General features: G+C 41.0%; 2 protein-coding genes and 1 pseudogene across 19 annotated transcripts; 1 reads left to right on the plus strand and 2 right to left on the minus strand.

The window, feature by feature from the left end:
• Positions 1 to 10,052: 10,052 nt before the first annotated feature.
• STAG2 (STAG2 cohesin complex component) lies at positions 10,053 to 162,349 on the minus strand. 15 transcript variants are annotated; one of them, XM_074392348.1, is made up of 35 exons: positions 161,476 to 161,599; positions 93,899 to 93,964; positions 92,700 to 92,839; positions 89,177 to 89,255; positions 83,426 to 83,590; positions 75,905 to 76,001; positions 71,041 to 71,117; positions 67,349 to 67,553; positions 64,645 to 64,796; positions 63,087 to 63,160; positions 61,852 to 61,975; positions 60,930 to 61,028; positions 60,754 to 60,833; positions 55,953 to 56,060; positions 54,521 to 54,632; positions 51,547 to 51,664; positions 51,006 to 51,109; positions 49,576 to 49,668; positions 49,367 to 49,456; positions 48,535 to 48,738; positions 46,617 to 46,687; positions 46,306 to 46,393; positions 46,131 to 46,211; positions 43,712 to 43,804; positions 41,060 to 41,234; positions 36,212 to 36,351; positions 34,635 to 34,736; positions 31,537 to 31,685; positions 29,486 to 29,614; positions 25,943 to 26,166; positions 22,043 to 22,232; positions 21,843 to 21,953; positions 18,656 to 18,782; positions 17,307 to 17,384; positions 10,053 to 11,986 (listed from the first exon to the last, which is right to left on the minus strand). In XM_074392348.1, exons 3-35 carry the CDS (start codon positions 92,741 to 92,743, stop codon positions 11,963 to 11,965), a joined length of 3,807 nt encoding a protein of 1,268 aa, XP_074248449.1. In that variant the 5' UTR covers positions 92,744 to 92,839; positions 93,899 to 93,964; positions 161,476 to 161,599; the 3' UTR covers positions 10,053 to 11,962. The 15 variants fall into 15 exon arrangements, with proteins under 15 accessions (XP_074248449.1, XP_074248447.1, XP_074248448.1 ...); XM_074392346.1 differs by lacking the exon at positions 161,476 to 161,599 and adding an exon at positions 161,054 to 161,237; XM_074392347.1 differs by lacking the exon at positions 161,476 to 161,599 and adding an exon at positions 160,804 to 161,237.
• LOC120361831 (transcription elongation factor SPT4-A-like) lies at positions 111,391 to 111,714 on the plus strand (annotated as a pseudogene).
• A 43,219-nt stretch (positions 162,350 to 205,568) lies between the features above and the next one.
• On the minus strand, positions 205,569 to 256,200 carry XIAP (X-linked inhibitor of apoptosis). 4 transcript variants are annotated; one of them, XM_074391978.1, is made up of 8 exons: positions 256,092 to 256,200; positions 255,703 to 255,828; positions 229,518 to 230,426; positions 226,462 to 226,561; positions 224,054 to 224,132; positions 222,306 to 222,348; positions 212,702 to 212,902; positions 205,569 to 207,594 (listed from the first exon to the last, which is right to left on the minus strand). In XM_074391978.1, the coding sequence occupies exons 3-8, from the start codon at positions 230,392 to 230,394 to the stop codon at positions 207,401 to 207,403; spliced, it is 1,494 nt and encodes a 497-aa protein (XP_074248079.1). In that variant the 5' UTR covers positions 230,395 to 230,426; positions 255,703 to 255,828; positions 256,092 to 256,200; the 3' UTR covers positions 205,569 to 207,400. The 4 variants fall into 4 exon arrangements, with proteins under 4 accessions (XP_074248079.1, XP_010340021.1, XP_074248077.1 ...); XM_010341719.2 differs by having other exon boundaries at positions 255,703 to 255,939; positions 256,092 to 256,179; XM_074391976.1 differs by lacking the exon at positions 255,703 to 255,828 and having other exon boundaries at positions 256,092 to 256,160.
• Between the last annotated feature and the right edge of the window lie 32,158 nt (positions 256,201 to 288,358).

Here is a 288,358-nt window from a genome sequence, read left to right on the forward strand (position 1 = left end):
CTATGAACATTCTTGCACAAGTCTTTTTGAGGACTTTTATTTATCTTGGGTAAACACCTATGAGAGGCATTGCTAGATCATAAGGTATATGTGTCTTTAGCTTAATAAGAAATGGCCAGCCAAAAGGGCTGGGATTACAGGCAAGCCACTGCACCCAGCCCCATCCTAGTGTTAATTTCTATGTACACGAAAGCCAAGAACTCAAAGCACAAACCATGGTGACAGATCTACAATATGCCCCAAATTGATTTTGTGTATACTGTGAGAAAGGAGTAGAGCTGAATATTTTTTCATATGGTTATCCAGTTTTTGAACCACTATTTTACTCAGCAAGCTAGCAGTATATAAAGTTAAGATACAGAAATCAATAGCCTTCATGTACACTAACAGTAACCAGTTAGAGAAGATAATGGTACAGGAAAGCCACCTTCAAATAGCAATAATGAAGGTAAGCTTAAGAAATGTGCAAAACCTATTTGAGGAAAACCTTAAAACACTTCTGGAAGGCACAAAGTAGACTTGAACAAGTGGAAAGATATCCCTGTTCTTAACAAGAACAGCTCACCTTTGCAAGGACTGATGAGGAGGAGATATCAGTCCTCCTGAAGTTAATTTTGTGTTCATATCTTTCTGTCTGTCTGTCTACCTACATAGTAGAGACAGGGTCTCCTTATGTTACCGAATTCCTGGGCCCAAGTGATCTTCCCATCTCAGCTTCCCAAAGTGCTGGGATTATAGGCATGAGCCACCATACCTGGCCAAGTTAAGTTTTAAATTTAACACAATCCTAATAAAATACTAACAAGGTTTTTAATGGAGCTATACAAGTTGACACTTTCCATATGATAAAATAAGCATGCAACAATAGCTTGCAAAACACCGAAAAAGGAAACAATGCATGGAATGCTAAAAAAGACTAAAGAGCCTTACAAATCAAACAGTGTGGTACTCCCTATGTGAATAGACAGGCTGGCAAGTGAAACAGAAAAGAAAGTCCAGAGATGTATGCTAAGTACATAGGGAAATTTATTGTATGATAAAGGTGACAGACAGCTCAAATCACTGGGGCAAAGATGACCATTTTAATAAACAGGGCTGAATAGTCATTTGAATAAAGATAAAATTAGATTCATACCTCACACCTTACACAAGAATCAATTTCAAACGGGTTAGAAATCTGAATAAAGAAATTAAACCGGCCGGGCGCGGTGGCTCAAGCCTGTAATCCCAGCACTTTGGGAGGCCGAGGCGGGTGGATCACGAGGTCGAGAGATCGAGACCATCCTGGTCAACATGGTGAAACCCCGTCTCTACTAAAAATACAAAAAATTAGCTGGGCATGGTGGTGCATGCCTGTAATCCCAGCTACTCAGGAGGCTGAGGCAGGAGAATTGCCTGAACCCAGGAGGCGGAGGTTGTGGTGAGCCGAGATCGCGCCATTGCACTCCAGCCTGGGTAACAAGAGCGAAACTCTGTCTCAAAAAAAAAAAAAAAAAAGAAATTACACCATATAACCATATAAGTCCTAGAAGAAAATTTGGGTGAATTCCTGTATAATCTGGGTTTCTAACTATGACTCAAAGTCCAGATGAAATAAAAAATTAATACATTTGACCACATAAAGGTTTTTAAAAACTTTTGCATGGAAGAAAAATAGCATAAGCAAAGTCAAAGACAAATGACAATCTCAAGGAAAGTATCTGCAACATGTATCACAAATAAAGGGCAAATATTTCTAATATCTAAAGAACTCTTAAAAATTGAGGAGAAGCTCAGCAGGGGTGGCTCACAGCTGTAATCCTACCACCTTGGGAGGCCAAGGTAGGAGGATCACTTAAGCTCTGGAGTTTGAGGCTGCAGTAAGCTGTGGTCATGCCATTGCACTCCAGGCTGGGTGAAAGAGTGAGACGCTGTCTCAAAAACAAAACGAAGAAAAAAAATGAGGAGAAAACACCAAAAACTTGATAGAAAAATAAGCAAAGTACATGAACAGATAATTCACAGAAAATACATAAAATGGCTCTTATACAATACTAAAATGCTCAGCCTCACAGTAACAGAGATGCAAGTTGAAACTACACTGAGATGTGTAGTTCAATTCAATTCAGTTATTGAATTGGCAAGAATTTAAAAACAAGACCACACATTCAGTCAGAGCGGCTGTGGAGAAATAGGCACTCATACATTTAGCACCATATGCTGGTGGGAATAAAAATTGGCTCAATCCTTTTAGTGGGGAGAATTTGGCAGTATCTAACAGAAATCCATACACATTGCCATTTGAAGAACATTGGAATTTGCCCTGAAGATGTATCTTCAACAATACAAAAATACCTATGAACACAGTTATTCATTGTAGTATTTTCTTTGTAGATGCAAGACCATGAAAACAACCTAAATGCCCATACGTAGAAGAGTGGTTAAACTACCCACATAACGAAGTAATATGAACTGCTAAAAAGAATGAGAAACTATGAATAATATGAAATGATTTTTAGGACATGTTAAGTTTTAAGAAACGTAGAATGCAGGCCAGCCATGGTGGCTCATTCCTGTAATCTCAGCACTTTGGGTGGCCGAGGCAGAAGGGACCCTTGAGGCCAGGCATTTCAGTCCAGCCTGGGCAACATAGCAAGACCCCATCTCTACAATCAAATAAAATGAGTGCAATGCAAAAGAGTAATAAATGGAAAATAAGAAAATGTACACATGCCTGCTCATTGTGCAGTGAGAAACACAGAAAATTTTAAGCAAAAACTAAAGAGATTGGTTACCTACAGGGGGTGAGTGGGAATAGGATGGGAAGAACGGAGGCTGGGAGGCCAGGCACTGTGGTTCATGCCTATAATCCCAGCACTTTGGGAGGGCAAGGTGGGTGGATCACATGAAGTCAGGATTTCAAGATCAACCTGACCAAAATGGTGAAACCCTGCCTCTACTAAAACTACCAAAAAAAAAAAAAAAAAAAAAAAAAAAATAGCCAGGCGTGGTGGCACATGCCTGTAATCCCAGCTATTTGGGAGGCTGAGGCAAGAGAATTGCTTGACCCAGGAGGCAGAGGTTGCAGTGAGCCAAGATCATGCCATTGCACTCCAGCCTGGGCAACAAGAGCAAAACTCCATCTCAAAAAGAAAAAAGAATGGAGGCTAGGAATGGGATAGAAGGAATCAAGGGTGGGAGTGACACTTCTTTGAGTATATATTTCTATATAGTTTTGGCTTTTAGAATCTTAAGAATTCCTCACATATTCAAAAATAAAATCAACAAAAATGGGGGAGGACCCTAAAGTGCAATATAAACAGAAACAAACCTAACTATATGCCAAATGAATAACATAACTACATTGTGGTAGTGGCAGTGAAGGATGTAGCACAGAACATAGAGACAGATAAATATATATAGAAGCATGTATATGTACATACATATATATTTCTCAGTTTTGTCCTCTAAGAAAGCCTCCAGAAGCAATTAAAACCAGTACCAATGAGCATATGTATTTCCCAAATTCTGGCTTCTAAATACTATTCTCCAATAAAAAGAATAAGAGATGGGAGAAGAGAGAGGTGAAAAATACAGGATAGGATCCAGTATCTTAGAAACAAGGACAGCTTGTCAACTGTAACAGAACAAACACAAACTCTATGAATACAGACACAAGAAGGTGTATACATTTAGTAGCAGGAAGATGAAGAGAGAAGGTTAAATTCATCAGAAACCGTGGGTTAAAATCTAGACCTCATCACTTACATGTTATGCATCCTTCGGCAAGTTGATTTAACCTGTGCATCAGTTTCCTTCTCTGTAAAATGTGGATAATATCAACTACAATTTGCTGGAGAATAGTGTTTGTTATACAGTAAACACAACACATATTAGCTATTATTTTTTCAATGTTAGTTACAATTTTGTTATGAACACTATAAAATTGTTTAAAAGCTAACTTGCCAAAGGTTCACTAGAGTAAAATTCTCAGGCATATCCTAAGCAAAAGATAGCACGGGATAAATTAACGTAAAAAACAATCAAGGTACGAGTTTGGATGTGAGCAAGAAAGCAGAACAGAACTTTCCAGGGCTTGTCGCCCCACAAGAACATCAATTTGAACAACTATCCACACATGAAAATACTTTCACAAGAGCTAAAGAAACCAGAAAAGAGCTTTACAACACCTGAGTGTAATGCAGAAATAAGAAAAAGTGCATTGAAGAAAGTAGGAAAGACAGTTTTATATTATCCTCATGACCCCCTCCCCAATCCCAGTCAACACAGTGTGGAGAGAGAACCTCCACTTGGGGGAAAAAGGATGTGAGCACCAGACTTTGTCCATCTCAGTACAACTAACACTGGGCCCATCCCAGTATAATATCATGCCTGCATGGCCCCAAACTCTAGGCCAGTATCCCCAAACTAAGCCTCCACACTTGCCCCAGTGCCCGGCCAGCTCCTGCAGTGCAAGTCTCCTGCCCTGCCCCATGGATTTCGTCCCTAAGCCTACCCCAGCATCAAGCCAGCCCCCATAGACAGGCGACAGGTCCATCCAAGCAGCCTCAGATTCTGGACCACCTCTATAACCACAGGCTCCAGGCCCACCGCAGCATGAGGCTGCCCTAACCGTTAGCCCTACTCATCAGGCTGGAATTCCTGGTCCAATTGCCAGGTCGACAATCCTGGCTTCAGGCACCAGGACAGCACCTATGAACAAAAGTTCCAGGCTCGCACAACTCCAGGCCACCCACTGTAGAACCATCCTCCAGCAGACCCAGGGTCCAGGTTGATCCAAGTACAGCCTAGCACTGAGCCAGCCTCCATGGACTCAGGCTATAGCACTGCCTCTATGGGCTTAGGCTCCAGATCCATTCTTATGCCTGGCTAGGCCCTGAAGACTGAGGCTTCAAGGCCCAGCCCTGTGGATCCAGGTGCTGGGCCCACCCACCTCCTTACCCAGGCACCTGCCCAGCCTGCCTGAGGATACCAGCAGCAAGCCCACTTATAGACCACATCAGACTTATACCTGCTAAGAATCTCTTGACAGGCTGAACGTGGAAGGGCTTTCTAAGACAAAGTCAGTCTGAAAAGGCCGAAATAAGTTCCAACTTCTTCAAATGCACAACCATAAGGATAAAGAACAATCAGGGAAATATGACACCATCAAAGGAACCAAAGAAAGCACCAGGAAGTGAACCTAAAGAAATGGAGATTTATCAACTGCCTGCCAAAAACTTCAAAATAATTGTTTTAAGGAAGTTCAGTGAACTTCAAGAAATACAAAGAAACAATTCAACAAAATTAGGAAAAGAATAAACAAAACAAAAAATTTAACAGAGATTAAAATTTAAGAAAAAATTCTGGAACTGAAGAAATATAGTGAATAAAATGAAATAGTGACAAGAGCAGATTTAATGAAGCAGGCAAATATGTGAACTTGAAGGCAGGCTATTTGAAAATATAAAGTCAGAGAAAAAAGTAAAAAGGAAAAAAAGAAAGCATACAGGATATATGGTACAGGCTCAAAAGAGCAGTATATGAATTATAGCTATTCAAGCAGAAAACAAGAGACAGCAGAACAGAAAGCTTATTTATGAAAATAATTGCAAAAAAACTTTCTAAACCTGAGAAAAGACATAAATACCATGCAAAGGAAAAGGTCTGAAATTAAATTCAATCCAAATAAGATTACATCAAGATATATTATAACCAAACTAACAAAAATAAAAGACAAAGTGAGGATAGTGAAAGCAGCCAAGAGAAAAAAAATGCATATCACATATAAGGGAGATCCAGTAAGGTCAGCAGTGAATTTCTTAGCAGAAACCTTACAGGCCAGGAGAAAGTGAGATGATGATATTCAAAGTGCTAAAGGAAAAACCTGCTAACCAAAAACATGTACCTGGCAAAGCTGTCCCTCAGAAATGAAGGAGAGATAAGGGCTTTTCCAGAAAAATAAAAACTGAGGGAATTTATCACCATCAGACCTGTCTAACAAGAAATGCTAAAAGGAGTTCTTCAAGATAAAAGATAATGCTAATTAGTAAGACAAAAACATATAAAAGTATAAACTCACTGGTAAAAGTAAATATACAAATTCAGAATACTCTAATACTGTAATGATGGTGTGTAAATCAGTTATATCTTTACTATGATGGTTAAAATTACTTAAAATAACAGCTATAATAATTTGTTAAAGGATGCACAATATAAAAAGATGTAACTTCTGCCTTCAAAAACATAAAATTGGGGGGAGGTAGAGTAAAAGTGTAGTTTTTTAATGCAATAAACATTAAATTGTTTTCAGCTTACCATAGCCTGTTACCATTGCAAAATGTTTCATGTAAACCTCATAGTAACTACAAAGCAAAAAGCTATAGAAGATAAACAAGGCTGGGCACGGTGGCTCACAACTGTAATCCCCACACTTTGGGAGGCCGAGGCGGGTAGATCACCTGAGATCAGGAGTTTGAGGCCGGCCTGGCCAACATGGTGAAACCCCGTCTCTGCTAAAAACACAAAAATTAGCTGGGCATGGTAGCGGGTGCTTGTAATCCCAGCTACTTGGAAGGCTGAGGCAGGAGAATGGCTTGAATCTGGGAGGCGGAGGTTGCAGTGAGCCGAGATAGCACCATTGCACTCCATCCTGGGCAACAAGAGCAAAACTCTGTCTCAAAAAAAAAAAAAAAAAAGAAGATACACAAAAAATATAAAGTAAGGAATAAAAAATGTCACTGGAGAAAATCACCTAATGACTAAGGAAGGCAGCAAGAGAGGAAGAAAGGAACAAAGGATCTAAAAACAACCAGAAAACAATGAACAAAATAGCAGTAATAAGTCCTTATCCATCAATAATTACTATGAATGTAAATGTGTAAATAGAATAAATTCTCCAAACAAAAAAGTGGTTGAATGGATTTTTTAAAAGTAAAACCTAACTATATACTGCCTAAAAGAGACTCACTTCATCTTTAAGAACACACACAGACTTATAGTGAAGGGATGGAAAAATCGATTCTACACAAGTGAAAACCTAAAGAGAGCAGGGGTAGCTATACTTTAGATAAAATAGAATTTGAGTAAAATCTGTAAAAAGACACAAAGAAGGTCATTATATAATGATAAAGGGGACAATTCATCATGAGGATATAACAATTGTAAATACAGATACATCCAACATTGGAGTACCTAAGTATATATGGCAAACATTAATAAATTTGAAAGGAGAATACACAGTATAGTAATAGTAAAAGACTCCTCTCCACAAAAAATGTGAGGTACTGCATGTTAGCTTGATTTAGCCATTCCACAATATACACGTTTTAAAACACATATACATGAATAGTTCTTGTCATTATATAATGATAAAGGTGATAATTCGTCATGAGGATATAACAGTCATAAACATAGATATATCCAACATTGGAGCACCTATAGTTTATATGGCAAACATTAATAAATTTGAAGGGAGAATACACAATACAATAATAGCAAAAGACTCCTCTCCACAAAAAATGTGAGGTAATGCATGTTAGCTTGATTTAGCCATTCCACAACATATATATATCTTTTAAAACACATACACATGAATAGTTCTTGTCTATATATATATATATATATATATATATATATAGTCAATTAAAACAAGTGAAAATAAAAAATGAAAAATAAATTTATAGCTGGCTTTTCATTTTCCTCAATGGCAGAATAAGGCCTGATGTGATGAAAACACCCACATTATTAAACAACAAACCAAGAACTGTTGAGATATGAAACATCGATAAATCTCAAAAACTTGCTGAAAGAAATTTTGCACAAAAATACAGCATGATTCCACTTACATGAAGTTCTGTAACAGCCAAATGATGGAAACATAACAGCTATTGTTTCTAGAGGACAGAAACACAGATTGGTTAAGGAGAATAAACTTCCTGGGTTTGTCGGTAATGTTAAAATAGGGATTTGGGTTATGCAGTGTTAAGTATTTGTCAAAACAGCAAATATATAGTTTGTGTATTCACTATATAAAAATTATACAGAAAACAGTCAACTTTTAATGATATACACACTGAAGTAGGATGTAGTGTGCCAGTGTTTGCAATTTACTTTGAATTACACACATGAGAGACAGATGGATATGTGGTAAAGGCAAGTACAAGAGTGTATTCAAAGTAAAATTCTTCCAACTTTGTTGTAAGTTTTCATAAAACATTGCGGGGGAGAATTCAAGTTAAGTGTCAGACTTACAGGAAGGCTCACTGAGCATATCCACTGTTTGTGCCCCTCCTCTGTGCTCCCCTAACACCCAATAAAAACACTAAACTTACTTCATTTTATTCTTTTTGCATCTGCATCCTAAGCCCTAGCAGAACCGTAAGCACAAAATCTGTCTGGTTGGTCTTTGCCTTCTCACCAGCTGGCACTAGGCCAGGCGCGCATTTGTTGACCTGAAGTGATATTTAGTGGACTTCAACATTTAGTTTCCTCATAACCAAAGGCAAGGTGCTTTCTTGGATCATTTTCTTTTACTGAATCATTACAGCTACCAGAATAGTCTAATCTGTATTCATCCATGTGAACTCTTTCTAGTTCCCTTTGTGGCAGAATATTGAAGACATCTCAGATATCCTACTCTTCTTCCCCAGTCTACTAAACCACTGATAAGCTCAGGACTCAGAATCAGCTTACATCTTCTTTAGGAAAGCCAGTTAGGTAGCATATTGAGGACAATGTTTATTTACACAACTCAGCTCTACAGCCAGCTGGACTCTAAGGAGATACATGCACTAGGTACGGCACAATGAACTATGTACCATTTTAGGTGTATGCAATTATGTAAGTTACCCCTATCTACCAAATAGTTGTCAATGTTTTCTGGGACTTAATGCAGCCAGACTGCCTGGGATGGAATACTAACTCCGTATTTACTAGCCATATAACCTTGTCTAAGGCAGTGGTATCCAATGTTTCTGGTACCAGCAGCCAGTTTCACGGAATACGATTTTTCCAGACTGTCGGGGTAGGGTGGGAGAGAGGGGTCAAGATGAAACTGTTGCACCTCAGATCAAGCATTCTCCTAAGGAACGTTCAACCTTAGATCCCTCGCACGTGCAGTTTACAATAGGGTTTGAGCTCCTATGAGAATCTAATACCATCTGACAATAGGCAGAGGTGGTTAATGTTTGCCCACTAGGCTGCCACTCACCTCCTACCAAACGGCCCAGTCCCTAACAGGCAACGTTCTGGAACCCCTGGTCTAAGGTATTTAAACTTCTTTGTACCTCATTCTCACCTCCTTCTGATTTATTAAAAAATGGTGGGAGGGGTGGGGGAATAACAGCATTATCAACTCTTGTCATGAGACTTAGTGAGTAACTACATGTAAACTACCTAAAACGGCACCCAATTGTTTTAGCTATCATTTTATATGTTCACTTCTGAATCACTACTGACAGAAGACAATTCTAGTATGATCTACAAACTAGCCCAAATGAACAATGGGCTGTGTTAAACTGACATGACTCTCTTAAAGAGTACAATTCGAATCTTGTCAACACCTTTGATGAGTTTTCAGTATGAATTCAATTACTAAATTCTTTTTCAAATGTTAGTTTTTACATCTATGCCATGAGCCCCTTATTGAAGGCAGGTTTCTCTCTTACTCTCATTCTCTACCTCAGCATATCCTGCTCGTTTCCTTCCTGGCATTTATTGCAAGTTTCATTATTTTCGTTTTCCCCAATGGATCTATGAAGGAGGGATCTCTTAATACATGCCTAGCACACAGTACACACTCAAATGTACCCTGTATAAACAATGTAAACATTTGTAAATGTGTTTAACCCATACCAGATGAAAATTAAAGCAATAATGGTTCCTATTTTAAAGTAATAACCCAGTTAGGGATTTAGTTTCATCGTAAATACATATGGTTTATTAAAAATATAAACTGATGGTGTTCTCTATAAATTATTCCCCAAATACATTAAAAGATGTGATAATAGATCTAATTTGCAAACCATTTATAACCATCCTCCCCCTTTGAGTACAAGAGAAAACATACAACATACTGTAGGTTTATTTTTATTCAAAAAGTTACTGTCTCAAGACATAAATACAAATCAGAAAACAGTACAATTAGGACAATAGAATGTGGAGGACAACAGGTTAGAGTAATATATAAAACATTTTTAGCTGGTTGAAAACAAAGCTGTAAGAACTGCTTTCACAAAGAAGTACTCCTTTCGAGAGTGAGAAAAAAAATCAACTTAGGTTTAAAATCATATATACAGTCCTCTCAGCAGTTCTAGTTAATGCAGTGGTGTGTAAAACAACATAGGCAATACTTTTGCACATAACAATATTTGTTGATGGAAAATCTGTTAGACAAGTCTGGATTCATCTGTTATTAACCATGACTTAATAAAATAATTGTATTGTATCATGATCTTTTTAGCTAACCTATGGTTTTTGGCTACCACAGCCCAATGCTTGTTGATTTCTGACTAAACACTGGAAGCCTTTTGGTATTCACCCATCTGAAGATATTCTTGTATTGCAAGCATATTAAGGCATGGAATGATTAAAATAATATACCTCAAGAACCGAGAGACGACTGACAAAAGATAGATACACATGTAATATAAGTTAATATTTTGTTTTAAACGATGTCTAGCTGCCTAAGCCTCGCAAAATGAGTTGATGTCAAAATGGCAAGTAGCCACTTTCTGTTTTAAACTAATTTATTTGTGAAAGGACATAAAATGAAGTTTAAAGCTTAGCTTTCAAAGAATATTATGGGTTATGAATTCTATTATCCCATCTAATTTACATACAGAGGAAATGTACTGTAACCTGTTAGAAGTATCTTTAACCTGAAGACTGCTTGCAAAGACAGATAGATAAAACAATATAAAATACAAATTTAAAAATCATTTTAAAGCATGAACACTCATGCTTTTCTATTTTTAAACATTGTTAAACTTTCAATATATTTCTGAAACCTCATAATTTTAAGTTGGAATTTAAAAGTAAGAAAAAACTAAACAAACTGCGCAATTATAAAATCAGCACCAATTTATATATATATATAATTTTATTTAAAATTTAGATCCCTATTCCCACACTCTAATAAGCTGTATAATTTTTGTTTAGAATTTTTCTGCAAACATACTACAATAAGCTTCTTTTATTTGGAGACAAAATACAGTGGCACTACTGGAAGGAATATCACAACATTACATTTTAATCTTAAAGGACAAGCAAACTTTCAGGGTTGATAATGGGATAAGCATGTTTGAGACTGGTTACCTTCTGGCAGTTCACTGCATCTGGATATTTCTGAAAAGTATAGAGAAGCTCTTGGATTTTAAAAATATCTTAAAATACTTTTAGATGAAAAAATTGTAAAAGTTCTGCTTATAAGTTTACTTTTCTCCACAATTACAATATTTAAAACAAAGTTTTGTTGATTGATGTTTTAAGCATTTAAATTTAGAATGCTAAAAACAATTCTATCCTAAACTTTCTTCAGGGTAGGGGAATAAATACATCCTTAACATTGTTTATTGGATGTAAACAGAAATCCAGCAGAGGTCATATTTATTTAGTACAACCAGTAAATAAATGTAAGAGAATTCGTATCTGTACCAAACGCCTTTTCAGATTGTTATTTTGTGTTTTTTTTTTTTTAAAAAAAAGCATGAAATAATCGATTCGAAAGCCAACTAACAGCGCATAAATAAAATATTTACTTTCTAAGAAAAACTGTAGCTTATCATCAAATTGTTTACTTGTCCTTTACTTTTTTTCAGGCAAACAAAACTGCCCCTCAATGCACTTGATCTTGGTAAGCATAAGCATGTCATATTCTCCTTAGAGAAAAATCTGTACAGAATTTCACTGTATCTACCACACTTTAAAATTTCCTCTTCCACTTAGAAAATGACTTCACCACAGATTTAATTGTGTACTGGCATTAAAACATTGACACTCCAAGAACCTAATGAGAGAGAGAGGGGAGAAAATCTCGTTAAAATAGTCATTCATTTCTTTAAATATATCTGTAAACATTACATTAATACATTATGTTAAATAATGTGCTAATAAAACCAATTTGAAAACTTCCCCTTTCTTCAGATGTGCAATTCTAAAATTAAATTGACCATCATATATAATGAAATAACATCAGGACTAATAAAGATGCTACTTACCTCACAAATACAATTAAATTAAGAACTGTGGATTAATTATGTTTATATATACCTCTAATGTCTAGATAATGCCCTAAACATAGACATTCAACATAGGTATTTGTTGAATGAACAAATGAATGTGCTTCTTCATATATATTTCTGGTACAGGTTCCTTGGAAAGAAGTTAAGAAAGTCTTGCAAACTTGGCTATTTGTGCTCGGAAGTGGGTATGGTTTTTCAAAAAAGGCATTTGAACGTGCAGACCAAAAAAAAATCTAAAAACAATTCAAGTATATAGAAAGCAGGAAGCCTTCTTTAGAAAATCTGGCCAAAGTGAATGGAACAGAACAGTAATTTTAGGAAATGAAAGGGTAAGGTAAAATCTGGGCAAAATGACATATTGATACTTTCTATATACTCCAGCTGAGAAAGAATGTTAGGTAAAATCTCATAATTACTTGTCACTAAAAGTAAAAGCAGATGATGAAAGAAGCAACTTCCCCATGTTCATTAAACAACAATGGCATGTGACTGTTAGCATATATGCTAAAAGTTAGGTTGTTCAATTAAAATTTAGCACTTATGCCAATTAAGTAATATTTTAGAATACTATAATGAGCTATTAAGAACTGATATCAAAGCCAGATGTAATGAGCTATTACAAAGAGCTCTTAATTTTTTTTTTTTTTTTTTTTTGAGGCAGCGTTTCGCTCTTGTTACCCAGGCTGGAGTGCAGTGGCGCGATCTCAGCTCACTGCAACCTCCACCTCCTGTGCTCAGGCAATTCTCCTGCCTCAGCCTCCTGAGTAGCTGGGATTATAGGCACGCACCACCATACCCTGATAATTTTTTGTATTTTTAGTAGAGACAGGGTTTCACTATGTTGACCAGGATGGTCTTGATCTCTTGACCTCGTGATCCACCCGCCTCCGCCTCCCAAAGTGCTGGGATTACAGGCGTGAGCCACCGCGCCTGGCAAGAGCTCTTACTTTTAAGTTAAATCTCTTATAAATTCTATGAATAAAAGTCATAAAACTCATGTATTGTTTTGAGCTGAAGAAACTGTGTATTTTCAGACCCAGAAAGAAGTATCTGATTGCAGCCTTTTTATAATGAATTATCAAGTAGCATTTGGAATCCCAGGTAATGAAAACAAAGACGACCCATGCACCCAGTTTCTTACCTGTCCATTCACAAAAACTATCACACTACTAATCCCTTGTCCTCCCCTTCCTGCATGCTTCAGGGTTCTCCTTTTTTGGTAAGAGTCAGAGTTTGGGTGGTTAGAATGTTTCCACTAAAGAGACCTAGATAATGTTTAAAGGCCAATTCTTGCCCTAACACTCTATGAATCTCGGTAGAGAAAGGTCTGATGATGAATAAAGTATAAAATCTTAATTATTAATTTAGTGTAGAGTGTGGGATGAAGACAAACTCAAGTTCTTTCCAGAGTGCCTATCTAGAAAGCACCTGAACCCTTGAGATTATTTTTGTTGTTTTGTACAGACTAGGTGATAACTAGATTATCTTATTAGAACATTAAATTAGCTCCATTATACAGAGCCCTTCTTTACCGATTTAATACTACAAATAATCCTAATAAGGGAATCTCAACACAGAATGACAGTAGTTGACACTTTCTTTTCTGTGTCAACACAAACTTTGCCTGTTTCTGATGTTAACATTAATAAATACTTAAACATATTTTTAAAAGTACAAATACCAAACTTCAGTGTATTTTGGCAATACTGGCAGAAAACAACTGTTATCAAAATGGAATAAACCAATTTGTGTCCAAATATAAAACTAGCTACACCATAAATCTAAAATTTTATATATATGCAACACAAAATATATGTTCAGAGTTTTATATTACTACTCCTAGATGTGAAAATCATGTTTAAAAAGAAATTTTTACGATTTATTTAGTAACAACCTGAAGTATCTATGCTAGGGTGCTTTGAGTTACTTCCCTTAGAATTGGAGAATCATAGAACTGGACATTAAAGAATATAAATCCCAATTTTGCTACTGTTTTGATGACTCCATTATTATGGGCTTGAGTACAAACAGATGTGGGGTGTTGTATAAAGAAAAACAGAATTTTACATTCATAATTTTCCATTATTCCACTTCTTGAGTTATGGTTGAGACAGTATGGAGTACAGTTTAGGGTATATTTTAAAAAATAAGCTATTATTAACTTTAAAAAAAAATTATATTGTCAAAGACTTCTAAAAATACCTAAGCCTTTAAAGATTATTGAGCATTCAGTTATGTGACTGCTGCCATCATGTGGTAATGCTGTAAAACTACAGTTATAAGTACATGTAATCATTTTCCTAATTTTAGTAGCAGAAGCAGTTAAACTATTATCAAATTAAGAATAAATAAAAGCCTCTCAGTTGTAACATTCAATATAAACAAGAATGCTATAAAATCACTATAAATAAAAAATCACTATTAGGCACCTACTTTTCTCTAAATGTGAAATGTCATCGTTAATATTGCTGTTTATTTTAGTAATCTGAAGACCTTTTTGCAAATCTAGTATGTAACTAAGGAAACAAATATTAAAAGTTCTCCTGACATTAGACAAATACATTAAAAAATGGTGATCCTAACTGCCCATATTAATTTTGATCATAGTTAACCACTTCAATTTCTTAATTACTTTTGTTGGTGTTCATCCAAATGGGGTCTGATTCTAGTTTTGGGAAGCACCACAGTAGAGACAGCATGAGATTATTAACCCAAAAGGAACTGGCATCAAATTACTACTCAGACACTTACTAACTGTATAACTGAGCAAAGTCACTAAACCACCTCTTTCAGTCTCAGCTTGCTATGGTATGAAAAGTGGAAATCCCATTACCTTTCTTACAAGGTTGCTGAGAATCAAAACAAATTATATCTAGCATAGTGCCTGTCACCCAAGCTCTCAACTACTACCTTCCATACTTTTCATTTCAAAGTGCTAGTCAAGGTGCGCTAGAATATGAATTCCTTAAGGACAGCGAGAGTGTCTTACTCACTTTAGCCCCAACTTCTGTTGTAATAAATTGCTGAATAAATGCATTTCATCACACCTGCTTGAAAATACCCTTTCAACCACCCCTCATCACAATCACTACCTTCATGTTTTATTTAATGAACTAAGATAATACATAGTCTTAGATTAATTATCAAGAAAACCACATACTTCAGTGTGCAGTTAAACTATAGACTTATGAGTGGGATAGGTCACTTAGATACTATATAGTCTTGCTACTCAAAGTATGGTTTGCAGACCTGAAGCATTGACAGTATTTGTTAGTAATGCAGAATCTCGGATGCAGATGCACAGTTAAGACCAATCAAAGCAGATTCTAAAAAAAAAATTTTTTTTTTTTTGAGACAGGGTCTTGCTCTGTCACCTAGGCTGGTGTGCAGTATTGTGAACACGGCTCACTGCCGCCTCAACCTCCTGGGCTCAAGCGATCCTCCCACCTCGGCCTCCTGAGTAGCTGGGACAAGTACGCACCCCTACGCCTGGTGAATTTTTTTACTTTTTGAAAGGACAGGGTCTCACTGTGTTGCCCAAGCTTGTCTCAAGCTCTTGGACTCAAACAATCCTCCTGCCTTGGCCTCCCAAAGTGTTGAGATTACAGGCATGAGCCACTGCACCAGGCCCCTTGATCTTATTAATATAACATGTTAGTGTGAATTAGTTTCTCAAAATAGTTCTAAAAGCTATCTGAAAGCAGATTATGAGGTGGGAGAGGGCAAGGAGGGAATGGTAGAAATTGGGCATAGAAGGCAGGCCTTAGAGGATGGTGTAACAGTCACTTGAGGCTGTAGGTGTGAGGAACTCCTCGAGGAACATAAAATGGGTAGATACTAAGAAAGGAGATGGCAGGACATTTAAATGATTCATTCATTTGACAAAACTAAACATCTACCGTGCTGAGCAAAACTAAACATAAGTAATATCATCACTGCCTCAAGGAGTTCAGTCTAGTGAAGGACGAAGGCATGTAATATCCTACCTCACTACGCAAGTCTGGTAATTATTACAATAAAGTGTATACAAAGAGTTAAGGAAGCAGAGAAAAAAATGAAAAAAAAATCTGTGGAAGTCAGCAAAAATTGCACAGGTAATGTCAGAATTAGTATTAAAGGAAGACTTTACTAGGAGGAAATAGAACTTCTGGCAGAAAAAAAGCTTATACAAAGTTATGGAGTCAGGAGAGAGTATAGTGTATTTGAGAGGAGCTACAAGATTGGATATGGCTAGAGCATAGAATACATGTAAGGAAAAGGTCAAGGTTAAGGTAGCAAAGGAACCAGATCATAAAAGGCTTTGTTTGCTAGGCTGAGGAGCTAGAAGTTTCTTCCTAATGGCAATGGGGAAAAAAATCAATAGAAGACTTAGAATCTTAAGTGAGAATACCAGATCTGCATTTTTAGAAAGATGACCCCACAAGAGATATAAAGGAGCAGTGGAACCGCAATGTCAGCTTAAAGGCTTTGTAACAGCCCATGTGAAAACTGAAGAGGACCCAAATCAAGGAACTGTCAGGGAGAATGTGGCACAGAGGACTGATATAAGAGGTACTTAAGAAAAAGAACTGACAAAGCCCAATAATAACCAATTAAGGATGGTGGGAGTTGTAACTGATTCTCATCCTAGACAGCTTGATACCCTTTCTCTTCATTATCAAAGGCTTTGTTCAAGTTCTCAGTATTTTTCACCATGCCTTTGTATTACAATTATGCCCCTCATTCATCCTATCGATAAATATTAAGGAAGTCTTTCTGAAATACAATTCTGATCATGACATTACCTTATTTAAAATCCTTCAATGAGCAACCCATTGAAGAACAGTACAAACCTGGAAGAACAGTCCAAATTCCTTAATATTCAAGTCCCAGTCAGCCAGGATTCAAAAGTACTCTTCTAATCTGTTACCATTATTGCATCACTCTCTTCCCCTCCCACTGAAATCCTGCCTGCCTGCCTCTTTTTCTCGCACCCAACTGTTTTCAACTATTCTCAGTATGCTACCCCAGGTCTTCAACCTCGAACTGAGAGACTGCCTATATTTTTGATTTTGCAATCCTGGGGTACATTTAAATTAAACCTACTGATTCATCCATAATTGAAGCTGGATCAAAGAAATCAGGCTTCAGTTCTGTTCTCTCTCGTCTGTTCTTTGATGGTGGCTAAAAGAAAAAAGAAAATAAGTTGGCATTAGCTATATCTAAAAACCAGATAGTAATTCAAAATATCCAAGTTAAGTGTTCACATGGCTTATGTGATTGTAAGTGTACCTCATACAGTATTTTAAATACTCATGGAAAATTATCCTGAGAGACAAAAACCAAAAACTCATTTTTCCTTTTACTTTAAAAATCACTCTCTCAAATCATTTTCCTTTCAAGGCACTAAATTATACCATTCTAAAAATTTAATTATTTCTTTAAGAATACAACATAGTTTACTAAAAAGAATGAGAAGATTTGACTTACAGTATCAACTTTACTGTTCACTAGTTTTGCCTTGGGGAGAGTAAGCTTTAATATCCTCAATCCTCTCAACCTACCTCACAAAGTTGAATGAGATATGTAGCAAAATGAAACATATAGAACCATTTTGTATACGATCAGCCCTAATCATATATTTAATTATTAATAAAGAATATGCTTCTACATTTATTTAACTTCCTTCGAAGTTTAAGTAATTTTACTTCATTATCTGACATGGAATTTGTCTCAACAGGTAGTATTAATATACTGTTTTAATAATGGTAAATAAATAGAAAGTTATGAGGTGACATACTTTTATACTAACTCATATTTTTAAAAATGCATAATCATTAAATAACAATGGATTTTCATAGCCAAATTATTAATCAAAATATATCCTTTAAACCTATTATTCCTAAAATTTTTTTTTTTTTTTTTTGAGACAGAGTTTCGCTCTTGTTACCCAGGCTGGAGTGCAATGGCACAATCTCGGCTCACCACAGCCTCCACCTCCTGGGTTCAAGCAGTTCTCCTGCCTCAGCCTCCTGAGTAGGTGGGACTACAGGCGTGCGCCACCATGCCCAGCTAATTTATATTTTATTTTTAGTAGAGACGGAGTTTCACCATGTTGACCAGGATGGTCTCGATCTCTTGACCTCATGATCCACCCACCTCAGCCTCCCAAAGTGCTGGGATTATAAGCGTGAGCCACCACACCCAGCCTATATTCCTAAATTAATCTCAGAAGCAGACAACCTTTATCATCTTAATCTAGGATCTATCACCTTCACCAACCTTACTCTCTTCTAAATCCCCTCCCATATATCTAAACCCCTGGCAACTATTTCACTTAATATTTTCACAAAACTTATTTTTCTTGCTAAGTATTTCTCTACTCTAATAAATATTCAACATGATTTTCAAAAGATCTAAATTGAAAATCTTACAGAAATCCTTAGGTTTCTTACCAAATCTATATCCATGGTGTCAAAATCCATTCCCTCATTAAGATCCTCAATCCTCCCTTCTGAGGACATCATAACATCTTCAACAATTGGCTCTTCATCATCTTCCATTAGGCTTGTGCCACGCCGACTAGAGAAATATAAAACAAAGTCAAGATCTGAACTAATGTCATGACTATTAATATATAGGCAGCAGTATGTGGCTCCCTATATTCAAGTATAATGGAAAATGATGGAAATAAAGGTCAGGGAGAATGATTAGGCATTGATTATGTCATCAATGATGTCAAAACCCCAATGTTCACTTGTCTAAAAATGCTAAGGAATTACGTTTATTCTACATTACTTCAGTACATTTAGCTTTATACTTCTGATATCCCATATACAAGGTTCAATGAGAATTTCCCACATGGGAACATACAAGATACCTCAAATCCTTTTTGAAAGTAGGCAGGGTACAAATTAATAAACAAACATAAAACAGAGACCAAAGAAATGACATTTTCAGAATACATATATTTTCATCAATATATAATGCTAATTTTACCCATCACTCCCTCATTCATTTAGTACGTAATGTGTACCACGCATGTGCACACTCACACACAATGCCTACTATGTGACAGGCTTCTATTGTATCCTATGGATGTTAAAAAAAAAATGAGTAAGACTAAGACATGATTCCTGCCCTCAAGGAGCTTACAGTCTACAATGGTAAACAGAGATAAACAATTAATTATGACAAAATGTGATAAATATTACAACAAAACAAGGCATCAAGTGTTATAAAGATATACTAAAAGAAGGGATTAATTCTGCCACAGGAAGAAAGGAGGAACACTCAGGCTGAAACTCAATTCATGTGCCCTAGGAAACTCAAAACTAAGACATATATAGAAATTTAAAATAACCTAAGACCAAAAGCTCTCTATGTTATTACATAATTATGGGGAATAAATTAAGTTCACAAATTAGCCCAGATCAGCATAAAGTAGCCAATATAATAGTGAGATTTAGTCTGAATTGTTTTTCCCCAGTTTGGTCAACATTACCTTCTTTTCTCATCCAAAGACATCCCCACAGTCAAGAAAACTGCCAAAACTCCAGCAATTATTCACTGAATGCTTATAATTTATACAATACTATACTGGTTCTTAAAAGATATAAAGATAACAAGATATGATGTCTGATCCATGTTACCTGGACAAATATGTTTATAATGGTCCTTATTTCCTAACAATTCTGGATAGAAAGACAATTTTACTACATTTTGTGGAGGCAGCCGTGAAGGGAATATAAGTGCTGTATGTACCATGTGACAGAAAAATCAGAAAGCTGTTCTGAATTTTGTTTGAAGTACAAGGAAGTTATATGTGATTTAAGCTATGAAAAATAAGAAAGATAATCTAGAAGTATTTTTAGTTATAGGGCAGATACCATTATAGAAAAATCATTGTTAAGATGGAAATACTTTTAGCATCCCAGGCAATAGATGACTTATAGTACAACCACCAAAGAATCCTCTGGTAATAAGTTATTTAACTGAGATAATTTCTTATAGTTGCCAGTTAACTATAATTGGGAATTAAAACAAAACTGCAAACAAAAGAATAATGATAAACGGTACTCCATGATGAGATGCAATAGAGAATCTTAGGAAGCCGTGTAATGTTTTATGGGGAGAGATACAGACCAAATGACTGCATGGCAGAATTCTAGAATTTATGGACTGATGACTAGTTAAAAGCCAAGAAATTAGCTGTAGGATTCAGCATAAAATAAGAACTTATATTAAAAGGAATGTGGCCACAAAAACAGAGAAAAGGGGATAGAACCATGTGATAATATAGATGATGACCATGTTAACCAAGTCAGGATGACAATCTATATGTGTAATAGAGTAAACCTTGTGGCTCTAGAGGTTAAGACCACTATGGAGGTAACTAAAGTAAATTTACGCAGGCCACCAGTCATAGTAAATGATCATTTTATAAGAAAAACAGGTAAAATTCGTATCTAAAAACCAACAAAACAGAACAAAATATAAATTTTAAAAAAGAAGGTAACAACTACTGCCTCCCAATAGTAAAACTTATACCACATTATAAATACAATGCTTTCAAACTCAAAAACTTAATCAGAATCATCACATTTTTCCCTGTATACCAATCAAGACATTTTAAAAAATTATCTAAATACTGCTTGTCTGCCACTTCTTCTGGAACCAAAGCTAATGAAGATTGCAAAAAGATTTATAAAGTTATCATACATAATCCAGTAAAAACAAAGTATTTAAAAGGTAAACTACATTTTTTTCAGCACTGAACATTTATTCATTCAATGAACATTTACTTAGCACCTTTTATGTGCCAAGCACTGACAGGCAATGAATGTGGTCCCTGCCCTTGAGGAGCTCACAGTCTAGACAAAAGGGACAAACTCATAAACAAATATTTACAATACAACATGGCAAGTTCTATAAGAAATATGTATACATAGTGTTATGGGAGTATAGATGACCAAAGCTTCAGTTAAGGTGACACCTGAACTTGTTCTTTTACGATGATTTTACCAGCTGCCAGGGAATAGGAAATGATACTAAAATGTAGGCAGGGGCTATATTTTGAAACATCTTGCATGCCATGAGCTAAGGAAGTCTGGAGTTTATCCAGCAGGCAATAGGGAGCCACAGAAAGGTTTTAAGTAAGAGTTACATGGTAAGATTTTTATTCTAGAATAGTAATTCTTGATGGCGGTGTGAATGATGGAGTGGGGGGGAGGGTGAAGGGACAGGTTTGGTGAGAAGATAAATGGGAGATTTGAGGGAAGAAAACCAGTTAGAAAGCTAATACAATAGTTCAGGTGAGAGATGAGGGCCTGAACTAAGTTGGGAAAATCAATTAGGACGTAACAGAACTGTATTTTTAATGCTGTGTACCAAAATAAACAAGGATTGATTATTTAAACTTTTCCAACAGATCAACCTAAGATTGGTCCTTTGGCTAACTAGGTAATATTTAAGTTAAAATATTTTGTTTTTCTGTTGGAAAGACCAATTTTTAGTTCCTTGATTATTTCAGCTTAAGTTACTCTAGAGAGTTTGCTGAAATTTTTAAATAAGGCACACATTAAAATGTTAAAATGAATTAGTGAACTTCCTAGACTCAGACAATAAGGCACTCTCACTTACATGGCATGCTGAAGATTAGTTCGCAGTTTAACATAGCTCATTGCTGCTCTCTCCTGCTGTTGCCTTGCTTCCTCTTGTTGTCTTTGAGCTAACATCCATGTTACCTGCGTGCTTCAAGGAGAATTTTATTCTTCTTTTAACTTAACTTTTTCTATGTAATTAATAAAGTTACAGTACAGAAAATGTTCAAATGTACTTACTTATAATCAAGAGGAGTTTGATGATGTTCAGTCTGCATTGGATAGACACTCATGAAGCTATCCTCAGGCCGTAATCTTTTGGGCTCTCTCATAATAGTGGAGGTGAGCTGTGGTGTCTGCATCATAACAGGGGTATGCAGTGTTTGTTCTCTGCTTAACCACATACTATCACTACTACTACTTTCTTCAGCTGGAAAAGAAAATTAACAACAACGAGGTTTAGTCACTAATTTTGACTATTCAGATATATAATACAACCTGTTCAGGTCAATAAACATCTGTTGCTTTCCACATGCTAGTCATAGGAACAGGGGAACAAAAACCTAAGGAGCAGTCCCTGACCAGGCCATAGAGTCTAGTTGTAAACAAAAAACAACCAGGCAATTAAAATACAATGTGGTGGCCTGGCGTGGTGGCTCACGCCTATAATCCCACCACTTCGGGAGACCCAGATGGGCAGATCACCTAAGGTCGGGAGCTCGAGACCAGCCAACATGGAGAAACCCAGTCTCTACTGAAAAATACAAAATTAGCCAAGCATGGTGGCGCATGCCTGTAATCCCAGCTACTCGGGAGGCTGAGGCAGGAGAATCATTTGAACCTGGGAGGCAGAGGTCGCGGTGAGCCAAGATGGTGCCATTGGACTCCAGCCTGGGCAACAAGAGCGAAACTCAGTCTCAAAAAAAAAAAAAAAAAAAATACAATGTGGTAAATGCAAGGAGAGAGGAAATGGAAGCACAAGGGGAATGGGGGCACTGAAAGGTGTCAGAGACAGCTATCCAGAAGCAACTTCTAACTAGAGTAGGTATCAGGTCGACTGGGAAGGCTTTTCATTCTAGGCAGAGAGAAGAACATAAAGCAAGAACACTACGGCAAGAAACAAGGACTAAATCTTTTCTTTTTTTTTTTTTTGAGACAGAGTCTCGCTTTGTCACCCAAGCTGGAGTGTAGTGGCACAATCTCGGCTCACTGTAACCTCCACCTCCTGGGTTCAAGCAATTCTCCTGTTTCAGCCTCCCGAGTAGCTGAAATTACAGGAATGCGTTACCATGTCTGGCTAATTTTTGTATTTTTAGTAGAGACAGGGTTTCACCATGTTGGCCAGGCTGGTCTTGAATTCCTGGCCTCAAGTGATCTATTTGCCTTAGCCTCCCAAAGTGCTGGGATTACAGGTGTGAGCCACTGCACCTGGTGACCTGAACCATATTAATCTGCTGATATTTGACCTACAAAAAGGGCAACTTCACATGGTTCAAAACCAAAAGTTTGCTACTCCTGGGACATAAAGATTTAAAGAGCAGGCAAAAGACAAGGCTGGATAAAGAAGCAGGAAACAAATTGTGGAAAATCTTATGAGCTCTGCTAAGGTAATAGGAAACTGCTGCTGAAAGTTTTAAGGCAGGGAAGCAATTTGGTGGGTTACATGTTTTAGTCAATGTGGTGGCAGTGTGAGGAGTAAACTTAAAAACAGAATACTGGTAAGCAAACAGACCAGTTAGGAGACTAACTGTGTGGCCTAGGTGAGTGAGACGTGGTAACAGAGGACTGGTTCCCAAATCTATGGGATGCAGACCACTGAGCAGGTAGTAAGAGTGACTGCAAGGGAGCCGCAAATCTATACAGATGTTAAGCACTGAACTAAAGAGAAAAAGGTTTCATACCTGCAAAAGCTACTTTTTCCAATGTCTGTAAATGTTGCCATAATTAGTAAGTCAAATTTGTGTGCAACTGTTATTGAATAGTAATTTTTAAAATCATTGACCTGGGGAAAAAAAAAACTGATAGCACTTTGTGATTGTGAATTTAGAAGACAACTATTTCATTAGAAGATTATACATATGAGGCCGGGTGCGGTGGCTCACACCTGTAATCCCAGCACTTTGGGAGGCTGAGGCGGATGGAACATGTCAGGAGTTCAAGACCACCAGCCTGGCCAAGATGGTGAAACCCCATCTCTACTAAAAATACAAAAATTAGCCAGGCATGGTAAGCGGCACCTATAATGCCAGCTACTCAGGAGGCTGAGGCAGAAGAATTATTTGAACCCGGGAGGTGGAGGTTGCAGTGAGCTGAGATCGTGCCACTGCACTCTAGCTTGGGCAACAGTACAAGACTCTGTCTCAAAAAGAAAAAAAAAGATGATGATTATACACATGTGCAAATGTGTTTAAGGTTTTAAGAAATAAGAGTAGAAGAAAAAAGCACAAATGGCTAGTACTCTAATAATAAACATTAACTCCACATTTTGCAATATAATTACATCAGCCTTTAAGTTCTACTGTATTTAGGTTTCAATACTGTCTTCAAAATCGCACTGAATTGGCCAACCTATCAGTATTCATACTTCCTTTTCACTTATTAATGTCTCAATTTCTATGGTTATCTCCAAAAACCTGAACAAGAGCATTGACTCTTCCTGTAAAAATTGAGTATCTGGTTTCATAATCTATTTGTAAAATATAACATAAATACCAATTCATATGTGTTTCCATGAGGTCTAAAAAGACAGAGAGAGAGATTTGATGGCCCAGCATACATCTATAAAAATTAACTACTGGTTCAGATGAGAAAAACTTTCAAAAATGTTGTGATATGAGGAAATATCATCTTTTAATTTGATAACATTTTCTATTTAAGAAACAGAAAAGTTTAACTTATAAATCATCAGCTCTAACTACTTTAGTCCAGGATAATAAAAGATATTTCCCCCATCAACTGTGATGTTGGGACTACATAACTAACCAGTGTAAAACTGTACAAGTTAGAAATATAAGGTTATGCATGCCTTTATACTACTGGACAAAAGATACAATTCACACAACAATCAAGTTTTAAACATGATACACTTGGTGACAAATGAAAGTTGATGAATTATGTGTCAATTTAAAAATATGACCCCAAAATTCTTTGACATTCCTCACATTAAGAGGTGGAAAATTATGCCCTTTCCCGTAGAATCTCTGATTGCTTGGCCAATAGAATATGGCAGAAATTATGCTATGCCAGTTTTTGGACCCAGGGCTTAAGAAATTGTCAGCTTCCAATTGTAGTCTTTTGGGACACTTGCTCTTGGAGCCTAGTGATATGCTGACATGTAGAAGTCACATGTAGGTGTTCTGACAGACAGTACAGCTGAGGTCCCAAACGACAGCCAGCATCAGATATGTAAGTGAAGATGCCTCCATATGATTTCAGCCACCAGTCTTTGAGTCTTTCTAGCTGAGGCACCAGACACAATGGTCCTGGCTTTGTCCTAAGTTTTAAGGTAGTTTGCTATTCAACAATAATAACTGGGACAAATTTTGACAACTATGCTAATTTAATAGTTCTTAAGAAAAAGAAAAAAGTCCCCAGGCCCATTTTGAACCAACTCTGGAGTGTTAGCAGTCTAAGAGCTTCAAGCGTCATAATGCATTCCTACCTCTAATATGATAGCTCTCTATCTCTATGAAATTGTTCATGATTAATGGCCTCTTCAGAGAAATTCAGAAGTTGAAACCTCTCTACCTTAACCAGATGATCCGATCTCTTGAGTAATAACTAGCTCTATAATACTGAGGTCATTTCCCTATGCATACAGTGTAGCACAGATTTTAAAAAGCAGGCACTCTATAGAGTGAAACTGCATGGTTCTCCTAACTTAATAACTGTGTGACATGAGTATGTTACTTAATCTCTCTGTGCTAAATACTGTCGTCTAAAAAATGAAGATGTACCCAAAAAGTTGTTAGAACTGAGTTTATGCATGTAAAATGCTTACAACGGCATGTTTACACATAACGGACACATTTTGTAAGCTATTACCGAACATATTTCAGATAAAAAATAAGGTGAACCTTAATGACAATTCAGTTGGTAAACATTACGGACAAATATAAAGAGAATAAATTATATCCTTACTGAGTGAAAGCTGCATGCCCTCAACCACTTTCCGTTTTCCTGTAGATGGTTTGGATTTTTTACTCCGCACAGTTGACCCCCGGCTGCTGATTCCACTAATGACTGACATGGTGTCATCATCACCACCAGCTAGCAAAGAATTTCGGTAAGACATCAGTGGTAGCCACACATCCTCCCTTCGGAGCGACATCTGAAAGGTCATGAACTTTTCCAAGTAAACATACCTTGAAAAGAAATCAAAACCATTACCTTTAATACAAAAATCTGCGGGTTATATTAACTCCTAGTTGTGTGAGCACGAGCATATTACTTCACTATTCAAACTCAGCCTCATCGGGGGACATTAATGAACAATGTGGTCTCCACCAAGATTTTCATATCAAATGAAATAATTCAGAGCATTCAATTTAACATTTGCTGAGCAACTATTATGTCCCAGGCACTAGGGATAAATACAAAGATGGATATATGATTCCTACCTGCAAAAAAGTTGCAGCCTGATGGAAATCATAAATCTACCCTTGGATCCAAGTATCTCAAGGCTTATATGTAATTTTGCAATCAAAATTCAACTAACATTCATGTGACAACTATGTGCCAGGTATTTTTTTTCTCACGTTCCGTAACTATTCTTACAGTTCTATGAGTGAAACGTTTTCCCAATTTTACAGGTGACGAAACAAAGTATAATAAAAATTAAGAAGTAACCCCACAGCAATAAAAATACGTAGGCAGCATAACTGTAATTCAAGTCCAAGGCTCTGATACCAAGAGTTCAATAAGGCTGTATTATGCTTTAAATAAATAAAGACAATTATTTGTCAATTAACTGTAAAGTAGAATTCAAATATTTGCTGTCTTTGTAATGACTAATTTCTATCAATTCAGATTTACCAATGTGAACAGCATTAAAGAGAATAGGAAGACATCAGTTACAAAACCTACTGCTTTGTTAGTTGTTCAGTATGCCTTTCTTTTTTCTTTTGAGACCAAGCCTCACTCTGTCACCAAGGCTGGAGTGCAGTGGTGCCATCTTGGCTCACTGCAATCTCCGTCTCCTGGGTTCAGGTGATTCTCCTGCCTCAGCCTCCTGAGTAGCTGGGATTACAGGTGCACACCACCATGCCTGGATAATTCTTGTATTTTTTGGAGACAGGGTTTCACCACATTGGCCAGGTTAGTCTCGAACCCCTGACCTAAAATGATCTGCCCACCTCGACCTCCCAAAATGCTGGGATTGTGACTGTGAGCCGCCACGCCCTACCCCCAGTATATCTTTCTGTATTACAATACACTTCAGTCACATATAGTAGTACAGTACTCCTTCAAGCGTGGCCTGTAAACTGGCTACCACTCCAAAAACTGTTCAGTCTGCAACGAGATGCAAAGCCTGAGCCAAAATATATTCACTGGTAGAGAGATTTACAATTATGTACCCACCACATCCCTAAATAGGATATTACAGATAAGTAGCCCGCACTAAAGTGATCCCCATTTTGCTTCTTCCTCGTTTCCAGAGGTTACCACTACTTATCATCCCCACGCATATTTTGTACTTTTAATACATAGTTGTCTGTAAACATCATATAGCACACTTGTGTACTCTGCTCTTTGTACTCAACATTGTTTTTTAAACCTAGCCTTTTTTTTTGGGGGGGGGGGGGGCGGTGGCGGGGATGGAACTTTGCTCTGTCGCCTAGGCTGGAGTGCAGCAGCGTGATCTCGGCTCACTGCAACTTCCACCTCCTGGGTTCAAGCAATTCTTCTGCCTCAGCCTCCCAAGTAGCTGGGACTACAGGCGCTTGCCATCATGTCTGGCTAATTTTTGTATTTTTAGTAGAGATGGAGGTTTCACCATATTGGCCAGATGGTCTCAAACTCCTCACTTCGTGATGTGCCTGCCTCGACCCCTCTAAGTGTTGGGATTACAGGCACGAGCCACCACACCCAGCCAAATCTATCAATTTTTACTGTTGTATGGTATTCCACCGTTTATCAATCTATTGATTCATTTTCAGGTGATGAGTGTTAGGTTGTTCTGAGTTTTTCCACTATTTCAAACAATCCAAAAGCCATCATTCTTTTATCAATCTCCGTGTGCATGTATTCAGGAGTTTCTGTAGGGTATCTACTTCTGAATGAAATTACTGGATCATGAGGTAGAGAGAATTTTAAACCATCAGGCTTCTTAATTTTTCCTAATGTGCTATGTGAGAAATGGCATTTCATTGTTTTTTTTTTACTTATCTAATACTGCTTATGCAATTTTAACTGGAATAAATGTATATGTAAGAGAACACACAAAACTAAGAGCACAGCTGTATCAGTTTTACAACTGAACATAGACCTGTGTGACCCATACACCTAACAATACAGAATTCGGCAGGGCACGGTGGTTAACATCTGTAATCTCAGCACTTTGGGAGGCCAAGGCAAGAGGATCACCTGAGGTCAGGAGTTTGAGACCACCCTGGCCAACATGGTGAAACCGTCTCTACTAAAAATACAAAATTAGCCAGGCATGGTGGTACGTGCCTGTAATCCCAACTACGTGAGAGGCTGAGAGGCGGGAAAACTGCTTGAACCCAGGAGGTGGAGGTTGCAGTGGGCCTAGATCATGCCTGAGCGACAGAACTAGACTGCATTTCAAAAAACAAAAACAAAACAAGATATAGAACTCTAGTACCCTAGTGTTCCCATTTAAACTCTCCAACACTAGAAGTAACCACCACTGTAATTTTTATCACTATACATTGGTTTTGTCTGCTTTAGAATTTCATATAAAATCTATAAGCCTTTAAATGCAAAATACTACTGGGCTTTCAAACGAGATTATCTACAATATGAGGTATTCATATTCTTCTGCCCTTTTACACCTCAAAGCCATAGGAAAAGATAGAAGATTTCTAAGAATTTAAATCCATTTGGGGGCTCTTTTACAAGTTACCATTATAGGAGACTAAACAAGAAAAGTACCCTGCTTAAATGGTCTGTTGAAGATGGGAAAAGCAGTTAAAGTAAAAAGAAATACAGAGACTTCCACTTTCCAGTGTGGTCAGCACTCAAGACACAGAGAATGAAGGCATGTTCCTGATGAATTGCCTTTATTATTGTCTTTTAAATGCTCCCTCCTTAGTTAGGTTAAGGCAAGAACGCAAATAAGAACCCAAAAAGCAGCCAAGCACAGTAGTTCATGCCTGTAGTCCCAGCTGCTCAGATTAAGGCAGGAAAATCACTTAAGTCCAGGAGTTCGAGGCCATCTGGGCAACATAGTGAGTCCAGTCTCTTAAAAAAGTACATAATGTATTCAAATTACACCTCAAAAGCCATAACAATACTGGAGGAGAACTCACAATATTACGGTATTATGTATCAAACACAGTTATAATCCTTAAATTATAAAGTCATTGAAGTATGATATTTTTCGCGCATTAATACAATCCTACAATTCTGTGTGAGTAGAAAGAAGAGAAACCAAGTATAACGACTGCCCTTAAGAATCCCAAAATGAAATTAAATAGGACATTTCCAGCAAATACATACACTGTTCTTTTGTCTTGTCGGAGTAGTTTAGAAGAAAATTCACTCAGAATATCAAGAAATGCCAAATTTAAAGGTGGATGGCTCTCCCCTTGTGGATTAGGTTCTTTAAAAGCAAATTCTATGCCATCTCTGCAAAGAAAAAAAAATAATTGAAATAAATATTTGAGGGACTATAATAAGTCGGTAACTTAGGAAATTTCACTTGCTACTTCCTTTGCCATGCTTTTGAGGAATAGAAAATAAGGAGGCTTTAAGCGTGAGAATGAGCAAATACATTGACATTTTATGTCACTGTTACTTTCTTTAGAACCATACACACACACACACACACACACACACACACACACACACACACCCCACTTAGCTTTCAGTCTGAACATGGTCTGCTACATCTGCATTCTTTAATCGGCACTTTTTTCCATAGAAAATAACATAAATTCTCTCATGTAACAATCAACATATTATCTGTATTTTTCAAGACATAAAGGAGACCTACTCTAACATATATAACTAACTTTAAAAATAATTAATAAATATTTGTAATGAACAATTCAACAGTAAAATTTAAAATTAAACTCCAAGGCCCATTTTAACTATATTTATGTGATGATAAATACCTCTATTCCTCAAAATAACAACCCAACACTGTACCTATCAAAAATGTAACTGAGTTAAAGACAATCCAGATGGAATCAAGGAGGAAAGAAGGAAGGCTATTACATGAAAAAAGATATTATTTCTGAAAATACTATATAGGTAGTCCTTAGATATTATGTAAAATTACTATCTAATAGATGAACAGGCATAAAAAGAAACTTGAGTTTTAGAACAAAGTGAAAGGAGAGAGTTAATTAAAGTTGAGGGAGGAAGCCACGTGTGGTGGTTCATGCCTGTAATCCCAGTGCTCTGGGTGGCCTAGGTGAGACGATCTCTTTTGCCCAGAGGTTCAAGACCAGCCTGGGCAACATGGTGAGATACTATCTCTACAATAATAATAATGATAATAATAATTGATGGAGTATAGGCAAAACTTAAACAACAGCAGCAAATTTTCTTCAGAGAGACATTTAACACTTCTATAATTACATGAGCAAGAAGATGAAGGAGAGTCCAAGATTCTAAAAGCAAGGTTCTTTAACCCACAGGAAACAGATAAAGGGTTTTAATAAACAAACGTTGGTTATGTTAAAGGTCTAAAATGTATCCATACTTTATAAATGCAACTGATCACTAAATTACATGCCCAGTATAAAATGACTTCCAATTTTGGTAAGCGGAACAAAATATGCAGATGGAAAGAAGGTTGTGGATCAAAACATGGGAAAAGGTCACCACAAAATAGAGCACAAAACCAAAGAAAAAACATGAGACAAAGGAATCAAAACTCAAAGATTTCTCTGTCTTAACAATGAGATCACGACAAAGGTTGATCAAAAAAAAAAAAAAAAAAAGAAGACTGTGCAATGCTTGATGAATTTAGGCTGCTTTGATTCATGTAATTTATAAACTTTGTATGGTTTAAATTTAAACAAAGGCTTATAAACAGAATTTTAATCCCAACTCTTTTTTTGTTGTTGTTGTTGTTTTTGAGTCAGAGTCTCACTCTGTCACCCAGGCTGGAGTGCAATGGCACAATCTCGGCTCACTGCAACCTCTCCCTCCCACATTCAAGCCATTCTCATACCTGAGTAGCTGGGACTAGAGGTGTATGCCACCACTCCCAGCTAATTCTTGTATTTTTAGTAGAGATCGAGCTTCACCACGTTGGCCAGGCTGTTTTCAAACTCCTAGCCTCAAGTGATCCGCCTACCTCAGCCTCACAAAGGGCTGGGATTACAAGTATGAGCACCAGGCCCAGCCCCAACTCATTTGTTAATTGAGATAGCACTATAACTGGTTCTTTAAAATTAAGAAAGGAGATAGGGTACAGATTTATAAGCTAATAATAAAGCATAAATTTAATTTACTTATTCCAAATGAAAGGGCTAGATACAAAAAAAAAGTTTCATGACTAAAAAGTATGAGAGCTGAATAAAATATCTGGAGATTACTTGTGTAGCATGGCAATGGCTTCTCTTGTTTTCAACTGATCAAGTCCAAAAGTTAAAGCAAAACGTCGAGCAAGTTCTTTTATGCCACTAAATGTAGAGGACGATCTATCAAAATTATAGCCATTTTCCTGTATCATTTCATTGAAAAGCTGTTTGGAAAGAAAGAAAGCATGTTAAAGTTCTTAATACTTAGAGATTAACATCTTTTAAAATATTACATTTTCATTTAAAATATCACTGTATTCTATCACAAAACATTAAAACATGATACGAATGACCAAACTTGCAGTACTTCATCTATTTAAACCGGAAGTTATTATTAACATTAGAAGAAAGCCTTTAGGTTAGTTTTAGCAGAATGCTATTCTGCTGGTATTAATTGGATATTAACATAGCATATAAAAAGAAAAAGAAAAAGAAAACCCAGAAAATTATTAGGCAACCATGCTCTGTTATTTACATTGAAGTGGTAAATCTTCACATTAAGAACTCTCAACATGAAACAGCGAAAGCTTAAGAATTTTAATCTTCTTTAACAAAGCAATTCTAATTATAGAACTTTATGCAAAAGAAGATTTATCCATAATACTATGTACAAAAATGTTTGCTTTAGTGCTATTTATAATGGCAGAAATTGTTTAAAAAAAAAACTCACTGTAAACAAGGAAACTTTGGTTAAATGGTGGTCTAATCTATAAAATGGAGTATTATATAGTTGTCAAAATGGATATGCTAATTATCCTGCTTTGATAACTGTACATTGTAACAAAACATCACTATGTACACCCCATAAATATGTACAATTAAGTGTCAACCTTTTAAAATAAGGAAGACTTCTGGGTATATACCCAGAGAAAATGAAATCCATAGGTTGAGGAGGTATCTACACTCTTATGTTCATTCTAGCATGATTCATAATAGCCTAGATGTGGAATCAAACTTAGTGTCCATGAATGGATAAAGAAATAATATTCGATTCCATTACACACACAGATAATGGAATATTATTCAGCCTTTTAAAAAGAAGGAAATTCTTTAATTCGTGACAACAAAGATGAACCTGGAAAACATTTTATGACGTGAAATAAGGCAGGCACACAAAGACAACTACTATGTGATCTTACTTGTGTATGGACTCTAAAAAGTGGAACTCACAGAAGCAGAGAATAGAATGGTGGTTGCCAGGGACTGGGGGTTGGGAGAGGCTAAGAAGTTGGGAACAACGTTTCAGTAGGAAAGGATAAGTAAGTTCTGAAGATCTATCGTATAGCATGGTGACTATAGTTAAGAATAATGTACCATACTGTATCTAAAAACGGCTAGGACAGTTAGTCTTAAATGTTCTTACCCTAAGTATGTGATGTAATGTTTATGTTAATTAGCTAAATTTAATCATTTCACAATACATACATATCAAAACATCATGCTGTATACCGTTAAGTATACAGAATTCTTACTTTCCAATTATACCCTCACCAAAATCTAGGAGAAAAATAAATGAACCTCTCCTGCTCCAAAAAAAAAAAAAAAAAAAGATGCTGAGGAAGTTATTTAATGGCATAAATGTGTTCAGCATTTATTAATATTAAAATGCAGCCTTACAAAATGAAATGCACAATTTTTGTTAAAAAATCAGATTTCATGTAGGCATAAAAAAAGAGTAACAAGGCCATTAAAAAATAAAAAGGTTATTGTGAAGTGAAAACATTAAGGATCATTTGCATTTGTTCCATTTTTTTTCTAAACTTTTACAGCTAGCAGCTATTACTTTACAGCAAAAGTTATTTAAATGCCATCTCTTCAACCTTTTAAACTTTATTAATTTTATTCTTCTTTCTTCATTTTTCTGTAGAGATGGGCTCTTGCTATGCTGCCCAGGCTAGCCTCGAACTCCTGGGCTCAAGCAATTCCCTACCGTGGCCTCTCAAAGTGCTGGAATTACAGCCATCAGCCACTGCGCCCATCCTACATTTTATTAATGCTAATAGAGAAAATTCAAATTCTCAAATAAAATTAAGAACTTTCATATCTATGTTTCTTAAAATTAAGAAAGTTGATTAAGCTGGAATGGGATGGGTTATGTTTTGCATACAAATTTTGTCTCGAAAGACAAAAGTATACTAAGTGAATAATTTTACCTAATTAAACTGCCTTACCACTGTCAAAATGAAAACTATTGGGTTTTCTTTGTTTGTGTGTTTGTTTTGAAACAGAGTCTCACTCTGTCGTCTAGGCTGGAGTACAGTGGCACAATCTTAGCTCACTGCAACCTCCACCTCCCAGGTTCAAGCAAGTCTCGTGCCTTAGCCTCTCGAATGGCTGGGATTACAGGTGCACACCACTGCGCCCAGCTAATTTTTGTATTTTTAGTAGAGACAGGGTTTCACCATGTTCACCAGGCTGGTCTTGAATTCTTAACCTCGGGTGATCCCCCCACCTTGGCCTCCTCCCAAAGTGCTGGGATTACAGGCATGAACCACCTCGCCCAGCCAGAACTATTGTGTTTTAGTTATAAAATTAATACACACTCACAAAAATAAGTTTGGAAATATACAGAGAAAAAAGTAGAATTCAACATGAAATCTACCAAAGCAAGTTAACCACTGTTGTGATTATGAAGCTCTTTATACTTTAATGAATATAGACCTACACTAATTTTAAGTGCTGTACAACAGTGTGGCAGAAATGTACTATACAGTAAATTTACCTATTATAGACTTTTAGATTATGTCTGACTTCCTATAAACAATGTTGCAGTATACAACTTTGTATAACAACTTTTGCAAACTTGTGTTTTTATCACCTTGGATAAAAGAGTAGATTTAAAAAATAGAATTGCTACCTCAAATGGCATACATATTATAAATTTTTACATAAATTGCCTACCATATCTATTGTTTCCTTCACACTTTGGATAGCTACAGGTTTTGCAAATCTTGACAGTTTGAAAGCAAAAAAAAAAAAAATCTCACTTGTAGTTTCTTGTATTTCTACTTTTATAAATTGTCTATCACACCCTTTGCCCGATTTCAATTGCTACCTTTTTTTGCTATCAGATGTTAATTGTGTTAGCTAACGTTGGTACTCTTAATGCTTACCTGTTGTAGACTGAGAATAAGGGTCTTAGCACACTGAATTTTGTCAATCTGCCTTGTTTTACTCATTGTTTCTTTGATGATATCTCCATAGTCATTATAATACTGAAAAGAAATTTGTACAAATTAGAGCTTTATCTCTTAAAACTACTGGACAATAAGACTAATTTTAGGTTAGTCATGTAAACACGTCACAACGTACTTGGCCAAAATTATGGCTTCAAAGCCAGGAAAGAATGTTACTGAAACCTAAAGATCATTTCTAAGCAAACAATCGCTAACTTCAGTAAAATCATACATACAAAACAGTTAAGATCTAATCAAATTAAGCTCCAGACTTCGTTTAAAATAAAGAAGACATATTGGCTAAAACAATAATTAGGTTATGCAGATTTTCAGAAGTAACACGAAATATACAAACAAAATTCTCTTTGTATAACAATGAATATAATCTCAGTTACTCTTATAACTAATTCATTGATATTGGGTATATAGACCATAAGAAGTTTAAAACTTTATTTGGCTTACAGAATCTAACAGCCTGTAAACAACTTTTAAAAGATAAGTTGTTGTACATGACATTTACATTATATATTGCACATGAATTTTTTTCCTAATTTAAGATCATGTTTCAATTACATACAATAACAATTACCAGAGATAACAGAATAACCACGTCCCTATGACTAATAAGTGACTATAGAATATCTAAGTCTAAAACTTTAAAATGTGTTGAAGAACTTCTTAAACAACCTTAGTGTGTGTGTGTGTGTGTGTGTGTGTGTGTGTGTGTGTGTATATATATATATATAAAAAGGGTAATTATGCCAAATCTTTAAGTTCCAAAATAATTTTCAATGATATTAGAGTTCAAGTAGCAAAATATTCCAAGGAGGATTAACTAGGTGTTAATAAATTTATTATATATTTTATTTCTTGATAGCAAAGGCTTTAAAAAGTTTACATTTATAATTAGATTTTACTTGAGGAAGGATTTTTAAAGCTATCTTACCAAATTTAGTCACATTCTGTTAGTATAAACATTTTTTATTATTACTTTAAACCTACAAAACCTCACATACAGTTATGAAAATTATGAATAACCTATGGTGAATCAAGTCAGACTTTGAGAACCAAAAGGAACCTTAACAATTACAGTGAAACAGATAGAGAAACTCAAGACGCAAAATGTTTTGAGTTACTCAAGGTCGCAAGATGCATGGTAACCAAGCCAAAACTACCACCCAAGTCTTCTGACTCCTGAAACTCTTTTTAATGCTACATCAGGCAGAGGAGGAATGCCATCCTATCATCTTAAACTGAATCATAAATACTATTTCTAAAAGTGACAAATTAAGAGAGGCCATCTCCGATATTCTAAATGGAAATGAACACAATAAACCCAAAATGTCCATTAAGTGGAGTAGAGGGATAAGGAAATGTCACTGAAAATATTAAATATTTTAAAATACAACTCTTTTATACTAGAATTGTAATTTACCACTTAATTTAATGGCAACCATGCATAAAAGCCAGTGTTACATTTTAAAACTATCTTGCTGTCCATTTTTCAACTTTACCTTCATATACTGTTTGAAGATATCTGCAGCTGTATTCATTTCCACCACAGTATATACAATTAGCTTACAAAATGCTGCAAGTAAATTTCTTCTCTTGTGCAGAGCTTCAATTTTACTGGCTTCATCCTCCTGCTGACCATCTGGAGAAAAAGTCCGAAACATTAAGCCATCTTGTATTTTATTTCAACCATGTCTTTTTTTAATTCTCACTATAAAATATGCTTTTATATATAAGAGAATTTGAAAAGGTAAAAACAGTAAAATTAAAATTATAACCATTCATAATTTATTCCAATAGACCAAATTTTTGTAATATCAAATAATAATCAGAACAAATGGAATTGAATCACTTCATCTGTTTGTATTCCATGTTCACCGAGTGAAGTCACGCTAAACTTGCCTAACATTAGTCTACTTCCCTAGCAGGATAGTTTGTCAACAAAATCTGCATATTCAATGTCCGTTGGTTAAGGCTCCTACTTTCCTAAACACCACCAACCTCAGAATTTCTCCTATCATTTCCAAGGATGATCTCACCTTACCTCAAACTCCAAAATCTGGCGATAACAGTCCTCCTTTGTACATATTAAATATATTCAGCTAGACAGGTCCCAGGAACCATTCTGTCTTTTTAAGCTAACCTTGCATATTTCTACTCTGATCCATCATGTGAAATCTTGACATTTAATTCCTAAGAAGACAAACTTATTTCCAAATCTGTAGTCAGGGAAGCCCCACTGCAGCCTCCAAGTAATGCCAAAGAATTGTTTTTACTTATTGAATACTGTAAATAAAACCATGATGAAGCCTTTTATATTTAAAAAAAAAAAAAAAAAAAAAAGCTACGTAAAAATTTTTTTCCTCTAGACAGATTTTACAAGTGAAATGACTTGTAAAAAACCACTACTCCAAGTTAAGCAAAGTTAAAATTGTTTATGTTTATTTGCCACTTATAATTCATCTGGTGAACAGTCTATGCATAGTCTATCAGCTCCAATATAAGGTTCCCAATATCAAAAACTATTTTATGTATAGTAAGAATGTTCTTTTATTTAATTTTTCATCCTGTCTCTCGTAATCTTTGATAACTTCTAGTAAACTAAAATCAAATTTTAAGAATAAGAATTTAAGACAGACCATCAGAAAAAGTTTTATCTCAAATGTATGTCCCAAGATACAACACTATTTGCTTAGAAAACTAAGACACATCATTACACAATATATCAAGTAACGTTTTCTTAATAATTCTGTCACTATAATGAACAATTTATACATAATACTGTTTCCAATGGGAGACACTTTCCCTCTAAAGACTAAACTATCCTATGATATTAAGAGTTTTAAGTCCTGATTTTTATTTTTCTCCACTAACTGCTTGTCAAGAATTAGCCAACATTTTCTCCTGTGGGTGTTAAGGAATGTAGAGAAGTGCCTAACACACTGGGCCTTTCACAAGTGTCAACTGCCATTATTATTATATATTGTCAATGAAATGCCTCTAGAAGCATTCCCTATTTTACTCTCCCTTTCTAATCTGATGTGGGCTAACAAATCCAATATCCAAGAGTCTACAATACCAGGAGTTAGGTGAGAATGAGTAACAATGGAAACTATCGCATGCTGCTGGAAGGAGGGTAAAACAATACAGCCACTTTGGTAACATATAATGAAGTTTAAGATGCACACACACACACTGTATAATCTAGCAATTCCACTCATGTATACGCTAGAAAAGCAACTGCGTATGTATTCAAGGAACTAAACACTGAAATATTTGTTGTACTACTATTTTAACTGAGGGAAAAGTAGAAATAACCTAAATGTCTAAAAATAAGAAAATGGATAAACTGTGGTTAACTTGTATCATATAATATTCAGCAGTTAGAATGAGTGAATTGTAACCACATGTCAACATTTTGAAAAGTCTCAAAAATGTAAATTCAAAAAATAAAATTGCACTGAGTGCAGTGGTGTGTGCCTATAATCCCAGATACTCAGGAGTCTGAGGCAGGAGTACTGCTTGAGCCCAGGAGCTTGAGGTCAGCCAGGGCAATATAGCAAGATCTCATTTCATATTTTAAAAAGAAGAAAAGAAAACTGCAAAAGGCTCAACATAATACCCTTTACATGGAAGTTAGCAAGGAAAAATGAACTATGTATTGTTAACACATACAAATTCTTAGTAAAATAAAATTAAAATGCAAAGGTGTGACAAACAACAAATTTGCAGCAGTCATTATCTCTAGAGGAAAGGGGAAGATAACGGGATGAGGGAGGAATACAAATGAGGGCTTCTATTGTAACTGTGCTTTTATTTCTTTCAAAAACCTAAAACAAATAAAGCTAAATTTGACAAAGACTGATGGAATGGCTATGTACAAATCTGTTATATTTTATACTCTTCCATTGAACTAGAATGCACTTCATGTTAAAAGTGAAAATAGTGCTGGGCGCAGTAGCTCACATCTGTAATCTCAGCACCTTGAGAGGTCAAGATGAGAGGATTGCTTAAGCCCAGGAGTTCAAAACCAGCCTGCACAACATAGCGAGACCTCATCTCTACTAAAAAATCAAATAAATTAGCCACGCGGAATGACACACACTTGAGTCCCAGCTATTCCAGAGGCTGAGGTAGGAGAATCATTTGTACCTGGGAGATCTAGGCTGCAATAAGCTATATAGAGTCCACAACACGGCACTCCAGCGTGGGTGACACAGTGAGACTGACACACACATATACAGTCCAAGCACTTCAGCCTGGGTGACACAGTGAGACTCTATCACACACTCACACACACACACACACACACACACACACACAGTCCAAGGAGATAAGATGCTGTAGGTAATTCTAGGAAGCTCCTAGAAAATTCAAGAGTTTTGGCAAGCTTACTCTAACTCAATTTCCCATGGACTAAATGACGCTGAGGCAGCCCCAAACTAACAAAAGCGTTATGTACCAAAACTTATTTTGTAACAGGTTTTAGAATGCAACTGTGCTTTCTCATAGAGCTTTAGAAGTTTAAAAAAGAAGTTTTGTAAAGTCCTATTCATTTTTTGGATTAATTTCAGATGTTAGCCTCTCAAAAGATGCTTCAATACCTGCAGATCAGTGAGAATTTACTCTACATGCCCACAACACTTTGTACATGCCTCCATTACTTATTAAAAATTGCACTATAGGCCAGGCGTTGGTGGCTCACGCCTGTAATCTCAGTACTTTGGGAGGCCGAGGCGGGTGGATCCCCTGAGGTCAGGAGTTTGAGACCAGCCTGGCCAACATGGTAAAACCCTGCCTCTACTTAAATAAGAAAAAAAAAAAGAAAAATTAGCCAGGCATGGTGGTGGGTGCCTGTAATCCTAGGTACTGGGTAGGCTAAGGCAGGAGAATCGCTTGAACCTGGGAGGCAGAGGCTGCAGTGAGCTAAGACTATGCCACTGCAGTCTAGCCTGGGTAGCAGAGTGAGACTCTGTCTCAAACAAAAACAAAACAAACAAACAAAAAACATTACACTATACTTACTTGGTTCTTTTCAACCTGAATTTAATTCTTGAAGGATGAGACCTTGTGTCATCTTTTCATATCCATACCATTCTAGTAAACTGCCTGACTGACCAATAAATGTTTGCAAATCAATGTTAGAAATAAGCATAACTAAGCCAATAGCTTTGAGTGACACACGAAAAACTGAAAGTATATAAACTTCACAACATGGATTCTGACGACTGTTTTGGCTACTCTGGGTTTCTCATTTGTGTTCAGGGTTAAGTTGTTAGTGTATGAGCACAAAGCTCTTTATTCCTAAAAATAACCTACAGGTCATGTACAGAATTATATGTTTATTTACATCATGACATGCAGTGATACATCAGTATGGACATATACACGTTGACGGTCTATTTTCCTTTAAGTATAGCTTCACACTTTGGAAGGCAAGGCAGGAGGATCACTTGAGGTCAGGAGTTCAAGACCCGCCTTGACAACATATCAAGACCTCATGTCTACAAAAAATTAGCCAAAAGTAGTGGCGTACCACCTGTAGTCCTAGCTACTCAGGAGGCTACGGTTGGAGGATTACTTTGGTCGGGGGTTTGAGGGTGCAGTGAGCTACGATTATGCCACTGTACTCTAGGCTGGGCAACAGAGTGAGACCTTGTTTCTAAAAACTAAAAATAAAACGAAAATATACCTTCAAACTAAAAATAAACCCAGAATAAAGCAACCAAATAACACTTGTTTTCCATGACCTCATGTTCAAGTAAGGCAATTAGGGTGTGTAGACAATTAGAGTGTAAAGAATAATTTACTAGGTGAGGCTGGTTTGCTTTCCTTATGACGATTCTGTACTACCTCAGACTTTTACAGAGAAGTTTCAAACATTTTTCTAACATTCAGAAATCACATTAATACTCCCAAAATAAAAAACTTATGGCATACAAGTACACAACAAAAGGTCACTTACTTTATTCTTTTCCAATTATCTGAATATTGTTATTACCAATAAATAAGGGCAAGAGGGAGTAAATTTTATTGAGTAGCTACTATATATGTCCAGGCACTGTACTAGTCATTTGGCTCAATTTTTAACAGTCTTATGAGGTAGTTAGAAATAAGAAAGCAGGCTCAGGGCTAGTGAGAAGCAGAGAACTGACTTAAAAGCCTATCCTCTGCAATATCGCATTTTCTTTACAAGAATACAAAAAATGAACATAGATGTGCTGGAATATATACCTGTGTTTCACGTTTTTAAGGATAAAATATACTGGTGCACAGCAATGTACATCATTGTTACTTAAGTTTGAGTTTATGATGGACACACAGATTTAATAAAAAGATGGCAAAATTACCTGCACTATTATTATCATCATCCTGTTCAATGAAGACATGATCCAAAATAAAGCTGAGCAACTCAGACTGCAATGAAGAATCAGGGGTATAAACTAATGGCTCTAACATGTCACGCCCTCCTGACATAATCTGATGGCTGAAGATCATCAAAATATCACACAGAATAGTGAAGGCCTATTTAAAAAAAAAAAAAAAAAAAAAAGAGGAAAGCATGCTATAATTCAAGGTTTCTCACTAACTGCCACAAATAATTTACTTATTTAACACAGAAACAGAATCCAATTCTCTGTATTTAAAAATCTTTAAGAGAAATCAATGTTTAGTATTTTCCTAAGATTCTAAAGCTGAGAAGTATAATTTCTGCAACAATGCCTGCTTATAATTGTATAAAGCTTTACTAACTGCAAAGTAATTTCACTTTTTTTTTTTTTTTTTCAGTAACATTAAGTGACTTGACAATATGCTACACACTGCCAAAACATGCAGGGTCAGAACTCAAACTTAGGTTTTCTAACACCAAATCCCCTACTTTGCACTATATTGCAATGCCCCAAGGTATTCATTCTCAAATATGAAATAATATATAAACCACTCTTCATTCTAAGGGAGAAAAAACATTAAAGAAGTATTAGAATAGAGATCACAAAATCTATGGTGCTTATTAAGCACTCTTATTGTTCACACGTGTACTGATTAAGTAAGAGAAAACATAACCAGATATGGGGCTGCTTGCTATTGATCAGGTAAACCTGAATGTATTATAATAAACATAAGGCTGAAGTTGTATCTTAAGGAGCTTAATAAAAACTCTGTCACAGGTTTTAAATGGAGTCACAGACTAGTTAATTATTTGCTGGTAAGGGGTAATGAAAACAGAATTTTAGAGTTAAAGTAAATCAGAAAATACATTTAAAGGAAGACCATTCCTGGAAAGACAATATAATACAGAGCACAAGGCAGATCTTATTAACAGTTTTTCCATTTAGGAACTAACCATATTTACTTTTTCTCTTTACATTTTTACTCCTTCCTTCTGTCTCTTCTCCTAACTACTATAATAGTAATTTATACCTATTAGCATATTTCAGTTTACAAAAACTTGCAACATAAAGAGTAAGGATATAAATTATTAAGTATGATGTTATTTACTAATTAGCTAAACTGGGAAAGCAAGTGAGCTGGCCAGGACATATTCTGGGAAGCTGCGGGGAAGACTGGGCACACAAGCTATTTAATAACCAAATAATTAATCTCTATGACCTGAACAAGGGATTATATAAGAGGTTACACAGGATAACTCACAAGGATTATGTGCTAATACTATAAAAATAGGGAATACTATGCTGAATATCTTGCTGTCACATGCAAATATAAAGTAATATTTCATGCATGAGGTTTGAATCTGTGCATGTCATTAAAATCCTATTCCAAGAGTTTAAATGTAAACTCAATTTAATACCATCAGCAATCTTGTTCCTTTCATCTGAATTATAGAGATGAAAATTAAAGTACCACACCCTTTATTGCTATAGTTCAAAACTACACATGTAAAATTGGAGAGAATTCAGCAATGTAATAGTTATGGCAATATACTTCATATTTTTGGGGGAAAAAAAGGCAAAATGCAGTAACTGCATCTTGCCCATTGAATACCTTCTAATTCATGTGTGACCAAGCATATATGTATGGTAGGGACAAGAGAGAGCTGGAAAGAAGAAAAAAAGAGGCTAACCGCTGGGCACTGAATGAACATTTTAAAATACAAAAATCCAAATATGTTTTATTAAAATTAGCTTTGGTATTTTAAAATTAAATAAAGTGCCAAACAAAAGGGTTGGTATATTTGAAAAACACTGACGTAAAATAAATATACCTAACATACCACAGCGTCCAAAAATCAGAGTCAGGTTGACTATTGGGATTCTACCTCAAGAAACAAAGGTTAAGCTGTATGAAATGGTTGTAAACTTTGAAATCACCATAATTATTTTGATTATACCACATTAATAGTTCTTATGAAATGCTTGCAAAAACATCTTCCCATAAAAGCATTTTAAAAGCATGTTTCCAAATAAGCTAAATCCTCTCAGTTAGGGAATTAGAACTGAACATGATGTTAGTTCTAGGATCAAACCAGTAACAGTCTATTTCCAGAATTGAAAAGGTTGGTAGTAATGGAAGCATGAAGGCATATGGTTGGGAAGGTAACACAGGGAAGACAGGAAAGTGATTATAAATGTTTATTTCAGACAAGGTCCACAGAAGATGGGCAAGAATGCCAACATCTGATATTCTCAGAGATAACAAAACCTTATGGACTTTCCACCCTGGAGCAAACTTGGTATATTAGTTGCTTTCAGGAATGACTTTTGTGATTTCATACACCTATAATTTATATGAAGAAGTCTGTTTACCATATGTTATAAAGAAAGAAGAACATAAAATAACTATAATATAAGGGTAACCTATAATGGAATTATAAACTTCATATGAAATTAATCAATTTTATTATGCATGAGTCCAGTATATTAACCTATTTTTTCAGTATGGCATACATAGGCAGATAAAAGACATTTATGCTTTGCTCAACCTTAGTATTACTTAAACTTTCTATGCTTACAAAAAGATTATCACCTATAGTAATTACTAACCTGTTCCTTAACAGTAGTATTCACGTTGGTCAGGTAATGTTGACATATCTGACAAAATACTCTCATTTGTTTCTTTAAACGCAGCAAGTCCTCCTTGAAAAAATTTAACGTGAACTTTTAAAAAATATTGTATAAACAATTTAGTATTTCTTTAAAATGTTTTCAATTACATAAAACTATCATATATATAGCTTTATTAACTCTACTTGTACATTTGATTTAAATTTCTTCTTTATAATTTAAAAGAAATAAAAACAAAGAAAACAAAACAATTTGTCTTATAAATCTCACCAAATTGCAACCTTAAAAATACGAGGGCTGGGCACGGTGGCTCACGCCTGTAATCCCAGCACTTTGGGAGGCTGAGGTGGGCAGATCACGAAGTCAAGAGATGGAGACCATGGTAAAATCCCGACTCTACTAAAAAATACAAAAAATTAGCTGGGCGTGGTGGCGCGCACCTGTGGTCCCAGCTATTTGGGAGGCTGAGGCAGGAGAATTGCTTGAACCCGGGAGACGGAGGTTGCAGAGAGCCGAGATCGCGCCACTGCACTCCAGCCTGGCGCCTGGCAACAGAGCAAGACTCTGTCTCCCCCCAAAAAAAAAAGAATGAGGTATATTAATAGATAATATCCTAGGACTTTAGTATATATATTAAGAAAAGAGGATGAGAAAACTTATATAATTGATATGGCAATCTTTAATAAAGCCATTAGCACAGTATGCTAATAGAGATTTATGCTCCATGCTCACATCATTTGAAGGGTGATCAACCCATAAATGGAAGAAAATAATAAAAAAGAAACAGCATCTTCCATTTCTTGTTAGAAAGATACTGGCTGTACTTTATAAAAACTCAGAATGGAAAACATCTATTTTGTGGTATTTCTCGAAATGTTAAAATGTCTCTAACTTTTGAATTTTCTTTTTTCTTCTTCTTTTTTGAGATGGGAGTCTTGTTCTGTCGCCCATGCTGAAGTGCAGTGGCATGGTTTCAGCTCATTGCAACCTCTGCCTGCCAGGTTCAGACAATAATTCTCCTGCCTCAACATCCTGAGTAGCTGAGATTACAGGTGCATGCCACCACACCCAGCTAACTTCTGTATTTTTAGTGGAGACAAAGTTTTACCATGTTGGCCAGGTTGGTCTCAAACTCCTGACCTCAGGTGAGCAGCCCTCCTCATCCTTCCAAAGTGCTGGGATTACAGGCGTCAGTCATTGCGCCCGTCGTACCATAAATAATGTTCTATTCACTCCTTTCCTTTACTAAAAATACTTTTTTTTCCCAGTTTTTTAGCTTTCAACATAGACGAACAACATATATGCTAATATAGTCACCGTTCCTACTGTAAGTTTAACATTTACTTAAATAAACTTTTTCCTAAGTGTTTGATAAAAAGTACACAATGGGCGGGGCACAGTGGTCATGCTTGTAATCCCAGCACTTTGGAAGGCCAAAGTGGACGGTTCAGTTGAGGCCGGGAGTTCAAGACAAGCCTGGCCAACATGGTGAAACCTACCTCTACTAAAAATGCAAAAATTAGTGAGTGTGGAGGTGCATGACTGCAGTCCCAGCTACTCAGGGGGCTGAGGCACAAGAAATGCTTGAACCCAGGAGTCAGAAGTTGCACTGAACCAAGACTGCACCATTACACTCCAGCCTGGATGGCAGAGTAAGACTCTGACTCAAAAGGGGGAAAAAAAGTGTATAATGTTAACACTATACTGATTTTTCAAGAGGAAAAATCCATTTGTAGATGTTAATAGCATCTTAAAAGCCCAGAGAAATTCTATGCATTTAACATTAATCTGTGGGTTTAGGCAACACAAACTTACTATCAAGAGGATTCCTTTTTGAAGAAAATGTCTACAGACAACAAACTGCAAAACTCTCAGAAACTGCTGGATATTTCTAAAAATGAGCCCAAACAATATTTAAGGCAATATCCAGTACTACAAATACCATGTTTAAGCTTCCAATTTACAAATGGAAAAGGCAGTCCTGTTTAGTTCAATTACTAAACACACTAAGGATTACCATTATGGGTAAAGCTCTAAAAGCTCTATATGTACTATTACATTCACTCAGAAAATGACTGAACACAAATTTGAAATATCACTAGAGAGATCCCGAATATGAATAAGGTGATCCCAAAACAATACCAGGGTATAAGAAGATCTAGAGGTAGCTGGTTTATTATCTTCAATTTATGTAATCCAATACTTATATCTGTTTCAAAGGCTCTTGGTCACCAACTTTGAGAATACAGAAAACCACAGATCATGCCACCTTCGAATGCGAACAATTTTTAATTAAGCAACATTTCACTGAAATAATGGAGCTCATTAAATGTGTAAGTTTGCTGAAAACTGTTAATGACATTTAGTCACATAAAAACACTACTGAACTACCACAAACCTTTGTAGAGCTGCTTTCAGTTATCTTAGCAAGTTGCCAAAGGATTACATAGTGAGTACACTGCAGTGCGTGAATAACAATCTGTAAAAAGAATCAAAAGGATATAGTTAAGATTTAAAAGTCACAAGACTTCACTTTTCAAAGTTAAATGTGCAACTAATAAATAAATAAAAACCTGCTCAGGCATGTCTCCATTTTCAATTCCAGTTTTCAAGAGTTTGTAATTACAAGCAAATAAATCCCACTTTGAAAGGTCATGGGCACTGTAATAGAAAAAAAAATAACCGTTAAGTTTTATTAAACAGCTAAGCCTAACGACAATGTCTTGAACTTGAGTGTTAACAGAATGCAGTAAATACAGTAAACTTAAAAATGCCCCTACAACGACAACAACGAATTAGCTCAGAAATTAACATTATAACCCACAAAACATGCAAGTTCATTTCCACAGTTTTAAGAAAACAGAAACTTCAAAAGTCAACGTACTTATGAAAAGCAGTAATCCTCTTCAATGTTGACAATACCTGATATGCATCATCTTCATCAGGTTCTTCACCCTATGAATATTAATTGCACATTAAGAACCACTAAAGTGAAAAATTCTAGGCTATCAAAATGTTACTATTCCCTTAAAAAATAAAGAATAACACAACAAAACCCACAAATGAACTTGTCATTCAATACCTAGATCTGGCCAAATTTAAGGCAATATGACTGGGGTAATGAGTTAACACAAGTTTGTTATCACAGGAACAATATAACCAAGAGAATAAATGAAAATGATACTCTTCTTTTTCTTTTAAGTAAACTTGACACAAAACTATAAAGGCACCTATTTTTTCACAGAAATAAATGCACTAGGACAATAAAATACTTAAATGACAAGAAGATCAGAAAGACAATACCTGAAAGACAAAACCTAAGTACCTTAAACATATATCATCATAAAGATACATGACACTATTAACAAATAAATAGGGGAAAACCTCTGAATAATGACTATATATGCTGGTCCTATTTGGTTAGCAACATTTGTTAATACACTTTTCAACTTAGGATTACTTGAGTTTTGAAAACTTTTACCAGTCTTACTCCAGGAAACAAAATTCCTTACACACTACTGACTCTACTGTGCTGAACTCTAGTTCTCTCAAAAAAGCACTTGGTTTCAAACTATAACTCTTCAACAAAGTAATTAAATTTAATTAACCATTGCTTGATTTTAAATTATTTTGTCCTAATCACAATCATATTCAGCCAAGAGTAGAGCCATTAAAATTTTTAACTGAGAATGTAATAATCATACATCAACATATTTGCACAAACCTCCAATTAGTAAAACTTAATAAGCCAGGAATAATGATATACACTAAATAAAAGTTAAATGAATAATCAATAAAACAAGAAAACTAGAAATTACAGTCTATATGATTTTACAGCATTAACAATAAAAGTGATGTTTAAAAGGTTAATGGCATTAATTTGACAATTATGAATTTTTATTTTATTCAAAAAAATTTAATGTAAATATATATTTCTGGAAAAAATAACAATCACAATAAAAATACAAGTGTATTTAAGTGCTATGCACTAAGCCTCTGTGGAAATACAAAAGAACAACACAGGACACTCCAAAAGTAGCAGTGGCTGTAACAGTAATTTATTAAAGCTTTATAATATCAAAAACCACCCCTGTAATCCCAGCACTGTGGGAGCCCAAGGCAGGTGGATCACCTGGGGTCAGGAATTCAAGACCAGTCTGGCCAACATGGCAAAACCCTGTCTACTAAAAACACAATAATTAGCCCATTACAGTGGCACGTGCCTATAGTCCCAGTTACCTGGGAGACTGAGGCAGGAGAATAGTTTGAACCTGAGAGGCAGAGGCTACAGTGAGCTGAGATGGCACCATTGCATTCCAGGCTGGGCAACAGAGCAAGACTCCACCTCAAACAAACAAACAAACAAACATACATACATACATACATACATGCATGCATGCATGCATGCATACGTAATGTCCTTCCCTAACCTACACTGCCAAAACACTGAGAAATACTCTACTTTTCCAGGCTACCTACTCTAAATCTAGCTCTCCTTTTCTGTTCTAGTAACACCCTATTTCTTAACAGCCCTGGTTCATTGAACACCAGGTAACTGTCTAGATCATTTCTCAAAACAAAAAAGATGTTAATTTTGCTTTCACCTTATCTAAGTCACAGATTCTTACCACTTTCCTATTTTGGTGGAGGAGTAGCCCAACGAGTCACAGAATGAAAAGCCTGAACATCGTTTCAAAATACTGCTAAAGACTATCACTAGGACTAACACTTGGGCGACTAAGTAGCTTATTGAAATAGAGGATCTCAACTGTCAAAATACTCGTAATACTTATAATATATACCTCTTGCAGAAAATCTTCAAGAAGCCGGTTAAATTTATCTGCCAATTCATCTATCAGTTGACTTCTTGAAATATCTACTCTGTTGAAGATTGTGAACTCTTCATTACAGAGTGCATGGTAAGTTTTAGAACATGCTTCCAAAACATCTGTATCTGTGTGCTTCTCTACAATATTCCGGATCTGTCGCAATAAGGCATCCAAATGCTGCAAAATAATAACATTTTTCATCAAAACTGATAGGTATAAAGTGACTACATCACCGTATCACCAGGGAGAAAATTTTCAAATACAGTAACTCTGTAACAGGGGGCATACATTTTAAGGCACTTTTCTAATAATAAATAAATATACTGATCCAGCCATACTTATTCCTCAACTTTAAGGGAAGTAATATTATCCACCTCACAGGGCTGTGGTGAGAATGTTTATATAAAGAGCTTACAATAATTCACAGAACACAGCAAAAGTATTCAATAAATATTAGCTGATTCTGTCTTATAATTATTACTATCATCTATGGCCATACCACCCTGAATGAACCCACTCTCATCTAACTGTTATTATCTAGTTATCCACCCTCAGTCTCCGTAAGTGGTCAGTGATATAGTAACATAATAGCTAAGAATGAAGGTACAGTTGTGGGTATGAAGCAAAGGGAAGCATCATTACCACTATTCTTTAAGTCAAACTAATCTAAAATACGGAAGACCTAAGCTATAGGTTTCCTTTCTTAAAATATGTTCCAGAAACAAATTTTAAGAAATACAAACGCTATGATGAAATGAGCTAAACAATTTTTAAGGCTTTTGTTTTTTACACAAAATAATCTTACCTTTTCTAATCGTCCAGTGGTATATATTTCCAAATCAAAGTACTGAGGCAACTGCAACAAGTTAGTCACCTTTTCTGCATCTACAGAGTACTGTGAAATAGAAAGATCATGTTGAAAAGATCACAATAAGTAAGCATTATAATATTCTGAGGCATTTAGAAAAAAACTGTGATTTCTTTAGTAATACTATGATATTGACACAAACTTACTTTTGCTAATAACTGAGGAAGGGCCACAGCAAAAAGCTCAGTGATCTTTGTCCTGTCATCCAACTGGGTCTTCTTCTCCTTTGCTGTAAGCACCTAAAGTAACACAAAAACTTATATTTATTAAGCCCACTAACTGTTAAATGTTCAAGTTTTAGTTAAAACAATACAAAATGATTACTAAAACTTTTAAGAGATGGACACAGAAGTTTCACTATAAAACATTATCCCTAAACGTAACACAAAAAAGAATAACTACACATGATAAAAACACAAAGCCACCGGAAATAACAAAAAAATTTGGATAGTCCTAGAGGGAAAATCAGTATCCAGTAAGACTAACCAATTCTACGTTTGGATGACAGGAGAATCAGTTAAAAACAGAAAATATAGCTTAGGAGCATATATATAAAATATTGGAATTGAGGCCGGCCATGGTGGCTCACACCTGTAATCCAAGCACTTTGGAGGCCAAGGTGGGTGGATCACCTGACGTTGGGAGTTCAAGTCCAGCCTGACCAACATGGTGAAACCCCGTCTCTACTAAAAATACAAAAAAAATTAGCTGGGCATGGCAGTGCGTGCCTGTAATCCCAGCTACTCAGGAGGCTGAGGCAGGAGAATTGCTTGAACCCAGGAGGCGGAGGTTGCGGTGAGCCGAGATCGCGCCATTGCACTCCAGCCTGGGTAACAAGAGCGAAACTCCGTCTCAAAAAAAAAAAAAAAAAATACTGGAATTGATCAGTATTTCTGCTTACTCTAGACTGTGGTACATGACACATAAGTTACAAATTCAAAACACTAAATTGCTATCAGCAATTAACAAGAAACAAAAATTTTTAAAAAAACAAACAAAATATAGAAAGTATCACATTCAGTGTCTTCAATAAAATTTTGTTTCAGTTATATACAAACACAAATATATTCATGTGTAATAGATCACAATATAAAAATGTATTTTTGTGCGTTACAGTCAAAAGTTTGAAAAAGCCTGTGTGTTGATATAAAATGCAAATTCATGTAAACTTTATAATAATGCATTAAAATCTGATCCCAGGAAATAGACTTTCCTTATTTTAATAAAAAATTAACTCCATTTTTATTAGTAATTTTATTTTAGAAGAAAATGATAGCAAATCTATAAATAAAACATATAACTGCACCATTCCAAATGGTGCACACTACATTCAGTCATGAAGGCAAGGACTGTCAATCATCTCTCTTGCAGTAACTAAAAAAGTATCTATAGAGAACTCAAATTTCTCAAATAGCTAACGCTTTAAAATTTACTTCTAACACATTTATAAGCAAAGGTCTTCTGAAAAATAAAACAATTTTTTTAAATGTTGTTTCATGGTTAAAATGAAATTTTAAAAAAGATACTGAAAAAGGAGAAATAGTTTAGAATATTGAAAATACATTGATTGGCATACCCTTTTTCCTGTCCCTCTTCCCACGGGAGGATGACATTCAGCTGCTTGTCTAATAGTACAAAGCATTATTTCAATCAGAGCACTCTCTTGCCTATCTGTTAGTGCTAAAAAAAAAAAAAAAAAAAAAAAAAAAGTTAGAAAGAAACCGCCTATTTCTTCTCTCTTTATGGCACTTGTAATTATTATATAACAGTTTCTTCTGCCTGTAAACAGAATCTGACCTAAGTACTAAAGAAAATCCCATTACTACATCACAGAAAAGATAACCTTCCTAAATCCCTGAGCATTCCAAATCTATCCACCACAGATCCATACATTTGGGTAAAGAAAGTAAGAATTCAGATACAAAAAAAATAAAGTATGTTGACAGCAACTACATCTTTTTACATAGCATAATATTTACGTATATGAAAACAAAACTATGCACAAAGTAAGATTTTCTGTCAAATTATCTTAAAATTAAAAGGATAAACAAATGAAATGAGTAAAAAACTACTTACAAAACTGTCTGAACAAAAATATCTTAATTAAACATCCTTACCTTCCTCTCCACTAAGTGGCTCTTCCAGCAACAAGCTATTCATACATTCCCAGTCTTTGAGCAGCTCAGTTGCACAGTCCCACATGCTATCCACAAGGTATGCTGCGTGCTCATGTAACTAAAATTTGAAAAGAGCAATGTGGTCTTAGACAAATAGCATACTAGCCTTAACTCAAAAGAATGGAAGCTTTATTGGCACCACGTACAAACTCTCAAACAGCTATCTATTTTTTGACATCAAACAGATGAAAGGACAGAGAAGAAACCGCCTTAGTTTGCTTGCTCTAAGAAAGACTTGTTAGGTAGCATCATTAAACATTTTTAACAATAATAATTAAAACATTAAGGCAGAGTCTTGCTCTGTCACCCAGGCTGTTACGAAATGGGTGCAATCTCGGTTCACTGCAACCTCCGCCTTCCAGATTCAAGTGATTCTCCTGCCTTGGCCTCCCAAGTAGCTGGGACTACAGGCATGCACCACCACGCCCAGCTCATCTATGTATTTTTAGTAGAGATGAGGTTTCACCATGTTGGCCAGGCTGGTCTCAAACTCCTGACCTCAGGTGATCCGCCCACCTCAGTCTCCCAAAGTGCTGGGATTATAGGCATGAGCCACTGCACCAGTTCCGGAAAGTACATCATAAAGAGATTATATGCATACTTACTGCTTATTTGGACCTAATATTACATCAGTTAACTACTCTCAATTCTTAGGTATGCTAAGAATTTATTTTAACTGAATGGAAGTGATAATGGTTAATTAAAATACTAAATGCATGCCTGTCGATTCAATATATAAATAAGCAGAACATTCTCTTCATTACCTGAAGTTTAAAAGATCCTACTGTTGGCTGGGTGTGGTGGCTCACACCTGTAATCCCAGCACTTTGGGAGGCCGAGGCAAGCAGATCACCTGAGGTCAGGAGTTCGAGACCAGCCTGGCCAACATGGTAAAACCACTTCTTTACTAAAAATACAAAAATTAGCCAGGTGTGGTGGCATGCGCCTGTAATCTCAGCTACTCTGGAGGCTAAGGCAGGAGAATTGCTTGAACTTGAAAGGCACAGTTGGCAGTGAGCCGAGATCACACCACTGCACTCCAGCCTGGGCAACAGAGTGAGACTTCATCTCAGGGAGCGGGGAATACCCTACTGTTTCCCAACTCATTTGGCGGAATGAGGGGTATCAATCATGATACAAAAACCTGTCAAAGAAATTACAAGTAATAAAAAATATAAACCTAAATCCTTTATGAACATAGAGGGAATGTCCTCAAAAATTGGCAAACTGGGCCAGGTGCCATGACTCATGCCTGTAATCCCAGCACTTTGGGAGGCCAAGGAGGGAGGATTACTTGGGGCCAAGAGTTGAAGACCAGCCTGGTACACAGAAAGACCCCCAACTGTCTACAAAAATCTAATAAAATAAACTAGCTGGGTGTGATGGCACACAGTTGTAGTCAGAGCTACTAGGGAGGCTGAGGCAAGAAAATCAATTGAGCCCAGAAGTTCAAGGCTGCCATGAAATATCATTATGCCATTGTACTTCATGCTGATTGACAGAGCAAGACTCTGTCTCTTAAAAAAGTAATCAATCAATCAAATAAAATAAAAAATTTGCAAACTGAATCCAGCAATATATAAAAAGAATAACATCATGAACAAGCAGGTTGATTCGACATTTTAAAAGTCATTCAACATAACCCAACACATTAACATAATAAAGGATAAAAATAAAACAATCACCTCAAGGAATGCAGAAGCTTTTTACAGAATTCAATTTCCATTCATGTTAGAAATTTTCAGCAAAGAAAGGATAAAAGGAAACATCCTCAAACTGATTATAAATATCTATAAAACACCTATAGCTAACAATGTAATTAATGTCAAAATATTGGACATTTTTCCCATAAGATCAGGAGCAATCCAAAAATGTCTACTCTCACCATTTTAGTCAATTTTTTTTTTTTTTTTGGAGACAGAATCTTGCTCCATCACCCAAGTTGGAGTGCAGTAGCATGACCCTGACTCACTGCAACCTCTGCCTTCTGGGTTCAAGGGATTCTTGTGCCTCAGCCCCCCAAGTAGCTGGGATTACAGGCATGCACCACCAAGCCTGGCTAATTTTTGTATTTTTGTAGAGATGAGGTTTTGTCATGTTGGCCAGGCTGTTCTCAAACTTCTGGCCTCACGTGATCCACCCACCTCAGCCTCCAAAAGCAGTGGGATTACAGGCGTAAGCCACCGCAACCGGCCCTACTCAACAGTCTACTGAAGGTCTTAGCCAATTCATTATGGCAAGAAAAAAAATGGAAAAAATGTTGGAAAGGAAAAGGAAAATTATCTTTATTTGCAAATGACCTGATTGCATAATGTAGAAAATCTTGAAGAATAAAGAATCAATTATATGCCCAAATACAGAAATAACTAGAAAATTAAAAGGCCCCATCACTAATTAAATAATATATAATACGAACACCAAAAATAAATTTTGAGTCCTCTCAGTATCTGGCTAACAGATAGGTTTCCAACTTTAGGGAGACTAGTTTAAGTTCACATCTACAATTTAAATGGCAGGTACTAACATTTGAGATCTTACAATGTTCTAGGTCTATGTTAAGTTTTATACAGATTACAGATTGTTTCAGATTACCCATCTTTTTACTAGGAAACTGATGCTTTGAAAGAGTAACTAGCTAAACCTAAGGTCACACAAATAGCAAGCAGAGTAGCCCAACTGGCAATCAGGATTTTGAACTCCAAAATTAATATTCTCAGCACTGTACATAAATCCTACTGTTTGAACATCTTACTAAAAGTAGAAAGCATATTTTAAAAATCTGTGGAGTGGGTAGAGCTCCATTCTAGTCACAATGTACTATGCTACACACAATATTTCTTTTTAATGTACCTCATTTTAACCCCTTTTCCAAAATTTTTTGAACCTAAGTATAAAATAAATACTATCAACTAACCTCACTTTCTAGAAAGAAAAAAACCAACGTCTTAACAAGGTTGGCATTTGGACCTTGTCTTCCTCTTCTTTTCATCATTCCATCCTCCTCTGGATCTCTACGACTGAAGAGCCTGTGAAAAAAGTAAAAAAAATTTTTATGACAACAAAACAAGTATTTCCTAATAAAAAAAAATTAACTGTGTGGATTTCATATATAAGGATCTAACAAAGGAGTAAAGGAGAACTGGATAGGTACAATATCATCCAACATTTTGGCATACCACACAAGTAACTGTTATAAACCCTTTTCATTTCATGTTGATGGTAATTCTAAGTCCTTTTAAACTAACTTCTCAAGTTAACTGTACTGAGTTATAAATTATTTCTTCTTAAAAATCTTATTGTATTTTATATAACTGTCACCTTTCATAAAAGTAGTACAATGACAAAGCTACACCATTTATGCTAAAAATTCTATGATACATATTCATCTTGAAAATTAAACACATACTTTCTTTCCCTTCTTCTTGCAAAATTATCCCAACTTACTGTCCTTTTACTATGGATAGCATGGCCATTTTTCCTCATAAACAACAAGAGAATTAACACTAAACAGCAATGAATAGAAAACTGTAGTGTAAACGTTTTATACCACCTACTCTTTCTAATAATTGCTGCACCCCAAACAGGCATTTTAATAAAATCAAAGAAACAAGAAAAGTTTAATCTATATGGCTCAAAATGGTCTCTTTGAAAGCCATTGTTTTACAATCTTTGAGTGTTTTCTGTGATCAGATATTCACACTTCTACTCATACTTCCTAATCTGAATGTTAAATAGGATCATAAAAGTAAAGAGATTGTAGAATTCTTGGGATTCTTATGTCAAAATATATTAAGTACTTGAAGAACCTTTTAATATTTTCTAAAGAAAAAGAAAAGTAAGTTTAAAACTAAATACAGCCTGTAGTCCCAGCGAGTCAGGAGGCTGAGGCACAAGCAGCACTTGAACCTGGGAGGCACAGGTTGGGTACAGTGAGCTGAGATCACACCACTGCACACTCCAGCCTGGGCAACAGAGAGAGGCTCCGTCTCTCACAAAAAAAAAAAAAAAAAAAAAAAAAAAACCCACTAAATATAGCATAAGTAATATTTAGAAGATGAAGCAGGTAGTAGAAGGGTAAACAATTAGGAAAAGGTCAGTCTTAATATTATAATACAGTTAGGTATCTTTCCAAACATGTTCACTGAAAGACATGGGTACATTTCCCTTTAAAGATCTAACTTAAATAAATCAAAGAACTTAGGAGAAATCTAAACTTTTAAAGGAAACAGTGAAACGTGAAAGCTTCGATATGATCTGTACTGATTTTTAAAGTAAGTTATAATCTTAATGTCCAGTTTAACATGAAAGCATGTCTTAGAAAATGTGTAACAGAAATATAGATTTACTTTTTGTAGAGAAATTCTCCAGCTGCTACTGCTACTGGCCGGTGAGCTGAATAAACCAGATGATAGACATTTTCACAATCTTCTGCAGTAAGGACTTCTTCACTACTCCTAAGAAATAAGCAGTAAAAGGTGCTTTTAGTAATGTCATAATTCAAAGCATATTAACAGTACAAAAATTCATGTTCATATTTTTAAAAAGTTGTAAAGTTTCACTAATTTGTGTTAAAGAAAAAAAAAACCAAACCAATCTTATTTATCATCCACCAAAATCTATCAAAGATAAATGGCAGGTAAAATTAAAAGTGAATACAGAAGGTAAACAAATGAACGTTTAAGATTTATGTCACATGCATGCTAACAGAAGAGGAAGACAAAATAATGAAAACTAATATAGAAACTAAAGGGGCAGCAAGCTAAGAGCTTAGAGTTAAAAATTGCAGATAATATTTTGCTCACATTTCATAGTAACATTGAGTTACATTACATCGAAACGTACTAATGTCCCATTTTTATCACTTTAATCAAGAATACTTGATCCACAATGTACTGAACACCATATAAGGCAATACAAGTGGTTTTTCCAAATAACAAAAATCTAAGTGCCAAAGAACTTTAATTGCAATCATTGAAAAAATATATATATTACTAAAACGTAATGCTCATTTTTTCTTATTTTTAAAGAACAAAATGAGCATATTTTCGATAAATCATAATCATTATTAAGGCCCATCAACCACAGTACCCCAGGGTAAACGCTGTTGTATTCTTCCCTTGCAACTGCATTCAGGGTCCTGGCCCCTGGCAGCTCTTTCTCTCCCAATATGCTTCTAGTCTACTGTGATATATATATAATCCAGGTTTTTATCATTATACGTAAATTAAAATCATAGGACCATTGCCAGAGGAAAAAAAGCCTAAGAATACTGGATAGTTGAAGCACACAGATCCTCTTTTTGTTTTTTCTGTTGTGCTGAAAGCTTCCAGAAGTCTGATGTCTAAGTATCACTCTTTTTGAGAAAAAGAAACTAAATTGTTAAAATTCAAGTTTCAAAAGCACACTGATTTCAATTGCTCTTTATATAATATCAGATTATTTTTGGAAAAATGACTTGTGTGTTTTTAACAAAATAACACTGAATCAGGTTGAGTGGTGGCTCACACCTGTAATACCAGCACTTTGGAAGGCTGAGGTGAGCGGATCACCTGAGCCCAGGAGTTCAAGACTAGCCTGGGCAACATGAAATCTCATTTCTACAAAAAATGAAAAAAAAAAAAATTGCCAGACATGGTGGGACTATAGTAGCTTTAGTCCCAGCAACATAGGAGGCTGAGGTGGGAAGATAGATTGAGCCTGGGAGAGCGAGGCTGGAGCAAGCCATGATTGAACCACTGCACTCCAGCTTGGGTAACAGAGCAAGACCCTGTCTCTAAAAAATAAAAACACATTGAATTAAACAAGTTAAAGTATTGTAACTCTACAGAAGTTCACTCATTTTAACTTTTTGAAAAGAACATTCCTAAGAAATCTCAACTATTAGGTATATTAATGGCTGAAAATCGGCATGAATGGCTATGCCTACCACCTTTGATAAAAATGTCAGAAAAAAGATGTCTCCAGTGTACTATAGAAGATGGTGGGAAAGAAGCTATAGAAATATATGTAGAGTACTATTACTTTATTTCAGAATTCTTTCAATATTTTTATATATGACATATGTATGTAACATTTATGATTTTTAAATATAATTAAAAATAAAGGAAAGAGGCCGGGTGTGGTGGCTCACACCTGTAATCCCAGCACTTTGGGAGGCCAAGGTGGGCAGATCACAAGGTCGAGAGATCGAGATCATCCTGGCCCACGTGGTGAAACCCGATCTCTACTAAAAACACAAAAATCAGCCAGGCATAGTGGCACGTGCCTGTGGTTCCAGCTACTTGGGAGGCTGAGGCGGAAGAATCACTTGAACCCAGGAGGTGGAAATTGAGCCACTACACTCCTGCCTGGTGACAGCAAGACTCCGTCTCAAACCCCCACCCCAAAAAAGCGGGGTGGTGGGGGGAGTGTACAACAGTTAACAGACTGCTCAAGAAATTCCAAAGTAAGTGAATTCCCTGAATTATCAATAGCTGTAGAACTGCCTTCTTTTTAATTACTGCAATGTTGTCTGATTCACAGAAATGAGAATAACCACTACCATCTCACTGAGCTGCGGTATTAAATAAAATGATGCCTATAAAGATAATGCCTATATTGGCATTATCTTACATACTAATTTAATTCTTCCTCTATTGATATGCACCCTTGGTTGTTTTCAAAATTCTGCTCTTACAAACAATGCTTTGTTAGAGAACATGAGCATTTGAAATTCTGATAGATACTGAAGTTTTTCTCCAAGGAGCTTAGACCAATTTATATTCCCATCAACAATGTAAAAGGGCCTGTTATGGCATAGCCTCAACAACATAGTGTAATTACCAAACACTTTCTATTTTTGCCAAGCAAACAGATTTAAAACTCTCACTTTAAGATATATGTTTGTTAAGTGTGGCCCAACATCGTGTCATATGTTTAAATTTGTACTTTTCTGTCAATGATCTGATCCATAACATTTGACTGTTTCCCTATTATTACAGATTTTTTTAACTGATTTGCAAAAACCAACTACTTTGATGCAAATATCTTGCCCAATCTGAGATTTGTTTTCAGAGTTTATGGTGTTTCATGGAATACAGATATTTTTAGGTTTTATATAGTCAATTCATTGATCTTTTTATGTCTAGCTTTCGTATCATGCTCAGGAAAATCTGACATGGTCACTTTATAGATGCATATGTGTTTATCTCTATTTTTATTCTGCTCCATTGATCTTTTTGTCTATTCATATATCAGGACCAAAATGTTTTAATTACTATGGTTTTATAATACGTGACTTAAAATTATATTGGGCTAGTCCTCATTATTAGTTGGTATCATACTCTTCTGGCAACTCTTACATGATAAATTTTCCAAATGAAATGTCAGAATTTGCTTGCTATGGCTAAAAAAACGATACTTTGCCATTGTTATTTACATTGTGATAAATATACAGATTAGGAAGATTACAAGCCTTTAAATAGTGAGTTTTCCTAGGTGAGCTTTTCAAATTCAAGCCTTCTTTTATGTCCCTTAGTTGCATTTTATTAACACTTCTTCATGTATATCTGGTGGATTTCTTGTTTATTTCTAGGTATTTTTATAAAATGTTTTTTGTTTTTTTTTTTTGTTTTTTTTTTTTGAGACGGAGTTTCGCTCTTGTTACCCAGGCTGGAGTGCAACGGCGCGATCTCGGCTCACCGCAACCTCCGCCTCCTGGGTTCAAGCAATTCTCCTGCCTCAGCCTCCTGAGTAGCTGGGATTACAGGCACGCGCCACCATGCCCAGCTAATGTTTTGTATTTTTAGTAGAGACGGGGTTTCACCATGTTGACCAGGATGGTCTCGATCTCTCGACCTCGTGATCCACCCGCCTTGGCCTCCCAAAGTGCTGGGATTACAGGCTTGAGCCACTGCGCCCGGCTATAAAATGTTATATTATTTTCAAACAAGAAGACTCTGATTTTTAAGTCTCTCAACATACCACCCAAGTGCTTGGTATAGAGATATAACCCGAAAAATTTTTATCATGAAAAGCAGAAAACAAGTGTTGGTGAAGCTGTACAGAAACTGGAAATCTTGTATACTGCCGGTGGGAATGTAAAACGTAAAATGGTACAACTTTTGTGGAAAACATTACAGCAGTTCCTCAAAAAAATATTAAACAGAATTACCACATGATCCAGCAATTCCACTTATGGGTATACATAAAAGAACTGAAAGCAGAGACTCAAACAGATACTTGCACATCTATGTTCATAGCAGCATTATTGACAATAACTAAAGGTGAAAACAGTCCAAATGTCCATCAATGCAAAAATGTATAAACAAAATGTGGAATAGACATACAATGAAATATTATTCAGCTACAAACAGGAGTACATGCTATAATAATGCATGAAACCTGAAGAAATTATACCGCGTGAAATAGGCCAGATGCAAAGGACAAATATTGCATGATTCCACTTACACGAAGTATCTAGAATAGACAAGTTCATAGAGATAGAAAATAAAATAGTGGTTACCAGGATCTGGGGGAAGGGAACAATGGAGAATCAGTATTCAATGGGTACAGAGCTCCAGAATGAAGTGATGAAAAAGTTCTGAAGATGGATAGTGGTGGCAGTTGCACAACAACGTGAATATAGGTAATGCCACTAAACCACACTTTAAAATGGTTAAAATGGTGAACTTTACATAATCTGTATTTTACTACCATTTTTTAAAAAGGAAAAATATGAATAACAAAACATCACTATCAGATATTAACACAGTAGGTCTTAAACTCAGATTGTTTAAAGGTGCTATGAGAAGCATAAGAGACGTTCTTATAAATGCTCATACTCTAAAAGTGTAACAAAATATAATAAGCATGTTTTTTAAGACACTGATATGCTTATTTCAAGAGCATCAAAAACAGAAAAATAGGAAGGAAACTGGCCAAAAGAATGGGAACACATGAATTCCTAGCTCAGTTAAAATTTCCATATTCTATGGTTCCTTCTTCCTGTATTTTCTTAACTGTACGTGAAGAAATTCAACTTCTAGCTGTAAAACTCCATGATGTAAGCGACTAAAATGTAGACCTAGATGAGTCTGAACCAAGTACTCTCATGTATTATTTAGATATCTGAACATTAGTGCAAATATGCAAAAAAAATATACTTACTGTAAAACAAGAGTGAGTAATTTTATTGCTTGTACTGCAACATCATATTCTTTGTCAAGGGTCATAGATACAATTCTATCCTAAGGACAAAAAAATTAAAATATTTTTAAAAGAAAAGCAAGAGAAAAGTGTTTGCAAATTACAAGTTATTTGTAAATTCTTAAAATAATGCTAACCTTGAACCGACTTGTAAAAAGTTCCAGTTTGGAATTAAGCTCTTTGTTATAATAAAGCCCTTGTAGAGCAGTAAGACATTTGAGTCTTACTTCACCTTGCTAAAAAAAAAAAAAAAAAGACAGAGACAATGCATTAAAACTATGGATTTTCAACTTCAATATTCAAGATGTGTACAATATTTTCTACTTTAAAATTTTAAACATTTCATACCACAGCATTCCTTCAGAAACTATCATCTTTGATAAAGCAAAAATAATAATCACTATATACATTTATGACTAAATTCCTATGTGGTTACTATTTCTATAGTTCAAAGGGTAATTTTTGAAAATTTGTTAAGAACAAAACATTTAACATAAATGTTAAGAACAAAACTATTGGGAAAAAACAATAGGAGCATGTAACACAGTCATTTTCTGCTATGGAAAGTAACGTTTGGAAAGAATATATACAATTAACTTCTTCAAGGCAAGTGAAGAGGCAGCCTAAGAGAATAGTAGTTTAATAAAAATATATTAGAAAGGTCAGAAACCAAGTTGTAAGGTATAATCCGGCTAAGATACAGGTTTGTCAAAAGAGAGGATCAAAACTGAAGAATTTTTTTTAAAGTATATAGCTCACAGATAACAGAATACTGGTTCTTCTTTGTGCTCTAAGAAATGCCTCACTACCATCATGATTCTAATATTTCAGCAAAAAATTGATTAACCATTAATGGTTAAATCAGTGGCCAGGTTTCAAAAAAATCTAGGGGATTTTATGTGATAGAAATTAAATTTTTACAGAGAAGATAGAAAAGAATAAAGCGAGGGCTTACAGAAATGTGTCACCAGGTATACATACAGGGAGATAACTCATGAATGAGAGCTACAAGCAGCCACACTGATGTGTAGAAAACAGCAGTCTGAAGGGCCATCTTACCTTATCATGCATAGTCCAACCAACATATTTTAAATAACTGTCATTAAGAAAGGCATCACTATACATCTTCATCCAAATGCCAATCTCTTCAATGCATATAGCTCTAATTTCAGCTATCGCATCACTGAATGGAGGAAGGAAAAATGATGCATAATTAGTGCCAATATACCACAAAACTTATGGTTTATTCAAGATATGCCAAGTACTTCAGATTTACTATGAATATGACACTATCTTAAGTATTACTGGGGATTAAAAAATAGAAATGAAGTATGGTCTTGAATGCCAAAAGCTTACAGTCTAGGTGGCAAAGGATAAGTATCAATATATATTTAAAATTATATAAAACTACAAACAAAATCCCATCCCCACCTTTTATACCATACCATATCCCAGCCTTTGCTCACACCTGCTGTGCATGCTGTGTTCAGAAGACAGCAGGCACACTTGTCTGGCTAGAGCATAATTTCCAGGTGAGAATTATTTACACGTTACACTGAGGTCAAGCTCAATTGGATGTGAATGTTAGACTAAATGATTTTAAATTCATCTTGTTAAGTATTGGTGAGTCATTAAAGGCAGAGGAATAACACAATAAAAGGATATTTTAGCTAAACTGCAATAATCTCTACGCTTGAGAATGAGGTAATAGACTAAGGTAATGGTGACAATAGAAGTGAAAATATAAGAATGGACATGGGGACATTATAAAGCAAGCATTAACCTGATTCAATAACTGCCAAGTTGAGGATATGTGGAAGCAGCTGAATAAACATACTACTGAAATTTAATAATAGGTTATAGCAGAAATTGTAGTAAGATTACTATTTCTTTCCTCTATTCATTCAAAACAGCAAAAGAAAACATCTCACTTTAACCTATCCAAATTGTCCCACTGATATTCAATGGAAGGGAAGAGTCAGAAGTCAGCACGTGCAGGCTCTACTAACATAGTGCATGCGAAGGTAATTAAGTATTGTGTAGCCTGACTCCTAATATCAGTAACTTCTATGGGCTGCAAGTCAGGCACAGTATTATCCCATTTTTCAGATGGGAAACATCAAATTCACAGGAGTTAAATAACTTGCCCAGAGTAACTCAATGGCACAGTTTAGTCTAACATAATTTTACTGTAACATTCTTCCCGCTAATTTAGACTGCCTACACCACTAAATATGCAAACTTACTAAGTAGAAATTATATAGTGCTATTATGAAAAAGCTGTCACAACTTACCGGTATCTATGTACAAACACTCCTTTAAATATTGCATTCATCATATTTTCTATTTCATCTTGATTTTCCTGAAGCTGTAAAGAACAGATCATTTCTTTTCAATTGTAAAGAAGACAATCAAAGGAACACCTTTAAGTTGTTACAAGCATGAAAAAAGCAGAATTCTCCAGTATTTTGGTGTATTTTGAATTCTACCAGACAACAGTAACCATAAAGAAAAATTAACAGTTACATTATCAGGTAGATAAAATTCCTTGATACCTGAAATATTTGACTTGGATTTTAATATTTAGCTATTAATAGTAATTTTTTTTTCAATGCTCGTAAATATCTACGAAAGTACTTTAAAGAAGGCCAGGCACAGTGGCTCACGCCTATAATCTCAGCACTTTGGGAGGCCGAGACAGACAAATCACTGGAGGTTAAGAGTTCAAGACCAGCATGGTCAACATGGTAAAACCCCATCTCTACTAAAAATACAAAAATTAGCCAGGTGTGGCGGCACAAGCCTATAATGCCAGCTACTCGGGAGGCTGAGGCACGAGGTTCAACCTGGGAGGTGGAGGTTGCAGTGAGCTGACATTGCACCACTGCACTCCAGCCTGGGAAACAGAGTGAGACTTGGTCTTAAAAAATAAAAAAAAACTCTGTAAAGAAATCTGTAATGTGTTTATTACATATCATATATTATATAGCCTACAAACAAATTAAAAGGGAAAAGTATCAATACTTTATTTTTAATTATATGAAAAAGATGAGGAATTTAGAAAGGAGGAAATAGCAGGATTTTCCTTAGTTTTCTTGAGTCTGGATATTTTTTAAAGTTATTAACTATTTTGGAAACAACCAATTTAAAATTACAGGTACCAATCCCCTCCCCCCAAAAAATTCAAGATCAGGCCAAAAATTCATAGATGACTGTGACAACTACTGAACTCAACTGCATTGCTAATATTTTTTAACCTCAGACTTTACCTATTTGATATGAAAACAAACATCTCCATTATGAAATAGCAAAATATTTTATCACCAATGAAAGAAGAATTTAAATTACAGCCACAGCATCAAAAGATTTTATTTACTGTTATTTAGCATAAGGCTCATTCAAAGTTGAATTTGGTGGTCAGTCACCAGTGTTCAACAAATGCCTTCTATGGTATTAAAACACACACACACACACAAATTTAGATGCTAATAAACATCTTATGTTATTTTTCAAAGTGATTTCACGTAATTGTGAAACCTCTTTTCATCCTAACAAAAGGTTTTTCACAGTAGAGATGAATAATGCTAAAGCTTAAGATAACTTCTCAGACCAACCCTGTCTCCTTACTTAAAGCCCTTTACTCTTAATACTAGTCCACGCAGATTGAAAATAAGAAAACAGTATTGCTGGCATGGATATTCTTCAGAATTCTGTTGGGCAAATATATTTGAAGTATTTTTTACTTTTAAATATTTCAAAAACAATTATCTGAGGCACTAGCAAAGTTATATCCTAATTAATGGTGACCAAGTTGGTTACACAAGAGCCTAAATATTCAATATAAAAGTTTACCTCTTTCCGCTTTTGTAGCAGGAGTTCTAGCCTCTCATTGGCTCGTTTTCCAATCATTTTATTCCGTTCTGCTTCATATTGTCTTTGTGTATTATCCATATTAATACTAAGATTTAGTGCCACATTCACCAAAGCTGTCATCAACTTCATAGCTATTTTTAAAAGAGTAAAAATACGGTGAAATTAACCTAACAGATAAAAAAATTTCCAATTTAAGATCAAATAGAAAAATTAAGCAGAAATAAGCTAATTTGCTTCTAACAAAAGAAAGATGCAGGTGCTACATAATAACAACAATAAAATAACATAAAATAACTTTTCAGGAATTATCTCCTAATCCTCACAATGGCCCTCTCAAAGGTATTATACCCATTTCATTCACAGCAAAATTGAAGCTCAGGGAAATTCACAAATTTGCCTCAGTTCATGTGAGCAGTCAAACCAGGATTCAAACCAAGGCAATCGGACTCCAGACTATACTTAAATCCCATTATTCTATAATATGTCCTCTAAAATAATCTTTTTCGTAGATCATGATTCACCTTCTAAAGTAAATTTTAGTTCATAAAGAAGTTTTTTAGCTATCTCAGTAATTAAAAGAAACTTGATGGTTTTATATCAAATAATATAAAAAAGCTGAGGAATTTTATCAATATTTGCTTCCCTTTCATTTTACTCTATAACATAGCATAAAGACTGATGAAATCATGAAAAGTCAAAAGTACAAAGGGTAAAATGTCACTTAATTAAAGTGCTTTTTCATAAAACTTCCTCCAGATCTCTACCTTCTGTTACTAAACACTTACTCCTGATACAAGATTCTTATTACCTGGGATTTAAAACTTATTAACTGAAAGATCTGATCACTTTTTGCTTTCTTTAGCTTACTCCAGACTACTTCTCAGACTCGGTGCATTGCATGATATAGCAACAATAAAACTACATCTTAATTTGCAGCTATTGGCTCTCTTTAAAGAAAGATTTCCCAATTTTTTGCTCTAAGTTAATTTCATGCCCCCGGCAAACCAGTTTGTCACTCTGATCTAAAATTATTCATCTTGCACCATAATCCTTGTTTTAATTTACTTTAGCCATCAAGTTCTTGACACTGCTACCTTAAGTGCATAAAGCAAGATCACATTCGTATTTTCTGACTTCAAATCTAAAAACAAAAACAGAACATATGGGAAACTGCATTTTCTCTTTAACAATGAAGGACTTAGAAATGTATCTTTAATCACAGACTTAATTCTTTGAGAAAATATTCTAAATGAAAAAAAAAACACCCACAGAGAATAAAAAGTTGTGTTTTTTTTTTTTTTTTTTTTTTTTTGGGACGGAGTTTCGCTCTTGTTACCCAGGCTGGAGTGCAATGGCGCGATCTCGGCTCACCGCAACCTCCGCCTCCTGGGTTCAGGCAATTCTCCTGCCTCAGCCTCCTGAGTAGCTGGGATTACAGGCACGCACCACCACGCCCAGCTAGTTTTTTTTTTGTATTTTTAGTAGAGACGGGGTTTCACTATGTTGACCAGGATGGTCTCGAACTCTCGACCTTGTGATCCACCCGCCTCGGCCTCCCAAAGTGCTGGGATTACAGGCTTGAGCCACCGCGCCCGGCAAAAGTTTTTAATTAAAAACCAAAATACTATTAAGAATCAGAATACCATCGTAACAATTAAAGCCTGTTTTATTCACTGAAACTCAAAAAGAACATATTCAATAACAGCATATCAACAATTTTACCTTAAGCAGAAAAGAGAAACTAATAGATTTTATGAGGTATAAAAATATACCTCATTTCAGTAAACTTTAAAAATCAAAGAATTTGCCCCAACCTAAAGTTACCCAGAAACATAAGAAAAATCAACTTCTTGCAGTGTGATTGAAAAAACAGGCATCATCCAGTAGGGGCCATCCCACCTGGAGAGGCAATACACACCAGAGACAAACTATACGGTCATCAGAATCATATATGCAAAATGACTGTGATGTTATCTCCAAATCTGCAGTCAATATCTCCCCTGGTAACATATCCTTCAAGAACCCAATACATACCTATCATCCAATTTCCCCTTCTTGTGGCATAGTATTTTTCAAGAATCCAATGCATACCTATAGTCCAATTTTTCCTTGCTGTGGCACAGTATGCATAGTGTACAAGAAAATCACCATATAGTAGCTATAGTATAACTTATAGTATGCCTTCACAAAATTGAAACTGAAATTATCATCCCATTTCCAATAATTCCCAGGAAGGATTGGGGGAGTGTCCTCTTAGTGGTCACTTTATACATAAAATTCATTTGCATCACTTTTTTTTTTTTTTTGAGATGGAGCTTCGCTCTTGTTACCCAGGCTGGAGTGCAATAGCGCGATCTAGGCTCACCGCAACCTCCACCTTCTGGGTTCAAGCAATTCTCCTGCCTCAGCCTCCTGAGTAGCTGGGATTACAGGCACGAGCCACCATGCCCAGCTAATTTTTTGTATTCTTAGTAGAGACGGGGTTTCACCATGTTGACCAGGATGGTCTCCCATCTCTTGACCTCGTGATCCGCCCGCCTCGGCCTCCCAAAGTGCTGGGATTACAGGCTTGAGCCACCGCGCCCGGCCAATTTGCATCACTCTTACTTCCTTTCTCTTTTAATGAGAATCTTTTTCATCTCAAGCCTAAGACAATATGTAGAAAATATTTCTAAATACTCACCTGCCAGGGTGCTTGTATGTCGAAATGCTCTGACTTGTGAGTCAGACAATCCTGTAAGAAGTGAAATGACCGTATCCATCATATACTCATCATATATGATACTATATTGACATTGCCGTACTAACACGCCAATGAATTCACAAAAACTGGATTTGAACTTCTTCCACTGAGGACCAGCCATGGTAAGTGGATAATCTCCACTATCCTAAAACAAAATTTAAAACAGGAATTTCATTTAGAATGCATGACTTAACATATCGCTTGCTTTTTAAATACCCAAGGCAAAAGCATGAAAAGATATCTTATCTCACCTTTCTTCTCCAATTAATCCTCAAAGTAGGCAAGAGAATAATATACAAAGGTAGGGGTACCTCGGAACACTCTGCTCTTTAAGATCAAAATAGATATTCTGAATTTACTTTAATCAATGAAAATATATACCAATTACTCAGGTTAAAATTTTTAAAAGCCTCCCTCATCAAAACAAAACATCCTGGTGGTAAGCACAGATATAAAGCAAAAGCAAACCAAAACCAAACCAAAATTCTATTTTTAAACGGATTGGAAATGATGGAAATCATATTTTCAGCTAATCTAATAAATTGATATATGATGTATAAATAAATAAAACATTAGAAATATGTTTTCTTTCGCTTCAAATACATCACACAGTTAAAAAATACAATCATAATTTTTTAAAGAAATGGAAATGTGGGCCGGGCGCGGTGGCTCAAGCCTGTAATCCCAGCACTTTGGGAGGCCGAGGCGGGTGGATCAAGAGGTCAAGAGATCGAGACCATCCTGGTCAACATGGTGAAACCCCGTCTCTACTAAAAATACTAAAAATTAGCTGGGCATGGTGGCGTGTGCCTGTAATCCCAGCTACTCAGGAGGCTGAGGCAGGAGAATTGCCTGAACCCGGGAGGCGGAGGTTGCGGTGAGCCGAGATCGCGCCATTGCACTCCAGCCTGGGTAACAAGAGCGAAACTCCATCTCAAAAAAAAAAAAAAAAAAAAAAAAAAAAAAAAAAAAAAAAAGAAATGGAAATGTAGCTAGCTTTGCCTTGGAAGACTGGTACTCAGGTATTCCTTTGTACAAGAAGGCATTCTCTAGTCTCAGGGTAAATTGAGATTCTCCACAAATCATCAAAAACAACCAAGACCACAGAAATAAAATCAGAGACCAATACCATATAGAACATCTAAAAGTAAAGGTCTCTGACAAGAGCATCCTAGAGATATAAGGTAATTTTATTAGTACAGTTTAGTAAAAAAAAAAAAAAAATTTTGAGACAGAGTTTTCCTCTTGTTGCCCAGGCTGCAGTGCAATGGCACGATCTCGGCTCACTGCAACCTTCACCTCCCGGGTTCAAGGGATTCTTTTGCCTCAGCCTCCAGAGTAGCTGGGATTACAGATGTGTGCCACCACACTGGGCTACTTTTGTATTTTTAGTAGAGACAGGATTTCATCATGTTGGTCAGGGTGGTCTCAAACTCCTGACCTCAGGTGATCCGCCTGCCTCAGCCTCCCAAAGTGCTGGAATTACAGGCGTGAGCCACCATGTCCGACCAGTTTAGTAAATTTTTTAACAATTAATTTTTGTCATTATAATGTTTTTTAAAATCTTAAGTCATGTCACATCTAAGTGCAGTTGTATCTCATCTGAGAATAAGTTCCTGATATTCAACAAAAAAATTTTCTGGGTATTTTCTGATTAGCTAATTTAGTGACTATATTGAAATACATCATCTTAATTGCTCTTAGCAACTTGGTTTGCTGACATTTTCAAACCATACTTCAGGACAATTATCTGAAATAGTTTTTTCCTTTTAGTGAGAAAGTTCTCACTAAAACATTTAATATTAAAAGAGTAAAAAAATACTATTCAAAATTACCTCTCAACTACTTGCGGACTGATTAATAGCACTTAGTAATCATCAAAGCCATTTTAACTCATCTATCTTTTAGAATAATAGTTCAAAGCTCCTTCATCAGTTTAAGCAAGAAAAAAAGGCCAAATAAAACTCAAATCAGACAAGGTTTTTTGCTTGAAAACCCAGAGTGAAAAATTTTGGAGGAGTAAAACTACTGGCACTGAAATACAGCTGTAACCCAAACAAATCAAAATCTCTTCCCTGAAGAAGCTTAATTTATAGTAAATCTATATATGTACTTATTGGTAACGATACTTCAAAGAGCTCACTGTAATAAACAATCAACTCAATCTAGCCCTAGGGAGGTAAGTGGGGGAAAACTCACTCTAAACTAATATGTAATCTTTGTTGTTCTTAAGAGTTTTTAGGGCCGGGTGCAGTGGCTCACGCCTGTAATCCCAGCACTTCGGAAGGCCGAGGCGGGTGGATCACGAGGTCAAGAGATCGAGACCATTCTGGTCAACATGGTGAAACCCCGTCTCTACTAAAAATACAAAAAATTAGCTGGGCGTGGTGGCACGTTCCTGTAATCCCAGCTACTCAGGAGGCTGAGGCAGGAGAATTGCCTGAACCCAGGAGGTGCAGTTATGGTGAGCCGCGATCGCGCCATTGCACTCCAGCCTGGGTAACAAGAGCGAAACTCCGTCTCAAAAAAAAAAAAAAAGCTTTTAAACAATAAAAATATCTATATACTCCTTTGCCCTAGCTACCAGGTTCCCCAAATACTGCTAAAACCTTCCTTTTACAACATTCCAGAATATGTTCTTATATTCTTTCTTGAAATTGTCATTTTGGCAATAATAACTACCATTTATTAAGTTCTTGCGATGTTCTGGGAACTGTAAAAGTTAAGCAACTTTCGAACATTACTCAATTCAATCTTTGTAAGAGCCTTATGAATAAAGTACTATTAGGCCCATTTTACAGATAATGAAATTCAAACTGGCTGGATGCAGTGGTAGTTGCCAGTAATCCCAGCACTTTGGGAGGCCAAGGCATGTGGATCACTTGAGGTCAGGAGTTCAAGACCAGCCTGGCCAACATGGTGAACCCACACCTCCACCCCCACCCCATCTCTACTTAAAGTACAAAAATTATTCAGGCATGGTGGCAGATGTCTATAATGCCAGCTACTTGGGAGGCTGAGACAGAACTGCTTGAACCTGGGAGGCAGATGATGCAGTGAGCAGAAAACCTGCCACTGCAATCCAGCCTGGGCGATAGAGCGAGATTCTGTCTCAGGAAAAAAAAAAAAAGAAGGGAAAAAAAAAAAAAAAACCTGATACTAAGACAACAACTTGCCAAAGGTTGCACACAAGCATCATTTGATTAAATCTAATGCCAAAGCTTTTATCTTCAATACTGATGCTTACAATTTTTCTTTCGTTTTGGACAGAGTCTCACTCTGCTGCCCAGGCTGGAGTGTAGTGGCATGATCTCAGCTCACTGCAACCTCTGCCTCCTGGGTTCAAGCAATTCTCCTGCCTCAGCCTCCCAAGTAGCTGGGACTACAGGTGCATGGCAGGATGCCCAGCTAATTTTTTTGTATTTTTAGTAGAGACGAGGTTTCACCATATTGGTCAGGCTGGTCTCAAGCTCCTGACCTAAGGTGATCCACCTGCTTCAGCCTCCCAAAGTGCTGGGATTACAAGGCATGGACACAGCACCCAACCTAATGCTTACAATTTAATAATACTTTTAAAAATAAGTCAAGATCAACATTCATAAGTTATCAAAACACTTAAGGTAGTAAGTTACCTCATCAAATTCTTCGGTCATTTTGCGAATTATCTCAGAGTTCTGCATATGTCTGAACATCTCTGCTGTGACAACTCCTGAAATTTGCAAATGTCAGAAGTTAATATATGGTGTGATAAAAGAATAAAGAAAACTTCTAAGCCATTCTCTAACACTAAGAAGTTTATGGTCACACAATAAAAGGCATACTTCTCCAACCATCATCTAATGATCTTTACCATGATTCTCAAATCTGTAAATAAAGCACAAATGCTATCTATTCTCAATATGCACAAGAAAACAGCCCCACACTTCTGACAAATATCTTTTTTCCTAACACAATTACCTTTGGCCATTTCTACATGACTTACTTTACTCATGCTATAATATTTATACTGGTGTCTCTTTAACATAAACTATATGTTATTAAGAGTGAGACAGCATCTAGTGTAAGATTTAAAACCTTGAGGATGAAGCTTAAGATAAGGAAAGGAGTAACAGCTCAAGTTCACTTTAGTCAGGCTTCTTTAATAAGCACTATTGTATGTAAGGTAACTAACATCTTAACATCCTCTGAAAGAGTTAAGTAGTAAATTGTAGTTCCTGCCCACCTAGAAGCCTGTAATCTAGTTAAAAGTTACAAATAATGAATACCAAAAAGAAAAAGAAGTAAACTGTCAAAGGGTTACTTATAATCAATGCTCTGATGTGTGGAAATGTCAAAGAAATGCTGTCTCTCTGACTCCACCTCCACTCTATACCCACCAGAAAAACCATACATGCTATTAAGTTAGAAAATCAAGAACTATGTCAAAGAAAAAGAATTTGATAAGGACCTTTAGAATCTTACAGGAGGATGGGAGACGAAAAAAGAAGGGGTGCACATTAGAAGTAGTAAAACATTAGTCAGGTGGAGACCAAACATTAGTATGCAGTAAGAAAATATACATGAAGTTTCACTGATGGAGCATCAGACTGAGAAAGAGAGAGAACGGGGCAGGGGTAATCAATGTAAATACTAGATTTTCAAAATCCTATTTTTATTGTTGAATTATTTTTGCTTACCAGTCTTATCACTAGGAATACCATAAATATAGTAATATCTAAAAGAACATCATCTTGGTACAGGAAGATGAGATTCATAACTAGATATAATTAATATAGATTTTTTTCAAATGACCAGAGCTATATTTTGTATATGCATCCATCTGTGTGTGCATACCTGTGTATATACATAGCTGTCAACCCATAATCCCATCTCCACAGATGAGGAAATTAAGGCTTAGGCTAAGCAATTAAATAATTTGTCTGAGACTATTCACCTAAATCATGTTAATCATGCTACCTCCCTCTTACCTGGGTGAGATCAATTTCTAGTATTAAGTAAGGGCCCTAGAAAAGCCCTTACTTACCACAACATTTAAAAAAAACCAAATGATTGTTTTAAAAAGTTGACGAATTCAGAAGAAACCACCCATTTCTCTAGCTAAAAGAAACACACTCTCAGCCAGGCCTGGTCACTCATGCCTGTAATCCCAGCACTTTGGAAGGCCAAGGTGGGCAGGTCACTTAAGGTCTGGAGTTTAAGACAAGACTGGCCAATATGGTGAAACCCCAGCTGTACTAAAAATACAAAAATTAGCTGAGTGTGGTGGTACATGCCTGTAATCCCAGCTACTCGGGAGGCTGAGGCAGGAGAATTGCTTGAATCTGGGAAGTGGAGGTTGCAGTGAGCCAATATAGTGCCACTGCACCCCAGCCTGGGTGACAGAGTGAGACTCTCAAAAAGTGCGCGCGCACACACACACACATACACACTCTCAAAAACCGTTTGAAAATGGTTTTTTCATCTAGAATCATGTATATCTCTTCAAAACCTTCCCATACTTCATACCCAGGTGCTGTATGCCTGGGAATGCTGGAGAAGGAAAAGTAACTAAATGCCTGAATGTTTGTCTGAAATTAACATATACATATAAATATATCAAGGCAAACACACTGCATACTTTTCAACAATGCCTCATTTTTAAAGCTCCTCCCCCTTCTCATAAAAAAATCACGACATCCAGAAACCCAAAAACAAGCAGAAAAGAACCTCAGAGCAGAAAAGAAAGAAGTTATCACAAATTGCATTTAACTCTTGAGGCAGGTGTGAAGCCACGATTAGGACATAAGGCCAGAGCCTGCTGCCTTAAAAATGTGAGGGACATTTTTAGCAAGACTGATAAAATCTGGTAAATCTAAAAATGACAAATCCAGACCCTGTCTCTATTTGAAAAGAAAAGAAAGACAAAAAGAAAAGTGACAGCTGACTAGGAAAAAAAGAAGAAAACACTGGCCACAGAATCTCCAACAGAGCGGTCAGGAAGAGTATAGGGCCAAAAATCCCTCCACGCTTCAACAGCTACAGAAGCCACCACTGTATTATAGAAAAATAAGTGATGCCTATAACAAACCTGAGTCTGCAGAAAATATTAAATTACAAGGCGTAAAAGAATTCTATCAAAATAATTTTGTGTGTATAAATAATTAATGGCTTTATCTTTGATTATATAGTAAATTCCCTTTCATGGAGATTGTCTGATTTTAAGATAAATACCACAGCAGTGCTCAAATCTACCTTATAATTTAAGTTTTTAACACCTTAATTTTTTAGAAATCTTGACAAACTCACTTGTGACAGGGTCCAAATGTTGAGTTAGCAAGCTCCTGATTTGTAAACAAATTGATGCCAAAAAAGGAATGAATTTGACAAAGGGAACATGCTCTACGGCCTTGCTTTAAAAACAACTACAACTCAGAAGCCTCATTAAGAAACTCAGGTGGGAGTGGTGGCTCACACCTGTAATCCCAACACTTTGGGAGGCCAAGGAAGGACAACTGTTTGAGGCTAGGAGATTGAGACCAGCCTGGGCAACAGACAGAGACTTGTCTCTACAAAAAAAAAAAAATTAAATTAAAAAAAAAAAAAAAAAATTCATGCCAGTAAGGTGGCTCATGCCTGTAATTCCAGCACTTTGGAGGCCAAGGTAGTACGACTGCCTGAAGCTAGGAGATTGAAGCTCAGCCTGGGCAACATAGCCAGATCTGTCTCAACAAAGAATAAAAATTAGCTGGGCATGGTGGTACATGCCTGTAGCCCCAGATACTTTGGAGGATGAGGTAAGAAGATCACTTGAGACTGGGGCAACATGGCAAAGTGACACGTCCACAAAAAATAAAAGCAAAAACAAAAAATTAGCTGGGCATGTTGTCATACACCTGCAGTCCCGGAGGTGAAGGCTGCAGTGAGCCGTGATCATGACACTGCACTCCAGCCTGGGTGACAGAACAAGACTCTATCCCAAATAATAATAATAATAATAAAATAAAATAAAAGGGGGAACTTAAGATTTAAAATTTCAACTCATCACAGTATTTCAGGCACCTGTTCAGTCATCTGCACTCAACTTTCCATTTGCAAAGAGTCTAATGAGAAAGGACATGGCCCTTGATTATATAACACAACAAGCAGGTCCTTGTACCCATCCTATCCCAGAAAAAAAATGACTGGATAAAGGCAAAAATAATTTTAATATAGCTCATCTTTAAACAGTCAGTCTAGTTCAGAACCTTAAGGATACCATAGTAATATCACGACAACATCTCTGAGCAGAAGTAAATAGAATTTTCTAATATTGAATTAAAGCTACTTTTGTTTGAGGCAAATGAAGCAAACTAGACAGCTCTCTCTACTCTATGATTAACACAATATTTTACATTTCTGAGCACCTTAGTGACATTATAAAGATCCTAGGCTCAAGAATTTAGTATGTTTATCTTTCACGCCTCACAGATAGGTAACATTTAATACACATACTACACTAAATGTTACGATCAAATTCAAAATGCCAATGTTATTTGTTTTTCAAAGATATTACAGTATCTTTAAAGGAATACTGCAGAATTAAACTGCTTCTTACAATTCATTTTCTGCATTTGTTTATATAAATCATTCTTTACCATCTTAACGTTTTACATCTATTTTTAAGCAACCTTCTCTCCTGATTTCGAATGCTCATGTTTTCGGTGCCATTTTCATTTTTTAAAAAATACCCCCAGAAATCCCCATAAAATTTATTTGCCTGGCCATCATATGTTATTTCAAGGATGAGCTAAGTATTGAGAGACACCAGATACATCAGAACTTGCCCATAATGTTGACTGACTCATTTGCTGAGCCATATGAGGATATATGCTATGACTCCCCAATTTACATCATTTTATCCCCCTGCCAAATGTCTGCCCTAATATTTCTTAGGGAAGAAATTTTTGCGATTTGTACTTTCATCATTTCTTGTTCAAAATATTTTTAAAATAAAGTAAAAACACTTTAAAGAAGACATCACTACACACAGCAAAATTTCTTTACCTTTTAGAAGAAATGGCAATTTCATTAATACCTTATTTAACCTACTTAAGTTAAATAAGGTACTTGCTTGCTTGCTTACTTACTTACTGTTATTCATGGCACTTTTTAACTCCCTACACTGTGTAATTCCCTGTCATTTTTTTCTGTATCTCTTTATCTTCCTCCTCCCTTCTTAATCCATTTCTTTGTTCCTAAAACCAGATGCTGAAAAAGTAGGAAATATATCTAATAAAAGTAACATAACCTTTATAAATTGCTAAGTTTTTAGATAACTTTCATTTATGAATATAACTTTATCAATAGACTTTCTTATTTTGTCCTTTGCTCTTTTTTTTTCGTTACAAATTTTGTATGGATATGATGCAAATAATGCCTTAGCATTATTTTCCATGTAAAGTGCTAACAGCTTCTCTCTAGGTGGAACAATGATGTGACTATTTAAGAGCCGTTGATTTAAAAATAAATATATCTTACCTTTACAGCCTGAACACTGAATAAAAAAGTTGATAAGGTCAAGAAGTGCTATATCTCGGTCATGCTTGTATGATTCTATCCAATCATCTACCACCGACTACAGCAAAGGGAAAAAAAAATAAAATGATTAGCTCCTTCCAATTTTCTCAAAATCAATTAAGTCCGATAGTCATAAAATTCAAGGTTATATAGTATCACAATACTTTAAATATAAATACTTACATATTGAAATTTAATGTTCAATTTTAACAAAATAATCAAATTCAGTAAAACAATTGTCTGATAACACAAAATGACATCTCAATCTTCTATTTATTTTGCATTGAAAAGAATGTGGAAACTAACTATGGAACTCAATTCCATCAAGTGTAATTACTTATTATTTCTTAGTGACATTAAAGGAAGGGGAGGATTTCAAATAATTAAGACAATACAGGGCAGGTGTACTGGCTCACATCTATAATCCCAGCACTTTAGGAGGCAGAGGTAAGTGGATCACTTGAAGTCAGGAGTTCAAGACCAGCCTGGCTGACATGGGGAAACCTTGTCTCTACTACAAATACAAAATTAGCCAGGGTGGTGGTGCACACCTATAACCTCAACCACTTGGAAGGCTGAGGCAGGAGAACCGCTTGAATCCAGGAAGTGGAGGTTGCAGTGAGCCAAGATCATGCCACTGCACTCCAGCCTGGGCAACAGAGTGAGAGAGACTCCATCTCAAAAAAGAAAAAAAATAATAAATAAGATATTCTAAAACTATATTGTAATGGTGGCTATGCAACTCTAAATTTGTATTTTAAAGAGTAAATTTTATAGTATGGTCAATATATCTCAATATGGTTATTTCTTAAAAAAGAAAACAGGCTAGAACTAAAAAATAAAAGGAGTACTTTATTCCTTTGGAAGTGAGAGAAGCAACCACAAAACTGATTTAAAAAAAAAAAAAAAATTTTTTTAGGCCGAGGGCTGTGGCTCTCATGCCTGTATTCCCAGCACTTTTGGAGGCCAAGGCAGGTGGATCACCTGATGTCAGGAAGTTCGAGAGGCCAACATGGTGAAACTCCATCTCTACTAAAAATACAAAAATTAGCTGGGTGTGGTGGTGCATGCCTGTAATTCCAGCTACTCAGGAGGCTGAGGCAGGAGAATCACTTGAACCTGGGAGATGAAGGTTGCAGTGAGCCAAGGTTGCACCACTGCACTCCAGTCTGGGTGACAGAGCAAGACTCTTGTCTCAAAAAAAAAATTTTTTTAATAGAGCAAACAAATAAAATCAAGATAATAAGAGCTAGTGTAAAAAACAAAAGGTTGGGAGAGGGAAATGTTTCTAAGTTATACACCAATAAACAGAAAACCCAGGTATAAACAATGACTAAAAATGTAGAATTTAAGACCAAAAGATACTATGATTACACAATAAAGATAAATAAAGGAAATATCTAAGAAAAGGCTGGGCACGGTGGCTCATGCCTGTAATCCCAGCACTTTGGGAGGCCGAGGTGGGCAGATCACAAGGTTAGGAGTTCAAGACCAGCCTGACCAACACGGTGAAACCCTGTCTCAGAAGGAAGGAAGGAAAGGAAGGAAAGGAAGGAAAGGAAGGAAAGGAAGGAAAGGAAGGAAAGAAGGAAAGAAGGAAGGAAGGAAGGAAGGAAGGAAGGAAGGAAGGAAGGAAGGGAGGGAGGGAGGAAGGGAGGAAGGGAAGGAAGGAAGGAAGGAAAGGAAGGAAAGAAGGAAGGAAGGGAGGGAGGGAGGGAGAGAAGGAGGGAAGGAAGGAAGGAAAGAAGGAAGGAAAGAAAAGAAAGGGAAGGAAGGAAAGCAGGAAGGAAGGAAGGGAGGGAGGGAAGGGAAGAAGGAAGGAAAGAAAAGAAGGGGAGGTGAGGCGAGGCGAGGCGAGGCGAGGGGAGGCGAGGGGAGGCAGGAAGGCAGGCAGGAAGGCAAAGCAGTATCTAAGAAATACCTGGTTCATTTGGATCTACTACTAATGAGCTAGTATGAAAAAACAAAAAGAAATACTTGGTTCAGACAGACTGACTGGAACTATTCTAAAACTTTAATTTCTACTTTTTTGTATTTACAACAGCTAGTGTACATTAACCAACATAATTTATGAAAGAAACGTGCTCAATATTTTTCCCAATATGATATAGGCAATAAACAGCAAAAGAATATATCATAGGCATGGTGACAGTTTTCAAACATGGCCCCAAATTCTTGGACATTGCTCCCCAGTAAGAGGCAGGGTCTATGTCATCTTCTCTAGAACAAAATGCAGTGATGCTTCCAAAATTAGGTCACAGAATGCCAGGCAGAAACTGCACCGGTCTTTCGGAGCACTAGCAAACTGGACACTACTCTGAGGACATTCTCTCCAACCCAAAAGCCATACTGTAAGAAGCCCTAGCCACACAGGCCATTTGCTGATCCTCAGCTAACAGTTCTGGCTAAGCCCAGCCTTCGTATCACTACTGACTAGGCATTAAACATGAGTAAAGAAGCTTCCAAATGATTATAGTCCCTAACTGTGTTAGTGCCAGGCACTCAAGTGGTCCCAGCTAAGGCCCTAGCCATCATAAAGCAGAGACAAACCATCTCCACTTAGTTCTGTCTCAATTCCAGACCCAAAGAATCATTAGGCATGATAAAATGATTGCTGTTTTGCATCACTAAGTTTGGGATGGTTTGCTATGTATCAACAGATAACTGGAACAATGGCTACTCTCATCAATAAAGATACAAAATAGTCAATGAACACTTACAAAGAGAATACTACATCACATTAAAAAGTAATTCATGAAGATCAAGTAGAGTTTACACTAGGAAAATAATAAAAATAATGTGAGCTACTGATACATGCTTAAAATTTTTAATCAAATAGTATGCTGAGAACTTACGTAGCAAAATTCAACATCTGCTATGTAAGAAAATTAGGGGGCATATACATACTTTCTCCATTCTTAAACAGTAACAACTATTTTTAAGCAAACAGCTAGTCTTGTATTTATTGACTCTCACTTATAATTACTAAGATAGCCAGCCTGGCCAACATGATGAAACTCTGTCTCTACCAAAAAGTACTAAAAAAATTAGCTGGGCCTGTAATCCCACCTACTCAGGAGGCTGAGGTATGAGAATCGCTTGAACCCAGAAGGTGGAGGTTGCAGTGAACCAAGATCACGCCACTGCACTCCAGCCTGGGTGACAGACTGAGACCTTGTCTCAAATAATAATAATAACTGAGATAGGTGTATCCTGGCAATGCAAAAATAACGAATACTACATAATCCTTGATCAAAGAATTAGCAATCCAGAATCAAGGTGAGGCACAGTGTAAGTGCTATATAATGAAAAGAGTAAAAAACACATTGGAAAGGAAAAGTAGTAGAGTGTCTAAGAATGCTCTTTAGAAGAGTGACATTTAATTCACTCAGTCCTATTTGATATGCAAAGGGGGAGTAAAAGAAAACTATTCCAAACAACAATAAAAACAAAAAGAAAAGCCTAGGGACAGCGTATACACTGTGACTGGGGGACAGAAAATATGGCATAAGGAAATTTGGGCTAGAAATTTTAGGTAAGAAAGAACCCTTGGAAGTTTCTAAATAGAGGACTTCCTCCATCAAATTTGGTCTTAAAAGGGTAACACAAGTGGGAACACACATAGCAAAATGAAACTGGGGAAGAAATTCCAGGAGATCAATGAAGAGATACTGCAGACATTCTCTCTTAAGAGGGAAACACATTTCAAAACAAAAAACAAGCTGGGCACAATGGCATGTGTCTATAGTCCCACTTACTGGGGAGGCTGAGACATGAAGATTGCTGGAGCCCAGGAATTCAAGTCCAGGCTGGGTAAGATAGTGAAACTCTACCTTAAAAAAGGAAAAAAAGGCCGGGCGCGGTGGCTCAAGCCTGTAATCCCAGCACTTTGGGAGGCCGAGGCGGGTGGATCACGAGGTCAAGAGATCGAGACCATCCTGGTCAACATGGTGAAACCCCGTCTCTACTAAAAATACAAAAAATTAGCTGGGCATGGTGGCGCGTGCCTGTAATCCCAGCTACTAAGGAGGCTGAGGCAGGAGAATTGCCTGAGCCCAGGAGGCAGAGGTTGCGGTGAGCCGAGATCGTGCCATTGCACTCCAGCGTAACAAGAGCAAAACTCCGTCTCAAAAAAAAAGGAAAAAAAAAACCCAAATGGCACAGATAAGATGTACAATCTTAACATGACAAACCATAAACAACACAAAAATTAATGAAAATATTCATTTTTAGACAAAAATGGAATAGCCTAATTAGCCATGGCCATGAGTCAGGAATTCTCATAGCTGTGGTCTGAATGGTTGTATGTTCAAACTATATCTTGAACTGCAGTCACCAATGTTATGGTATTAAGATGTGAAGCCTATAGAAGGTAATTAAATCATGAGGCCCCTGAAAGCCTTGTTCCTTTCACTATGAGGACACAGTGAGCAGATGCCATCTGTGAACAAGAAAACAGGCCCTCACCAGATAATGAATCTGCAGGCACCTAATTATTGAACTTCCCAGCCTTCGGAGCTGTGAGAAATAAGTTTGTTTTTTATAAGCTTCCTAGTTTATCTTCATTTGTGTGTGTGTGTGTTTTGTTTGTTTGTTGTTGGCAGGGTTTCACTCTTATTGCCCAGGCTGGAGTGCAATGGCACAATCCCAGCTCACGGCAACCTCCACCTCCCGGGTTCAAGCGATTCTCCTGCCTAAGCCTCCCGAGTAGCTGGGATTACAGGTACCCACCACCACGGCTGGCTAATTTTTGTACTTTCAGTAGAGACGGGGTCTCACCATGTTGGCCAGGCTGGTCACGAACTTCTGACCTCAGGTGATCCACCCTCCTTGGCCTCCCAAAGTGCTGGGATTACAGGCATGAGCCACCACGTCTGACCTATGTTGGTTTTTTATAGCAGCCCAAATGGACTAACACACTGATGTTAAAAAGACAGCTGAAGAAAGTAAGTTAGTGCATTTAACTACTTAGAACAAAATATTACAGAGAAAATGGATAATATAAAAATAAAAGGGAAAGTAATTAAATGCAATATAATGTAACTGAAATAATTTATCCTCTTGATAAAAATAACTCAAAAGGAGAACCAGAGAGAGAAAAGTAATTTTTATAATTGAGGAATGACAAAATAAACCATAGCACAATAAGACATTATTTATTTTTGAAAAGCCAAACATATTCAAAACAATAATTTAAAACATTAAACAAGAAAAAGAATGAATACTCTAATCACAATAATATACAAGCAAACATTAATAAATGGATAAACAAAGGTACATTAGAATGGTATAAATAAATCTGGCACCTTTTAAGTTCTTTGTTCTGTAAAATTGGTGAAAGCTCAAACAATTAACAGGTATTTTCACATTTTACACGTAAAACTGTTCTCTGTTAGTCTCATTTGATACATTTTATTTATAAAACCACACATATTAAGCTAATTGTATATTTCTAAACAAGGTTTTGTTTCAGTTTTTATTAACAAAAAGCCTGAATGGCTAGTTCTCAGAAAACCATTCACGTGTACCCATCACTAATTAAAGTTATTTCTATGAAGAAATACTATTCCCTACAGCCATAAAAAAAGAATGCAATTGTCTCTTTCACAGAAACATGGGTAGAGTTAGAGGCAATAATCCTAAGCGAATTAACACAGAACAGAAAACCAAATACCACATGTTCTCACTTGTAAGTAGAAGCTAAATACTGAGCACACGTGAACACAAACATGGGAAAAATAAGACACTGCAAACTAATGGGGGTTGGAGGTGGGAACTGAATAACTATCCACTAGATAACTACGCTCATTTCCTAGGTGCAATATACTCATATAACAAACTGTACATGTAACCCCTGTATCTAAAAGTTGAAATTTAAAAAAAAAAAAAAACAAAAAACTATTTCCTGTAGCTTTTATAAAGTACATTCAAACGTTATTAAGTATATATATTCCTTGAGTATATTATTCCACTTTTTAAAACCATATGGGTAGGCCGGGCGCGGTGGCTCACGCTTATAATCCCAGCACTTTGGGAGACCGAGGCGGGTGGATCACGAGGTCAAGAGATCGAGACCATCTGGTCAACATGGTGAAACCCTGACTCTACTAAAAATACAAAAATTAGCTGGGCATGGTGGCGCATGCCTGTAGTCCCAGCTACTTGGGAGGCTAATGCAGAAGAATTGCTTGAACCCAGGAGGTGGGGGTTGCAGTGAGCCGAGATCGCACCATTGCACTCCAGCCTGGGTAACCAGAGCGAAACTCCGTCTCAAAAAAAAGAAAAAAATAAATAAAATAAAATAAAATAAAACCATATGGGTTTAGCCAACATTATAAAGCTTAAATGTTACTATTGTCATAAAAGTATGCAGAGAAAACACTGAATGATTTGACATGAACATGCCTCCAACATTTTATTATTCTAAGAAACAAACACAAATAATAAAATCTGTAATAGACAACAGTGACCAAAATAATTCAATTTACTAAAGTAGACGGTAATTCTATTACGTCACTCAACCAGGAATTCAATATGGGTAGAAGACTTCATATTTTAATGGCAGCTATATAAATTCAGGGCGAATTGAAACCTCATAGCCATGGTTTACATCAGCATATTTCTGACCAATTTTTTTTTTACTTTATGCCATTAAAAAAATAATGGGTTGGGCATTGTGGCTCACGACTGTAATCCCAGCACTCTGGGAGGCCAAGGCAGGTAGATTACTTGAGGCCAGGAGTTCGAGACCAGCCTGGCCAACATAGTGAAAACACTATCTCTACTAAAAATACAAAAATTAGCCAGGTATGGTGGTGCATGCCTGTAATCCCAACTACCTGGAGGCTGAGGCAGCAGGATTGCCTGAACCCAGGAGGTGGAGGTTGCAGTGAGACGGGATCACATCACTGTACTCCAGCCTGGGCAACAGAGCAAGACTCTGTCTCAAAAAAAATGCAACAGAAAATGAATCAAGAGACAGCTTGAAAGTCTTATATATAAAGAAATACATCCCAAAAACTAACTGATGATTTTGGTTTTTTTCCTCTAATAAGTACTGTATGTTTAAAATGCAATTAGAAGCCCAGGGATGTTGGCTCACGCCTGTAATCCCAGCACTTTGAGAGGCCAAGGTGGGCGGATCACCAGGTCAGGAGATCGAGACCATCCTGGCCAACACTGTGAAACCCTGTCTCTACTAAAATAAAAAAAAATCAGCCAGGCGTGGTGGTGTGTGCCTACAGTCCCAGATACTCGGGAAGCTGAGGCAGGGGAATCACCTGAACCAGGAGGCAAAGACTGCAGTGAGCCGAGATCACGCCACCGCATTCTAGCCTGGTGACAGAAGGAGAACTCTGTCCCACAAAAATAAGCAAAAAATAAATAAATAAGATGCAATTAGAAAAATCAGGGCTACACTCTATATAACTCGATAAAGTTTAAAAAGTACAAATGAACTAGGAAGAACAACATCAATCTTACCTGCATAGCACTCTTGCCCATTTTAACAACTTCAAACAACATCATGTTTTCCACTCCATTCTGTTGGTGATGACCATTCATTCGGTTTGGACCAGAAGGAGGTTTTCCTCCTCCATTTCCACCTTTGCCCTTTTCTGCTGGGCCCTTTTTGCCTTTTTTACAAGTCTGCATAAAAAATAGGAGGTGGTTAAGTTATATCACTATCCTTGAAAGTTCAAACACAGCTACAGCAGAAGCAGCTGATAGGGCACATAATCATAACATGCTTAAACTTGCCCTAAAGAATTCCATTCACTTGTAACAAACTGATGACTGTGATAGCCTCTTTGTGGTGACCACTTTCTCATGTGTACTACCATGTCTCACATGACACTATAGCTAGAAGCATAGCCTCTGCAGGCAGACAGACTCTGTGGGTGTAAATTTCTGCTACTATCAGCTGAGGGATTTTAGGCAAATTACTTAACCACACTATGTTTCAGTGATGTTTTTTCTAATTTGTAAAGTGAGGATAAAACTGTGCCTACCTCATAGGGTTGCTGTGATAACAAAAACACAAAGTACTTAGAAACATAGCCAGGATATAATAAAGTCAGAAAAATGTCAGCTATTATTATCACTGTAAAATGAAAAAATATATGTTAAGAGGAGCTCAGTAAATCTTACATGAATCTTAATCTGGTAGGAAGACCAACAGAAACAATGACACAAATACAGATTTGAATCTGTTTTAAAAAGTAATATAAAAACACAGCATTAAAAGCCCTCAAAATATCAAGAAAGTTTGAAAAACACTGCAAAAATATCTCTCAAATATCATCAGAGAAATCCCAAGAGCACAGTAAATCAAGGTAGCTATCTCCAAGTTTTATATTACTCTCTTATGTAGCTTTTGGATGCATATTAAAGTGGGCAGCAAGAATAACCAAACTCGTTATCAAATATGTACCTTATTCTCAGTTCAACATTTTATTTTTATTGTTAGTCTTAGAAATCACTGCAGTGCTCTGAACAAGAAATTCTGAACAGTAGAAGTAGGTTTATCGATCTCCTTCTTGTTCTAGGCCTCCCTCTAACATTTATTCATCATGAAAATTCAATTACTAGCAAGGCTCGGTGGCTCATGCCTATAATCCCAGCACTTTGGGAGGCTGAGGCGAGCATATCACCTGAGGTCAGGAGTTCGAGATCAGCCTGCCCAACATGACAAAACCCCATCTCCACTAAAAATACAAAACATTAGCCAGGCATGGTGGCAGGCACCTGTAATGCCAGCTACTCAGGAGGCTGAGGCAGGAGAATTGCTTGAACACGGGAAGTTGCAGTGAGCTGACATCACCCCACTGCACTCCACCATGGGCGACAAGAGCAAAACTCCGTCTCAAAACAAGAAAAAAAAAAGAAAAGAAAGAAAGAAAATTCAATTAATGAAAAATATGGAAATGAAGCCCATTATAACAAAAGTTGTCAGTATTGGAGGGTGGGGGGATCAAAGAAAAAAAATCAGTGAAAAGGTTCCCTATCTGCCTAAGCTATAAAAATACCTACCACAGCTCTTATACTTTAAGAAAACAAGCCATTCCCTAACTTGGAGTCCTCACTTCTCAAATGTCAGGGTTGAATTAAAATACTTTACAGAAAGGTATTATGACCCCTGGATTTGGTGATTTCTTAAAGGCCCCTTTTAGAACAACACATCTCTATGATCTAAAGAGCAAGCACTGGCCAACTTTCTGTAAAGTACTATATAGTAAATATGTTAGGCTTTGTGGGCCACACACAGTCTCTGTAGCATATGCTTTATTTTTAAAACTATTTAAAAATATAAAAACTGCCTGGCACGTGGCTCACACCTGTAATCCTAGCATTTTGGGAGGCCAAGGTGGGCAGATTGCCTGAGCTCAGGAGTCCCAGACGAGCCTGGGCAACACGGTGAAACCCCATTTCTACCAAAATACAAAAAATTAGCCAGGCATGGCAGCATGCACCTGTAGTCTCAGCTACTCGGAAGACTGAGGCAAGAGAACTGCCTGAACCCAGGAGGTGGAGGTTGCAGCGAGCCGAGATCACACCACTGCACTCCACCCTGGGCAACAGAGCGAGACTCCATCTCCAAATATATATATATATGTAAACAGGGCCAGGCATGGTGGCTCACGCCTGTAATCCTAGCACTTTGGGAGGCCAAGGTGGGCGGATCACCTGAGATCAGGAGTTCAAGACCAGCCTGGTCAACAGGGTGAAAGCCCATCTCTACTAAAAACACAAAAATGAGCCAGTCGTAGTGGCACATGCTTATAATCCCAGCTACCTGGGAGGTTTAAGCAGGAGAAACGCTGGAACCCAGGAGGCAGAGGTTGCAGTGAGCAGAGATCACGCCATTGCACTCCAGCCTGGGTGACAGAGTGAGACTTTGTCTCAATAAATAAATATATAAGCAAGCAAGCAAACAAACAGGACTGGGCCAGGCACAATGGCTCATGCCTGTAATTCCAGCACTTTGGGAGGCTGAGGTGGGCAGATCACCTGAAATCGGGAGTTCAAGACCTCCCTGACCAACATGGAGAAACCCTGTCTCTACTAAAAATACAAAATTAGCTGGGGGTGGTGGTGCATGCCTGTAATCCCAGCTACTCGGGAGGCTGAAGCAGGAGAACTGCTTGAACCGGGAGGCAGAGGTGGCAGTGAGCCAAGATCGCGCTACTGCACTCCAGCCTGGGCAACAAGAGCAAAACTCTGTCTCCAAAAAAAAAAGCCTGGGAGCAGTGGCTTGTGCCTGTAATCCCAGCTTTGGGAGGTTGAGATTGGAAGACTGCTTAAGGCCAGTAGTTCAAAACCAATCTGGTCAACAGAGCGAGACCCTGCCTCTATAAAAAATAAAATAAATAAATAAATTTTAAAAAAACATTCTTAGCTCATGGACAGCACAAAAACAAGCCATAGTTTTTGCATCTCTGTTCTATGGCCGTGCCTACAAATTTCTTTCCACTAAAAGCCTGTGGTATTTATGTACTTTATTATTTAAAGGGCCCCTTCTTTCTCCAGGAGTCCAAAACTACTCCACTCTTAACAGTTACTTCAAATCCCTTTCCAACACCTGAAACATATTACTTGTTAATTTGCAATACAGTAGTCCTCCCCTGAGATTTACTTTATTCAGTTTGTTACCCTTGGTCTGTTGCAGTCCAAGAATATTCAGTAGGAAATTCCAGAAATAACCAATTCAAAAGTTTTAAATTGCACACCATTCCAAATGACAGAATCACTCATCTTTCTGCTGTATCCCACCTGGGACATGAATCATCCCTTTGTCCAGGATATCCACGCAGCTCATTAGTCACTTACTAGCCATTTCGGTTACCATATTGAAAAAATGTACTATATGCAAGATTTAGCACTATCCCCTGTTTCAGGCAACCACTGGGGGGTCTTAGAATATATCCCTGAGAATAACGGGGACTGCTATATTCTGTAAATGAGCTTCAGTCTTTGTGAACCTAATTCATTAATGCCCAATTGTACAATGAAAAGCTTTCATCCCCAGTAAAAGGAATTTCAGAGATAAGGTTGAAAGAAAAGATCAACTATAACACAGTACACTAGTAAAGTATAAAATGTTAATTAACATGGAGCTATATATTTGTAGTTTATCTATCAAACGACTCAATAGTCCCTGTCAGTATGAAAAACAATTTGGGACAATTAAAATGGCAGAACGGGTAGGCCATGCTAGAAAACAAAATGTGCAAGGAGTGACAATAAAAGGAAGTATTACACAAGAAGCAAATATGCTAACCTGTATACAATCTCGGAAAAAAAAAAATTTTCTACATGAAGACTTTAGGAGGTGATATAATATACAGGCTTAAAGGCACAGACCTGAGCTCAAATCCTTTAACCTCTGGGTTTCTCTGGACTTCAGTTTCCTACCAATAAAATAATGGTGTTGTCTCATCTACACAGTTCTTCAAATATTAGATTAACATGTGAAATTGTTAGTACAACACATGGAACATACACAGTATAGTGTCAAAATCCAGTTGCTCTTATTATAATAAATCCTTCAATTGTCCCAACACCTCACCCACAGTAGTAGCTATATAACCATAACCAAATTGTAGCACAAAAACTTTAAAGAGTCCTCTACTCAGGTGCCACCAAGAATCTTGTTCAAACTTGTAAATTAAATCAAAGGCAAAAGTAGGTTAATGGAAAAAAATGATTTTGTAATGAATTACTGTATACTGTCCAATAGAATTAAGGTTAGCTTTGGATAGCCATAAGTTAACATTTCTATACATATCCCCCTCTCAAATTCTTAAGGAAATAAGATAGCACACAAAATTATGATACACATGAATTATGAGCACTCAAAAAAATATTCCAAGCATTAGTTAAATAATGTCCCATACATTAAATGTGATGTCAGTGCCACCATTAGAAATCACAAGAGAATGGCCAGGCGTGGTGGCTCACACCTATAATCCCAGCACTTCGGGAGGCTGAGGCCGGAGGATTACTTGAGCCCAGGAGTACAAGACCAGCCTGGGGAACATAGTGAAATCTCATCTCTACAAAAACAAAAAATAAACTACAGAGAAGCCAGATATGGTGGCACAAGCCTGTGGTGCCTGTAGTCCAGTTGAGAGGATGGGGCAGGAGAAATGCTTCAGCCCAAGAGTTTGAGGCTGTAGCGTGCCATGACTGTGCCAGTGAATAGCCACTGCACTCCAGTCTAGGCAACATAGTGAGACCCTATCTCCAAAAATAAATAAATAAATAAATAAATAAAATTTTAAAATTAAAATAAATAATAAAAGTTACAGAGTTTCACATTCACTTACAGGAAAGTTGTTGATAACGTAACACTGCATTTTAAAAGCACATTAAACTGTTTGCATATTATGACTCCACTTAAATAAAATGTAATATCCATGTTTATACATAGGTGTATGAATAAAAGTATGTGCATCAAAATGTTTAAAGAATAAATTACCTCTGGGTGATAGGATTATGGAAAAAGTTTCACTTTGGTCATCGTAAACTTCTGTACTGTTAAGACTTTTTCAAAGTATGTCATGAGACAATATAAATCCAAAATTCATTTTGAAAAACAAATGCTGAACAACAAAAACAAGTTATCTTATGCATAATGTATTTACACACATGCAGAGTCAAATGTACTTTCCAAAACAACAAAATAATTTAACCATTTGCCAAGTTATCTGCAGTCCTCAGGCTAACCCATTCATATTCTAAAGTTACATTGTAATGACTCAGAACTTAACTTTGTTATTTTTTAATCTTTCACATTACTTACAAAGAGTAAAACTACTGTCAATTGCAACCCATTAGCCTTAAAATGTTGCATGTTACATTTTTAGAGTGCTTTAGTATAAGAGATTGCTTTGCTTTACATTTTATTAATTACTTGTGGAAAAACAAAAATTAAGCCAACAGAACATTGCATTTTGCTTAACATACTGTGCCTTACATAATGAACTACCGGAAACAATGATGTATTATTATTATTAGTATTATTAATTGCAACTTTACAGCAGCATAAAGAGATCCCAAAAGCTATCTGGTCTAGAAGACAAAAGGACCACATTTATTCAGAAGGCTTACCATACCAGTCAGCCTCCACCCCCTTAAAAAGCCATTTTTAAAAGACTAAACTATCTGAGACATAACCTAAATCTGTGTGAGAGATCTTAAGAATAAAAATAAAGCCACATATTTGATACATACCTTGCCTTTGCCTTGCTTTTGGTTTTTTCCTTCGATATCTTCAAAGTCTGTGTCAGAAGAAAAATGTGTCTCTGACTCCCTGTGACAGAAAGATAAGCAATAATTTAAAACCTATCTTAGAAATTTATATTGAGTTTCTAATTTTTGCCAGATTTTCTAAAATAAAGGCTTGGTTACCTCATTACAAAACTTCATATTAGCATTATAAGTAATTAAGATGTTTCCCCAAAATATCATATCACAGCACATTACCAAACACACAAGATTACATAAACAACTATAAAAAAACAATCTAGGGCCGGGCACGGTGGCTCAAGCCTGTAATCCCAGCACTTTGGGAGGCCGAGGCGGGTGGATCACGAGGTCGAGAGATCGAGACCATCCTGGTCAACATGGTGAAACCCCGTCTCTACCAAAAATACAAAAAAAAAATTAGCTGGGCATGGTGGCGCGTGCCTGTAATCCCAGCTACTCAGGAGGCTGAGGCAGGAGAATTGCCTGAACCCAGGAGGCGGAGGTTGCGGTGAGCCGATATCACGCCATTGCACTCCAGCCTGGGTAACAAGAGCGAAACTCCGTCTCAAAAAAAAAAAAAAAACAAAAAAACTAATCCAGTGGGTCTCAAAATTTAACCCTAGGAACTGTGGTGTTCCATCTAATGGCTGGTTCCATTTTCTGGTTCAAAGACCATAGTGCTGAGTAAAAACTATTTTAATACTAGGCACTGGAGGAACTTTATTAGGGAGTTTTATCATTATGGATCCTCTGACCTCTCCTATCTCACTCGAAAAATATTTATAAATCTAGGTAAGTCAATATACAAAACATGCATTTCTGAAAGGGTATTTATAAAACATTTTTATAAACTAAATCATTTGAAATACACTAAGGAATTATGCTAAGTGATCAATACCCTTTACCAAGTAAAGAGGTGATGACCTACAGTTAGGAGAACAGTTTTGGTACTAAGTAACTGTGGATCTTATACAAGTGACAACCTCAATCTTCTTATATATAAATAATGTATATGCAGGAAAGTATGAAATCTCTAGTCTCTACAATCTCCAAAATATGAACCTACAGTTCTAAACAACTGTCCCTTGTTCTGGGTGGGGGTAAGGCTAGTTTGTATAAACTGGATTTTCTTACAAACATATGGAAGCAGACTGATTTAAATAAACATGTGTGATACTTTCTATATGAGTAAACATGAGGCCTATCTAAATAGTAGTAACATACCCTCATTTAAATGCTTAAAGCAAAGCATACTTATATTAGTATTTGGGTCACACTGGGTTTTAGAATTGAGCCACATCCATAAAAGATAAAGGTTTTTCCATACAAAATGTAAACCTAGCACCAGCTTTGCTTAAAATAAATGGAATCAAAGTGAAAGGCTATCTTTATAAAACTCTTATTCTCAATCTAGATTTCTTCTATTTCCATTTTATTGCTACAATAACCAATTGCCCAGAGGCTATGAGGCAGCAGAGGCTGTGAGATAGGACCACTTCATAAATCTAAAATAATGATTAAGATGCTAGCAGGAAAAAAATTACTATTTGTAGCACTTACCTATAAAGTAATTTAAACAATGTATGGAAGGTTGTGGCAATCCTAACTATATGCTACAATGCTAAGAGGAAAGGGCCTGTAATAAATACCATTCCCGAGTTAATGCACCAAAAACCAAATGACTACTGTAATATTAGCCCTGAAGTTCATGCCTGCTACAACTTAAGAAGATTGTTGTCATCAATAATCTTTTCACATGTCTACATGGTCTTGCAAAAAAAAAAAAAAAAAAAAAAGAAAGAAAGAAAATTTAAATATCTTGATGTATAAATAATATTTATTTCTTCCCAAGCCTTTTGTGGGATACCAGTTCTCTTAGAGAGCTAAGTAACTGCTTTAAGTCTGCAGAAAATCTTTACAATGCTCCAATGGCCATAGTAATCAAGGGCTCAATTATACTCTTAATACTCATCTCCAAGCTATCCCAACTAAGAGTAAACGGCTAGCAATTTGGTTACTAACTGAAAAACCTTCTGAAGAAAGCTTAGGCAATCAGAATGGAAGTCTAAAATACTCCCAATCAGAAAAGAAATATTCTCCTAAGCCGTTCTTCAATGCTATCTTGTGTTTTTAAGATAAAAAAAAAAAACAACAAAATTTAACCTAGGTGAAATAACATTTACGTTTATTAAACACAGTGTGTTAACCATTCAGTGATCTTCAACATCATGAGTCATCTATCACACGACTGAATCTTCCATTCCTTTACTGTGCCCTCCAACCCACATGCCCAATCAAATACTGGCTTTGTTCTACCCCTATAACATCAATTCCCTTTTATTCATTATCCTATTCCAGGTCCTAATTATTTGAGATATTCTAACAGTCAAAAGTCTAGTCCATAATACAAACCTTTTTAATAGTCTCTAATCAAGTATATAAGAAACTTCATAATCTTCTCTTTATATCTTTAAAATATGAACTCATAAAGGCAGCAGGAAGTACCTAACTTAATTCCTCACAGAATCTAATGTAACATCCTGTATACAGTGAACACTTAATATTAACAAAGGTAACAATTAACTTTTACAAAGATATTACACTTAGAATACATAAAATCCTCACTAGAAACGCTGTTTTGTGGGAACCTGAATGTATGAGGTCCCAGAAGCCTCATAATCTCCACCAAAGATAACAAAATAGTTAAAAATATAAAAATCTACATACAACCCAAAGTAGACGCTGGCTGCCATTATGTACAACAGTATTGGTGTGTTGTTTTCAAAATTTTTAGCAAGTAAACTCTCTTTTCAAGTCAAGTCTAATAAAGATCTTAAGAAAAAATATAGTGGTGGGGGTGGGTAAAAAAAGGGATTCACAGGCAATTTAAAAGTTCACTTTTCACTGAGGCAACTCATGAAACTGTAACTTAGTATGAAAATCACTGTTATATAGAGTAGCTCAAAATCATTCAAAACCAAGAAATTATTAGAATAAAAGCTGATAAGGAGTACAGTTAGCTGTTTAGATGAGAGTAAAGAGGATACCTATGTTGAAATCACTTTATGGACCAATATACATGTAACTGGTTTCTGCAATCATCATTTGATTTTTTAACAGAAATTTGACATTACATCCTAAATATTACTACTACTACATGGTACATATTCCTCACTAATGAGAAAACTTAATTTTTAAGAACTGTATAATGCTCTCTCAAAACAGTTGCTATTGCAAAACCAAGTATAAACTCAGAACTACACAACAAAAAAATAATAAACTGTGCAGCACATAAATTAAAAGATAAATTTAAAACACAGCAACAAAAAAATGGAATGATTACTATTACAGAACCTTGATGAGTGCTGATATAAACTCGTGAAAAGCATACAAGCTATTTTATATATCAGATCTTCTCAAGCAGAAGGACATTTATCTGAAGTTAATGCATTCCGCATTTTGTGGAATAAACAAATATTTAAAAATTATCAGATTACAATTTACTTACTGTAGTATATTAAAATCAGTTGGTATTTCTGGAGCTGCTATCATTTCTTTATCATCTTCTGGAACACCTCAATGTCAGAAATATATTCATATATTTACGTGGGTAAAATGATGGCTTGCTTCTTTTTTCTAAGACAATTCCTTTAAAAAGGGGAAAATGACATTATTTACTATAAACACACCAAAAATATTGAAAAAGGATATCCATACTCAAAAGCTAAATTCCCCAGTGCCTGCTAATGTGTTTTAGTAAATAAGGATTTCATTCCCTTGCATTTGACTGCTTATTCTTTTATTTTGAGACTTAGTCTCACTCTGTCACCCAGGCCAGAGTGCAGTGGTGCCATCTCAGCTCACTGCAACCTCTGCCTCCTGGGTTCAAGTGAATCTCCTGCCTCAGCCTCCTAAGTAGCTGAGATTACAGGCACAGACCACCACGCACAGCTATTTTTTGTATTTTTAGTAGAGATGGGGTTTTGTCATGTAGGCCAGACTGGTCTCGAACTCACGACCTCGGGTAATCCACTCACCTCTGCCTCTCAAAGTGCTGGGGTTACAGGGCCTTGACTGCTTATTTTAGATATGGATTTGTTGTAACACTTGTAGCCCCATACTAATAACACATAGGAAAAAAAGAAGCTAGTAAAACAATTGCTTTTAAATTTTCTTGTGATTCTCTGCCTGGCATTATGTACATAAACATTAATACATTATAAATAGGAACAGGATATGACCCTTGCTGTCTGAAATTCCTATGAGAACTTCAACCAGAATATGAGATGCCTGAAAATACAGCCTTTCACTGATATCATACACAAACAATTAAAAAAAGATTAAAAAAAACCTGAGATACAATTTAAAAACAGGTTTTCCATCCTGGAAACACAATCCAAAGCCTGGCTTATTAAATAAATAATCACTTCATGATAATAACAAACTGTGTCAAGAAGAGAAGGGGAAAACAATGTTAGATTTGACCTATTCTATCCCCTCAAGGAACTTAGGATCAATTAAACGTCAATGTCATATGAACAACAGATAAATGCCATTTTTGACCAAAGTACATGCAAAAATGGCAGATAAAAAGGGTATTATGCCTATGTTTTGAAAGTCAAGGATGCATTTCCTAAATGAGAAAATAACCTAAGACCAAAGAAAGGAGAAAACAGGCTGAAGCTGAAGTCTAAAGCTTGTGTGTACCTTTCTCTTATAATTTTCTTTATGTTTTTCTTTTATTCCCAAGTGAATTTAGTACTCGGTGGCTACCTAAAGAAAAAGCAGGTAAGGTTAAAACATATCCAAATAATACTAACTGCTCAAATATAACATACTGACAAACTCCTAATGATTTCTCCAAGTAGGTTAGACATCACACAAGAAACAGCTCAATTTTTCTTAATAACTTTATACCTCTAGAACACATCATAAATGGCTAATATTTAATTAATATACAAAGTTCAAAACATTGCAGTTTCTATTACTTTACTTAAGCTAAAACAGCAAAATATTAATTTTATGTTTTGTAAACAGCAAAACAACAAATGAGGTAACAGGAGAAACAAGAATGAATAACCCACAAATTAAATCCTGAATACAAATAATATATACCATCACTTGGAGTTTATTTTTGTCTAAAAGATACTCAGATTTAAATAACTTGTTTTTGGCCAGAAGCAGTTGGCTCATGCCTGTAATCCCAGCACTTCGGGAAGCCGAGGTGAGCAGACCACTTGAGGTCAGGAGTTCGAGACCAGCCTGGCCAACATAATGAAACCCCATCTCTACTAAAAATACAAAATTAAGCGGATGTGGTGGCGCATGCCTGTAGTCCCAGCCACTCAGGAGGCTGAGGCTGGGAAGTGGAGGCTACAGTAAGATGAGATAGTGCCACCGCACACCAGCCTGGGTGACAGAGTGAGACTCTGCGTCGAACATAAAGAAATTTTAAAATCTTGTATTTGCTGAGACAGGGCCTTACCCTGTTACCCAGGCTGGAGTGCAGTGACACGATCATAGTTCATTGTACCCTCAAACTCCCAGGCTCAAGAGATCCTTCTGCCTCAGCTTTCTGAGTAACTAACACATCTGGTTAATGTTTTCTTTTTTGAAGTTTGTCCTCATATGTAGGACACACATTCATCTCCTAACATAACTTATTTATAAAAGAAAATAATTGTTTCTTTAAAAGGAACTGGACAGGCACAGAACTAATAAACTCTAACAAACAGGTCTGGTCATCTACACAGCAAGATGAAAATAAAGTGGTCATGTGATCCTTGCTGTATCTGTCTCGCTGAACATTTCATAAAAACCAAAGTTGCTGCTTTCCTTCAATATAGTTTCTAAGAAGACTTTAAAGATAGTTCTTAAATATAGTTGCCTAAGGAATCACAGGTAATTAACATAAAGAATGCATCAGCTCTGAAAAGCAGAGAATACTAAATAAAATGAATACTGTATGACATACTGGATTCTTCTAAATGACACAAAATTAATTTGTAGTGTAAAAGAAAAAAGTCTTTCCAGTTCAAATTATTTTGTAAAGCATAGGCTATACTAACATGTATTTCGTAATTAGAAACCGAAGCAAAAACAAAAGCAAAACTGAAGTTGGAAGATATGTTTCTTAAGACAAGATGCGTGTGTGTATGCATGTGTGCGCACACACACATGCGTTATATGTATATAAAAAATCAAGAGAGACAGACAGACAGACAAGATCTTACTCTGTCACCCAGGCTGGAATGCAGTGGTACAATCACAACTCACTACAGCCTTGACTTTCACAAGCTCAAGCGATCCTCCCATCTCAGCCTCCTGTGTAGCTGGGACTACAGGCACACACTACCATGGCCCAGCTAATGTTTTCTTATTTTGTAGAGACAGGGTTTCACCATGTTGCTGAGGTTAGTCTTGAACTCCTAGGCTTAAGCAATTCACCCCACCTCAGCCTCCAAAAGTGCTGAGATTACAGGCATGTGCCACCGCACCCAGCCAGGTACATACATTTTTAAAAGAAAAAAAAAATCTTATGTCAGGGTCTAATAGAAAAATTATTGAACTGACCAGTTCCCTATCCTAATGAAATACGATTTTTTTAAAGTTTCTAAATATTGAAAATTCATCCAACCAAGTAAAAGTATCCACCATGTGCCAAATGCAATGCTGAGCAATGAGAATACATTAGTGAACAGGAGAACAATGATCCCTGTTCATAATACCTGTTAAGAAATTTGAAAGTATTATTTCTACTAGAAGGTACCTACTTGCCACTTAATATTATTAAATATAAGAATGCTAAATTCCATGTATCCGAGTTTTTACTATTTTAGCCATTCTCTAAATGACTTAGTTGCCACAGAAACAGTTCAACAAAATTACATAGCTCAACAAAAATTACAAATATTAAAGCTGCTTTGTAATTTAGAAGGGAAGGAATCCAACGGATGAGTTGGGATTAGGAGTTTTTAAATGTAAACTTTAATCTACATGAAGAGCTAAGAATCTTTCTATCTTTATTTTAAATGTCTACAGCTGCATATAAATATAAGTTGCAGCCCATGCACAATGGTTCACACCTACAATCCCAGCGCTTTGGGAGGCTGAGGAGGGAGAATGGCTTATACCCAGGAGTTTGAGACCAGCCTGGGGAACGTAATAAGACCCTATCTCAACAAAAAATTTAAAAATCAGCCAGGCATAGTGACACACACCTATAGTCCTATAACTACTTGAGAGGCTGAGGCAGTATTGCTTGAGCCCAGGAGGTAGAAGCTGCAGTGAACCATGATCACACCCCTGCACTCCAGCCTGGGCAATGGTAAGACTGTGCCAATCCATCCATCCACCCATCCAATTTGTTTCCCCCATAGACTTACATTAACGAATTCATAGTATCTTCAAATGTGCTTAATACCATTTGACTTCAGCCGAATAACCCCCAAAACTATAAAAACATGTAATGCTCAAAGAAAAGCATGAGTTTAGAAATCACTCACCACAAAATTTTTGGACTACTGTAGGTTATTAACTTTTTAAAAATATACTCAAAGATCACAAGGTGGAGCTCTCACCTAGTGTCTAGAAAAAACTTTGAGGTTTTTATCATATGTACCAATTTTTATACCTACCATAAAAGAGTTAACATTCCAACAGCTTTAGAGTATAAAGCACAGAAGTAAAATTTGCATTAAGTCTCAATCACTATTTTCCTTCTCGGAAAAAACTTATCCAGCAACAACCAGCTTCTGCTTCTCCTTACCGAAAACCAGACAATTCCATTTGCAGATAGGCTCAACAATACATATTAAAGTAAATATAGGCTTACATGCATAATATGCTGCTATTAAAGGCTGTTAATTATTAAATTAAAAAGTAAGAGATGATCAGGTATTTCTAATTCTAAACATTAAATTCAAGTAACACTGCTTTTAATATAAACAGACCTAAAAGCTGAAACTTAATCACCATAACTTTTCAGGTTATCTATAATTAGTATAGGCTTATGGCCTGTTCCTCAAAGTTTAGATTACAAGCTAAATTGAATAATAAGAAACGCCTGTCAGAAACCTGTTACTACAGCATATTAATACAAGCATGTAAAAATTATGGTCATGCTTGCATCTTTGCAACTCTAAAAAAGAATGACTTGCTACATTCATCAAAAGTACCCCCCACAAAATAAAAGCACACACAGAACATCCTAATATCTTTCTTTGATATCATTTAATTTTTTTTCTGAAAGAATTATTGTTTTAAAGGTCTTGAGGGACTGAGTGCAGTGGCTCAAGCCTGTAATTCCAGCACCTTGGGAAGCTGAGGTAGGCAGATCACGAGGTCAAGAATTCAAGACCATCCTGGCAAACATGGTAAAACCCCATCGCTAAAACACACACATACACACACACACACACAAACACACACATCAGCTGGGTGCAGTGGTGCACATCTGTAGTCCCAGCTACTTGGGAGGCTGAGGCAGGAGAATCTCTTGAACCGGGGAAGCGGAGGTGGCACCACTGTACTCTAGCCTGGGCGACAGAGTGAGACTCTGTCTCAAAACAAAACAAAACAGGTTTTTAATTCAATCCCAAGTGGTCTCAAAACAAAAAATAAAAAGCTACCAACAAAGCCATCACTAACAAGGTTCCTCAGAATCCAAATATTACTAGAGATCACAGGGGAGTGGGACATTTAAGTAGCTGGTATGTTAATTCTCTCACTAAAAATACAGAAATATTCAATTGCTAAAAGTTGGCAAATTCACACACCGCATGCCATACACTTACCTTAACACTCCTCCCAAAAGGGTCACATACTTCTATACGTAAGGATCACATCCAGGAAACATATATACCCTACTAAAATGCCACCATAAACACTTAAAAATAGGAATTACCGTCGGGTGCGGTGGCTCACGCCTGTAATCCCAGCACTTTGGGAGGCCGAGGCGGGTGGATCACGAGGTAAGAGACCATCCTGGTCAACATGGTGAAACCCTGTCTCTACTAAAAATACAAAAAATTAGCTGGGCGTGGTGGCGCGTGCCTGTAATCCCAGCTACTCAGGAGGCTGAGGCAGGAGAATTGCCTGAACCCAGGAGGCGGAGGTTGCGGTGAGCCAAGATCGCGCCATTGCACTCCAGCCTGGGTAACAAGAGCAAAACTCCGTCTCAAAAAAAAAAAAAATAGGAATTACCAAAATGTCCAACTATCCACGGACTACAGGTGAGCACCATCACGCCCAGCTAATTTTTTTTGTATTTTGTATAAACAAGGTTTCACCATGTTGTTCAGGCAAATCTTGAACTCCTAGGGTCAAGCAATCTGCCCACATCAACCTCCCAGAATGCTGAGATTACAGGCGTGAGCCACTGCACCCAGACAACTACATATAATTCTAAAAGAAAAAATGTTGTGTCAAGATCTGATAGACACAGAAAAAAATTACTGACATGGCCAACTCCCTATCCCAGTGAAATATGGGATACTAAATACTATTTTTAGTTTCTAAATACTAAAAATTCATCTGACCAAGTACCATTGATAGTACATCAATGTAATTAATGTAATATTCATACACTGAAACTATTTATAACTATGTACCAATGTGGGTAAATGGATATGATAATAACAAGAAGAAGCAAAGGAAAACAGTAACATATTAGGGTGGGTGATTTTTAAATTTTTTATGTACAATCTTATCGTTAGCACAAAAAAGGAAATTATAAAGGGGAACAATCTTTAAAAAAAACATTCGGCCGATGCAGTGGCTCAGGCCTGTAATCCCAACACTTTGGGAGGCTGAGGCAGGCAGATCACAAGGTCAGGAGTTCGAGACCAATATGGTGAAACCCCATCTCTGCCAAAAATACAAAAATTAGCCAAATGTGGTGGTACACACCTGCAATCCCAGCTACTCAGGAGGCTGAGGCAGGAGAATCACTTGACCCTGGGAGGCGGAGGTTGCAGAGTGCTGAGATCGTGCCACTGCACTCCAGCCTAAATGACAGAGCAAGACTCCGTCCCCCTACCCCAAAATTCTTCTTACCCAAAAAGTATTTGTCCTCCCTCTGTTAATCTCCCTAATTTGTGCTATAGTATTCTAAGTAAACGACATGGTGAAAAGTATGTCAAACCCAGCAACGATCATATGTACTTAGCCCAGAGTACGATCTTAAACCTCAAAGTTTCTTGATAACACACTCAGGTTACAGCTGCCACATCTAACATTTGCAAATATCTTTTCTTTTACGCAAACCTGGATGGAGTCCTACAGAATTCCTAATGGTAGTTCCTGCTCTGGTACACAAACAGGTAAACCAGAGAAGTCATGCCTGTAAATCTGCATACATAAGATGAATGACCCTGTGTATATTTCCCACTGTTAGTTAGGAAATAAACACTTACAAACTTTAAAAATCATATAAAGGTTCGTATCCAAGTCACAGCACCAAATACACACACACACACACACACACACACACACACACACATATAAAATAATATAAAGGACAAGCCAGGTGCAGCAGCTTATGCCTGCTATCCCTTTGGGAGGCCAAGACAAGACAGGCAGATCACTTGAGGCCAGGAGTTCCAGACCAGCCTGGCCAACGTGGAGAAATCCCATCTCTACTGAAAATACAAAAATTAACCGGGCATGGTGGCACAGGCTTGTGATCCCACCTACTGTGGAGGCTGAGGCATGACAATCGCTTGAACCGGGGAGGCAGAGGCTATAGTGAGCTGAGATCTTGCCACTGCACTCTAGCCTGGGCAATAGAGCGAGATTCTGCCTCAAAATATATACATACACACACATACATGTATCTAAAGGACTGAGGGAGGCCAAAGTAAAAAGGGCCTTTCTAAAATAACTAAGTAGACAAATTCAACAGGCCGAAGGCCACAACACTGCAAAAATAACTTTTATTTTCAGAAAAAGGGGAAGGAGCAAGCTGGGGCAGTCTACAGATACGGCATCACTACACACAGCCAGAACTAAAATTTACAAAACGGGAAACATCCACCTGTTCCCCTCCTATTTTTAAGTGTATGATAGTAGGTGCTCAGCAATCTTCCTAGTTTCCTTGTCTATTCACTTTCCCCAATACTTTCAAAACGTGACTCAAGCTGTCACCACAACTGCAATCACCTTGACAAACCTACATATTCACACTGTCCCAGGTCTTGATGACCAGTTTTTAAGTCTGTAGAAAACCTAGCATACCTTGTGAACTTAGCGTCCCCCTTAGTTTGGGGGTTGGAGGGAGAAAAGGCCCATGTCCTATTCCTGCAGAACCAACTCGTACTCAGTATTCAGTTGTAACCTGTACCTGAATCACCCAAAGATCCTACCCTATCTGACATGTTCCCACGATAATCCATCTACCACCTCATCCCAGGAACTGGAATCCTGCCCATAAACCCACCCTAAAGTCTCCATTTGTCTCGAGTTGCCTTAACCTGAATGCCACAATACTGCACTCTCATCTGTCTGACCATACTGCCACTGGCTGCTACCAGACACTGAATACCATATTATAGTTGACATATTGGATACATATCTGCTATTTAATTCCAAGACTACTCTTTCCCCAGTCATCCCTAATAAGCTGCACTGACTAGACATTACCTGGCTCTATCCTAAGACAAATCTCAAAACAGATAAAATACTTGTTTTATCATATACTTTCACCTTAAAATCATTTCTCAGTCTGCCAAGGTCAATAGCTAATGATTTTCTTTAAATACTGTCTATACCCACTCTTCATCTCACTTATATCTGAATACCACATTTTAAATTTAGCTTTCTGGACTGGTGTGTGCGTCTGAATACATCTCCACCTTATTAACATAACTTTGTGACGAACTTGTGATGTAAATTTTTGACATGAAGATGTAACAAACAAACCTGGGTAATTACAACTGGGTATAGTGGCTATCAACATTCCAGTAAGACTATATTAGCTGGTAGAAATGAATATCCAGATCCAAAAATCAAATTGACAAGAATTCACGTGTTAATGCTTATAAATGGTATACAGCATGACATAAGCACAATATATTATTGCCATCTAAACCATTTCACACTGGGCATCACTGGCTCGCTGGCAAATTTCAAGAAAAGGCAGATTTCATAGAAGAGTAAATGAACACAGGACAATACTGCTTGATGTTGAGGGAAATCTAAATTTTCATTTCACATACTTTCAACAGAGTATATCAAAAGTTTCCACATTTATTTACTCAAGGTAGTAAAAAGTATTTCAATGAATTATTGAATGTTTATTAATAATTTGCATGATGATGAAGATAGAACTGTAACCAAGAAACAATTCAGACTGAATAAAACCAATGTGAAAAATAAACCACTTTATAGAGAATGAAAAATTTTAACCTGAAATTAAAATTGTGGTGACTATTAATATTCAATGCCTTTTTTCATTTTAGCATGACTATACAATACATACATGTCACAGGTCCAATTTTTTTTGCTCCTCTCACTTCTGATTAGCTGACCTTATTAAAATATTTAGCATTACCAGCCACTTGATACAACCCACTAACATTTCAGCTAACAACCACAGTATGCAATTCATAGGCTTCTTGAATTATATAAATATTCAAGTTCAGAAATCCAATATGCTTTCACAATTCAGTTTGTCAACACAGTATAGGTACTTCCCAATTCACATTTCAGATCTAAGAGTTTGATTCTTCACTTGGTAATTCCACACAGTGGTGAAAACAGGAGACACATATGTGGTACTCTAAAATTATTTTAATTCTCTCTAATCTTAAACATTCCTAGGCAAAGAGTAAAGCATGCAAATTACATTTTAAAAATTAAATTCAAGCCAGAAAAAGAAACCATAAGAAAACTACAGGCCGGGCGCAGTGGCTCAAGCCTGTAATCCCAGCACTTTGGGAGGCCTAGGTGGGTGGATCACGAGGTCAAGAGATCGAGACCATCCTGGTCAACATGGTGAAACCCCGTCTCTACCAAAAATACAAAAAATTAGCTGGGCGTGGTGGCGCGTGCCTGTAATCCCAGCTACTCAGGAGGCTGAGGCAGGAGAATTGCCTGAACCCAGGAGGCGGAGGTTGCGCTGAGCCGAGATGGTGCCATTGCACTCCAGCCTGGGTAACAAGAGCGAAACTCCATCTCAAAAAAAAAAAAAAAAGAAAAGAAAACTACAGACCAATATCCCTGATGAATACTGATGCGAAAATTCCTAACAAAATACTAGCAAACCAGAATTCATCAGCACATTTAAAATATCATACACCACGACCAAGTGAGATTCATTGCTGAAATGTAAGACTGCTTCAACACACAAAAATCAATCAATGTAATTCAGCACATTAACAGAATGAAGGACAAAAACCACATGATCATCTCAATTGATGCAGGAAAAGCATTTGACCAGATTCAAAACTCTTTCACTATAAAAAATAACATGCCTGGAGGATGGCTCAGAAAAAATAAAAAAAATAAAAAAATAAAAAAACTCAATAAATTAAAACTAGAAAAAAAAAATCACCTGCTATGGCTTGAATATTTGTCCCCTCAAAAATTCATGTGGAAATTTAATCCCCAATGTGGCAGCATTGAGAGGTGGGGCCTTTAATAGGTGATTGGGTAAGGAAAGCTCTGTCATCATGAATAGGCTAATCCATTCATGGATTACTGGGTTAACAATTTAATAGAGTTATGAGAGTGGGACTGGTAGCTTTACAAAAGGAAGAGACCTGAGCAAGTATACTCAATCCCATTGCCATGTGACGCCTTGCAACACCTAGGAACTGTGCAAATTTCCAATTATCAAGAAGACTGTCATCAGATGTGGGCCCTCAAACTTGGACTTCTCAGCCTCCTTAACCGTAAGAAATAAAATCTTTTTCTTTTTTAAGTACCTAATTTCAGATATTCTATTGTAAGGAACAGAAAATGGACTGAGACGCTATCTCTACATAATAAAATTCAAAAGCCCATAGCTATTATTATACTGAATGGTAAAAGACTGAAAGCTTTTACTCTAAGATATAGAAAAAGGCAAGGATGCCCACTCCCACTGTGTGTGTGTCTATTCAACATAGTAATGGAAGGCCTAGTCAAAGCAATTAGACAAGAAAAGTAATAAATAAAAGGCATCCAAGTCAGAAAGCAAGAAGTAAAATTATCTCCGTTCCCAGACAACACAATCTTGTATGTAGAAAATCCAAAAGTTTACACACACATAAAAACTCTTAGAACTAATAACCAAAAATTCAATAAAGCCACAATCAACACACAAAATTCTTGTATATATAACAAACAATCTGAAAAGGAAATTAAGAAAACAATTCCATTTACAACAGCATCAAAAAGCGCAAAATACTTAGGACTAAACCTAACCACGGAGGTAGAAGACTTGTACACTAAAAACTACAAAATACTGCTGAAATGAAAGATGACACAAATAAATAGAAAGGCATCCTGTGTTCATGAAATGCAAGACAATATTGTTATGAACTCCATACTACCCAAAGAAATCTACAGATGCAACACACTCCACATCAAAATCCCAACAGCACTTTTTGCGAAAATGAAAAAATTAAGCTGAAAATTCATATAGAATCTCAAGGAACCCCAAATAGTCCAAACAATTTTGGGAAGAAAAGAACAAAGTCGGAGGACTCACACTTCCTAATTTCACAGCATATTAGAGAAAGTCCTCAATATCACCAACAGGTTCTTGGAAACTCCAATGTCAGGCAAAATGATGTATAATGAAACCGATTTTTTTCCTCATAAACATTATAACGAAACAACATTGAACAGATTCTTGTTATTCAAGGACCTGCTGTACATCGTTTTGCTTAAAGTCCAAGTTTCCAAGAACCTAAGAATGGCACTAAATGAGTACTTACTGTACAAAGCTACAGTAATCAAAAACTGTGAAGTACTGGCATAAAGACAAATAGACCAACGAACTAGGACAGATATGGATAAACAAAATGTAGTAGCTGAATAAAATGAATTACTCACCTTTTAAAAGGAAGGAACATCTGTACTACACTGCAACATGGATGGACCCTAAGGGCATTATGCTACGTGAAATAAGCCAGTCACAAAAAAGACAAATAATGGCAAGGCGCAGTGGCTCACGCCTGTAATCTCAGCACTTTGGAAGACTGAAGTGGGTGTATCACGAGGTTAGGAGTTTGAGACCAATCGGTCCAACATGGTGAAGTCTCGTCTTTACTAAAAATACAAAAATCAGCCAGGCACAGCACAGGAGCCTGTATGGGAGGCTGAGGCAGGAGAATTGCTTGAATCTGGGAGGCGGAGGTTGCAATGAGCAGAGATCACGCCACTGCACTCCAGCCTGGATGACAGAGCAAGACTCCGTCTGGGTGGGGGGACGGTTCAGGGAAGACAAACACTGTATGATTCTACTTATGAGGTATCTGAAGTAGTCAAATTCATAGAAACAGAATAGTGGTTACCAGGGACTAGGGGAAGAGAGAATTGGGAGTTGTTGTTTAGTAAGTATAGTGTTTCAGGCTTTCAAGACGAAAACTTTCTGTGTATCTGTTTCACAGCAGTTGGATATACTTAACATTACTCAATTATGGACTTAAAAAATGGTTAAATGGTAAATGTTGTTGTTTACCACAATAAAAAATTAAATTTGAAACCCCTTTTATCAAGGAAGCTTCCCTCACATGGTATAAACTCACAGGATTTTACTTAAATCTTTACTGATCATTTGAGAACAACTTTCTACTAATCAAGTACGTGTACCATATAACTATTGAGCTATTCAGATGTCATTTTGTAAATTAAGATACTAATCACTGATATCTAGACTCAGAATATTTTGACAGATTTTTGTCTCCCATTCAATAAGGTAAAAGGCACCAAAGCTTATGTTAACTTTACAGTAAAATATAATAATCTAGCTTTTCCAAAAAACATGGAAACACTAGGTTGAACAACCAAAGCTAACCCCACATTTTTAAAGTTACTCACCATAGAGTAGGAAAACTGTCACTGAAACCCATTTAACAAATGTTCAACATTTCTTTCCCTTGCTCAAAATATGATGGTACAAGTCAAGTCTCATAGTTACCCACAAAAGCACGCAACTTAAAGCCAGAGTAAAATGCAACAATCTTCCAGAAGCAATGCAAGCAGACTGAATCCAAGGGTTAGTATACTAAATGGCCTTATGTGATGATACTAAGATTTAGGAATTACCCTAAAATGCGACATCTGATTCCATTAAACTTGAGTGGGGGGGGGGGGTGATATATAGCATAAATATGATCCAGTAAGAAGAAATTATCTATCTATCTATCTAGTTAGAGGTTACTGCCAGGTATCATTAGGGGACTCCCACATTTTGCCCTCTAACCTATCCCATTTTCAGTCCCTCTATACAGTCATAAGCATATTTCATACACTTTAGCAGGCCATCCAAACAGACCAACTCAATCTGAGCTCTAAGATGACTGAAGTTCTTAAACCTTTCCTAGAACTATGACCAAAAGACTGCCTTATTTCTAAACCACAACAAATACATGAAAGCATCCTGCAAAATCAATATCCCCAAAAGAACTATCGAGATGCAAAGAAAGGAGGCAAAATAATGACTCAGCAAATATTTAATATTAAGAGCAATACATTATTAAAAACAAATATATGCCAGGGCTAACGTTTTTGTTTTGGATAGACTTGAAATTACGTTCTACTACAGAGAACTTGAAACTATATCAGATTCATAGTTATTGCAACTTTGCTGTTATGACATAGTTTATTTTAACAATATTTTATTTGTTAGGTCATTAGACAGGAAAGAAACTTCTCAATTAGAAAACTCTTCCTAAAAAAAAAATGTGTTATAATGATCCTCTTGGCAAAAAGTTATCTGTGAAATAACGTAGCGGCACTAAGAACAACATGACTGAGAAGATTATTCATATGCAAGGATCTCCATCTTATTCTGCGACTATTATTTTGGCAAAAATACTCAAAATGATCTTTTCATCATGAAATACAATCTCCCTCTCCTCTGTCTCCCCTTACCCACCATAAATGACTTTGCTCAGCTATCCTGACTAATAAATTAATTGCAACTAAGGGCTAGGCACAGTGGCTCATGCCTCTAATACAGCACTTTGGGAGACTGAGGCAGGAAGATTACTTGAGCCCAGGTGTTTGAAACTAGCCTGGGCAACATAACAAGACCCTGCCTCTAAAAAATTAATAATAATAATATAATAAATCACAACTAGGAAAGGGAAAAACTTTTCTCCTTCAACTACTGCATATAAACTATTCTGATGGGCCGGGCGCGGTGGCTCACGCCTGTAATCCCAGCACTTTGGGAGGCCGAGGCGGGTGGATCACGAGGTCAAGAAATCGAGACCATCCTGGTCAACATGGTGAAACCCCGTCTCTACTAAAAGTACAAAAAATTAGCTGGGCATGGTGGCACGTGTCTGTAATCCCAGCTACTCAGGAGGCTGAGGCAGGAGAATTGCCTGAACCCAGGAGGCGGAGGCTGTGGTGAGCCAAGATTGCGCCATTGCAGTCCAGCCTGGGTAACAAGAGCGAAATTCCGTCTCAAAAAAAAAAAAAGAAGAAGAAGCAGCCATAAACTATTCTGATGATGTTTGCCAAACAAACCATTACCATGTCATTTTACTTGAATGTTTTACTTCATTATGTCCCTTTTCACAGGTTAGTCCTGTGTCACCTACTTTGGCTAACCATAATTTACAAAGGATTCAACTAAATTTCTCCTGTTTTTCTGTCCAAAGTCATAAAGCAACAAGCAGAATTTTTCTGGTGTTACACACTTGAACTTAGTTACTAGTGAACCTAGTATCTCATACTGATCATAACTTACAGATCACAAAATAATTTGGAAATCACTGTTGCAGATTCAACTCCCACAATATAAAAAAACAGCATTAACACAACTCTGAAAGTCTTCTATTAGGTCTGCTACTTAATATCCAAGTTTACATCAAATGATGTTAATAAGTGTGATGCTTTGCACAAAGTAAGTATGTGTATATGAATGGATGCATTTGTTTGCACAAAAAAATACTGAGAGGATTAACAACAAATACTTTTTCCAAGTTGTCTGCAAGGAGGAAGGATGATAAAAGAAATATAGGAGGAAGGAATCTGTGGAAGACTTCAATATATACCTTTGCATATAATTTTAACTTTTGAATAAGGAAAATGTTATACTCATTCAAATGAAACTGAATTTTGTCAGGTTATGTCACTGTCATAGAAACAGAATTTTTTAAATTTTTTAAATTTCTGAAATTGAAGACAAATTGGTAAAATAAGCCTAATCATGTACAACAAATTAACAACACAAGCATACAGAGAAAGTACTTATATAAAGTGAGTTTAGAACACAACACTTTGCTTATCCTCAGTGGGAAGAATTCTAAGGACACACACACAAAAAAAAATAAGATGAAAATTTAAAGCATTTGGCTCACATTTGTAGTCCCAGAACTTTGGGAGGCCAAGGTGGGGGCACTGCTTGAGGCCAGTGGTTTGAGACCAGCCTGGTCAACATAGTGAAACCTGTCTCTACAATAAAAGAGAGGGAGAGAGGGGTAGGAATGGGGGGAGAAAGGAGGGAGGGAGGAAGGGAGGGAGAGGAAGAAAGGGAGAGAGGGAGAGGGAGAGAGATCGCTTGAGCCCAGGAGTACAAGGCTGCAGTGAGCTGTGATTAGGTCATTGCACTCCAGCTTATGTGACAGAGCAAGACTCTGTCTCTATTTTAAAACAAAAAAAAGAAAGAAAGAAAGAAAAAGAAAGAAAAGAAAATTAAACTTTATACAATAGTTCTGTTGTCTACTATACTAATTCTGCTTTTTTGAAGTTATTTTCTTTATACTACAGGAAAAAGCAAGCAATCATGTTAATGATACTAAGAATCAAGATACTAAGTATAACAGAGATAGCAAATAAACTTTTAAAATACATGTTAGCCGGGCGCGGTGGCTCAAGCCTGTAATCCCAGCACTTTGGGAGGCCGAGGCGGGTGGATCACGAGGTCGAGAGATCGAGACCATCCTGGTCAACATGGTGAAACCCTGTCTCTACTAAAAATACAAAAAATTAGCTGGGCATGGTGGTGCGTGCCTGTAATCCGAGCTACTCAGGAAGCTGAGGCAGGAGAATTGCCTGAACCCAGGAGGCGGAGGTTGCGGTGAGCCGAGATCGCGCCATTGCACTCCAGCCTGGGTAACAAGAGCGAAACTCCGTCTCAAAAAAAAATAAAATAAAATAAAATACATGTTAAACTTAATAGAAGAAAATGCAAATTAAAACCACAAGACATCACTACACCTGTAAGAATTGCCAAAATAAAAAGATGATGGCTAGGCGCAGTGGCCCACACCTGTAATCCCAGCACTTTGGGAGGCCGAGGCAGGTAGATCACAAGGTCAGGAGTTCAAGACCAGCCTGGCCAAGACGGTGAAACCCTGTCTCCACTAAAAATACAAAAATTAGCCAGGCACAGTGGCGGGCACCTGTAATACTTGGGGGGTGATGAGGCAGGACAAATGACTGAACCTAGGAGGTGGAAGTTACAGTGAGCAGAGATCGTGCCACTGCACTCTAGCCTGGGTGACAGAGTTAAGACTCTGTCTCAAAAAAAAAAAAAAAAATAGTGACAACACCAAAAGATAGCAAAGATGCAAAGAAACTGATTTTTATACACTGATGGTGGAAATGCAAATTACAGCCACTCTGGCAAAGAGCTTAGATGTTTCTTTAAAAACCATACATGCACTTACCATAACCACTAGCAATCTTATACCTGAGCATTTATCCCAGAGAAATGAAAACCTATGTCCACATAAAAACGTGTACATAAACATCCATAGGACCTTCATTTGTAATAGCCAAAATTGAAAACAACTCCACTATGGGTTTGTGGCTCCCAAACATTCATATGTTGAAGTCCTATATTCCAGTAACCTCAGAATGTGACCTTAATTGGAGTCAGGATCTTTACTGAAGTCAACAAGTTAAAATGAAGTCCTTAGGGAGGAATGCAATATGAGCGGTATTCTAATTTAATAGAGGGGGCAATTTGGAAACAGACATGCACACAAGGAGAACACCATGTGAAAATGAAGGCAGAGATGGGAAGTAATGCTTTTACCATCGAAGGGACACCAAAGACTGCCAACAAACCACCAGCAGTTAAGAGAGGGGCACAGAATACATTCTCTCTCAGAAAGAACTAACCCTGCCAACTCCTTGATCTTGGACTTCTTGCCTCCAGAACAAAACATTTCTGTTGTTTAAGCTACCCGGTTTGTGGTACTTTTTGTTAGGCAGCCCTAAAAAACTAATAACAAACCCAAACAACCCTCAATGAGTAAATGGTTAAACAAACTGTGGTACATCTATACCACAGACTAACATCTCAGCATAGAAAGAAATGAACTATTGAAATACAACAACTTGGATGGATGCCAAGGAAATTATCCTAAATGCAAAAAAGAAAAAAATCAACAGTTATATGCAGTATGATTTCCATTTATATGACACCATGAAAACATCAAAATTATGAATAACAGATTAGTGGTTGACAGATACTAGAAATCAAATAGAGGAAGGAGAGGAGGGGTTGGGGGGTGAGTGTAACTAACTGAGTAATGTGAGGGATATTTGTGATGACAGAACAGTTCTGTAGTGGTAGTGGTTACACCGATCTACACATGATAAAACTGCACAGAATTATACACATAAAACACGCAAACATACTTATCTAAATGAGTGCATGTATTAACTAGTGAGATCTGAATGAACCACAGTTAGCCCTCCATATCCACGGGTTCCCCATGCTGATTCAACCAACCACAGACAGAAAATATTCAGGGCAAAAAGAACACAAAAATAACAACAATAAAAAGTAATACAAATAAAATCAATACAATATAAATATTTATATTATATTAGGTGTTATAAGTCATCGAGAGATGATTTAAAGTATACGAGAGGATGTGTGTAGGTTACGTGAAAATACTATGCCATTTTATCTAATAAACTTGAGCGTCCATGGATTTTGATATCATCGAGGGTCCTCGAACCAATTCCCCACAGATATCAAGGGACACCTATATAAGGACTATCCAATGTCAATTTCCCGGTCTTGATATTGTACTATAATTATGAAAATGTTACCATTGGGGGAAACTGAGTGAAGAACACATGGGACTTTGTTCCTGATTCTGCAACATTCCATTAATTATTATACCAAGATAAAACTTTAAGAATGGAGTAAAACAGAGGACAAAAGAGAAAAAAAAATGCAGAAAGCAAAGAACTTTAACATTTTTAATAGCATGCACAAAAGTGAAACAAAGACTTAGCTGAGTGTGGTGGCCCACGCCTGTAATCCCAGCACTTTGGGAGGCCAAGGTGAGCAGATCACCTGATGCTGGAAGTTCAAAACCAGCCTCACCAACATGGGGAAACCCCATCCATCTCTACTAAAAATACACAATTAGCCAGGCATGGTGGCACATGCCTGGAAACCCAGCTACTCAGGAAGCTGAGGCAGGAGACTCGCTTGAACCCATGAGGCGGAGGTTGTGGTGAGCCAAGATTGCACCACTGCACTCTAGCCTGGTTGACAAGAGTGAAACTCCATCCAAAAAAAAAAAAAAAGAAACAAGGACTCAAAACAGATGTTCATATACTCATGCTCATAACAGCATTATTCACAACTGCCAAAAGGTAGAAGCAACTCAAGTACAGCATTATTCACAACTGCCAAAAGACAGAAGTAACTCAAGTATCCATCAATGAATGAATGAATGAATGGATGAACAAAATATGGGAAATACACACAATGGAAAATTATTCAGCCTTAAAAAGGAAGGAAATTATGACACAAGCTACAATATGGATGAGCCTGGAAGACAGCACTAAGTGAAATAAGCCAGTCACAAAAGGATAAATAGGCTATAATTCTGCTAAATAGGAATATATATATATATGTGAGGTACCTAGGAGTCAAATTCAAAGAAAAGTAGAATGGTGGTTGGGCTAGGGAAAATGGGAAATTAGTGCTAAATGAGTACAGACTTTCAGCTGGGAGAGATGAAAAGGTTCTGGAAGAAGACTACCCTGGAGATGGTACCTATGACATGAGGCATCTGTGGGCTTGTTTCCTGTATTGCTGGTCAAGACTACAGATCAATTTGAATATGATGGTTCCGAAAACTGTGATGTATATCTACAGATTAAGGGTAAATGAGAGAGGGTATATGACTACACCAACTCTTCCTTTGATGGCATAATTGTGGTGATGAGTCGAGAGGACACCTAGGTCTCCAAGTGGCAGCAAGTCAGTAACTAAGCCAGGTATGTAGGCGGTGTCAGTCACCGGTTGCCTGCCCCAAGGAATCCTGTGGGAGCTGAAAAGTAGAGAAGTGGTCTATAAATCCAGAGATGCAGCCATAAAGACCTAAGAAGACGCAGGGGTGTCAGGATTTTTGCCTTCTACCTCCTGCCTCTGCCTATTTTTTGTCCTGGAACTAAATGGGCAGAACTTCAAATACTTCCCACCTTCCAACTCTGAGACTCAGCAGACTGCTGAGAGAGTAGTACATCATGTCCCTGAACTTTTTATCTTCTTTGGACTATGAGTGGGGTTAGGAGGGATATGGGTTGGTGGATTAACAGAACTGAGGAGAGAGCAGGATGCTGATACTCCTACCCAGGGCTGTACCTTGCCAGTGAGAAAGACTCTAGGTTGAATGCCAATAAATACAAACCTCTAGAAAGTTTTAAAAAATGGAAGAACTTCCAGAGATGGATGGTGGTGATTGCTGCACAACAAATGTGAAAGCACTTAATGCTTCTGAACTGTACACTTAAAAATGGTTCGGTCGGGCACGGTGGCTCAAGCCTGTAATCCCAGCACTTTGGGAGGCCGAGGCGGGTGGATCACGAGGTCAAGAGATCGAGACCAGCCTGGTCAAAATGGTGAAACCCCGTCTCTACTAAAAATACAAAAAACTAGCTGAGCATGGTGGCGCGTGCCTGTAATCCCAGCTACTCAGGAGGCTGAGGCAGCAGAAATGCCTGAACCCAGGAGGCGGAGGTTGCGGTGAGCCGAGATCGCGCCATTGCACTCCAGCCCGGGCAACAAGAGCGAAACTCTGCCTCAAAAAAAAAAAAAAAAAAAAAAAAAAAAGGTTCAAATGAGGCTGGGCGTGGTGACTCACGCCTATAATCCCAGCACTTTGGGAGGCTGAGGTGGGTGGATCACGAGGTCAGGAGATGGAGACCATCCTGGTCAACATGGTGAAACCCCATCTCTACTAAAAATACAAAAATTAACTGGGCATGGTGGAATACACCTGTAGTCCCTGCTACTTGGGAGGGTGAGGCAGGAGAATTGCTTGAACCCAGGAGGCAGAGGTTGCGGTGAGCCGAGATCGCGCCATTGCACTCCAGCCTGGGTAACAAGAGTGAAACTTCGTCTCAAAAAAAAAAAAAAAAAAAAAGGTTCAAATGGATATGTCATGGATACTTTACCATAATAAAAAAAAGTTAAAGCAAAAAAATGTTTAATCAGGAATATCAATATAAACTCATTTTTGAATTACATAAAAAACAAATACACTTAACTATAGTACATTAAAATATACTAACCAATAAAAACCTGTAATAAACTTCAAAAAAAGAGATAAAAGGACAAATCCATGTTATCATTATAGTTACTAAATTCACACCTTAATTTGGAAATTGGTAACTAAAGGAAAAAATTAAGTATTTACTCTACCTTTTCCTTAAGAATTATATTTCGGGTTGGGCACCATGGCTCACGCCTGTAATCCCAGCACTTTGGGAGGCCAGGTTGGTGGATCACCTGAGGGCAACAGTTTGACACCAGCCTGGCCAACAAGGTAAAACCTCATCTCTACTAAAAATACCAAAAAAAAAAAAAAAAAAAAAAAAAAAAAATGCTGGGCATGGTGGCATGGGCCTGTAATCCCAGCTACTCAGGAGGCTGAGGCAGGAGAATCGCTTGAACCCAGGAGGTGGAGGTTGCAGTGAGCTGAGATGGCGCCATTGCATTCCAGCCTTGATGGCAAGAACAAAACTCAGTCTCGATTAAAAAAAAAAAGAATTATATTACAAGTAACAAGCAATCTCAGTTAATGAAAGAAAACTACAGTATTTTAAAGAAGCCAGTGAATACAGAAGGAGTGATTTTGGAAATTATTCCATAAGTCACAATGAAATCAGTGATACAAACAAGATTAGGAACTGTTATTAAAAATATCAGGTGAGGCCGGGCGCCGTGGCTCACACCTGTAATCCCAACACTTTGGGAGGCTGAGGCAGGCAGATCACCTGAGGTCAGGAGCTCAAGACCAGCCTGGCCAACATGGTAAAACACAAGCTCTACTAAAAATAAAAAAGAAAAAAAAATTTTGCCCAATGTGGTGGTGGATACCTGTAATCCCAGCTACTCAGGAGGCTGAGGCAGAAGAACTGCTTGAACCTGGGAGGCAGAGGTTGCAGGGAGCTCAGACTGCACCATTGCACTCTGGCCTAGGCAACAAGAGTGAAACGCTTTGTCCCAAAAAAAAACAAAAATAATAAATAAATAAATAAATCAGGTGATCATGTGTATGGCTGTTGCAGAACTGGCCATCTTTTAGTTTCCACGTAACATCACACAGATGATTTTCTACTTACAAGGTGAAAACCTAGCAGTACAGTAAGAGAACTGGATAGTTATCATCCTGAGCCAGGAATTAACTTTATCATCACTAACGTATCTACAGGTAAGATACAACATCAAATATACAAAATCACCTAAGATGTATTCCAACCAGTAACTCCTGAGTGCAAGCAATGCTCTCGCCTTTGCCTCCCAGAGTTGGGATTATATGAAGACTTTAGTGTACCTACTACTGTATGATTTTACTTATATTAAATTCTAAATTATTAAAAATGCGAACTAACCTACCTTGACAGAAAGGAGGCAAGAAAAAACTTGAGGGTAATGAAGATGGGTTTTTTTGGTTTCGTTTTTTTATGAGACAGGGTCTCCCTCTGCCACCCAGACTACAATGCAGTGGCATGATCACAGATCACAGTTCACTCAAATTCATAAGTTAAAGCCACTGTCCCTCCTCAGTAACTGCATGCCACCATGCTCAGCTAATATTTTTGTGGGTGTGGGTGTGTGTGTGTGGGTGTGTGTGTGTGTGTGTGGGTGTGTGTGTGTGTAGAGACAGGGTCTTGCGTTGTTGCCTAGGCCTGACTCAAACTCGTACCTTCAAAAGATCCTCCTGCCTCAGCTTCCCAAAGTGCTGAGATTACAGGTGTGAGCAACCACAACTCAGCAGAGATGTTCTTTATCTTGATTGTGGTGGGTGGTTACAAGGGAGCATACCTCATGGGTGACGTTTACTATATGTAAATTATACCTCAATATACAGTCACATGTCACTTAACAATGGGGTTAAGTTCTGAGAAATCCATCATTGGGCAATTCATCATTGTGCAAATATCATACAGTATACTTACACAAACCTAGATGGTATAGCCTACTTATTATACACCTAAGCTACATGGTATAGCTTATTGGTCCTAGGCTACAAACCTATACAGCATGTTACTGTACTAAATACTGTAGGCAACTAACACAATGGTATTTGTGTATCTAATCATATATAAATCTTAAAAAGTACAGTAAAAATACTGTAGAAAAGATAAAAATGATATGCTTGTATAGGGTACTCACCACAAATGGAGCTCGTAGTACTGAAAGTTGCTCTGTGTGAGTCAGTGAGTGAGTGATGAGTGAAAGTGAAGGTCTAGGACATTACCAGACACTACTGCACACTTCATAAACACTGTACATTTAGGAGACACTGAATTTATTTTTTAAAATATTTTTGGCCAGGCATGGTGGCTCATGCCTGTAATCTCAGCACTTTGGGAGACCAAGGCGGGTAGATCACAAGGTCAAGTGATCGAGACCATTCTGGCTAACACAGTAAAACTCCGTCTCTACCAAAAATACAAAAAATTAGCCAGGCATGGTGGCACGCGCCTGCAGTCCCAGCTACTCAGGAGGCTGAGGCAGGAGAATGGATTGAACCTGGGAGTCAGATGTTAGAGTGAGCTGAGAATGCATGACTGCACTCCAGCCTGGGTGACAGAATGAGACTCTGTCTCACAAAAATAATTTTTCCTTCTTCAATAATAAATTAATCTTAGCCGGGCGCGGTGGCTCAAGCCTGTAATCCCAGCACTTTGGGAGGCCGAGGCGGGTGGATCACGAGGTCAAGAGATCGAGACCAGCCTGGTCAACATGGTGAAACACCGTCTCTACTAAAGATACAAAAAAATGAGCTGGGCATGGTGGCGCATGCCTGTGATCCCAGCTACTCAGGAGGCTGAGGCAGGAGAATTGCCTGAACCCAGGAGGCGGAGGTTGCGGTGAGCCGAGATCGCGCCATTGCACTTCAGCCTGGGTAACAAGAGCGAAACGCCGTCTCAAAAAAAAAAAAATTAATTAATCTTCACTTACTGTAACTTTTTTACTTTATAAAACTTAAACTTTTTGACTCCAAATTATAACACTTAGCTTAAAACACATTGCACAGCTGTAAAAAAAATTTTTCTTTATATCCTTATTCTATAAGCTTTTTTCTATTTTTAAATTTTTTATTTGTTTTGCTTTTTAAACTTTTTTGTTAAACGCCAAGACACAAATACACATTAGCCTAGGCCTACATAGGGTCAGGATCATCAATATAACTGTCTTCCACTTCCATATCTTGTCCTACTGGAAGGTCTTCAGGGACAGTAACATGTAGAGCTCTCATCTGTCATGATAACAGTACCTTTTTCTGGAATACACACTGAAAGACCTAAGACTGTTTTACAGTTGACTTTTTTTTTTTTCTTGAGACAGGGTCTCACTCTTACCTACAGTGGATTGCAGTGGTATGATAATTGCTCACTGCAACCTTGAACTCCTTGGCTCAAGCAATCCTCTCACCTCAGCCTCTCAAGTAGCTCGGACTACAGGTATGCACTAACATGTCTGGTTAATTTTTCTGTGTATTTTTTTTGTAAAGACAGCATCTCACTATGTTGCCCAGGATGATCTCAAGCTCCTGGGCTCAACTGACCCTGCCATCTCAGCCTCCCAAAATGTTGGGATTATAGGCATCAGCCACCATGCCCAGTCACAATTTTTGTAAGAGTTCATTCTAAAATAATGATAAATAGTATAGCAAATATATAAACCAGTAACATAGTTATGACCAAGTATTATGTACTGTAAATAACTGTATATGCTATACTTTTATACAACTAGCAGGGCAGGTTAATTTATACCAGCATCCCCACAAACACATGAGAAATGCACTGCACTAAAACATTATAAAGGCTATGGCATGACTAGGCGAAAGGAACTTTTAGCTCCATTATAATATTATGGGACCATCATGCAGTATATGGTCCATCACTGACCAAAACATCATTATTCAGCACATGACTGTAGATGATATAAAAGGAGGATGAGCTGTGCTAGGTTATTACAGTTGAGGCTTAAGAGAGCAGATTCACATGGGAGGATCACTTGAGACCAGGAGTTCAAGACCAGCCAGGGCAACATAGTAAGACCCTGTCGATACAAAAAAATAGTAATAATAAAAAACTATGGCCAGGCAGGGTGGCTCATGGCTATAATCTTAACACTTTGGGAGGCCAAAGTGGGTGGCTTGAGGCCAAGAATTCAAGACCAGTCGGGGCAACATGCAGAAACCCCAGCTATACAAAACATACAAAACTTGGCTGGGCATGGTGACATGCATCTCTCTAGTCCCAGCTACTCAGGAGGCTGAGGTGGGAGGATCACTTCAGCCCAGGAGGCGGAGGTTGATGCAGTGAGCCAAGACAGCACCACTGCACTCCACCCTGAGCAACAGAGCAAGACTGTCTCATACAACAACAACAACAAAATTAGGCATACATGGTGGCACACACCCGTAGTCCCAGCTGCTTGGGAGGCTGGGGCCAGAGAATCGCTTGAGCCCACAAGCTGGGAGATTGCAGTGAGCTATGATTATGTCACTGCACTCCAGACTGGGTGACAGAGATCAACTCTGTCTTAGAGGGAAAGACAGAGAGAAAGGGGAAGGGGAAGGGGAAGAGGAGGGAGGGAGAGAGAAACCAAATTCAATGCATGTATGGTTTAGATAAACCAGCTACGATAGATGTTTATGAATACTTGGAGAAATCTGAATATGGACCAGGCATTAAAATAAAATTTTATTGGCATGAAATAGTGGAGCTAAGTAAAAAAAGAAGAAAGAAAAGGAGGGAAGAAAAAGACAAGACAGACACAAAAGTACATGTATAGAATAATAATAATGTCACTTTTCCTGCCTCCTCTACTCTGAATGGATGCTTCTTTTTTTAACGGTACATATATATGCATATAGAAAAATATCTGCAAGATAAAATAGAATGGTTTTGTTTTCTTTATGGTTTGAGAGACAGAGTCTCACTGTCACCCAGGCTAGAGTGCACTGTCACCTCAAACTCCTGGGCTCAAGTGGTCCTCCTACCTCAGCCTCCTGAATAACTGGGACTACAGGTGTGCACCACCATGCCTAGCTAATTTTTTTTTTCATTTTCTGTAAAGGTGGGAGTCTCACAATGTTGCCCAGGCTGGTCTCATGATCCTCCCACCTTGGCCTCCCAAAGCACTTGGATTACAAGCATGAGCCACTATGTCCAGCCTGGTTTTGCTTTATTTTTAGTTATCTTCAGTTTCTTTTTACAATGGACATATATGACTTTTATAAGAATATTTAAAACTATACTTAAAAATCTATCCAAAGCACATGAAAGAGACTCAGGTCACTAATTAGTAGGGAAGTGCAAATCAAACCACATTAAGATTTGACTTCACACCCATTAAAAAGACCATTAGTTAAATAAATAAAGTTGGTGAGGAAATGGAGAAACAAACTGTGGGGATATATCTGTGGAAAACAGTGTAACTGTTCCTTACACACACACACACACACACGGCGGGGCATGGTGGCTCCCACTTGTAATCCCAGCACTTTGAGAGGCTAAGGCAGGCAGATCACTTGAGGTCAGGAGTTCAAGACCAACCTGGCCAACACGGCAAAACTCCATCTCTACTTAAAAAAAAAAATTAGCCGGGCATGGTGGTGAGCAGAATCTCTTGAACCAAGGAAGCAGCAGTTGCAGTGAGTGGAGATGGCACCACTGCACTCCAGCCTGGATGACAGGTGAGACTCTGTCCCAAAAAAACAATAAATAAAAAATAAACAAACACAGTATTACCATATGATCTAGCAATTGCAATTCTGGGTATATACCCTAAAGAATTCAAAGCAAGGACTCAAAAAAGATATTTATACACCCATGTTCACAGCAACATTATTCACAACAGCCAAGGTGGAAGCAACCCAAGTTATCTATCAACAGATGAATGGACAAACAAAATGTGAAATACACATATGACAGATTATAAACTCCAACATATTAAACAAGGAGTCAGGCACGGTGGCTACCGCTTATAATCCCAGCACTTTAAGAGGCCAAGGTGGGCGGCTCACCTGAGGTTAGGAGTTTGAGACCAGCCTGGCCAACATGGTGAAACCCCGTCTCTACTAAAAACACAAAAATTAGCGGGGTATGGTGGCGGGCGCGTGTAACACCAGCTACTCAGGAGGCTAAGGCAGGAGGACCACTTGAACCCAGGAGGCAGAGGTTGCAGTGAGCCGAGATCATACCACTCCACTGCAGCCTGGGTGACCAAGGATGAACCTTAAAGACATCGGGCTAAGTGAAATAAAACCCAGTGACAAAAGGACAAATATTCTATTATTCTACAAATACAGAATGAAGTACCTAAAGGTATCAGATTCAAAGAGACAAAGTAGAATGGTGGTTGCCAGGTGCTGGGTGTTTATGGGTCCAGAGTTCCAGTTTGGAAAAATTGTTGAAGTTGCTAGAAATAGATGGTAGTGATAGCTGCAAAACAATGTGAATGTACTTAATGCCACTAAACTGTGCACTTCAAAAGTAAAAATAGGAAATTTTGTTACATATATGCTACCACAATTTTTAGAAATCTGTCGAAAAAAAAAAATCTGATTTTTTGTTTTTTGTTTTTCCAAAATCAGGAAGCTGATTCTTAGGTGAAAAGGCAAAGGAGTTAGAGTAACCAAAACCATTTTGAAAAAGAACAAAGTTGGAGGACTCTCTTGATGTCACACAAAGCTTTCAATAAAGCAACGGTAAGATAGTGTGTGAATGGTGATCAAGAAAGATCAACAAAATAGGATAGAAAGTCCTGAAATAGACCTACACACATATGGTCATTTGATTTTTGACAAAGGTGCCAAGGCAATTCAATGAAGAAAGATAGTCTTTTCAACAAATGGTGCTGGAATGACTCGATATCCATATGTGAAAAAAAGTTAATTCTTTCCATACCTTGTACCATATGCAAAAATTAACTCAAAATGGATGTTAGACTCAAATGTAAAATCCTAAAACTATAAAAACTTCTAGGCAGCTTTATTTGTAGTCACCAAAAGTGGAAACAACCCAAATGTCCTTCAACTGGTGGTAAATAGATAAGCAAATTATGTTATACAATGGAATACTACTCAGTAATAAAAAGGAACAAATTTCTGCTAAACACAACACCCTGGATAAATCTCAAATGCATTATGCTAAGTCAAAGAAGCCAGACTCAACTGGCTACTTACTATATGATTCCATGTACATGACAGTCTGGAAAGAGCAAAAAACATATATATGAGAAAGAAATCAGTGGTTGCCAGGGGCTATGGTTGGGAGGAAAGGACTACCAAGGAATATTGGAGGGATTGGAGGGATATGGACATGGGGGTACTGGAACTGATCTAAAACTTAATTGTAGCGACAGTTAGACAAATGTATACATTTGTCAAAACTCCCAGAACTATATGCTAAAAAGTGTAAATTAGACTGTATATAAATATTTTAATTTTTTTTTAAATTTGTGCCCATCAGTGTTCCCCTGCCAACACTCAAATGCTTTCTTCTGATTTATTTCATCAACATCTACACTGGAACAAAGCTATCTGTTTCAGCTATGTGAATAATACTTAATTCTCTGTTGCTGTGATTGTTTTAACCAATTAACACATAAGTAATCCCTCATACTGACTGAAACATGATTGAAGGCATTGGCCAAAGGCCATATGCATTTGTAATTTTAACAGATATCAAAATTACCCTCCATAAACGAGGGTTATATAGAATTATACCTCCACCAGCAACATCTGTATGGATCTGTCAGTTTCTAAACAGTCACCAACAGTACTGTCAAAACAGAGATTTTTGGCAATCTGCTAATTGAACGGTGATATTCAGGATATAGGTGAATCTCCCTACACAAAATTCTACTTCACAATCTCAGGAACCAAGCATACATTTTCAATAAATCCTTTGTTACTCAAAACATCAACCAAACAGATTTGGGTAACGCAGTACTAATCACTATCTGAACTCCTGCTAAGGAAATCAAGAACCAAACAGGTCTGACTAAGAAGGGATACCTATTATTTTAATAAGCACTTCTCTGTTTTTCTCATTTAAGCTCCATTCATATTATCTTTTTTTTTTTATTTTTTTTTTGAGACGGAGTCTCATTCTGTCGCCCACGCTGTAGTGCAGTGGCTCAATCTTGGCTCACTGCAACCTCCGCCTCCCAGGTTCAAGTGATTCTACCGCAGCCTCCTGAATAGCAGGGATTACAGATGCATGCCACCATGCCCAGCTAATTTTTTGTATTTTTTAGTAGAGAGGGGTTTTCAACATATCGGCCAGGCTGGTCTCAAACTCCTGACCTCATGACCTTTGGTCTCCCAAAGTGCTGAGATTACAGGTGTGAGCCACCACACCCAGCCATATTCTTTTTCATAAATGCTGTTTGCATTTTCTTAACAAGCTAATGATTTTTTTTCTTACTGACTCCAAAGAGCTCTTTATATGTTAGGATAAACAGCCTTTCAGGCTTCTTAAGGCAAAATTTCTCTCCACTGCTTCCACAGAGACAATTTCCTGCTAAAATGGATTCTTTGTGCAAAAGCCCTACCATATCTCCCAGTCTGACTAAACCTTTTCCATAAAGGCTTTATTTTATAGCCCGCTCATCTCTTTACCTGCTCCCACTGTCACATAAAAAGGATATTATTGTATTTTGCACTCAAGCTTTCTGAGACCTACCATCTCTGGGCTAGCTCACTATTCTCCACACTTCTTTGATGCACTACCTACCTGTCCCTTTACACACTTTTTGTGATCTACACATTTTGTCTCCAAGTGTGCTAAAAATAGGAGATTGCAGAGGTATTTTGTTTATGTTGTTGTTTCCGTATTATACGAGAGGAAAAAAGCTTTTTTCCTCTCGTATAATACGGAAACAACAACATAAACAAAATACTATCTAGATATAAATAAAATATTTACCATACTACCATGGTAATACCAGAAGTGTTACCAAAATACTTATGCAAGTAATAGCATAAAATAGCTTCCACAGCAAATCAACTTCCCCTAAATACTAATCAACGCTGACTTTTTTTTTTAAAGTTAAAAGCTTTTCCCGGCTGGGCATGGTGGCTCATGCCTGTAATCCAAGCACTTTGGAGGCCAAGGTGGGCGGATCACCTGAGGTCCGGAGTTCAAGACCAGCCTGACCAACACGGTGAAACCTCGTCTTTAAAAAAATAATAATAAAATAAAAATAAAAAAGCTTTTCCCAAGGTCACACAGCTAAGAGGCAAAAACCTGGGCTTGAACTCATCTTCTACATATTTGTCTCACAAATACATAGTTGTCTTACTAGGATAATTCACATAATAGCTCTACAGAAAAAAATAAGACTACAATCTTAAAGTATTGTGAATCACTCAATTTCAAACATGAGGTCTTAATTTCCTTCCTTTGTACTTAAGGAATTACCTAAAACTATCACATAGAAACCCCTGAAATATCTTACTCTTCATTCAATACATGCAATAAAAATAGTATTTCCTTACAATTGTGTATACAAAATGATCTTTAGCAAAATCTTGAGCAGCAGGAAATCCCCAACAGCTATATTTTGCTATCAATCTTATTATAAAGCAATAGGCATTTGCTATGGGCTAGATATGGTTTGTCTGTCCCCACCAAAACTCATGTTGAAATTTGATCCCCAATGTGGCTGTGTTGAGATAGGGCCTACAGAGAGGTGTCTGGGTCATGGGGGCGGATCCCTCATCAATGGCTTATTGCCATTCTTTTGGTAATGAGTGAAGTCCGAGTTCTCACTCTGGTGAGACTGGATTAGTTCTCATGGGAATGGATTCATTCCCAAGAGAGTGGGCTTTTGTTATAAAGCCAAGACATCCCCTTCTTTGAATGCATCCACTTCCCCTTCGACCTCATCTACCATGTTTTGACCTAGCAAGTAACCATCACCAGGAGCCAAGTAGACATGGCGCAATGCTTCTCTTATTTTCCAGACTGTAGAACCCTGAGCTAAAACCTCTTTTGTTTATAAATTACCCAGCCTCAGGTGTTCTGTTACAGCAACACAAATGGACTAAGACAGCATTTACTTCCTAAAGAGGAGTAATAGTTCTAGGTAGTTGCTTAATAAATTAATTATGGAAAATTCCACCTATGAGAGCAATTCTCTTAAATTCCAATAGGCATAAAAATCATATAAAATGCTTGTTTAAATGCAGGGTCACAGGTCCCACACACAAGGACTCATTCAGTAGATCTGTATACAGGTTTCAAGATTTATTCACAAATTCCCTAATATAGGTGAATCCATACTCCACTTTAAGAAAAGCTACTGTAAGTCATGGAATCAACAACCTGGTATATATAGGATTACCCAGTTTTAGAGAAACAGAAGGTATGAGTAGCTTGGGAAGAGAAGTAAACATGTTCCCCCCTTCCTGCCTTGGGCCACTTAATCATCTGAACATTATTCACTCAAATGCCAGGAACCCACAGCTCAATGATGCATTTCCCCAGAAAGTCCTTAAGAAGCTTTCCAGAGACTAAGCCACCAGTGACCACCACACTGCTATTCTTTCCACAAGAAATGAAATGTACCTTTCCTGATGGTATTGCCCAAATTTAAACTAACCAAGATTGAAAATCTCCAGGAAGTTCATTCGCTATAGATTTCAACTCATCACCCAGGATCTTCCTCCATTTATTTTTTTTAGATGCAATTATTTTTTTTTTTTTTGGAGAAAGAGTTTCGCTCTTGTTACCCAGGCTGGAGTGCAATGGCGCGATCTCGGCTCACCGCAACCTCCACCTCCTGAGTTCAAGCAATTCTCCTGCCTCAGCCTCCCGAGTAGCGGGACTACAGGCGCGCGCCACCATGCCCAGCTAATTTTTGTATTTTTAGTAGAGACGGGGTTTCATCATGTTGACCAGGATGGTCTCGATCTCTTGACCTCGTGATCCACTCACCTCAGCCTCCCAAAGTGCTGGGATTATAGGCATGAGCCACCACGCCTGGCCTAGATGCAATTTTTTTAAATTGCTTTTTTGTAGAGACAAGGTCTTTCCATGTTGCCCAAGCTAGTCTTGAACTCCTAGACTCAGCCTCCCAAAAGACTGGGATTACAGGTGTGAGCCACTGTGACCGGCTCCTCTGTTCATTTTCTATCTTCTACAGTAACAATAGGAGCCACCGAGTTTTTAGTCTAAATAACTCAAGACAAAAGTTCACCCAACCAGAAAAATATATCTGGTAAAAAGAGTATATTCTTAACTTGTGAGTTTAAGAAAAATACAAGGTAACCTCTTTAGGTACTTACATTTAATATCAGCAATCCCAGCAAGATCCTGCAAAGGCCAAAGACCTGCTTTTTCTGTTAATAAAATTGAACCTACAGCTTCAATCACAATGCTTGTCTCATTATTCCACAGAGAGTACTCATTCCCAGCTTTGCTTCTCCAGCCTGTAACCATAACTACCCCCTTGTACTCAACGCAGAATCATTCTTAAAACCCTAGGACAGGCACAGTAGCTCATGCCTGTAACCTCAGAACTTTTGGAGGCCAAGGCGGGCAGATCTCTTGAGCTCAGGAATTTGAGACCAGCCTGGGCAACATGGTGAGATCCCATCTCTACAAAAAAATACAAAAATTAGCTGGGCATGGTGGGATGTGCCTGTGGTCCCAGCTACTCAGGAGGCTGATGTTGGAGGATCGCTTAAGTTCAGGAGGCAGACGTTGAGTGAGCCAAGATTGCACCACTGCACTCCAGCCTAGGAGACAGAGGGAAACCCTGTCTCCAAGAAAAAAATAGTAATAATATTTGTTCCATGAAACTCTCTCTACTACAGCCCTCAATGAATTTATCCTTTCAAGTGCAGTAAACTTAGACTCAAATGCACAAAGTAAAAAACCAATGGAAATAAAAAAATAAAATTAAAAACTTTTTAAATAGATTTCAATTAAAATATTAAGCACATCTGTACCAGTACTGTGATAGCCCTGATAAAAATAACATGCACATTTTAAAATATAAAAAAGGATTAAAATGAAGAGTTAATAAATAAAATTAATGATTTTAATGCTGAATTCTTCAGAGGTGAAGTACAATAATGTCTGCAACTTATTTTGAAATGCACTTTTAAAAAACAGAGAGCACAGCCGGGCGCGGTGGCTCAAGCCTGTAATCCCAGCACTTTGGGAGCCTGAGGCGGGTGGATCACGAGGTCGAGAGATCGAGACCATCCTGGTCAACGTGGTGAAACCCCATCTCTACTAAAAATACAAAAAATTAGCTGGGCATGGTGGCGCGTGCCTGTAGTCCCAGCTACTCAGGAGGCTGAGGCAGGAGAATTGCTTGAACCCAGGAGGCAGAGGTTGCGGTGAGCCGAGATCGTGCCATTGCACTCCAGCCTGGGTAACAAGAGCGACACTCTGTCTCAAAAAAAAAAAAAAAAAAAAAAAAAAAAAAACAGAGAGCACAAAGGCTAGATGGATGGTACCTGAACAGCACTTTGGTAGGCAGAAGCGGATGGATCACCTGAGGTCAGGAATTCAAGACCAGCCGGGCCAACATGATGAAACCCCATCTCTACTAAAAATACCAAAATTAGCCAGGCATGGTGGCACATGCCTATAGTCCCAGCTACTCAGGAGACTGAAGCAGAAGAATCACTTGAACTCGGGAGGCGGAGGTTGCAGTGAGCTGAGATCACACTGCTGCTCTCCACCCTGGGCAACAACAACAAAAAAAAACCATAGTTTTTATACCATATTACTTATGGGAAAATGACAAGAAAAAAGTTTGTATATGTTCAGTACAGAACATATACAGGTAATAGGCATATGAGTATTCACTATACAATTATGTACATTGGAGTTTTTCACAAAATGTTCAGGGAAAATGAATAAAGCATAATGTCTCCCCCTAATGAATTTAAAGTACAGTGAAGGTGTCACACAAGAGATTATAGGGTACACTGAAAGCACACTGGCATGAATATGCTTAGGAAGCCTCAGGGCACAAGAAAGTAGCTCTTCTGGGAAAGGAAACCTCAGGTACCGTTTTCAAGTGTCCTCAATCTAAATCTGGAAGGACATGTACTATTATGCTGGCAAGTGGGTACAGGAATATTCTAGGCAATAGAAACAGCCCAAGCAAAGAAATATCTACACATCAAACAGCCTGGTATCCCAGAGAACTAAGAGCAGTTGGATATTAAGTCCAAGTTATGAGAGATGGAAGTTAGGTAGTTTGGAATGTCCCGAAACACTACTACTGAACCTCAATCACCACGTCTCCTCTGTAAAACATACTCCTTGAAACCTCTGAGATAATCACGATCTCTTTCTGTTCCTATACTTTATATAAGTTTCCATCATTACAATAATGACTCTATTTTAGTATTTTTGTTTCATCAGCTACCTTCTGTATTAAGACTGTGGACATTGCGGAAAAAAACTGCATCTTAAGCACAACTCTGAAAAGACACCATCAAAATACGTACACAGCAGAGTTTGTTCTTTCGCAGCAAGAGAACAGGGTCTGGAGGCAGGGAACCTAAGGCCTACGATGACTTCCTAGAACTAAATTAAAAGGAAAACCCAACTCTCCATAACAAAAGGATCAGCGGCTACTCCCTTTGCAACTCCCACTCCCTTTCTCTGTGGCAGAGGGAAAATTCAAGGTACCTTTCTTTTTTCTTTTTTTTTTGAGACAGAGTCTCACTCTGTCTCCCAGGCTGGAGTGCAATGGCACAATCTTGGCTCACTGCAACCTCCGCCTCCCAGGTTCAAGCGATTCTCCTCTCCAGACCTCTTGATCCAACCGCCTCTGCCTTCCAAAGTGCTGGGATTACAGGCGTGAACCACCGCCCAGGCCTGAAAGTATCTTTCATAAGACTGTGACTTTGTGCAGTTAAAAGTTTACATAAAAGTGTAACTTTGTTTAAAAAAAAGAAAAAAAAAAAGTAATGCTTTAGAGAGACCAAGGGGGGGGGGGAAGTGTAACTTTGTAACTTCACTTCAGCCCCTAGTTGGTTACTTTCCACAACCAATGAGGCTGACCACAGGGCACTACTTCATTTGCATGGAGTGTACCCCAAGTGGCCAATGGAAAACCTCTAGAGGGTATTTTTGAGGTGGTTCACGCCTGTAATCCCCGCACTTTGGGAGCCTGAGGCAGGTGGATCACAAGGTCAGGAGTTCAAGACCAGCATGGCCAAGATAGCAAAACCCCATCTCTACTAAAAATAGAAAAATTAGCCGGGTGTGGTGGCAGGCGCCTGAAATCCCAGCTACTTGGGAGGCTGAGGCAGAGAATTGCTTGAATCCGGGAGGCTGAGGTTGTGGTGAGTCAAGATCATGCCACTGCACTCCAGCCTAGGCAACAGAGTTAGACTCTGTCTCAATACCTCTTTCTCTGGAAGAAAAAAAACACTAAGTCACATACATATACATATACAATTAAATAAAATTTCTGCATTTCTAAAAGTGATGGGGATGATTAGATTTATAAATACAAAGTATATGCTGATATTGTAAAATATAAGGTACTGTAAGTAACTGAAAAGAGCAAGTTACAATCTAATACATATAGTTCAATTCGTTTATCATTAGAAAATTCCTAGGATACAAAAATCTGTCAGCAGTGATTACTCCTGAAAACTTGGAATGGAGGACATGACATCGTTCACTTTATACCCCTTTTGTAGTAAATGTTTGCCATGGGCAGGGATCATTATTTTTACCCAATTAATAATAAAATTGCCGGGCGCGGTGGCTCAAGCCTGTAATCCCAGCACTTTGGGAGGCCGAGGCGGGTGGATCACGAGGTCGAGAGATCGAGACCATCCTGGTCAACATGGTGAAACCCCATCTCTACTAAAAATACAAAAAATTAGCTGCGCATGGTGGCGCGTGCCTGTAATCCAAGCTACTCAGGAGGCTGAGGCAGGAGAATTGCCTGAACCCAGGAGGCGGAGGTTGCGGTGAGCCGAGATCGCACCATTGCACTCCAGCTTGGGTAACAAGAGCAAAAAACTCCGTCTCAAAAAAAAAAATAAATAAAATAAAATAAAATAAAATAAAATAAAATAAAATTATTCCTTCTTTTGAAGTACTAGCTCTAAACATTAAAAAACTCTTTGAAGATATGAAGACCATGCTACAAAACCCATTAGGTCTACTGGATATTACTTCTGTAAAATATACAACCACCCAAGAAAGGCAAACATTCCAAGGAATTACAGTACAAGGAACTCTCAATAGTTTCACTGTGAACATACTCCTTGAAGATTAGTTTAAAACAAAATGGTGGGGGCTGGCGGGGAAAGGTGGTGGGAGAGACAGGCAAGACACACAGAAACAGAGACACACAGAGATAATGAACCTCATCAGTTTAACAATATGCTTAACTGGAATGAAACAACTGAAAAAGCATTCTGTAAGTTTTCAAACCACCAAGACTATAGTACCATTTACCCAGGCACATTCTTTTTAACAAGCGTCTTTTAAAATCAGAATGTAAATGAGGAATGCAAGAATCAATGGTGTACTGTGTCTTGTAGTACTCACAGATGAATGGAAAAAGAGAAGAAATCAAACTAACACTTCAACCAGTCTTTTTTATGGAAGCAATGAAACAGAAAAGAACACACATACCATAAAGTATATCAACCATAAAATATATGAAGTAATTTGGAAGGCAGAGAGCACCGAAGTATTTGCTTTGCTGATTGACAAGACAGGCTACACAAAAAGCAATGGGCATAGAAGATTATAATGGATGATTTCCCTCATAATACTTCAATGGAACATATATCTGGGGTTTAAAAATGCTTCTTTAATGACACCAAGTTGAAGATTCTCAAAAAAAAAAAAAAGTCCATCAAGATTTACTTACATAATATACAAGTCTACTTATTGTGGCCATAATTCTAAAGAAGAAGAAGAATAGAATAAAATAATACTGAAGTTCCATGGTAAAATGCAGTGTGTTGAATGACAGTATGCTAGAAGTTTACTAACAAAAAATTAAAAGCCAGTAGTAGTTCAGACTATTAAAATTCCCCCAAAATATTAATGTACTAGACCATATTATGTGGGTGGAACCCCTGAATGTTTTAATGCCAATGCTCCTCAGTGCAAACTATACAGGAAGTATCTCATCTCAGTTTTCCCTCTCTTTATTATACAAAATTATCTTTAAATATCATCAGAACAATCATATAGCATTCTAATACCGATACATCACCTATCTTCACTTTCCTTCCCAGCCATTGTCCACATGTATACGCCTGTATTACTGCAGATTTTTCAAAACTATAACCACAAAATGGATACAACTGTGCATAATTTTTCAACTCCATATGCATTCCTAAGCCCTTCTGTAATATTCATAATACAAACTTCTAATAGTTTTATAAGATGCCACCAGATGTGATAACCTACTCATTTATTGTTAGACATTAAGACTGACCCCAACACTTCATTATAATAACTAACAATACTTCCCATATACAGATTTTATGTTGAATTATTCCTTATTTTCTCATTATTAGATCCGAGTAGATTTATTTTAGGGCTCTTGATTAAAGACAAGATACATCCCTATAATTTTTTCTATTTGTAAAATGCAGAGATTTGTACCCATTCCTAGCAAAGTTACAAAGAATTTAAAATTATAGATGTCTAGCCTGGGAAACATAGGGAGATATTGTAACTACAAAAAAATTTAAAGGCTGGGCACAGTGGCTCATGCCTGTAATCCCAGCACTTGAGACCCTGTCTCAAAAAAAAAATTTTTTTTTTTTTTTAAGTAGCTGGGCATGGTGACACACACTGCCCAGCTACTCAAGGCTAAGGTGGGAGGAATGCTTGAGCCCAGGAGTTTGAGACAAACCTGCACAGGCTGTTTCAAAAAAGATATTCTGGTCGGGCGCGGTGGCTCAAGCCTGTAATCCCAGCACTTTGGGAGGCCGAGGCGGGTGGATCACAAGGTCAAGAGATCGAGACCATCCTGGTCAACATAGTGAAACCCCGTCTCTACTAAAAATACAAAAAATTAGCTGGGCATGGTGGCACGTGCCTGTAATCCAGCTACACAGGAGGCTGAGGCAGGAGAATTGCCTGAACCCAGGAGGCGGAGGTTGCGGTGAGCCGAGATCGCGCCATTGCACTCCAGCCTGGGTAATAAGAGCGAAACTCCGTCTCAAAAGAAAAAAAAAATGATTAAAAAAAAAAAAGGTATTCTAAAAAAACAATGTTCACTAACATTTAAAATCATAACAGTTATTCATATCAATCTGTACAAATGCAGATATAAATCCTTTGGTCAAATGCTTTCCAAAATTTTTTTCATCTTAGTTGTCCCTTTCTGTACTGTAATGAAATAAATTTCACCTCTGTAACATTTTCTAAAACAGTGGTAACATTATCAAGCACATTATATGTCAGACACTTAACATACTATGTTTAGTTCAAGGTATATGATACTCTCTCTGCCCATTTTACAAATGAGGAAACAACAGGATCACACAGTCAATAAAGAAAGGTGTCATAGGTGTTCTTAAATCTCCTTGTCACTAAAGCTTAAGTTCTTTCCACTATCCCAAGCTGTCTCAAAATAAATTCAAATGTTTTTGGAAGCTATTCACCATTACAAGCACAAACATGCAACAGAAACTATTAAGAAACTCAAATACCTTTGTTATCAGCCATTTCATCAGGGAGCATACATATCTCCAGAATCAAAGACATGGAAGATTAGAAAGATCACAGGAGTGATCTGAGTTGGAATCCTGAAAAGACCTGAGTTGGAATCCTGACTTTGCCATATTAGCTTTATAATGTTAATTTATTACATATATTATTAGCATCATATATATGTAAGTAAATATTTTCCTCGAGCGCATTATGTGTGTGTGTGTGTGTGTGTGTGTGTGTGTGTGTGTGTGTGTATGTAAGGCTAGAGTACCACTCTTTAAAGGCTTCCTCCTGCTGTAAAATTCTATGGTTCTAAAAAACACAGAACCAGAAGCAGAGAACACAAGATATGCGTCCTAGTGTTCATATTACCAATTCTAATTGTGTAACCCTGGGCCAAGTTTCTTAGCTCCTCTGAAAGGCTAATTTTCTTTGTCAAGCAGCATGAATACCACAAGAGGTTGGCTGCAGGGCAGGGAGGATGGCTTGAGCCCAGAAGATCGAGACCAGCCTAGGAAAACATAGCAAGACCTCCTATCTACCGGGGAAAAAAAAAAAAAATTAGCCTGCTGTGGTGGAGCACGCCTGTGATCCCAGCTACACAGGATGCAGAGAAGGGTGGATTACTGGAGCCCAGGAGTTTGAGGTTGCAGTAAGCTATGGTCTTGCTACTGTATTCCAGTTTGGGCAAGAGAGCAAAACCCTGTCTAAAAGTAAAAAAGGCTGGACACGGTGGCTCAAGCCTGCAACCCCAGCACTTTGGGAGGCCAAGGTAGGTGAATCACGAGGTCAGGAGTCCGAGACCAGCCTCGCCAACATGGCGAAATCCCATCTCTACTAAAAATACAAAAAATTAGCTAGGCGTGGTGGCAGGCACCTGTAATCCCAGCTACTTGAGGAGGCTGAAGCAGGAGAATTGCTTGAACCCGGGAGGTGTAGGTCACAGTGAGCCAAGATCGCACCACTGCACTCCAGCCTGGGCAACAGAGCAAGACTCTGTCTCACAATAATAATAATAAAAATTTAAAAAAAAATTAAAAAGTACCACAAGACCTCCCTCCCTATAGTATCATTATTATTATGAAGGCAGAGTGAAATTATTATGTAAACCAAAAGTATGGTGAAATCATTGCTACTATTACATATGATTAAAGCACATAATGACCAACCCGGGAAATAAAATGAGATGCCGCTTGCACAAAAAAAAAAAAAAAAGTATTAGCCAGGCATGGTGGCAGACAACTGTAGTCCCACCTACTCAGAGGGGTGAGGATCCCTTGGGCACAGGAGGCCAAGGCTGCAATGAGCTGTGATCATCCCACTGTACTCCATCCTGGGTGAAAAAGCAACGCCTTGCCCAAAAAAAAAAAAAAAAAGGAATAAAAGGTTGTCTTAACTTGTGAAGATAGCTGATCAGAAGAAAACACGCTAGTAGTTAATGAGTTCAGACATAGTTAAATACAGCCAAAAATATGTATATTTAATGAGCTTCAGACTGTATTTTTTAACCTTAGCTCCAATGTCTTGTATTCTATAGTAATACTGACAAGCCCCTCAGATCTCAAATTTTTTTCCTGCTTCATAGACTGATTTTTTAAAATCTGTGTGGTAAGTTCAGAAATGTAGCTAGCTATATTCACAACTAGGACTAAATTTATTTGTAAATATTTTAATCAAAAGCTGGACATGGTGGCTCATGCGTGTAATCACAATACTTTGAGAGGTCAAGGAAGGGATAGATTGCTTAAGCTCAGGAGTCCGAGACCACCCTAAGCAACATGGTGAGGCCCCAACTCGACCAAAAATACAAAAAATTGACCGGGTGTGGTGGTGCATGACTGTGTTCCCAGCTACTTCAAAGGCTGAGGTGGGAGGAACGCTTGAGCCCAGGGAGGCAGAAGCTGCAGTGAGCTGAGGTCACACTACTACACTCCAGCCTGGGTGACAGAGTGAGACCTTGTCTCAAAAAAAAAAAAAAAAAAAAAAATTAAAATTACAAGAAAAAGAAAAAGAAAAAAATTAAATAAACATTTTAATCAGTATCCAGATAAAGCACTAAATTAAATCATTCAACAAATATTTCTTGAGTGCCTGCTATGTATCAGGCACTGTTAAGAGATACCACGTTTACAGCATTTAAGAGAAAATATTTTGTCCCCATGGAGCTTGAAGTCTATTGAGGGGAAAGAAAAATAAAAAAATACGAAGCACTGGTAAATGCTGACATGAAAATAAAATAAGGTGATTGTGCTGAAAGGGGGACAGGGCCCTCCATTCACTACATTTAAATGTAATGATACATAGCCGGGCGCGGTGGCTCAAGCCTGTAATCTCAGCACTTTGGGAGGCTGAGGCGGGTGGATCACGAGGTCAAGAGATCGAGACCATCCTGGTCAACATGGTGAAACCCCGTCTCTACTAAAAATACAAAAAATTAGCTGGGCATGGTGGCGTGTGCCTGTAATCCCAGCTACTCAGGAGGCTGAGGCAGGAGAATTGCCTGAACCCAGGAGGCGGAGGTTGCGGTGAGCCGAGATCGTGCCATTGCACTCCAGCCTGGGTAACAAGAGCGAAACTCCGTCTCAAAAAAAAAAAAAAAAAAAAATGTAATGATACGTGCATCATTATTTTCAGCAAAACTATAAATAATATATACTATCTTCCTAAATAAGTCAATCTATAAAGGATGTTTGAAAATTATTCTTTTTTTGACATAGGTTAGAGAAAAAAAAAAATTAACTGCTCTATACAATGTTTCATTTGACCCCAACTTCTCTTTCTACACCTGGAAAATTTTTCACCACCATATTGTGTCTCTTTAATCACTCTAAAGTTAGCTAGTCCAGAACATTCTCAGGTATCATAAAGAATATCTTTTTCCATAGTTTCTGCAATGCCTTAGTACTGACAAATCCCCAAAAGGAGAATGCAATGGACTTCCTACCTGGAATATGATAACATTCTCAAATATCATAGTGAGTATCTTTTTCCATAGTTTCTTCAAAGCCTTGGTACTGACAAGTCCCCAAAAGGAGAAAGCAATAGGACTTCCTACCTATTGTATTTATAGTTATACGAGGTGGCAGACTACTATCACCTGGTATAACCATAAATACAATAATGTAATTATTTTTCAAAAGAATGATGTCAAACAGCCAATTTTACTTTATCCATCCAGCTCATGACTATAAATAACCATTACTATCAAGAAGCAGACTAAGCTACTAATAAAAATCTCATTTCACTATAGGCTTCACTGCTAAAAAGATTACAGCAAAAAAAAAAAAAAAAAAAAAAATCTGGGCTCTTCCCACTAATTCTCTCATACTCTATTTACAAAACACCTGAAATCAGCTCATCCACGAATCGGCTGTCCACTGAATGCAACTTAGCACTACTGGGCTAAAAAAGAGGATGGATAGATTACTTCAGGTTTCTTAAGCAGTAAATTGAAATGAACTAGGAGAACCACAAATAAGATGAACAGATATTACAAAATACACAAACTCAATTTAAAAGAATTAGGTACCTCTACTTCATACTTAAAAAAAAAAAAAAAAGTGCCAGTAATTTACTAAAAACTACTGTATACTCATAATTTAGAAGGCCCTCTCAGGTTAAACTTAAGTTTGTCAGTCACATTCACAATACCTTGCTGAAAAACAAGAGGAAATATTAATTCCAGCTAGTAATCAAAGAAATGCAACTTAAAGAAATCTGAGGAACTGCAGACTGTTTAAAATAACAACTCTGAAGCAGGAATAATGTGGTTACCGTATCACAGCACTGGTGGCACTGTAAAAATCAGCACAACCCTATTAGAAAACAATATAACTTCAGTTACCAAGAGCTTTAAAAGTGTTCATGCTTATTGACAGCATGATTCTAACTGCTGGACACAATTAGATAGGGAAAAAGATAAAGCTACTTGTACAAGTATTGCTAACTTAAAAAGAGAATAAAGAGGGCTGGGCGCAGTGGCTCACGCCTGTAATCCCAGCACTTTGGGAGGCCAAGGCGGGTGGATCACAAGGTCAAGAGATCGAGACCATCCTGGGCAACATGGTGAAACCCCATCTCTACTAAAAACACAAAAAACTAGCTGGGCATGGTGGCGCGTGCCTGTAATCCCAGCTACTCAGGAGGCTGAGGCAGGAGAATTGTCTGAACCCAGGAGGCGGAGGTTGCGGTGAGCCGAGATCTCGCCATTGCACTCCAGCCTGGGTAGCAAGAACGAAACTCCATCTCAAAAAAAAAAAAAAAAGAGAAGAAACAGACAAATGGGTCAGGCACGGTGGCTCACACCTGTAATCCCAGCACACTAGGAGGCTGAGGTGGGCATATCACCTGAAGTCAGGAGACCAGCCTGACCAAAAATATAAAATTAGCCAGGTGTAGTGGCACATGCCTGTAATCCCAGATACTCTGGAGGCTGAGGCAGGAGAATGGCTTGAACTGGGGAGGCAGAGGTTGCCGTGAGCCGAGATCGCGCCATTGCACTCCAGCCTGCGCAAGAGGAGTGAAACTCTTAAAAAAAAAAAAAAAAAAAAAAGGCCAGGCGCGGTGGCTCACACCGTAATCCCAGAACTTTGGATCACGAGGTCAGGAGATCAAGACCATCTTGGCCAACATGGTGAAATCCTACGTCTACTAAAAATACAAAAATTAGCTGGGCGTGATAGTGTGTGCCTGTAATCCCAACTTCTAGAGAGGCTAAAGCAGGAGAATCCCTTCAACCAGGGAGTTGGAGGCTGCAGTGAGCTGAGAGTGCACCACTGCACTCCAGCCTGGTGACAAGAGAGAGCGAGAGAGAGTGGGAGAGAGCCAAAGACAAATATATCAGCAAAGTAGTTGGGTTTGGTTCATGATACGGCAAAAAAAAAAAAAAAAGTCTGCATACTCCTACCTCATATCATATTCAAAAGTAAATTCTAGCCGGGCGCAGGGGCTCACGCCTGTAATCCCAACACTTTGGGAGGCTGAGACACAAGAATCACTTGAACCCAGGAGGCAGAAGCTGAAGTAGCACGAAGGCTGCAGTGAGCCAAGATCAGTCAGCCTGGGTGGCAGAGCAACACCCTGTCTTAAAAAAAAAAAAGGCCGGGCGCGGTGGCTCAAGCTTGTAATCCCAGCACTTTGGGAGGCAGAGGCGGGTGGATCACGAGGTCAAGAGATCGAGACCATCCTGGTCAACATGGTGAAACCCCGTCTCTACTAAAAATACAAAAAATTAGCTGGGTATGGTGGCACGTGCCTGTAATCCCAGCTACTCAGGAGGCTGAGGCAGGAGAATTGCTTGAACCCAGGAGGCTGAGGTTGCGGTGAGCCGAGATCGTGCCATTGCACTCCAGCCTGGGTAACAAGAGCAAAAACTCCGTCTCAAAAAAAAAAAAAAAATGCAACCAGATTGTAAAGACAGGGTCTCACTCTGTCACCCAAGCTTGAGGGCAGTGGTGTGACCATAGCTCACTGAAGCCTCAAACTCCTGGGAGCAAGAGATCCTCCAGTCTCAGCTTATCAAGTAGCTAGGACTATGGGTGCATGCCACCATGACATTTTTTTTAAGTAGAGACAGGGTCTTGCTATGTTACCCAGTCTCTTCTGGAACTCGTAGCCTCAAGCAATCCACCTGCCTTGGCCTCCCAAAGTGCTGGGATTACAGGCGTGAGCCACCTCACCCAGCAGCATTACATTTTTAAATGTGAAAAAAAAAGCAGCAGAAGACACTTCCCCGTGGTAGGCGGCCAGGGACAGTGATGTGCCGCAGGGGATTATATTGGAATGGGGAAGAGTATTTGATGTTTTTTGGTTTTCCTCCCTCAGATTTATTTGTACAAACAGCACAGGAGGACCCAGCCCCATGCAGATGGCAGCCCCGGGGGGTCACACCAGTCCTTCTGTCCTCACGTTGGCAGAGATATCTACTCTGAAGCCTTTGCAGGGGCCTGGGCACCTTTGGGAGACTGAGCTGGAACTGAAGCTGGAGCTGCAGCCTGGGCCTTGTTTTGATCCTTGGCCTTGGCCTTGACCTTTGGCCGGCAGAGCCTGAGCCCCTTGGCAATGCGAGCACGAGCACGCTTCCCAAGCTTGGGGGTGGGCAATGTAGGCAAGTGGATCGAGCTTTCGGCTGACACCCCTCTTTGGGATCTTGGGCTTAACCTCCCTGGGCTTTACGAGGGCCTTGATGGCCTTGGCATGTGCACTCATGGCCTTGGCGTTGTTGGCCTGCATCTTCTTTAGGCCCTTCTTGTTGTGCTTCCTGGCAAAGCGCATGTTCCTCAGGAACTTGGGGTCCACCCCCTTAAGAGATTCGTATCTTTGTGATCAGGGTTTCTTGATACCATCTCTGTGCATTTTCGGGACTGGCTGTGTGTGGTGTGGTTCTTGGACTTGGCCATGTCTGCACCTAAGCCGCGGTTCCTGAAGCGCCTAGGACCGGACTGATGTTTTATATTCTCTTTTCTCTTAATATATGCATTACAATCATATGAAACATACACATGACACTCAGTCCTTAACCCTTTTGTAACATTTAACACATTTAACTGCAACTGCTTATTTAACATCTTTCTTCCCTTTACTAGACTGTAAATTCCATGAGGGCAAGAACCAGTCCCCCTCTTTTTCACTGCTACAACTCCACTGCTTAGCACAGTGCCTGCCATAAAGTAGGTACTCAAATATTTGTGAAGCAATTCCACTTCTGGGTATATATACAAAAGAATGCACTGCAGTGACTTGAACATATGTTTGTACACCAATGCTCCTATCACCATTATTAACACTTGAATAATGGCTATAATAGCCAAAAGGTATAAGTAACCCAAGCATCTGGGTCAACTGATGAGTGGATAAGTAAAATACGGTATATACATACAATGAAATATTATTCACTCTTAAAAAGGAATGAATTCTGATATATGTTAACAACATGTATGACCTAGAATACATGCTAAATGAAAATAGCCACAAAGAACAAACATTGTATCATTCCACTTATATGACATAACTACAATAGTCAAATACAAAGTAGAACAGTGGTTGCCAGGGGCTGGGAGGTGGGAGGGAAAGAGGAACAGGGCATTACTGTTTGATGGGTACAGTTTTATTATGGGATGGTAAAAAAAATTTCTGGATATGGTGACAATGGCTGCACAACAACATAAATGTTCTCAATCCCACTGAACTGTATGTTTAACATGGTCATAATGACAAATTTTATGTGTATTTTACCAAAATTTTAAAAAACTTCTGGAATGAAGAAAGAATTATAAGTGGTTTTTCATATTAATCATCATTTCTCTGTGAAACATTATCTCAAGAAGCAGAAAAATGAATTTTTTTTAAATGATTTTTATAAAATACTCATCTCCAGCATTTCTACCCAAGTTAGCTTTTACACAAAACTTGAAGAAACTAAAGTAGTTGCCTACACACTTATTTCACATGAAGTACAGAAGGAAAAGAGAAAAAAAAAAGTTTTCCTTTTCAAAATAGACTCCAAAAATTCCAATCATATTTTTCAGAGCTATTTTGAAGAGGACATCAAACTGCAGTATTCCATTAACCTAATACCATTCGCATATTTAAGTACAATCAATTCTTCACCAGCCACACTAATAGCAATGTTGCATGTAAAATAATTCCAATACAATGTTATTCGACTTTGTAGAATTCAATAAAGCCAAATATGTCCTCTCTTCCTGTCCCTGACCACTTCCCAGCTTAAACCTATTATTTGTAACATGGGACCCAGTGTGGGAGAATAACCCAACTCTCATGAGATGCCTCAAAAAAAATAATCTACATAAGGATAATTGTTGATTATATCAGCTTTAAAGATAATTTTAACTTGACATAATTGGAAGAACAGTTTTTATACTGTATACAATTTAAAAGCATCTCCCAGATGGGAGAACATGCCATCTGGATTCTTTTCAAATTTGAGATGCTTATGGATTGTATGCCATATTATCCTAAATTTTCTCCTACCTCTTTGACCACTCTTATTAGTGATCCTACTTCTTCTTCCTGCCAATTTAAGCATGTTTTCACCTCTGACCCACTGGTTCATTAATTCTAAGTACCCCCACCAAAAGCCAATGTACACTATGCATAATGATCCCAAAAAACATCTTCTGCTCTTATCTCTGCTGAACCACAGTTGCATAATATCAACTTAAGACTGAAGTATCTAAAATCCAGTCTCTTTCTCTCCAAAATCAGCTTGCATTTGGATGCAAGAGTACAGCAAAATATTATTACTACTGTGTTCCAACTACATACATTATTGCAAGAAATGTTTTGAGAAGCAGAAACAAAGAAAAGAGTATGCATTCCAAGACATCAGAAAAAATTATATGCTATCAAAATATTAAATATTAACCAAAATATAATTATTGAACATTTCAGTACAATGCATTTTTAAAATACACACACATATGTATGTATCTCAAAATGTAGGTATATATGTTGCTTATGTTATCTCCTACTAAATTATAAATGGCAAAGCTAGGATCCACCTGTTTAAAGCTAACCCCCTGCTTCACATCAACCTCCATGCTGTGATCATCACAAATACACTATAAGTGCTCAAAGAATCTTTAGGCAAAATGAAGGGTTGAAAGGTAAGAAGCAGCAGCTTTAAGAGACCTGTACTAAGAGATAAAAGGCTCTACAGAACCTAGAAGCTGAGCTGAAGGCATATACTCCTCCTAGAACTCAAGGCAATTCATGAGAATAAGCCTCTAAGAACTACAGGAGATTCAACTGCCTCCCGACTCCCACCCCAAACAGGCCCAAACACCTGCCACAGCATTTCCCTTCTAAGGAATGTCCATCTTGGTCTGTCAAATACGGAATTAGTTTAATTCAGGATCAGTGTGCAAGTAAGTCCAGTGTATCTCAGAATGCCAGCCACCTAAGCATTAGCTCAACAAATACTACACTCCAAACACTGTTGTAGGTGCTAGGAATAAAGCAATATAAAGAAGGCTGACAAATATCCTTCCTCCCACTTCACATTGTAGAGTGGGAAAGAGACAACTCATGTAAATGTATGTTTGATGGTAATATTAAGCAAAATAAACTGAAAAAGGAGGGCTGGAAAAGCAAGGGATATTACTTTTATATTTGACAGCCAAGAAATGTCCCACTGAAAGGGTAATATTTGAGCAAAATATTGGGAAGAAATGAGTAACCAAGCCAGGCAGAGGGCAAGTACAAAGGCCACAAAGTAGAAACCTATTTGAGCAAATTACTGAATTTCTTTAGATTCAGTTTTCTCATCCATAAAATGGGTATAATAGCCTACATTACATAATAATTAAAGGTAGTATATTACCTCAAGTATCTGACACATGGAATGTACTCAGCAAATGGAATTACTGAGTTATGGGGGGGGGGGGCAGGGGGCATATCATACCAGCACAACCCACAGTATATTGTCTGGCACACAGAAAAATCCCAGAAAAAGCACACGTTGAGTATCCCTTATCCAAAATCTCTGGGACCAAAAGTGTTCAAATATAAATATTCCAAAATCCAAATATTTATTGGATTTGGAATTATTTGTATTATACTTACCAGTTAAGCATCCCATATCCAAAATGTTCCAATGAACATTTCTTTGGAGCATGATGTGGGTGCTTATAAAGTTTCAGATTTTAGGCCAGGCACGGTAGCTTAAGCCTGTAATCCCAGCACTTTGGGAGGCAGAGGCGGGTGGATCACGAGGTCAAGAGATAGAGACCAACCTGGTCAACATGGTGAAACCCTGTCTCTACTAAAAATACAAAAAATTAGCTGGGCATGGTGGCGCATGCCTATAATCCCAGCTACTCAGGAGGTTGAGGCAGGAAAATTGCCTGAACCCTGGAGGCGGAGGTTACAGTGAGCCGAGATCGCACCATTGCACTCCAGCCTGGGTAACAAGAGCGAAACTCCGTCTCAAAAAAAAAAGTTTAAGATTTTGGAAGATGTCGGACTTGGGATGCTCAACCTGTATTATTACATAGTCTCTATAAATAACCTATAAGGCAAATGAGAGTAAACCTATTATACAGCTGGGGAATCTTGAGGATCAGAGATTTGCCCAATCTTCTAACCCCTAAAATTCCTATAAGGATGCACAAACATACTCCACAATTTAATAGAGGACTTAAAAGTACACTGCCAGGATGAAGAAACCACTCATATTATTGTCCTCTAGTCAGCAGTATGATAGTGTAGCATTAAGAACTCAGGAACAGAAAACCAAACACCACATGTTCTCACTTGTAAGTGGGAGCTGAATGATGAGAACACATGGACATATGGGGGGAAAAACACATACACTGGGGTCTGTGGGGGTGGGGTAGAGTATCAGGAAGAACAGCTAATGGATGCTGGGCTTAATACCTAGGTGAAGGGATGATCTGTGCAGCAAACCACTATGACACATTTACCTATGTAACAAACATGCACATCCTGCACAACTCAGTAGTGGCCAGGTGCAGTGGCTCACGCCTGTAATCCCAACACTTGAGAGGCCAAAGTGGTCCTGTCACTTGAGCCCACAAGTTCAAAACCAGTCTAAGCAATATGGTGAGACCCCCATCTCTAAAAACATACAAAAATAAGCTGGGCTTGGTGGTATGCACTTGTAGTCCCAGTTACTCAGAAGGCTGAGGTGAGAGTATCACTTGAGCATAGAAAGTCAAAGCTGCAGGGAGCCGTGATTGTGCCACTGCACTCCAGCCTGGACAACAGAATAAGATCCTAACAACAACAACAAAAAACCTCAGGAACCAGATTGCCTGGGTTCACATTAAGGATTCAACACTTCCTAAGGATGTGTATGCTTAGAAAAGTTTAAGCTCATTACGCCTTCGTTTCCTCACAAACAGGAAATAATAATAGCACCAACACCTCACGGGCTTGTTGGGAAATTTAAATGGATGAATTTTTCTATTTTTTTCTTTTGTTATTTTTAAAAGAAATGTTTGAGTCATAAAATTGACTAATTTTTGAAATCACTTCTGTTTCAGTGCCTCACAAATAAGGTTGTCTACTGTTAGCACTAATAGCATAAAAGTAAAATAAGGAAATAGCCACCAAAACATTTCTACTTTTTATGAAGAACTACAGAAACTGTAAAGATACCAGAGGTAAAAGGGGAAAAAAAAAAAAAGCAGCAGAAAAGGGAGGCTAGTGGAATATGAAAACCAAAACACAACCTGGAATCATAATGTTTCCTGACTTAGACCAGTTTACCTGAACAGATTATTCCTATTAGAATTATTGTTATTTGGCAGGAACACTACCTATGCCAACAAGGCTTTGGATTAACATTAAGTTTCAAAGTTTATTTTCTTTTCTTCTTTTTTTTTTTTTTTTTTTTTTTTTTTGACACGGAGTTTCGCTCTTGTTACCCAGGCTGGAGTGCAATGGCGTGATCTCGGCTCACCGCAACCTCCACCTCCTGGGCTCAGGCAATTCTCCTGCCTCAGCCTCCTGAGTAGCTGGGATTACAGGCACGCGCCACCATGCCCAGCTAATTTTTTGCACTTTTAGTAGAGACGGGGTTTCACCATGTTGACCAGGATGGTCTCGATCTCTCGACCTCGTGATCCACCCGCCTCGGCCTCCCAAAGTGCTGGGATTACAGGCTTGAGCCACTGCGCCCGGCGCTCTTTTTTTTTTTTTTTAAGAGACGGAGTTTCACCACGTTAGTCCGGCTGGTCTTAACTCCTGACCTTGTGATCAGCCCATCTTAGCCTCCCAAAGTCCTGGGATTATAGGCGTGAGCCACTGCGCCTGGCTCAAAGTTTGTTTTCTAAAAAGGTTAGTTCCTTAAAATTATTTCAGATGTACTTTACTGAAGATTAAAACAGTACAGAATAAGAAACTTTATCATCAGTATAGAAGAAAAAACTTTATCAAATCTCCCCACCACTAAGCCTTTTCTAGTTGTTACTTGATGTTTATTATAAAACATGAAACATATCACATGCAACTTCAAAACACCCATCAGCTCTTGGTTGAAAACAAGCTTTTCTCCTACTTAATCACCCAAAAAGGTTCCTGACCACTATAAGAAGTTTAACTTCCTCCTCTGTCTTGTCCATTTACGGTTCTTGTATCCTTTTCAGTCTCTTTCCCCAAAGAAAGTTATCACTATGAAATCTATAAATTATCCCACTGGGAGGCAGTGTATCACCGTTTAAAGAAGTATTCTGGAATTAGGCAGAATTGGATTCAAAAAGTAACCTCAGCCACTTATTAGCCGAGTGATCTTGGGCAAGTCTCTTAACGATTCTAAACCTCAGTAAATGAAAATACCGCGAACTATCTGACAGGGTTGTTGTAAGAAACAAAAATTAAATGTTAGAGAGCCTAGTACAACTTGTCATATAGTAAGAAGATGCTGTAAGTGGTATCCTGCCTACACAAACTTTATCATTAATGCAAAACCAACTAGGGGAAACTGACTACTACTCTTCCAATCTACAGCTTTTTAAATATGAATACCAATAATGCAAATATAATGAAGGGTTACATTTCTAAAAACAATCTAAGGTTTCAATTCAATTACCATTTGAAAACCTGTATAATATACACCGCACAATGAAACAATAATTCAAAATCAGATAAAAACGTAATTCCTAAACGGAAAAGGTTAATCTTGCTATAAGAGATAAATCTGGATATTTGCCAACACTGTACATTAAAACACTATATATTCATATATATATGCACATACAATTGCCTGAAGTTAGTAAACTTCTTTTTTTTTTTTTCTTGAGACGGAGTTTCGCTCTTTGTTACCCAGGCTGGAGTGCAATGGCACAAACTCGGCTCACCGCAACCTCCGCCTCCTGGGTTCAGGCAATTCTCCTGCCTCAGCCTCCTGAGTAGCTGGGGTTACAGGCACGCGCCACCATGCCCAGCTAATTTTTTGTATTTTTAGTAGGGACGGGGTTTCACCATGTTGACCAGGATGGTCTCGATCTCTTGACCTCATGATCCACCCACCTCGGCCTCCCAAAGTGCTGGGATTACAGGCTTGAGCCACCGCACTCGGCCTAGTAAATTTCTTTTTTAAAATTTAATTTCATCTCTTTTTTTTTTGTTTTCTTTTTTAAAGATGGGGTTTCTCCATGATGGTCAGGCTGGTCTTGAACTCCTGACCTCAGGTGATCCACCCACCTCGGCCTCCCAAAGTGCTAGGATTACAGGCGTGAGCCACCACGCCCGACCTCAAATTCATCTTTTTAAAAAAATTCTTTTAAGAGAAAGGGTCACTGTCACCCAGGTTGAAGTGCAGTGGCATGACCTTGGCTCACTGCAGCCTCAACCTTCTGAGCTCAAGTGATCCTTCCATCTCAGCCTCCCGAATAGCTGAGACTATAGGTGCACACTGCCACACCTTGCTAATTTTTGAATTTTTGGTAGAGACAGGGTCTCGCTATGTTGCCCAGGCTAGTCTGAAATTCCTGGGCTCCCAAAGTGCTGGGAATACAGGTGTGAGCCACTGCTCCCAGCAGAAACTTATTTTTCCATAGTAACTTAGATACTGTCTCAATCTGACTTAAAAGGATTAGGAACCAATTTCCTACGAAAGGAACTTTTCTAATAAAATCCCACATTGTCCAAATAATCCCTCTGAAATTTTTCAAGTATATTTAGAATACCCAAATACAAATATAACTACTGAATATTCCTCAATGAACAGTAGTACTTTATGCACTGATATTTAATCAAAACTCAGAAAGTACATATATACTCAGAACTGGAAAAATCCATTTGTCATTGACAAGTTTGCTTTTCAAAAACATACCTTCATGCTTCTGCTTCCCTGCCAGCCATGACTACCACCACTTCCTCAATTCTCCTGCCAGGAGTAAAGTCTGAGGAATGTCTTTTGGCTTGAATGAGTGGTGGAAACAGGGAGGGACGGACATATCTCAAAGGAAAAATATTATGGCTTTGCTAATAATATTTCCTACATTTTATCTTCTTCTTTAGAACAGTATAGAAGGGAAATTCTCAAAGGTTCATGTTCCTTTCCTTAGACCACAAAAAAATGCCTCTATTTTAGTAAGAAGATATTAAACATGTTCTTTGTAATAACATTCTTGTCACCATAAAGTTTGCAAATTAGGTACAAGGCAGTAGACACACTGGTGAGTGCAAAAATTCTCCTTGCCTTTGAAAAGAGAAAAAGGTCGGAAATCTAAGAAAAGAAGTTATCATATATCCCAATCCTGAAATGGAAATACTTCAAATATACCAAACCTCAATCATTTTCTATGATGGGGGTGGACGGGAATGAATGTAATGAAAATCAAATACTGCTACCAAAAAACTTCAAGAAACATTCCAAAAAAGAATCTAAGGTCAAAAATTAAAACACAAGCATATTTTAACTTAAATTTGCATTTAAAGTAACATTTAGAACTCGAAAGAGAAAAATACACACATGAATCCCATATAACAAAGTGAATGTTAATTGCTTCTTGGTTTTGTGTGTGTGTTTTTTGTTTTTTTTTTTTTCTTTTGAGACGGAGTTTCGCTCTTGTTACCCAGGCTGGAGTGCAATGGCGCGATCTCGGCTCACCACAACCTCCGCCTCCTGGGTTCAGGCAATTCTCCTGCCTCAGCCTCCTGAGTAGCTGGGATTACAGGAACGCACCACCATGCCCAGCTAATTTTTTGTATTTTTAGTAGAGACAGGGTTTCACCATGTTGACCAGGATGGTCTCGATCTCTTGACCTCGTGATCCACCCGCCTCGGCCTCCCAAAGTGCTGGGATTACAGGCGTGAGCCACCGCTCCCGTCCCCACCCCCATAGGTACTTTAAATACCAGTTGACTTTAACAATGAGCCATAGAGAAACTGACAAAATGTATGCATATAGTTTGTACATAATTTGAGAGTGTTCACAAATCTCCATTCCACCCATAGCACCCAGCTTAAAAACCAGCAATACAGTATTTAAGGCCGGGCGCAGTGGCTCAAGCCTGTAATCCCAGCACTTTGGGAGGCCGAAGCAGGTAGATCACAAGGTCAAGAGATAGAGACCATCCTGGTCAACATGGTGAAACCCCGTCTCTACTAAAAACACAAAAAATTAGCTGGTCATGGTGGCACGTCCCTGTAATCCCAGCTACTGAGAATTGCCTGAACCCAGGAGGCGGAGGTTGCGGTGAGCCAAGATCGCACCATTGCACTCCAGCCTGGGTAACGAGCGAAACTCCGTCTCAAAAAAGAAATACAGTATTTAAAACCCAACTGCATTTTATTTTTATTTATTTTATTTATTTTAATTTATTTATTTTTTTTTTTTTTGGAGATAGTCTTGCTCTGTCTCCCAGGCCAGAGTGCAGTGGCGCCATCTCGGCTCACTGCAATCTCCACCTCCCAGGTTCAAGAGATTTTCCTGCCTCGGTCTCACAAGTAACTGGGACTACAGGTGCGGGCCACCATGCCAGGCTAATATTTTTTGTATTTTTAGTAGAGACGGGGTTTCACCGTGTTAGCCAGGATGGTCTCGATTCCCTGACCTCGTGATCCGACCACCTTGGCCTCCCAAAGTGCTGGGATTACAGGCATCAGCTACCTCACCTGGCCCCAACTGCATTTATTTTATTTTATTTTACTACTGTTTTTTTTTTTTTTTTTTTTTTGAGACGGAGTTTCGCTCTTGTTACCCAGGCTGGAGTGCAATGGCGCGTTCTTGGCTCACTGCAACCTCCGCCTCCTGGGCTCAGGCAATTCTCCTGCCTCAGCCTCCTAAGTAGCTGGGATTACAGGCACGCACCACCACGCCCAGCTAGTTTTTTGTATTCTGAGTAGAGATGGGGTTTCACCATGTTGACCAGGATGGTCTCGATCTTTCGACCTCGTGATCCACCCGCCTCGGCCTCCCAAAGTGCTGGGATTACAGGCTTGAGCCACCGCGCCCGTCCTGTTTTTTGTTTTTTGTTTTTTTTTTAGTCGGAGTTTCACTCTTGTTACCCAGGCTGGAGTGCAATGGCGCGATCTCGGCTCACCGCAACCTCCGCCTCCTGGGTTCAGGCAATTCTCCTGTCTCAGCCTCCTGAGTAGCTGGGATTACAGGCACGCACCACCATGCCCAGCTAATTTTTTGTATTTTTAGTAGAGACGGGGTTTCACCATGTTGACCAGGATGGTCTCGATCTCTTGACCTCGTGATCCACCCGCCTCCGCCTCCCAAAGTGCTGGGATTACAGGCTTGAGCCACCGCGCCCGGCCCTGCTACTGTTTTTTGATTTGTTTTGTTTTGTTTTGTTTTTCTCTTTTGAGTGGGGAGATCTCAGTCTATCACCCAGGCTGGAGTACAGTGTTGATTTTGTCTCACTGCAACCTCTGCCTCCCAGCCTCAAGTGATCCTCCCATGTCACCCTCCTGAGTAGCTGGGACCACAGGCATGTACCACCATTCCAGGGTAACTGGGGGCTTTGGGAATTTTCTTGTATTTTTGGTGGAGATGAGGTTTCACCATGTTGCCCAGGCTGGTCTCAAACTCCTGAGCTCAAGCAATCCACCAGCCTCGGCCTCCCAAAGTACTAGGAATACAGGCATGAGCCATCTAGCCCGGCCCATTAATCTCACATAATAAATCAAATCTCCTCAAATTAACCTTTTTGTCTACTGTAGTCACTACACAGGCCACCAATTCCTTCATCTGGTCAGAAATGCAGTCCCCCTTCAAGCTGTATCTTGTCTCATAAGAGTTTTAATGAACTAAATTAAAGATCTTAAAAATTAAACGGACCTATTTAATGATAGTGACACCAACAAAACCTCCAAAGTCAACTTGCTAGGGGGTAAAAAACACAAATTACTCAATGAACTATTAAAATAGCCAAGTATGAAAACAAAACTGGAATTGTCCTTAAGATCAGATACTACCATTCACTCCCACTCAAAGGAAAAAAAAAATCTTCATTTACAATTGTAGGTTCCACCATTGCGCCAAAATCACTTCGCATTTGAATTCGCCTTCAGTAATATTTTTTGAGGTGAGAGCACAAGCAACAATATGCAAGAAATACATTATAACTTTAAAAAATCATGATAGGGCCGGGCGCGGTGCCTCATGCCTGTAATCCTAACATTTTGGGAGGCCAAGGTGGGTGGATCACCTGAGGTCAGGAGTTCAAGACCAGCCTGGCCATCATGGTGAAACCCCATCTTAAAAAAAAAATAAAGGCCGGGCGCAGTGGCTCAAGCCTGTAATCCCAGCACTTTGGGAGGCCGAGGCGGGTGGATCACAAGGTCAAGAGATCGAGACCATCCTGGTCAACATAGTGAAACCCTGTCTCTACTAAAAATACAAAAAAATTAGCTGGGCATGGTGGTGCGTGCCTGTAATCCCGGCTACTCAGGAGGCTGAGGCAGGAGAATTGCTTGAACCCAGGAGGTGGAAGTTGTGGTGAGCCGAGATCGCGCCATTGCACTCCAGCCTGGGTAATAAGAGTGAAACTCTGTCTCAAAAAATAAATAAATAAATAAATAAAAATAAAGAAAATTTAAAAATGTATTAAAAAAATAAAATAAAAAATCACAATAGGCCAGGTGCAGTGGCTCACGCCTGTAATCCCAGCACTTTGGGAGGCCAAGACCGGTCAGATTGACCAACATGGTGAAACCCCGTCTCTCCTAAAAATACAACAACATGGCCGGGCGCGGTGGCTCAAGCCTGTAATCCCAGCACTTTGGGAGGCCGAGGCGGGTGGATCACGAGGTCAAGAGATCGAGACCATTCTGGTCAACATAGTGAAACCCCGTCTCTACTAAAAATACAAAAATTAGCTGGGCATGGTGGCGTGTGCCTGTAATCCCAGCTACTCAGGAGGCTGAGGCAGGAGAATTGCCTGAACCCAGGAGGCGGAGGTTGCGGTGAGCCGAGATCGCGCCATTGCACTCCAGCCTGGGTAACAAGAGCGAAACTCCGTCTCAAAAAAAAAAAAAAAAAAAAAAAAAAAATACAACAACAGAAAAAAAACAAACAAAAAAACACACATATACAATAAAAGAGGGATGGATGTTAATTCTATGAAATGACATCAATCGCTACAAGACTTAACTCTCAAACTATGCTACAGAATCAGTTTATCTTCAAAAGTCTCTAAACTGGACCCTTTTCTTTCTTTTCCAGTAACACTTCTCCCTAATCAAAAAATTATTTATCTTCTTTCTACTGTCTTCTCAGAAAAAATTTCCACAATCCACATTTCTGCCTGAGAAAATGGTAAAGGGAACCTGAATAATACATAAGGAAAACAAATTCAGATGTGGTTTATCTTGAAGTTTTGTCTTCTTCTAACCTAAGGCAGCCCTCAGGAAAGCTGCTTTTCAATATTAGAACAATAGAATCACCTCAGTCTTAAATCCAACTGGAAATTCTCCTGTACTTTTAAAAAACACTATCTTTTCTTTTACTATTGATCATGTACCAATAAAAACTTCCCCAAAAGGGTAAATGTAAAGAAAACTCCCAGAATATGGCAATTTAAAATAATTTAAATCACTTTCATGCCCACGGAAATCTCTACAGAGGTTTTGTTTTATTTGTTTTTGAGACGGAGTCTTGCTCTGTCATCCAGGCTGGAGTGCAGTGATGCGATCTCAGCTCACTGTAACCTCCATCCCCAGGTTCAGGCGATTCTCTTGTCTCAGTCTCCCAAGCAGCTGGGATTACAGGCACATACCACCACACCTGGCTAATCTTTTTTATTTTTAGTAGAGATGGGTTTTGACCACGTTGGCCAAGCTGGTCTTGAACTCCTGACCACAGGCGATCCGCCCGCTTTAGCCTCCCAAAGTGCTGGGATTACAGGTGTGAGCCACCGTGTTCAGCCTCTACAGAAGTTCTAACTCCCTTCTTACCACTTACTAAGTGGGCAAGTTACTTGGTCTCCCTATGCTTCAGTTTATTCTGAAAAAGATTTTTTTTTTTTTTTTTTTTTTTTTTGAGACAGAGTTTCACTCTTGTTGCCCAGGCTGGAGTACAATGGCACGATCTTGGCTCACCACAAACCCCACCTCCTAGGTTCAAGGGATTCTCCTGCCTCAGCCTCCCGAGTAGCTGGGATTACAGGCATGCGCCACCACACCTGGCTAATTTTGTAGTCTCAGTAGAGACAGGATTGCTCCATGTTGGTCAGTCTGGTCTCAAACTCCCGGACTCAGGTGATCTGCCTGCCTTGGCCTCCCAAAGTGCTAGGATTACAGGCATGAGCCACTGCATCCAGCCAAAAAGAAGGTATTTATTAAAGTCATCATACATTCTTTCTCTCAAACAGTTCTATTTCTGCTATTATCTAAGCATGCCATTAAATGAGTGCCCCCTTTCACTCACTCTTCACTTGATCTTAGCCAAAACGCCAAGAAGCAATCTCTTTCACTCTCAAAAGTATCCTGGTTTGAACAATAAATCATATGGTCATCCTTCCTCATAGAGTTATTAAGATTAAGTAAGCTAATACACACAAAGCATTTTTTTTTTTTTTTTTTTTTTGAGACGGAGTTTCGCCCTTGTTACCCAGGCTGGAGTGCAATGGCGCGATCTCGGCTCACCGCAACCTCCGCCTCCTGGGTTCAGGCAATTCTCCTGCCTCAGCCTCCTGAGTAGCTGGGATTACAGGCACGCACCACCATGCCCAGCTAACGTTTTGTATTTTTAGTAGAGACGGGGTTTCACCATGTTGACCAGGATGGTCTCGATCTCTCGACCTCGTGATCCACCCGCCTCGGCCTCCCAAAGTGCTGGGATTACAGGCTTGAGCCACCGCGCCCGGCCACACAAAGCATTTTTAAGAGTACTTGGCATATGGTAAGAGTTCAGTTAGTATTAGTCCTTGTTAATGTTAGTCACTGTTAGTGACTTTTTATAAAAGGTTTTGAATTGTATAATGAACAGCGCTCCCACCACAATATTCCTTCTTATAAATAAAATGATACATTTCATGGCCCACATTAAATTATTTCCAACAACTAAGCAGCACTAACTGCTTGAAATCAACACTAACCAAGTTATCCCACAGCAATACCAATTATCAACTGCATTCATATTTTACCACAAATTTTAAGGGGCCATATTAGCGTTACTAACAGGAAAGTGACTGTGAAAAGTAAAACTTTACTTAGTGCCAAACCAAGTCCCTTAATATTCTAACACTCTTGCTCAACCAATGTTTCTCACATTAACTACAAAACCCAGAAAATGACTCGAGTGACTACAGAACTCAGAAAACGACTTCAGTGACTATTTCCTGAAGTCTCCCAAGAATGGTACCTAACTAATTTCTATATGTGCAGGAAAGAAACTAATTTGTAATATACAATGGATGCCTTAGGGAGTAAATCTGTCACGGAACACCAGTTGCTGGTTTTCTTAGAATACAAAGGGGGAAATATGGATGAAAAGAAGACTCAATGAACAACAGTCTGAGCAGAAGACTGCTGTTCATCACCTGGGAAAAAACTATTTCCTACATGTTGAAGCTTAAAGGAATAATCAATATAAATATATAAATCTGACTCATGGCTATGAAAAGCACAAATATATATATTGGGTTTTACCTTGTCTCCACAAATTTATCTTACGTCAGAAATCCAACATACAGAATTCTTTCAGATAAGAAAAACTAGTTACAGTTTAAGAAAAACAGAACGGGCCGGGCGCGGTGGCTCAAGCCTGTAATCCCAGCACTTTGGGAGGCCGAGGCGGGTGGATCACGAGGTCTAGAGATCGAGACCATCCTGGTCAACATGGTGAAACCCCGTCTCTACTAAAAGTGCAAAAAATTAGCTGGGCATGGTGGCACGTGCCTGTAATCCCAGCTACTCAGGAGGCTGAGGCAGGAGAATTGCCTGAGCCCAGGAGGCAGAGGTTGCGGTGAGCCGAGATCGCGCCATTGCACTCCAGCCTGGGTAACAAGGGCGAAACTCCATCTCAAAAACAAAAAAACAAAAAAAAAAAAAACAGAACAGAAGGCCAGATGCAGTGGCTCATATCTATAATCCCAGCACTTTGGAGACTAGCCTGGCCAACATGGGGAGATCCCATCTCTACTAAAAATTCAAAAAATTAGCTGGGCGTGGTGGCCCACACCCATAATCTCAGCTGTAGCAGAGGCAGGAGAATACTTGAACCAGGAAGGCAGAGGTTGCAGTGAGCGGACTGTGCCATGCACTCCAGCCTGGGCAACATGAGCAAAACTTCATCTCAAAAAAAAAAAAACAAAAAACAGAAAACAGAAAGGAGCCGGGCGCGGTGGCTCAAGCCTGTAATCCCAGCACTTTGGGAGGCCGAGGCGGGTGGATCACGAGGTCAAGAGATAGAGACCATCCTGGTCAACATGGTGAAACCCCATCTCTACTAAAAATACAAAAAATTAGCTGGGCATGGTGGCGCGTGCCTGTAATCCCAGCTACTCAGGAGGCTGAGGCAGGAGAATTGCCTGAACCCAGGAGGCGGAGGCTGCGGTGAGCCGAGATCGCGCCATTGCACTCCAGCCTGGGTAACGAGCGAAACTCTGTCTCAAAAAAAAAAAACCAGAAAGGAAAGAGAAAACTGAGACTAAGATACTGATCACTAATGAGCCTAAAAACTTGGGCCCCTGATATTAACTATTTATCACCTGGTAATAACAAAAACAAGAAAACTTAATAGTGAAAGATAATAAGGTAACAAGAGATACTAACAGAACAAAAGAGAATTTTTTAAGGTACAATTAAATAACAAAAAAAAAACCCTAAAGAACAAATGTGGTGAATTATTAAAAGATTAGCCTAGGGCAGGCGTCCCCAAACTAGGCCCGCAGGGCCACATGCGGCCCCCTGAGGCCATTTATCTGCCCCCCCCCCACTTCAGGAAGGGGCACCTCTTTCATTGGTGGTCAGTGAGAGGAGCACAGTATGTGGCGGCCCTCCAACGGTCTGAGGGACAGTGAATTGGCCCCCTGTGTAAAAAGTTTGGGGACGCCTGGCCTAGAGAGTCACAGTGAGCTGAGATGGCGCCATTGCACTCCAGCTTGGGCAACAAGAGCAAAACTCCGTCTCAAACAAACAAAAAGATTAGCCTAAACTTTTTATTTCAAATCTAACTACTCAATAAAACAAGCTGAAGGACTGGGGAACAATTCTCAGACACATTTAATCTCCACTTCAGATAGAGCATAAATGACATAAAAGAAATAATATCTGCCGGGCTCGGTGGCTCAAGCCTGTAATCCCAGCACTTTGGGAGGCCGAGGCGGGTGGATCACGAGGTCAAGAGATCGAGACCATCCTGGTCAATATGGTGAAACCCCGTCTCTACTAAAAATACAAAAAATTAGCTGGGCGTGGTGGTGCGTGCCTGTAATCCCAGCTACTCAGGAGGCTGAGGCAGGAGAATTGCCTGAGCCCAGGAGGCGGAGGTTGCGGTGAGCCGAGATCGCGCCATTGCACTCCAGCCTGGGTAGCAAGAGCGAAACTCCGTCTCAAAAAATAAATAAATAAATAAATAAATAAATAAATAAATAAATAAATAAAAGAAATAATATCTGTGAAACAATTCCACGTATGATTCCCCCCTAAAAACATTTAAGAATACAATTAAATACATTATCCCAAAAAGTTTAATAAGCATATGCAAACAAAACCAATGGTCAGATTTATTCAACTGCTTCTGTTAGTATTAAAAAACAATGTAGACCTCAGGCAGCAACTCGTCTGACTCTGGGTAAATCTGCATTTACCTTGCAGCAACTCATCTGACTCTGGGTAAATCTGCATTTACCTTGCACTATACATGAAAAAGAATCTTGATTTTGTAGCCGGGCGCGGTGGCTCAAGCCTGTAATCCCAGCACTTTGGGAGGCCGAGGCGGGTGGATCACGAGGTCGAGAGATCGAGACCATCCTGGTCAACATGGTGAAACCTCGTCTCTACCAAAAGTGCAAAAAATTAGCTGGGCATGGTGGCACGTGCCTGTAATCCCAGCTACTCAGGAGGCTGAGGCAGGAGAATTGCCTGAGCCCAGGAGGCGGAGGTTGCGGTGAGCCGAGATCGTGCCATTGCACTCCAGCCTGGGTAACAAGGGCGAAACTCCGTCTCAAAAAAAAAAAAAAAAAAAAAAGAATCTTGATTTTGTAAAATTAAAATAATAATGCATGCTTTTTTTTTTTTTTTGAGACGGAGTTTCGCCCTTGTTACCCAGGCTGGAGTGCAATGGCGCGATCTCGGCTCACCGCAACCTCCGCCTCCTGGATTCAAGCAATTCTCCTGCCTCAGCCTCCCGAGCTGGGATTACAGGCAGGTGCCACCACGCCCAGCTAATTTTTGTATTTTTAGAAGAGATGGGGTTTCACCATGTTGACCAGGATGGTCTCGATCTCTTGACCTCGTGATCCACCCGCCTCGGCCTCCCAAAGTGCTGGGATTACAGGCTTGAGCCACGGCGCCCGGCCCGCTTTTTTTTTTTTTTTTTTTTTTTAAATAAAGACGGGGTTCCACCATGTTGGTCAGGCTGGTCTTGAACTCCAAATATCAGGTGATCCGCCCGCCTTGGCCTCCAAAGTGCTTGGATTATAGGCGTGAGCCACCACGCCCGGTCCTATAATGCATGCTTTCTGACAACAGCTCAAGACCTAAACCAGATAACGGAAACAACTGAGTTTAACAAAAAAGCACAAAGGTTTTAAGGCCAGGCTAACCTGAGTGTGAATCCAAAGCTGTCAATTAACACCATGTGACTTGGGACAAGGCATTTACTCTGAGAGAATCAATTTCCCCGTGTGTAAAATCATGAGGACCACCTATCTTGCAAAGTTGTCGAGAAGATTAAACAGAAGATTAAAACACAGTTACTGGCATTCAGTAGGAACTTAAATAGCAGTTAAATTAAGTTTCTTAGAATACCTCAGGTTTCAAATGTTATTCTTGCAAAAATGTAAATAGGATTTGTTTTTCACCCCCCTTGAACGATGTATAACAGAATAGAAACAACTTTTTTTTTCTTTTTGAGACAGGGTCTTGCTGTTGCCCAGGCTGAGGTGGAGAGGCATGATCATGGCTCACTGCAGCCTCAACCTCCTGGGGCTCAAGCGATCCTCCCACCTCAGCCTCCCAAGTAGCTGGAGCCAGAGGCTGCACCACCACACCCAGCTAAGTTTTAATGTTTTTTTCTAGAGATGGGGTCTCGCTATGTTACCCAGGCTGGTCTCAAGCTCCTGGGCTCAATAGATCCTCCTGCCTTGGCCTCCCCAAGTACTAGGATTCACACACCTGGCCAACTTATATTTTTTCTTTTCTTTTTTTTTTTTAAAGACGGGGTTTCACCATGTTGGTCAGGCTGGTCATGAACTCCGGACCTCAGGTGATCCGCCCGCCTTGGCCTCCAAAGTGCTTGGATTACAGGCGTGAGCCACCACGCCCGGCTCCAACTTATTTCTTATAAAGGAATTTCACCTTTGAATTGTCCCTTAAGTTAGGCAAAGCTTATTGAAATCTCCCCTAGTTTGTTTCATCAAGCCTATTAATGTATTTTCAGATTAAAATACAGCCATGTGCCATATAATAACATTTTAGTCAACAACAGACTGCATATAAGACAGTGGTCCCATAATGGAGCCGGGGACGGGGCAGGGAAAAAAAATAATGGAGCTGCCCTATAGAAGTGTACCATTTTTTTCTTTTATACCATATTTTTACTGTATCTTTTTTGTTTTGATACACAAATACCACTGTGTTATGCCTACAACATTCAGTGCAGCAACATGCTGTACAGGTTTATAGCCTAGGAGCAACAGGCCACACCATATGGCCTAGGTGTGTAGTAGGCTATTCCATCTAGGTGTGTGTAAGTACACTCTGATGTTCACACAACAAATCACCTAAAATACATTTCTCAGAAGGTATGCCCATTAAGCAATGCATGACTAATTTAAAAAAAGACTGTTGACATTATTCATCCTCTCTTTCTTCGGCAGGAAGAATGTAAAACAATTTCAATAATCTCTTCTTGGCACTGTGGCTCTGTCTATAATCCCAGCACTTTGGGAGGCCTGTCCCAGCACTTTGGGAGGCAGAGACGGGTGGATCACCTGAGGTCAGGAGTTCGAGACCAGGCTGGCCAACATGGAGAAACACAGGTTCTACTAAAAATACAAATGTAGCCAGGTATGGTGGTACATGCCTATAATCTCAGGTACTTAGGAGGCTGAGGCAGGAGAATAACTTAAACCTGGGAGGCAGAAGTTGCAGTGAGCCAAGATCCCACCATTGCACTCCACCCAGCCTAGGCAACAGGAGTCAAACTCCGTCTCAAAAAAAAAAACAAACAAACAAACAAACTACTACACAGGGACAGTATTGAACCACAAACTAAAGTCCTGAACATGTAGCCAATGCAGAAAAAGGTAAAGAACTTTTTTTTTAAGACCGAGTCTTGCTCTGTTGCCCAGTCTAGAGTGCTGTGCCGGGATCTCAGCTCACAGCAACCTCTTCTTCCCAGGTTCAAATGATTCTCCTGCCTCAGCCTCCCCGGTAGCTGGGATTACAGGCATGTGCCATCACGCCCAGCTAATAAGAACTTTTTTTCGGGGGCGGGGGGCAGACTCTTGCTCTGTCGCCGGATCTCAACTCACTGCAACTGCAACCTCAACGTCCACCTCCACCTCCACCTCCACCTCCCAGGTTTAACAAGTAGCTAGGACTACAGGCGTACACTACTACACCCAACTAATTTCTGTATTTTTAGTAGAGACAGGGTTTCACCGTGTTGGCCAGGCTGGTCTCGAACTCCTGATCTCGTGATCAGCCCGCCTCAGCCTCCCAAAGTAATGGGATTACAAGCACGAGCCACGTTGCCCCACCAAAAACTTTTAAAATAGCCTATGTCTTTGAAGTTCCTTCCTTACTCTCCAACAATCACACTCAGTATATACTGATGCCCATACCTAACTAAGACTATCCCGTTCCCTTGCTATTCGCCCCACCTCCCAAAATCGTACTCCATTATACAGTAAACTGCACATTTTTTTTTATTTTTTTTGAGACAGGGTCTTGCTCTGTTGCCCAGACTGGTTGCAGTGGCACAATCATGGCTTACCGCAGCCTCTATCTACTAGGCTCAGGTGATCCTCCTGCCTTAGCCTCCCAAATAGCTGAGACCACAGGTGTACACCACCACATCTGGCTAATTTCTTAATCATCTGTAAAGATGAGGTCTCCCTATGTTGCCCAGGCTGGTCTTGAACTCCTTGGACTCAAGCAATCCTCCCACTTCAGCCTCTCAGCCTCCCAAAGTGTTGGTATTACAGGTGTAACTGTGCCTGGCCGATTTTGGTTTAAGTTCAAAAGTCAACTTGCAGCATCAGAAACTGAAATCTGTCATCTATTATAAAGAACCCAAAGCAGAAAAAATATGCTATTCTCTGTTTACTACCTTCCCACATATGACTGTGGGTGGTATCAGTTAAACATGCAAAATATTAAGCATTACTAAACTTCGTATTTTCACATCTAACGCTAAATTCCCAAAGGAATAGATTTAGCCTTAGCCTGTCCCCCAACCCCATCCCATTCATTTTAATTCCTAAGTCCTTGGGTGGCCACAGAAGTCAATAAAGTTCAAAAAGAAATGTAGAATTTTATTTCATGAAAATCTTATTTGACTGTTTGGGCTTTAAAAAATCCTAACTAAATATACTTAAAAGTTACCATACTCATCATGAGTTAGTGTAGTAGTTTAGCTATTGCCTCACCCACAATAAAATAAATCTGATGCCACAATCCTTACCATCTACTAAGAATATTTGCGTATGAGTAAAAATTTGAAATATGTCATCTATTTTCTTTTTTTTTTTTTTTTTTTTTTTTTTTTTTGAGATGGAGTTTCGCTCTTGTTACCCAGGCTGGAGTACAATGGCACGATCTCAGCTCACCGCAACCTCCGCCTCCTGGGTTCAAGCAATTATCCTGCCTCGGCCTCCCGAGTAGCTAGGACTACAGGCGCCCACCACCATGCCCAGCTAATTTTTGTATTTTTAGTAGAGACAGGGTTTCACCTTGTTGACCAGGATGGTCTCGATCTCTTGATCTCATGATCCACCCGCCTCAGCCTCCCAAAGTGCTGGGATTATAGGCGTTAGCCACCATGCCCGGCTGTCATCTATTTTCTCTTAACATCCTTCTAAAGCTAAAATGCTGAATATGAAATACACAAAGAGACTAATGTTAACAGTTAAAAATGTCTGTTCCCAGATTGGGGTGAAATTTTGCTATCAATTAAATACCCATTATTTTGGATTCCTTTCAGAATTGCGACATATATTTTTTAAATGCATCTCCTAGGGGAAAAAAATAAACCTGACACTAAACAGTACATAACTGCAAAAAAAAAAAAAAAAAGGCACTTACTTTAATAGAATTTAGGAGTTCACAAATATACTAATTAAGGGAGACCAAGGGTTTTCATTGCAACACATTTTTACCGCTTATGGCTAATGGTCAGAATGTTAACAGAGAATACTGAAATATTTTACATATCAACTTCTAATTAGTTATAGCACCACATCCTTGGGGTGTGGGGTGATTTAAACCATTTTAAATGTAAACACTCATTTTCTTATCAGTTAAAAAAAAAGAACCCACTCCACCCTCTCTGCCAGTCTCTGATATACCTCAGAATACTATAGTTACTTCACAGTGGGAAGGAATAGCTAATAAGTACATTTCTTTTTCAATCAGCTTCTCTACCCAGTCATTAAACATCAAATCCTGAAACTGAATTCAGCTACCTAGATCTTTCTACCGGGAATGCTCCCTATGGCACCTCAATCCCTTCCACTGTCACTTACTGCAACTGCCAAAGCCCCTCCTATTAATAGTAAATCCCTTTCATACTGACTCACTGTAACTCCAACTTGATGAAATAGACACCAAGCAGAATTTACAAAATTTGCAAATGGAATTTTCCTGTTTTCAAAGAATGAAAAAGGAAAGTAAAAGTAGAGCACACTCAGGCTAAATTATACACATTTAAAGTTCAACCAATTTATAAGTATTTATGTGGCCTGTTCTATGTTAGTTCTGTTTAAACATTTTTTTTGAAAGTTTTGCCAAGCATTGTGTAATCACTTCCACAAGGCTAAATTTCACATGGAAGTGATTTTGATATGTAAATATAAACTTAAGTCATTACCCTCAAGACTGTAAGACAATCTGGAAATTCTTCTCCAAAAAAAATTTCTCTTAAACTATGGAAATTAACAGTACACACAGAAGTGGAGAGAATAATAGTAACAACGAGCGCTCCTGTATTCATCCAACTACAATAATCAAGTCGAGGCCACTTTTGTTTCATATCTACCTCTTACCCACTCCCTCCCCTCATTATTACCTTCAAAGAGAATGAAGAGGAAGATACTACCTTCGGTAAGAACACTGAGAAAAACCCAAAGACAGCAAAAGTACCAAAGACTAGCAAGTTAAGAAGTCAAAAGCCAAAAATGTAACTACAGCCACCTTACACAATTCCTTGGTAGGTGATAAATTTAAGAATTCAGTTAAACACAAAGATATAAACATCTTTAAAATTTTTAATGAAGTCCATAAAACCCAAAGGGCCTATTTAAAATTATACCTAAAAAGACAAATAGAGAAATGTGATGAAAACGAACTTAAAAATCTGCAATTAACTTACATTAACGTGGCACCTTAGTTCAAAATGAAAAAAAAAAGGACTATTTAACATATGGACTATTTAACATAATGTGTCATAAAACTACAATTCAACCACTTGAAAAGCCGCTGAACACTTACACACGTAAAACTGGTCCTTCTGATCCCTAATTATAGACGGTTATCAATGTAGAAAGAAAACCAGGCATTTTAACGTAAGTGGTTGAAAATGTTGAAAATTAACCCCACTGTTCATCGGAAAGTATACGAGAGCAAGTCTAAACCACCTGAATTGTATGTCATTAAACAAATGCATCCACTTCCCAGGGCCTTTTTTTTTAACAAAATAAGTTCACATATACCCTTAAACACAACGCGCTAGCCTACAGACAGAATTAGGAGACCGCCTCCTGCTTTTGCTCCTAACCAATACGCAGAGAGAGAAGGTTGGCAGAAAAGTGCTGCGAGGACAGTAACAAACACCAGCAGCTCCCGAGCAGGCCCTGCTAGAGCCAGGAATGACGCACTTCGGTAACCCGACTCTTTCTCCCCTCCACCCCCGCCCCCAGCAGCGGTGCTGACACCGCCAACAGCCCGGAGTAGGAAAAAAGACAACAGAAAAAAGGCAGAGGTTGGACCGCACTAGATTTCATCAAGAAACCTCGATTATTCCTCTTTCGACACTAACCACTAGGACTAAACAGGAAAAGAAGCTTCGTGCTTAAGCAAGTCCCATCATGGTGGTTTAAGAGTCACTAAATTAAGCTGATAATGAGACCAATCCACAGAGACAAATACAGGGTGTGGCTGCTGTGAAATACGGCGGTCCGTGGGAGAAAAGGGGTATGGAATTTACACTCCAGTGTTAAGGGAAGATAGGGCTTTACGGTGGGAGGTGGGGGTGGCCCGCGCATTTTAAGGAACCATTGCAAACCAACACAAGCGTCTCGTTTACTTAAATCTAACCTTACAGATCAAAAGTTTCCAATAGATTTATCACGTAAACTGTAAATTACCATTTTAACCAACACTATGGCTCTCAATTTAAAAACTACACCCAAGAGAAAGAAGGAGGGAGAGGGAAAAGGGGTGGTAGGCAACAACATAAAAAACATTCTAGGCCACGGAAAGGAAAGTCTCACAAACCGGATGAAACTACTAATGCAATATTAAAAATTAAAGCCGAGCACTGAAGCACGAAAAAAAAATCACACGATAACCCATTCCAGTTAAGGATTAAAAATAAAATGACATATGCACCAAGGGGGAGCGGAAACTAAATGTCCAAAGTGCAGCGGTTTATTAAAAAAAACTAAAGGCAAAACAAGCCATTCTCGCGACGGGGGGAAAAAAGGCCGAAATCAACAATACGTTCACGATTCTAGGCCAAAAGAAAATGGGAACAGGGCTCAAAGTTTTGCGGAACTACTTGATGCTGTTTCCCACACCTTCTCTCTCCCACGGCCCATCCGACCCTTTTCGTCCCAAAATCGCCGTCCGCAGATCTCCGGATCCAGGGGAGAAGAAAAAAGAAAGTCGACCCCGAGCAAGAATAAAAGTGTGTAGTGAAAACGCACAGGCTGCCTACCTGGGGCAAGGATCAGCTCAGTTCGTGCCTTGAGAAAGACAGTGCGGGTGGGGGTGGGAATGAAAAGCAGCACTAAAACTAAAACAAAAGTGGCGCCAAAACCCCCCAACAAACAGCCTTCCACTCCCGCCCTTCCCCCCTCCGCCCATGCCAGGCAGGCAGGGCCCCCTTCGGGGCAAGGTCTGCGCGCGGGGGCCAACACCGCCAGACCCCAGCCGATTTCGAAAATTGTTGCCCGAAGAAAACTGACCGAAGTCGGGCCTCGAAAGGGATGGAGAGATCGATGCCAATCGCCTTCCCCAGCAGTTCCCCCACCACGCGCTGGAGATGATGGGGCGGGGGAGAAGCAGAGGGGCCCGTCACATGAATGTTGTTCCCTCTCTAGGAAGGGAGGAAGAGAGAGAGGGAGGAGGGAGGGAGGGAGGGAAGGAAGGAGGGGAAGGGAGAAGGGAGGGGGCACGAGGGAGGGGTGTGATCAGAGTAGATTTTCCCTCGCCTCCCTCGGTCCGAGCCCAAATATACACAACTGAGCCTCCTTTCTCCCCTCCCCCCAGGTTCCCAGCACCACCATTTTGCTCTGCCTTCCCCTCACCGCGACACCGCGCTCTCCCCCACCCCAACCACAGCCTCCCCGGCTTTCCTCCCCTGACTACGGCTCGCACCCCACCCCACCTCCAGTTCGGGCTCTCCTAGGCTTAAGAGCCTGACGGAGAAAAGGAACCTAAATCTACTGCTACACAGAGAAGCGGAGCCTCCATCTTGCGCTGCTCCGCGTTCTCCATTTTGGGCCACCCATGGGGGGGGGTCTCCGTAGAGGCCCCGAGGGAGAGTTGGGCGAGGGAAGGAAGAGAAAATCTTCAGCGAGGGTAGTCGAAAAGAAGAGCTCTGCGGTAGAAAGCCACTCTAGGAGTAGGAGGTAGGGAGGAAGGGGGGCTGGAAGTTCCTTGGAAGTGTTGGGGTAGCGACTTGGGGGAAGAAGGGAGAAAGGGCTGGGGGCGCCGCGGGGGCGAGGAGGATCCTCCCGCCTGGACTCTGCCCCCGCTCCATGGTTGCCCCCCGTGGGGACGAAGGAAACAGAGGGGAAATTCAATGGCAACAGAGTGCCCAACCTCTTTCCCTCCCAACTCCTCTCTCTCGCCCTGTTTCAACCATACACACCTTACGGTGGGCCCCGCGCCCTCCGGGTGCCCCTCCAAACTTCTAGAAGCTTCGCCTCCGCCATTTTATAACTTACCTCCCCCCTCAGCGTACACAGAGGCAGCAACGAGACTGTTCGCCTCCCCCACTCCTCCTTCTTTCTCAGGCCGGGGGCTTCTTCACCCCTGGGCTGGTACAAGATATTTTTCCCCTTCCTCTTCTTTACACCCTCGAATTCTACTCAGGGACGGAAGCTCCCGCGGTTCTAGAGCGGTGGGGGGTTTTGAAAGTGGCGGTCGGATCCGGCGGGGTTTTTTTCTTTTTTTTTTTTTTTTTTTTTTTTTTGGTGGCGCTTCGGGATTGTTTGGGGTGTTCGCTCTTCGGCGACTTGGAGGCGAATGGAACGCGCAGGCGCCATCTGTCGGCCACGAACCCGCGCCCGGCTCCCGTTGGGAGGGAGCGCCATCTAGCGGCAGAGAGCTGCCACTGCAACGCCTGGCTCCCAGCCCTCCCACCCAGCGTCCGCCTCCCAGTCGCCGACCAATCGTGGCCGACTGACTCCCGGGTTCAGCGTCTCCGACACCGCCCGCAAACCAGGCGCCGGCAGGGGCGCGCCGCCGAGTGGGGTAAACAAGGTGCCGTGCTCGCGCCTGACTTACTCTGTCGTTTGGCCGCGCTTCCGCCGCGGACCCGATCGAACCGCGGTTTTTCTGTCTTTAGTGGGGTGTCGTGGGGAGGGCGGTAGGAATGTCCGGCGGAGCCCGGGGCGTGGGAATCCAGAGGCCGGCTAGGCTCGCTCGGGGACTCGTTCCCTGGCCCCTCCGCCCCTCGCGAGGCCCTAAGGTGGCAGCCCAGTCGGGCATCACTCTTCGAAGTCCCGACTTCTGACACGCCCCGGCGAGGGGCCTGCGGCCCTACATCCCGGACCACCAGTGTCCCCTTGTCCCTACCCCTTCCCACCGAAAGAACCCAACTCGCCTAACTCTGGCACCTGATCCTAAGTGGTTTAATGAGAATGCTTGGGGTAAATCGATGGCGGAGGAGAGCTTGGTTTGGTTTTGTTTTTTGCTTCGGGTGTGGAGAGAGAGCAAGCTGATTCTCTACCAAGAAGACCTGGTCCTGGAAAAGAAAGAAAAATTTTTTTGCCTTACAGCCTACTGGTCCCGTCTCCGAGAAAACGTGGTCTGTGTCTCCAGGGTCTAGGAGTCCTAAGGAACTGGACTAGTAGTCTAGGCCGGGCGCTCGACCAATTTGTTCCCCACTCTCCAGGCAGGGGAAGAGAGAGGACTGAGCGAAGTGGAGGGAAATCGAAATTTGGGCAAAAGGAGTGGAGGGGGACCTACCCCGCCTCCACCGCGCATCCACTGCCTTCCTGGGCGGGGGCGGCCGCGCGAAATTGTTAGGAATTTTGGTTACCTCGCATCCTGCCTTCCCAACCCTCCCCCAAGATGTTTAAAGTGCGAAAAGACCCTTTCTGCTCCTCCGACCCCTGTTAACTCAAGTCCTTGTCAGCCTTATTTTTTTGTTTGTTTCAAATCCAGTGTACTGAACCTTTGACCGCCAAGAGTTCTTTACTCGGGGTAGAAAAACTCGGGGAGGGCCTATCCCCTCAAAAGCTCCGCTTTTTCCTTGGACAGGAAGAAGTGACCTATTACAATGTCTCCATTGCTGTTAACAGAAGTTCGTAGATTCATAAAATAAGTGTTTGCTTAAGAAGTCTTCGTTTGTGTTCCTTTTCTGAAATTTTCGATAAAATATTTAATATTAAATTACATTTCAATTAGAATGGAATAAAACGTATTCATAACAAAATAAATTTTCCAAATGAGAAGTAGGCAAGCCCCGTGTAACTAACGAAGCCTTCTCTCCGATATCACTTCTAACATTCCTAATGCAATGTAACGATTATTTTCAGTCCTTAAATTATATTCCTTCTGTTTCTCTTGTTAGTTTCTCTCTCATCCTCTCTGCTTATTGTTTTTTCTGCAACTTTACAAAAAGAGTTATAGTATATTTAACCAACTGGACAATAAAAGTTAAACAGAAACATCTAAATATCAATAACAAGAAGTAAAATCTGAGACGTTTTTACTTACCTCTAAAGCTTTGAGGAGTGGAATACTATTCAAAATAAATTTCCATTTCTTTTATAGACCGTTTTTGGTAGAATGCTATACAGTTTAATAGATTCGAGTTACAGAATGATGCAGCTAGAACATTAAATAGAGAGTAATGGAAAATTTACAGAGTTATATAAGTTAATGCAAAATTCCACTTGAAGTAATAGAAAAATTGGGCCGTGTACCAAGTCATTTTTGCATTAATTTAGTTCAATTGTGCCAAGTTAATCTCAATTGATATTAAATGATTTCCTGTCTTAGTATTAGCTGAAAACTACTAATTTTCTGCTCCAAACATCACATTTATAGTACATAGTACAAATAGTTTTTTATCTATTTTATAAATGTGTTTTCAGTTAATTATCTGTGTAGCAACCAATATTCTAAACAATTTTATGCTTAGAACAAAACTAAAAAGCTCTTCTCTTTAGCAGATGTGCTTTCATTTTGTGAAAAATACCACTGAAAATTAATAACTGAAATTGATGTAACATCAGAAATAAATTTTGTAGCATTTTTGTACTGATATTTAAGAATATTTTGCCGGGCGCGGTGGCTCAAGCCTGTAATCCCAGCACTTTGGGAGGCCGAGGCGGGTGGATCACGAGGTCGAGAGATCGAGACCATCCAGGTCAATATGGTGAAACCCCGTCTCTACTAAAAGTGCAAAAAATTAGCTGGGCATGGTGGCGTGTGCCTGTAATCCCAGCTACTCAGGAGGCTGAGGCAGGAGAATTGCCTGAGCCCAGGAGGCGGAGGTTGCGGTGAGCCGAGATCGCGCCATTGCACTCCAGCCTGGGTAACAAGGGCGAAACTCCGTCTCAAAAAAAAAAAAAAAAAAAAAGAATATTTTACAGTAACCATTATTGTTTTGTTAAAGCGCTTTCAAAAAATATTTATCAAGACTTCAATATGTACAGAATGCTAGGAGCCCCAGTCCTAAGAAGTGGAGTTTATTTCATGGGGTACTGAAAAACCTAAACAATTCACCCTTTGAATATGAGGACAAACTGAGAAAATGCCATCAAATTAAATATGTAATTGATGGAAAATAATCTTGTTTGTAACATGTCCTTTATGAAAAAATATTATAAAGGCTTTGGGTGCCTAATAAGAAATAGTGAAAAAGGGGAGTTGAATAGTTAAAACTTACAAACATTTGATACTATATAAAAGACAAGATACGATTTGATGCAGAAATGTTCTGGTCACTAGGGATTCATATGCCACAGTATAGCAAACATAATCCTCCAGGTTCACCACAGGCGGACTAAAACATCCCATAGTTCTCTTTGCTCTAACTCCGTGCAAATGGAACAAACTTCTGATTATAAATTAGGTTTTCCAGATAGTCTCCTCCTCTGGACAGCATATGTATATTTTTTTATATTTTCAAACACCATTCTAAACATAACCTAAAACCCAGAAACCTAAAGATAGATAAATTGAGTCCACAGAAATTAAAAATTATATATTCCGGCCGGGCGCAGTGGCTCTCGCCTATAATCCCAGCACTTTGGGAGGCCGAGGTGGGTGGATCACGAGGTCAAGAGATCGAGACCATCCTGGTCAACAAGGTGAAACCCCATCTCTACTAAAAAAAAAAAAAAAAAAAAAAAATACAAAAATTAGCTGGGCATGGTGGTGTGTGCCTGTAGTCCCAGCTACTTGGGAGGGAGGCTGAGGCAGGGGAATTGCTTGAACCCAGGAGGCAGAGGTTGCAATGAGCCGAGATCGTGCCATTGCACTCCAGCCTGGGTAACAAGAGTGAAACTCCGTCTCAAAAAAAAAAAATTTTTTTACGTACCAAGATACCAGAAACAAAGTCAAAAGATAAGCTAGAAACTGTGAGAAAATAATTTGCTATATGGATGAAAAAAGCTAATTTATTTAAGATACAGAGAACTATCAAAATCAACAGGGTAAAATTTAAAATTCCAGTAGAAAAATAAACAAAGGAGCTGGGCATGGTGGCTCACACCTGTAATCCCAGCACGTTGGGAGGCTGAGTTGGGTGGATCACCTGAGGTCAGGGATTCGACAGCATCCTGGCCAGCATGGTGAGACCCTGTCTCTTAAAAAAATAAATAAATAAATAAAAACAGAGAAAAATGGACAAAGGATATAGGCTACTTGTTGGAGACGAAACACAGTTGGCTAATACATAGATAAAATAGTGCTCAGCCAGGCGCAGTGGCCCACGCCTGTAATCCCAGTACTTGGGGAGGCTGAGGCGGGTGGATCACCTGAAGTCAAGACCAGCCTGAGTTCAAGACTAGCCTGGCCAACATAGTGAAACCCCATCTCTACTAAAAATACCAAAAATTAGCTGGAAGTGGTGGCAGGCACCTGTAATCCCAGCGACTAGGGAGGCTGAAGCAGAAGAATTGCTAGAACCTGGGAGGCAGAAGTTGCAGTGAGCTGAGATAGCGCCATTGCACTTCCAGACTGGGCAACAAAAGTGAAACTCCGTCTCAAAAAAATAAAAAATAGGCCGGGCGCGGTGGCTCAAGCCTGTAATCCCAGCACTTTGGGAGGCCGAGGCGGGTGGATCACGAGGTCGAGAGATCGAGACCAACTTGGTCAACATGGTGAAACCCCGTCTCTACTAAAAATACAAAAAATTAGCTGGGCATGGTGGCGCGTGCCTATAATCCCAGCTACTCAGGAGGCTGAGGCAGGAGAATTGCCTGAACCCAGGAGGCGGAGGTTGCGGTGAGCCGAGATCGCGCCATTGCACTCCAGCCTGGGTAACAAGAGCGAAACTCCGTCTCAAAAAAAAAAAAAAATAATAAAAAATAAAAAAAAAAAAAATAAAAAATAGTGCTCAACTTCATTTGCCACTAAGAAATGCAAATTAAATACAACCTCTCCTACCGGATTGCCAGAGATTTAAAATGTTAATAATACTTAGTGTGGGTAAAGAACTAAAAACTCGGGCCGGGCACGGTGGCTCAAGCCTGTAATCCCAGCACTTTGGGAGGCCGAGGCGGGTGGATCACGAGGTCGAGAGATCGAGACCATCCTGGTCAACATGGTGAAACCCCGTCTCTACTAAAAATACAAAAAATTAGCTGGGCATGGTGGCACGTGCCTGTAATCCCAGCTACTCAGGAGGCTGAGGCAGGAGAATTGCCTGAACCCAGGAGGCGGAGGTTGCGGTGAGCCGAGATCGCGCCATTGCACTCCAGCCTGGGTAACAAGAGCGAAACTCTGTCTCAAAAAAAAAAAAAAAAAAAAAAAAAAAGAACTAAAAACTCTCATATATCATTGAGGGGAAAGTAAAGTTTAATAAATAAATAAACTTAAAAAAAAAAAAAAGCAGCCGGGTGTGGTAGCTCACATCTGCAATTCTAACACTGTGAGGCCAAGGCAGGAGAATCACGAGCCCAGGAGTTCGAGACCAGCCTGGGCAACATGGCAAAACTCCATCTCTATGAACATTTTTAAAAATGAAGAAAAAGTTGAAAGTATCTCAGAGTAGTTAAATGTAAAACTGACCTAGTAATTCCATTTCTAGGAGTCTACCATACAGATATGCTTATACAAATTATACCGGATGGTCGGGCACGGTCGCTTAAGCCTGTAATCCCAGCACTTCAGAAGGCCAAGATGGTTGGATCACAAGGTCAGGAGGTGAAACCCTGTCTACTAAAAAAAAACAAAAATTAGCCACACATGGTGGCACGCACCTGCAGTCCCAGCTGTTTGGGAGGCTGAGGCAGGAGAATCACCTGAAACCAGGAGGCGGAGGTTGCAGTAAGCCTAGATCATGCTACAGCACTCCAGCCTGGGTGACAAGAGTGAGACTCTATCTCAAAAAAAAAAAAAAGAAAGAAAGTTACCAGGTAATAAGTAAATAAATAAACGAAGTTACACAGAAATACATATGGAGGCCGGGCGCGGTGGCTCAAGCCTGTAATCCCAGCACTTTGGGAGGCCGAGGCAGGTGGACCACGAGGTCGAGAGATCGAGACCATCCTGGTCAACATGGTGAAACCCTGTCTCTACTAAAAATACGAAAAATTAGCTGGGCGTGGTGGCACGTGCCTGTAATCCCAGCTACTGACGAGGCTGAGGCAGGAGAATTGCCTGAACCCAGGAGGAGGAGGTTGCAGTGAGCCAAGATGGCGCCATTGCACTCCAGCCTGAGTAACAAGAGCGAAACTCCATCTCAAAAAAAAAAAAGAAAAAAAAAAGAAATACATAAGGAAAGATTTTCATTATGGCTTTGTAATAGAAACTGACAATAGAGGCCGGGCGCGGTGGCTCAAGCCTGTAATCCCAGCACTTTGGGAGGCCGAGGCGGGTGGATCACGAGGTCAAGAGATCGAGACCATCCTGGTCAACATGGTGAAACCCCGTCTCTACTAAAAATACAAAAAATTAGCTGGGCGTGGTGGCGCGTGCCAGTAATCCCAGCTACTCAGGAGGCTGAGGCAGGAGAATTGCCTGAACCCAGGAGGCGGAGGTTGCGGTGAGCCGAGATCGCGCCATTACACTCCAGCCTGGGTAACAAGAGCGAAAGTCCGTCTCAAAAAAAAACAAAAGTCTGTGGCTACAGCAGAACCTAAGACTTTGCATTTCTTGTCTCTGTGTGTGTGTGTGTGTGTGTGTGTGTGTTGTGTAGAGACAAGGTGTCACTATTGTCACCCAGGCTGGAGTGCAATGGCACAATCTCGGCTCACTGGAACATCCACCTCCTGGGCTCAAGCCATTCTCCCATCTCGGCTTCTCCAGTAGTTGGGACTACAGGCACCTGCCACCATACTCAGCTAAGTTTTGGTTTTGTTTTTGTTTTTTTTTCACTTTTAAGAGAGTGATTTCCGCCATGTTCCCCAGGCTAGTCTCTAACTCCTGGGCTCAATCTATCCACCTGCCTCCGCCTCCCAAAGTACTGGGATTACAGGCACAAGTCACCACACCTACCTGGTTGAGACTGCATTTCTAACAAACTTCCTGTACACGCCCATGTTGCTGGTCTAAAGTCCATAGTCCGAGTAGTGAGGATCTGAAGAATCAAGTACAAATTCTAGGGTAGCTTTCAGTGCCTTCCACGGTTATATCCAAATCTCATCATTCATAACTGCGAACTCTACTGAGGTAATGTTCATTGTTGCATTCTCAGCCCTTAGTATAAGGCCTGAAATAGGATAGGTGCTCAAAAAATATCTGTTGAATGATTGAAAGAATGAATGGGCCGGGCGCGGTAGCTCAAGCCTGTAATCCCAGCACTTTGGGAAGCCGAAGCGGGTGGATCACGAGGTCGAGAGATTGAGACAATCCTCGTCAACATGGTGAAACCCCGTCTCTACTAAAAAAATACAAAAAAATTAGCTGGGCATGGTGGCACGTGCCTGTAATCCCAGCTACTCAGGAGGCTGAGGCAGGAGAATTGCCTGAACCCAGGAGGCGGAGGTTGCGGTGAGCCGAGATGGCACCATTGCACTCCAGTCTGGGTAACAAGAGCGAAACTCCGTCTCAAAAAAAAAAAAAGAATGAATGAATGAACAAACAGCTACTTCCTGTTCATTATGCCATGCATTCAGAGCAAACTAAATTACTTGCAGGCTGAGCTCCATGACTCACACTTGTAATCGCAGTACTTTAGGAAGCTGAGGCAGGATTGCTTGTGCCTAGGAGTTCAAGACCAGCCTGGGCAACATAGGGAGACCCTGTCTCTACAAAAAATTTAAAAATTTAGTCAGGCATGGTGGCCTATGCTTGTAATCTCAGCACTTTGGGAGGCCAAGACAGGTGGATCACCTGAGATCGGGAGTTTGAGACCAGCCTGACCAACTTGGTGAAACCCTTTCTTTAAAAAAAAAATTTTTTTAATTAAAAAATTAGGCCAGGTGTGGTAGCTCAAGCCCGTAATCCCAGCACTTTGGGAGGCAGAGGCGGGTGGATCACCTGAGGTCAGGAGTTCAAGACCAGCCTGACCAATATGGTGAAACTCCATCTCTTAAAAAAAAAATTAGGCCAGACTCAGTGGCTCACACACAAAATCCCAGCACTTTGGGAGGCCGAGGCGGACAAATCACTTGAAGTCACGAGTTCAAGACCACCCTGGCCAACATGGTGAAACTGCATCACAAAAATTAGCTGGGTGCCTAACCAATATGACGAAACCCCATCCTTACTAAAAATACAGAAATTAGCCCAGCGTTATAGTGTATGCCTGTAGTCCCAGCTACTCAGGAGGGTAAGATAGGAGAATTGCTGAACCCGGGAGGCGGAGGTTGCAGTGAGCCATGATCATGCCGCTGCACTCCAGCCTGTCTCAAATTTAAAAAAAATACTGGACAGGAGCGGTGGCTCACGCCTGTAATCTCAGCACTCTGGGAGGCTGAGGCAGGCGGATCACCTGAGGTCAGGACTTCAAGACCAGCCTGGCGAATGTGGTGAAACCTGTCTCTTAAAAAATGCAAAAATGGAGTAACTTAAGCATATCCTAAGAGTGACAGAAAAAAAAAGAAAAAAAATGCAAAAATGGGCCCGGCACAGTGACTTTCGCCTGTAATCCCAGCACTTTGGGAGGCTGAAGCAGGTGGATCACAAGGTCAAGAGATTGAGACCATCCTGGCCTATAAGGCGTGTGCCACCATGCCCAGCTAATTTTTTGTATTTTAGTAGAGATGGGGTTTCACCATGTTGGCCAGGATGGTCTCAAACTCTTGGCCTCCTTTGTATTTTTAGTAGAGACAGGGTTTCACCATATTGACCAAGATGGTCTCGATCTCTTGACCTCTACTAAAAATACAAAAAATTAGCTGGGCATGGTGGCACCTGCTTGTAATCCCAGCTACTCAGGAGGCTGAGGCAGGAGAATTGCCTGAACAGAGGTTGTGGTGAGCCGAGATCGTGCCATTGCACTCCAGCCTGGGTCACAAGAGCGAAACTCCATCTCAAAAAAGAAAAAAAAAAAAAGCAAAAATTAGCCAGGTGTGGTAGTAGTTGCCTGTAATCCCAGCTACTTGGGAGGCTGAGGCAGGAGAATCACTTGAACCCAGGAGGCAGAGGTTGTAGTGAGCCAAGATCGTGCCATTGCACTCCAGCCTGGGCAACAAGAGCAAAACTCTGTCTAAAAAAAAAAAAACATGCACATTAAAAGAACTGGGGCTGAGCCAGGAAGATTACTGGAGCCCAGGTGTTCAAGGTTGCAGTGAGGTATGATCACACCACCGTATTCCAGCCTGGGCAACAGAGAAAGACCCTCTCTTTTTTTTTTTTTTTTTTTCCTTTTGTGTCTGGTTTATTTCACTTAGCATAAGACCCTGTCTCTTAAAAAGTAAATACATAATTTGAAATACTAAAACAAAGAACTGGAGAAGTTTGTGCTGGAGACATAGGCAAGAGCCTAATCATAGAGGGCCCTTGTATGCAGTGCTGAGGAAGGACTTTGGCATCTGGTAGGTAATAGAAAGCCACGGAAGCTACATATTCAGATTGACATTTTAGAAAGGTGTCGGTCTGTGTGATGTACTGGAAAGAGATACACAGTCTGAGAGGCGATGGGGCTGAACTAAGCAGTGGCAGTCAAAATGCACCCAGTGTTTAGATGAGGTATATATGTTTTTTAGCTTGAAACAAGATGATGACTACAGTCAGAAACTTCATTTTGTCTTTGATAATCCATTCAGTTTTCCTTTTTTGTGTATTTTTGCATGTAGAGGCACAGCCTTCACTGAATGGTGGCGTCTTCATGGAAGCAAAGTTGAAACTTACGGATATCTGGAAATTTCAAGGAAAAACTACCTTCTACCTAAATCATTTGAGAAATACTAGCCAAAATAATTGGTTCCTATCAGAAACTAATGATATCACCACTTAACGCTGCCATTGGTCCTAGAGTTACCTGTACTAAGTAAACCTGTCATAGGGTTTGTTTGTGTAGACAGATGACATTTGCATTATTTTTTCAGTGCAGACGTTTAATAAACAACAACAAAACACTTATCAAGGCACAAGCAGACCTATCAAGTCAGACTTATGGAAACAGAAGCATTGCTATTAACAGAAAAAATAGTCCCTACCCCCAACAACGAATATTTTTGGCTCCTTCCCCATATTGCTGAAAGTGATTTGGTTAAAATTAATATTGCCCAGAACCTCCAACAAGACTCTCTTATTGGTACACATACAAGCTTATAAAGCCAAGGTCATACTAATAATTAAAAAGGACACTAATATTAATAACAATAAAGACGATTTGAGTTTAAGGGAAGTATTACCATAACTACCAACATTAAGTAAAATTCAAACACCATTGGCCTTAGCCATGGTAGTCAATAAAAAAGGAAAATGAGCAAAAGAAAAAAAATGGAAAAAACAGAGAAACAGAATTCAAACACTATCTCCGCTGTCAGCATTTGATGTCTGTCATTGGTAGCAAGTTTACTGCTATATGCTGGTAGCACTTCTAATGTTAGACACTAGAAATTAATGCTAGAACTGCTTGTGGAAAGATTAAGAGGTGTGAAGAGAGGATGAGTAGAGGTTTGCAAAGTAGAAGAGTGCTAAGGATAGAAACTTCTGAGAAAATACATTTATCTCAAATATATAGCAGTACTGGATTAGATCCTGGACCAAACTTTTTTTTCTTTCTTTTTTTTTTTTTTTGAGACGGAGTTTCGCTCTTGTTACCCAGGCTGGAGTGCAATGGCGCGATCTCGGCTCACGGCAACCTCCACCTCCTGGGTTCAGGCAATTCTCCTGCCTCAGCCTCCTGAGTAGCTGGGATTACAGGCGCGTGCCACCATGCCCAGCTGATTTTTTTGTATTTTTAGTAGAGACGGGGTTTCACCATGTTGACCAGGATGGTCTCGATCTCTCGACCTCGTGATCCACCCGCCTCGGCCTCCCAAAGTGCTGGGATTACAGGCTTGAGCCACCGCGCCCGGCCTCTTTTTTTTTTTTTTTGAAGACAGAGTCTTGCTCTGTCCCCCAGGCCAGAGCACAGTGACGCCATCTCGGCTCATTGCAGCCGCCGCCTCTCAGGTTCAAACCATTCTTGTTCCTCAGCCTCCCTAATAGCTGGAATTACAGGTGCATGCCACCACACCAGCTAATTTTCGTATTTTTAGTAGAGATGGGGTTTCACCACGTTGGCCAAGCTGGTCTTGAACTCCTGACCTCAAGTGATCCATGCGCCTTGGCCTCCCAAAGTGCTGAGATTACAGGCATGAGCCACTATGCCCAGCCTAATAATACTGAATTAGTGTTATTTTCCTGATTTTGACAATTACATTGTGGTTATGTAGGAGGATGTCTTTATTCTTAAGAAGTAAATGCTGAAGTATTTAGTGGTAAAAAGGGCATTATGTCTGCAACTTATCCTCAAATGGTTCAGAAAGAAAGGTAATATAAATATATTCCTTATGCATACCTTATATACAGTGGCAGTGTATTACAGTCTGCTAGCACCATCTCACTGGAATTGATGGTATACATGTCTTCCCAACTCTGGTTCAGTAATTTCAGGTTGATAGCTTGAAATCAGCCATGATGGGAGTACTTACACCATGGAAATCGGCAAACACTAGAGACCAGTCTATTTCCCCCCGCCAGGAGAGCCAGTAGTTAAAACATATTTGTCAGGAATGTCATTCAAAGATCATGTCCAGATTTATTAATCTTTTGTGTGTTATTATAATTGATGGGTTAACTATTTTGCTTTTAACCTGAGTTGATAGATTAAAAAAAAAAAAATTAGTGATAAGGCCAGGCACGGCCGGGTGTGGTGGCTCACGCCTGTAATCCCAGCACTTTGTGATGCCGAGGCAGGCAGATCACCTGAGGTAGGGAGTTCGAGACCGGCCTGACCAACATGGAGAAACCCCATCTCTACTAAAAATACAAAAAATTAGCCAGGCGTGGTGGTGCATGCCTGTAATCCCACGTTTGGGAGGCTGAGGCAGTAGAATCACTTGAACCTGGGAGGTAGAGGTTGTGGTGAGCCAAGGTCATGCCATTGCACTCCAGCCTGGGCAACAAGAGTGAAACTCTGTCTCAAAAAAAAAAAAAAAAATGGCCAGGCACAGTGGCTCAGGCCTGTAATCCCAACACTTCAGGAGGCCGAGGCTAGTGGATCACTTTAGTAGAGAGGGGGTTTTGCCATGTTGCCCAGATGGCAAAACCCCCTCTGTACTAAAAATAACAAAAATTAACCAGATGTGGTGGCGTGTGCCTGTAGTCCCAGCTACTGACTTGGGAGGATGAGATGGGAGGATGGCTTGAGCCCAGGAGGTGGAGGTTGTAGTGAGCCAAGATTGTGCCACTGCACTCGAGCCTGGATGATAGAGCCAGACCCTATCTCAAAAACAAAAACCTAGTAAAAAGTACCTAATAATGATAACATATTTTAATATGCCATCTTTTCTCATCCTCTAATCACCAGAAGCATCTTTGAAACTTGTCTTCCCAAGGAAGTAGGTAAATATATACATTATCCTAGCTTTGTAGTTATTTATTATATGCCATAAACTAAAAGTAATCACATACCTAGCAGCAGGAAACAATTTAGCTGTGCCTAGCCATAATGCTTGCTTCCCAAGCTTCTGAATCCTTCATTGGACTTTGTCAAGCGTCATATTCCCCACAAAGTCTCTTTTTTGGGGGAGTTTTTTTTGAGACGGAGTTTCAGTCTGTTACCCAGGCTGGAGTGCAGCAGTATGATCTCGGCTCACCGCAACCTCTGCCTCCCAGGTTCAGGCAATTTTCCTGCCTCAGCCTCCAGAATAGCTGGGATCACAGGCACCTGCCACCACGCCTGGCTAATTTTTGTATTTTTATTAGAGACAGGGTTTCACCATGTTGGCCAGGCTGGTTTCATCTCAAACTCCTGACCTCACCCACCTCGACCTCCCAAAGTGCTGGAATTACAGGCGTGAGCTACCACACCGGCATAAAGTCTCTCTTGAATATTGCATTCCATATTCGTCCCTTCCCTTCATTTGGAAGAATATGTGGAAGATACATAGAGGGGCATCCCTACCAATTACCTCACTTCTCAAGGAAGACACTGGAGAGTCAACAGATTAACTTCCCCAGTATAACACATTGTTCAGTAACAGGAGCAGTACCCTAGTCATCTCATCCCCAAATCCTAGGCTGTTTCTCTGCACCACTATAGAACACATTTTACAGAGAGTGGCTACAAGATCATAGTTTTCTGCTTCCTAGCCAATCTTAGTATGCTTATTCATTTCAAGAGTAGAAACATCTGTCTAGCACAGTAGATGCTTAATAAATAAAACTTGGCGATCAATAAATATTTGATATGTCCATTGGCTTGGAGTGCCTTTCATATAGTCTTTCTTTTCAAAGATGCTTTTTGATTTATTTACGGAGCTATAAAACTTGACATGCATTTTCTTAGAGCTGTAAATGAAGAGCTGGCTACCAACAATGAAAGTCGATGACTTGTTTCACAGAGGGTGGGACATCCAAATGTTTAGGTGCCAAATTAGAAAATGACATCAGCCTTGGAGTCTTTACTGAGGTTTTATCCTTTCAGAGCTAAATATGGCTCATAGAACACTTTGAGAATCAATTTAAAGTCACTTTCCAGGGCAAAACATAGCCAATTACATATTCATAAAGAAGTGTATCAACTAGTAGTACAAGAAAAGGCAAAAAGAAAAAAAAGAAAAAAAAGAAAATAGTGGCTATCCCAAGTTCTTTGTCCCTATTTAAAAAAAAAAAAGGGAGGGGGGCAAAAGAAAAATAAATAAATTTTAAAAATGAAAAAAAAAAAACACTTTTCTACAACCTTTAAAAAGAGAAAATGATTAAATAAATTTTCAAAAAGACTACCAGATGAAATTTAATGCGGTTAGTAGTCTATTTAAGATCTCAATCATCAGAAACTTTTAAATTGGGGTCTTTATTCCTTTATGAGTTGTTGAAACATTCTTAAGGTTTACAGCTTGCCATTCAGCAAGTTAAGACCAATAAAACACCCACTTGATGAATTCAGTCTTATTTCCCAAGAAGAAATAACAAAACGGAGTTTGAAAAGACATTCATTTGTAACAACTGTTGTGACATGGAGCTCAAAGACCTTTGAAGTACAATGAGCAATCAGGTGTTTTATATATTGTATAAAAAAGGTATGCTGTTTGATTGGAAATCAGGTTCTATCCTTCAGTCTACAAATAGCAGTATATGAAAATTGAAAGGCAATCAAAAATACGTAAGATAAGTTGCTGTCATGACATCATTACTTCAACCAAATTGTGATTTTTTTTTTTTTTTTGAGACGGAGTTTCACTCTTGTTACCCAGGCTGGAGTGCAATGGCGCGATCTCGGCTCACCGCAACCTTCGCCTCCTGGGTTCAAGCAGTTCCCCTGCCTCAGCCACCCTAGTAGCTGGGATTACAGGCACACGCCACCATGCCCAGCTAATTTTTGTATTTTTTTTTTTTTTTTTTTTTTTTGAGACGGAGTTTCGCTCTTGTTACCCAGGCTGGAGTGCAATGGCGCGATCTCGGCTCACCGCAACCTCCGCCTCCTGGGTTCAGGCAATTCTCTTGCCTCAGCCTCCTGAGTAGCTGGGATTACAGGCACGCACCACCACGCCCAGCTAAGTTTTTTGTATTTTTGGTAGAGACGGGGTTTCACCATGTTGACCAGGATGGTCTCGAACTCTTGACCTCGTGATCCACCCGCCTTGGCCTCCCAAAGTGCTGGGATTATAGGCGTGAGCCACCGCGCGCGGCCTAATTTTTGTATTTTAAGTAGAGATGGGGTTTCACCATGTTGACCAGGATGGTCTCGATCTCTTCACCTCGTGATCCACCCACCTTGGCCTCCCAAAGTGCTGGGATTATAGGCGTGAGCCACCACGCCTGGCCTCCAAATTGTGATTTTGATGCTCAAGAGGGTAGTTGCAAATGTTTAGAAAGTTACAAACACTTGATTTTGAAGACAGGGAAATGGATGAGACCTAGTTCCTTTTCTTGTGAAAAATAAAACCATAAGTTTTTAGAAATTTATCTTTCTAGGGCCAGGTGCTGTGGCTCACGCTTGTAATCCCAGCACTTTGGGAGGCCGAGGCGGGCAGATCACGAGGTCAGGAGATCGAGACCATCCTGGCTAACATGATGAAAACCCATCTCTACTAAAAATAGAAAAAAATTAGCTAGGCATGGTGGTAGGTGCCTGTAGTCCCAGCTACTCATGAGGCTGAGGCGGAGGAATCACTTGAATCCAGGAGGCATAGGTTATACCATAGTGAAAAAGAATGCAGGCCGGGCGCGGTGGCTCAAGCCTGTAATCCCAGCACTTTGGGAGGCCGAGGCGGGTGGATCACGAGGTTGAGAGATCGAGACCATCCTGGTCAACATGGTGAAACCCCGTCTCTACTAAAAATACAAAAAATTAGCTGGGCATGGTGGCACGTGCCTGTAATCCCAGCTACTCGGGAGGCTGAGGCAGGAGAATTGCCTGAACCCAGGAGGCGGAGGTTGCGGTGAGCCGAGATCGCGCCATTGCACTCCAGCCTGGGTAATGACAGCGAAACTCCGTCTCAAAAAAAAAAAAAAAGAAGAAATGAAAAAGGTATAATATGAAGGTAGAATATTTGTCTTGGATCTCAAATGTAATGAAAACTTCTGATTGTAATTTTAAATATTTATACAAATGCAAAATAAAGATTGTGTGAAGTTCAGAAAACCTTTTTCATTTTGGTTGAAATGCACTAGGATATTTAATAAAAGCTCAATGATAGACTCTGAGAAAAATTAGATTCTACAGATAAAAGTAATGAAAACCTCACAACAAACTATTATTAGCATACTTTCTTTTTTTTCTTTTTGAGACGGAGTTTTGCTCTTGTTACCCAGGCTGGAGTGCAATGGCACGATCTCGGCTCACCGCAACCTCCGCCTCCCGGGTTCAGGCAATTCTCCTGCCTCAGCCTCCTGAGTAGCTGGGATTACAGGCACGTGCCACCATGCCCAGCTAATTTTTTTTGTATTTTTAGTAGAGATGGGGTTTCACCATGTTGACCAGGATGGTCTCGATCTCTTGACCTCGTGATCCACCCGCCTCGGCCTCCCAAAGTGCTGGGATTACAGGCTTGAGCCACCGCGCCCGGCTATTAACATACTTTCATGTAAACACCATATAAAGTCTCTGGAAAGATGATGGCCAAACTCGAACCAGAGGTCCACATACTCATTTTGGAATTCCTTAAATGTAATACTGTTGCATCAGATTGGCTGAGCACAGTGGCTTATGCCTGTAATCCCAGCATTTTGGGAGGCCGAGGTGGGCGGATCACGAGGTCAAGAGATCAAGACCATCCTGGCCAACATGGTGAAACCTCATCTCTACTAAAAATACAAAAAGTAGCTGGATGTGGTAGTGCCCGCCTGTAGTCCCAGCTACTCAGGAGGGTGAGGCAAGATAATTACTTGAACCCCGGAAGCGGAGGTTGCAGTGAGCTGAGATTCCGCCCCTGCCCTCCAGCCTGGCGACAGAGCAAGATTCAGTCTCAAAAAAACAAACAAACAACAACAACAAAATCAGATCTTGTGAGAACTCACTATTACCAGACCAGCATGGGGGAACTGCCCCAATGATTCAATTATCTCCACCTGTTCCCACCCTTGACACATGGTATTATTACAATTCAAGGTAAGATTTGGATGAGGACACAGAGCCAAACCATATCACCAAGCTTCCTATCAGTGTATTATTTTATTGTATTTCTACATATTACTAATATATAGTTATATTTATTTATTAATTTTTTTTGAGATGGCATTTCAATCTTGCTGCCCAGGCTGGAGTGCAATGGTGCAATCTCGGTTCACCCCATCTCTGCCTCCCGGGTTCAAGCAATTCTCCTGTCTCAGCCTCCCGAGTAACTGAGATTATAGGCATGTGCCACCAAGCTCGGATAATTTTGTATTTTTTGTAGAGATGGGGTTTCTCCATGTTGGTCAGGCTGGTCTCGAACTCCTGACCTCAGGTGATCTGCCCGCCTTGGCCTCCCAAAGTGCTGGGATTTCAGGAGTGAGCCACTGACCCAAGCGAGACTGTGTATCTTTAAAAAAATTTTTTTTGTAGAGATGGGGGTCTCACTATGTTGCCCAAGCTGCTCCTGAACTCCTGGGCTCAAGCCATCCTCCTGCCCTGCTCGCCCAAAGCACTAGGATTACAGGCATGAGCCGTCACGTCTGGGCTGTAGCTATTTTATCAAACTCCTGACTCCATCAGGTAGTGAGGTTTCAGGAGCATGCCAGAATATCATCAGAGGAAACATAGGAACAAGTAATGAGAAAATGTGATGAGTATGTGTACATATATATATATACACGCAAACATATATACATGTATTCATATCACAAATGATGAATTAAGTGGTGACATTTCAGCTGTATGATTGTTAAAATGGCTCCCAATTCTTCTCTGTATCCATGCCCCTTTGCAATGTGACTCTGGGGCTCCTCCCATCAAGTAGTAGAATCTCTTTTCCCTCCACTTGAATCTCGGCTGACCATGTAACTGGCTTTGACCAATCAAATGTAACATTGTGGGATCTCTGAGCCCAGGCAGGCCTTATGAGAACTAGCAGCTTCTGTTTTGCCCTTGGAACCCAGTTGCTGTATAAAGAATAGCATAGCCTGCTATGCTACTGGAAAGAAGCCATGTAGAGAGAGAAGACCAGCCAGGACAGTGTCCCAGCTGAGCCAAGCCCCCAGATCATCCACCAGCTGCCTGCAGCCACATGAGTGAACCCAGACCAGCGGAACTGTCCAGCCAACCCACAGAATCGTAGGAAATAATAAAGCACGTTGCTTTTTGTTGTTGTTGTTTTGGAGATGGAGTTTTGCTCTTGTTGCCCAGACTGGAGTGCAATGGCGCGATCTCAGCTCGCTGCAATCTCTGCCTCCTGGGTTCAAGCGATTCTCCTGCTTCAGCCTCCCATGTAGCTGGGATTACAGGCATGTGCCACCACCATGCCTGGCTAATTTTGTATTTTTTTAGTACAGACTGGTCTTCACCACCCTATTGGTGAAACTGGTCTCAAACTCTTGACCTCGTGATCCGCCCACCTTAGCCTCCCAAAGTGCTGGGATTATAGGCATGAGCTACCGCACCCGGCAGCTCGTTGTTTGTTTGTTTGTTTGTTTGTTTGTTTTTTGAGACAGTTTCGCTCTTGTTACCCAGCCTGGAGTGCAGGAGTGCAATGGCGCGATCTCGGCTCACCGCAACCTCCGCCTCCTGGGTTCAGGCAATTCTCCTGCCTCAGCCTCCTGAGTAGCTGGGATTACAGGCACGCGCCACCACGCCCAGCTAATTTTTTGTATTTTTAGTAGAGACAGGGTTTCACCATGTTGACCAGGCTGGTCTCGATCTCTTGACCTCGTGATCCACCCGCCTCGGCCTCCCAAAGTGCTGGGATTACAGGCGTGAGCCACCGCCCCCAGCCAGCACGTTGTTTTAAGCTACTTAGTTTTGGGGGATTTTGTTACGCAGTAATAAGTAGGTGAGACAAGCTGGCGATGGAAAGATGAGTAGGAATTCTCCAGGAAGGTAATGGAGGAAGAAGCTTTCTGGGCAAAGTGAAGCAAAGATGCAGAGGAGGAAAAGTGTATGGTCTGTCTCAGGAATGGCAAGTGGTATTGTGTGGTTAAAGAAAAAAAATTAAGGTGCACATCAGAGAGCAGTGGGATGAAAGAGCAAACTGGGTCTCAGTTTGGAAGAGAAACGTGTTGTAACCAGTTGCAATTTAATGATGAGCTTTGGCAATACTGCATCTTATAGGAGTTGTGTTTCTCCTGTATTGTGCCTTTCTCTCTATATTATTATTATTATTATTTTTAAAGATGGGGTTTCACCATTATGGCCAGGCTGGTCTTGAACTCCTGACCTCAGGTGATTCACCCACCTTGGTCACCGAAAGTGCTAGGATTACAGGCGTGAGCCACCGCACCCGGCTCTGTATTGTGCCTTTCGTTTGTGAACAGTTTACTCCCAAACTTCCTCAAAGAAATGATCGTTATCAGGTCATTATCTGGTTTCCTGCAATGCCATTATATAGAGATTACTAAGAAGCACTTTCAGAATTCAGCTGCCTGCTCAGTCCATAGGTTAAGGTTGGCTTTCATTTTTGGGGTTTGGTTTGCTGTTTATTAGAGAAGCAAACATTTATTGAGTTCCTAGCATATGGCAGGCACTTGGGATTCAAAACAATAAGCCACAGTTCTTGTCTTCTAGAAGTTTATTGTTTATCTGGAGATGAAGAGGCAGTAGGAAACTACAACACAGCATGCTTAGCCCCAGGGAGGAAGGAGAAAATTTCATATTATTAAGACAATATAGGTGTGGTGGACCACGCCTGAAATCCTAGCACTTTGGGAGGCCAAGGCAGGTGGATCACTTGAGGCTAGGAGTTCGAAACCAGCCTGGCCAACATGGTGAAACCCTGTCTCTACTAAAAACACAAAATTAGGCTGGGTGTGGTGGCTCACACCCATAATCTCAGCACTTTGGGAGGCAGAGGCAGGCAGATCATGAGGTCAGGAGTTCAAGACCAACCTAACCAACATGGTAAAACACCATCTCTACTAAAAATACAAAAAAAAATTACTCAGGTGTGGTGGTATGCACCTGTAATCCCAGCTACTCAGGAGGCTGAGGCAGGAAAATTGCTGGAACCCAGGAGGATGACTCCATCTAAAAAAAAAAAAAAAATTAGCCGGGCATGGTGGCACATGCCTGTAATCCCAGCTACTTGGAAGACTGAGACAGGAGAATTGCTTGAATTTAGGAAGTAGAGATTGCAGTGAGCCAAGATCATGCCATTGTACTCGAGCCTGGGAAACAAGAACAAAAGTCTGTCTCAAAAATAAATAAATAAAAATAAATAAATAAATAGGCCAGGCGTGGTGGCTCACAACTGTAATCCCAGCGCTTTGGGAGGCTGAGGCGGGCGGATCATAAGGTCAGGAGATCGAGACCATCCTGGCCAACATGGTGAAACCCCGTCTCTACTAAAAATACGGAAATTAGCTGTGCTTGGTGACATGCACCAGAAATCCCAGCTACTCGGGAGGCTGAGGCAAGAGAGTATCTTGAACCAGGAAGAAGGAGGTTGCAATGAGCCAAGATCGCGCCACAGCACTCCAGCCTGGTGACAGAGTGAGACTCCCTTTCAGAAAAAAAAAGCTAGTTAGGACAGGCATAGTGGCTCACGCCTGTAATCCCAGCATTTTGGGAGGCTGAGGTGGGTGGATCACCTTAGTACAGGAGTTAGAGATCAGCCTGGCGAACATGGTGAAACCCTCTCTACTAAAAATACAAAAATTAGCCAGGCATGGTGGCGGGCGCCTGTAATTACAGCTACTTGGGAGGCTGAGGCAGGAGAATTGCCTGAACCCGGGAGGCAGAGGTTGCAGTGAGCCAAGATTGCGCCACTGCACTCCAGCCTGAGCAACAAGAGTGAAACTCTGTCTCAAAAAAAAAAAAAAAAAAAAAAAATTAGCTGGATATGGTGGCGCATGCCTGTAATCCCAGCTACTTGGGAAACTGAGGGATGAGAATTACTCCAACCTAGGAGTTGGATGTTGCAATGAGCTGAGATTGTGCCACTGCACTCCAGCCTGGGTGACAGAGTGAGACTCTGCCTCAAATAATAATAATAATACTTTCTTTCTTTTTTTTTTTTTTTTCCGAGACGGAGTTTTTGCTCTTGTTACCCAGGCTGGAGTGCAATGGCGCGATCTTCGGCTCACCGCAACCTCCGCCTCCTGGGTTCAGGCAATTCTCCTGCCTCAGCCTCCTGAGTAGCTGGGATTACAGGCACGCGCCACCATGCCCAGCTGATTTTTTTGTATTTTTAGTAGAGACGGGGTTTCACCATGTTGACCAGGCTGGTCTCGATCTCTTGACCTCGTGATCCACCCGCCTCGGCCTCCCAAAGTGCTGGGATTACAGGCTTGAGCCACCGCGCCCGGCAATAATAATAATACTTTCATCAATTCCTTTCGCCTAATTTTTCCTCTGGCTCATTAGCCTTGAACACCCTGACTCAGTTGATCATCCCACCTCACCCTCCCAAGTAGCTGGAACTACAGGTGGGTAGCACTGCACCCAGCTTATACACCATTTTTTCACCTGTGTAGATTCATGTAACCACCACCACAGTCAGGATACTGAACAATTCCAGCGTCACAGATCCTTCCTGTTGCCCTTTTATAGCCACACCCATCTCCCACCACCCTCCCTTCCCCAATCCATGGCAACCACTGACTCTGCCCTCCGTTTCTTACATTTTGTTATTTCAAAAATGCTATATAAATAGGCACTTTTCAAAAGTTTTCTGCACTTAGAGTGAGAAACATATGCAGTGCTACAGTATTTCAAGAAGGGTAAAAACCTTCTTGTGTTTTCTTAAGCCATTTGAAGGAAAATATTTCCTTCCAGCAGAGTAAAATTGACTGACGTTCTGGGTATTTGACTCTATCTAGTAAATTTCTACTTTAGTAATGGTGGCTGAATCCCCTTACAATGGGCACTGCTTCAAGTAGTAGATTAAAGAGCCTCCCCACACCCTATATAGTTCAGACAGAACTTTGGGACTGAAGGAAAGAAAAGTTTTTGCCTGAAATTTATATATCAAAATTGTCACACATTGATAAAGGACAGGCCGGGCGTCGTGGCTCAAGCCTGTAATCCCAGCACTTTAGGAGGCCGAGGCGGGTGGATCATGAGGTCAAGAGATCGAGACCATCCTGGCCAACATGGTGAAACCCCGCCTCTACTAAAAATACAAAAATTAGCTGGGCTTGGTGGCGTGCACCTGTAGTCCCAGCTACTCGGGAGGTTGAGGCAGGAGAATTGCTTGAGCCCGGGAGGCAGAGGTTGCGGTAAGCCAAGATTGTGCCACTGCACTGCAGCTTGGCGCCTGGCGACAGAGTGAGACTCTGTCTCAAAAAAAAAAAGATAAAGGACAGAAATTCAAACCTAACATACAAAAATGGAGGCAGGCATGGTGGCTTATGTAATCGCAGTACTTTGAGAGGCCAAGGCAGGAAGATCAATTAGGTCCAGGAGTTCAAGAACAGCCTGGGCAACGTAGGGAGGACCCGCCTCCCCCATTCTCTACAGAAAAATGTTTTAGGAATAGCTCAGTGTGGTGGCACAGCCTGTGGTCTTAGTTACTTGGGAGGGTGAGGTGGGAGGATGGCTTGAGTCCAGAGGTTGAGGCTGCTATGAGCTGTGATCGTGGCACTGTACTGCAGCCTAGGTGACAGAGGAAGCTCTTGTCCCTTCCACCAAAAAAAATAAAAATAAAAAAAATAGGCCGGGCGCGGTGGCTCAGCCTGTAATCCCAGCACTTTGGGAGGCCGAGGCGGGTGGATCACGAGGTCGAGAGATCGAGACCATCCTGGTCAACACGGTGAAACCCCGTCTCTACTAAAAATACAAAAATTAGCTGGGCATGGTGGCGCGTGCCTGTAATCCCAGCTACTCAGGAGGCTGGGGCAGGAGAATTGCCTGAACCCGGGAGGCGGAGGTTGCGGTGAGCCGAGATCGCGCCATTGCACTCCAGCCTGGGTAACAAGAGCGAAACTCCGTCTCAAAAAAAAAATAAATAAATAAAAAAGAAATAAAAAAAAATAAAAAAAATAAGAAAAATGCTTGATTTATACTGATAGTCTCATATTCTATTTCATATTCCATTTTGGGGCCAGGCGTGGTGGCTCACGCCTGTAATCCCAGCACTTTGGGAGGCCGAGGTGGGTGGATCACAAGGTCGAGAGATCGAGACCAACCTGGTCAACATGGTGAAACCCCATCTCTACTAAAAATACAAAAAATTAGCTGGGCATGGTGGCACGTGCCTGTAATCCCAGCTACTCAGGAGGCTGAGGCAGGAGAATTGCCTGAACCCAGGAGGCGGAGGCTGCGGTGAGCCGAGATCGCGCCATTGCACTCCAGCCTGGGTAGCAAGAACGAAACTCCGTCTCAAAAAAAAAAAAAAAAAAAAATCCATCTTGGAACCAAATAGTTAGATTCTTTGGGGCTATCAGAGAAAATGTGCTTTCCTTTCAACATAAAGTTGCTATAAGTAGGATTCAAGTTTATCCAAGTTCATTAGAAGATAAAAGCTTGACACTGCTTTCCTGTAATCGAGAGGGATACTACATTCTCTCCTTTCCTTCTCTCATATGGCAGAATGGCACAAGGAGTGTGTGGGAAGGTTGCCCAGGTTAGGGGTCAATAGTTCCTTTCTCACGTGTTCTCAATTGGCTTTGTTGTTCTAGGTTTCCCCTTACTACCCAGAGTGACCAGGATGTTGTCACTGCATCTTGCTGATTTCTCCCCTCTTGTTTTCTGCATGGCCAATCCCAGCCCCTCTCCTTCCCAACTTAACTATTCAACATTGTGATTTCAACATTTTTTTCCTTCTCCTGCTGTGGAGACATCTAAAGAATTTCACCTGCTGTGTGTTTCCAACAGGCCAATTAAAATATGGAGTGGGTGGAGGGAAAGCAGAGGAATAAGAACAGCAAACAAGAAATTACCAAGTATTCAGCAAAGCAAAGAAGGGCCTCCTATTAGGTTTCAGTGAAGCCACTGAGCTGATCTTTTACAATCTTTACAGGTTCTTGTCAGAGAGGAGATGAGTGCGCCAACTGAAGTGGAAAAATTGAAAACCGAAGGTAGAGAATGATCTGGAAAACTATACTCCCGAAGAAGAAAGAATTTAAGTACCCTAAAGCCCAAAGAATTAATGGTCCTTACTATTACTGTGGGTTGCATTCTATTTTAAAGGCAACAGGTATCAGTGGCTAAATAATGTAGTAGTAACTTGAGAACAAGGAAAACCTACCTGAGCTGTGTCATTTCAAATACCTATTAAAGAGTTGAGTAGAGGATGCAAGTGTGAGAGACTCACTGCAGTATGTAATTATGCACTTTAAAGCATGGTTCAACCACGGATCTCAAAGCACATTACCAACTTTAATTGTTTTTGTAACACCTCTGTAAGACCATTATTCCCTACAGACAGATGAAGAAATGGAGACAGAAAGGTTACCAGGCGCCTTCAATCACCATGAATCATCTGTGGAGTTGCTCCTTTTCCAGATTGATTTGTCATTTGAGTTAATTGACCACTTCCAAATGAAGAAGGAACTGCTTGAGCACTGCTTTGAGTAAATTTTGGCTTCTAAGTTTTGTTTGTTTGTTTGAAAGCAAGGGAGGCTAGATTCCTTTTAAGCTGTAATTTGTTTGAAGAGTTATTATTCAATAAAATGTACATGGAAACATATTACAATTGCAAGACATATGCCAACACACACATATAAGTTTAGAACATAACAGCCTAAGTGGGTCCTTTTGTCCTCCATCATTAACCCTGCATAGAAAACAAAACAAAACAAAATGACAAATGTATCATATACGATCATACAGTCACACAGCTTTAGGATCTGGAACAACCTCAGTTTTTTTTTTTTTTAAGACAGGGTTTCACCATGTTGGTCAGGCTGCCCGACCTCAGGTGATCCACCCGCCTTGGCCTCCAAAGTGCTTGGATTACAGGCGTGAGCCACCGCGCCCTGCCCTGTTTTTTTGTTTTGTTTTGTTTTGTTTTGTTTTTTTGAGACGGAGTTTCGCTCTTGTCACCCAGGCTGGAGTGCAATGGCGCGATCTCGGCTCACCGCAACCTCCGCCTCCTGGGTTCAGGCAATTCTCCTGCCTCAGCCTCCTGAGTAGCTGGGATTACAGGCACGCACCACCATGCCCAGCTAATTTTTTGTATTTTTAGTAGAGACGGGGTTTCACCATGTTGACCAGGTTGGTCTCGATCTCTCGACCTCGTGATCCACCCGCCTCGGCCTCCCAAAGTGCTGGGATTACAGGCTTGAGCCACCGCGCCCGGCCCTTTTTTTTTTTTTTTTTTGAGATGAAGTCTCACTCTGTCTCCCAGGCTGGAGTGCAGTGGTTGCTCACTGCAACCTCCACCTCCTGGGTTCAAGAAATTCTCCTGTCTCAGCCTCCCGAGTAGCTGGGACTACAGTGGACACTACCATGCCCAGCTAATTTTTGTACTTTTAGTAGAGACAGGGTTTCACCATATTGTTCAGGCTGGTCTCAAACTTCTGACCTCAGGTAATCCACCTGCTTCAGCCTTCTAAAGTGCTAGGATTATAGATGTTAGCCACGTCATCCGGCCAACCTTAGATCTTTTAGTTTTTGTAACACCCCTTTCATGAAACCTACTCCCATTATTGGGCCACACCTCATTTGTCCTTCTGTGTTCCTGTTGTAATGATAGTCTATTACACACAATCTAGTGTTGTATCATACTGTACTTATACTCTTGTTCTTTTGATTTTGTTTTAGTTAAACAACACAACAGTCACCAATGGCCCCTGTATTGTATTTGGAATCAGGTAATACCGTGTGAATGATGTATGTAAGTCTCTTTTTGCTTCTACCAACAAGACTGTAAACCCCAAGAGGGCTGAGTTTGAGTCTTTTTTTTTTTTTTTTTTTTGAGACAGAGTTTCACTCATTGCCCAGGCTGGAGTGCAATGGCGCAATCTCGGCTCACCACAATCTCTGCCTCCCGGGTTCAAGTGATTCTCCTGTCTCAGCCTCCCATGTAGCTGGGATTACAGGCATTCGCCACCATGCCAAGCTAATTTTGTATTTCTAGTAGAGACGGGGTTTCTCTATGTTGGTCAGGCTGGTCCTGAACTCCCAATCTCAGCAGATCCGCCCACTTCGGCCTCCCAAAGTGCTGGGATTACAGGCGTGAGCCACCGTGCCCGGCCCCGAGTCTTATTTTCTTATATCCCACTACCCAGAATTTCTGGCCACACATCAAACACTTAACACACAGTGTTAGTTTGATTTAATAGAATTTAGAGATGGTGATGAGGGTAACAGTGACGTGAAATGGGGTCTATTAAACTCATTAGTCAAGGTTGCTGAATTTAAATGTACATTTCAGGCCAGGCACGGTGGCTCATGCCTGTAATCCCAGCACTTTAGGAGGCCGAGGAGGGTGGATCACCTGAGGTCAGGAGTTCGAAACCAGCCTGACCAACATGTTGAAACCCTGTCTCTACTAAAAATACAAAAGTTAGCTGGGTGTGGTGGTGGGCGCCTGTAATCCCAGCTATTTGGGAGGCTGAGGCAGGAGAATTGTTTGAACCCAGGAGGTGGAGGTTGCAGCGAGCCAAGATTACCCACTGCACTCCAGCCTGGGTGACAAGAGTAAAATAAAAACTCCATCAAAATAAATAAATAAATAAAACAAAATAAAATGAAAAATATTATATATATTTTTGAGACTGAGCCTTGCTCTGTCGCCCAGGCTGGAGTGCAGCAGTACGATCTCGGCTCACTGCAACCTCCACCTCTCAGGTTCAATCAATTCTCTCACCTCAACTTCCCAAATAGCTGGAATTACAAGTGCATGCCACCATGGCCCGGCTAATTTTTGTATTTTTTTGAGTAGAGATGGGGTTTCACCATGTTGGCCAGGCTGGTCTCAAACTCCTTAACTTGTGATCTGCCTGCCTTGGCCTCTCAAAGTGCTGGGATTACAGGCATGAGCCAGCCACTTCGCCCAGTTATAGATATATATTTCAAATGAAAAGGAGCCTATGTGAGACCTGTGTAATTTACCCAGCCCCAGCAAAGGCTTAGAACAGGGGATAGTTGCCTGGTAAATGCATATTCTTTTCCTTATCTCCCAACATAGCTCACAAAACCTGCCTTAGAAAATAACTTACTTCTATGATTTCCTGCTCAGAAATTCAAAATCCATCCTATGAGCTTGAATTTCTCTTATCTGGGGGGGAGGGGGGAGGGGAGAGAAGCAAATGTATTCTATATAGGTACTTAAGGAGACCTAGTGTACATAAAGAGCCCTTAAGGATTCTCAATAAATACTTTGGACCTCTCATTCAAAATCTCCAGTTTCAGTTATTCAGACCTGCCAGACTTTCATGATTCTGAGCTCTGCACTTGTTCCTTTCTCTCAGACAGAACTCCCCACTCCTTGACTACTTCAAGGATCCCCTCCAGAAAACCTGCCCTAGACCCTCCTTTAAACCATCTGAATTAAATACAGCTCCTATTGCCCTTCAGCACTCTATAACAGAAAGTACTCATCTGGCACAGAGCTTGCTGGCACAAAGGAGATGTTTAATGTTTGTGCAAAAAAAGAATGAAGGGAGGTGCAGTGGCTCACACCTGTAATCCTAGCACTTCCGGAGGCCGAGGGGGCGGATCACCAGAGATGAGGAGTTCAATACCATCCTAGCCAATATGGTGAAATCCTGTCTAAAATACAAAAAATGCCAGGTGCTGTTGCAGGCACCTGTAATCCCAGCTACTCGGGAGGCAGGAGAATTGCTTGAACCCAGGAGGCGGGGATTGCAGAGAGCCAAGATCGCCCATTGCACTCCAGCCTAGGTAACAGAGTGAAACTCCATCTCAAAAAAGAAAAAGTGCTGGGCGCAGTGGCTCACACCTGTAATCCCAGCACTCTGGGAGGCCGAGGCGGGTGGATCACGAGGTCAAGAGATCGAGACCATCCTGGTCAACATGGTGAAACCCCGTCTCTACTAAAAATATAAAAATTAGCTGGGCATGGTGGCGCATGCCTGTAATCCCAGCTACTCAGGAGGCTGAGGCAGGAGAATTGCCTGAACCCAGGAGGCGGAGGTTGTGGTGAGCTGAGACCGTGCCATTGCACTTCAGCCTGGGTAACAAGAGAAAAAACTCCGTTTCAAAAAACAAAAACAAAAAAGAGATCGAGACCATCCTGGCCAACATGGTGAACCCCTCCATCTGTACTGAAAATATAAAAATCAGCTGGGCGTGGTGACAGGCCCCTGAAGTCCCAGCTCCTCAGGAGGCTGAGGCAGGAGAATCACTTGAACCTAGGAGGCGGAGGTTGCATGAGCCAAGATTGTGCCACTGCACTCCAGTCTAGCGACAGAGTGAGACTCCGTCCCCAAAAAAAAAAATTACTTTAATTTTTCTTTTTTTTTTTTTTTTGAGACGGAGTTTCGCTCCTTACCCAGGCTGGAGTGCAATGGCGCGATCTCGGCTCACCGCAACCTCCGCCTCCTGGGTTCAGGCGATTCTCCTGCCTCAGCCTCCTGAGTAGCTGGGATTACAGGCACGCACCACCATGCCCAGCTAATTTTTTGTATTTTTAGTAGAGACGGGGTTTCACCATGTTGACCAGGATGGCCTCGATCTCTTGACCTCGTGATCCACCTGCCTCGGCCTCCCAAAGTGCTGGGATTACAGGCTTGAGCCACCGCGCCCAGCTACTTTAATTTTTCAATTCAAATTGAGCAGATTTGGTTTGGTGGTTTGGTGGTTTGGTATCATATGGTCAGCCAGGTCTTGCCATTCAAAAAGGAGCTTAGATTTAGACGTATATACATCAGTGAGGCAGCCAATTTAGCTAAATGATGCCAAAAATTAGCTAGAAACAGTTTTGTTGCTTTTAAGAACAGCTTGACTGGTGATTCACCATATGATTTAGGTGAGTCACATAACCCCTATGTCTGGGGTTTCTCAGCTGTAAATTACAGAGACGCTAGGAATATAATGAATGAGAAACACAATGGCATAGTGCAAAAGTACCAGAGCAGAAGTCAGAGTTCTTTTTATGGTGTTGCTTCTACCTATCTGTATGACACTGGGCAGGTCACCTAACCTTTCAATGGCCATTTCATTAACTGCAGAATTATAATAAACTGCCCACTTGAAAGGGATGTTACAAAACAAAGCAGGTAAAGTGCTTTGAAATTATAGTTTCAGAGATGTTGTTGGGTAAATTGACATCACTATTATGTATCAAGATATCCTTTCGTAATACAAATTAACATCCTTAAATTTATGTTTTATATATTCTTATTTTCATGTTAGAAAACAGAACTGGCTGGGCACAACGTGGCTCACGCCTGTAATCCCAGCACTTTGGGAGGCTGAGGCGGGCGGATCACGAGGTCAGGAGTTTGAGACCAGCCGGACCAACATGGTGAAACCCTATCTCTACTAAAAATACAAAAATTAGCTGGGTGGGGTGGCATGTGCCTGTAATCCTAGCTGCTACTGAGGAGGCTGAGGACAGGAGAATTGCTTGAACCTGGGAGGCAGATGTTGCAGTGAGCTGAGATTGCGCTATTGCACTCCAGCCTGAGCGACAGAGTGAGACTCTGTCTCAGAAAAAAAAAAGAAAGAAAACAGAACCGACTTGACTATCCAAGTAAACCTGTTTGAAGGCAGGGCTTAAGAACACAATTTCCACAATAGTACACAGCAATGATTTCTCCAATTATCTATTAGTGCCATTACCCATATACTGATTTAAACATAGGAGTAGCCATATAGAGTAAAAGGTAAGGAGATAATATATTGAAAAGGTTTTGAGAGCCATGGAAATGGCCAAGAACCTGTATAAATGAATTTCATCATGCTACATCCCTGATTAATCATACTGTTTCATTTCATGTGAAACTAACACATAATTAGTCCAATAAACTCTAATTAGAGGAATGATTCCTTGGGCTTATAGAGAGGGTTTGTACTTTTTGAATCTCTTTCATGTGCATTTTCTTTTCTTTTTTTTTTTTTTTTTTTTTGAGACGGAGTTTCGCTCTTGTTACCCAGGCTGGAGTGCAATGGCGCGATCTCGGCTCACCGCAACCTCCGCCTCCCGGGTTCAGGCAATTCTCCTGCCTCAGCCTCCTGAGTAGCTGGGATTACAGGCACGCGCCACCATGCCCAGCTAATTTCTTGTATTTTTGGTAGAGACGGGGTTTCACTATGTTGACCAGGGTGGTCTCGATCTCTTAACCTCGTGATCCACCCGCCTCGGCCTCCCAAAGTGCTGGGATTACAGGGTTGAGCCACCGCGCCCGGCTTTCATATGCATTTTCTTATATGATTCTTAAAACAATCCTCTGAGGTCGGTGGAATACAAATTTTTACCCTCGTGCATTGATATTTTTATGTTTCACTTCATATAACTAGTCAAATATTGACTTACAATTCACACTTAATATAGGTGTTTTCACTTAATTCTTTTTTCTTTCTTTTTTTTTTTGAGACAGGCTCTTGCTCTGTTACTCAAGCTGGAGTGCAGTGGCACAATCATGGCTCACTGCAGCCTTGACCTCCCGGGTTCATGTGATCCTCCCAGCTCAGCTTCCTGAGTAGCTGGGACCACAGGCTGATGCCAGCATGCCTGGCTAATTTTTCTATTTTTTGTAGAGACGGGGTTTCGCCGTGTTGCCCAGGCTGGTCTTCAACTCCTGGACTCAACCGATCCACCCACTTCAGCCTCCCAAAGTGCTGGGATTACAGGCATGAGCCACCCGCCCGGCCTTTTTCACTTCCTTATCATGGACCACATAAAAATATAATGTATAGGCCGGGCGTGGTGGCTCAAGCCTGTAATCCCAGCACTTTGGGAGGCCTAGGCGGGTGGATCACGAGGTCAAGAGATCGAGACCATCCTGGTCAACATGGTGAAACCCCGTCTCTACTAAAAATACAAAAAATTAGCTGGGCATGGTGGCGTGTGCCTGTAATCCCAGCTACTCAGGAGGCTGAGGCAGGAGAATTGCCTGAACCCAGGAGGCGGAGGTTGCGGTGAGCCGAGATCGTGCCATTGCACCCCAGCCTGGGTAACAAGAGCGAAACTCCGTCTCCCAAAAAAAAAAAAAAAAAAAGTATACAAAATTTATAACAGAAAACCAAGGATGGTACAGCACAGAGTACTTTCTTTTTAGTAATCAAATGACAACAAAAAAATACTAGTTGAAAGAAAAACAGGTTTTTCCAGATTTGTTAGATCATTCTCTTTACTTAATGATTAACACAAACCTTTGTTAAATTTCTGCTGAGAAATTAATGTATAATGTTTAATGAAAAAGAATAATTTTTAGTTAAGTTTTTCTCAACTTCAGAAGATTAATTTTATGGGAGGAGATTTGGAATCTTTTGTTTTTAATCCTAGTTTCCCTGAAACACCAGTTAGGTGTTCATGAACATACTCATGTGTTCACCTTTCTTACTCAATATAATTGTCAGGAATCTGGCAGAAACAGAGCCTAATCTCTGCCAAACAAAATTCCAGTATTTAACGAGAAAATACATTTTTTTATGCCTTAGCCAAAAATGCAAAGCCCTTTATATAAGCTAGTGGAATTAAAAAAGAAATCCTCAGTACCTAGTAACGGGGAAAAGCTAAAGAAACATTTCCAAGTCACTTACAAAAACTGAAAAAATAAAAATAAAGAACACACACACAAAGAAAACTGACTCTTGAAATAAAAGTTCACATAACAAATAGACAATAATTTTCTATGTAAAATATATTTTTGAAACAGTAAGATCTATTGTAAGAAAAATTAAATTTTGAAGCAAGATCACTGTTTAAATACATATCTTAATTTATTATATCCTAGTTTTGTTTTGTTTTTCTTTTTTTTTTTGAGACGGAGTTTCGCTCTTGTTACCCAGGCTGGAGTGCAATGGCGCGATCTCGGCTCACCGCAACCTCCGCCTCCCGGGTTCAGGCAATTCTCCTGCCTCAGCCTCCTGAGTAGCTGGGATTACAGGCACGCGCCACCATGCCCAGCTAATTTTTTTGTATTTTTAGTAGAGACGGGGTTTCACCATGTTGACCAGGATGGTCTCGATCTCTCGACCTCGTGATCCACCCGCCTCGGCCTCCCAAAGTGCTGGGATTACAGGCTTGAGCCACCGCGCCCGGCTTGTTTTGTTTTTCTTTGAGACAGTCTTGCTCTCTTGCCTAGGCTGGAGTGCAGTGGCACGAACTCGGCTCACTGCAACCTCCGCCTCCTGGGTTCCAGCAATTCTCTGCCTCAGCTTCCTGAGTAGCTGGGACTACAGGCACCTGCCACTACGCCCAGCTAATTTTTTGTATTTTTAGTAGAGACAGGGTTTCACCATATTGGCCAGGCTGGTCTTGAACTCTTGACCTTGTGATCCACCCGCCTCAGCCTCCCAAAGTTCTGAGATTACAGGCATGAGCCACCATGCACAGCCTATATTCTAGTGTTTCTTGGCAAATTTAAATTCTGGGAAATTACAAGGAGAAAATAACAGTTTTGATTTCTCTTGGGTTCTTATTCTTTGTTTCTGTTTTCTTTCTTGGAGATGGAGTCTTACTGTGTCGCTCAGGCTGGAGTACACTGACTATTCATAGGGGCAATAATAGTATACTATAGCCTTGAACTCCCAGGCTCAAGCAATCTTCCTGACTCAGCTTTCCAAGTAGCTGGGACTAAAGGTGACCAACACTCCAGGGGCCCTTATTTACTTTTACCCAGTATTCTTCCAATATGTAGTCATAAGCCTACAATTGACAAGTATAGGCCCATGCAAAAGATTTATTATCATTAATTATGGTGTATGTAGTCTTGGAAATCTCAAATTTAACAGAATAAGACAAAAAAAAAACCCAATAAAACACAACAAAACTCTAAACAGACCAAATTTATACAAAGCAAAATGGCTAGACTGTGCAAGTGCTTGATATAAGCAAATCAGTGGTTTGGGGAAAAAGGAAAGAAAAGTAAGTCCGCTATTATCATCTAACTTCACCTATCTCAAGATTTTTAGTTTGTCTGTGTACTAGATACATACAAGAAAAAAATGGAAAAATTAAAACAATTAATTTTGATCACAATAGAGGCCAACATAGACCTATTAACATGGATTGTTTAATAGTTTTTTGGTTCGGTTTTGTTTTGTTTTGAGATGGAGCCTCGCTCTTGTTGCCCAGGCTGGAGTGCAATGGCACAATCTCAGCTCACGGCAACCTCTGCCTCCCAGGTTCAAGTGATTCTCCTGCCTCAGCCCCCTGAGTAGCTGGGATTACAGGCATGCGCCATCACGCCCAGCCGTTTTTTGTTTGTTTTTGAGACAGGGTCTCCCTCTGTCACCCAGGCTGGATTGCAGTGGTGGGATCTTAGCTCACTGCAACCTCCACCTCCCCAGGCTCAAGCCTTCCTCCCACCTCAGCCTCCCAAGTAACTGGGACTACGAGGATGTGCCACAACACCCGGCTAATTTTTTGTGTTTTTGGTAGAGACAGGGTTTGGTCATGTTGCCCAGGCTGGTCTCAAACTCCTGAGGGCTCTGGTGATTCACCCACTTTGGCCTCCCAAAGTGCTGGGATTACAGGTATGAGCCACCACGCCTGGCCTGAATGTGGATTTATACAACTCTGAAGATTTTTAGTGGCCTAATGCTTTTTTGTTGTTGTTGTTTTCTTTTTTTTTTTTTTTTTTTTTTTTTTTTTTTTTTTTTGAGAGGGAGTTTCGCTCTTGTTACCCAGGCTGGAGTGCAATGGCGCGATCTCGGCTCACCGCAACCTCCGCCTCCTGGGTTCAGGCAATTCTCCTGCCTCAGCCTCCTGAGTAGCTGGGATTACAGGCATGAGCCACCATGCCCAGCTAATTTTTTGTATTTTTAGTAGAGACGGGGTTTCACTATGTTGACCGGGATGGTCTCGATCTCTTGACCTCGTGATCCACCCGCCTCAGCCTCCCAAAGTGCTGGGATTACAGGCTTGAGCCACCGCGCCCGGCCTGTTGTTTTCTTTTGTTTGTTTCTTTGAGACGGAGCAGTCTGACTCTGTTGCCCGGGCTGGAGTGCAGTGGCGGGATCTTGGCTCACTGCAACCTCCGCCTCCCGGATTCAAGCTATTCTCGTGCCTCAGCCTCTGGAGTAGCTGGGAGTACAGGCGCCCGCCACCACAGCGGGCTCATTTTTTTATTTTTTGTTTAGTACAGACGGGGTTCACCTTGTTGGCCAGGCTGGTCTGGAACTCCTGATCTCAAGTGATCCTCCCACCTCGGCCCCCAAAGTGCTGGGATTACAGATGTGAGCCACCGAGTCCGGCCGGTTTTCTTTGGTTCCTTTGTGGCACAGTTACTTTTAAAATTTCTGAATGAAAAAAGAATTCAGAACTGCTAATTATTATGAATTAGAAGGCTGACTCCTTCCAACTCTGAAATTCTAGCATTCCAAATTCAAGGCTCACGTTGCACTGAAGTTTTGGCTCTCTTTAGAATTGCAAGTCTGTTCCGTACAATCTCAACTGGTTGCTGTTGCGCTAGAAGTAATGAGTGAGCCTTTTTTTTTTTTTTTTTTTTTTTTTTTTTGAGACGGAGTTTCGCTCTTGTTACCCAGGCTGGAGTGCAATGGCACGATCTCGGCTCACCGCAACCTCCGCCTCCTGGGTTCAGGCAATTCTCCTGCCTCAGCCTCCTGAGTAGCTGGGATTACAGGCACGCACCACCATGCCCAGCTAATTTTTTGTATTTTTGGTAGAGACGGAGTTTCACCATGTTGACTAGGATGGTCTCCATCTCTCGACCTCGTGATCCACCCGCCTCGGCCTCCCAAAGTGCTGGGATTACAGGCTTGAGCCACCGCGCCCGGCCATGAGTGAGCCTTTAAATCCTTAACTCTTTCATTGCTTAACTGGAGGATGGTGTAATGGCAATGAGCAATGTGGGGCTATGTTGAACTCAGCAGGGAAAGCTTGCAGAAAAATTCCCATTACAAAGTTCAAATGCAAGAGTTTTTTTTTTTTTTTTTTTTTTTTGAAAAGTAGAATCAGAAAAGACTCACAAGATGTTGTATTTTATATTTTGTAACATGAGAAAATACAATGCTGGGCCAGCAATGAGTTAGTTATAGGGAAAAGTAAGAAAGGTGAGGATGATATCCATTTGCAGAGATCTACATCAATTTGATTTATAGGTTTCAGACCCCGTATGATATTCCAGTGTTTTTCAAACTTTAGCTGGCATCTATACCACCTAGAGGGCTTATTAAAAGGTTGCTGGGTTGCACCCTCAGTTTCTGATTCTAGGTTTGAGGTGGAGCTCAGGATTCTGAATTTCTAACAAATTCCCAGGTGATGCAGTTTGAAAACCACTAGATACCCATATACCATGCAGTTAGTCTACTAATTTTAATAAATACCATATCTATTCTACAATTTGTAAGCAAATTACCACATGAAATAGTGAAAATGTGGTTTAAAGTATTTTTGAAATGATAGTATTTGTTATCGGGGTTTTATTTCCCTTAATTTTCAAATACGGAAAAATGGGGACATAAAGTTGATTTTAATTATTGTTTAAATGCATACTAAAATTCAGCAATAATAGTGGTGAGTTAAAAATTCACGCATTTATGCAAATTTCTTTTTATCCACTAGAAATACATAACAAGGCTAAAGGCAGTGCCTCACACCTGTAATCCCAGCACTTTGGGAGGCCGAGGTGGGCAGATCACTTGAGCCCAGGAGTTCAAGACCAGACTGGGCAACATGGTGAAACTCCATCTCTATAAAACATTAGAAAGGCTGGGCACAGTGGCTTATGCCTCTAATCTCAGAACTTTGGGAGGCTGAGGTGGGTGGATCACCTGAGGTCAGGAGTTCGAGACCAGCCTGGCCAGCCTGGTGAAACCCCGTCTCTACTAAAAATAGAAATTTAGGGCCGGGCGCGGTGGCTCAAGCCCATAATCCCAGCACTTTGGGAGGCCGAGGCGGGTGGATCATGAGGTCGAGAGATCGAGACCATCCTGGTCAACATGGTGAAACTCCGTCTCTACTAAATATACAAAAAACTAGCTGGGCGTGGTGGCACGTGCCTGTAATCCCAGCTACTTAGGAGGCTGAGGCAGAATTGCCTGAGCCCAGGAGGCGGAGGTTGCGGTGAGCCGAGATCGCGCCATTGCACTCCAGCCTGGGTAACAAGAGCGAAACTCCGTCTCAAAAAAAAAAAAGAAAGTTAGCCAGGTGTGGTGGCACATGCCTGTAATCCCAGCTACTTGGGAGGTTGAGGAAGGAGAATCGCTGGAACCTGGGAGGCGGAGGTTGCAGTGAGCCGAAATCTCGCCATTGCACTCAAGCCTGGGCAACAAGAGCGAAACTCCATCTCTAAATAAATACATACATACATACATAACGAGGTAATTACAGGAGAAATGACATTATGTCTAGGATTTACTTTGGAGTGTTGGGGTGAGCAAGTGGAAGGACTGCTAGATGAAACAAGACTGACAAAAAGTTAAATTGTTGAGGATAAGTGATGAATATCATGCAGTTACTATGCTTTCTACTTTTGTGTAAGTTAAAAATTTTCTGTAACAGAAAGCTTTGAAAACTCCTATCTTCAATATTAAGTTTAGTTGACACTTAAGAAAAAATATGGACTGTGTTTAAGACATGGTTATTAATTAGCTGGGCATGGAGGCTGGGCTTGAACCAAGAGGTTGCAATGAGCTGAGATCACGCCACTGCACTCCAGCCTGAGCAACAGTGCCAAGAATCCGTATCAGAAAAAAAAAAAAAGAAAAAAGAAAATAGCAAGTGTGGCCGTGGATGCCTGTAATCCCAGCTACTTGGGAGGCTGAGGCAGGAAAATCACTTGAGCCTGGAGGTAGAGGTTGAAGTGAGCAGAGATTGTGTCACTGCCCTCCAGCCTGCAAGACAGAGTGAGACTCCACCTAAAAAAAAAAAAAAACTTTCTGCCAAAAGATTCTTTATTCCCTCATTCTTTATCCCACCAGATTGCTTGCAACTTCTAAAACTCACTGGCAGTTGCTTCTACAAACTCACAAACATCCTTCCTTGCTGCCTGCCTCAAAGGGGCAGTGGTTTTTTATGTTCATTGCTACTTGCCTGTTCAAGTTTTGTTACAGTGACTATACTATCTCCTGAGACAACCAAGCATAATTTTTTGGGGAGAGGGGTGTTATACTATTGCTCATATATTATACATTTTAAAAACTGACCTTTCATGCACTTACAGAGTTCCATTAACTAATGTGAAAACTGATGTCTTTTCTTTAAAAACATGGCATGACCTAATGTGTACCTTATGCCTATGTACAATGGCATAAGATATATTTAGGAGGTTACATTGCAGTATTTTTAAGAGGATGATTTTATTTTTTCTAAGAAAGTGAAACAAATACAAAGTAGTAAGATATAATTTTAAAGAATAGTATTTTATTGAATAAGTTTTATTCACAGAAAAATAAGCTTTAATCTACAATGAATATCAGATTATACAGCAGAAAGCAATTTTCTTAGTTTTCCACACTGATAGAAAGGTTCTTACTAAGTGAAAAAAGCCATAGTTATATTCACAAATATAGTACTCTGTCTCAAAACATTTCACATGATTATTCACAATACTAATACAATGAGATCAGTCATTCAGTCAGTAAAGTATAACGGCAATGAAACAAATGCAAAATCTAACATAAATTACATTAAAACCTTTGTTACGTCAAATCAAAAATGCAAATGTCTTACCAAATACAGAAAAAATGGTTAAATATATAGTAATTAAAAATATTACATTGATACAGAATAAGTGATAAAGTCCAAAAATCTATAGGTGTATCTGCAAGCTTCAGACTTCAAACTAGAATCTTACCACTCAAACATTAATGTAGCATTTGTCTAATTTTGTTTTGTTTTTGAGACAGTCTCACTATCACCCAGGCTGGTGTGGCGGCGCCAACTTGGCTCACTGCAACCTCTGCTTCCCAGGTTAAGTGATTCTTCTGCCTCAGTCGCTTGAGTAGCTGGGACTTCAGGCTGCGCCACCATGCCCAGCTATTTTTGTATTTTTGTAGAGACAGGGTTTCACCATGTTGGCCAGGCTGGTCTCAAGCTCCTGACCTCAGGTGATCCACCTGCTTCAGCCTCCCAAAGTGTCAAGATTACAGGCACCAGCCACCATGCCCAACACCATTTGTCTGACTTGAAGTTAACAATTGTCTCTTGGCCGGGCGCGGTGGCTCAAGCCTGTAATCCCAGCACTTTGGGAGGCCAAGGCGGGTGGATCACGAGGTCGAGAGATCGAGACCATCCTGGTCAACACGGTGAAACCCCGTCTCTACTAAAAATACAAAAAATTAGCTGGGCATGGTGGCGCGTGCCTGTAATCCCAGCTACTCAGGAGGCTGAGGCAGGAGAATTGCCTGAACCCAGGAGGCGGAGGTTGCGGTGAGCCGAGATCGCGCCATTGCACTCCAGCCTGGGTAACAAGAGCGAAACTCTGTCTCAAAAAAAAAAAAAAAAGAATAAAAAAAAAAAAACAAAACAAACAATTGTCTCTTGTTGGCCGGGCGCGGTGGCTCAAGCCTGTAATCCCAGCACTTTGGGAGGCCGAGGCGGGTGGATCACAAGGTCAAGAGATCGAGACCATCTTGGTCAACATGGTGAAACCCCGTCTCTACTAAAAATACAAAAAAATTAGCTGGGCATGGTGGCACGTGCCTGTAATCCCAGCTACTCAGGAGGCTGAGGCAGGAGAATTGCCTGAACCCAGGAGGCGGAGGTTGCGGTGAGCCGAGATCGCGCCATTGCACTCCAGCCTGGGTAACAAAGAGCGAAACTCCGTCTCAAAAAAAAAAAAAAAAACCACAATTGTCTCTTGTTATCCATGGAATGTTGGTTCCACAACCCCCTAGGACCTGAGGATGCTTAAGTCCCTTAGATACAATGACATAAGGCTGGGCAGTAGTGGTTCACGCCTGTAATCACAGCACTTTGTGAGGCTGAGGCAGGCAGATCAACTGAGATCAGGAGTCTGAGACCAGCCTGGCCAACACAGCGAAACTCGTTACTAAAAAATACAAAAATTAGCCAGGTGTGGTGGCGGGCGCTTATAATTCCAGCTATTCGGGTGGCTAGACCTGAGAATCCCTTGAACTCAGGTGGTGGAGGCTGCAGTGAGCTAAGATGGTGCCGCTGCACTCCAGCCTGGATGAGAGAGGGAGACTCTGCCTCAAAAAAAAAAAAAAAAAAAAAAAAAAGAGGCCGGGCATGGTTGCTCCTGTCTGTAATCCCAGCACTTTGGGAGGCGGATCACTTGCGGTCAGGAGTTGGAGAATAGCCTGGCCAACATGGTGAAACCCCAGCTCTACTAAAAATAAAAAATAAAAAATTAGTGGGGCATTGTGGAGCTTGCCTGTAGTTCGAGCTGCTTGGGAGGCAGAGGAAAGAGAATTCCTTGAACTCAAGAGGGGGAGGTTGCAGGGAGATGAGATCGCACCACCGCACTCCACTCTGGTGATGGAGGGAGCCCCCATCTCAAAAAAAAAAAAGTCTTAGTATTTGCATATAACGTATGCACATCTTCATCACATTATTTAGAGACAAGGTCTCGCACTGTCAACCAGGATGGAGTGCAGTGCCATGATCATAGTTCACTGCAGCCTCTGCCTCCCAGACTCAAATGATCCTCCCACCTTAGCTTCCAGAGTAGCTGGGACTATAGGCACACACCACCATGCCCAGCTAATTTTTGTATTTTTTTGCAGAGACAGGGTTTTGCCATTTGTCCAGGCTGGCATCATATACTTTAAATCATGTCTAGATTACTTTAATACCTAACACAATGTATTACGTTGATTCAAAAATAATAGCATTTTTTCACCAACCTTAATGCTATGTAAATTGTTGTTACACTGTTGTTTAACAATAGCATAACAAGCCAGGCGCGGTGGCTCAAGCCTGTAATCCCAGCACTTTGGGAGGCCGAGGCGGGTGGATCACGAGGTCAAGAGATCGAGACCATCCTGGTCAACATGGTGAAACCCCGTCTCTACTAAAAATACAAAAAATTAGCTGGGCATGGTGGCACGTGCCTGTAATCCCAGCTACTCAGGAGGCTGAGGCAGGAGAATTGCCTGAGCCCAGGAGGTGGAGGTTGCGGTGAGCCGAGATCGTGCCATTGCACTCCAGCCTGGGTAACAAGAGCAAAACTCTGTCTCAAAAAAAAAAAATAAACAAAAAACAATAGCATAACAATTTTGGCTTTTTCCTTGTATTATTTTGAATTTTTTTAAATTGTTTTTTCCTCAGTATTTTCAATTCCTCCTTGGTCGAATCCATGGATTCAAAACCTGCAGATATGAAGGGCTGGCTGTATATGTATTTATGATTGTCCTATTATATTAGTTATAAAGTGTCATTTAATATGTAGTGAAAGTTATGGTAGAGGCTGGGCACAGTGGCTCACGCCTGTACTCCCAGCACTTTGGGAGGCCAAGGTGGGTGGATCACGAGGTCAAGACATCGAGACCATCCTGGCCAACATGGTGAAACCCCGTCTCTACTAAAAATACAAAAATTAGCTAGGTGTGGTGGCGCACACCTGTAGTCCCAGCTACTTGAGAGGCTGAGGCAGGAGAATCGCTTGAATTTGGGATGCAGAGGTTGCAGTGAGCCGAGATCACGCCACCGCACTCCAGCCTGGTGACACAGCAAGACTCCGTCTTTAAAAAAAAAAAAAGGAGAGGGGGGCCAGACGCGGTGGCTCGCGCCTGTAATTCCAGCACTTTGGGAGGCCAAGGTGGGTGGATCACAAGGTCAAGAGATCGAGAACATCCTGGCCAAAATGGTGAAACCCCGTCTCTACTAAAAAATACAAAAATTAGCTGGGCATGGTGGCACTTGCCTGTAGTCTCAGCTACTCGGGAGGTTGAGGCAGGAAAACCACTTGAACCCGAGATCATGCCACTGCACTCCAGCCTGGTAACAGAGTGAGACTCTGTCTCAAAAAAAAAAAAAAAAAAAAAAAAAAAAGTTATGCTTTAGTGGAAAGAATAAAAGAATAGTTGAAAAAATAAACATTTGAGTTATTTCAAGAAAGGTAGCCTGGTGAAGTTTTTCACCTTCAAACTATGTCCCAGTCAGGGCTCTGCCACTAATTAGCTATAATCTTTGCACAAATTACATCAGCTTTGAGCCTCAGTTGCCTAACCGGTAAAATGAGAGGAATTGGATACTCTCTCTAAGATCACTTCCAGCTCTGTCATTCTATTCTATAATTCTGTTATGCTGAGGAAGAAATTAAATTCACATTGTGTTAACTGTATGAGTCAAGCTGAAAATGATTATTAAAGTGGGAAAAAGCCAATTGTTTCTCTTAGGAAAGCTCAACTAAATTTGAGAATAACTTTTTTCAAGTTTTAAAAAAGAATGTAAATATTTTTAGGGTTTTGACCTATTTATTTAGCAATAGGGTCTCACCCTGTCACCCAGACTGGAGTACAGTGGCACAAACATAGCTCACTGCTGCCTCAAACTCATGGGCTCAAGTGATCCTCCTGCCTTAGCCTCCAGAGTAGCTGAGACTACAGGCACGTGCCACCATGCCTGGCTAACATTTGTATTGACCTATTTATTTATTGTGATTTACATCTTAACTATGAGAAACACCAAAAAATATGAGTAAGCATCACTGAAAAGAATTATCATGTAAGAAGTTTTTCTAATTTTTAGCCCCAATTTCCAGGTCAAGACAAAGCCACAGAGAGGGAAAAGGATGTTAGGATGTGAGTTCATATTTACAGCAGGAACTTTACAGACATGGTCTCCTTGAGCTCTGGCAACCTTGTAAGATGGGCATTATTCTCCTTTCACAGATGAAGAAATTGCTATCTTTTTTTTTTAACAAGTAGATTTGGCTAAAAAGAACTATGTCAAATATTCCTTTCCATTCTCTTACTTGTCTAATGGCACTGATATATAACCTAGCCCTCTTCTCCCACCTCCTTAGCCCCTTTCCCCATTCAACACCTGCGTAATCAGGAATTGAAACAATAATTCAGGTTTAAAGGGTGTATTATATGAAACTAATGCTGGGGTGGTAGTCTCCATTCATAGTTCAAAGTACAAATTTCATCCACTGCAATGAAAACAGGAAAAACAAGTACTGAAATGTAAATAATATAACAACAAAAATAACAAAATATCGTAAGACACAGGGCCAAATCACATTAGATACACTCACTACACCCACTCTACCTTACCTTAGCCCGTAATCAAAGAGACAGGGGAAAAAAACAAATATAGCAGGAAAGGCAATATAAACCCATTAATTAATAAACTGGAATTTAGTTTGTAAATTCTAAAACCTCATTTCTCAAGAATTAAGACAATGCTTAAATGAGACAGCTTATCCTGTAAATAAATGTTTTTAAAAAAAGAAGAAAAAAAGACAATGCTTTTGATCAGCAGACTAAATGATTACAAATAAAGATAAGCACTTACTACAAAACAGGAATCTTTGTATGACTCAATGTAAAATAAAGTGGTGACTTGAAATTCTAGAGTGAACTTTATACAGAAAAGGAACGTCTACATGTAGACACTGAGAACTCTTGGGAGGGGGAAAAGATTTGGATATGGTTATAGTTTTGACTTTGCAAATGATCAATTTTTGCAGAATTAGATGGAAAAGATCCAGTGCTTTTTATAGTTCAAACACAGAAAAATGCTGGTAAGTCTCCAAAAATTTGATTAGAAGTTGGAGTGCTGAGTGATTTTAAGAACCTGAAGCAACAGCATTTCTAAACAATTCTTAAAATAAACTTGTTAGCCACATCAGCGTTGTGCATTAAATTTCACAACTCATGGAGAGGGGGAAAAAAAGTCTTGCTTAACTCTAAACACACGTTTTAGAAGAAGAATTTTAATGAAGTGTGGCTCCCAGAACAGGAAAAGTCTTATGTTAAAACAATTCAGTCCTTGAGTCCTTGGCTAACAACTGGATTGAACTACCTAACTGACTTGGAGCTGAAGTGTCCTGGAAAACATATTTAAAAATTTTTAACACTTTTCTCCCCTTGTAGAACACTTTAAATGTAAACTTAAAGTCTAGACTATACAGATCAAATTCAAGTTAATGACTATATAACCAAATTAAGTGGCAGACAGTGCAAAGGTGAAGAACTGAGGATTTATATGCTAAAACAGAAACAGGGCCATCATTATTTAATTTTTAAAACTCTCATTTAAATTTGCAATGTTTTGGCCAGGCATGGTGGCTCAAGCCTATAATCCCAGCACTTTGGGAAGCCAAGGCATATGGATCTCCTGAGGTCAGGAGTTTGAGACCAGCCTGGTGAAACCCAGTCTCTATTAAAAATACAAAAATTAGCTGGGCATGGTGGCGCTCACTTATAATCCCAGCTACTCAGGAAGCTGAGGCAGGAGAATCCCTTGAACCCGGGAGGTGAAGGGTGCAGAGAGCCAAGATGGCGCCACTGCACTCCAGCCTGGGTGACACAGCAAAACCCCACCTCAAAAAGAAAAATAAATAAAATGAATTTGCAATGTTTTAATGAATATCAAAGTAGTAATCAACAGAAATTAGAAGAACATAATAATACTCTTTCTCTTAGAAAGTACAACAAAAATAAAATTTTTTACAGTTTTACTCTCAAACTTTTTTCCGTAGTAACATGCCTTACTCACCTCTACAATAGTTTTGTTGTGAGAATCTTGTAATATAAACCCTGGATGTTCTATGAAGCATTTTTAAACTTCTAGTTTATACCCTACTGACTCTTATTCAAGTGTTTTTAAAAAACATTTAAACAACTGTTCTTCTTTTCTTGCCAATATTTTTATAATTTCCAAGAGGTTTTAAGGATCTTGAGAGAACATTTATTTCAGAAGTATCTACTACAATTACTAGTCAGGAAAACAAATGTAGGTAGAGGAAAGACTTAACATTTTGTCCTATATACATCTTAATCATCCTAACAGTAGAAACTCACATGAAACTTTAAGATACAAGATGATATGAGAATCTCAACATAGAAAGCTGTCACTATAACTACAAGCAGTATACAAACATGCTTCTACTTTTACCTACGTAAGCTGACAGATGTTTAAGATACTGGGTTAACAAAGATCTTTTAGTAAAGTGACTTAGGCAGGCTTAAACTAGCAAGGATTAAGGATGAATCCTTACTAATTAATTGGAAGATCTGAGACATATTTTATATTTCATTTTACAAAATCAGAAATATTTATTTTGAAACAAGATAAGAAGACATGGTCTACCTGTCAAAAAACTACCACTCAGAAATAGTTTTCAGCCACAAAGCAGGAAAAACAAAACCATTTACCTTTCACATTGGCACCAAAAAGGTTAACTGCCCTGCCTTCTTGGATTAGAAAAACTAAAGCTGAGTGATAAGTAGTTTTGCAGGCGTCTGAACATGCCTAAGCCTTTAAATCAGTAAAATACTTTCTAAAAATTCTGATTACAAAAGTAATATATACTTACAAAAAGTTTAAACAGAACAAAATGGAAAAAAAAAAACAGAAAGGCCCCTATAAAACCCCTCTGGGTCCCCTTCCCCACCCCCCTGAAGAGAAACCACATTTAATAGTCTGGTGTATATCTTTCCAAATCTTTTGTTCTATACATGTAAAAAACATACATACTTTGATTTGGCTCAGACTATACATAGTGTTTTGCCACTTGCATTTTACACTTAATAAATCTTTGACATCTTTTCATGTCAGTACATGTTGGCTTGATAGTATTCTATCATTAAATACCCTTTCAAAAATGGCAAATCACTTTAAAAAAATCATTTGCATCGCCGGGCGCGGTGGCTCAAGCCTGTAATCCCAGCACTTTGGGAGGCCGAGGCGAGCGGATCACGAGGTCAAGAGATCGAGACCATCCTGGTCAACATGGTGAAACCCCGTCTCTACTAAAAATACAAAAGTTAGCTGGGCATGGTGGTGCGTGCCTGTAATCCCAGCTACTCAGGAGGCTGAGGCAGGAGAACTGCCTGAACCCAGGGGGCGGAGGTTGCGGTGAGCCGAGATCGCGCCATTGCACTCCAGCCTGGGTAACAAGAGCGAAACTCCGTCTCAGAGGAAAAAAAAAAAAAAAAAAAAAAAAAAAAAAAATCATTTGCACAAGTACGTGTTTATAATGTTAAAAGAAAATGGACAGAATCCTAAAACACAACAACAAACCTCTAAAAATAATCTCTATCTTTCTACCACTGTGGAACAATTTATTCCTTTTTCACATAAAACGAATTATGTGATTGGGGAGATTAACTGTAATCTCCACATTTATATACAGAATGCTCCATTTGTTAAGCCTATCTGAAAAGAATAAAAAATCCAGAAGATTAATTCACTTACACTCAGAAATTAAGTCAGTATACTATGAATACCCATTGTGATCAATTATAATATGATGCTTCTTAGTCTAGGGTTTAAATTAAATAAGAGTAAAAAAAATTGGATAAATAATACAGCTAATACCCTGAAAAATCCAGAAACTCATAGATATTGCCAACTAAAATACTGCCATGTACATTTTTTTTTCCTACTTGGTAGCAAATGCTAATGGAATTCAATCCTGATTACTTAAAGTCGGTTCAAATCACACATTCAATCAGGGCAATAACAAGAACATAACACACCTACCACAGAGTTAGATTAAGACATAAAAATTTTTTGCTTGAAAGTAATGACTGTGTAGCACATGGGACATTTGTCAACTGCTTCAGCACATTGTTTACAAGTGACTAGATGTCCACAAGGAACAAAAACAATAGCAATATTTCTATCCATACAGATTTTGCAAAGCTTCTCCTCTTGCAGGCGCCTTAGCTGCTCTTCAGTACTAATCTCTGTACAAAGAGAAAAGAATTATGCCAGTTTTAGACCTTCTTAGTTGTTTAAATTCATTGAAAACATTTATCGAAACTCTACTACGTGCCAAGCACCCAACAAGTGCCAGGAGATATGAGGATGACTCACAAATGGCATCTGCTCTTTAATAGCTCACATGCTAGTGGGAGAGGATGTAAAATGAGGCTACGGAGGTTAAGCACAAAGTACAAAGTGATAAGTGCTATAATAAAGTTATGTACAAAGTGCTCTGGGACAAGATGAGAGAACAAGTTCTTCTGCTCAGGCCAGTTGGAGAAGGCTTTACAGGATGGCAGTGGCTGGGTCAGGGGAGGAGGGAAGTAGAGGTGTGACGTTTAAGTGTGGACAATAATTTGCCAGGCAGAAAAGCAAGGGTTAGGTAAAAGGAGCAGCATATGGAAAGGTCACAACTAATTCCAGAAACAGAGGGATGGATTTGAAGGACACTTCTGAAGTGAGACAAGTAGGATTTGGTGACTGATTGGATATGAAGGCTGAAGAAGAAAGACAAACCAAAAAATAAAAATAAAAATAAAAAAAGGAAAGTCAAACTAAAGTTGATTTCAAGACTGTCAGCTTGGCTGACAAGGATATGGTGATGCCACTAGGAAATATAAAAGGAGGTAGAAGTTTGGGATCTTCAGATATTTTTGAGTTGTTTTCCAGACAACCATATAAAAACATCTAGTAGCCAATTGAAGAGTTAAATCTTGAGGTCAGGAGAAGTCAGGGCTAGAGAGAGAGCCCTGGATGTCATCAGCATATAGGTGGCAATGAAGTACTTGCTTAATTCAGCCTTTCCCCAGATAGGTTTTGTGAAATGTTAATATGCCACAAAAAATGTGTTTCATGGTCACATATAACAATAATGACAACAGCAGCAGGAGTTAACAGGAATATAACATAAACAGTATGTGCTAGGCACTATTCCAGATGCATTACATATTTTAACCATATCTTTATAATCACAAGTATTTATTTAACATCTTTATAATCATTATGTACCAGTGGTTTGCAAATATGGCTTCCCATGAGAATAACCTGGGGCATTTTTAAACAACAGATTTCTGGGCTCCATTCAAAGACTGTAAAATTGGCAGGGCGCAGTGGCTCACGCCTATAATCCCAGCCCTTTGGGAGGCCGAGGCGGGCAGATCATGAGGTCAATAGATCGAGACCATCCTGGTCAACAAGGTGAAACCCTGTCTCTACTAAAAATAAAAAAATTAACTGGGCATGGTGGTGCACGCCTGTAGTCCCAGCTACTCAGGAGGCTGAGGCAGGAGAATTGCGTGAACCCAGGAGGTGGAGGTCGCGGTGAGCCAAGATCGCGCCATTGCACTCCAGCCTCGGTAACAAGAGCGAAACTCTGTCTCAAAAAAAATAAAAAGATTAAAAAAAAAACAGAACTGTAAAGTTTCTGGGGTTGGGCACACTGGCATTTGAGAACCACTGTCATCCAGGACAGGGCAGTACAGTACAATATAGGACAATATAGTCTATGTTCCCACTTAGAACTGTATAATGCATTTCCCTTTTTAACTATGGGGTTCCTTTTTCATGGCATCCTTTTAGTATCCTGTTGAACACTATTCTGAAAACGGGTTTGGGGAAGCAATGGTTTATTCAACAAATATTTACTGTATGCTTAACTAGGTTCTAGGCACTAGGGATACAAGTAACAAATACATAAACCTCAGGCCCCCAGTTGTTCATAGACAAGGAAAGAACACAAGCAAACAGGAAATTATAAATGGTATGATGACAAAGATAATTACAATGTGTTATGAAAAGCACAGGAAGGGTGTGTGTACGTGTGTGTGCATGCATGCATAAATGAAGGCCTCCTGGAGGAAATTACATCTAAAACTAGGTCCAGAAGAATGAATTAGGAGTTTACTAGGAGAGAGAGGCTATAGGGCAGGCGTCCCCAAACTTTTTACACAGGGGGCCAGTTCACTGTCCCTCAGACCGTTGGAGGGCCGCCACATACTGTGCTCCTCTCACTGACCACCAATGAAAGAGGTGCCCCTTCCTGAAGTGCGGCGGGGGGGGCGGATAAATGGCCTCAGGGGGCCGCATGCCCGTAGTTTGGGGATGCTTGCTAGGGTATAAGGGAAGTGGGAGAAGAGTGTTTTAGGCAAAGGAAATGGCATAAGCAAGCTCCAAGGAGAGACACAGAATGTGGCATGCAAGTGCACAGGCAAAGCTTGGGCACAGAATTTCAGAAAATAGCATGAGATGAGGCTATGAAAGCACGTCTGATCATGAAACACTAGGCAAGCCATGTAAAGGAGTTTGGACTTGATCCCGAGGGCTCTGGGAGCCAGTGAAGGGTTTTAAACTAGAGACAGATATGATCACATCTATGTTTCAGAAAGGTTTCTCTGGCTAGAGGGTAGAGGAAAGGATTATTTAATCTCTTTCCTTTTAAAAAGCACCCTCTTGGGCATAATAAAAACTACAGCCTTGGCCGGGTGTGGTGACTTAAGCCTATAATCCCAGCACTTTGGGAGGCAGAGGCAGGTGGGTCACCTGAGGTCAGGAGTTCGAGACCAGCCTGGCTAACATGGTGAAACCCCGTTTCCACTAAAAATACAAAAAATTAGCTGGGCATGGTGGCAAGTGTAATCCCAGCTACTCAGGAGGCTGAGGCAGGAGAATCGCTTGAACCTGGGAGGTGGAGGTTGCAGTGAGCCAAGATCCTGCCACTGTACTCCAACTTGGGCAGTAAGAGCAAAACTCTGTCTCAAAAAACAAACAAACAAAAACAAAACAACTATAGGCTCAAACATGGAATGTGTCAGAGATAAGAAGATAAAGCACTTACCCTCAAGAAGCTTGTTCTAAAGGGCAGAGCAGAAACCAGTTCCAAAATAGTGTAAAAAACAAAGCTCAGGCTGGGCGCGGTGGCTCAAGCCTGTAATCCCAGCACTTTGGGAGGCCGAGGCGGGTGGATCACGAGGTCGAGAGATCGAGACCATCCTGGTCAACATGGTGAAACCCCGTCTCTACTAAAAATACAAAAAATTAGCTGGGCATGGTGGCTCGTGCCTGTAATCCCAGCTACTCAGGAGGCTGAGGCAGGAGAATTGCCTGAACCCAGGAGGCGGAGGTTGCGGTGAGCCGAGATCGCGCCATTGCACTCCAGCCTGGGTAACAAGAGCGAAACTCCGTCTACAAAAAAAAAAAAAACAAAAAACAAAAAACAAAGCTCAACCGGGCGTGGTGGCTCAAGCCTGTAACCCAAGCCCTTTGGGAGGCTGAGGCAGGTGGATCATTTGAGGTCAAGAGTTTGAGACCAGCCTAGCCAACCTGGTGAAACCTGGTCTTTACTAAAAATACAAAAAAATTTAGCAGGGTGTGGTGGCACATGCCTGTAATCCCAGCTATTCAGGAGGCTGAGGCAGGAGAATCACTAGAACTCAGGCGGAGGTTGCAGTGAGCTGAGATCCCGTCACTGCACTCTAGCCTGGGTGACAGAGCAAGACCCTGTCTCAAGGAAAAAAAATATCTCTACCAGCACCAGGAGTAGGTAAGAAGGAGCTCCTAATTCTGCCGTGGGTACAAGAGAAAACTTGAGAGAAGTGACTTCTGAGCTGAGCTTTGAAAGATGAGTTCACAAAGTAGATTCAGGGAGTTGGGGGTAGAGTGGGGAATGGGACTAGATACACAGATACAGAAATTTTAAAAAATAAAAAATAAGCCGGGCACGGTGGCTGAAGCCTGTAATCCCAGCACTTTGGGAGGCCGAGGCGGGTGGATCACGAGGTCGAGAGATCGAGACCATCCTGGTCAACATGGTGAAACCCCGTCTCTACTAAAAATACAAAAAATTAGCTGGGCATGGTGGCACGTGCCTGTAATCCCAGCTACTCAGGAGGCTGAGGCAGGAGAATTGCCTGAACCCAGGAGGCGGAGGTTGTGGTGAGCCGAGATCGCGCCATTGCACTCCAGCCTGGGCAACAAGAGCGAAACTCCATTTCAAAAAAAAAAAAAAAAAAAAAAAAAAAAAAAGCAGTAGGAGAATTCTCATCTTTTTTGAGGGAGGACTGTCAAGAGCTTTGAGAACAATTATAGGTAAAGTACCCAAAAGTGTACTCAGTTTGAAACCTCTTTTTTAACCTTGGATGTTACTGGCAAGCACTATAGTGTCCATCATCCTTAAATGAAATATATGTACATTTTTTTCTTTTCTTTCTTTTTTTTTTTTTGAGACAAGATCTCGCTCTGTTGCCCAGGTTGAAGTGCAGTAGCATGATCATGGCTCACTGCAGCCTTGACCTCCCGGGCTCAGGTGATCTTCCTCATCAGCCTCCCAGGTAGCTGGGACTACAGGCACACACCACCATGCCCAGCTAATTTTTGTATTTTTTGTAGAGACAGTTTGTCTCTACAGTTTGTCTCATTATGCTGCCCAGGCAATATATATATATAAATAAAAGTGTATATATATACATACACTTTTTTTTTTTAATAAAGATGGGGTTTCACCACGATGGCTAGGCTGGTCTTGAACTCCTTACCTCAGGTGATCCACCCACCTCAGCCTCCCAAAGTGCTAGGATTAGAGGCGTGAGCCACCGCACCTGGCCAATATTTTTAATCTTCTTTCCATGATTAATGTAATGGTATTTTGAAATGCTATTTGGGAAGTAATTAGGTTTAGATGAGGTCATGAAGATGAGGCCCCCATGATGGGATTAGTGTCCCTAAAAGTAGAGGAAACGAGACTGGAGTACTTGCTCCATCTTGTCCCACCTACCCACAACCCATGCCATGTGAGGACACAATGAGAAGGCAGCCATCTGCAAGGCAGGAGGAAGGCCCTCACCAATAACCAAATCAGCCAGCACCTTGATTTTGGAGGCTCCAAAACTGTCAGAAATAAGTCTGTTGTTTAACACACCTAGTCTATGGAATTTTGCTATGGCAGTTTCAGCAGACTAACACACAGCATTAAGCATTAAGGTTATGTTTAAAAAATGTCCTTATCTGCCTGCCCCGGCCTCCCAAAGTGTTGGGATTACAGGCGTGAGCCACCACACCAGGCCCTTTCTTGCTCTTTAAAACAGCAACACATACCATTCTGTAATGAAGTCTGACTTGATTCATCTTGTGTACTGTCTTTCTGAGCATTCACTAGATCTGCAACCAGAACCTCAAGTGATTTATAGTTGCTCCCAGATATCTGAATTTTTTCCTCCATTGTTTTCTTAATGTCCTTGAAATTGAAACCCATTCGTATAGCTTCTTGTACCATAGGATTTTCAAAGATGGTATCATCTGAAATAAAAATTGGTGAGGAAAAAAAAATAGAATTTAAACAATTATTTTCATTATCACAATTCAATAGCAAAATATAGTTAAAAGGAAAAAATTAAGCAGCAAACAAAAGTACAAAAACAAACTAGCAAAGCAAAGCTGCTTTGGGAAGATTTTTTGAAATATTCAGGCACTGAAGAATCACTTCCAGAATCTTACAATTAATTGTAAAGGCAATGAGTAAGTATTTTATAGTGTTTTGGATTATTCAAGATTAGGGGCTTTAAAAATCTGAATTTTTTGAATCTAGCTATACTCATTAACAATTAACCTAAAGTGCTTAAAGAGTAGATGTTATTACTGAGTCACTAGCAATTATTTAGGAAAAATGGTGTGAAATCAGGGAAGTCCCAGTTTATAACCTTGAATGGATCAATTTCCTACCTCTCAAACTTCATTTCTGTAGCAGAGCGGGTAGGACTAGACAAGGCAAGAAAGTCAATGGAAACTTGTTTTTATGATACTCAAAGTAGAAACACAGCATGTGTAGAGAAGTGCTAAGAGAGAACACTTATACCCTCTGACTCATCAATTACACTCTTAGGTATTAAAAATGAGTGTGTATCTCTGCCAAAGATATGCAGAAGAATATTCATAGCAGTGTTATTATAATAGCCCCAAACTAGAAACAACTCAAATGTCCATCATCAGGTGAATAGATAAATAAATTGTGGTATATTCAGACACTACACAGCAAGAAAAAAAAAAAAAACTATTGCCACAGACAATATGGATGAATCTCATAGGTATAATGAGTAAAACATAATCATAATTCATCATTATGCCACAAAAGAGTACCTACTGCATGAGTCCATTTATAAGAACTTCAAAACTAATCTATGGTAATAAACAAAATTAATCTATGGTAATAGAAGCCAGAATATAACTTGGGGGTGAGTACTCATAGGGAAGGAGCATGAAAGAGCTTTCTAGGGTTATGGAAATGTTCTATATCTTGATCTGGGGGATAGTTACACAGATAAATATATATATATATTTTAACATATATATTTTAATATGTATTTAACATATATATTTTACTTAATATGTATTAACATATATATGTTAAAATTCATCAAGTAGAAAACTTATGATTAGGGTGCTTTAAGCACTTTACTCTATGTACATTATAGCTCAATAGATGCTTTTTGAAAGAGAGGAGGCCAGGTTCAGTGGCTCACACCTGTAATCCCAGCACTTTGGGAGGCCAAGACAGGGAGGAGATTCCTTCAAACCAGGAGTTTGAAACCACCCTGGTCAACAAAGCATGACCCTGTTTCTATTAAAAATATATATATATATAAAATAAGGCTGGGCATGGTGGCTCAGGTCTGTAGTCCCAGCACTTTGGGAGGCTAAGCCGGGCAGATGGCTTGAGCCTAGGAGTTCGAGATCAGCCTGGAAAACCCTGGCTCTGCAAAAAATACGAAAATCAGCTGGGTGTGGCTGCACACGCCTGTGGTCCCAGCTACTGGGAAGGCTAAGGCTGGAGGATCCTGTGAGCCTGGGAGGTGAAGGCTGCAGTGAGCTGAGACTGCACCAGCCTTGGCAACTAAGTGAGATGCTATCTAAATAAATAAGTAAATAAATAAGTAGAGGAGGCTGGAAGAGATGTAGAGATGTAATTGTAAAGAACATATATAGTAAATAACAAAAGGCATTTTTATGGTAGGAAAGTAACTTAAGATTTGTGTTTTGATAAAGAAAAACTCTGTTGGGAGGTTACAATGCAGACAAAAGACCAGTTAAGGGACTACTACAATTGTCCAGATGAAAAATAAGGGCCTGAACTAGAGCAGAATCATGGGAAAGTCTGAAGCAACATTAAAAAGATGGAATCCATCAAATCTGATGATTAATTAAATATAAAAGGATTACAGAGAGCAAAGAGCTTAGGAACAACATAAATTACTGGGCAACCTTGTGAACTGCAGTACTATTAACCAATACAGGAGAAAAAAGTGCAGGACTGGATTCAGTCTAAGTGGTTTTTAGAGATGCATTCTATGTGGAAATGTCCAGAGGGCAACTAGACATTGCTCCTTCCTGCTTCTCTTATCTTTGACTTTTCTTTCTTTTCTTTTCTTTTTTTTTTTTTCCAGTTTGTTTTGTTGCTCCTTTACTTCTGCCCACTTAATTACATGTTGGTGGCTTCCTTCCATTCCCTCATGGACCCTTCTTAAAAATGGTCTTTGGGCCGGGCGCGGTGGCTCAAGCCTGTAATCCCAGCACTTTGGGAGGCCGAGGCGGGTGGATCATGAGGTCAAGAGATCAAGACCATCCTGGTCAACATGGTGAAACCCCGTCTCTACTAAAGATACAAAACATTAGCTGGGCATGGTGGCGCGTGCCTGTAATCCCAGCTACTCAGGAGGCTGAGGCAGGAGAATTGCCTGAACCCAGGAGGCGGAGGTTGCGGTGAGCCGAGATCGTGCCATTGCACTCCAGCCTGGGTAACAAGAGCGAAACTCCGTCTCAAAAAAAAAAAAAAAAAAAAAAAAGCTCTTTTGCCGGGCGCAGTGGCTCAAGCCTGTAATCCCAGCACTTTGGGAGGCTGAGGCGGGTGGATCATGAGGTCGAGAGATCAAGACCATCCTGGTCAACATGGTGAAACCCCCTCTCTACTAAAGATAAAAAAAATTAGCTGGGCGTGGTGGCACGTGCCTGTAATCCCAGCTACTCAGGAGGCTGAGGCAGGAGAATTGCTTGAACCCGGGAGGCGGAGGTTGCGGTGAGCCGAGATCGGGCCATTGCACTCCAGCCTGGGTAACAAGAGCGAAACTCCGTCTCAAAAAAAAAAAAAAAAAATGGTCTTTCCAGATGCTTCCCCTACCAGTACCATCTTACTCTCATTTATACAGGTTTTATTATGCCCCTTCTTCAATGTCCTACAGGTATCTCAATCTCAACTTGCTAAAAACAAAAAGAAAGAACATGGACCCCTACCTGATACCATATACAAAAATTAACTCAAAATGGATCAAAGACCAGAATGTAAGAGCTAATACCATAAAAATCTTCAAAAAAAAAACCCAAAAAACAAAAAAAAACATAGGTATAAACCTTGGTGACCCTGAATCAGGCAATGGTTTTTTGTTTGTTTGTTTTTCAGACAAAGTCTTGTTCTGTGGCCCAGCTGGAGTGCAGTGGCGAGATCTTGGCTCACTGTAACCTCTGCCACCTGTGTTCAAGCAATTCCCCCTGCCTCAGCCTCCCAAGTAGCTGGGACTACAGGCGCACGTCACCACGTCTGGCTAATTTTTTTTTTTTTTTTTTTTTTAGTAGAGACGGGGTTTCACCGTGTTGGCCAGGACGGTCTCGATTTGACCTCGTGATCCACCTGCCTCGGCCTCCCGAAGTTCTGGGATTACAGGCGTGAGACACAGCGCCTGGCCACAATGGTTTCTTTTTTTTTTTGAGACGGAGTTCCACTCTTGTTACCCAGGCTGGAGTGCAATGGCGCGATCTCGGCTCACCACAACCTCCGCCTCCCGGGTTCAAGCAATTCTCCTGCCTCAGCCACCTGAGCAGCTGGAATTACAGGAACGTGCCACCATGCCCAGCTAATTTTTTGTATTTTTAGTAGAGACGGGGTTTCACCATGTTGACCAGGATGGTCTCGATCTCTCGACCTCGTGATCCACCCACCTCGGCCTCCCAAAGTGCTAGGATTACAGGCTTGAGCCACCACACCCGGCCCACAATGGTTTCTTAAATGCGACATAAAAAGCATGAGCAAAACCCCAAAAAACAGATAAACTAAATTTCATCAAAATTAAAGACATTTATGCTTCAAAGAACACCAATAAGAAAGTAAAAAAGGTGGCCGGGCGCAGTGACTCATGCCTGTAATCCCAGCACTTTAAGAAGCTGAGGCAGGCAGATTGTTTGAGCCCAAGAGTTTGAGACCAGGCAGGGCAAAAATGGTAAAACCCTGTCTCCATAAAAAATACAAAAATTCTGGCTGGGCTCCGTGGCTCACACCTGTAATCCCAGCACTTTAGGAGGCCGAGGTGGGTGCATCATGAGGTCAGGAGATCAAGATCATCCTGGCCAACATGGTGAAACCCTGTCTCTACTAAAATCCAAAAAGTAGCTGGGCATGGTCTTGCGTGCCTGTAATTCCAGGTGGTGATGCACACCTGGAGTCCCAGCTACCCAGAAGGCTGAGGCAGGTGAATCGCTTGAGCCAGGGAGGTTGAGGCCACAGTGAGTATGACTGCACTACTTGCACTTCAGCCCAGGTGACTAAGCAAGACCTTGTCTCAAAAAATAATTAAATTAAATTAAAAAATGGGCTGGGCGCGATGGCTCACACCTGTAATCCCAGCACTTTGGGAGGCCGAGGCGGGTGGATCACGAGGTCAAGAGATCGAGACCATCCTCGTCGACATGGTGAAACCCCATCTCTACTAAAAATACAAAAAATCAGCTGGGCATGGTGGCATGTACCTGTAATCCCAGCTACTCAGGAGGCTGAGGAAGGAGAATTGCCTGAACCCGGGAGGCGGAGGTTGCGGTGAGCCGAGATCGTGCCATTGCACTCCAGCCTGGGTAACAAGAGCAAAACTCTGTCTCAAAAAAAAAAAAAAAGGGCCGGGCACAGTGACTCACGCCTGTAATCCCAGCACTTTGGAAGGCCAAGGCACACAGATCACCTGTTCAAGACCAGGTCAGGAGTTCAAGACCAGCCTGGCTAATGTGGCAACACCATGTCTCTACTAAAAATACAGATATTAGCCAGGTGTGGTGGTGCGCACCTGTAATCCCAGCTACTAGGGAGGTTGAGGCAGGAGAATTGCTTGAACCTAGGAGGAAGAGGCTGCAGTAAGCCAAGATCGTACCAGTGAACTCCAGCCTGGGTGACAGAGCAAGACACTGTCTCAAAAAAAAAAAAAAAAAGTCAAAGGAGATTAAGAGACATTTCTACAAAGATTTATAAATGGCCAATAAGCACATGAAAAGATGCTCAGCATCCTCAACCATCAGGGAAATGCCAAACAAAACCACAGTGAGATACCATGTCACATCCACTGGAATGACTGTGATAAATAAGACAGACAATGAATGTAGAGAAAATGAACTCCTCATACACTGCTGGTAGGAATGTCAAAGGGCACAGTCACTTTGGAAATCTGTCTGGTAGTTTATCAAAAGGTTAAATACTGAACAACCACATGATCCAGCAATTCCGTCCCTGGATATATACCCAAGATAATTAAGAACATGACTATAGAAAAATTTATACATGGATGTTCATAGAACCATCATTCATAATAGTCAAAAAGCAGAAACAAGCCAAATGTCAACTGACAAATGGATAAACAAAATGTCACATTATTTATACAATGGACTCTTTCTACCATAAAAAAGAACTGAGTACTCATATATGCTACAACATAGATGCACCTTGAAGATATATATCACATGATTCCACTTATATTAAATGTCCTGAATAGGCAAATCTATAGAGACAGAAAGTAGGTTACTGGTTGCCTTGGCCTAGGGGCAGGGTGGGCAATGGGGAATGACTGTTGATGGGTGAGTATGGAGTTTCTTGTTGGGGTAATGACAGTGTTCTGCAATTAAAGAGTAGTAATGCCACTTGCTGCATAGAGGGTAGCCCTGCTCTGCAGAAGCAGTCATGGAGCAGAATTTATGTGGTTTTTTCTTTTTTGAGACAGAATCTCAGTCCATCACCCAGGCTGGAGTGCAGTGGCAATCTTGGCTCACTGAAACCTCTGCCTCCCAGGTTCAAGGAATTTTTATGCCTCCTGAGTAGCTGGGACTACAGGTATGCACCACCATGGCCAAGTAATTTTTCTCTTTGAGGTGTTTTGCTCCTTTTTGTCCTGGCTGAAGTGCAATGGTGCAATCTCAGCTCACTGCAACCTCTACCTCCAGGGTTCAAGCAACTCTCCTGCCTCAAGACTCCTAAGTAGCTGGGATTACAGGGGCACGCCACCACGCTCAGCTAGTTTTGTATTTTTAGTAGAGACGGGGTTTTACCATGTTAGCCAGGCTGGTCTTGAACTCCTGACCTGAGGTGATCTGCCCACTTCGACCTCTCAAAGTGCTGGGATTACAGGCGTGAACCACTGCACTCAGCAATTTTTGTATTTTTAGTAGAAATGGGCTTTTACGGCCGGGCGTGGTGGCTCAAGCTTGTAATCTCAGCACTTTGGGAGGCCGAGGCGGGCGGATCACAAGGTCAAGAGATCGAGACCATCCTGGTCAACATGGTGAAACCTCGTCTCTACTAAAAATACAAAAAATTAGCTGGGCATGGTGGTGCGTGCCTGTAATCCCAGCTACTCAGGAGGCTGAGGCAGGAGAATTGCCTGAACCCAGGAGGCGGAGGTTGCGGTGAGCCGAGATCGCGCCATTGCACTCCAGCCTGGGTAACGAGAGCAAAACTCCGTCTCAAAAAAAAAAAAAAAAAAGAAAGAAATGGGCTTTTACTATGTTGGCCTGGCTAGTCTTGAACTCCTGACCTCAAGTGATCTGCCCACCTCAGCCTCCCAAAGTGCTGGGATTACAGGCATGAGCCACTGCAGCCAGCTGAATTTATTATTTTTTATATATAACAAAAATAGAAGTAATGGTTGCACAACCTTGTGAATATACTAAAAAAAATACTAAATTATACAGTTTATAGGATGAAATTTATGATGTATGAATTATATCTCAATTTTAAAACATCAACCATAAACCAGAAGTCTCATTAAATGTCATAAAAAGAGTAATATGTATTGTAACAATGATTAAATACCACAGGATATTATCAAGAAATGTTATAGATGCTGGATGCGGTGGCATACAGTTGTAGTCCCAGCTACTCAGGAGACTAAGACAGGAGGATAACATGAGCCCAGGAATTTGAGGCTGCAGTGAGCTATGATCGTGCTTGTGAATAGTCACTGCACTTCAGCCTAGTCAACATAGGGAGACGGTCTCAAAAAACAAAGTGCTATAGTATCTTCGTTTCTTAGAAACTGTTAACAATATAGGCTAAACAAATGATTTATTAGGTTGTATTGTTTATGCTCATTATAAAACCCATATCAACTAATATTAAAGTAGCTCTCCTTCTCAAGCATATTTATGAATACCTACACAGTACTGTCTTGCCTTCTAATTCTTCTCTCTTTTTAGACGGAGTTTTTGCTCTTGTTGCCCAGGTTGGAGTGCAATGGTGCGATCTTGGCTCACTGCAACCTCCACCTCCTGGATTCAAGCAATTCTCCTGCCTCAGCCTCCCAAGTATCTGGGATTTCAGGCATGAGCCACCACGCCTGGCTAATTTTGTATTTTTAGTAGAGACCCAGTTTCACCATATTGGTCAGGCTGGTCCACCGGCCTCAGCCTCCCAAAGTGCTGGGATTACAGGTGTAAGCCATTGCACCCAGCTATTTGTAATTCTTGAGAGACTAAATAGATGATGCTACCAGTATAGGAATGGGGAGTCACTAAATACATTCAAAATTAAACTTTCTACTACTTTTGAAATATGATGCCTAAGTTGAAAATGAGATCTGCAGTGTGATGTAGGATTCAGAAGACCTTGCTTATAGTCCTAGTTCCACTATGATTTGTAATGTGACTGTGGGCAAGTCACTTAAACCTCTATGACTGTTTCTTCATCTGAAAAGTGGGGATAACACCAGGTGTGGTAGCTAACTCCTGTAATCCCATCAGTTTGGGAGGCTGAGGTGGGTGGATCATGAGGTCAGGAGTTCAAGACTAGCCTGGCCAAGATGGTGAAACCTGGTCTCTACTAAAAATGCAAAAATTAGCTGGGCATGGTGACGGGCACCTGTAATCCCAGCTACTCAGGAGGCTGAGGCAGGAGAATCGCTTGAACCTAGGAGGTGGAGTTTGCAGTGAGCTAAGACCGCACCACTGCATTCCAGCTAGGGTGACAGAGTGAAATGCTGACTCAAAAAAAAAAAAAAGAAAAAAAAATAGAAAAGTGGAGATAACAACTGTCTTCCTCGTTCAATTGTTATCTTTCTCTGCCCACTTTCTGAGTTTTAAAAGCTTTACTTCTCCATAAGGTAACAGGAGGTAAACAAACCAAACCTTACACGTCTGTGAAGAAGCTGGGGAAGGTACAATGACAGTATGGGATAAAGAAGGAGGAGGACTAGGGCTTATCATGGTAATGGCACACTAGTATAACACTGAATTCATAATTCTGGCTTACTTAAGGAACCCCAGGGACAAAAATACACTTCACCCTTTCTCATGATTTTAGCAGAAATGGTAATGAGACAGCCTATGAGTGTTCCTCCTGAACTTGGAAAAACTATCTGATGTCCTACTAACATTCTTTTTTTTTTTTTTTTTTTGAGATGGAGTTTTCGCTCTTGTTACCCAGGCTGGAGTGCAATGGCGCGATCTCAGCTCACCGCAACCTCCGCCTCCTGGGTTCAGGCAATTCTCCTACCTCAGCCTCCTGAGTAGCTGGGATTACAGGCACGCACCACCATGCCCAGCTATTTTTTTTGTATTTTTAGTAGAGACAGGGTTTCACCATGTTGACCAAGATGGTCTCGATCTCTTGACCTTGTGATCCACCTGCCTCGGCCTCCCAAAGTGCTGGGATTACAGGCTTGAGCCACCGCGCCCGGCCTAACATTCTTAATACAGACATGTCTGACTGAAATTTTTTTTCTTTTTTTTTTTTGAGATGGAGTCTCACTCTGTTGCCAGGCTGGAGTGCACTGGCATGATCTCGGCTCACTGCAACCTCTGCTGCCCAGGTTCAAGAGATTATCCTGCCTCAGTCTCCCAAGTAGCTGGGATTACAGGTGCACACCATCATACCCGGCTAATTTTTGTATTTTTAGTAGAGATGGGGTTTCACCACGTTGGCCAGGCTGATCTTGAATTCCTGACCTCAGGTGATCTGCCCACCTCCACTTCCCAAAGTGTTGGGATTACAGGCGTGAGCCAGCATGCCTGGCCTATGACTGAAATTTAAAAGTACTTCATTAAATTCTTTTTAATAAAATTTTTGTTTTATACACACACACACACACACACACACACACACACACACACACACATATATATATTTTTTAATTTTTTTTTTTCAGGGACGGGGTTTTGCTATGTTGCCCAGTCTGGTCTCAAACTCCTGAGCTTAAGTGATCTGCCTGCCTTGGCCTCCCAAAGTGCTGGGATTACAGACATGACCCACTGTCCCCCACCTAAATTTTTAATTTATAGTGATCTCATCTCAAATAAATATATTATGATGACCTTGAAAGAACATGCCTGTCTTTCCAACCCATAAATAATAACTATAATAAATTGGCAGTTAAATTAAAGGGATATTTAATTTAACAAGCATGTTTACCAATTCTTCCAGTTAGTGATGGTGTTTTCTCAGTAGTTCTTACCTATAATAGAAATATAAATTGTAAAAGTTAGAATTATTATTATTATTATTATTTTTTTTTTATTTTTTTTTTTGAGACGGAGTTTCGCGCTTGTTACCCAGGCTGGAGTGCAATGGCACGATCTCGGCTCACCGCAACCTCCGCCTCCTGGTCTCAGGCAATTCTCCTGCCTCAGCCTCCTAAGTAGCTGGGATTACAGGCATGCGCCACCACGCCCAGCTATTTTATTGTATTTTTAGTAGAGACGGGGTTTCACCATGTTGACCAGGATGGTCTCGATCTTTCAACCTCGTGATCCACCCGCCTCGGCCTCCCAAAGTGCTGGGATTACAGGCTTGAGCCACCGCGCCCGGCCAGAATTATTTTTGGTAGAGGCAATCATTTCAATTTGAAAAGTTAAATTAATCATAAATTTAAAATAAATTGGCTTTATTCCAATTCAGTATATGAATATTCACAAGAGGCATAGCCTGATGGAGCTAGAAGGAAGTTATAAAATTATCTAATCCAATCCTTCATTTTACAAAGAAGAAGCTGAGGCCCAGGGAAAATGAATGACTTTAAGGTAGAGCCATTTGGGCAACTCTTGTCTCCCATTTTAGTCCAGCGTTCTTTCTACCTATTACTAATGCCTTGGCCACCCCAGTTCATGATATTAATTTTATTTTTTTAATTTTTGAGACACAGTTTCATTCTTGTTGCCCAGGCTGGAGTGCAGTGGTACGATCTTGGCTCACTGCGACCTCCACCTCCCGGGTTCAAGTGATTCTCCTGCCTCAGCCTCCCAAATAGCTGAGATTACAGGCGCCGACCACCACACCTGGCTAATTTTTTGTATTTTTAGTAGAGACTGGGTTTCATCATGTTGGCCAGGCTCACCTCGAACTCCTGACCTCAGGTGATCCACCTGCCTTGGCCTCCCAATGTGCTGGGATTACAGGCATGAACTACCACGCTCAGCCCATCCTATCAATTCAGATACATTTTTGAGATTTTAAATACTGTCTGCAAAAAGTTTAAAACTACTTACGAGTACAAAGCATATTATACAAATACCTGATTTCAGAAGGCGAAGGGACTTTCAGTATTCTAGTTCTTCAAGCCCATTTTTGCCTACAGTAATACTTAAATCAGTTTATCCTGATTCCCTTTTCACAAATTTACTTCAGGTAAAGAATAAGAAAACACTTTTTAGCTTCTCTCTCTCTCTCTCTCTCTCTCTCTCTCTCTTTAAGAGATATTAGGTCTCACTTTCTCACTCAGGCTGGAGTGCAGTGGAGTGAACATGGCTCACTGCATCCTCTGACCCTCTGGGGTCAAGCAATCCTCCTGCCTCAGCCTCCCAAGTAGCTGGACTACATACAGGTAGGTATCGCATGTCTGGCTAATTGGTTTTTAAAATTTTTTGTAGAGACAGTGTCTCACTATGTTGCCTAGGCTGATCTCAAACTCCTGGGCTCAAGTGATCCTCTCTCCTTCGCCTCTCAAAGTGTTGCAATTATAGGCGTGAAACACTGTGCCAGGCTAGCTCTCACCTTTAAAGCCCATCATACATCGATTATTATTTTGTTTTTAAATTAAAATTTTTGTTTTGATGTAATGTACACATAAATTGATTTATACTAAACTGTGAATTTTACATGAAGAAATAACTAAAAACAAATGATATAATATTTGAGAATGCAAATTATATAATGAGGCTTACCAGACATTCCTCAAGTGAATGGGTTAAATGAATATTGTTTACATATTCTTGTCCCTTTTGTTCCAACAGATATTTACACCTAAACAATTAAAAGGATAAACTTTAGTAGCTGATAAATTAGTGAGTATAAGCAAAGATATAATCTCCATCATATTAATTCTATTAATGCCATTAACTTGTTTTTCAATACTTCTTTTTTTTTTTTTTTTTTTTTTTTTTTTTTGAGACGGAGTTTCGCTCTTGTTACCCAGGCTGGAGTGCAATGGCGCGATCTCGGCTCACCGCAACCTCCGCCTCCTGGGTTCAGGCAATTCTCCTGCCTCAGCCTCCTGAGTAGCTGGGATTACAGGCACGTGTCACCATGCCCAGCTAACTTTTTGTATTTTTAGTAGAGACGGGGTTTCACCATGTTGACCAGGATGGTCTCGATCTCTCAACCTCGTGATCCACCCGCCTCGGCCTCCCAAAGTGCTGGGATTACAGGCTTGAGCCACCGCGCCCGGCCTTGTTTTTCAATACTTCTAAGGAGCCACAAAGTAAAATGTTACCCAGTTCCCTATCTGACTGTCATTTTAAGGTTAAAAAAACTCCCTTTGTTAAGTTACCTCTGCTAATGTTAGTAGAGGAAAAAATATCAACTTGTGAACTTTCTAAAACAAGTTATTAAATTAGCACCTTGGCTTTTTTTTTTTTTTTGAGACAGAGTCACCCAGGCTGGAGTGCAATGGCGCAATCCTGACTCACTGCAACTTCCACCACCTGGGTTCAAGCAATTTTCCTGCCTCAGCCTCCCCAGTAGCTGGGATTATAGGCATGCACCACCATGCCTGGCTAATTTTTGTATTTTTAGTATTTTGTATTTTTAGAGACAGAATTTTACCATGTTGGTCAGGCTGGTCTCGAACTCCTCACCTCAAGTGATCTGCCCACCTCGGCCTCCCAAAAGTGCTAGGATTATAGGCATGAGCCACTGTACCCAGACAATCTTCTTAACAGGTTTTAGTTAGAGAATTAATCAATTGCCTATTAAAAAGGAATTTTTTAGGCAATTTAAGGCTAAGATTTCTTTTCAAATGATCGTTCCAAAATAATTGTTTTTTTTCTTTGAGAAGGGGTCTCACTCACTTGCCCTGGCTGGAGTGCAGTGGTACTGAGCGCAGTGGCATCATCTCAGCTCAAGCAACCTCTGCCTCCCCAGCTCAAGCAATCCTCTCAACTCAGCTTCACAAGTAACTAGGGCTAAAGGTGTATGCCACCATGCCTGGCTAAATTTTTTTGTGTTTCTTGTAGAGACAGGGTGTCACTATGTTGCCCAGGCTAATCTCGAACTCGAGCTCCAGCAATCCACCCACCTCAGCCTCCCAAAGTGCTGGGATTACAGGAATGAGTCACCACATCCTGCCCAGAGATTTTAAAATGTGAACAGTTGTGTGTCATGGAGATAATGAGATACATCAATATTTCCTAGGGGTATGATGGCTTCTTAAGGAATCTCCTTGGCTCTCATGCCAATCATAAAAAAGCCTACTTCCAACAACAAAAGAGTGCACATTTCCTAATTTGTATTTAGAAATGGAATAACCTAGAGGCCGAGTGTGGTAGCTCATGCCTGTAATCCCAGCACTTTGGGAGGCTAGGGCAGGAGGATCACCTGAGGTAAGGAGTTCAAGACCAGTCTGACCAACATGGTAAAACCCCGTCTCCGCTAAAAATACAAAAATTAGCTGGGCATGGTGGCAGGTACCTGTAATCCCAGCTACTCGGGAGGCTGAGGCACAAGGGGCAGAGGTTGCAGTGAACCAAGATTGTGCCACTGCACTCCAGCCTGGGTGACAAGAGTAAAACTTCGTCTCAAAAATAAAAACTAAAAAAAGAAATGGAATAATCTGGCCAGGCACGGTGGTTAACAACTGTAATCCCAGCACTTTGGGAGGCTGAGGCGGGCCAATTACCTGAGGTCAGGAGTTCGAGACTAGTCTGGCCAACATGGTAAAACCCTGTCTCTAATAAAAACACAAAAATCAGCCGGGCGTGGTGGTGGGTGCCTGTAATCCCAGCTATTTGGGAGGCTGAGGCAAGAGAATTGCTTAAACTCAGCAAGTGGAGGTTGCAGTGAGCCCAGACTGTGCCGCTGAACTCCAGCCTGGGCAACAGAGTGAGACTCTGTCTTAAAAAAAAAAAAAAAAAAAAAAAAAAGGGATCATTTGAATGTCATAGATATGATACATAAGCAGTGGATGTTTTGGCATCAGAGAAGGCTTAGGTGGGTTTTTTCCTTATTTTTATAAATCTGGCATGAATTTCAAGCCATAGTGAAGGCAGAAATCATTGAGGTAAAAAGTAATTCAAGTCTCCCACTGCATGCTATCCAACTTGCCTGTGAATGAATGAATAATTGAGTATCTTACCCTGGATACCATTTAGCATGTTGTTCCCAAGGGTCTTCACTGGGCTTCCAATCAGTTAGCCCTCCTCCACAGTGAAAGCACTTTACTTTATCACCGTCACCTAAGAAAACACACAAGAATATATGTATTTGTGCAATTAGAAGCTTACACAAAAATATTCAGTTAACACCTAAAAATTAAGCACATCGCTGGGCGCGGTGGCTCACACCTGTAATCCTAGCACTTTGGGAGGCCAAGGTGGGTGGATCACCTGAGGTCAGGAGTTCAAGACCAGCCTGGCCATCATGGAGAAACCCCATCTTTAAAAAAAGAAAAAAAAAAATTAAGCACATCTAAAAAACATGAAAATCTCACAGCTTAAAACAAGACATTCAAATTCACATCTAAGTAACACATATGATCTTTATCATTTGAGGAAGAAATACTAAATTCACTGATTCAATCTGAGGTATTTTTACAGAACAAAAATAAAACTACCCAAGTTTTACATTAAAAAATTAAGATTGTGGCCGGGTGTGGTGGCTCACGCTTGTAATCCAAGCACTTTGGAGGCCAAAGCGGGCGGATCACCTGAGGTCGGGAGTTCAAGACCAGCCTGACCAACATGGTGAAATCCTGTTTAAAAAAAAAAAAATTAAGATTGCTACTTTCTTTTTTTCTTTTTGAGACTGAGTCTTGCTCTGCTGCCCAGACTGGAGTGTACTGGCACAGTCTCAGCTCACTACAACCTCCGACTCCTGAGTTCAAGTGATTCTCCTACCTCAGCCTCCCAAGTAGCTGGGATTACAAGCATGAACAACCACAACCGGCTGATTTTTTATATTTTTGGTAGAAACGGGGTTTTACCATGCTGGCCAGTCTGATCTTGAATTCCTGACCTCAAATGATCCGCCTACCCTGGCCTCCCAAAGTGCTGGGATTACAGGCGTGGGCCACCGCACCCAGCATACTTTCTTTTTAGTATGTTATTTGGGCCACCAATATTGTACTTACAGTTTCAAACTATGAAACTTTAAAACAAGTTATTTTCCAAGTATTTAGTAACATCAAAGTTCTACATAATGGAATTATGAGAGAAGTTTCTCTAAGTTTACAGCTACATGACACTAAACAAACCTTCACGATTACTATATAATGGTACGTAAATAAAATATTTTGAAATAACCAATATTATAGGTATTATTCAATCTTAAAATAAATGGGTCAAATATATAATGGCATAATTTTTAAAAATATGTTTAGAAGCATTCACACCAATGGCCCTTCCTGGCATGTCTACCACAGTCCCATTTGAAAAGCACTCATATGAAGCACAAAGCATAATACAAGGCAGCTTGCATATATGTACTCTGTGTACTAAAGGCAGATGTCAATTTTAATACAGTATGAGCCAAACTAAACTCTCTAATGTTAGCTCTTTTTTATAAAGTTATTGTGGGCCAGGCACAGTGGCTCACACCTGTAATCCCAGCACTTTGGGAGGCCAAGGTGGGCAGATCACAAAGTCAAGACATCAAGACCATCCTGACCAACATGGTGAAACCCTGTCTCTACTAAAAATACAAAACAGCTGGGCGTGGTGGCGTGCACCTGTTGTCCCAGTTACTTGGGAGACTGAGGCAGGAGAATTGCTTGAACCCAGGAGGGGGAGGTTGCAGTGAGCCGAGATTGCACCACTGCACTCCAGCCTGGTGACAGATTGAGACTCCGTCTCAATAAATAAATAAATAAATAAATAAATAAAGTTATTGTGAAGATAAGCATGGTAGCTCACGCCTGAAATTCCAACACTTTGGGAGGCTGAGGTGGGCAGATCACTTGAAGTCGGGAGTTCGAGACCAGCCTGGCCAACATGGCAAAACAAAAATTATCCATGCGCGGTATTGGTACAGGTACGTGCCTGTAATTCCAGCCACTCAGGAGGCTGAGGCACAATAATAGCATGAACCCAGGAGGCAGAGGTTACAGTGAGCCAAGATCATGCCACTGCACTCCAGTTTAGGTAATGGAGTAAGAGACTGTCTCAAAAAAAAAAAAAAAAAACAGTGACAGGTGCAGTGGCTCACGCCTGTAATCCCAGCACTTTGGGAGGCTGAGGCCGGTGGATCACCTGAGGTGGGGAGTTTGAGACCAGCCTGACCAACAAGGAGAAACCCCGTCTCTACTTAAAATAGAAAATTAGCTGGGCGTGTTGGCGCCTGCCTGTAATCCCACTACTCGGGAGGCTGAGGCAGGAGAATTGCTTGAACCTGGGAGGCAGAGGTTGCGGCAAGCTGAAACTGTGCTATTGCACTCCAGTCTGGGCAACAAGAGTGAAACTCCATCTCAAAAAAAAAAAGTTATTAAAGTTATTGTGGGCCGGGTGGTCCAGCCTGGGCAACAAGAGCGAAACTCTGTCTCAAAAAACAAAAAAAAGTTATTAAAGTTATTGTGGACTGGGTGTGGTAGCTCATGCCTGTAATCCCAGCACCTTGGAAGGCTGCGAGGGCAGATCATGAGGTCAGGCGATTGAGACCATACTGGTTGTGGTGAAACCCCGAAGAAGAGAAGGGAGGGGAGGAGAGGGGAGGAGAGAGGAGGGGAGCAGAGTGGAAGGGAGAGGAGGGCAAGGGAGGGGAGGAAAGAAAGGAAGGGAAGGAGGGAGGGAAAAGGAAAGAAAGAAAAAGTAGAAAGAAAAAAAAAGTTATTGTGAAGCTTAGAGAAAAATGCATGAAGTATACATACTGTGCACATACAATAGGTGCTCAAAAATCAAAGTATTTTATTAGACCCACTTTGTTATTGGGGATGTCTACCATCTTTTGCATATTATTACTTCCTAAAAACAATTACATGAAGAGAAACATGACTCATAATATGATAGTCTTTTTCACATAAATTCAGTAGTTACATTACAGGTTCAACATAAGAGTTCACAGAATAAGATGAATATAGGTATAATCATGCCAAAATATACCTAAATATTTACTAGTTCGGGGGGCTAAAGGCATCTATTTACTTTTTAGGAGCCCTGGCATAGTTGGGAAGTTATTTATTGGTTTTATAATAAAGTTTACCTAAAGCATAAAATCCAGCTCTTGCAAGCTGCTCCTTGTTAACTGAGTATATCCACGTCCCAAAAGTAATGATCCGTGCTTCATAATCTGCCATGGATGGATTTCTTGGAAGATTTGTTGAATTTGGGTAATTCCTATCAGAACTCACAGGATCAGATTCACTTCGGATATTAAGATTGCGGCCCAAAACAAAGAAGCAATTAGGAAAGTGTCGCCTGTGTTCTGACCAGGCACGATCACAAGGTTCCCAATTTTTCAGTTTTCCACCACAACAAAAGCACTGCACTTGGTCATCAATACCTGTGTAGTAGAGTCCAGCACTCGCTAACTCTCTTGGGGTTAGGTGGGCATAGTCTGGCCAGTTCTGAAAGGATTTCAATCTAGCTTCTTCACTATGCATGGCAGGGTTCCTCGGGTATATGGTGTCTGATATATCTACAACCTGCCCAGTTCTCAAAAGATAGTCTGCATGTGTCTCAGATGGCCTGTCTAAAGCAAAATGATTTCTGCTTCCCAGATAGTTTTCAACTTTGTACTGACCATTCTGGATACCAGGATTTGTAGGTTGCGTGGCACTATTTTCAAAATAAAAGCCGTTGATAAATCTGCAATTTGGGGATACTTTCCTGTGTCTTCCAATTGCTGAGTCTCCATATTGCCATCTATCTACGGCTGCATGACAACTAAAGCACCGCACAGTATCTCCTTCACCAGTATAAAGAAACCCTGCTCTTGCCAGTGTTGATGCTGAAACGGGACTACTACTTGGAAAATTAGCAAAAGTTTTTAATCTATTAAACTCTTCTACAAATTCTTCATCTTTATTGATGTCTGCAGGTACACAAGTTTTAGATCCTTCAAAACTGTTAAAAGTCATCTTCTCTTGAAAATAGGACTTGTCCACCTTTTCTAAAAAGAGAACATTATATTAGGAAATCCAAAATGTGAAACATAAGCAATAGACTTTTGTTACTAGGAGCTAACAAATTATCCACTTAGGACATAAAAATAATGACACGACCTCTAAGAAACATTCTAATTCTAAATACTAGAGTTCAACATTACCACATAATTCAAGTCATAAAGTAAAATCGAGCATTTTTTTTTTTTTTGAGGAAAGTAATATTTAAGCAGGTAGAATAAAACTAATAATTTTTAAATGCTAATTTTACATAAATATGGAACTGTGATGCAGAATATATTATAATTATTAACCATGTCAAATCATTAATTAGGAAAAACAAAAGAAGCATAAAATATGCAGATTATCAAAGTCTATCCATAATTGTTATAATGAATCATTGTATATTCAAGGCATCAAAATTCAGTTTTTACAAATTAAAAAATGTTCAGAATGTTAATGAATTAATTTTTAATATTTCTTTGCTTAGCAAAATATGTTTCTATTTATTTATTTATTTATTTATTAAGATCCTCATTGTAGAAACTGAGTAAACTTCCTGGATGACTCATGCAAGTATCCATGGTGAGGGTCTCTTCTGATTAGAGAAAATGGAATTGAAGCAAAATATGTTTTAATATAATATTGGTTCCAATGTGTTCTTTTTTTTTTTTCTTTTTTTTGAGACAGAGTTTCGCTCTTGTTACCCAGGCTGGAGTGCAATGGCACGATCTCGGCTCACCGCAACCTCCGCCTCCTGGGCTCAAGCAATTCTCCTGCCTCAGCCTCCTGAGTAGCTGGGATTACAGGCACACGCCACCATGCCCAGCTAATTTTTGTATTTTTAGTAGAGACGGGGTTTCACCATGTTGACCAGGATGGTCTCGATCTCTTGACCTCGTGATCCACCCGCCTCGGCCTCCCAAAGTGCTGGGATTACAGGCTTGAGCCACCGCGCCCGGCTCCAATGTGTTCTTTAAGAGTATCAAATATTTCTGATTTTCATGCATGAACAAGAGCTCATTTTTTGTTGGAACTGGATAATTCCAGATATACATATAATACTGCCCTCTACAGGGTGGCTCAGGAAAAATTCTAAGTACTTGGAAACCTTAATTGCTATTACTTTTTTCTTTCTTTTTTTTTTTTTTGCCCATGACACAGCCCTTGGGAGGTCCTGGGAACATGTGCCCTGCAATTACTTTTACTATTAACTTCCCCTGGTCAAGGAACAATCTGTTCAAATGGAAGATAAGTATTGTTGCAATCTTATTAGAGCTGCCAATTTACAGCTGTGTAATGTTTAACCCAGATAAAATACTAAAGGAAACCCATTAGGTTATGAGAAGGGTGGCAAGATAATTTATGTTCCAAACCTGGACACTTCTCAAAGTGAAAAATTACACTAGTAATAATCACACTGGGACAATAGGCATAAATCAGGGTTGCCCCAGGTAAACTAGAGCATATGGCAACCCTAGCTATGAGGCAAACCTGGTTCTCCAGAATCTCCCGCATTGCCTGATAACATGCTCAACATAAACTTTTCAAACGCAAAATGAGAGAATGGACACAATGACTCTGTCTCTATATTGTATGTGCATTAATTGATTTCTTGAGAAGAATTAGCCAGCTCTTTTGCCTTTATGTTGACACTATATGTCTTAGAATTTAATCTCTCCTGGAGTAATGTTCAACACAAAGCAAGCTGGCAGTGGACATCAGTCTTTCCTGGCCATGTGAATTTATCATGGTGTTAACTCATATACCTCAAGAGCTGAGTTATATCTGCACACAACTTTTGGAATATGGTCTCCATGACTTTCTTTTTTTTTTTTTCTTTTTGAAACAGAGTCTCGCTTTGTTGCCCAGGCTGGAGTGTAGTGGTGAGATCTTGGCTCACTGCAACCTCCGCCTCCCAGGTTCAAGTGATTCTCCTGCCTCAGTTACCCGAGTAGGTGGGATCACAGGTACCCACCACCACATCTGGCTATTTTTTTGTATTTTTAGTAGACACAGGGTTTCATCATGTTGGCCGGGCTGTGAGTCAGTAAAATCACTTGAACCCAGGAGGTGGAGGCTGCAGTGAGCCAAGATCATGCCACTGCACCCCAGCCTGGGTGACAGAGCGAGCATCTCAAAAAAGGGAAAAAAAAAATTGACAGGGCCTGGTGGTGCATGCTGTAATCCCAGCTACTCAGGAGGATGAGGCAGGAGAATCGCTTGGACCTGGGACACGGAGGTTGCAGTGAGCAGAGATCACACCATTACACTACAGCCTGGGCAACAAGAGCGAAACTCCGTCTCAAAAAAAAAAAAAAAAAAAATCGGCCAGGCGCGGTGGCTCAAGCCTATAATCCCAGCACTTTGGGAGGCCGAGGTGGGTGGATCACAAGGTCAAGAGATCGAGACCATCCTGGTCAACATGGTGAAACCCCGTCTCTACTAAAAATACAAAAAATTAGCTGGGTATGGTGGTGCGTGCCTGTAATCCCAGCTACTCAGGAGGCTGAGGCAGGAGAATTGCCTGAACCCGGGAGGCAGAGGTTGCGGTGAGCCGAGATCGCGCCATTGCACTCCAGCCTGGGTAACAAGAGCGACACTCCGTCTCAAAAAAAAAAAAAAATCTGTTACATAACTAAAAGAAGATGGAGACTTGGGTTAAAAAGAAGTCACATAAAAGCAATCCTCCAGATTAAAACATTGGGATTTTAATTAATTACAAATTCAACATGAGCCAACACTACAAGTCTACTAAAAAACAGCAACTTCAAGCTGCATTAGTGTCCACATGTGCAACATCCAGATCCAATTCAGCTACCAAGGGATATTATTTCCAGTTCCAAATACATTTTGGAAGGGATATTAACAAAGTTTAATGTCCTTAGGGAGCTATCAGGATGATGAAAATATTATCATATGAGAAATAGTTGGAATTGCAAAGGATATTTATCCCAAAGGTTGTTAAAATTGTGAGGGGAATGGTAGAGAGGACAGAATTACTACCTTAAGATATCTAAAAGGTTATCACGTAGAAAAGAGATTCAAATTTTGTATAGCTTGAGGGCAGAATTAAGATCAATAAATACAATTATAAACAGTAGATTTTAACCCAAAGATCAGCTTTTTTTTTTTTTTTTTTTTTTTTTGAGACGGAGTTTCGCTCTTGTTACCCAGGCTGGAGTGCAATGGCGCGATCTCGGCTCACCGCAACCTCTGCCTCCCGGGTTCAGGCAATTCTCCTGCCTCAGCCTCCTGAGTAGCTGGGATTACAGGCACGTGCCACCATGCCCAGCTAATTTTTTGTATTTTTAGTAGAGACAGGGTTTCACCATGTTGACCAGGATGGTCTCGATCTCTTGACCTCGTGATCCACCCGCCTCGGCCTCCCAAAGTGCTGGGATGACAGGCTTGAGCCACCCCGCCCGGCTCAAAGATCAGCTTTATAACAATTGACAGTAGCACAAAATAAATTGAGTTGCCTTGTAAATTATGAGTTCCTCTTACCACTGGAAGGAACTTCAGCATGGACTAGGAGACTGGATTAAACATTTCCAAGTCTATAATTATCCTGAAGCATTAATGTTCAGTATAATTCAAAACACATGAGAATTATCTTCTCTGAGGTGTTAAATTTTATTTCAAGTCAATCAAAATAGATATAAGTGGCCAGGCACAGTGGCTCACATCTGTAATCCCAACACTTTGGGAGTCTGAGGTGGGCGGATCACTTGGAGTAAGGAGTTCAAGACCAGCCTGGCCAACATGGTAAAACCCCATTTCTACCAAAAAATACAAAATTAGCCAGGCGTGGTGGCACACAGGAGGCTATTCGGAAAGCTGAGGCAGGAGAATCACCTGAACCTGGGAAGCGGAGGTTGCAGTGATCTGAGATCACGCCACTGCACTCCAGCCTGGGTGACAGAATGAGACTTCATCTCAAAAAAAAAAAAAAAAAAAAAGAAAGAAAGAAAAGAAGAAAAAGGTATAGGCCATGCACGGTGGCTCACGCCTGTATCCCAGTACTTTGGGAGGCCAAGGCAGGTGGATAATGAGGTCAAGAGATCGAGACCAGCCTGGCCAACATGGTCAAAGCCCGTCTCTACTAAAAATACAAAAATTAGCTGGGCGTGGTGGCACACTTGTAGTCGCAGCTACTCAGGAGGCTGAGGCAGGAGAATTGCTTGAACCCGGGAGGCAGAGGTTGCAGTGAGCCCAGATCGCACCACTGCACTCCAGCCTGGCACCTGGCGACAGAGCAAGACTGTCGAAAAGAAAAAAAAAGGTATAAAATCAAATATATTCTCATTTCATAATGGTAGATGCTTTGTGTAGTTTAAGTAGCTACCCTATTTCAGAAATATTAAGTAAAACTCTATCATTCAACATGAGCAGCAGAATCTTAATTTGAAGCTTTTTTTTTTTTTTTTTTTTTGAGACAGAGTTTCACTCTTGTTATCCAGGCTGGAGTGCAATGGTGCGATCTCGGCTCACCGCAACCTCTGTCTCCTGGGTTCAAGCAATTCTCCTGCCTCAGCCTCCCGAGTAGCTGGGACTACAGGCGTGCACCACCATGCCCAGCTAATTTTTTGTATTTTTAGTAGAGACGGGGTTTCACCATGTTGACCAGGATGGTCTCGATCTCTTGACCTCGTGATCCACCCGCCTCGGCCTCCCAAAGTGCTGGGATTACAGGCTTGAGCCACTGCGCCCGGTGTAATTTGAAGCTTTTGAGTGGAGATCTTATCTTCCCAGAGGTTATTTCCAAGCTAACAGTTCAGATTTCACTGTTTTGAAAAGTAATATTTATTTAGAAGCACTCACGTGAACAATATATACACATTAGCAGAGTTTGAGTTTTTTGAGAAGGGTGGAAAAACAGAATTACCATAGAGTTTAAGAGTGAGGCAGTGGCGGCGGAGAAAAAAATTTAAAAATAAAAAATAATAAAAATAAATTTTAAAAAAAGAGTGAAAGGTGGGACAAGGTGTGGTGGTTCACGCCTATAATCCCAGCACTTTGGGTCGCCCAGGTGAGCGGATCACCTGAGGTCAGGAGTTTAAGACCAGTCTGGCCAATGTAGTGAAACCACGTCTTTTAGGAAAAAAAAAAAGAAAAAGAAAAGAGTGAAAGGTGGAAGGATGACTGATGAAAGACAGAAACCTTGAGTTTGAAGGAAGGCACCAAACAAAAAGGGCAAGATAGGGTAAAAAAATATAGAATCTAAGTGAAATGGAGGTTGGGAAAATGACACCACAGAAAACAAGTACATATGGAGCAGAAGAATTGTGAATATAGAAGAAAATAGTGTATGAATATTGGACAGGGTGACAAAAACGCTTTTGATGTGAAAAGGTGTGGGTGCGATAAAGAATGCTGGGTTAATTTAAGGCTCTCTGTAAAAGCATCTTCAGGCTTTGTACTGGGTAAGCGGAAAGGCAGGAAGGCACGGAAAGAGAACAATGTCAAAGAAAGCTTTTGGCATAAAGGGGCTGGGCAGTCAGGAATCTTAAGGGGAACAGTGGTTGGGAAAATAGCACTATGGAAGCCAAAAATGGGACAAAAAGGTCCAGCAAGCAATGGTACATGTCTAAATGAAGGGTTTGGAAGATTCTACAATGGTGATATGTGAGGTTTTACAGTATACATGTACATATACACATTTAGTCCAGTCCACTGTATAAAGAGAGCCACCAAGAGGTACCAAGGAGAGGAGGTCGACTGCTAACCCAGTGAGAATGTGGGAATATGGGACTGGGGGAAGCAGAGACAAAGGCACACACAAAACCCTGGTGTCTGTATATGATACAAAAGTTTCTATTTCTCCCTGCCTTTTTTTTTTTTTTTTTCCTGAGACAAAGTTTCACTCTTGGTCACCCAGGCTGGAGTGCAATGGCATGGTATCTGCTCACTGCAACCTCTGCCATCCCAGGTTAAAGCAATTCTCCTGTCTCAGCCTCCCAAGTAGCTGGGATTACAGGCGCCTGCCACCACGCCCAGCTAATTTTTATATTTTTAGTAGAGACAGGGTTTCAACACATTGGCCAGGCTAGTTTTGAACTACTGACCTCAGGTGATGCGCCTGACTCAGCCTCCCAAAGTGCTGGGAATACAGGAGTAAGCCATCATGCCCAGCTGCTTTTCTTATTATTAAGGTTTTCAAATATGTAGACTAAAGGTTATTTTAATGGGGAAAAGGAAATAAGGTAGAATGCACACCAGACTGCCACTGTGTGAAAATGTATACTTACAGACAAGACTCAGAAAGTAATATTAAATAAATCAAGGCCGGGCGCGGTGGCTCAAACCTGTAATCCCAGCACTTTGGGAGGCCGAGGCGGGTGGATCACGAGGTCGAGAGATCTAGACCATCCTGGTCAACATGGCGAAACCCCGTCTCTACTAAAAAAATACAAAAAACTAGCTGGGCGTGGTGGCGCGTGCCTGTAATCCCAGCTACTTAGGAGGCTGAGGCAGGAGAATTGCCTGAGCCCGGGAGGCGGAGGTTGCGGTGAGCCGAGATCGCGCCATTGCACTCCAGCCTGGGTAACAAGAGCGAAACTCCGTCTCAAAAAAAAAAAAAAAAAAAGCCGGGCGCGGTGGCTCAAGCCTGTAATCCCAGCACTTTGGGAGGCTGAGGCGGGTGGATCACAAGGTCAAGAGATCGAGACCATCCTTGTCAACATGGTGAAACCCCGTCTCTACTAAAAATACAAAAAATTAGCTGGGCATGGTGGCGTGTGCCTGTAATCCCAGCTACTCAGGAGGCTGAGGCAGGAGAATTGCCTGAACCCAGGAGGCGGAGGTTGCGGTGAGCCGAGATGGCGCCATTGCACTCCAGCCTGGGTAACAAGAGCGAAACTCCGTCTCAAAAAAAAAAAAAAAAAAAAATCAGAAAAATGTTAAGGTGACATGATTATAAGTGATCTTTTTCTCCAGAATGTCTTTAATAATATTGTCACTTAAAATCCCTCAAGTTGGTCAGGCGAGGTGGCTGTTATCCTAGCACTTTGGGAGGCCAAGGATGGCAGATAGCCTGAGCTCAGGAGTTTGAGACCAACCTGGCCAACATGGCGAAACCCCATTTCTACAAAAACATCCAAAAATTAGTTGGGTGTGGTGGCTCACACCTGTAGTCCCAGCTACTTGGGAGGCTGAGGTAGGAGAATTGCTTGAGCCCTGGAGGTGAAGGTTACAGTGAGCTGAGATCGCACCACTGTACTCTAGCCTAGGCAACAGAGGGAGACCCTGTCTCAAAAAAAAAAAAAAAAATCTCTCAAGTTGGTGCTGCTCGCCAGGGTCAGGCACCGGGTCCTGGTAGAGGGTAGGCTGTGAAGAACACGGAGGTGCACAGCAGTCAAGGCTCACAGGGAGGGAGCAGTGTTCCCACCTATCTCAAAACACACAAACCCAAGCTGTCTCCACAAGGTACATCTCAGGTTGTGGGTGCCTGGGCGCAGTGCACATGCACCAACCTACTCCCCGCCCCCGCCTACTGGTGGGGTAGCCCCATGCTCTGCATGAACCATGGCTGCTGTGGTCAGTGGCAGTGGTGAGCAGCAGCTGCAGGGTATCCCGGGGGAGGAGCAGGTTTGGTGCTGAATTTAGTTGATTTTCATTAGAAAGAGCCAAACCTGGAAATTTAGGAAGTTTTATGGATTACTGTAATATATTCATAAGATACCTAATGTTGACATTTTAGTAGGCTACACAGATGTTTGGGGAGATGTACAACCTATAAATGATGATGATGGTTATCACAAAGCTATTTTAACAGCCAACCCACTGCTTAGGATTTTTATACAAAAGAAGGAAGGAGTAGGCATTATTACCTTTGGTACAGACATGCTAATAGAGAAGATGTTGTAACTGATGCACTATGTTTTGTCAACCACAGAAAAAGACTATATCCAGTCACTGCTATGCCACAAGACTTCAGACCTGTGTCTTCTATCATAGATGTGGATGTTCTCTCAGGAACTCAGCATCTCCTAGGACTCTATATCCAGCATAGTTTCGGCCTAAGGAAGACCCCCCCATGACTTAGAGAGCATCCCAGGGATCATTTATATCCTCGCTTGTTCCAGACCTGGCTCACAGCTCAGAACTATGAACTGTTAATGATGAAGTTTTTAGAAGCTGATAGTACGTAAGGTTCAGGGAAGTGTCTCAATCAAGTAAACAAGACATGATGATTGCAAACAACAGCAATCTCATCTTTTTTTTTTTTTTTTTTTTTGAGACAGAGTTTCGCTCTTGTTACCCAGGCTGGAGTGCAATGGCGCGATCTCGGCTCACCGCAACCTCCGCCTCCCGGGTTCAGGCAATTCTCCTGCCTCAGCCTCCCGAGTAGCTGGGATTACAGGCATGTGCCACCATGCCCAGCAATCTCATCCTAACAGTGAGACCGGCAAAGCAGGAGAATAATGTTGCTGGGAACAGTCAGATTTCTGGTAGCTCCAGCCAATCTGCTGATAATAGGTTTCTTCCCTATCCACAGCAGATTGAACCAAATTTTGAGCCAAAGAATGAAGACAGTGAGGAGGATGACATCATTATTTAAGATAATGGTATACCACAGAAGACTGCTAAAGCCATTCCTACTATCAAAAGCCTGGAATCGTTAACACAAACAGAACAAACTCAGTTTTGAGTCTCGACAGAATGATTTTACTTCTAATTAAGTGAGTTTAGCAGTGGTGCAAACATAGAATTTGAAACACATGCTCCAGATCAAAGACTCTTAGAAGATGCAACAATCATAACATTATGAAACCATCATTTGAATGTTTTCTGAGTGAGGATGTCACAGGACTTGTAAATTTGGGTAGTTTTAAGAGCTTTTAAACCTCTGAGCCAATGACCTAGAATAGGCATGAGAACAATATTACAAGTTTGAAAGCTTATTAAAATAAATAGAGGCCGGGCACGGTGGCTCAAGCCTGTAATCCCAGCACTTTGGGAGGCTGAGGCGGGTGGATCACGAGGTCGAGAGATCCAGACCATCCTGGTCAACATGGTGAAACCCCGTCTCTACTAAAAATACAAAAAATTAGCTGGGCATGGTGGCACGTGCCTGTAATCCCAGCTACTCAGGAGGCTGAGGCAGGAGAATTGCCTGAACCCAGGAGGTGGAGGTTGTGGTGAGCCGAGATCGCGCCATTGCACTCCAGCCTGGGTAACAAGAGCGAAACTCCATCTCAAAAAAAATAAAAATAAAAATAAAAAAAATAAATAGAAACAGAAAGTAGATTAGTGGTTGCCTAGGGCTGGGGAGGGGGAAATAGGAAGTGACTATAAATGGTTACTGGGTTTGTTTCTGGAGTAATGAAAATATTCTAAAATTAAATTGTGGTGATAGTTGCACAACTCTGCATACACTAAAAGCCACTAAACTATATATATATATATATTTTTTTTTTTTTTTTGAGACAGGGTTTTACCACGTTGGTCAGGCTGGTCTCGAACTCCCGACCTCAGGTGATCCACCCTTCTCAGCCTCCCAAAGTGCTGGGATTATAAGCATGAGCCACCACGCCTGGCTAAACTATATACTTTAAAGGGATCTTATGGTATATATATTAATAAAGCTGTCAAAATATTATTAAAATAGTACTTTGAGGCCGGGCATGGTGGCTCACGCCTGTAATCCAAGCACTTTGGACACCAAGGCGGGCAGATCACCTGAGGTCGGGAGTTCAAGACCAGCCTGACCAACATGGTGAAACCCTGTCTTATTTTTTAAAAAAATAAAATAAAACAGTACTTTGATTACTGTTCATATAAACTTTGGTGGATCAGAAGTGACTTTAAGTCTAAAATCAAGGGGCTTTTGTTAATGAAATTATGTGCTTTTGGCTGGGCGTGGTGGCTCACGCCTGTAATCCAAGCACTTTGGAGGCGAAGGCGGGCAGATCATCTGAGGTCGGGAGTTCAAGACCAGCCTGACCAACATGGTGAAACCCCGTCTTTAAGAAAACAAAAACCAGGACGGGCACGGTGGCTCAAGCCTGTAATCCCAGCACTTTGGGAGGCCGAGGCGGGTGGATCACGAGGACAAGAGATCGAGACCATCCTGGTCAACATGGTGAAACCCCGTCTCTACTAAAAATACAAAAAATTAGCTGGGCATGGTTGTGCGTGCCTGTAATCCCAGCTACTCAGGAGGCTGAGACAGGAGAATTGCCTGAACCCAGGAGGAGGAGTTTGCGGTGAGCCGAGATCGTACCATTGCACTCCAGCCTGGCTAAGGAGAGCGAAACTCCGTCTCAAAAAAAAAAGTCTCAAAAAAAAAAAAAAAAAAGAAAAAGAAAACAAAAACCAGCCGGGCGCAGTGGCTCAAGCCTGTAATCCCAGCACCTTGGGAGGCCGAAGCGGGTGGATCACAAGGTCAAGAGATCGAAACCATCCTGGTCAACATAGTGAAACCCCGTCTCTACTAAAAATACAAAAAATTAGCTGGGCATGGTGGCGGGTGCCTGTAATCCCAGATACTCAGGAGGCTGAGGCAGGAGAATTGCTTAAACCCAGGAGGCGGAGGTTGCGGTGAGCCAAGATTGCGCCATTGCACTCCAGCCTGGGTAACAAGAGCGGAACTCCGTCTCAAAAAAAAAAAAAAGAAATTAAAAACCAATTACTATTTTTAGGAATTGCTTTCCATGTTATGACGCACCTGAAGCTATGTTCCTGAATTACAAAATTCTGTGACAGTTGTTCACATTGTTGTTTTTCCATCCTATAGCTTATATATTTAAAAACTAATTCCAAACAGGTATAATTTTTTTTCATTTGGTTTTCTTAATAGAGACAGGGTTTTACCATGTTGGCCAGGAGGGTCTCGATCTCTTGACCTCGTGATCTGCCCACTTCGGCCTCCCAAAGTGCTGGGATTACAGACATAAGCCACCGCGCCTGGCCTTCTCTTGCTTTCTTAACCTCTCCCTCTCCTATTTCAAACAGGTATAATTTATGTTGTGAAAAGCAGTTAATGGCCAGGCGTGGTAGCTCAAGCCTGTAATCCCAGCATTTTGGGAGGCTAACGTAGCCAGATCACTTGAGATCAGGAGTTTGAAACCAGCCTGGCCAACATGGCGAAAAACCCATCTCTACTAAAAATACAAAAATTAGTCAGGCATGGTGGTGCATGCCTGTAATCCCAGCTACTTGGGAGGCTGAGGCATGAGAATTACTTGAACCTGGGAGGCAGGGGTTGCAGTGAGCTGAGACTGTACCTCTGCACTCCAGCCTGGGTGACAGATTGAGACTCTGTCTCAAAAAAATAAATAAATAAAGTTGGCCTGGCGCGGTGGCTCACGCCTGTAATCCTAGCACTTTGGGAGGCGGAGATGAGTGGATCACGAGGTCAAGCGATCCTCTTAAAAAAAAAAAAAAAAAAAAAAAAAAAAAAAAAGCCGGGCGCGGTGGCTCAAGCCTGTAATCCCAGCACTTTGGGAGGCTGAGGCGGGTGGATCATGAGGTCGAGGGATCGAGACCATCCTGGTCAACATGGTGAAACCCCGTCTCTACTAAAGATACAAAAAATTAGCTGGGCATGGTGGCACGTGCCTGTAATCCCAGCTACTCAGGAGGCTGAGGCAGGAGAATTGCCTGAGCCCAGGAGGCGGAGGTTGCGGTAAGCCGAGATCGCGCCATTGCACTCCAGCCTGGGTAACAAGAGCGAAACTCCGTCTCAAAAAAAAAAAAAAAAAGGCCGGGTGCGGTGGCTCAAGCCTGTAATCCCAGCACTTTGGGAGGCCGAGGCAGGTGGATCACGAGGTCAAGAGATCGAGACCATCCTGGTCAACATGGTGAAACCCCGTCTCTACTAAAAATACAAAAAATTAGCTGGGCATGGTGGTGCATGCCTGTAATCCCAGCTACTCAGGAGGCTGAGGCAGGAGAATTGCCTGAACCCAGGAGGCGGAGGTTGCGGTGAGCCGAGATCGCGCCATTGCACTCCAGCCTGGGTAACAAGAGCGAAACTCCGTCTCAAAAAAAAAAAAAAGTCGATGTCAGTGACTTTGGTAATATGAGACTCTCTCCTTTAACATTCTTGTATTTACTCCTAATTTCACTAGAAAGCATTCCTGTTGTTTTGTGTATCTACATGTACACTGGAATGTTTTTGTACTCTTTTAATGTATTCAAGTAGTGTGAATGTTTTCAAAACAAAATGTACCAAGATTAAAAGATTTTTAAGGCCGGGCGCGGTGGCTCAAGCCTGTAATCCCAGCACTTTGGGAGGCCGAGGCGGGTGGATCACGAGGTCGAGAGATCGAGACCATCCTGGTCAACATGGTGAAACCCTGTCTCTACTAAAAATACAAAAAATTAGCTGGGCATGGTGGCGCGTGCCTGTAATCCCAGCTACTTAGGAGGCTGAGGCAGGAGAATTGCCTGAACCCAGGAGGCGGAGGTTGCGGTGAGCCGAGATCACGCCATTGCACTCCAGCCTGGGTAACAAGAGCGAAACTCCGTCTCAAAAAGAAAAAAAAGATTTTTACACATGGAACAAACCTGTGTACTTTTTTATAAAACGATTTTGAATTTCCTTTAATGGGATTATTCTAGGACCACTGCCTAACACTGATAGAAATATGTGGTATTTGCCACTGACAGATAGAGTTTACGCATAATATTTTCCTTCTAATTTAAAAAAAATATTTTTTAAAAAACAAGGCCTTACTCTGTTGCCCGAGTTGGAGTGCAGTGGTGTGATCATAGCTCACTGTAACCTCGACCTCCTGGGCTGAAGCAATCCTCCCACCTCAGTCTCCTGAGTAGCTAGGACTACTACCATGCCCTGCTAATTTAAAAATGTTTTCATAGAGATGTGGTCTCTCTATGTTGTCCAAGCTGGTCTGGAATTCCTGGACTCAAGCGATACTCCTGACTTGGCCTCCCGAAATATTGTGATTACAAGCGTGGAACCACTATGTTTGACCAGTATTTTACTATTATGAACAATGTTGGAGTGAATGACCTTCTATCTAAACCTACTTATGTAATATTTGCTTTTCTCACGAGTAACAGATGGCATCAAACCAGACAATGTCCTATCACTACCTCCATTTACTCTATCTTGTTTTTGATTAGTAATAGTCTTAAGAAGAAGCATTTTTTCCTGAGGATGTCTCTTTATTGCAGAAAAAAAAAAAAAAAAAAAAAAAAAGAAGCATTTGACTAAAGTAGCTGGGAAAAAAAAGCAGCATGGTGGCTCATGTCTGTAATCCAAATACTTTGGGAGGCCAAGGCAGGAAGAATCACTTGAGCCCAGGAGTTCAAGACCAACCTGGGTGAAGCCAAGGAATTCCAGGTTACAGTAAGCTGTGACGGCATCACTGTACTCCAGCCTGCACAACAAATCAAAACACTGTCTTTAAAAAAAAAGAAAAAAAAGCAGCTGGGTGCAGTGACTCACACCTGTAATCCCAGCACTCTGGGAGACCAAGGTGGGCAGATCACCTGAGGTCAGGAGTTCAAGACCAGCCTCACCAACATGGCGAAACCCCACCTCTCCTAAATATACGAAAATTAGCCCAGCATGGAGGCAGGTGCCTATAATCCCAGCTACTCAGGGGAGGCTGAGGCTGGAGAATTATTTCAACCCGGGAAGCGGAGGTTACAGTGAGCCAAAATTGCACCATTGAACTCCAGCCTGGGGTTAAAGAGAGATTCTGTTTCAAAAAAAAAAAAAAGATTCTTAGCACTGAAATGTCCTAAATAAATAAATAAATAAAAAGCCGGGCACGGTGGCTCACACCTGTAATCCCAGCACTTTGGGAGTCCAAGGCGGGCAGATCATGAAGTCAAGAGATCGATACCATCCTGGCCAACATGGTGAAACCCTGTCTCTACAAAAAATAAAAAATTAGCTGGGCATGGTGATGGTGATGCATGCCTGTAGTCCCAGCTACTTGGGAGGCTGAGGCAGGAGAATTGCTTGAACCCAGGAGGTGGAGGTTGCAGTGAGCCAAGATCTCAACACTTTACTCCAGCCTGGCAAAAGATCAAGACTCAAAAAATGGGAGGCCGAGGCGGGCGGATCACTTTAGGTCAGAAGCTCGAGACCAATCTTGCCAACCTGGTGAAACCCCATCTCTACAAAAATTAGCTGGGCATGGTGGCAGGCACCTGTAATCCCAGCTACTCAAAAGGCTGAGTCAGGAAAATCACTTGAACCGGGGAGGTGGAGGCTGCAGTGAGCCAAGATTGTGCCACTGCACTCCAGCCTGGGCAACAAAGCGAGACACTGTCCCAAAAAAGAAAAAAAACAGTACTATGAATACACTTATAAATCTTTAAGAAGGCTGGGTGCAGTGGCTCATGCTTGTAAACCCAGCACTTTGGGAGGCTGAGACAGGCACATTGCTTAAGTTCGGGAGTTCAAGACCAGCCTGGCCAACATGGTGAAACACCATCTCTAGTAAAAATACAAAAATTAGTCAGTTGTGTTGACATGCGCCTGTAACCCCAGCCACTCGGGAAGCTGAGGCAGGAGAATCTGCTTGAACCTGGGAGGCAAAGATTGCAAGTGAGCCAAGATCATGTCACTGCACTCCAGCCTGGGTGCCAGAGTGAGACTCCATCTCAAAAAAAAAAGAAAATCCCCAATCATTTCATTATTATTTTTTTTGAGACGGAGTTTCACTCTTGTTACCCAGGCTGGAGTGAAAGCCCGTCTCTACTAAAAATACAAAAATTAGCTGGGTGTGGCGGCACACCTGTAGTCCCAGCTACTCGGGAGGCTGAGGCAGGAGAATTGCTTGAACCCGGGAGGCAGAGGTTGCACTGAGCTGAGATAGAGCCATTGCACTCCAGCCTGGGCAACAAGAGCGAAACTCCATCTCAAGGAAAAAAAAAAAAAAAAAGAAAAAGAAAGAAAAAGGAAAAAAGAAACAAGCAGTTGAACTCTGATTAGTTAGGCACCCTTGTACAATCCTGCCCACCAGACTACGAGTGTTATCTCGCTATTTGCCATATGACAATGCTTCCTCCATCTGTGAATATATTGGCCAAGTAAACTATCAATAGCAGAGCCTGGTAATTCAAAGTTTTGGCTTTTCATTCACAGAAAGTAATTTGTATGACTTAGAAAGGGAAAGATATGTTCTTTGGTTCTTATCTTTTTACCTATCCTGCGAATGCCAGCTTGTTACTTAGGTAACTGCCTCTGATCAACCCACGAAGAATTTATAAATCAATGTGAACACTGTTGCTCATCAGTTTTTGTTTATTTTTCAGACAGACTCTCACTCTGTCAGCTAGGCTGGAGTGCAGTAGCACAATCTCAACTCACTGCAACTTCCGCCTCCTGGGTTCAAGCGATTCTCCTGCCTCAGCCTCCCGAGTAGCTGGGATTACAGGCATGCGTCACCATGCCCAGCTAATTTTGTATTTTTAGTAGACACAGCGTTTTTCCATGTTGGTCAGGCTGGTCTTGAACTCCCAATCTCAGGTGATCTACCCACCTCGGCCTCCCAAAGTGCTGGAATTACAAGCGTTGAGCCACCATACCTGGCCTTTTTTTTTTTTTTAAATAGAGACTGGGTCTTCCTGTGTTTCCCAGACTGATTAGTTTCTTTATCTGTAAAGTAAAAGAATGATTTCTATTACCCTGTCCAGCAAGACATAGTTACTGTGAATAATTTTTGTTCGTGAATGTCTACAAAATATAATGATTATACTTTTTAGTATACTTGATTCTGAGCCTGTTCTTTTTATTTATTTATTTATTTTTTATTTTTTTATTTTTTTAAGACAGGGTTTCACCATGTTGGTCAGGCTGGTCTTGAACTCCCAACCTCAGGTGATCTGCCCGCCTTGGCCTCCAAAGTGCTTGGATTATAGGAGTGAGCCACCGTGCCTGGCGAGCCTTTTCTTCTTTTTTTTTTGAGACGGAGTTTCCCTCTTGTTACCCAGGCTGGAGTGCAATGGTGCAATCTCGGCTCACCACAACCTCCGCCTCCTGGGTTCAGGCAATTCTGCCTCAGCCTCCTAAGTAGCTGGGATTACAGGCATGCGCCACTATGCCCAGCTAATTTTTTGTATTTTTTTAGTAGACACAGGGTTTCACCATGTTGACCAGGATGGTCTCGATCTCTTGACCTCGTGATCCACCCACCTCGGCCTCCCAAAGTGCTGGGATTACAGGCGTGAGCCACTGCACCCGGCTTGAGCCTGTTCTTTTTTAAAAAATTATTTTAGGGAAGTTTTTGCCCAAAGTTCATAGAGACTTCTTTCTTCTCACCCGGCCCCAAAGTCATTGCTAATTTTTACAAAGCAGTGAATGAACAGTTCATAACTCCAAAGATAGATATCACTCAGAAAAGTTTTACCACAAAAAGGCCTTTTTTTCCTTCCATTTTTGGCACACTAGTGTCTCACTTAGTAAGTCCTTTTCTTTTTCTCTTTTTTTTTTTTTTTTTTTCTGAGACGGTGTTTCACTCTTGTTACCCAGGCTGGAGTGCAATGGCGCGATCTCGGCTCACCGCAACCTCCGCCTCCTGGGTTCAGGCAATTCTCCTGCCTCAGCCTCCTGAGTAGTTGGGATTACAGGCACACGCCACCATACCCAGCTAATTTTTTGTACTTTTAGTAGAGACGGGGTTTCACTTGTTGACCAGGATGGTCTCGATCTCTTGACCTTGTGATCCACCCCCCTCGGCCTCCCAAAGTGCTGGGATTACAGGCGTGAGCCACTGCGCCCGGCTTCTTTTTTTTTTTTAAGATGGGGTTTCACCATGATGGCCAGGCTGGTTTTGAACTCCTGACCTCAGGTGATCCACCCACCTCGGCCTCCGAAAGTGCTAGGATTACAGGCATGAGCTACCACGCCGGGCTGAGTCTTCAATTCAAGTTAACAATAAGTTGGCCAGGTGCAGTGGCTCATGCCTATAATCCCAGCACTTTGGGAGGCCGAGGCGGACAGATCACCTGAAGTCAGGGGTTCGAGATCAGCCTGGACAACCTGGCGAAACCTCGTCTCTACTAAAAATATAAAAATTAGCTAGGCATGGTGGCATGTACCTGTAATCCCAGCTACTTGGGAGGCTGAGGCAGGACAATCACTGGAACCCGGGAGGTGGAGGTGCAGTGACCCAGGACCACACAATTGCACTCCAGCCTGGGTAAGAAGAGTGAAATTTCCCCTCTCTCATATATATATACATATATATATACATACACACACACACATACACACACACACACACACACACACACACACATATATATACACACACACACAAAAAAAAATTAGCTGGGTGTGGTGACACATGCCTGTAATGCCAGCTACTTGGGAGGCTGAGGCAGGAGAATCGCTTGAACCTGGGAGCTGAAGGTTGCAGTGAGCCCAGATCGCACCACTGCACTCCGTCAGCCTGGGTGAAAGAATTAAACTCCATCTCTCTCACACACACATGCACACACAAAAAGAGACAGGGTCTCACTATGTTGCTCAAAGTGATGATCTTTTTTTTTTTTTTAAATATATATATATATTTTTTTAAGATGGGGTTTCACCATGTTGGTCAGGCTGGTCTTGAACTCCCAACCTCAGGTGATCCACCCGCCTTGGCCTCCAAAGTGCTTGGATTACAGGCGTGAGCCACTATGCCTGGCCTTCAAATTGGTCTTAAACTCCTGGCCTCAAGTGATCTTCCCACCTCAGAATGAAGTATTCTGTTCCACGAACATGCTGGGATCCCAAACAAGTACTCAAACAACTTCTTCTTCTTCTTTTTTGAGACAGGGTCTTGCTCTATCGCCCAGATTGGAGTGCAGTGTCACAATCTCGGCTCACTAAAGCCCCACCGCTTTGCAGTTTCAAGCAATCCTCCCACCTCTGCCTCCTGAGGAGCTGGACTACAGGAAGGAGCCAGCACACTCTGCTAATTTTTAAATTTTTATAGAGACAAGGTCTCACTATATTGCCCAGGCCGATCAAACAAGTTATTGATAAGAGCCCATATCATTTCTTTTTCTTCAGTCAAAATATTTAGCTCTATCTGAAAGCTACAGTGCTATCTATATTCAAACATGTAGTAGGTTTCTCTTCTGTCTAGGTTTTAATTTTTTAAATGACACAAAGTAAACTATGCCACAGTAAGTAACTACAAATCAAATTTAAATGATACAATATATTTCATGAGTGTCCACATGTAACCAAATGCTATCTATAAACTAATTTTCATTTTCCTTCATCTCACCATTTTAGCAACAAGTAAGGATTTTCTCTATTAAATATGCTGAATTGAAACTAAAAATTTTCAATCTTGGCCAGACACAGCGGCTCAGGCCTGTAATCCCAGCACTTCGGGAGGCTGAAATGGGCAAATAATCTGAGGTCAGGAGTTTGAGACCAGCCTCACCAACATGGTGAAACCCTGTCTCTACTAAAAATACAAAAAAATTAGCCGGGCATGGTGGCACACGCCTGTAGTCCCAGCTACTTAGGAGGCTGAAGCAGGAGAATCACTTGAACCTGGGAGGCAGAGGTTGCAGTGAGCCAAGATCGTGCCACTGCACTCCAGCCTGGGCAAGAATGAGACTGTCTCAAAAAAAAAAAAAAAAAAAAAATTCAATCGTATTCATTTTAACGTAAGGTCAAAATTTAAGCATGAGTGTGTGATTCTATAGTCTATCTCCTCTCTTTCACAATGTTACCTTTTATAATAACTAACATATATAATGTACTTTACAATTTAGAATGTTTTCATATATGGTATCTAATTTAACCTACATAACATATCATAGGCCTCATCTGAAATATGAGGAAACAGTGGTGGGGGAGGGGAAAAAAGACAAAAAAAGAGGAAACAGTGGTTTTGTTACTCATCAAAGGCATGCAGCCAGTGAGTGACACTCAAAACTCAAACCCAGCGATTATAACCAATATAGCTCTAAGGAAATTACTATAAGAATTATTGGCAGAGGGATAGTTCAGTGAGGCAGCAGAAAATGTTAGGCTTCCTTCCCTTTTGAGGCCTAAAAAATTGGCCGGGCGCGGTGGCTCAAGCCTGTAATCCCAGCACTTTGGGAGGCCGAGGTAGGTGGATCACGAGGTCGAGAGTTCGAGACCATCCTGGTCGACATGGTGAAACCCCGTCTCTACTAAAAATACAAAAAATTAGCTGGGCATGGTGGCGCGTGCCTGTAATCCCAGCTACTCAGGAGGCTGAGGCAGGAGAATTGCCTGAGCCCAGGAGGCGGAGGTTGCGGTGAGCCGAGATCGCGCCATTGCACTCCAGCCTGGGTAACAAGAGCGAAACTCCGTCTCAAAAAAAAAAAAAAAAAAAAAAAAAGAGGGCTGGTCTGAAGGTAGTGAGTTATCTCAATTGATTGTTCACAGTCAGTTACAGATCGAACTCCTTGTTCTACTCTTTCCCCCCTTCTCACTACTGCACTTGACTAGTCTAATAACAATAATAAAGAAAAGAAAAGAAAGACAGACTCAGGCTGGGTGTGGTGGCTCACACCTGTAATCCCAGCACTTTGGACCAGCCTGGCTAACAGGTGAAACCCCATCTCTACCAAAAGTACAAAAATTAGCTGGGCATCGCGGCCTAGGTGTGGTGGCTCACGCCTGTAATCCCACCTATTTGGGAGGCTGAGGCAGGATTGCTTGAACTTGGGAGGCAGAGGTTGCAGTGAGCCGAGATTGCACCACTGCACTCCAGCTCTGGGCAACGGAGCAAGAGTCTGTCTTGGAACACACACGAACACACACACACACACACAAAATTAAAAAAAAAAAAAATAGCCAGGCATGATAGCATACACCTGTAATCCCAGCTACTCAGGAGGCTGAGTCACCAGAATCACTTGAACCCAGGAGGTGGAGATTGCAGTGAACTGGGATCATGCCTCTGAACTCTAGCCTGGGTGACAGAACGAGACAATGTCTCAAAAATAAATAAACAAAATAAAATATTCAAAATACCCTTTTTATATTTTGAATTCAACACATCAAATAACATATCAAAAACGTGAAAATGCAAAGAAATATGGGCACTGAGATGCACAATCCCTCAGCTAATTGGAAACAAAGTCAATAATCTAGGTACTGTGGTACCCAATCCAGGACTCTTTACAAACATCATACCATGTGACCTCTAAGATACAGAAATAATATTTGCTAAATTCAAAAGTATTTTTAATCTGATCACTACTGTTTCTGTCTCCTCATATCTACTCACACAATGACCTTTAATAGTGCTAACAGGTTACATTTCATAATACTATTACCAGATTACCTCACAGATAAAACTTGAGAATTGACAGCTCATGATAATCTCCCAGCCTCAAAAGAACAATAGGAAAACAAACAAAAGACACAAAAAGCAAAATAAAAACAAAAAAAAAAGCAAAAAAAAAAAAAAAGAAAAAGAAGAAAGGCATCTGTTTTGCCATATTTATCTTTGGAATCCTACCACATACTACAATGCCTGGAACATATTAGATGCTCAATGAACGTTTATTTCATAAACTATAGGTTTTGCCCTCTGCTAATACTAGCCGCCAGACTTAAATATTAGACCAAACAAAAACAGTGAAATATCATTATTTTACATTTGGTATCTCTAAGCATTTACAATATAAACAGAGGATTTACTAAATAAAATAATGTTTACAATGAAATAAAAGGGGAACATTTATTTATTAAATTAGTGAATTTAGTAAAATTTATGTTACTAAAACATTTTAAGCACTATACAAATTAGCTGATCCATTAATTATAATAATTTTGAGAAACTGCTCACTTCCTGAAAATAAAAAGGAAGACAAAATAAAATAAAAACCAAAGAAAAAAATAGTAATTCTTACCTATTGAAATGGTCTTGGCTAACCTTTAGACATCATCACTTTGTTAGCCTAGTTAGAATCATCAAATGCACTAGAAAGCAATAAAATTACAGATATAGTACAAGGACCACTAGACTAGAATTTAGACTCTAGTCCAGGCTTTGCCAATAATCTGATATATGACAGTGGGCAATTCATTTTTCTTGAGTCTGTTTATGAAAACTAGACAGCTGAACTCCTAATCACTGCAAACTGTTTTAGTCTTTTTATTTTTTATTTTTTTTCTGATTCCTTTTTTCTACACATAATAATTATTTATTTTTTTGAGACAAAGTCTTGCTCTGTGGCCAGGCTGGAATGCAGTGCTCAATCTCAGCTCAATGCAACTTCTGCCTTCTGGGTTCAAGCAATTCTCCTCCCAAGTAGTTGGGATTACAGGCACACACCACCACGCCCAGCTAATTTTTGTATTTTCAGTAGAGATGGGGTTTCACCATATTGGCCAGGATGGTCTCTATCTCTTGACCTTGTGATCCGCCCACCTCAGCCTCTCCAAGTGCTGGGATTACAGGCCTGAGCCACTGTGTCTGGCCAGTGTCAAATTTGTGCTGTTATTGTTGTTTATTAAAAAAAGGGGGGTAGCCGGGCGCGGTGGCTCAAGCCTGTAATCCCAGCACTTTGGGAGGCCGAAGCGGGTGGATCACAAGGTCAAGAGATCAAGACCATCTTGGTCAACAAGGTGAAACCCTGTCTCTACTAAAAATACAAAAAATTAGCTGGGCATGGTGGTGCGTGCCTGTAATCCCAGCTACTCAGGAGGCTGAGACAGGAGAATTGCCTGAACCTATGAGGCAGAGGTTGCGGTGAGCCGAGATCGTGCCATTGCACTCCAGCCTGGGTAACAAGAGTGAAACTCCGTCTCAAAAAAAAAAAAAAAAAAAAAAAAAAATTAAAAAAAAAGGGCGGGGGTAAAAGGGGACTGAATTAGTCAGGTGTGGTGGCAGGTGCCTGTAATTCCAGCTACTCAGGAGGCTGAGGCAGGAGAATCACTTGAACCCAGGAGGTGGAGGTTACAGTGAGCCCAGATCGAACCACTGCACTCCAGCTTAAGCAACAGGAGCAAAATTCCATCTCAGAAAATAAAATAAAATAAAAGGGGGACCAGCTGGGCGAGGTGGCTCATACCTGTAATCCCAGCCCTTTGGGAAGCTGAGGCAGGTGGATCACCTCAGGTCAAGAGTTCGAGATCAACCTGGCCAACATGGTGAAACTCAGTCTCTACTAAAAAATGCAAAAATTGCCGGGCGCGGTGGCTCAAGCCTGTAATCCCAGCACTTTGGGAGGCCGAGGCGGGTGGATCACGAGATCAAGAGATCAAGACCAACCTGGTCAACATGGTGAAACCCCGTCTCTACTAAAAAAATACAAAAATTGGCCGGGCGCGGTGGCTCAAGCCTGTAATCCCAGCACTTTGGGAGGCCGAGGCGGGTGGATCACGAGGTCGAGAGATCGAGACCAACCTGGTCAACACGGTGAAACCCCGTCTCTACTAAAAATACAAAAAATTAGCTGGGCATGGTGGTACATGCCTGTAATCCCAGCTTCTCAGGAGGCTGAGGCAGGAGAATTGCCTGAACCCAGGAGGCGGAGGTTGCGGTGAGCCGAGATCGCGCCATTGCACTCCAGCCTGGGTAACAAGAGCGAAACTCTGTCTCAAAAAAAAAAATACAAAAATTTAGCTGGGCATGGTGGCGTGTGCCTATAATCCCAGCTACTCAGGAGGCGGAGGCAGGAGAATTGCCTGAACCCAGGAGGCGGAGATTGTGGTGAACTGAGATCGCGCCATTGTACTCCAGCCTTCGTAACAAGAGGGAAACTCCGTCTCAAAAAAAAAAAAAAAATGCAAAAATTGGCCGGGTGTGGGACTGGGTGTGGTGGCTCACGCCTGTATGTAATCCTAGCACTTTGGGAGGCTGAAGTGGGCAGATCACCTGAGGGCAGGAGTTCACCAGCCTGGCCATCATGGTAAAACCCCATCTTTTAAAAAATAAATAAATAAATAAATAAATAAATAAATAAATAAATAAATGTGGGGGGTGGGCACGGTGTCTCACACCTATAATCCTAGCACTTTGGAAGGCCGAGGTGAGTGGATCAAGAGGTCAGGAAATTGAGACCATCCTGACCAACATGATGAAACTAAATACAAATACGTGTCTACTAAAATACAAAAAATTAGTCAGGTGTGCTGTCCCACGCCTGTAGTCCCAGCTACTCAGGAGGCTGAGGCAGGGGAATCGCTTGAACCCGAGAGACGGAGGTTGCAGTGAGCCAAGATCATGTCACTGCACTCCAGCCTGGATGACAGAGTGAAACTCTGTCTCAATTAAAAAAAAAAAAAGTGAGCCTGCTAATCTTCTTTGAATTGTTACAATTTTAGTATGTGTGCTACGGAAGCAAGTACTCAAATTTGATATTCTGAATGTGTTAAATTTTGCTACATTATTTGATAATGAAACTTAGGACAATTTCTAAAAATATACAACTAGTAACATATTACTTTTACCATCTACATTAGGAGAGAGCAATACAAGAAAAACAAACATAAGCATCCAATAATGAGGCCTGCTTTGTCAGCTGAGTTGGCCGGAATCATACTGGATTTTACAGTATAAACCACTGCTATGTATAAGTACATATATGTATATAAATGTGCACATACCATTGGTATATACTTGCTTATGCAAATATATATATATATTTGTGTGGGGGGTGTGAACTTTAAAACTTCTTTTCAAGTATAAAACAATACTAGAGGCCGGGTGAAGTAGCTCACACCTGTAATCCTAGCATTTTGGGAGGCCAAGGCAGATGGATCACGAGGTCAGGAGTTCAAAACCAGCCTGGACAAATGGTGAAACCCCGTCTCTACTAAAAATACAAAAATTAGCCAGGCGTGGTGGCATGCACCTGTAATCACAACTACTTAGGAGGCTGAGGCAGAAAACTGCTTAAACCCAGGAGGCGGAGGTTGAAGTGAGCCAAGATCACGCCACTGCACTCCAGCCTGGGCGACAGAATGAGACTCTGTCTCAAAAAAAAAAAATCAATACTAGTTTACAACAAACTCAAACAGTACATTAGGTCATGTAAACTACTGCAAAGTAAAAAGTATTCTACCTCTCTTCTTCTCCATAACTACTGTTAACCTTTTTATTGTGTATCCTTCAAGAAACTATCTGAGCAAATGCAAGTATACATATGTACCTGTGAAGGTGTGTGTATAAATCTAGGCAGTTGCCACTTCTTCAATGTGGGGGTGGGGAGGAATCTCAAGTACTCCATACGCATGTTAAATACATTGAAATACATGGAAAAGTGGTGACACAGTCACTGGTACAAAGTATTATACTCTTCAGAAATGAGTGTTGAATTGAATACATTTAATTTTCATGCCTGGAGGCGATATGGAGCAACTGCGCAGAAAGAGTGGTGGGCAAGAAGCCAGATAACATGGGTTCTAATCTAACTAGTTGGATAGTCTTAAGCAAGCCATGAAATCTTCCTAAGCAGTTTTTTCTGCTTTTATAAAAGGACAGGGGTTTGACTAAGATTCCTTCCAACTCTAAAATGTTTTAATTCTAAGATGGCCGTCTGTAACATTGTTCTCTTGCGCTAGCTGTATTAAATATTATGGGGAAAAAAAAAGATAACAAGAAAGAAACACCACTGCAACCTCCAGTCTTCCAAGAGTAAATTTCTGTGAGTCATCAAACTATCAAAATATAGTTGTGACAGAACTATTGGCATAATTATATTTGAAAGCAAAGTAGTAGATTATTAAAATCTGAAAGTTGGTTTTTTGTTGTTTTTTTTTTTAACAAAGCTTTGATTGACATTTTTCCTTTTTTGGAGGTGGAGAGAGCTACTACTTAGTTTGAAAAGAAACACTTCCCTCCCCGAAAAGAAAACAATTTAAGTATGAGTTAAAACGATGAAACTAAGTCAAACTGACATTTTGTTTTACAGAACATGCTGGAAAGGTGACTGGGAAAGCAGATTGGAAAGAATCACAGCTAATTTCCTCTTCTGGAAGCTTTTGGCCCTTTTTCTTTCGGTTTCTTACGCCCCCTCGAGACACACTCCACCCTGCTCCACACAAGCCACAGGTATCACATGGGGAGGAAATCCCTTTGATCATATTTAAAAAGTTCTCTGCCTCAATTTACCTTAGGTGTCACAGGGTTTAGGAAGGCAGTCCGCGGGCCTGAGGTCACCCACCCACCCATGCCTTCCGTCGACAGTCCGGAGAACGCGGGCAAGCAGCCCAGGCCGGGCCACCACCGCCGGGCAGGCGCGGCCTTCCCGCCCTCCCCAACAGCGCCGGCCCGAGGGGAGTGGAGGGGAAAAGAGAGGGGAGGGACGGGGAGAGGTAGGAGGGAAAGCGGGGGAGGGGAAAGCCTACACAGCTGTACCCACCGCGCCAGGACACCCGGCCCCAACTGCCCGCGGCGATCGGCTCCGTCCAAGGGGAGGGTCCCGGAGGGGGCGCGGCCCAAGCCCCAATCTGGAAACGCCAACTCCGCTCTGCGGCCTGGCCCCAGCCTAGGTGAAGGGAACGGAAGTCCCTTCGTCTCCCTCACGCGCCTCCACTGGCCGGCCCATCCCCTGGAGAAACCTGGAGTCGCGAAACCCGAAGTGCGTCCACATCAGGCCCTCAAAAAGATAGCGGGTGCGGTCCGTCAGTCTCCCGGCCCGGGCAGCGCCACTGGGCCACGGCAGTGTCCTTCCCACCCCCAGCCGGGAGGTCAGCCTCCTGCCCTGCAAAGCCCCTCCTTCTTCCCCCCCTCCGCCATTTTCCAACTTACCTTTTGGGCCCCGCGTCCCTCGACGAGTGCCGCACCCGCTCCGGGCGCCGCCAAGGTCCCACCACCTCCCCAAACCGGAAGGGGGCAGTAAGAAAAAATGAGGCCCTCGTAACCCCCACGCGCGCCCCACCCCCACCCCGCGTCCCAGCTGGAACCCAGAAGCTGACCTAGCGGGCGCACATGCGCAGTGAGCACCTCGTAGTCTCCGCCCCTAGCTCCAGCGTTTCTTCTTTTAGCCTCAAGGACGGTTTTTCCCACGGTTTTTACCTGTTGGGCTCTGGGGTTGAGGAACAGGGGAAGAGAGTAAAAGGACGGAAAAGAGGAGGGAGAAGGGGCAAAAATGTTGAGTTCTTACTATAGACCAGGTACTGTATTAGGCATGTAACCTGTTATTTGTTGTAATGTTGACAACCCTGTAAAATAAACACTGTTTTGGGGGGTTTAATTTTACAAAAGAAACCGAGGCCCAGAGGGGATAACTATCCCAATATCCGGCGGCTAATAAACAAAGTAACTGAGATTAGAATCGGATCTGTTTCCAAGAAGGGAAGGATGAAAGGGATGACGAGAAAGGGAGACCCTGGGAGAATGGCGGGGGGGTCAAGATTGGGAGGTGAATGGAAAATTAATAGAGGAAAAAGAAAGCAGATGGACAGGAAACACAGGAAGTCTGTGAACACAAAATGCTGGTCCCACCCTGGATTTATTTCAAATGCGTTGTAAGATTGTCAGATCAACATAGGAATTTTTGTTTCAGAAACATGGAATCTTAAAGGGTAATATAGTGAGATGATGGATTCTGAATATTTCATTTAAAATGAAATCAAGTGATGCAAGATACTTATGATACTCCCTTCACGACTAGGGAACTTGGAGGGAGGAGAGGAAATAATTTTCTTAAAACTCCTTAGTTTCCTGTTTATTCTCCCCTTGGGCACGCTACCCTATCTTCTAACAAATCAGAACTAGTCCTTGTGCCCCGCCCATTCTCAGTTTTCCTGCCTTAGTCTAATTTGCTCAAACTACTCCCTCTGTCTGCGAGAAAAGACTGCCGATGGCTGGGTGTGGTGGCTCACGCCTGTAATCACTGCAGGGGTTCGAGACCAGTCTGACCAACATGGTGAAACCGCCGTCTCTACTAAAAATTAAAAAATTAGCCTGGCGTGGTGGGGCACGCCTGTAGTCCCAGCTACTCAAGAGGCAGGAGAATCGCTTGAACCCCGGAGGCAGAGGTTGCAGTGAGCCGAGATCGCACCACTGCACTCCAGCCTGGGCGACACAGATCGAGACTCCGTCTCAGAAAAAAAAAGAAAGAAAGACTGCCTGTACACAAAGCCTTCTCTGATTTTCTTAGCTGAGGTTAATCTCTTCATGCTCTGAACTCTAGTGGCACTTCTCAAATTTTTGTTTTTGCTTTTTTTTTTTAAGCACTATTTTTTTCTTCTGGTAAAACTTACATAACCTAAAATTTTGTTTCTACTGGGCGTGGTGGCTCACGCCTGTAATCCTAGGACTTTGGGAGGCCGAGGTGGGTGGATAACCTGAGGTCAGAAGTTCGAGTCCAGCCTGACCAACGTGGTGAAATCCAGTCTCTACTAAAAATACAAAAATTAGCCCGGTGGCCGGGCGCGGTGGCTCAAGCCTGTAATCCCAGCACTTTGGGAGGCTGAGGCGGGTGGATCACGAAGTCAAGAGATCGAGACCATCCTGGTCAACATGGTGAAACCCCGTCTCTACTAAAAATACAAAAAATTAGCTGGGCATGGTGGCACGTGCCTGTAATCCCAGCTACTCAGGAGGCTGAGGCAGGAGAATTGCCTGAACCCAGGAGGCGGAGGTTGCAGTGAGCCGAGATCGCGCCATTGCACTCCAGCCTGGGTAACAAGAGCGAAACTCTGTCTCAAAAAAAAAAAAAAATTAGCCCGGTGTGGTGTGGTGGCACGTGCCTGTAATCCCAGCTACTTGGGAGGTTGAGGCTGAAGAATCGCTGGAACCGGGGAGGCAGAGGCTGCAGTGAGCCGAGATCATGCCACTGTACTCCAGCCTGGACAACAGAGTGAGATTCCATCTAAAAAAATAAATAAATAAAATTTACCCTTTTAACCATTTTTCACTGGCAATAAGTACACTCACATTGTTGTGCCACCATCTCCAGAACTTTTTCATTATACTTGGCACTTAAATTTGTGCCTCTAGTATGGAGGCACGGTGCTTTGTGCCATGTAGTATAGCCACTTGTGTACACACCTTGTCTCACCTATGTTGTAAGCTTATTTATGGCAAGATCGATGTTGAACTCATTTTTGTGATTCCTATTCCTCCAAACCCCTTAGAGGTCATCTTTAATTCCTTTCTCTCATATCCCACATCCAATCCATCAGCAAATCTTGTCATCTCTATCTTCAAAATATATCCAGAACATCACCAATTCTTGACTCCACTGTGATGACCCTCGTGCATCTCTCTCGGACTGTAATAGCCTTCTCAATGGCCTCCCACTTACATTCTTGCTCCTCTGCAGTCTATTCACACAACAGCCAGAGTTATCCTCATGAAATATGTCAGATTATTGTCATTTCACTGCTCAGATCCCTTAATTGGTTTCCCGTTTCCCTCAAAGTAAAAGCCACAGATTTATAATTACCTACCAAAGTTATATAGCCAGCCACCAAGATGACCACCAATGGCCTTCACCACTTGCTATTTACACCCCAGGGTAGTTCTCTTTTATAATGAACCAGGGCTGACTGTGTCATCAGTAGTATATGGTAGAAACGATAGCATGTGACTTACAAGACCAGGCCATAAAAGGCATTGTGGTATCTGCCTTGCTCTGTTTTTGGATTGGTTGCTGTAGGGTAAGCCAGTTGTCATTAGGAGGATACTCAAACTGCATGTGGAGGCTGGTCTGAGTGAAGTGGTGTTTACAACCAATTGATCACAACTAGTTATGGATTTCTTCCTTCTCTACTCCCACTCCTTTACTTCACTAGCCTTAAAAACAAAAACAAAAACAAAAACAAAAACAAAAAAAACAAAAAAAAAAACAAGCCAGGCGTGGTGGCTCAAGCCTGTAATCCCAGCACTTTGGGAGGCCGAGGCGGGTGGATCACAAGGTCGAGAGATCGAGACCATCCTGGTCAACATGGTGAAACCCCGTCTCTACTAAAAATACAAAACATTAGCTGGGCATGGTGGCGTGTGCCTGTAATCACAGCTACTCAGGAGGTTGAGGCAGGAAAATTGCCTGAACCCAGGAGGCGGAGGTTGCAGTGAGCCGAGATCACACCATTGCACTCCAGCCTGGGTAACAACAGGGAAACTCTGTCTCGGGGAAAAAAAAAAAAAAAAAAAAAAAAAAAAAAAAAAAAAAAAAAAAAAAACCAGCAGGTGGATAGACCCACACAAATAGAATCAAAGTCCTTCCCCTCTCCTCATCTTTCCCTCCCCCATCAACAACTAGCACCAATTTGCCAACCATGTGAATGAACCTCCTTGGAAGAATCTTCAGGCACAGGCTTCAGAAACTGCAGCCTCTTGGGACCCACAGCCAGAACTCCCAAGCCAAGCCACTCTTGAAGTCCTGTGTATTGTTGTCAATAACCAAATTTTAGGACAATTTATTACATAGCAGTAGATGCCTAATAGAAAGATCCTAAATTATCTGGATCTCTGTTACCTTTATGTCTTCATTTCCTACTATTCTCTTCTTTCTTTAGTTTTCCTGCCTCAGGTTCTTTGTACTTGCTGTTTACTCTGCCTGGAACACTTTCCCCAGATAACTTATCCTTCTCCTCCTTCAAGTCTTTGCTTAATTGTTACCTTTTCCAAAAGGCCTACAGTGACCATCATATTTAAAATTATAGTTCCACCCCGCTGGGGTGGTTCGTGCCTGTAATCTCAGTACTTTGGGAGGCTGTGGTGGGCGGATCACGAGGTCAGGAATTCTAGACCAGCCTGGCCAAGATGGTGAAAACTCACGTCTACTAAAAATACAAAAATTAGCTGGGCATGGTGGGGCACACCTGTAATCTCAGCTACTCAGGAGGCAGAGGGTGTGGTGAGCCAAGATCAAGCCACTGCACTCCAGCCTGGGCGACAGAGCAAGACTCTATCTCAAATAAATAAATAAAATTATAGTTCCTCCTCCCAGCACTCCCCATCTCCCTTCTCAACTTTCTCCTTTTTCCTTTTTTTTTGAGACAGAGTCTCATTCTGTTGCCCAGGCTGGAGTGCAGTGGCTCCATCTCGCCTCATTACAACCTCCGCCTCTCTGGTTCAAGCAGTTCTCCTGCCTCAGCCTCCTGAGTAGCTGGGACTATAGGTGCGTGCCACCACGCCTGGCTAATTTGTATTTTTAGTCGAGAGGGGGTTTCACCGTGTTAGCCAGGATGATCTTGATCTCCTGACCTTGTGATCTGCTTGCCTCAGCCTCCCAAAGTGCTGGGATTACAGGCGTAAGCCACCGCACCTGGCCAGTACTCTTAATTATTATGTTTCTTTATTGTACATTGTCTCCTTTCCACCCCTACTAGAATATAAGCTTTTTTTTTTTTTTTTTTTTTTTGAGACGGAGTTTCGCTCTTGTTACCCAGGCTGGAGTGCAATGGCGCGATGTCGGCTCACCGCAACCTCCGTCTCCTGGGTTCAGGCAATTCTCCTGCCTCAGCCTCCTGAGTAGCTGGGATTACAGGCACACGCCACCATGCCCAGCTAATTTTTAGTATTTTTAGTAGAGACGGGGTTTCACCATGTTGACCAGGATGGTCTCGATCTCTCGACCTCGTGATCCACCCGCCTCGGCCTCCCAAAGTGCTGGGATTACAGGCTTGAGCCACCGCGCCCGGCCCTTTTTTTCTTTTTTTTGAGATGGAGTCTCACTCTGCTGCCCAGGCTGAAGTGCAATGCCATGATCTCGGTTCACTGCAACCTCTGACTTCCGAGTTCAAGAGATTCTCCTGCCTCAGTCCCCTGAAATAGCTGGACTACAGGCATCCGCCACTACGTCTGGGTAATTTTGTATTTATAGTAGAGATGGGATTTCACCATGTTGGCCAGGCTGGTCCCGAACTCCTGACATCAGGGTGATCTGCCTGCCTCGACCTCCTAAAGTGCTGAGATTACAGAAGTGAGCCACCACACCCAGCCAACACTTGATTTCATTCTTATTTACAGAAAAATAGTATTCCACTGTGTATATATACGACATTTCCTTGATTCATTTTTCAGTTGATAGACACTTAGGTTGAGTCCTGATCTTTAGTATTGTGAATAGTGCTGTAATGAACATGGTGGTGCCTATATCCCTTTGATATATTGATTTCTTTTCCCTTGGAAAGATTCCAAATAGTGGGATTACTGGATCATATGGTAGCTCTATTTTTAGTTTATTTGAGCAACCTTCATACTGCTTTCCATAATGATTGTACTAATTTACATTCCCATCAACAGTGTATTAAGAGTTCCCTTTTCACCACATCCTCACTAGTGTAATCCCCTGACAAGTTCTTCCCACCCACTACACAGACAAGATCAATCCACTGAGACCATGGCATTCAGTAGAGAGTTTAATTGGCATAAGGCTGTGAGGCTGGCCTACATGGGAGAATTGGGGTTGACACTCAAATCAGTCTCCTCGAAGGCTCAGATGTTAGGTTTTTAATGGACAATTTGGTGGGCAGGAGGCTATTGAATGGGTGCTGCTGGTTGGTTAGGAATGAAATCATAGTGATGTGGAAAATGGTTCTCATGCACTCAGTGTGCCTCTGGGTGGGGCCACAGGACGGGTTGAGTCATGAGTCACAAGTCTGGGTGGGGTCAGTCTGAAAAATATCTCAAAACATCAATTTTAGGTTTTACAGTAGTGATGTCATCTATAGGAGAAATTGAGAAAGTTACAAATGTTGTGACCTCTGGCCACATGACTCCTGAGCAATAAAGGATTATAGAAACTACGTCCACATTTTAGTAGAGTTCAGGTTCCTCCCATAATCCTATTCTTGTGGCCTTTCATTAGTCTTACAAAGGCCATTTTTTATTTCTGAGCAAGGAGGGCGTTAGTTTTAGGGAAGGGCTATTATCATCTTTGCTTTCAAGTTAAAATATAAACTAAATTTCTTTTTTTTTTTTTTTTTTTTTGAGGCGTAGTTTCGCTCTTGTTACCCAGGCTGGAGTGCAATGGCGCGATCTCGGCTCACCGCAACCTCCGCCTCCTGGGTTCAGGCAATTCTCCTGCCTCAGCCTCCTGAGTAGCTGGGATTACAGGCACGCACCACCATGCCCAGCTACTTTTTTTGTATTTTTAGTAGAGACGGGGTTTCACCATGTTGACCAGGATGGTCTCGATCTCTTGACCTCGTGATCCACCTGCCTCGGCCTCCCAAAGTGCTGGGATTACAGGCTTGAGCCACCGCGCCCGGCCAAAATATAAACTAAATTTCTACCAAAGTTAGCTTGGCTTATGCCCAGGATTGAGCAAGGATGGCTTAGAGGTGAGAAGCAAAATGGAGTCAACTATGTCATATTTCTCTGTCGTAATTTTGCAAAGGTGGTTTCACCAGCATTTTTTTTTTTTTTTTTTTTGCCTTTTTGAAAGTGTATTCTCTTGTCTGGGCACATTGCCACGAAGACTACATCAGGGTTCTGTTAGGAAGAAAGGGAGAATGGAGCCGGGTGCAGTGGTTCACGCCTGTCATTCAAGAACTTTAGGAGGCCAAGGTGGTAGAATAGCTTGAGCCCTGAATTTTGAAGTTTGAGATAAGCCTGGGCAGCCTGAGAGAGATCTTGTCTCTACTGAAAAAAACAAAACAAAACAAAAAAGGAGCCAGGTATGGTGGTACACACCTGTAGTCTCAGCTACTTGTGAGGCTGAGGCTGAGGTGGGATAATCTCCTGAGCCCAGGATGAGGCTATAGTGAACTGAGATGATGCCACTGCCCTCCAGCTTGAGCAACAGACTCTGTTTCAAAAAACAAACAAACAAAAAGGCTGGGTGCAATTGCTCACACCTGTAATCCCAGCATTTGGGGAGGCTGAGGCAGGCGGATCACCTGAGGTTGGGAGTTCGAGACCAGCCTGGCCAAGATGGAGAAACCCTGTCTCTAATAAAAGTCCAAAATTGCGCCGGGCGCGGTGGCTCAAGCCTGTAATCCCAGCACTTTGGGAGGCCGAGGCGGGTGGATCACGAGGTCGAGAGATCGAGACCATCCTGGTCAACATGGTGAAACCCCGTCTCTACTAAAAGTGCAAAAAATTAGCTGAGCATGGTGGCACGTGCCTGTAATCCCAGCTACTCAGGAGGCTGAGGCAGGAGAATTGCCTGAACCCAGGAGGCGGAGGTTGCAGTGAGCCGAGATCGCGCCATTGCACTCCAGCCTGGGTAACAAGGGCGATACTCCATCTCAAAAAAAAAAAAAAAAAAAAGTCCAAAATTAGCCAGGCATGGTGGCACATGCCTGTAATCCCAGCTACTTGGGAGGCTGAGGCAGAAGAATCGCTTGAAACTGGGAGGTAGAGGTTGCAGTGAGCCAAGATCATGCCATTGCATGCCAGCCTGGACAAGAGCAAGACTCCGTCTCAAAAAAAAAAAAAAAGACAAAAAGAATGGATTTTAGATAGGTAACCATCTGTCTTTGCCACAATATTCATGGATTGGTGAACTCAATATCATGAATATATTCCCCCAGTGAATCTAAATATAGATCCTATTGCAATTCCAGTAGAAATCCCAACAGATATTTTAATGGAATTTGACAAACTAATTCTAAAATTCAAATGGAGAACAAACACCCAAGAATAACCAAGACAATTTGGAAGAGGAGGAACAAGGCAGGGAGACTGGCCAAATAGCAAGATTATTATAAAGGCTACAGATATTTAGGCAATGCCACAGAGCCTATACATAGGCAAATAGGCCAGTGGGATGCCTGTTATAGACCCACTTGACATCTGATGAAGGTGGCATTACAAACTAGTGAAAATAACGGGCCAGTCTGTAAATGGTGCTGTCTATCAGTTATTCACTTGGAGTATATATATATATATATATAGAGAGAGAGAGAGAGAGAGAGAGAGAGAGAGAAAGAGAGAGAGATGGAGTCTTGCTCTGTCTAACAGGCTGGAATGCAGTGGCTCAATCTCAGCTCACTGCAACCTCCGCCTTCTGGGCTCAAGCAGTTCTCCTGTTTCAGCCTCCCAAGTAGCTGTGATTACAGGCGTGTGCTACCACACATGGCTAATTTTTGTACTTTTAGTAGAGATAGGCTTTCTCCATATGGGTCAGGCTCTTCTCGAACTCCCTACCTCAGGTGATCTGCCTGCCTCAGCCTCCCAGAGTGCTGGGATTACAGGCATGAGCCACCACACCTGGCTAGAAAATATATAGATATATATTCTAGAAATATATATTTATCTATATGTAGAATATATATTATATTCTATAAATATATATTTCTCTCTATTTTATTTTTATATATATATATATATATATATATATATATTGGTCAGGCTGGTCTTGAACTCCTGACATCGTGATCCACCAACCTTGGCCTCCCGCAGTGCTGGGATTACAGGTGTGAGCCACCACACCCAGCATTCTTTCTTTTTTTTTTTTTTAAAGATGGGGTTTCACCATTATGGCCAGGCTGGTCTTGAACTCCTGATCTCAGATGATCCACCCACTTTGGCCTCCCAAAGTGCTAGGATTACAGGTGTGAGCCACCGTGTCCGGCAACCCAGCCTTCTTTCTTCTTTTTCTTTTTTTTTTAGACGGAATCTCAGTCTGTTATCCAGGCTGGAGTGCTATGCTATGGCACAATCTTGGTTTACTGCTGCCTTGAAGTCCTGGGTTCCAGTGATCCTTTTGCCTCAGCTTCTAGGACAGATGCATGCTACCATAACCAGCTAGTTTTTTTTTTTTTTGAGACAGTATCTTGCTATGTTGCCCAGACTGGTCGTGAACTCCTGGCCTCAAGTGATCCTTCCACCTTGACCTCCCAAAGTGCTAGGATTACAGGTGTGAGCCACACTGTACCTGGCTAACTTTTCTCATTTTGATGACTTTCACATTTTGGAAGAGTACTAGTTTATAAAATGTACCTCGGTGGGGACTTGTTTTATATTTTTCCCCTGCCTAGACTAGGATTATATGTTTTGTGGAAAAAGACCACGGAAGTAAAGTGTCATTTTCATCATTCTCTCTCTCTCTCCATATATATGTATGTGTGTATATATATGTATATATATATATATATATATATATACACACATATATATATATATATTTTTTTTTTTTTTTTTTTTTTTTTTTTTTTTTTTTTGAGACGGAGTTTCTCTCTTGTTACCCAAGCTGGAGTGCAATGGCGCGATCTCGGCTCACTGCAACCTCCGCCTCCTGGGTTCAAGCAATTCTCCTGCCTCAGCCTCCTGAGTAGCTGGGATTACAGGCACGCGCCACCATGCCCAGCTAATTTTTTGTATTTTTAATAGAGACAGGGTTTCACCATGTTGACCAGGATGGTCTCGATCTCTTAACCTCGTGATCCACCCGCCTCGGCCTCCCAAAGTGCTGGGATTACAGGCTTGAGCCACCGCGCCCGGCCATACACATATATATTTTAAAGATGAGCTTTCACCATGTTAGTCAGGCTGGTCTTGAACTCCCGACCTCAGGTGATCCGCCTGCCTTGGCCTCCAAAGTGTTTGGATTGCAGGCGTGAGCCACTATGCCTGGCCTTTTTTTTTTTTTTTTTTTTTTTTGAAGTCTCGCTCTGTCTCCCAGGTTGGAGTGCAGTAGCGGTATCTCAGCTCGCTGCAACCTCAGCCTCCCAGGTTCAAGCAATTCTCCTGCCTCAGGCTGCCCCGTAGCTGGGACTACAGGCGCAAGCCACCACACCCAGCTTGTTGTTGTATTTTTTAGTAGAGATGGAGTTTCACCATGTAGGCCAGGCTGGTCTTGAACTCTTGACCTGAGGTGATCCCCTCGCCTTGGCCTCCCAAAGTGCTGGAATTACAGGCATAAGCCACTGCGCCGGGCCTAATTTTTGTATTTTTTTCGTAGAGAAGGGGTTTCATCATGCTGTCCAGGCTGGTCTCGAACTCCTGATTTCAGGTGATCCTCCTGCCTCAGTCTCCCAAAGTGTTGGAATTATAGACATGAAGCATCGCGCCCGGCCCAATATACTTTAATTTTTATTATATTGTTCTTCCTAGAGTATAAGTTCCATTTTCTCAATAAATCCTTCTTTCTTTCTTTTTTTTTTTAAGCCTCCTGAGTAGAGTAGCTGGGATTACAGGCACATAATTTTTTTATATTTTTGTTAGAGTCGGGGTTTCATCACGTTAACCAGGCTGGTCTTGAACTCCTGACCTCAAGTGATCCACCCACGTGGCCTTCCAAAGTGCTGGGATTACAAGCATGAGCCACCGCGCCTAGCCTCCAGGTTTTCTTTAGAAATTCCTGAGCAAAAGGCCGGACGCAGTGGCTCACGCCTATAATCCCAGCACTTTGGGAGGCTGAGGCGGGTGGATCACGAGGTCAAGAGATGGAGAACATCCTGGTCAACAAGGTGAAACCCTGCCTCTACTAAAAATACAAAACTTAGCTGGGCATGGTGGTGCGTGCCTGTAGTCCCAGCTACTCGGGAGGCTGAGGCAGGAGAATTGCTTGAACCCAGGAGGCGGAGGTTGTGGTGAGCTGGGATCGCGCCATTGCACTCCAGCCTGGGTAACAAGAGCGAAACTCCGTCCCAGAGAAAAAAAGAAAAGAAAAGAAAAGAAATTCCTGAGCAAAGATCTGTTCTGTGTGAAGTAAAGAGCTCTTTTTTTTTTTTTTTTTTTTTTTTTTTGAGACGAAGTTTCGCTCTTGTTACCCAGGCTGGAGTGCAATGGCACGATCTCGGCTCACCGCAACCTCCGCCTCCTGGGTTCAGGCAATTCTCCTGTCTCAGCCTCCTGAGTAGCTGGGATTACAGGCACGCGCCACCATGCCCAGCTAATTTTTTGTATTTTTGGTAGAGACGGGGTTTCACCATGTTGACCAGGATGGTCTCGATCTCTCGACCTTGTGATCCACCCGCCTCGGCCTCCCAAAGTGCTGGGATTACAGGCTTGAGCCACCGCGCCCGGCCAGTAAAGAGCTCTTAACTGGTGGATGAGCCTAACTCAGTTACAGCCAGGCTTCTGCCCAGAGAGAGCAGACTGAGTCAACAATTCTGCTTCAGGATGGTGTCTGAACAAGGCTTACTCCTGTTTGGGTATGTCACATGTTACTAGACATTAGGAGAAATTAAGACTAACATTCAAAAAGTCAATCATCCACAGGAAGCCTGTGGACTACTTTAAAAATAATTTATTGTAAGCTTGAAAAAAATGTATGCCAACAATAAAAAATACTATGCACTCGGGAAATAAAATATGCAGCTTGGTGAACTAGCCAAGTGAAAGAGGCTATTGTAGGTGGGGGAAAATGTCTTTCAAAAAGTGGAAATATAGTTTTATTTATTTTATTTATTTTACTTTTTTATTTTCTGCCTGCCCTCTCCGGAAATATAGTTTTTAATGGGGAGAACAGGGAAGTCTGGAAAACATGGCAGCTCAGATACAAAGTAGAAATGACATAGGCTAAAAATGAATGATGAGTTCTTTGCCAGGGACTCTAAAGCTCCTCTCTGAAATATATCCAAGAGAAAGCCAGCTAGAGAATCAGTGGGATTACAAGGATTAAAAAGGGATTTGACGTGTGGCAGGAGCCTGGGAGGTGGAGGTTTCAGGTTGCCGGTGGCTTAAATGAAAGGACTTTGGCACAGCTTTTGGTGAGGCCCTGGAGAGGTGACCGAATAAGATAAGTTTTATCTTTTCCTCTCTCTAAAGCTCTTCTTTCCTCTTCCTATTTCATTCTCTCCCTAGCCTTTTCCTGATTCAGCTTTGCTTTGCTCTTCTTTGCCTTGAATGTTCTTTTTCTGTTTTTCTTTAACCTTATCTTGGTCATTTCCAAATATACATGCCTAGGGAGACTGCGCAACTGGGTTTAGTTTGTAGGCAGACAAGTTCTCACCTAAAATCTGTACTAAGATTTTTGGGCCGGGCGCAGTGGCTCACGCCTGCAATCCCAGCACTTTGGGAGGCTGAGGTGGGTGAATCACCTGAGGTCAGGAGTTTGGGACCAACCTGGCCAACATGGGGAAACCCTGTCTCTACTAAAAATACAAAAAACGTAGCTGGTGGTAGTGGCACACACTTGTAGTCCCAGCTACTCGGCAGGCTGAGGCAGGAGAATCGCTTGAACCTGGGAGGTTGCAGTGAGCCAAGATTGCGCCATTGCACTCCAGCCTGGGCGACAAGAGCGAAACTCCGTCTCAAAAAAAAAAAAATCGGTACTATGATATTTCTGCACAGGAGTAGCTCAGAACAGGAATAGGTGAAGGGCAAATCGTCGCACCAAGATCCTTTGCTGTTTCCTCTGGTGCTCGAGAAGATAGACAATCTGGCCACCCTTCCCCTGGTAGGGTTTGGCTAGGGGAGGCTGACACCTGGTGGTCACATTTGGGAGGTGCAGCGAGTTCATAATAGCCCAATGCCTTTACCATTTACTGACCATATATTCAGCTATTTGCTGTACATTAATGCTGTCATTTAAAACTCACAACAATGGGCCCGGGCGCGGTGGCTCAAGCCTGTAATCCCAGCACTTTGGGATGCCAAGGCAGGTGGATCACGAGGTCAAGAGATCGAGACCATCCTGGTCAACATGGTGAAACCCCATCCTCTACTAAAAATACAAAAAATTAGCTGGGCATGGTGGTGCATGCCTGTAATCCCAGCTACTCAGGAGGCTGAGGCAGGAGAATTGCCTGAACCCGGGAGGCGGAGGTTGCGGTGAGCCGAGATCGCGCCATTGCACTCCAGCCTGGGTAACAAGAGGAAAACTCCGTCTCAAAACAAAACAAAACAAAAAAAACTCACAACGTTACCCTGTGAAATGGGTATCATTACCTCTACTTGACATATGGATAATTTATGTTAAACAGTTATCAGCTAATTTGAGCAATGGGATCATGTCTTTTCTTTCTCCTTTGTTCTCAGCTTCTGGGACAGTACCTAGCATATAGTAGGCTCTCAGGAAATATTTGATAAAATATTGTCTTATTTATCAACATATTGGAACTTTCATTCAATGTCATCCCTTTGTAATAGGGTTGATTTGAATACATTGTTTTTTAATTTTTTTTTTTTTTTTTTTTTTTTTTTTAGATGGAGTTTCACTCGCTCTTGGTACCCAGGCTGGAGTGCAATTGAGAGGGAGACTCAGGCATCTCAGATCAACTTCCCTTTTCCTATGACTGTAAACTTCCCCTTTTCATTCCTAAAACTGTAAACTGAAACCCTTTTGATATGTAATTCCTAAGACTGTAAACAAAGACCCTTTTCATATGTTAAGCTATGAACCTAAGATTCTTCCACGTGTAACATCTAAAGTATAAACCTATATAAAGGCCGGGCGCGGTGGCTCAAGCCTGTAATCCCAGCACTTTGGGAGGCCGAGGCGGGTGGATCACGAGGTCGATAGATCGAGACCATCCTGGTCAACATGGTGAAACCCCGTCTCTACTAAAGATACAAAAAATTAGCTGGGCATGGTGGCGCGTGCCTGTAATCCCAGCTACTCAGGAGGCTGAGACAGGAGAATTGCCTGAACCCAGGAGGCGGAGGTTGCGGTGAGCCGAGATCGCGCCATTGCACTCCAGCCTGGGTAACAAAAGCGAAACTCCACCTCAAAAAAAAAAAAAAAAAAAAAAAAACCTATAAAAGAAGGAACCTTCTTTTGTTAGGCGAGCTTGGATATTAGGCAAATATGCCACTTCTTGGCTCCCGGCCAAATAAACTCCTTCCTCCAATATTCGGTGTCCGAGAGATCTGTTTCCCGTGGCCGCTCCTGCAACATTTTGGTGCGTTGGCCAGGAAGCGAGCCTTGGATAGCAGACGGCGGGAAAAGTCTCTTAGGTGGTTTGCCTAGCCCTGTGGAGCATCCCTGTGGGCGGACTCCTGCTCCCTGGGGTGACGCATCCTGAGAGCGCTCCTGGGCAAGTATTTGCCGGGTGGAAAAACCTCGCCAGAGCAGAGCAGGGAGACCCTGCAGACCGGATCCACCCAGTGGCTGAACACCGAGGAGGAATGAGCATTTGGGGAAGTCTGGCACACTGAATTTGGTAAGATTGTACACGGGAAAGTAGCCCATCCCATTGGGTGGAAGCGTGGCCTGATCACCCATGGGTGCCAGATTGGCACGTTGGAAGGTAGCTCTCTGTTGCATTGGAAGGAGGGCATTTGGATGTGTGTCTGTGTCGTTGTACCCGGGAAAGTAGCCCACCCCATTGGGTGGAAGCGTGGCCTGATCACCCACAAGTGCCAGATTGGCACGTTGGAAGGTAGTTCTCTGTTGCATTGAAAGGAGAGCATTCGGATGTGTGTCTATGTGTGGATGTGTGTAACCTTGGAAGCTTTTGCTTATGGTTTTGAGTTGGAAGGAGAGCATTCAGATGTGTGTCTGTGTGTGGATGTGTGTCTCTGTGTAGATGTATCCAGCCGGACTCATAAGTCGTAAAAGGTATTGGGCCCGTTAGGAAGGGCCTCATGTGTCAAGCAATTTGTAAGAATTAGAGACAGCCACATAAGGCTGAGTGAAAAAGCTTCTGTGCATTGTAAAGGGATTGAAGTGAATGTAAATTGGAGAGTGCTGTGTGCCATCTTGCTAGTTGGGAACTGCTGTACTGATACTCTCCTAAGTGTGGGAATTGTTTCTCTGAATTGTTAACATGGGTCACTCCCAAAGCAAGCCCACCCCTTTGGGAACCATGCTGAAAAATTTCAAGAAGGGATTTAGTGGGGATTATAAAGTAACTATGACACCCGAGAAATTGAGGGTTTTGTGTAGGGAAGACTGGCCAGCATTTGGGTTCGTTTGGCTCCCAGAGGGGACCCTAGATAGACCCCTTGTCTCCAAAGTAAGGCATGAGGTTATATACGGCAAGCTAGAACACCTTGATTAATTTCCGTACATAGACTCGTGGTTGCAGTTAGTTTCAAATCCTCCAAAATGGCTAAGGGAGCAGGCAGCGACTGTTTTAGTAGCCAAAGGATAGACTGCTAGAAACCACCATCCCCCTTGCCGCCGAGAAACGCGGACTCCCAAGTCCAGGCAAATGCAGTGGCAGAAATAGGCAGGATTTGCATGTATGAATACTTCAGTTATTGGAAGTGGCTAACCAGGCGTTTGTAAACCAAGAGGCGATAAGCCAGAGGGAAAGTCATAGGGAAAGTGAACGTCATGGGGAAAGGGAACGTCAGGCTGACTTGATAGCTGCTGCTATGAGAGGAACGCCCCCAAGAGTGTGAAAAAAGGAGGGTTCCTGGAAAGCCCCACAGTCTGCCTGCCTGAGCCTGCAATGCGATCAGTGTGCATTTTGTCAAGAAATAGGACATTGGAAAAATGCCCACAGTTAATGGGACAACAGGGCGATCCTAAGCATGAGGATCCAGATAAAAAGTGAAGGGGCTCTGTTCAATCTAATGGAAGGGCCACTGGACTAAAAGAGAGGGGGGCCGGACTCATATGCCCCCAAAGAGCCCACAGTCCGGACGACAGCCCTGTAACGCCCCCTGGAAAAAATAGAACCAATATTGTTAGAGCTATTAAGGTGTTAAGAGAAGACTTTCTTGTACTCAATGGACTGCCCCTGCCCCCCTTCTCCGGCAAAACCTGTTGCGCAAATCGAGAGCCACTATCCCATTCAAAAAGGAGATTCCCTGCAGCTAAAATGCCTTAGGCAGGGGTCCTCCAGGCGCTCATTGTCCCTTGGGAAGGAGGATGGAGCCTTCCTAGCCAGAAGCAGAAGACTGATATTATCACCCAGGCCCATACAGGGCTTGCGTGGCTTTGCACCCAACTCATATACGCAGTTGGGATTATTGCCAGTAGAAGATAGTTGGTTCACTTAATTGGATTTAAAGAAATACCTCCTGGGCTGGGTGCGGTGGCTCAAGCCTGTAATCCCAGCACTTTGGGAGGCCGAGGCGGGTGGATCACGAGGTCGAGAGATTGAGACAATCCTGGTCAACATGGTGAAACCCCGTCTCTACTAAAAAAATACAAAAAAATTAGCTGGGCATGGTGGCACGTGCCTGTAATCCCAGCTACTCAGGAGGCTGAGGCAGGAGAATTGCCTGAACCCAGGAGGCGGAGGTTGCGGTGAGCCAAGATCGCGCCATTGCACTCCAGCCTGGGTAACAAGAGCGAAAACTCCGTCTCAAAAAAAAAAAAAACAAAAACCTCCTTAGCATTGGACTGGCCTCAGAGAGTCAAAAGAACTATTTGCATTTCAATGGCAGAAACCCAGAAGCAGGGGTGACCACTCAATACACCTGGACCCAGCTTCCCAGGAGCTCAAAAAAACTCATCATCCTCAGGGAGGCATCAGCCTGTGACCGCCCCCCAGAAGCTTCTTGCTTGCATGCTGCCCCCATGTGCTGATAACCTTCTATTGGGACACCCCACGGCAGTCGGGTGCGCAAACAAATGCCTTACTTCGGCACCTGGAGGACTGTGGGTATAAAGGGTCTAAAAGGAAAGCCCAGATTTGCCCAACAGCAAATGCAGTATCTGAGGCTTACCATCTGGAAGGGGGAACACAGCCTAGAAGCAGAGAGGAAGCAAGCCGCTTGCAAAGTGACAGAACCTGAGACTAAAAGGCAGGAGAGAGAGCTCCTGGGAGTGGTGGGTTTTGTAAATTGTGGATTTCCAAACTTCGCAGTACTAGCCAAACCCCTCTATGATATGACAAAGAGGGGAGACAAGGAGCCCTTCGAATGGGGTTCCAGCGTCAGGCCTACCAGGAACTGAAAACTAAACTAATGTCAGCTCCAGTTTTGGGGCTGCCTGATTTAACAAAGCCCTTCACATTATATGTGGCAGAAAGAGAAAAGTGGCAGTTGGGGACCTAGTCCAAACAGTAGGACCTTGGCCCAGGCCCGTAGCTTACCTCTCAAAGCAGCTGGATGGAGTTTCCAAAGGATGGCCCCCGTGCTTAAGGGCCCTGGCAGCAACTGCTCTGCTAGCACAAGAAACAGATAAGCGAACTCTGGGACAGAACCTAAATATCAAGGTACCTCACGCAGTAGTGACTCTAATGAATACCAGAGGGCACCACTGGTTATCAGATGTTAGGCTGACCGAATACCAGGGCCTGCTATGTGAAAATCCCCGCATCACCATTGAAGTCTGCAACACCTTAAACCCCACCACTTTGCTCCCGACATCAGAGGGACCTGTTGAACGCAACTGTGTTGAAGTCCTGGACACAGTCTATTCCAGCAGGCCTGATCCTTGGGATCAGCCATGGACAGTAGCAGACTGGGAGTTGTACGTAGATCGGAGCAGCTTTGTCAATCCACGAGGGGACAGATGTGCAGGCTACGCCGTGGTAACTCTGGACACTGTAAGCAAGGCCAAATCCCTGCCTCAGGGCACTTCGGCTCAAAAGGCTGAACTCATTGTTTAACTCAAGCCCTAGAGCTGAGTAAAAATAAGTTGGTAAACGTTTATGCCTTCCCGACTCTCCAAGTACTTGGAGCACTGTTCAAAGAGAGAGGCCTGTTAACTTCAGGGGGAAAATAAAGTATCAGCATGACATTTTGCAGCTCCTAGAAATGGTCTGGAGAGTGGTGGTCGTGCCTTGCCAAGGACATCAGAGGGCCCACAGGTCCGTGGCCCTGGGAAATTCCCAAGCGGATTCAGCAGCTCGTAGGTAGGACAGCATCTACCCTCTACCGAATAGCAGTTACAGCCCCGCTGATTTCCCCAGATCCCTGATCTAGTACCTACTTACTCTAAGGAGGAAAGAGACTTTCTCGGACAGAAGGGGGCAACTGATTAAGGAAAGATGGATCCATGGCCAGATGGAAGAATAGCAGCTCCACAGCTGCTGGGGGCTGCAGTTGTACAAGCCGCATGTGAGAACACTCATTTAGGTCAAGAGTTGCTTGAAAAGATGCTGGGCCAGTAATTTTACATCTCACATTTAGCAGCCTTGGCCAAAACTGTGGCACAGTGATGCATTACATGTCAGCAACACAACGCGAGGCAGGGTCCAACTATTTCCCCTGGAATTCAAGCTGATGGAGCAGCTCCGTTTCAAGATCTCCAGGTAGACTTTACTGAAATGTCCAAGTGTGGAGGACATAAGTGTTTGTTGATCCTGGTGTGCACATACTCTGGATGAAACTGAAAGAGCCCATGAAGTAACCTGTGTGCTGCTTTGAGATTTTACTCCTAGGTTTGGACTGCCACTGCACATCGGAGCAGAGAGTGGACCAGCATTTGCGGCAGATTTAGTCCGGAAAACAGCAACGGCCTTGGGCATCACCTGGAAACTGCACACTGCCTACCGACCTCAGAGTTCCAGAAAAGTGGGGAAAGAAAATGAACTGGACCATCAAAAACAGCTTAGGGAAAGTGTTCAGGAAACAAGATTAGAGAGGGTGCAGGCACTTCCCTTGGGGTTATTCAAAATTAGAGCCACCCCCTTTAGAAAAAACAGGATATTCCCCTATTAAGTCTTATACCATAGGCCCCCTCCCCTACTTTGGGCACCCCTAGGAACTCTTCGGGTTAGGATGCTAGTTACCAGCTCTAAGGAGAGTTGCTTGGGATACTTCAACCTAAGTAAATACCAAATGTCCTGTAAGCCTTTTTCTCCCCAGTTCACCGTTTCTCACTAGGTAATCCCGTGTGGATAAAGGACGGGAGTAGAGCCCCTCTAAAGCCACAATGGAAAGAACTTCAGACCTGATCCTGACCAATCCCACAGCTGTGAAGGTGGAGGGAATCCCAGCCTGAATCCATCACAGCCGTGTCAAAACCAGCAACAGCTGGGACTTAGACCAAGGCCAGGACTGCAGAATCACCCTAAGAAGGACAACAAGCCCTGCTCCAGCCACATCCCGGAAGCTGGCTGGTCCACGCACGGCCGAAGCATGAGGAGATTCATCGTGGGACTTTTCTTCTTAGTATTTGGACTTGCACAGTAGGAAAATTAACTAATTTTGAAGAATGCCCTCAGTGTGTACACCAGGTAGGACAGAAAAGTTACTCTTTTGTCCTGCAGTTCTTATGAATGTACGGGGACACAGAAGGGAGCCTGTTTATATAATGGTACTCAATATAAGGTGCGTAATCCATGAGATGGACAGGTAGCTGTGTCATACGCATCATTAAGCCTTCTTTCTTCCTATTACCTGTTAAGATAGGTGAGCTCTTAGGGCATTCAGTTTACTCCACTAGGGAGAAGAGAGACCTAAAACTAGGGAATTGGACAGATGATGAGTGGCCACCTGAGAGAATTATTGTGTACTATGGGCTGGCCACATGGGCTGAGGATGGCTCATGGGGATACCGGACCCCTATTTACATGCTCAGCCAGATTATCCGGTTGCAGGCTGTTTTGGAAATACTCACTAATGAAACGGGCAAAGCTCTGTCCCTCTTGGTCGGACAAGAAATTCAAATGAGAAAAGTGATTTAGCAGAACCGACTGGCCCTAGATTATTTGCTAGCAGCCGAAGAAGGAGTCTGGGGAAAATTCAGTCTAACCAACTGCCGTCTGCACATAGATAACCAGGGGCAAGCAGTAGAGGATATTGTGTGAGACATGACCAAACTGGCACACGTGCCTGTACAGATATGGCACAGATTTAACCCTGAGTCTTTATTTAGAAGTTGGTCCTCATCCTTGGGAGGATTCAAAACCCTCGTCATAAGTGTTCTAATAATAATAGGTGTTTGTTTACTGCTCCCTTGTCTACTGCCCCTGTTCCTTCAGATGATTAGGGGATTCATCCCTACTGTAGTTAGCCAAAAAGTGACATCGCAAGTGTATTATATGAAACATTATCAGTCTGTTTCTTCAGAAAATCTGGAAAGTGAGAATGAAAGTGAGACCTCTCACTAATATTATAAAGTGGTGAGGGTCTCAAAGGGGGGAATGAAGAGGGAGACTCAGGCATCTCAGATCAACTTCCCTTTTCCTAAGACTGTAAACTTCCCCTTTTCATTCCTAAGACTGTAACTTGAAACCCTTTTGATATGTAATTCCTAAGACTGTAAACAGAGACCCTTTTCATATGTTAAGCTATGAACCTAAGATTCTTCCACGTGTAACCTCTAAAGTATAAGCCTATATAAAGAAGGAACCTTCTTTTGTGAGGCGAGCTTGGATATTAGGCAAATATGCCACCTGGCTCCCGGCCGAATAAACTCCTTCCTCCAATATTCGGTGTCCGAGACATCTGTTTCCCGTGGCCGCTCCTGCATACACAATGGCACCATCTCGGCTCACCACAACCTCCGCCTCCTGGGTTCAGGCAATTCTCCTGCCTCAGCCTCCCGAGTAGCTGGGATGACGGGCACGTGCCACCATGCCTAGCTAATTTTTTGTATTTTTAGTGGAGACGGGGTTTCACCATGTTGACCAGGATGGTCTCGATCTCTTGACCTCGTGATCCACCCGCCTCGGCCTCCCAAAGTGCTGGGATTACAGGCTTGAGCCACCGCGCCTGGCTTTAATTTTTTAAAATTTATTTATTTTTTTAAAGCTGGGGTTTCACCATGTTGGTCAGGCTGGTCTTGAACTCCCGACCTCAGGTGATCCGCCCACCTTGGTGTCCAAAGTGCTTGGATTACAGGCATGAGCCACCACGCCCGGCCGATTTGAATGCATTGTCACCAGATAAGCCTAGACTGTCGGCTGCAACTCTTGCTTAAACACCCTTCCCAAACAATACCCCATATAAAATACTTGGAGACCTAGCCAGCCGTTGGAAAAATATTCAAATCTGATTTTTTTTTAGAACTCACATCATCCTAGACTCTCTATCCTGGACACCACGAGGCTGAGTCTCTGGCCAAATGCACTGCTTTTATATTGAGAAACCACCAAGAAACCAGAAGGTGAAGTCAGAGGAGGCTGTTCAAATGCTGCCATTTAGACTCCCCCACCTGGACACTAAGTGCCCAAGATGGTTGTTTATTGATAAGAACACTGAAGTCACCCAGGTTGATGGCCAATTTAGTAGAGAGGAAAACTGTGATACAGGTGGCAACATATCCAGTGAGAGGCTGGCCAGTAGGTTGTTAGATGACTGCAATGAAAAAGACAAACAGAGACGGGCGCGGTGGCTCACGCCTGTAATCCCAGCACTTTGGGAGGCCAAGGCGGGTGGATCACAAGTTCAAGAGGATGTTGACCATCCTGGTCAACATGGTGAAACCCCGTCTCTACTAAAAATACAAAAAATTAGCTGGGCATGGTGGCACATGCCTGTAGTCCCAGCTACTCGGGAGGCTGAGGCAGGAGAATTACTTGAACCCGGGAGGCAGAGGTTGCGTGAGTGGAGATCGCACCATTGTACTCCAGCCTGGGTAACAAGAGCAAAACTCCGTCTCGAATTAAAAAAAAAAAAAAAAGTTCCCTGTGGAGTCAGGTGTGGTGGCTTACACCTGTAATCCCAGCACTTTGGGAGGCTGATGTGGGCAGATCATGAGGTCAGGAGTTCAACTCCACCAGCCTGGCCCACATGGTGAAACTCCGTCTCTACTAAAAATACAAGAAAAAAAAATTAGCTGGGTGTGGTGGCTGCATCTGTAATCCCAGCTACTTAGGAAGGTGAAGCAGAGGAATCCCATCGCCTTGAACTCAGGAGGCGGAGGTTGTAGTATGCCGAGATTGCACCACTGCACTTCAGCCTGGGCCACAGAGCAAGACTTGGTTAAAAAAAAAAAAAAAAAAAGCTCGAGGTGGAGAAGTCAAAGTCCTAACTTAGCATGGAAGTAGTCAAGGCAACCAACAAGGGTTGGGCAAGGTTCAGTAACTGGAAAATGGTGGGGTGGAGTAGATGGTGTGACATGAGGCAGCACTCAGCAAGGGATGAGTGAACAAACAGGAGCTGAGATTTGAGCAAAGAGTAACCAGTAAGTCACAAAAGTTCAAGAACACATTCAAGTTCCAATCATGCATATAACCCTATGTCGTGGGTTTTAAGTGATGCGTGGATTCTGGCAAACCATTTGCTAGCCTGAAGGCTGCCTTAGACCCAAAAGCTCTCCAGAGTTGGATGTTAAGCCCTATCCGTTGAGAACTTGACTTTGTATGGAATCCAGGCAGTATGATTAGAATTTCTTTTTCCTTTTCTTTTCTCGCTTTTTTTGAGATGGAGTCTCACTCTGTCGCCAAGCTGGAGTGCAGTGGCGTGATCTTGGCTCACTGCAACCTCTGCCTTCCGGGTTCAAGTGATTCTCCTGCCTCAGCCTCCTGAGTAGCCAAGATTACAGGCACAAGGCACCACACCTGGCTAATTTCTTTCCCTTCCTCCCTCTCTCCCTCTTTATTTCCCTCCTTCCTTCCTTCCTTCCTTCCTTCCTTCCTTTCGAGATGGAGTCTCACTGTGTTGCCCAGGCTGGAGTGCAGTGGCATGATCTTGGCTCACTGCAACCTCCGTCTCCCGGGTTCAAGCAATTCTCCTGCCTCAACCTCCGGAGTAGCTGGGACTACAGGCACATGTCACCATGCCCAGCTAATTTTTCTTGTATTCTTAGTAGAGATGGGGTATCACTGTTAGCCAGGATTTTCTTGATCTCCTGACCTCGTGATCCACCCGTTTTGCCTTCCCAAAGTGCTGGGATTGCAGGCTTGAGCCACCACACCCAGCCTTTTATTTTATTTTATTTTATTTTATTTTATTTTGAGATGAAGTCTTGCTCTGTCTCCCAGGCTAGAGTGCAATGGCGTGATCTCGGCTCACTGCAACCTCTGCCTGCCGGGTTCAAGCAATTCTCCTGACTCAGCCTCCTGAGTAGCTGGGATTACAGGCACGTGCCACCATGCCCAGCTAATTTTTTTGTATTTTTAGTAGAGATGGGGTTTCACCATGTTGACCAGGATGGTCTCGATCTCTTGACCTCGTGATCCACCCACTTCGGCCTCCCAAAGTGCTGGGTTTACAGGCGTGAGCCACCGCGTGCGGCTCCTCTTGGGTTTTTTTTTTTTTAATTAATTAATTTATTTATTTTTTTATTTTTTTGAGACGGAGTTTCGCTCTTGTTACCCAGGCTGGAGTGCAATGGCGCGATCTCGGCTCACCGCAACCTCCGCCTCCTGGGTTCAGGCAATTCTCCTGCCTCAGCCTCCTGAGTAGCTGGGCTTACAGTCACGTGCCACCATGCCCAGCTAATTTTTTGTATTTTTAGTAGAGACAGGGTTTCACCATGTTGACCAGGATGGTCTCGATCTCTTGACCTCGTGATCCACCCGCCTCGGCCTCCCAAAGTGCTGGGATTACAGGCTTGAGCCACCGCGCCCAGCCTCCTCTTGGGTTTTTATGGAGTTTTCCTTACATAGGCATGATTGGTTAAACTATTGGCCACTGGTGCTCAACTCGACCTTCAGCCACTCTCCACTCCCTGGAGCAGGTGTCCCCAAACTACGGCCCGCGGGCCACATGCGGCCCCCTCCGGCCATTTATCCGGCCCCCCGCCGCACTTCAGGAAGGGGCACCTCTTTCATTGGTGGTCAGTGAGAGGAGCACAGTATGTGGCGGCCCTCCAACGGTCTGAGGGTCAGTGAACTGGCCCTCTGTGTAAAAAGTTTGGGGACACCTGCCCTGGAGGTTGGCCTTTGTCTTATCCTAAAGCTGTCAATCATTAGCACACGAAACCACATCACTTTGGAGAGTGCAAGGATTTATATATTTCACAGTATCACACCAGTACACATGGGAACCAGGACAGTAAGTACACCCTGAGCTTCTGAAACTACTGTGGGGAATAACAGCAGTGACTGGTAGAGAAACTAAAGAAGAAAGGCAAAGAGTTAGCTGGGCGCAATGGCTCACGCCTGTAATCCCATCACTTTGGGAGGCCGAGGCGGGCAGATCACCTGAGGTTGGGAATTCAAGACCAGCCTGACCAACATGGAGAAACTCTGTCTCTACTAAAAAATACAAATTTAGCCAGGCATGGTGGCACATGCCTGTAATCCCAGCTACTCGGCGGGAGGCTGAGGCAGGAGAATCACTTGAATTTGGGAGGCGGAGGTTGTGGTGAGCTGAGATTGCACCATTGCACTCCAGCCTGGGTAATGAGAGTGAAACTCCATCTCAGAAAAAAAAAAAAAAAAAAAGAGAGAGAGAGAAAGAACATCTCATTTCTCAACACATGTGGAGAAAGCCCTATCTTGTGGGAGCCTACAGTGACTTCAGGCTTCTTTTTTTTATTTTTATTTTTTAAGACAGGGTTTCACCATGTTGGTCAGGCTGGTCTTGAACTCCTGACCTCAGGTGATCTGCCCGCCTTGGCCTCCAAAGTGCTTGGATTACAGGCATCAGCCACCACGCCTGGACAGGCTTCTGTTTTTTGAGACAGAGTCTCGCTCTGTCACTCAAGCTGGAGTGCAGTGGCAGGATCTCTGCTCACTGCAGCCTTCGCTTCCCAGATTCAAGCAATTCTCCTGCCTCAGCCTCCTGAATAGCTAGGATAACAAGTGTGAACCACCATGCTCGGCTAATTTTTGTATTTTTTGGTAGAGATGGAGTTTCACCATGTTGGCCAGGCTGGACTTGAACTCCTGATCTCAGGTGATCCACCTGCCTCAGCCTCCCAAAGTGCTGGGATTACAGGTATGAGCCACCGCACCTGGCCGACTTCAACCTTCTTATCTGCAGACAGAGAACAGTCTCCTGCTTAAAAGAGGAACCAGTCAAGGGACCAGTTGATACAGGCATTGTTATCTCAGAGGATGAAAGGTTATGTCTCATGGTGGGTAGGTCTATTAAAACCTGCCCCGGCCGGGCGCGGTGGCTCAAGCCTGTAATCCCAGCACTTTGGGAGGCCGAGGCGGGTGGATCACGAGGTCAAGAGATCGAGACCATCCTGGTCAATATGGTGAAACCCCGTCTCTACTAAAAATACAAAAAATTGGCTGGGCATGGTGGCACATGCCTGTAATCCAAGCTACTCAGGAGTCTGAGGCAGGAGAATTGCCTGAACCCAGGAGGCGGAGGTTGCGGTGAGCCGAGATCGCGCCATTGCACTCCAGCCTGGGTAACAAGAGCGAAACTCCGTCTCAAAAAAAAAAAAAAAAAAAACCTGCCCCGAAGTCCAAGGAAGTTCAAGGCAGTTCACCTTGATAGAGCCCTGCTCAGATCACTGGTCATACTCATGCATTCCTCAGCAAATTAGGAGACACTCATAATTATCAAATTATGAGATAGAACTACCTTAGAATCAGGCCTCTATCCACCTATATTAAAAAATTTCGGCCGGGCGCGGTGGCTCAAGCCTGTAATCCCAGCACTTTGGGAGGCCGAGGCGGGTGGATCATGAGGTCAAGAGATCGAGACCATCCTGGTCAACATGGTGAAACCCCGTCTCTACTAAAAATACAAAAAATTAGCTGGGCATGGTGGTGCGTGCCTGTAATCCCAGCTACTCAGGAGGCTGAGGCAGGAGAATTGCCTGAACCCAGGAGGCGGAGGTTTCGGTGAGCCGAGATCACGACATTGCACTCCAGCCTGGGTAACAAGAGTGAAACTCAGTCTCAAAAAAAAAAAAAAAAAAAAAAATTTCCAGGCCGGGCATGGTAGTTCTCATGCTTGTAATCCCAGCGTTTTGGGAGGCCAAGGTGGGTGGATCATGAGGTCAGGTGTTCAAGACCAGCTTGGCCAAGATGGTGAAACCCTGTCTCTACCAAAAATACAAAAATTAGCTAAGCGGCCGGGCGCGGTGGCTCAAGCCTGTAATCCCAGCACTTTGGGAGGCCGAGGCGGGTGGATCATGAGGTCGAGAGATCGAGACCAACCTGGTCAACATGGTGAAACCCCATCTCTACTAAAAATACAAAAAATTAGCTGGGCATGGTGGCACGTGCCTGTAATCCCAGCTACTCAGGAGGCTGAGGCAGGAGAATTGCCTGAACCCAGGAGGCGGAGGTTGCGGTGAGCCGAGATCGCGCCATTGCACTCCAGCCTGGGTAACAAGAGCGAAACTCTGTCTCAAAAATAAATAAATAAATAAATAAAAATAAAAAAATAAAAAAAGAGGGACTTATGAACAAAAGACATGTCTGTGTCAGCAAGACAAGATGGTGGATCCCTGCACCATTTCCTCCCAGACCCAGGGTTTATATACCATAGGGAGGGGTGGTTCAGAAAGGATGTATAGGACAACCAAAGTATGATAACATCAAGGCTGTTTGACCTCAGGGCAGAATTTATGGTAAATGTTAATTCATGTTCTTACACAAGGATCAATACCTAAACTGGAAATCTTAGAGGGCTTTCTGGAACAGGGGTTGATGGGAAGCCAACATGGTGGAATAGCTTCCAGGATAGAGTTGCTTTAGCCTCCACAGGCTAAGTCCACACATTCTCATTTGGCATGCCAGGAACTATCAGAACATGAGTCATACCTGAGCCATTGCTCAGGACACTATGAGAAGGGCCTCCCTGGAGATAGATCATTGCCCAGTGTTCAGCAAACTATGACACAGCACCTACACATACCCCACGTGACCACTTGATCAGCAGATCAGAATTCGATGCTGGTTCTGACACTGCCATTGCAAAATGATAACTGAGACAGTGAAAGGGATCTGACCCAACCAACCCCACCTTGCTTCTAACCTGCAAGTTGTCTTTGTTCATTCCTGGCTGTAGGCTGAAGTTAACTTTGGGGGGAACTTAGTTTATAATTTAACTTTGGAACAAAGCTGATAACAGCTCTTTCCCTTCTTTCTGTGGACTAGACTGTCTTTGTAGGACTAATAAATTAGCCAAAAGATTAGAAATTATGATTTCGGCTGGGCGAGGGGATCATGCCTGTAATCCCAGCATTTTGGGAGGCCAAGGCAGGCAGATCACCTCATCTCAGGAGCTCGAGATCAGCCTGGGCAACATGGCAAAACCCCATCTCTACAAAAAAATAAAACAATTAGTCTAGTGTGGTGGTGCATGCCTGTGGTCCTAGCTACTCAGGAGGCTGAGGTGGGAGGATGGCTTGAGCCCAAGAGGTCAAGGCTGCAGTGAGCTGAGATTGCGACACTGCGCTCCGGCCTGGGTAACACAGTAAGACACTGCCTCGAAAAAAAAAAGAAAAGAAATTATGGTTTAGGAGTCATGAAGCTGGAGGCTACAAGATTCTGCTTGAGACATTTTTTAGACTCTGCACCTGGCAACACCCAGATTGATAAACTGGTTTATCTGATGTTGTGGCCCCCACCCAGGAACTGACTCAGCACCAGAGGACAGTTTCAACTCCCTATGACTTCATCTCTGACCCAACGAATCGGCACTCCTGACTCACTGGCACCCCACCCACGAAATTTTCCATAAAAACTTTGATCCCCGAATGCTTGGGGAGACTAATTTGGATAATAATAAAATTATTTATCTGGTCTCCCATACAGCGAGCTCTGAGTGAATTACTCTTTCTTTTTTTTTTTTAGACGGAGTTTCGCTCTTGTTACCCAGGCTGGAGTGCAATGGCGTGATCTCGGCTCACTGCAACCTCCGCCTCCTGGGCTCAGGCAATTCTCCTGCCTCAGCCTCCTGAGTAGCTTGGATTACAGGCACGCGCCACCATGCCCAGCTAGTTTTTTGTATTTTTAGTAGAGACGGGGTTTCACCATGTTGACCAGGATGGTCTCGATCTCTTGACCTCGTGATCCACCCGCCTCGGCCTCCCAAAGTGCTGGGGTTACAGGCTTGAGCCACCGTGCCCGGCCGAATTACTCTTTCTTTATTGCAATTCCCCTGTCTTGATACATTGGCTCTGTCTAGGCAGTGGGCAAGGTGAAACCGCTGGGTGCTTACCGTTCCAATACCAGCTGAGACAACTACCTGCAGGACAGCACTCTCCCTGTACTCCTGCCCAACAAGGCACAGGACAGTACTTAGGCCAGGATGGTATACATGCCAACCCTCAAGCAAACTCTCTGATAGCCAGCTCTTTCTCTGTACAGGGGCCCAGTGTTCTCAGCTGCTCAGGATAAAGAAAAAGAGATTTGATTCAACTGATGATGTGTACTCTTACTACCTTGTAGCATACCTGGACCCAGCCACCAACCAGAACCTTCTATCTCTTCATTCTTTATTTTTTGAGACAGAGTCTCGATCTTGTTGCCCAGGCTGGAGTGCAATGGTGCAATCTCGGCTCACTGCAACCCCCTGCCTCCTGGGTTCAAGCGATTCTCTTGCCTCAGCCTCTTGAGTAGCTGGGACTACAGGCACCTGCCACCACACCCGACTAATTTTTGTATTTTTAGTAGACGGCGTTTCACCATGTTGGCCAGGCTGGTCTCAAACTGACTTCAGGTGATCCACCACCTTGGCCTCCCAAAGTGCTAAGATTACAGGTGTGAGCCATTGCGCCTGGCCTGCTTTTTCATTCTTTATTCATTCCTTTTCTGCTGAATCCTTCTCCAACTTCCCCCTTATAATCAATTACATCTCTTCCACTTAAAACCCCAAAGTTAGTTCCTTCCTTCTCTCCTCCCTCCCTCCCTCCCTCCCTCCCTCTCTCTTCCTTCCTTCCTCCCTCCTTCCCTCCCTTTCTTCCTCTCCCTCTCTCTCACCTTCTCTCCTCTCCTTCTCTTTTCCTTTCTTTCTTTCTATTTTGAGACACAGTCTCATTCTGTTGCCCATGCTGGAGTGGAGTGTTGCCATCACGGCTCACTGAAGCCTCAAGCTTCCGGGTTCAAGTGATCCTCCCACCTTAGCATCCTTAGTAGCTGGGACTACAGACACACACACCAAGCCAGGGTAATTTTTGTATTTGTGTAGAGATGGGGTTCTGCCACGTTGCCCAGGTTGGTCTCCAACTCCTGGGCTCCAGTGATCCACCAGTTTTGGCTTCCCAAACTGCTGAGATTACAGGCTAGAGCCATGATGCCTAGCCCCAAAACTAGCCCTTTCTATGTCTATGCCTATAAATGACAGAGCCAAGCTTTTAGAAGAGCAGTCTGTAGCCCTGGTCTCTTCATTCCTGTTCAACACTCTAACCGCTGTAAGCTGGCCTCTGCCATCATGAAAGCTCTCTCCTAAGATCACCACTTCCCACACCCAGAGGCTGCTTTTCCAGCCATCACCTACTGGACCTATGGGGTTGGGACATGTGAGCCCTGCTTTCCTCCATGAAACGTTCTCCCTCAGATCCCGGACTCTGCCTGCCTCTCCCACTCTTGAAACTCCCCTCCCGCTGTCTCCTGCTCCCATGGACACTGTTCTCTGGGCCCTTGAAGACCTCCCCTACTACTTCACACAACTCCCAGGTGACCTGTGAGTCTCTGCTCAGGTGTCCCCTCCCCCACAAGCCTTGGATGGTCCCACCCGCGGCACCTGGACTTGCCTCTCTGTCACTGTGTGACTGGGTGTTCCTGGGAGCCTGTCTCTCCCTTTTGAGAGCTAAGGTCTTCACAGGCAGGAAACCACTGCTGCTCTCCTCCAGGTCTCCAGCACCGAGCCTGGAGGCCGGCTGTGAGCCAAGGCTCTGTAAAACTGGGTGTCCCACGCCTGTAATCCCAGCACTTTGGGAGGCCCAGGTGGGCAGATCACCTGAGGTCCGGAGTTTGAGACCAGCCTGACCAACATGGAGAAACCTCGTCTCTACTAAAAAAAAAAAAAAAAAAAAAAAAAAAAAATTAGCCAGGTGTGGTGGCACATGCCTGTAATCGCAGCTACTCGGAGGCTGAGGCAGGAGGATCGCTTGAACCCAGGAGGCAGAGGTTGTGGTGAGCCGAGATGGTGCCATTGCACTTCAGCCTGGGCAGCAAGAGCCAAACTCCGTCTCAAAAAAAAAAAAAAAAAAAAAAAAAAGAAGAAGGAAAAAAAAAGACTGGGTGCCTCTCAAGCTGGAAGCCTGCATGTCTGGAAGTTAAGAGAGCAGCGGTGACCTGCACGTGGAATTCCTGCGCTCCCGTGAACAGGCAGGAGAGGAGACACACGCCTGCACGTTGCTGTGGAAAATGCACTTGTGGAAGCAGGAGGGGCTGTGAAACCAGGCTTGCTCTGAGAATGTGGCAGCAAGGGCCGCCTCTGATAGCCCCCCTCCCCGCCTCCCAGCCAAGGGCTCAGTAAGTGTGTGTTGAACCAGCGGAGAGGCGTCCCTGCAGACTTAGCCATCATGAGAGGAATGAAGGGCCCTTGAGTTCCTCTGTTAGGATAGTTCAGCCGCAGAAGAGAGGGAGGCTGCAGCAGCCCCTTGTAAGGAGAAGCACTCGGCGCAGCTGAACGGGCAGTGATGGCCCGACAATTCAGGTCAAGCGGTGGCTTCTGAACAGGCAAGGGATCCGGGCCCCTCCTTGCACGCAGAGGGGGGCACTGTCTGCAGTAGTCGGTGACACACATTTCATCACAGGGATGAGGAGTGGCTTCAGGGTGACCGACTGTCTTGCCTTTGCTGGTAGCGGGGGATTTCCGGAGAAGCCAGACTTTCCAGTTCAAAATCAGGCCATTACTGGGCAAAATGGAACAGCTGGTCACCCTCTTTGGCATTGGAAGGCATGCCCATTTAGAGTGGAGGGAGCGAAGGGGGCCTGGGTCTGAGTTGTAGCTGAGTGGGACTAATGGGCCTGCATCCAGGTCTTGCGGGGGAGGCGCTGTCTGGAGGTGGCGTGGGTTGGGCCTTCTTTTTATTTTTATTTTTTAATTTTTAAATTAATTATTGAGACAAGATGTCTCAGTGTCGCCCAGGCTGGAGTTCAGTGGCGCCATCATAGCTCATTACAACCTTGATCTCCCAAGCTCAAGTCCTTTAGCCACTGATTCCCACAAGTAGTTGAAACTACAGGTGTATACCACCACGTCTGGCTAGATAAATATTTTTTAATTTTAGTAGACACGATTTCTCGTTATATTGCCCAGGTCAGTCTCAAACTTTTGAACTCAAGAAACCCCCCGGCCGGGCGCGGTGGCTCAAGCCTGTAATCCCAGCACTTTGGGAGGCCAAGGCTGGTGGATCACGAGGTCAAGAGATCGAGACCATCCTGGTCAACATGGTGAAACCCCGTCTCTACTAAAAATACAAAAAAATTAGCTGGGCATGGTGGCGCGTGCCTGTAATCCCAGCTACTCAGGAGGCTGAGGCAGGAGAATTGCCTGAACCCAGGAGGCAGAGGTTGCGATGAGCCGAGATCGCGCCATTGCACTCCAGCCTGGGTAACGAGAGCGAAACTCCGTCTAAAAAAAAAAAAAGAAAGAAAGAAATCCCCCTGCCTCAACCTCCTGAAGTGCTGGCATTACCTATGCCCAGAAGGTTGGGCCCTGTTCTGGAGGGCTTGCCCCAAAGGGGTTTGGTTTCAGCTCTGCTATGGGCACACTGTCTTTGGCAGGTGTACTGATAATGACCCAAGACTGAGCTGAGACCAGTCTGACTTGTCCTAAACTGGGCTCTGTGTGTGGCCGAAGTCTGTCTTGGGGAATCCCCAGTCTTGTTATGGTTATGCACTCTGGACGGGTTTAGGGATGAATGTGCTCAGGCCTGTATCAAGCCAGTGTCATGGTTTGTTGAGCAGGGAGCTGTCCACATTGTGTCAGCAAAGCCTGCCCCCAAGTGGAGGCATGAGCAGGTATCTGAGGGGCAGCTATCTCCGTATGTCTAGCTGAAGGTTGGCCATAAACCCTGCTCTAGCCATGAGCTGGTTTGGAAAGTGCTCTCTGTAGATATATATGTGGGTCACGTCCTTGGCACTGATGTTGTGCCATGGTGTCATCTTGGCTGGTGGTATCTCCTGAGATAAAGGTATGTAGCAGGGTGGTCCCCTGACACACTGGTGGTAGTTTTTACCCTTTTCTAGACAGTGTCTGTCTCATAGTCCATGCCTGACCCCTACCTAACTAGTGGCTGACTCATGCTATGATTTAGAACTTGTGTGAGCTGTGCATCATGAGTTCTGGACAGGTTTTAGTGTCCCTGTTAGAAACTCTCTCTCTATATATATGCATATATATATATATATGCATATATATATGCATATATATATGCATATATATATATATATATATATATATATATTTTTTTTTAGACAGACTCTTGCTCCGACCCCCAGGCTGGAGGGCACTGGTGTGATCTAGATTCACTGCAACCTCTGCCTCCCAGATTTAAGTGATCCTTCCACCTCAGCCACTCAAATAGCTGGGATTACAGGCACCTGCCACCATGCCTGACTAAT

Source organism: Saimiri boliviensis, chromosome X (assembly GCF_048565385.1).
Source record: "Saimiri boliviensis isolate mSaiBol1 chromosome X, mSaiBol1.pri, whole genome shotgun sequence".
Taxonomy (NCBI): domain Eukaryota; kingdom Metazoa; phylum Chordata; class Mammalia; order Primates; family Cebidae; genus Saimiri; species Saimiri boliviensis.

What these genes read in the sequence shown, in the direction of transcription:
- STAG2 (XM_039463973.2), bottom strand. Translation starts at nt 92,743, where the DNA reads ATGATAGCAGCTCCAGAAATACCAACTGATTTTAATATACTACA. An exon ending in TTACTCACTCTTGTTTTACA is followed by an intron (nt 56,061 to 60,753) that starts GTAAGTATATTT and finishes CTTATTTCTTAG; the next exon opens with GAGTAGTGAAGAAGTCCTTA. An exon ending in CTGAAAGCAGCTCTACAAAG is followed by an intron (nt 43,805 to 46,130) that starts GTTTGTGGTAGT and finishes AATTTTTTCAAG; the next exon opens with GAGGACTTGCTGCGTTTAAA.
- XIAP (XM_074391978.1), bottom strand. Translation starts at nt 230,394, where the DNA reads ATGACTTTTAACAGTTTTGAAGGATCTAAAACTTGTGTACCTGCAGAC. An exon ending in AGCTGGATTTTATGCTTTAG is followed by an intron (nt 226,562 to 229,517) that starts GTAAACTTTATT and finishes GTGTTTTCTTAG; the next exon opens with GTGACGGTGATAAAGTAAAG. An exon ending in TCAGACTTCATTACAGAATG is followed by an intron (nt 207,595 to 212,701) that starts GTATGTGTTGCT and finishes CTCTTTGTACAG; the next exon opens with AGATTAGTACTGAAGAGCAG.